This window comes from Salarias fasciatus, assembly GCF_902148845.1.
Source record: "Salarias fasciatus chromosome 7 unlocalized genomic scaffold, fSalaFa1.1 super_scaffold_4, whole genome shotgun sequence".
Lineage (NCBI taxonomy): Eukaryota > Metazoa > Chordata > Actinopteri > Blenniiformes > Blenniidae > Salarias > Salarias fasciatus.
The window spans coordinates 15,525,795-15,788,294 of NW_021941229.1; the positions used below are offsets into that span (position 1 = coordinate 15,525,795).

Below are 262,500 nucleotides of genomic sequence, written 5' to 3' on the forward strand. Positions count from 1 at the left end.
CGCTGTGCGTGACTCTGGTCTTCACATTTCCCCTCCTTTGACACTGAATCTGTCAACAAGTGCATCTTAAGTGAACGACGGCTTTTAAACACGGAGACATGTGGCACGTTGATTTTGGTTGTCTCTCTTTGCTAGTCGGATTCGTACGATCCCGCAACAGTCAAGCACACATTAAATATTTCAAGTACAGTGTCGCTGTGCGATAAAGGCAGCCCCCGTCCCGAGATGAGGAGGCCTGGGTTTCTCTGTAACTACACCCAGAGTCAGCCTCGGGACAGGGGGAGTGCTGTGCCGTTATCTTCATCAGGAAACAGAATCAAATTTAGGACATTCACAGACATAAACATAGTTTAAAAAAAAAAAAAAAAAAAAAAAAAACTGGAGAGATTTTATGGTACAGCCCAACAAAACCACAGGATCATTAGCAGCTTCTGACTTCTCTGTAAAACGTCAGAACAAAACTGGCCTGAAGGGACAGCACACACAAAAATAACTGTGCATCTGACCTTACTTCTATCAAACATCCGACACATATAGAAAGAGTGCAAGGGGGGGAGCAGAGAGGACCGTTGGTGCTGCGTCACACTGCCGCTAACCGCGTTAGATTAATATAAACCCTTACCTGCCTTCAAAAGGGCGCAGCAAAGGGCGAAAACAAACGTTCCTTTTTGCAACTAAGCTGCACGGGACTTCATATCCGAGGCAAGCAAAATACTCAAGACTACATCCCGGTTGTTAAATATGAATATGGTCCTGTTGAAAATCTTTGCTATGAAATACAGTTTTAAATTCTAGCTGTCAATACTCGACGAGTTGGTGAGACCAAGTTAGTTCAATCCTCAGTGACAGTGGCAGGACCGAAGTGGCTTTTTTTTTAATCATGGTGAAAAAGGTGAAAAGAACAGCTGGCAGTGCCGCTCTAACTAACACAGCAGTTTCTATTTGATTGATACTATCGGGGTATAATGCCTGCAGGGAGCCGTCATCCATGTAGGGAGAAAAAAAAAAAAAAAAAAAAGAGGAGAAGGAAGGCAAGACAATTGTGTCTGCAGTGTATATATGTGTGACCCACAAGGAGAGAGAAGGTGGGGGTTTAGTATTTCAGCTTCTTGGGAATCTCCAGGGAAAGACATCCCGACCGAAGTGCCCGTAAGAAGCCGTGCGCTGGTAGATCGGCTTCTTCAAGTCAAGGTCCCTGAAACAGAACACAAATCGCAAATCAACAGCCTGGAGCGTGTGGAAGTGAAAAGGAACTGCAAGTCACAGCACACCTCACAATAACCCCCGGGCGGAGGTCGCCAGTTTTTCCCAACGATGTCCAGCAGCTCCCGCTCGCTCCTCTGGGAAGTCCCATAGTGGAAGATGGACACGGAGAGAGGATGGGCCACTCCGATGGCGTAGGACACCTGGGGCAAGAGTCAAGGATTACAAACATGACGACTGCCAAAACAATGAGCAGCTTAAAAACTACAAAACAAAAATTTACACTATATGGTCCTCAGTGAAAAGAAATGAGGGAAAATGCCTGCAGATTATTCACAGTACAATCACTGCACTGGTAACAAGTCGGTTTACCAACAGGAAAACTGCTCTAACAAACCAGGGAGAACATGATAAGCTGCAGTGTGAAAGTCTTGGTGTCAGCTGACCTCCGTCGCTGCTCCTCTGCGAACCTGTGACAGCCGCCTTTAAGTCCACAAGTGGCCGAGCCGCCGATATTCACGTCAACAAGTTTTCAAACTCTGTAACACTTTGTTATGCTTCACACTCACCTGGACCAGGACACGCTTGCAAAAGCCCCGGCTTTTACAAGAGTTTGGCCACCCAGCGGGCGGCGTAGGCAGCAGAACGGTCTACCTTTGTGTAGTCCTTCCCAGAGAAAGCTCCACCGCCGTGGGCTCCCCAACCTCCATAAGTATCTACAATGATCTTACGCCCGGTCAGACCTGCATCGCCCTGGGAAAACACAACGCAGGCGCTTCACTTGGCTGAAGCATGTAGACGGGGTGGGGGTCACGTCCTTAAAAATGCACCTGTGGTCCTCCGATTGACAAAGCGGCCACTGGGCTGCAGGTGGTAAATGGTGTCGTCGTCAATGGTACCCGCCGGGAACCACGGCTTTCACCACCTGCTCCTTCAGGCAGTGTGCGCATCTCGTCCAAGCTTACACGCGCATCGTCGTGCTGAACGGGATCACAATGGTGTGGACGCGCAGCGGCACCATGGCTCCTCGGTCCTGCCTGTACTGAACAGTCACCTGGGGGCAGAGCAGACAGAGAGGAGACTGAGTGGAAGACATATTGGTTAATATTTGCATTACATTCAAGAAAGAGTAGCTTTAACGACTTCAATTAGCGCCCTAAACATTTTTCCGTCTCACCTGGTTTTGGAATCGGGCCTCAGCACGGCAGTGCTCCATTTCGGCGTAGCTCGGCCATCTTGGCATTGAGTTTGTGAGCAAGGATGATGGGAGGGGCAATGCACTCCTCAGTCTCATCAGTGGCGTAACCGAACATCAGACCCCTGTCAAGTCACATTCATCACCAGATAAACCCAGAAGCTACGATCACAACATTTCTGGCCACGGATCTGCAGCTGCAGATCAAATATCAGCAGTGTCCGACCTGATCGCCGGCCCCCACGTCTTCTTCCTTACGGTCCAGATGAACACCCTGAGCGATGTCGGGGGACTGCTGCTCCAATGCTACCAGCACATTGCAGGTCCTTATAGTCAAAGCCTGCAACACACAGGTGAAGTCGAAGCAAAATGTTTAAAACTTCAGTGCAAAAACTTTCACAAACTCTTCCAAGGAAGCAAAGGTAAACTGAAATTTATGCTAAAAAGAAAGCTACTTATGCAAATTATTATGGTTATTTTGTAATAATTACTCTACAAACATATATAACAGGTATTACACGCATCTGCAATTCTAAATTAGGTACTATAACTGATGCAATTGATTCTGAAGCAACGAAATGAGTAAAACAACAACCCACAAAAGTTAGTCAGTGATATTTAGCACACTTTTTTTTTGAAAACAATATTGTAGGGTAGCAGCAGCCTCTCAAAAGTATTTAGCAACCTTCATTGGGGGGTAAAACCAATTCAGATAAATTAATTCAACTAGAACTGTTTGTGATTTTGGTCAAGACGTTACACTTTGAGTACCCTCGAACAGGCTGGAAAAACAAATTAAAAAAAAAAATCAATAAAACGTGTGTCATGTGAGTGCGACATGTGTGGGAAAGTGTTATCAGCCGGGAATCACAGTATTTGGCAAACTGTTAAAGCCCTGAAGGCACTCCCTCAGTCAGCTGAGGACATCCCATGGGAAAGCTGCTCGTCGGTCAACAACACCTCCACTTTGCTTCTGTTGCATCGTTGATTTCCATTCGATCACACCAAGGCTTTTTTCCTTTAGCAACTACATATCAACAGCTGGCCCCCGTTTCCTCCGATCGCTGCGCAGTAGTACAAAAACAAACAGCTCAAGGCCATCCTCACCTGAACTCACTCCTAACTCGAAACATTGCAGTACCTTTGGAGGAGTCGTCGTAGCCAATATGCTTGATTGTGTCCCTCACAATCTTCTGATAGTCAATGCTGGCTCTGGAGGTGATCTCCCCCGCCAGCAGGATCATCCCCGTCTTAGCAACCGTCTCTGCAGGCAAAGAATTGTGCAGCTCAGCATACGACCCACAGTGATCATGTTTAATTAAGCTGCTGACCATTGCCTTTGCTAGTGAGATAAGAGATTTGCATATCTCGATCAAAGCCCATGTAGTTGTTTTTATTCATTATTTTTTAATTATGTACATGTAGAGAAACAGAAAGTCATCCAAATGGATTATGAGGTAAAAACTCACCACATGCTACTTTGGCATCAGGGTCTTGGCTGAGATGTGCATCCAATACAGCATCACTGATCTGGTCACAAATCTTATCTGTAGAAAAACATCAAGTTTTTTTGTTTTTTTGTTTTTGTTTTTCCAGGAAACATGCAAACATGCAAACAAGCAACTGAAGAATTTTTTGAAATGCAGAGCTGATTGAGAAAGGTTAGTTTCAAGAAAAAGCTCCTACCTGTGTGTGTTTCACAATTTAATATTGATAACAACTGGTTTCCACACCACTGATTCCACAGTTTGGGTAACACAAACCAAAAACCCTGCAGTCGTTTTAGAGGTATATTGCTTTACCGGTGTAGCAGCATTCGTAAGATGTCTGAAGCAGCGCCCTATAGTTAGTGAATCTTTACTGTTTTGCAGGGCTTCTGCTTGTATTTCAGCCACACAGGTTGCGGATTTAGGTTTTTCAAACAGTGGTGGTCAATCGGCTTCTGTATTTCTCAGCATGATTTCCTTGTTAATGGTCAGGGACGGCCTTATGGCCCACAACCGCATGTAGCCCGCAGGCCATATAATGCCCGAGTCTAGGTTTACACCAATACTTCACTAGCAGCTCCTGCTGTAACTATATTTAGGAGTACTGGTAAGCCTATTATCTCTGGCAATAGAGCTGCCCCTACTGGCCTACTAAAAGGATACCACATTTTTAAATTCGGTGATTCTCCTGTAAATTTCAAAATACAAAAGAGTGAATTTGTAAAATCACTTAGCAGGTCATAGGGGCTGTGAGACAAAAAGAACAGTCGTTCTTGCTGTTCCTTCACGTGCAGACACAGTGAGTGTGAATCACAGTGTGTGACTGACAGACAGCAGCAGTCTGGTAACGTGATGTTCGCTCTGACAGCAACCTCTCTGCTTCCGGTAGACTATTAAGGGGAAACTTAAGGGAAAATGACAGCAAAGAAAAGGCTCATTTTTGAAAAGACATTTTCCCCATTTCAGTTCAGTTCACTTTCATGACTTGTATTTTTTTTTAATCAGACAAATGTGGATTTTTGCATGATTTTATTTTACTTGCACATCGTCGTAACATTTGTACCCAGAAATCCATCAAATTCCTCTCACAAATATATTAAAAAAAAAAAATCAACCTAACGTGTGATATTACATTTACACCACTCTCGAAACGAATCAACTTTAATTGTGATGTGTTATCTGTGAGGGACCTGGGTACTACTCGTTTACTGAACATTTACACCCCACTCCCTTTAATATCCCCACAATAAATATTAACCAAGAAGTTGTCTTCGGGGATGAATTTTTCCTTAAGATGTTCTTTTTTAAGTAATCAAAGCTTCAATAAGCTCCAACAACTGGAAACAATGCACATCTCTATCTTTTTTTTATTTTTAATAAACAGTAAATGTTGTCATTTTGATACATTATTTCTAGACACATGTAAACAATGTCCAGCTGTGTAGCTGCAACCTGGTCCAACATACTGATCACATGAGTTACAAATACAAAGTAACTGAACGCTCCTGTCTACACTCCCACAAACAGATCAAAGGTTTTCACGTGTTTAGCCTGATTTAAAGACACCATCTGGTTCGCACACGACAATTCAAATACAGAAATGACCAAATGAAGAGGTGAAACGCGCTTTTCCCTTAACATTTCCCTTAACAGACGACTTGGAAGCTAACTTCAGCACCTGTCGCTGTATAGTTTATCGTTTTATTGCCGTTATTCAGTCATTCAACTCCTTCCTAATCTCATCTTAGTTAGTTTTGTGCTGTCGTCTCAGTGGTGTTCTGCACGGCGGCTCTTCTGGGGATTTCAGCCGCATTTGGTGATTATTACCTGACGCTGGCGCGAAGTTTGACAGAGCAGCTGACAGCTGAGCTAACTCGGCCACATGACCTTGTTGAGAGGCTAGCGGGATGCTAAAGGCTAACCACTGACGAGCGCGAGGGTCTCCGCTGAAGACAGAATCAAACTCACCGGGGTGTCCCTCTCCCACCGACTCCGACGTGAAGAGGAAGCAGTCTTCGTCGCCGCGAGCGTTGTTATGGAAACCGTTCAGCTCTCCGTTCATTTTTAGCTCGTACAGTTGCGCGCACGCCGTTAGCTCGCGAGCTTAGCCGACCAGATGCCTGCTAACTACACAGCAGGGGGGAGCAGCAGGAGAGCGGAGGAGGAAGAGGAGGAGGACGAGGACGATCACAGCCCGCAACTTCAGTCTTCCGTTCAAAAAGCCACCGCCGAGACAGGTTCAGGACCAGCGGGTGAAGCCGGATCGACCAGACCGCTGTATTTATTTGTCTGTAGAACTTCTCCAGACCCTTCTGCGCGCCCCCGCAGCCAATGTTGTTGTTGAGCACAGACCACGTGGTGCTGGTGGGCGTGCGCTCCTGAAAGCCAGAGAAAATGTCCCCGAGGGGCAAAGACAAACAATGTTAACAGCTTTTACAAGTCGTAGTCTTCTTCGGAGTGGATTCTAACTTTGTTATGTTAGATGGGACGTTTGGAAACCTTTTGAAATATAGTAATGGACTATGATGACAGCGTGGATTGTGTCCATTTTATATTTAATAAAACCAGCATCCTTGACAACAACTCTAACATTACTTCTCAAACATCCCTGTACTTTAAACCAGGGATGTCAAGGGCCTTGGGCCAAAACCAGCCCAAAAGAGGCCCCAAAGCACTTTGATTCTTAATCACATTCACCCATTCACACACGAAACAAGGCTGCTGCCATGCAAGCCTTCATTCATTGTAAGCAGTTTTGCAGTTCAGTACCATGCTCAAGGACACTTCAATATGTGGACGGATGGGAGGATTGAACCTCCGATTGAGACAACCACTCTGCCAACCGAGATATGGCTGCCTCCTAAATGTAAACGTCTTCATCATATACTATAACCCACTCTGCATCACAACAAAGAAAATCTTTAAAGTTTTAATTTCAAAGCTATTAGGGCACTGTTTCACTGGTCCAAGATGAAATTGGGCTGTATATACCCCCGGAACCAAAATATGTTTGACACAGCTGCTTTAAAACATAACTGGGCCCTCTAAAGTTGGTACAGATTCCTAAAGCAACACCTGAACCTTACCTTGAAACCCACACCTGAACTCAGACTGTAAAGTTCTGTTAAACCAAGGGTCTCAAACCTTAGATGTCGCCTAGATGTGTTTTGACAGTATTTTAGTATTTTTCCCTAATAGCAAAAAGGAGTCTGAGTTTTGAAAAACATACATGTGACACTAATGGATCAATGTGTGTTTGACATCCTGGTGGACCTGTCCAGTTTTTAACCTGCATAAGCCCTGAGTCAGCTGGGATCTGGCACACCACCATGCATTCCTAGGCTGGATTAAACAATTTAAGATTAATGTTTAAAGGTTCATAACTTCACTGTGTCAACAGTGGCGCATGAACTCTGATGCCACCATCACCACCAAAGAAGCCACGAGCTTCTCGTCTACAGCGCTCTTCACTCGCACAGTTCCTGCCTCTGACTTGGATCAAGAAGATTATCTTTTTATGCACATTACAAAAAAACTCTCAAGTGTGTACATGTGTCCAAACTACAAGTTATTTTGACAGAAATTTGCAAGAGATGGCATCACTTGTTTTTTTTTCTATTTGTGCCTGTGACATAGTATAATGATAATATCACATCACACTTTATTACCTTCATCATATACAGCCCAGTTCAAATGCAGTGGCAGTGATAAATAAATGTAATCGTTAAATAAGCCACAGAGAGGCCTCAAGTTCCATCTCGTCAAGTTAATCTTTGAATAACATCACAGTAGGTTGCCATGAGTTGCCTTTGTAAAAGTCAGAGCATGACAACGTCACACAAATGAAAAAGAAGATAATTATTAAAAAAAACAACTTCATGCCATTTTGGAACTTGTCCAAGTCTGCTTTTATTTCCATGACGCATGTCCTTTTGTCATGTCAAAGTTGGCAGTAATGTTGAGTGGCTGCAGCTGTGTCTGAATAGGGAGGCTATTGGCTGCTATGTTTTATCCCTGTGATGAACCTGCTGCCCATCCTCTGTGTAGTTCCCCCAATCAGCTGAGATCTGCTGCAGCCTCCTGCAACCCTGGAGGAGAAAACATGGTGCAGGAGATGAATGGGTGCATGAGGAATGACTGCCACATCAAATTCCTCCAAACATGATCATATATAATCATGATATGTCTGAAATGGTCAGATTAATGAATATTTACACATCTGAGATTTCCTTTAGCCAACACCTGCAAACATTTTCTAGTGGGTGTTCCTATGCTGAAAGTTGTTTTTCCTTTGTTTCACAAATTTGACAGTTAAAGGACTATCCCAGAACAGTCACTGACGTAAGAAAAAGTCAGCGTTGTTTGTGTAATAGCTCTTAAACACAGTAATTGAGACAAAAATCCATTACTGCAGTGTCAACTCGACACAACACTACACCACAGCATTACTGCTCATTGCTTTACATCCCAATGGGGAATGATTTTGGGGAAGTTGCTCAAGTCTCATATTACCTTTGGACTGAAATCCCTTTTTCGTTTTCTTAATATATGATAAATATTTTTTCTATGGGCATACAGTTGTATGATCAGGATTTTACAAATGGTTTGATGTTGATTTCCAGGCTGTACAGGCTTGGATTTTTCCTCAGCGTTGTTGTTCTAACCACAAACCGGAGACTGGTACGTGAGCTTAATCAATGACTGTATTTCTCATAGTTGTAAATGAGTGCCTGTGTGACTGTGTTTCTGTTAGCTGTGTGAAGGATTGCTCTTCAGGGTGAGCGTTGCCTTCTGTCTCAGCAGGTCGTGAAAACAGATTCAAGGACACGAAGACTCTGAAGATGGATAAACTTTAAAGGATTTCTGAAAATAAGACTGTACCACATCATGATTTACATTCACATACCAATAGGCCTAAACTGGACACAAGTCTACTTCAGAAATTTAGTGGCCATATTGAAACACATGTTATAAAGGTTGTTTTATCCCTATTGACACTTAGAAGACTGGACTTCTATGTGGGGTCGGCACTATTTGACAGCCTCTCTCACTGCACAGTATGTTATCTTGTTATCTCCTCTCTCCTTTCTTTCTTCCTCCAGTCATAAGTTCAGCTTTTGCTGACTTCATGTTGATTTTTGTTTATTCAAAGTACCTTTAAGAGAAAAGGTTAAAAGTCTAAAGTCAAAAACTAAAGTCAGACTTTTTACATAGAATTCCAGTCGTCAATCTTTTTGGAGTCAAATCTGTCTTTTGCACTCATCTTCATGTTCAGGAGTGACACAACATTTTACACTATCTCCCCAATTTGTTTCACCTTTTATTTGCACACTCACACAGTTAAACAACACTGTTTCCTGAAAGCAAACAAAACAAACAAAAAGACCCACATTAGCCTAAACATCCACTCACTGACCTCCATAGAACAGGGACTGTATTCACAAAGCTGCTAAGAACAAGAATAAGAGCATTGGTCTAGGATTACAGCTCCAGTTCACACAGTCACATGGACATTTCTGATTGGCCAAAGTGATAAAATGCTCTGTTTCTACTCCTGTGTACGTTTCATTCATCTGAGGAATACAGACCAAGACCTATAGAGAGACATCTTATTCTATCACCTGGTGACACACTTTATTTATGTTTTCACACAAACTCACACAGACACACACTCTCCCTGACGTGAACTATGAAACCATCAGTTATGGTGTTTCCAGGGTCCTTACTTCTGATACCAGACTGTCTAAATAGATCTGTATTGCTGTCAATAACATCCATCACGGGACAGAACTTCGACTTTGGTTTCACATTCAATATGTTTGTTTGCGTATGATATCGCTTATGAGTCTATAAAAGCACTTGTAATCGAGAGTCGGGACGAGTGTGACTCCAAGATATACATACGAGATGGTGGTCGACTCAGAAACAGGAGACTGCAGAGCTACAATGTGGAATGTTTGCAAAACTACAGGAGGAGTCTTTAAATGTGCTGCTTCACACCCTGCTCGCACGGATATTGCCTCTGATCGCGCTCTAACTCTTGACGTTTCCGTTCTTTGTTCTGTCCGTCTCCCCTCCTTTCCCGATCTGCTTGACCCCCGTGGGGCTGACCTGAGCTGGTCTGTGTTCGCCCAAGATGGCAGCGATCAGGGCCTCGGGGGCGCTCACTCCGCCGCCCGGCGACACGGGGCTGCGGGGGCTCAGGGGGCTGACGGTGGGGGAGGGCACCGCGTCGGGGGAGACCAGCCGTTCCTTCTTGGCGGCCGAGCACGGCGAGCGGCTCCGCGTCTGGCTCTCTTTGGGGCGGGGGCAGAGGTGGAGGCCCTGCAGGGAGGGCAGGGGGTTGGAGGCCATGGCGGGCACGGCGGGGCTGCGGCTGCGCCGGTGGCGGTGGTGGTGCTTGCCCGTCTTGGGGCTCGGGCTGCGGGAGCTGGGGGCCAGCAGGACCAGGGTGCTGTCGTCCTCAGAGCTGACGTCCGAGCTGTCGGAGCGGCACGCCGTGGGGCTGTGCTCCGGCATTTTGATCTGGTGAGGATGAACGAGCGGAGGACAAGAGGTCATGTGTCTTTATTTTTTTTTCTTAATAATTCACAGTTTAAACAGTTTTAGCCTCTCCCTCCTCAACCCCACCCCTACAATGACATGGGTGCTTTCCTCTGATTGGCCCGCTTCTTTATCAACACAAAATCTGCATTAAAATCGTTCATTACTTAGACTCTACTTTGTGCATTTTTAATGGTAACTGTATGCGCTCGTCTATGTGTAAAGGTATATGTTCATCCACTCATTAATATGCCACGAGGAGTAAGACTCCTCCTCGTCGGTCTCTCAGCTACATTACCTGAATTGGTGACGACAATCCAACAATACTGTTCATGTTGTTGCTGTAGTAACCCAGGATGTATTCACAGTCATCCCTTGGCAAATCCTCCTCTGAGAACGTCACCTGGAGAAAATTCAGCAACCAAAATATCTCAGAGTTCAGCTGCAGCTCAGGAGTTCTCAGGAGTTCTCAGGACTCCAGCCCGCGCTGTGACTGACCTGCGTTGCATGCTCTCCTTTGGCCCAGACGTACGCCTGGTAGTCTTTGTGATGTTTGAATCCAACCTGCTCAAAGGAATCACAGACAGAACCGTTCATCCCCGACGCTGGAGGTAAACAAAACTGCATGAACCTGTATGAACTACTTCAGAATAACCTTGTATATTGCCACCCAGTCCCAGGAGCTACGCTGATAGTTCGACGCGACGGTGAATCGGACGGTGGCGTCCGAGACTTTGCACCACTCCTGGCTGAACTGCAGCTCCACCAGAGGGGTACTCACCCGGAACGGAAACTGGAGAAAGCGTCACAAGTTAGAAACACAGCATCAAAGTGTGTTGAGAGATTCGTTTTGGCGTTTTTTTTTGGTAAAAGTCGTGAGTCAAAGTGTCTCACATGCAGTGAAAAGAGGGCAGAGACAGGCTTGTGGTCACTGATGGTGAAGCCCATGTGACTCCGATACGCGTGCTGTGTCACTTTAGTCGCCCCACCCAACCATGAGGTGAGGCCCCGCTGCAGCGCGGCATTGTGGGTAGGAACCGGGGAGCCAGTGCGACGGAGGCGCCAGAGGATGCGGTCCGTCCAGGCGGGCTTCCGCTTCTTCGAACTGACAGAGATGAAACCCGAACAAGAGACAGACGGTCAGCAGCTGATCAGAGGTGAGTTTCTCATTTCTGAAAAACTGAAACTTGAACAAAGAGTTTGTGACTGAGGCAGCTGGACGGACCTGGTGTCATACGTATGAGTGCCCACATCAAACTTATAGGTTGGTGGGAATTTGAGAGGCCCCTCCATAAAGCCATCCAGGATGGATTCTGTATTTTTAGCCATGTTGAGCTGCGGAGAGATCAGAGGGAAATGGAAAAACATGAAAGTGAAATAATTTCACGCTTGAAAAGTGAAATTCACATCTTATGCTGTACGGTGATGTTTGAAAACATTGAGCTACAGCTCCATCTGTTGGAGGTGCTCGGTGAAAAGCATGTTTTAAAGCCTTCCGCGAAAATTAATCTGTTTTCTCATGTTGTTTCAAAAGCTGAAGGTGCCTCACCTGATCCCGTTCCCACAGAAGCGGCAGCTTATTGCTGTCGATGGCACACTTCACCACGTGGATGTCATAATCTTCGATACGGAAATTTAAATCTCCAAACCAAAAGACGACACTGAGGGGAGAAGACGCAGGTCTGTCATTAGAGACTGAAACGAAACACAAAAACTAAATTTAAACACTGTAGGGCACATTTATCGCACCACTGTGTTCAGTCAACTGAAATTGTTTGCATGTTAATAACAGTAAATTAAACTGTAATACTTTAAACTTAAGAGATATTCAACAAAAAAAACTCAATTATAATACTTTTGACATATGATACATGTGATCATTTGCTCATATCTACTGTTTTTGAAAAAGTTGTTGGAGTTTATGAGGAGTAAAAAAAAAAATCATTATATTAACATTATGACTTGAGCACTTTTCTGTAAATGTGCATCATATTGTGTCAAATCTGTAAAAAGGCACCCACTCATGGTCCAGCACTCCTGTAGCGGCCCCTCCTTCAAACTGCTGCTGCTGAAGGATGCTTTCAAAATCCTCCATCCGCTGCTCCAGGTTCTGCATGTGAGCAGGCAGGTGACAGTTGAGGAAGCACACCGGGTGGCCGAACACGGTCATCCTCGCGCTGACGCCACCTTTATTTCCCTTGGAACGGCAGAAAAAAAAAAAAAAAAACGTTAAACTCAGGGCGTAGTGACAAATGAACCTCATTTGTGTATCCTTTGGATAAAATAGCACAAAAACACAAATGCGTATCACTGAGCTCTGCGTCCAGGATCAAGGTCACGGCGTTTCATCCGACACTGACTCACATAATCACAAAGCCAGACAGCCTGCTGCTGCTGCACTGACCTCAAAGAGAAGGAGACTGCACCAGCAGCAGCCAGGGGTGATGCTGACATCAACACACGGACGGAGGTCACTCGCACGCCGACACATGCAGCCGTGACGGAGGACGCATGCACACACACACACATACATACACTCTAACTTTGACAAACACCTCAGTGACACGGATTAACCTCAAATCTCTGATTCTCTCAGAGCGGCACTCTCCGATGCGGAGCACGTACCCAGTATCCTCCAAGTCCTGTGCGTGTGCTCTCCGTCTGCACCCCTCTGAGGAACGGCAGGTGACAGAACTTCGAGAAAACCAGCAGCTGCACGCCCTGCATCCTCTGGGATGCCACCTAAGCAGGCGAGAGAAATATTATTATGTAAAGCTGTTTTGACAACGGCCAAACAACGTGATCGACGGCCGAGTCAGCTGACCAGAACATATCCAAAAGGACTGAGAGTGTCCATGCAGCGCTCACTCCACTGGTCTGAAAACAGAGCGTCTTTCAGCCTCTTGTTTATCATGGAGTTGACTTCCTGGAGCCTGGACGGACCCGGAGAGTGGAGAAATGTCACAGACAAATAATAACGAGAGGTACGGCGACGGCTGAATCAAACTAAAGCAGATGACTGAGTGGGCACTGGCGGCTGTCTCTCTGGCGCTGCTGAGCCGTGCACAAACACTCGCTTACCCGATGATAAACATGTCGATGTTCCCATCTGAAACATTTGGTCCAAACAGAGCAGTGATGTCATCTGGCGGGACGGCTGAGCCCACGTTCCACGTGACGATGTACACCCTTTCAACGGATAGAGAAACGGAGCAAAACGCCGCATTAGCTTTAAAACGCTATATGGTGAAGGTTGAGAGAGGACATAATCCATCCTGTAATCCCCAGAGAAATAGCTTTCATCAGGGTTTCTGTATATAGAAGAGCGATAAGCACAATTAAGCACCTCGATGTACCTCGATGATGACTCAGTGTTATGTGCTCCTGTGTGAGCGTGCGTGCGCATGTGACAGACAACGACACTGGTGAAGTTAAATATCGTTTGGTATTGAAAAAAATATCTTTCATTGTCTTTCAATCTACTGATTTGTGCCAAAAGAATCAAATTAAACGTTATTTCTACAAAAAGTCAGTGTCAGACTGGCGACCAGAGACAAGTTCAAACCTGAGGAAGTAATTAGATTCTCTACAAAACACACAGTTCTACTCATTTACACCTTGCTTTTGATTAAAGTTTCTGTTGAATGAAATCTGAGTATCCATGTGAGGCGTACGTCCTTCATCAGGAGGAACAGATGTGGTTAGTGTTTTTTTTTTTTAAGATATTTGTCCAAGGACACTTCACATGAATGAGTGGAGACAGGAAATAAACCGTCCGCCTCGCAATGAGAAGACAGCCATCCAGACCACCTGAGCCACACTCACACAGGGGTCAATTTGCAAAACAAGAAAGCACTTCAGAGTCTAACATTGTGCTTGTTGATTTGAGTTTACCAAAGCATATTCTGTGTTTTCATATTTCCTTCTCACAGTCGTTGACTTCCATTCATTCAGCTGTGAATTCTGAAATGGCTTTAAAAAAGTATTTTTGATAAATAGAGAGATGGAAACGCTCATGTGAAACAACTGTCTGTTTGTACTGAAATAAGAGAAAGCATTATTGCTGAGTATAGTAAGTTTCATATATTCAATATAGTATGTGAGGGTACAAAGTGTTTTTCTTATAATTATCATTGCTAAGGCAACCTGCTCTTCTACCTGAGCCACAGTCAAATGTGGATCAATCTGAGCCAAAAGAAAACCGCCAAACAATTTACATTTATACTCGTGAGGTCAAACGACTGACTTTCATGCACCACTGCTTCTACAAGACGACCAGCACCATGGTACAAAGCAGGAACTTCAGCTGTTAAAAGAACAAACATATTGGCTGCAAAAATGCAGATCTAAGGGTTTGATTATTATGTAACTGATTATATACCTTATATATTATACGCTTGAAAAATACACCCACATCAAATGCACAAAGTAAAAGCACATCAAAATAATGTGAATATTTGTAATCTGTTACTTGAACGTCTGTCAAAATCATGTTATTGTTGTTGGGGAAAGGAAGTGTAAAAATGTGAGAGTGGTCTGACATGCAGCCAGATTTTGTCCACGATGATGATATTCACTTTCCAAACAGACACCCAAAACTGAGAAATACATTGATTAAAAACAGAATCCATCCATGACTTTCAGAAAAACCCAATGCAGATGTGATTTTGATTGATCTTTGTGGTGAGAAATATTGATCTGTGTGAGCCAAGTGGCTGAAAAAAAACACTTAACACCTTTTTTTTTTCTTCAAATAAACATTCCTCCGGAGATTTACAGTAAGTTTCTTTTAAGGGCAGCTCTTACTTATGAGTGATGAACACAACAAAAGTGCCTCTGGGAATTCTGCCAACAGAATGTGTCACTCTGTTCGCTCCACAAAGCTCTCAGTGAAATTTGCGGCCGTGATTCACGTGGCACGTATCGGCTCCACAGCCACCGACCGCGGCTGTATTTAGACATAGACGGAATATTTGAAGGCCCTGTGGGAATTTTCTCGGGATATTTCATTAAAAGCGGTGTGATTTGTCTTACCTGAAGTCGTTGTTCTCCCCTGGCTTCTCGGGCTGAGCCTGGCTCTGAGTGGAGCCGGCGGGCGAGCGGATCTTCTGCGGCTGAGGGCTGAGGCTGGACGTGGGGCTGAGGCTGGACGGCGGGTTGCCGCTGGACTGGGGCAGAGACAGGCTGGGAGTGGGGCTCAGCAGAGGCTGGGGACTGTGGGGGCTCTGGGGGCTGTGCAGGGGGAAGGAGGAATCTGTTGGAGAGTGTGGCAGGATGTTGGCACTCTGAGGTCCTGGGATGCAAACGGGGATCAGGTCGATTTCCTTGGAGGGGTCCACTGAGATCCTGGTCAGCTTGGGAGCAGGCTTAGTTCTGAGAGCGGTCGGTCTGGGCCGACTTATGCTCGCTGGCAGGGCTGAAGTGCACCCGGGGTCGGCCTGTCCCGACTGCGCTTCGCCCGCCTGTACGGGACTCGACCCACACCGCTTCTTGGACGCTTCCGGTGGGCTGATAGTGAGAGGCGGATCACGAACTGCCAGCTGTGGAGGTATTCCCGGGCTGGCTTTGACTAATACACAGGGTCCGGGTTGCACTTTAGGACCACAAGGGTCCGTGTTGACTTCATGCGGCCTATCCATCAATCTGCAAGAGTATGTGGGCAACACAGGGTTTTAATAATTCAGCACAGCTTGCGGAGAGCACAGAAATGACATACAACATTATTAAAAGACTCAGTACACAGATAGAAGAGGGGCCTGCAGTGGCTGGAAGATTAAAGAACACATCAGAGTGAGTACCTGTGCACGTCACCCTCCTCAGGGTCACTATAACAAGAGCTAACTTTAGGTCTGAGCCCTGGACTACATTTTATCTGCTCAGAAACATTAATTAGCCCATTATCTATTTTTAAAGCAGAATAAATAGTTATTGGTCATGGACTGGTATTACACAATGAAAAAGTCTCTGATCTACACTGATAGAAGAGATGCACCCAGTCAGTCTCCAAATAATGGAGACATCCGACAATGTCAACAGATACTGTAGGTCACATGGAGGAGGACGCCTGACATTACAGGAGGACAAAACCCACCCCTCCTTTTTGTTTTTGTGCCCCTCCATTCAGAAATCATACACCTCATTTAATAATTCATGATAAGCAAAAGGAGGATCTCTTTTCTCGCCGAGAGGTCCACGTGACCCCGGCGGCGGTGATCACACAGGTTAGTATCGATCTCACTTTGAAAGTGCAGAAGCAGATGGAAACATGGCCTATTTCATGTTTCAGTCCCAATGACATTATCTGAGAAAGGGTGCCAGCTATCGGGCTCATTAAAATCTTCAAAAAAAAAGGAAAAAATGTATTTTTAACCAGGGAGCCCATCAGGCGCGTCCACTGCGCCCCGCAGACCTGACGGAACGAGTCTTACCTCTTGATCTATTTCCAAGGTGAACCGCAAAGGTGAGCTGAAACAATCCACAGCGGCGGGGGATCAGTCATCGGTCTCCTCACAACGCGATCAAGACGGGGGCAGGATGGACCGATGGTCCCGGAGACACAGACCCGGAACCCCGGAGCCGCCGGCCGGTACCGCGGACGGCTCGGCTGTCAGGACAGAGCGCGGTCACGCGCGATGCTGCCGGACTCCCGCATGCTGGATCCTGAGCGCCGGTCCGTCAGCTGATTGAACCTCATCCTACTTGTTATTGCCGCCTATGCACCACGCAGTTGGCCGGAGCAGCTGTGTGCACTTCTTTCTCTTTTTTATCTTCCGCTCAGCATCCCGCATGCACCTCGTGCGCACCGGCCATGCACCGACTCCTCTCTCTCCCTCTCGCCCTCTCTCTCTCTCTCTCTCTCTCTCTCTCTCTCTCTCTCTCTCTCTCTCTCCGAATGTTTGGAGGCGGGCACAGCAGGAAAGGCGAAACCAAAATAAATAAATAAATAAATAAATCAGCTGCCAAAGTGCAGCCGAGCGTCTGTCCGATCACTGACGCATTAATCTGCCATTGGTGCGTCACTGATGGGGAGAATTGATCGGCGCGTGTCGATAATTAAATTTCACGTTGGCAGAGCCATACCTATACCCGCCCCCTCCGATGTCTTTACAGCGGCTGCAGAGGACGAACCCGGCAGCCCTCGCAATCAGATCATGCACAGCCTCGCCGCCATGCCGTCGATCACATAATTAACGCGATTAGGTTATTTCTGCGGCTCAACATGGAGACGTCAGTGTTGACAGCTTTATGTTTTGATTGCATGTTAACAAAGACAAACTCATATCTCACACTGGATTGAACATATACTGTGAATAATTTGTTTTGCATAGCAGCCTCAGTTCTACATCAGGCATCACTCATCCAAACTGCACACAAGAGACATTTAAATATTTTAACAAAGCTGGAAGCCTCACAGAACTACTGGATGCTATGATTTACACTTTGTTCCTAAACGCACAATCCCTCAGCAGTAAATTAAAAGTGTCAAGCCAAAGCCAGGATAACTCCAGATGATGCAACACTGGAGAGATTTAGAAATGTCCTTTCATGGAGGCTGTGATAGTGGGACTCTGAGAATATGCAAAAAAGCAGCACTCAAATATTTCCTCAGCATTTCTTCCTTATATAGGGACTGTGCACAAAAAAGCCAGTCACACTATGGAAATAGTTGCTGCTGCACTTTTTCCTGGCCAGAAACCGACATTAGATAGTAGGACAGATGTGTACTGTGGAGCTAAACTTCCACAGAAAGCCCAACTTTTCTGGACCAAATGGTGATTGTGGTCAGTTTGAAGCTGCTCAAGAGGATTTATCATGTAAAAAATGATTCTTAGCCACACTGACTTTAAAGAATTTTAAACTGAATGTAACAAATAGAAGTTTGAAATGATGCACTATTTGGGAAAGTTATTCACTCTAGTTGCAGACAAAAAAAACTCAACATTCATTAAATTCTATGTATTTTATAGATCAACAACACACATAATGAAGTGAATGTTCAATAAATGGATCTTTAATACTCACACTCTCAGGGCCCCGACGGCATCATAAAAGTCATTCCCAGATGCACTACGGCTCTGCTGGGATTAATACAGATGTGTAATCTCAGTGGAATGCACCAGCTGTCCACTGAGTCACCCATAAGTCCCTGCTAACACACAAACCAACAACAAAGCTACACACCGCTGTGCATTTTCACTCAAACAGCCGCATCAAGACGTGAAAAATAGCGGAGAATCAACGAGAAGATGGAGCAGGAAAAGGCGTGCAACGTAATTCTCTTGTGGCAAAAGGCGAAACAGCTTTTCAAAGCTGGAGTTGGTTTGTTCGGAGTCTACGGCCGCTTTTTGGTTTTGACCAGTCCTTTCTCCACCAGGCAGCGGTAGAACTCCTGGATGTAGGTGTACACACACTTCCAGTCAGGCTCTTTCATCCGGATCAAGTCGTCGGCGTCCAGCAGGGGAGGGCAGCCGGCCAGCCTCCTGCAACCAGAGAAGACTTGAGACATCGACGGAGAAAGCATCCTGTCAAAAGTGTAAAGTCAAAGTGTTGTTTTTTTAAGAATGACGGTGTCTTTCAGCCCGGGCCCAGAGCGCTCACTCTGCGGTGCTGAACGCCAACTGAAAGTTGTCCCTGGGCATGTTGGGGTTGAGGATGGAGTATTCGAACGAGTCGGGGAAGAAGCGGTGCACCAGAGCGCAGAAGGCGATGCCGTCTTTCCAGCTGGAGGAGAAGTTCTGGATGTCCACCCCCTGTTTCACAGCGGAGCGGAGTCCGTTCAGAAAGGCAGAGCGGCGGAGCTACGTATGGCTCCTCCAGGCCGTAACTCGCATACAAAGAGCGTTAGTGCATACTGACCTCATATGGCTCTGTTTTGGCCCGGCACCAGTCTAGAAGCATCTGTTTGACATTTTTAGCGTTGGGTACTGTGGCAACAGGACACTGCTGGGCCGAGACGGCGGAGGAGCTGAGGATTTGGAACAAAGACACTCAACAGCTGCACAGAAAGCACCAGTTATCTTTAAACAAATATAATTATTTGATTTAAAGACAAATATTAACGGCATTTGGTGCAAACAGCTTTCCACAAATCACTGCCTGCCATATCAACGTGATTTTATCAAATGGTCATTGAGCTAATGGTGCTGGTCTGGGACTGGTTAGACGTTTTAGCTGTTCATAGTTATGTGACTCACCTCCCTGCTGTTCTGTTGAAGGGAGTGTGGGACGACTGCTGGCCTGCTAGTTGCGGGAAAATAAAGACAAATGAAGAGCTGAGATGAGTTTTGACAACTAGAATCAGGAAAATGTGAACTGAACTCACTTTTTGGTGACGGCTGCTGGTTCGGGGTCGCTCTCCCAGCTCCTCCCTTGCTCTGGCCCTGCTGTCTGAGCTCCTGCTGCCTCGTCCCTCGATCCTGCTCCCGTTTGTCTGAAGACACAAAATAAATAAAACAACTTTATCCATCCATTACTGCCATTGCGGTACATCGCTGAATTACACATTTTCTGGCTTTACCTCTCTTCTTTTTGAGCAGGTCCCTTAGTGCAGCACGGATCATCCGCCTCTCCTCAAAATCTGCTGCGTTGTCCAACTAAATGCATAATCACAGGTCAGGGAACGGGGATTAGAAGAAGTCACTCCGACACAAACATGCTTCACATTTTGTTCTAATGCAGCATTCGTAAAGTCTGCTAATTCAGCAGAGGGAATAATTTGCCTCGTGCCATGTGCACGGAAAATGCAAAGTGAATCCAGGTGGCCGTGTTTCTTTACTCAGTTTAAGGGAAGAAAAAGTAAGAAAATCTGAGTGTCAAAAATCTGCAGGATAGAAGGAAGACGAGGATAATAGACAGTCACATCTCCAAGTGGCAAAATAATGATTCTGTCAGGTTTTCTGGCCCAGCATGGCTCTCCTGTCTGAACCTGAGAGCTTTTGGTATGAATCGCTGGCTCACCATCTTGTTGAGAACTTCTTCGTCGTCGATCGCAGCCAGTTCTTCGCTGGTGATTGATGGCGAGTTTGAGCCCATGGTCTGATGTGTAAATCTCGTGTGAAATCACAGCTGTCCTCACACGTTCGCTTCACGGGGACGAGAACTGAGCAGAAGCCAGTCCGCAGAAGAGTAAGATCTGCTGAAAACTCAACACTTTCTGAAAAGTAAAAAAAAAAAAAAAAAATCACAATAGTAACTTCATCATTCACAGTGGATTAAAAAACTCCAAAACAAGCAAACGGACACACGTGATTCTAAAGAATGCAAAAGAATATCTCACAAATACCACATTCATTATGCATGCAAGCCTACGAGCAACGAAGACATAAACAGTCGTGTGAGTCTGAGCAGAAATGTTTGTCCTGCTGGAATACCCCTCTGTGTATGTCAGCAGCTGGCCGAGTGCAGAAACACGTACAAATATAGTAATGTGGTGGAACCAGATCGTTGGAGATAACAGTGAGGAAACTATGTGCTGACACACACAGGTCCCAAAACTCCTAAAAAAATAAATCTGGTGACTGATAAAGTGTGTCTCACCTGTTCCTGGGATGTGTGATGGGCGCCGTCTCCAGGGTTCAGCTCTCCCTCCTGCCCCGCTCGACGCTCCTCTGGACTCCGGTGCAGATGAGAGAGCTGAGCCCTGACATCACGCCTCGCTCTGCAGGGCTTCATAAGGATGCTTGTTTGGAGAGAAAGTAGAGTTTGCTTACACGAACCTCCCAAAATGGGATGAAGAAGGAGGAGGAAGAGGAAGAGGAGGGAGGAACACACCAGATCTTTGGTCATCCATCTCCTTATGGCAGCGTCTCTCCTCTCCTTCACTCTGAATCGTGGGTGACGTCATGTGAAAGTTAACTGGACAGTCTGCTGGATAAACTTTCAATATCTAGACCATAGATCTCACTCAGTGTGAGTGTGCTTTCGATACAAAAGTTAGGGTGGGCTGTAAAGGGTTAACAGTGGCAAAAAAAGTGAGACTCACTGCCTTATTCAGGCATGAGGCTGAGACTGTTTACAGTGAGGAAGGAATCTCCACACTGGAGGACGACGCTTACACCCGGGGACAGACAGAAGCATGCACATCTGGAAGAAAAACACCATCACTCAAATAGTTTCAGCTTCAGCAGGGTTACTCAGAGTTTGTAGAGTGAGCGCACTCAGAGACAGAGCTCAGACACCAGAAAGCAAATGAAGTGCTCCATCCAGTGGTGGATATTCAGGACTACTGCAAAATGCTGGACAGCAGCACACTATGAGCTGTGTTGTTTTGTTTTTTTGAAGAGGGAGCTGATGGTCTGGGAGTTAGAGGGGAGTTCTCCCAGCTTCACATGCTGCCTGCTGTCCTTCAGTAAGGTGAAGTGCAGAGCCATGTTCACTGCATCGTCTGCAGGCCTGTTGGCTCAGCAGGGGGTCCAGGTGAGGGTCAGTAATGTCCTTTATGTGAGACAGCATGAGGCGCGCAAATCTTCTACGTCACTGAGGTTTGAGTTCGGGCCTGTAGCCAGATGAACGGGTTTAAACTTAAAATATAACTGCAAAAGCACAAAGAAACTATTGGGTGGGGCAACGTTTAAATTCAGGAAATCACTTAAGACTCAGTAGCCATTTTTCATCATTTTAGAACTACGTTTTTCAACTGATTTCACAAAGATCTTAAAGTCAATGTGATTTCAGCAGGAATAAGAGGCCAAGGTCACTCACTGGCATGACGTTTGATGCTCTTTTTACAGAACAAATTTCCACAAAATGAAATATCTTTTCAGTATGATTTGAAATCGTTCTTGTATCAGAGATTTATCTCCATCAATCTGTTGTGCATGTTTTCACAAATCCCTCATTACAGTAGCTAATGATTTGAGCTACTGTAATTTTGTCTCATTTTCACTTCAGCATTTTTTTTTTTAATCAGCTGATCGGTTTTAGAACTCACTCTCTCATGGGCTCCAGTGTGAGAGTGCATCTTTGTGTTTTGGAGGACTTTTTTTTTTTTTTTTCCCCATCAAGTCCTGAATGGAAAGAATTGGATTTAGTGCCAGATGCCTTTAAAATTTTACCATTGCAGCTTTTAGCGATGCTAGTACCTAAAGGTTCAGCATAAAACCTATGTAATTCCCCTTTTGTGCGTTAGGAGGCAGAATTGAGTCATTAAGGCTAAGTTAATAATATACAAAGGCCTTGAGTTGATGTGCGTTTACTATTCATTTTAACATTATTTTTCTGGATGAAATTGCTGCGGACAAGATGCTGGAATTACAACAGTGTAGAAAAACAAAACAAAACAAAACAAGGGACTCAGTGATGAGGTGTTCAGTTTTGTTAGTTTATTGTGTCAGGATGTTGGTTTCAAGCAACTGCAGGTCATGTAACAGTGAGTTATCCACATCTTTTCCCCTGAACAAAAGCACCTGCAGCTTTCAAAGTACCATCCCATATAATCTGCCCCCCCCCCCCCCTTAACCCCCCCCCCATCTACAGTATGTCCAAATAAGGCATGAGGCAAATGTTTTGTTTCTTTAAACCAGTCAATTTTCAACCAGCCATATATGACTATAAAATACATAAATATATTAAAATAACTATTTACATCCCACTAGCTTTGCAAACAATCAAAACCAGTATATACACAGGAACCTTTAAAGGTAGCGGTTTTGTACCTAGTCAGTGCAACAGTTGCTTTTCTCCAGATTTGTAATCTGCTCAACGTAACAAGCAAACAGGTAGCATTGAACTGATTATATATATCTATAAAAAAGAAAGGGCGTGGCTTTTTTTTTAAATATGTTGACATCTGTGACAAGATTATTCTGATAACTGAAAAAGTAAACCAATCATGCAGCACCTTCCTTGTATTATTGACCTCAATCCTCTTCCAATGCACACATGACAGATTCCATTTAACAATTGAGGTATTCAGTAAGATCAAACTGATTTTTTTCCTGCTTTACATTATCTTCGATGTGGAGCTGAAGTCATCCAAAGCAACAAAAGCACACTTTAAATTCAAAAACAAAACCACCTCATATACATTATCCATTTCCTGTCAGCCAGGAAGTGATAAGCAAGATGACATGAGGATTAAAAACAAGGTCATTTTGTGATTGGCACCATTAAAACAAAACATGTGACAGAGCAAATTGAACTTGCAGTTAATTTTATGGCAGACTACGATGATAAACATGTCAAATGTCAAAACTGTTGTGTAGTTTGAGAGCTCAAACTGTATGTGAGGAACGATCATGTTTACGGACAGAACCAGTCAAAGCAAAAATCAGTCTTTAAAGAAAATGCTTGGCATACCACACATGAACAAGTCATGAAACACCCCCCATAATTTAAAAGGTACAGTCTGGGACTCAAAAAAATAAAAAAAATAATAAAATAAAATCACCTCACAAGTAGCTGGTCATGAACAAAACTCCATTATAATGTAAGGGTGTGCATCTGTGACAGCAGGAGTTCAGGCATTCTGCAGTGTTTACACTGAGCCACGAGTGGATTTGCAGTTTATTTTCTGATTGTTATTATAGTTAACATCATTTGAAATGTTCCTCTTAAATACTTTTTTTTGACTAAATTCTTTCAATATGCAACGCCCCCCTCCCCCCCCCAAAAATAACAAAAGAATAAACTATTCTTTTCAACAAATAAGATCAGAATCTCATGTTGTGTGAAAAGAAAGTTATATAGAAACAACAACGAGGGACTTGTTTGCAGTGTTTTTACCCGATCTTTTCTGTTCGTGTAAATTATTCCAAATACTTTGTACGACCACATCTCATGTTATTTGCAGAGAGAGGAACCAAAAAAACTTCAAAACAGGTTCTGACTCACAACTCGCAAGTGCTGGAATTCTCCCTTCTTTCAGTCTATTTAGCAGATTAAATAGATCTCAAACACTCTGTTAGATCCAGGATTTCTGGAGGGACGACTCTGCTCTTCAGAAATCTTTTTCTTTGTCACAGTAGCAGGAGAGTTTTGGATATTGTCTGACGCTTTGAGGGACTGTCTGGTTAATTTTGGGGTGGGGGACAACTCCTGAAAGAACAGGGATCCGTTTGTTTAGCTGTTGAGCGCAAAAATAGAATCTTTCCCCAGAATGACCAATACCTAGGGCGTTACACACCAGTGACTACTTGGGCCTGGAACATAATAAATATTTTGCAGCAAATACATACCGTAATCTCTCTTTTTTCTTTCCTTTCTTTCTAAATAAAATAAAAATATTTTTTTCTTACAAGAAAAAAAAATACACTGTCCAGCAGGAATCTGTTTTTCCAAGCCAAGCTAGTGAGCCAACTTTGTAACAACGTCACCATCACAGAAGGTGAGGACAAAGCCTAACAAGTGAGGAAGAGACCTTAAAGAGCCGCTTAATCTCCTTTTCACTTTGTCACTTCGCCTGGGACTAGAAAGCTAAAAGTAAGTGACACTCCTTAGAGAACTTGTGAACCCAATTATGGAGGTAACGCTGCATGCGAGGTTCACAACTGGACTGTCTCTCCAGAGACCGCCATTCCGGGTTGGGATGAGAACAAAATCTAGGACTCGGGAGTGGGAAGCCACGTGGAATTTAAAACACAGGAGCTGTGGTGTCGTATTAAAAATGTGCTTCAGTAGGTAACAGGCATGTCACCGCACAGACATGCAGACTTGTCCACCGTTGTAACGTCTGCCTCAACGCACAGGCGAAGCTTCCTACTGTTCATACCATCAAGAACTAAACGAAGCTGCCAAAAACACCCAGCCCCTCGCCGCGACAGGGCCGGGTGATCGCCGTCTAACAGTACCACAAATATATCTCTTAATATAAATTGTGCCCGTGCAGACCGGAGGCAGGGTGCATCTAAAACCTGCCGCTTCCTGAATGAGGCTCACCGCAGTAGATAATATCCACCCAAGACGTCGATTTCAGCCCTCTGGACGCCACAACGTTTTCACAGTGGAGTAGTATGAGTGACGGTTCTGTGTGCTCACGCATGCATATATCGCCAGGAGTCTTCGACACGAGTGATTTACAAATGGAGAGAACCGACAGGATTAAATCAGACGAAGGCAGCCTTTTTCCTTTCTGTCCACTTAATTTGGTGTGACCGGAAGTGACATCGATTGGCACAGTGGGGAAACTTAAAGTTCGTCAGTGACGTTGGCTTGATCGGGTCACACTCCCGCCTAATGACACCAAAGAGCACGAGTTTATTGATCACCTTTCAGCTGTTTAATCCCTCCATCATCCTTTCACCTCAGTCCAGTTTATCTTCCTGCTTCCCCTCCGATGTTTGCTGATGATATGTGTTTCTAGGCGTGTTGGCTGCGTCCGGGTCTTCTCCGCCCGCGGCGAGAAACTCCGCCTGTCCGGACCCTTTCGCTTTGGCTCTGCGCGCGTCCAGGTAGCCGACGATGAACTCCGAGTTCTGGTAGATGAGCATGCCGGACAGCGTGAGCACGGCGCCGGCGCAGCTCAGGGCGGACAGCTCGCTGCCGAAGAGCAGCTGGGACAGCAGCAGGTTGCCCACCACGCTCAGGTTGCCCAGGATGTGCAGGGTGACGGCCGAGGTGAGCGTGATGACGCAGCAGCTGGCCAGATTGTACATGACCGAGCCCAGGCAGCTGAGCAGGATGAACACCCACAGGTGGCGATCGTAGTGCAGCGGCGACTCCAGCACGGCCCAGTTCTCCAGGGCCAGAGCGGCCACGGCCAGGATGCAAAAGCTTGGAATGGACATCAGGTAGAGCAAGAAGACGGAGTTGATCTTCTCCTCTTGAAGCAAAATGCCTGAATTAAAAAAAAAAAGAAAGAAAAGAAATTTCAGCAGATTATAAACAGAACCGTTTTATTTCTATACCTGTGATCACCGACCACTGAACTCTGAAGCATGTGCACAACCACACTGTAGGTTATGTAAGAGCAGCGAGAGGTGGGTGAAGAAAACGTGTTTCTGCATCTCGGAGCTAAAATACCTGAGGAAACAGAAATGCCCGTGGCGGACGCAAAACTGGACAAAGATGCAGCGAAACCTCGAGATAGCGGAGAGGAAATTAATGTTCCGCTCTGTGTTTTTTTTTTTTTTTCTTTCCCGGGCTTGTAGGAGAAAGCTGCGATGCACAGAGGTCGCAGCACACGAGCGAAATGTAAACAAGCAGAAGCTGGCATGAAGACACTGAAGAGAATTTCAAACTGAACACAAAAACAAATCACCTAACTTAACCTGCAAGCGGTAGCAGCTTATGTATGAGATGGTTTTCAATACTTGTCAAAGCAGTGTACGTACAGATAAGAACCATGTTTTCCTGAAAATCCCTGTTGAGTCACATGCAAACTATGTGCATGAAGATGGATTCTGGACTTCCATGCATATAGATATGAATCTTCACAGAAGAGAATGAGTTCTTTGTGTCTGAATATGTTGTTTACTGTCCTGCAGGCTGAAACACACTGGATTAAAGTTCACATTTTTGTTTATTGAATGTACCAGTACACTAACTCATACATTATTCACCCTGAATCATTTTATATTACTTGCAAAAGGACGACTTTACTTTTGTTTCTTGATGGATAACAACCTGACTTTCTGACGATGATTACAATACGATCAGGTAAATTCTAAACTCTAAAAGTAAAATAAAGACTGTGGTAAATGTCTTGGAGTATTCTACATGAGCGCACCTGTCACGTTGCTCTCATCAGATCCTAGAACGTCTGTTAGTGCCTGAAGCAGAAAGTCAACATTAAAGAAGGATATCTAGCCCAGCTTCGTGACACCAATCGTCTCTGGTTGTGGCGTTTAGGGTTCAGAGCTGCTTCACAGGACGCTGGTCTAGTCACTGGTGATGTGTTTTTACAGTCTAAATAACATACACAGAAAAGTGATACCAATCTGGTGCCTCTCACGGTCGCAACAACCGCCACAGTGAGACTGTTTCAAATTGACTGATTATTTAAGATTCTTCAAGACTGCTGCAGTTTTTAAACACACTGTTTGCTAATATATGCCGCTGCACCTGTCATGCTCTACTGGAGGTTGACCAAGAAAAAATAGAAAAACATAAGGGAAACTGTACAACAACACGTGAGAAAGAATAAAAATAGCTTCTTGAAACTTGAGACAGCTTCCCAGGACATGAAGTTTCAGTGGTGATTAAAAACAACCTTTATTTGCTGGATCTTGTTTATACATCTGACCGCAAGTCATATTTCACCTCTTACACGTCTATTTGCCAAAGGTCGAAGCCGGGGTTATAAACTCTACAGCAAACTTGCTAAGTTCGTCGCTGGGATTCGAACCGATTACCTCCGCGGTCACAAGCCTGCCTCTGCTCATCCAGGAACAAAGTAAGCAACATTGCATTCCTGTAAGAAATCCTAATATCTGATCCCGACTCACGTAACTAAATTAAAGAGCAAGACTTTATATATTTTTAGAAACCCAACACTTTGCTTTTTTCACCCTCCTGTGACCAAAACCATGTTATGGAGCCTAATGACGTTAAAGAGCCTAATCTGCCGCGCACAAACACTCGCCTGTGTTACAATCGGTTTTCAGCAAAAAACGGTTTTAAGTCATTTATGCAACTAATGCATTAGTGAAAGCAGAGAACATGAGATAATGGAGATACAATGGGGTCATGAAGCGGTGGCACGACTCGGCTCACATGACAGAAATTCAGGGAAACAGTGTTCTTCTTTACCCAGACGTTAACTTAAACTGCAGCTATGTGCAGAGACTCACGGTATTTGCTTTCCTGGTGAAAGAATTAAGGATACTTTTATTTTTATATGCTACTCAGTAAACTATACTCATCTCCAGTGAGTCTTCGGCACGAGAAACCTCATCATAGGTGTACATAAAGGAATATTTGATCTTTTTTTCCTATTTGAAGATGTTTTAAATTAAATCCAAACTTATTTAGGGTTGAATCTGGAAACTTTTAGTAATCTATAAGCAGAGTGAATAGCAGTCCCAGTTAACAGAAGCCAAGAAAACAAATCACATTTGTATTTATCAAATCATTTTTGGATTTAAGTCACTGACCATGTGATAACGTTTTCTTATAACAACCTAACTCAAGAGTAACTTGGCTGACACTGCATAACTGAGAAATATTCAACACCCACTCAATCAAAGTTTTAAAATTTCCAACAGTTTTCATACCGTTGCTGTTGAACATCAGGATTATGTTTTCTTATAAGCAAAAAGTAAACCTAATCAAACTGGTGTTGCAGGGAAATATGCAAAGGTGTTAAAAGAACGACCTCACAGCTCTTGTTTGCAAACCAGTGATAAACAGTGGGAGGTGGTGTGACGGCTCACAGCGCCATTATGCCTTTAATAACTAAAAATGCCTTGAATAAGTACATTTACGCCACATGCCACAGGAAATAAAACTAAACAGGACGGTGTTACTGGGACCAAATGAACAGTTTATCAGTTTGTTGGTGGATTTTATAAATGCTGTTTGCAGAAAAAGTAATTCACTAGAAATTTCTTAAGGTGATCAGCTTAAACACAACACTTTTAAAATCCATGGGACATGTGCTAAAAGTCTAACTGGCACAAATGTTTTTATTATGTTTCCCAAGCAACAAAAAAAGTATGCCAATGTGTCATTCCGCGGTAATATGAGGGTGTGTCACTGAGTGGAGGAAACTTCCAGACGAGAAACCGCTGCGGTGTCTGTGAGGGGAAAACACAGTCATGCTCGCCGACGTCAGCGGTGTGACATAGAAGTAAAAGTTTCAGCTCACAGGAAAAAAAACTTTTATAAGCTGAAAAACAACATAAACACCGAAGAGATTGCTTAGAGCATGTACTCACTCTGCTGAATGGACTTGACGCCTCTCAGCATTGTCGCTGCGAACACAAAGAAGCAGCCGGTCTGGTCGAACTGCACCTCGCCCATGATGCTGAAAGACGCCCCCAAGCAGATGGGCATCATGGCGGTGTACTTGAGGATGTGGTGCTGCTTCCCCAAGATGAGCGTGGAGATGGCCAGCGTGAACAGCGGGGTTGTAGTATAGATCATTTGCGCAAATGACAGCTGGACATAGTTCAGACCCATGTTCCCGAAGGCGATGCTGGCACAAAACGTCAGACTCAACAGGAATACCTTACACTTGGCGCTGGGGGTCAGATCTTGCTCTCCTGCCCCTCTGTGCCGGATCACCCTCAGTTTGATCAACCCATAGTCCACCACGATGGCCGTCAGCATGTGCAGCGCCGACAGCAGCAGCGGGTACCTGAAGTTGTACACGGCAAAAATCCATTTGTTGAGGCTGGAGATGGTCGTGCCTGTCACCAGCCAGACGATGACAGCCGACAGCAGATGGAGCATCTCAGCAGGTGGTCTCCTCCTGCTCGTCTCTCGCAGGGTCGCCACGCATTTAGAGAAGCCATCGGCGCTGATCATGTTCTTATCATGGTCCTCTCTGGAAGGAAAGCACATGTTGAGTCCGAAACGCTCATCTCCAGAATAAAAAAAACTTTGAAGACGACGTGGAAAGAAGTTTAAGAGCGAGAAGGAGCCGCGGTCGTCCCTCCTGCACGGCTGGCTTTGTTGTGCCTCAGCACCGCCTATAGACACGTGTTTCTATTTTTCCTGGTTGTGTAACACACCCGGCGCTGGCTGAAATGACATATGGCTGCGTGCAGGAGAGACAGGCGGAGGCGAAGGAGGAGGAAGGAGAGAGCAGATCTGTTCAGGGCGGGCCGGTAATAGAGAAAGAAGAAAAAAAAACAGCCCGCGCCTTCTTCGCGATTGGTTATGATGCGACATGCAGCAACGAACTGGCAGTGACGGGGAGGTGTGCTGCACCAAAAACAGAGTAACCCGGGTACTGGCCGTGCTGCTTGTAACCAAATCTTACGAAAACGGCTCAGCGGCTGAGTTTCCCCCCTCCATCCTGGCTTTATATAGCCGCTTACTTCACTGCCAGCCGCGGGTCTTGTGACTCCTCTGACCGGCGAAGCGGAGGGAAGCCCTGTCATCCAGTACGAACTCCCCGGGCAGGACACCGTGCGGTCGGCTTCGCTTCACTCAAACCAAAACACACCGTCGCACCGACACCGCGGCCATCATTTCAGACGGAGGTTTATTTAACCGACCTCCGGAGAGAGCCGCCGCCGCCACCTGACACCACGCAGCTGCTAGCTGTCGGCTAGCTGCTAGCATCCGCCGCGGCAGGTAGCGCTGCTGCTCCGCGGTTTAGCTTCAAAACAAAAACAAGCCGTGTGTCTTCCGGACGGGCATCTCCTCGGCGGCGCGCGCACACGACACGCGACATGTCGCCACAACAAGTTGACCTAGTTGGCGTTGTTGTCATTTACCTTGTCCTCCGAGCACTGGTAGCATCCCTGAACGCTCCGTCGGTGGGTCACCGCCGCTGTCAGCCGAGTGGAGGACGCGGTCCGGAGCCACAGGACGGTTTATTTAAAGGGCGACGCCGCTCGCGAACTGAATGGAGCGACCTTTACGCACAGGCGGACCTGCAGCTGCAGTCAGCCTCCGGGCAAACACCGCGGAGAAGAGTCCCCCGCCCCCCCCCCCCCACACACACACACCCCCCGACAAACACTTTACCGCTGCTTATCGTTTCTTTGTGGGTGTTTTGGGAGAAATTTCCAGGCGGGACCACAGTGGGAACCAAGTCCTAAACTCAGAGGCAGTTTAAAAACTGTTTATTTACTATTCAGACTGAACTTGAAAGGTGTAAATGCTGTTTATTGACTTGTAATACATTTTGTATTTATTTCTATAGATTTTGAAATTAGAGGTGCTTTTGTTTGTTTTGTTTTCTTTTTTTCTTAATGTTCTTTTGTTCTTTCTATCTGTATGAATATATGCAGTATATACAGTAAATTTGCTCAGGTGGAATTGTTGGGTTTATCCTCTGTAAAAGTATCAAGAAATGGCTGTGTTGTAAATGGCACTATATAAATGAAGTTGAATTGAATTAAATATACCACATATTCCTATATACGAACACAGCATCTTTGTTTGTATGTAATTTGGTACTAATTTGTGTTACTACTCTCAGAACTTCTCACCGAATTATCTATTATTACCTGTCATCTGTCACTGTTGCAACTTTTCATTCTCCATTTACAACATTTATGTTAGACTGAAAAGTCTCATTTCATTCCATCTTTTTCTTAAACATCTGCTTTTTTTCATTGAGGTATTCAACAAAGTTGTAAACAGCATCAATCAAGCGAAATGAGAAAAATACTTCTTTAAATATTGTCTTATTACATACCATCACCACTACGGAAGCCTGGCCTCTGCTTTATGCAAGTTTTATATTTGTTTTGCCATTTCTGTCTTTTATTTACTTGCTTTGTACATTTTATTTTTGTATTTTTACAGTGGATATAATTCTATTTCACTTGTGGAAATCTTTACTCTTTGATGTCTGTGAAGCTGAAATGAGTCCAGGTCAAGCTTGGGGGTCTTTCAGTCTGGAGTTTGCATGATCTTCTTGTGCATTTTTGGTAGATTGTGAGTTTCCTATCTGTCAAAGGGCAAAAACCAGCGATGGAGTGGCGGCCTGTTCACTGTGTAACCTGCCCTCAGCTGGATTTAGCTCCTCATATTGAATATTCTAATGTGGAAGGCAAATGAATCTACCATATTGGGAAAAAACATAAAAAGCTTATAAAGTAAAACACAACACAATGTGAGGTTTAAGTTTTTATTTCAGCTCAAAAATGTAAAATTTCTGAGGTAATTGGGCACAGAAGGTGAATTCACATCATGTCTCAGTAAGAACTCACACACAAGTAGCTAGGTGATGAGGCTTCTCACTACAGGAGTGCGCGAGCACTTTAAAACCATGCATAGCTCTATATTTTGCTATGAAAACCGTTGATTTATGTAGCATGTATTAATAGGTCAACACGAAATTGTGCTTGATTTGAACATCTTATTTGTCTCATAGATATTATATAATGCATCTTTCAACATGTTGTTAACTGGTATCTACTCAGGACTCATTTAGAATTATGTATACACAAACAGAGATTAGGTTTGAATATTCAAGTAATGTGAAATGATTTTTTTTTTCTTTTGTGGTGAGTGTAAATGAAATAATCCTATATCTAATATAATCTTGCTTTGTACAGGCAATAAAACAACCAGGCAGTCATACATGTGCTTCATGCCTGGTTGTACCACAATAAGCTATAAAAAAAACAGGTTATTATCGGTTATAGAGGTGTACGTATTTACTACTACTGTACATAAGTGCTTACTTGAACACAAAACCCTTAGCATTAAGCCTTCCCTCAGCTGTTTTCTGGCTTTAAGCAAATGGTTATAAATCAGAGTTTTCCCATGGTTATCATTCATGAAATGCCCAAGCTTTTGGTTGGAACAAACTGCTCTTTTTTGTTTCTCATGTGACTGTGCAGCTTGTGTTATTGCCGAATGCTGACATATGCAAAGATATAACAATCTTTAGTACTGAAGTACCATACTAACGCTAACCATTTGTAACAGTTTTTTAATTGTTGGAAACAACTTGTTGCTACTTATCAAGATGATAATCCCTGAAATGCTGTGTAAAGTTATTACAAAAACTTCCAAATTGTTCACGTACTATAAGTCTCCTTGAGTAAATACCTACCAGATTACTATAATCTGTACAAAATCCCTCGTTTTGATGTTGTACTTAATGGGGAATTATCTATCATTATATAATTAAGGCTAAAATTACCATCAAGCACCAATATATTCCCTTGTTGAGGAAAATCCCAGATTTCTGCTTCAGTGGAAGCAGATCTCTGAGAGGAAATTCCATCTTCCACAGGGACTACTGACCTTTCGCAAAGTTTCGTGATTTCAAAAAATCATTACAGAAATAAGATTAAAAAAAATTCAACAGAAGCAGCTATCTTCAGATGTGTCGTTCTTGCTATACAGTAGATCATCCTCTAAAAAGGCTACTTCCTCCATTTCCCATAATGCATCTCGACAGTGTTATTAGATTTCCCCGGCACTGCTGTTTAGCTGCACAGCCTGTCTGCTCCATTCTGAGATTACTCAATAATTCCTCCAGAGAAAGACAGCGTCCACAGGGAGTGTTGTGCTTTGTTACTGGTGAACTGGTGTAATTCTTTAAAGCTGTTGGAGTATTTCTTGAATCAAACCCCAGGCATAACTTCAAAGTTCTGGGAGAAGGAAAGATTATCTGTAAAACAGCGAAGCGTTTTCAGTTCGTTGTTCATCCAAAGACATTATATAGCATGTACTTCAGGTTTCATGGCCTTGTATTGGTCAGACACTACATGTAAAACCCTCGAGATACAGTTTGTGCATTTTGTTAAGAAAAAGAGTAAAAAAATGCCCAAGTATCAGGGGAGATCAACCGGTACGGTCTTGCTGAGAAAGCGTTTTTGCACAGAAGAAGGCTTTTAGAGCCACTGTGTGTTTCTTCGGTCCGGGTGTCTCTGCCAAAGCCCCGCAAAGGAACAAGTTGTTCCAGCTCCACGGAGAACACGACAGTCAGAGATTGTACCAAAGCATACGTTGCACTCCTTGCCCCCAAGTTATCCCCCTTCACACATGGTGAAGTGTGTTCCAGAGTAACACGCTTTTTCTGTAACGCCTATACACACACACACACTCACGCCCACAAGCACGCAGGGAGTCTTTACAGTCTCATAAATTCATTTTCTACTTTCTTGAAGCACGCACACACACACTGAGGCCATGCATTCAGGAGACGCGGGTATATCAGAGCAGAAAGCAAGGAAATTACAAAGTGAAAGCAGGACTTCTTGTGGTGGATTTCTGACTCGCTCACACACATGCACGTCATTGATTCTGAGTATGTTCACATCACGGGGAAGCACTCAGCCTATCTGATGCCGCGGTGCGAGCGACATTTCGTCCTAGAAGATCTGCGGACACTGGCTCCAGTCTTGTCTTTCTTTAGCCTCCCAGTAGCCGCCTTTGTAGACGTAGGTGCTCTCTCCCGTCGAGTCCTCTGTCCTCTTCTCAAACCACAGCGGCTGGTATCCTTCGATGTCTTGCCCTTGTGGAACAGAATCAAAATTTCTGTGAAAGTGAACTGTTCTCCAACCACTGCAACACAGGCAGGTAAGCAACAGTTTGAACTTGAATAGTAATTGAGTCGGGATCTCTGTGACCTTTGATAAGTGCACTCACCTTCCTCCAGAGCCTGATTGGCTTGTGTCTCCCTTCTTTTTCGCTCCAGCCTCTGACACTCCTCTAAACGCTGCTTTTGGCTGTTTGCTTCGTCCCACAGACCGGCCTCCATCAGCCGCTGGTCGGGTCGGAGACGACTGTCCGTGGGTGCGACACCCTCTTCCGGCTCATTCAGGGTGAGAGCCAGGGAGGAGAAAAAGTGCATGTTCTCCGCATTGTCTCTGGGGAGGGACAGAGGGGGAAAGACAATATGGCCACGCAAATGGCAAAGATGACAAGGTTGAAATGGCATATCGGGTCACTGAGATGCTAGAGAAATAGTTGAATACGCCACACATACGGGAGGGGATATTTCTTCCAGAGCAGCTTGGGCTGCAGAGTCTGATACACAGTCTTCTGTTTGCCCTCAGAGCCACCGCAGCCTTGGCTGCTGTCCACCACTTTAGCGCTCTCCATCTTGTCGTCCCAGGTCCCTGACAGGATGTAATGGGCTGTGCCCTCTCTGTCCTCCACCACCCCGGTCACCTGAACACCACAAAGGCCGGAGCACAGGACGAGATCGGTTCTATTCACAGCTGAGTAGTCGTATATGCATTTTTTTTTTTAATCATCATCTTTATTATTATTACTATTATTATTAATCATCTTATAAGCTGGTGATTCACTGACTGTGAAGGAAGCTGTCATCATAATATAAACACTGATCAGGAATAAGGCTATAATCCCTGTTAAGCTCTGAGGAAGCAACATTTTTCTCAGCATCAAGGTCAAACTGAACATATGTACTTAAGAGATTTTTGGCAACTCTTGACTGACACTTTCAGCATTCAGACTTAAAGGTGTACAAAAAAAAGCTCTAAGATTTGAATAAAAATAACTGACAGGAGGCCAGAGGTCTGCGGTTGAATGAAAACAGGAAACAGACTCACTTTACGTGGAACCTCTCTGGAGAAGTAGCTGTAGGGGGAGAATTTGAGACGGCAGGTGTCTTTGGTCGTGTTGTTTACAATGTCGATGTCCCCGGACTGCAGGCAACGGCAAAAAGACAGGAAAGAACAGACAAGACTGAAATGTTTGAGTTGACAAAGACACAAAACACAATAACTTATTTACCCATGTGTGTTTTTAATACATATATAAATAATGTTAAACAGAAAACATTTTATTTTGCTTCTCTTGTCTCAACTTTTTAGAGTAATTTAACTTCCTATTTTAACACAGGACACATGTGAGTGTTGTTCTGTTTTCTCTGATGAGCTGATAAAGCTGACACAGACAGCACCCGGCATGCACACACCTGGTCAATCCAAAGCTTTCCCACGATAATATTGTGCACCGTTGATGTGACTTTGCTCCACACGTAGTGGTTTCCACTCGAGTGAAACTGCAGGTGGATGTTTCCTACAGGAAGACCAACAAACACCACACATACACACACACACGTTAGTTTACAGGCCAGATGTGGCCTCGCTGTTCATATGTACTGATTGTCAGCTGTGGATGCCATCAAGACAAAGCCCTTGGTGACAGCTCCTCACCTAATGGCATGACAGATATATATTTCCCACGGAACTTGCTGTCGATGGTGATGTGCTGCCACAGGGTCCATCCTCGCTGCGACGTCACATGGTGGGCAGCAGCTGGCGGATGATGGCTGACCTGGGAGTGAAGTGTATCAGCTGGTGTCAGTGAAAAACAGATCAAATCGTGCACTTCCTTTTATATAAAGAATATAAGTGTGTGTCTTCGTCTTGCCTGCTCAGAGATTGAGCGGTAGCCGTACTCCTCCAGTCGATCGAGCTCGTAAGTCTCCCCCAGCAGAGGGTTGAAGGGCTTGGCGGTGCGATGGACTGTCGTGGAGTAGGAGGAGACAGAGAAGGCGGCCACCAGGCACATCTGCTCCAAGGACGAGTCGCACTGGGCCGCCCGGTCCAGAAGCTCGCTGTACTCCAGGTCCTCTGACAGACGTTGCAGCATCGACAGCGGCTCGTTGAAGTTAACCTGATGTCAGGCATTTAGGAATTATAGAAAATCAACAAAATTGAAAACTATCAGCTAATTTGTGTTTAATTGTGAGGAGTACAGATGTTTTTTTGTTTTTTTTTTAAACTTACAGGCATGGGTATCTTGGACAGGTCTTTGCCAATACAGTTTTTCATGATGCTCCACAGGTTGAGGGAGTAATTTGGCTTGTCTGGAATGCGGCTGCGCCTTGTTCTACGTAGTTGTATGTTGTTTGTACCTGAATCCTGCGAAGAAATATAACAAAACATGGAGTTTCACTTCATTTACCCACACAAACAATTAAAAATTGGGGTGATATTAATGTATTTTCTGAGGATGTGTGGGACGTACATTCTCATTGTGAGTCCAGTCATTGGGCACGATTCCACTCATCATACTCTGGTTACTCCCTGAGCGCCTGAAAGGGAGAAATGTTAGTGTTTTTGGCTTCGTGTCACCGCTGGGATGAATGCCTAATGAGATGACGTCTCTAACTTGTGCTGTATGCCAGTAGCGGTCACTGTTATGAATGCAGGAGAGTCCTCCACGGCATCGAAGAACTCTGCCTCGTCATTCTCGTCACTGGCATCCCCCTCCTGAGACAGTTCCACACCTATGTCAAGAAAAACAAGACATGCTACCAGTTACTTTGCATAAATATTACATTCAGTGGGAGATCATTTTCACTAACATTGAACTATGGTGTTGAAATGAATAGCGATAGTCCTATTATTGCTCTATCCATAAATTACTGATTTTTTTTTTTATTGATTTGTCTATTTAAGTACATATAAAATGCACTTTCTGAGAAAAGCAAGTGCATCGATGCTGGTGACCAACAGAGGGCAATGCTGCCATACCGTGGCACTGTGCTGCTACACAGAGAAGTGCCAGGGAGTCTAGGAGACAAAGAAAGTGACATTTCTCACCTGTATACGAGGTGGGATTCTCCCTCCAGGCTCTCTCTAAGCTGTTGTGCTGTTTGGCCAACTGTTCAATGGTCTCCTCCAAATGGTTGCGCTGCTCTCTCTCATGCTGCAGGGCCTTTTGCCACCTCCGGCTGTGAGATTCTGCCACATCCAGAAAGTCACGACAGGCCTGAGGTGTGAACGGAGGACACGTGAAAAGGACTGAGGCAGCACCCTTCAGAAATATTCCCTCACTACGAGAGACATTTCGAAACGGTCGATTTTCCTGCAGCCAAAGCGGCTTTGGGCCCGGCTGGAGCCTGAATTATGAGAACTCACATTGATCATAGCATTGGAGGTGATGCGGAAGAGGGTGGCTCGCTCGTTAACAGCTTTCACTTTGTCCGTGCTGTCCGTGGTTCCTCGCAGGTCCTCGAGCTCACTGAGGGAGCGCTGCAGGGCGGCGCCGTGCTTCCCGATCAGATCGTTACAGGTGCTCAGGTCGTCCAGCTTGTTGGCCAGACTCTTGAGGACCCCCTGCGTTAGGGCACGGTCCTCCTGAGGAACAGGAGCCTCATCTCCTGAGTCATCTTCACACACACAGACAGAGAGAGAATTTAACACAGATACCAGGGTATAATTGCCGGCTGTGAGTCTAACGCTGCTGTTTATGTTGGTAAAAATATAAACCGTAGTAAATGAGAGAAATGTGTCAGCGCACAGATGGATGGATGGAAACATACACTCTTAAAAGTGCAAATTCAGACGGAGACACGTCGACGGAGTGTTAATGGGGAGCGGATGGCGGAGGATAATAACACCTCAGACCCCGATCCTCCGCACGTCTCTCCTATACAAGACTGGAAAGCTGTGAATGAACACCGTTGCCCTGGAAACGTGGGCCTGTGCAATCAGGAGGCAAGGCTATTTTTAGAGGAAGAGGGAGAAAAAAAGATGACGCACTACCCCTTTCTCTCTCTCAGCTCCCACTGTCTCTCTCTCTCTCTCTCTCTCTCTCTCTCTTTCTCTCCCCCTTTGCTGGCACGAGCCTTCAGTCCTTCAGAGTTTCTGAACAGAGCAGGGAAACTGGATTGATTACTAGGTATCACAAATAGATTTTTTTAAGGAATCTGACTTTAATCTTCTTGATTCAGTTAAAGCTTTGTTGTTGCTCCAGATTTTTGCAACTCTTTAAAGCACTGTTGTCTATTTAATTACAATTTGGATCACACTTTCTCCACACAGATTATGGCTCTACAAAAGAGTTCATGTGTAGCTGGAAAGACTAAAGGAGCAATAATGTATTCAAGCCTCTAGGAGAAAAAAAAGAGAAAAATAATTTAAAAAAAGAAAAGAAAAGAAAAGAAAAGATAAAAATCTGCAGTTATAGACTACTAAATAATCCAGATTTAAAATGCATGTCGCTGCCTTCATCCTATGTAATTAAACTTTTCTAGGTCAAAGCATTCTTTGTCTGCTGAAAGAAACATTGTGTGTGAAACCGAAAAACTCCGAAGCACTTTGACCGAATCTGGGACAGCATGGGAGTTCCAGAGCAGGCAGGCAAACTGCTGCGCTCCATACGAGAGGAGAAGAAACAAAAACAAATCAGGGCAAACTGGATTAACAAAGTCTCTGGAGGAGAAGATTAAAAATGAGAGGGTGAAAATAAAATCCTTCAGGCTTCGGTAATGGTTACATGACCCACATATAGTAGACGGAAAAGCGACTCTCTTGACTTCTGGTGCTCAAGGTGTCGAGGCATGAACTTATGAAACCGAGATCTGGAGCCATCTGCCATCCCACATGTTTACATGGACGTGCGCTCATAGCACTCATCCTTGGAATGATAATGCACGCGCAGGGCAAAAGTACACTTATCTGGTCTGTTCACTAATGGATTATTTGTCACACAGGACACTGGAGAGTCTGAGTCTGAGTCTGGTGACTCATCGCTGAATCATTAAAAAAATAAAAAAGACACCCCCACAGGTGATATTGGCAGCCTCGGTATGGACACAGTGTGGGAAGAGAGGATGGGGGTTGAAAATCGGGGGATGTACTACAAGCTACAGCAACACACACAAAGCATTTACGATCTGACTGCGATGGGAGGAAAGCCGACTGCAGCACAGTCAAACAGTCTCATCCATTTCATATAATATTAGGACTAATTCCGCCCAACTTTTCCATTAGATCTACTGAAGAAAAAGTCAATTTTATGCAAAATATCTATTAGTAGTATCTCAGATAACCAGTCCTGGGCATGTGTGGACTCCTGCACTTAATTACTGTCGTTCTAATTCACTTCTAGCCAATTAATTTAGCCGGCTACTGAGACCAGAAGCAAGAGCTCGTGCCAGGATAATCTATAATCACATCACACACATCAGCAAAACACACAAAGATTTGCGTCAGTAACCACTCATGCACAAAATCACACAAGCTGTTCACATTGTGTGAAGCAGACATAAGCCTTGCACATACAGATTTGGTCTCTGTGTGGGAAATAATTAACACCCAGAACATGCAGGTAATGAACGCGGTCTCTGTGCCGTCAGGATTCGTCAGAAACACACTGAGAGAGAAGAAACCCCATCTGACAGAAGTCATTAAACACTGTTTAGTATTCCATCTACAATCGGTACCAAAAAAGGCAACGTCCTCTGTGAGATGCAACATTAACGCCACATATATCAGCCTGCAGGAGCAAACCCCCTCACCAGCAGCGAGGAGTGCTTACAGATACACACCTCCATCAGCTGTATTTAACAATCTTGACAAAAAGTAGGATCATGTATGATTTGTTCTGTTTTCCAGTCACTTTGAAAAATGACCAATCCTCATCTGCAATAAACAAACACTGAAAAAACTTGCTGAACTCCAGACAGACACACATTGCCACGATTACAGATAAACATATGGAGCCAAAGAAAGCATGCAAACACACAGCATCTGCCCCAATTCTTCATCCTGCAGTCAGAAAATATAAACAAGGTGGTACTTACTAGGTGGCAATCAGTGAAAAGGCTGACGGCTGCCCTCGTGTTTCCCTATTGTTCACTGAGCGCACGGTGAGAAATATTTTCAATGAAAATCCTTACACCCTCCTTTCCTCTCCTTTATTTATTTATTTATTTTTGCCGCTCCTGCTACCAGAGCAGGAGGAGGAGTCTAAAGGAAGGTCATTTCATTCAGCATTCACTGTCGTCATACTGAAGGAGACAGGGAGGGAGCGAGCAGACAGAGTGGGAGGGAGGTGGACGCTGCATGTGTGTTTGTGCACATTTGCGAAAAAGATAGCGAGAAGAGAGAGAGAGAGAGAGAACAAGAGAGAGAGCGAGAGAAACCCTGCCCACCTTTGTTGCTGGTTATTTAATTCAAGCATCCACAATAAACGACTAGACAAAGGTGTCTGTTAAACTCACACATGTGAAACGTTTAGAATTAAACACTCTGATGTCCATCAATAAAAACAGTAGAATACGGTGAATAATTCAACTGTGGCATCATTAAATATAGCTTTGTCCTTTTTGCCTTTGATCACACCCTTGCCCCAACAACTCATCCCCCATTAGAGAAAATTGACTCATACTGCCATCTTGTGTCCCGCCGTTTATATAACAACCCCAAAGGCTTCAGGCAGGAAGGTATAACTGGGTCTCAGCTGCATTCAGGTTGCAGCTAAAATTAGTTTGAGTATCACATTTTTTTTCTCTTCTTTTTGACAAGAAACTGGTTTACTTGCTTGCTTTGGGGCATCCGTGAATAAGGACACCAACATAATCACTGGCACGGCGTCGCAGTAAAGTGGAGCTCACCTGAGTGATTCATCAGGAGAGTGGCGTTGGCCTTGGCCTGCTGCAGAGCTGACACCCATCGCTGGCACTCCCCCTCAGACGTGGCTTTCAGGTGGTAGCTGCGGCCGCCGCTGGTTAACACCATGTGGCAGGTGTCGCCCACCTCGATGTGAGCCGTCGCCAGGGGAATAGTACCCCGGCAAGTGTGTGCCATCTCCGCCTGGGTCCTGGGGGGGGGAAACAATGACATCAGGCTGAGTTTTCAGTTGCGTGCAACAGCTGAACAAAAAGATGAACGTCGCAGCCTCGCTGCCCAGGCCTGTATTGATGTGCTCCATTTACAAAATGGGACAGCTATATTTTGAACTTTTTCAATGCACTTTTTTTTTTTTAAATAGCCTTTCAATACGTCAGTCTAATAATACAAACTGAGAGGTGGAAAGAAACCTTTTTTTTTCTCTCTCTCTTTGTTATGCAGAAATATCTATAATCTTTTCATAAATAGTTTATGCATAAAAATAAAGTATTTTTATGTGGAAGTATCCTACTATATTTTCCACATGGCTTTTGCAATTTTCCAATTCATTCAAGCAGAGGTTTAGAATTACTCAGCCTTGTGACAAGCTACAAAAAGGTAAATTCATCTGAATCCTCCCTCCTGTGCTATTACTGTTATTTATGATGGAAATGATGCAGAGTCAATGCAACACCATTTATATGGCAAAGGATAAAAAGCACTCTTAAAAACAAATTTAGCTCTCGGTGTAGTTTTTTCACACATCCTGCCACAAATATTTTATTCCTATACATTTGTTTAAAAATGTGTATGTACTGAGTGCAAGACATAGTGTGAAAGCCAACCTAATAAATTCGCTTTAACTAACACAATGTTTAATATCTTGTTGTTATGTAAGACTTATACAGTTAAGCACACAAAAAGATCCACAGAATGATCAACAGAGGCATTAACAAAGCATGACAAAGACAAAATGGCCATAAAGGAAGGGGAAATGGTCAAAAGAAACTTTGTTTAGCAATAGAAAGTAACCACCAAATTAACATAATGCAAATTAACCACCAACAAAATGATCTGAAATAGAAAGATATGACACCAGAATGAGTACGAAGAATCACCGAATGGCTACTGCAAAGACAGTGAGCAAACAAATACACATATAGAAACATCACACAGCCTCAATATCACACACAAGTAAACACAGGTTTTCTGCAATATTAAGCATAACCCCAAAATGTCACAAAGGAAGGCAAAGTGAGCACAAAGAGAACTGAAACAATAGCCTGTTCAGGAGGGTGGTGGCCAGCAGTGGGGCAGATGTGTTTTGTTTTTTTTCTTCATCATCATCCCTGCCCTTTTGAGTCACCCTGCTTGTAGTTACATGACTCAGATGTTTTCTGTTGTTTCTTCCAGGGAACGCATGCTCTTTTTCGATGAAAACTTTCATTTTTTTCTATTCTGAAAAATCACTTTCCACTCTCATCACGCCTGTTAAAAAATATAAGTAATCTTATCTGTGAGTGAAATAAGTGTGTGTGAGCGCGCGCGTGTGTGTGTGTGCGTGTGTGCTACCTGTAGTAGGACAGCAGGCCGTTGCTCAGGACGAACCAGCGCCGCTGGTAGCCCTTCAGGTAGTTGGTCCATTTAAAGAGCCAGCCCTTGTAGGTGTCCAGGCAGGGCAGGTGCAGCCCGGGGAGGGTCGGCGAGGGCAGACTCTTCACCAGCTCGTTCATCCTGCGCCTCCGTGGCCGCTGGAGCCCCTCTGCCGGGATACGCGGAGAGATAGAGTCTTTGCAGTGTGCGTGTGTGTGTTTGTGTGTGTGTGCGTGTGTGTGTGTCCACAGCTGTGCGGTTTAGCTAGCGGGACTAGAGGCGGATTACAGCGCGCGCACACTGGACCCTCCGCTAACTGCTAGCATGCAGCTGTGTGCAGCCGCGTCCCCCTCCCGCCGCGAGACGCCTCAACTTCTACCGGATATATTTACCGCCGGTGACGTAGCGTGAATGAATGAGGAGAGCGCGTTCTTGGCGCGTGTGGGGGGGAGAGCGCGTGCAGAGGCTGCACTTAAACTGAAGTGACAAGAGCTCGTGGATGTGAGAGAGGGGGGGATCAAGATCATGGTGATGACGTCCTTTACTGGATGGGAGCATAAAAGGTGCAGGGCTGAGTGAGAGCGCGCGCGCGCGCCCCTGTCTCATTTCATGTGTACTGTATGTACTGTACTAGTGGGGACATAAGCCTGGCAAACACACATATATATTAATGTATCTATGTATTTATGTCCTGCTGAGGGCTATATAAAGGACCAGTCGCACTCTCGCCTGAAAGAGGTCATGGATTCAAATGCGGGCCTGACCCCTGACCTTTCTGTGTGGAGTTTGCATGTTCTCCTCATGTGTGTTAAAAAAAAAACACGCATGTAAAGTGATTCTAATTTGCTCCTAGATGTGGATTTCAGTGTGTGTGTGTGTGTGTGTGTGTGTGTGTGTGTGTGTGTGTGTGTGTGTGTGTTGTCTGTCTCTGTGTTTGCTCTGTGATGGATCCAGCACCCTATGCAGTATGAAGTGATATAAAGGATGGATTAATTTTCTGCTGTTTGCTAATTTGCTTAAAACTTGATTTTACATTTCTCTGTTCTTCTATACTTGTTGGGACAAACATAGAGCAGTTTTAGGTGAAGGAGAATGTGAAGTACATTACTGTCACATTTTAAAATGTATTAAAATATGCTTTATAATAATAGTCTTGAGTATAAAATTGTGGCCAAGATTTGGAAGTTTGAGATAAAAATTGGATTTCACGATGATAAATGTTTCTGCTTTAAGGTCCCAGTCAGTGCTGTATCTTTGACACTCACTGACTGCCTTAGGTTAAAGCAACCAAAGGGCACAGTGGTTTCTTTTTCCTTTTATAGCACACCATAAGAAAAGAAAAAGTAATTGCTTGACCCTTGCAGTGAATAATGTGTTGCCCTTTTGAACAGCTATGCTGAAGGAGAGACACTGGTCATGGTTAACTTACCAGAGGAGAGGTTCATTGCAAAGTTACATCTATTCTGGTGGGAGCGACCTTCTCTGCCCTCCCCCATGTGACAGTGTAGTAAAGAAAAGGTGCTCAAACTTAATTGGGGTCACTGAATGTCTTGAATCATCTTAATCATATACTCTGTATTTTGCAACCGTCAGATAAAAACTCAGTGATTTATTTAAAAACAGGCGTCCATCACTCAACAGAGCTATTCATCCTTTAGATTAATGTAATTATCGTGGCTAAAATGCCCAACTAGGACAGATGGAGTGATGGTCCGATTTACTGAAATGTTTAATTTTATTCCAATTCCTGACAGCGGTCTCCCCAAGCATCTGTAAAAACTAAAATAATACATGTATATATACACCAACTCGATACTGTAGCCACTTAAATCACACTAAATGCCGTATTTGTTTGCATTTCTCAAAACCTTTATTCAACACATAAAATGATAAAATATTACTCTTGTACAGACAATAATTTAAATAAATATGATTATTAAGAAATCCAAAAAGCAGTATCATCAAAGAAAGACCTAAGACTCTGACTTCTTTTTTTTAATGAACTATCTTTTTTTCTTTTTTTTCCATAACAGGGAAGTTTATGTTTAAATAAATGTGTGAATAGGTAAATCAGCAAACAGCAAACAGTTGATTATTTTCATTTGGCATCATCACAGTAACTAGTGAAAACTTGAAATTGTACAATCATTTCTGCAAAGTGCTTTGTGACAATATGCCTCACAAAAGAGTTGTATTGTTGTCATCTGTGTTTGGACATGTTTTTTGTTTTTTGTTTTGTTTTTTTTTTCTCATGGAGGAGTAGCTTAAAAACCCAAAGGCATCCTCACATCATCACCGGGAATAAATCTCTATGGCACTACGTCAGGATGCGTGATATGAGTCCGGTAGATATTAAAATTGCAAACTTAACATTGCACCGTATACCTGTTTAAATACTATATTGTAAATAATACAAAAACTAGTTTACATAGCACAATGCAAATAAAGGAAACGCAAATCATCCAACTGGTGTGACGAGAAGTGCCGAGTAATCTCTCACCTACAAAACAATAATAATCAACAGAAGAGTTTTGAACTTCTGTGAATCCAAAGGTTTGCTGGGTACAGTAGTAAGGCAGTCAGCACAGCCAATAACATTTAAAAATCGTCATGGTGAAAAAAGTTGCTACAAGAATGAGCTTCGATTCATTGTCTTGAAGGTTTGTTGTCCTTTATCACAGTGTGCATTGTTCCCACGTCCAGCATCCTTCCCGATTCTTTAAAGTCTGCCTGCGTGTGAATCCGCGGTCTCGGAGATTTCAAAGCAAGCCGTCTTGCTCAAAAACAGAAGGGAGGAGGGAGAAGTCGAAGGGCACAAACTTCACGCCGGTCCCGTGGTAGAATTTGTTCTGAAACTCCACCCTGAGATAAACAAAACAAAAAAAAAAGACAGAGAGAACAAGCAAAAACTTAAAGTCAAAATAAAACTTAGAGATTCAAATAAAGCTTCATATTCAACTCAATATTTTCATTCTATTATAATATCACTGTTCTACTTCTGCATGAATTAAGTAATAAAATGATGTTTCTCTGTTTTGGACCTTACCAACCCTAAACAGTGCAGTTAAAGTTGAGGCCTGACTCACCAGTGAAGCCGCAGTGCGTGGAGGAACGCCGACAGGCCCTCCATGACCAGCAGGATGGACACGGTGAGGGCGGCGAACAGACCAAACACCGGGACCAGAAACACCACGCCCACTTTAGTGGTGATCCTGAAACCCAGGCGCATCACCATGGCCCACAGCACCTCGGACAGCTCTAAAAGCAAACGCAGAAAAACTGCATCAGGAAATAGAGGAGCATAGAATGTGAATGTGTGACAACGAGGCAGAGACACCCCAGGGTGGGCCTCTCCTCCCGACTGGACTTACGGGCGTGAGCCAGGCTGAGCGCCCAGAGACGCAGGTAGGACGCGGTGTTGGAAATGCAGCCCAAGCAATACTCTATGGTGTGAATGGCCTGGTACAGGATGACATCGGCAAAGTCGAACTGCAAAACAGTTATCAATCAGCTATTATCAGATAAGATATTACTGCTGCTTATTTATTTACTTTTAGACATATAGTCCATTCTCTTTTGTGCCGTTATCCTCTGACCTGTTTAGGTAAAGTCTCTCTGCTGGGCGTTTCATCTAGTCCCTCCTCTTCATCATCTTCGTACGACGGTGCAGTGGAGTTGTCATCCTCACTCACACGCCTCACCCTCTCATAACCCTGGAGTGGTGCAGAAATGATAAATAAGCCAAAGTAACCCAGCATAAACCATCGCGGCGGCCTCGGACCGGACTTACTCTGCGCCTGCGCAGGCCTTTGCCTCCTCGGTACAGCCAGTACAGGTAGAACGGTTTCCCTAGCAGCAGCACAGGCACCGACAGCAGAGCAACCACAACCAAGAAAATCTGCAACCCCGTCTGTTGGACCAACACGACAAACATCAACTGTAAATTGCAACCGACCGGCTGCACGCAAGTCCAGTGAGCGCCGGCAATAACGCACCTGTCCGGGATACAGCGGAGCGATATCCTTTCCCTGCATGACAAACATGTTGATGAAGTGGATGAGGATGCTGGGAGCCCGACTGGAGTCCCGCGCACCAAATGCCAGCCACTTGTAGACAATCATGAGGACCAAGTAGCCGAAGAGACAAAGCAGGAAGAGCAGTTCAGGAAGAAATAGCAGATAGACATTAAATTTCTGTCGGAAGTGCCTGAAGGGAGAGGAAAAGAAAATATGGGAAGAAAAGAAAATGATAAGGGAGGGGTAACTCAATAGTTCATGCCAACAGAAACTGGGTAGACACTCGCTGCGTTTACATGAACTCTGGATAATGTGATCAGATGGATGTGTGGATTGAATATCATATAATTAATTGATGTATCAGTCCCGTATTGATTTGAACAATGACACTGGTGAAAGTCTGTTTGTGTTACTTTTTTCTTTGGTTATTTGGTGCAGTTGTTAAACTCTGGGTGCTCATCATCAAATATAATGTTATTAAACGCCTGCAATGTGAATCTGAGGTGACTTACAAGTGGTTGAAAACACTGAGCACGACTCCGAAGCTCATGTGGACGACCCCAATGATGACTGACATCTTCATTTTGTAGGAGTTGAGGAAGGACAGGCGGTTCACCGCCATGTTCCATATCTGGTGGGATATTTCAAAGCAAAAACGATCAGAGAACATTTCATTTGTAGTTTGTCCGTAATGTCTTGAGTGCCTTTACTCACAGGATCGATGCCGAACGGGTACGGACCGCTGAAAACACCACTGACATTGGGGTCCAGGGTGAGCAAGGCGTTGGCTTGGAGCGTTTTGTTTCTGCAAAATTAAAAAGAGAAAGTTCAAAAAAATAGAAATAAACAAAAATAATGATCTGGATGTGTTTGGACTGATCACTCACGTCCACTGCTGATTCGCAAACATCGCCTTGATGCTCCAACCAGAGCCGAATATATTGAGAGACTTGGAGAAGCAGTCATTGTAAATGAGTCCAGTGTAGATAGAAAAAAGTCCCATCATCAGGATGATGTAGCGCCCGTTGAAAAACGTCATCCATATCTGGGAGAAACAGAAACACGACTATCAGCTGAAGCTAATTAAAAAGACACCCGGCACTGGGAAAGGTGCTGAATCATTCCCACCTCATTACTGCAGCGCTTCTTCTTTTGGTTCTTCTCTGTCAGCACCATCCACAAGGCGAACAGGCTCATTACCATCCCGTGGCCCAAGTCCCCGAACATCACAGCAAACAGGAAGGGGAACGTGATGATGGTGTACGGGGCTGCCGACACACAAATACAATTAATATCTATTCAGAACTTTAACAAAACATGAATGAAAAAAAAAAAGAAAAGGTCTGAGGTATTCTTACCTGGGCTCACCTCGCGATAATCCCCCACCCCATACGCCTCCACGATGCTCTGAAAGCCCGACGTGAACTTGTTGGTTCTTAACAGGGTGGGCGGGGTGTCGGAGCTCGGGATGCGGTTCACGAAAGATGGAACGGTGGCGTCGCCTTTCCTCTGATGATGAAGGGCGGGCATGAAAGAAAAGTTAATGAGCTTGTATATGGGAGAAAAAAAAAAAAAAACCCACAACAGCTTCAAACTCACTGAGCCCTCTTCTAGCGCCCCCCTCAGGTTGGCCAGGTCGCTGACGGGACACCACACCTCAGCGATCAGACACTTGTTGGTGACGTCGAAGCTGCAGAGGTTGAGGATGTGGTAGATGGCCTTCATCTTCTTCACCTGCAGCACCCAGGTGAAGGCCGACTCCGACGCCTTCTGCAGGACCTGCCTCAAGTAATCCTCAGTGCGATGAAGCACCTGAAGGAAGCAAAGCCGATTTACTATGCATGCACGAATGTATTCCGGTGTGAGTCAAAGGGAATCACTCATCACTACATTATTAAGGTCCTGAATGCGCGTCCTCAAGCTGTCCAACACGTCTGCTCGCTCCTCGTCGTTCTCAGGGTGCGGATAAAGGTGGCAGTGGTAACTGATGACAACAGAGACAGATCCATCAATTATTGGCAAGGGAAAAATCTATGAGCTTGAGTCAGACTGAGTAATGAGGTTTCTTACCAATCACATATTTTTTGGACCTTCTGTCCAATCTGGTCTCCCCAGAAAGAGATGAGAAACACAACACTCTTGCTAATCTCACCCTGAAAAAACAAAAGACAACAAACACAAGCATTAAAATGCAACTTTGGTCCTTGTGGCAGTGGGGTTTGAGTACACCGTGCACAGAACAGACGTACACATTAACAGCTTTCAGCAATTCCAAGTCACCAATTAACCGAACCAGACACAGACAAGCCTTTGCGTGAGGGATGGAGCACTTTTTCCACCTCGAAGGATGAACTTACAGTGTCGAGATCGGCCAGGTTCTCGTCCACTTCTGCGTAGCTGAGGATGGTGTAGCCTTTACACACTCTCCACAGCATACGCTCGAAGGCCTCCACCTTCACCCGCTGGATCAGGCCTGATATGAAACTACCCCCCAGGAAAAGACCGGATTAAGAATAAGATCAATCAATCCATCAGTCGTGTCAGAATGCGATAGAGACTCGAGATGCGGCTCACCCCAGCTTGGCTCCCAGCCGCTGCATCCCGGTACATCCTGTGACCGAGTCTGTCTCCATGGTGGGGAACTCTTCATACTGGGGACCAAGAGCCTCATGCTAGTTATGAAAAGGAACATGTTACATTTCTGACAGCTTATATCAATCGCTCCTGGCATGGTTCTAAGGTGCTACGACGCACGGGCCATGAGTCAGGTGCCGCTTATAACAGCTGCATTGTGGCCGGGCCGTTAATTAAAGTCGGCACACTGACTCCAGCTCCGTCACCCAGGGAAATAAAACACAGGAAAACAAGATGCTACAGGAGAGGTGAGAGGAGGAGGAGGAGGAGGAGGAGGAGGAGGCATCTCGCCAAAGACTGCAAACAGAGTGGGAAGAGACAACGCAGATGTGATGGCGACGGCTGGAGTGGAAACACACTCACTCTGGAGCGGCTGTGGATGAAGGTCCGCGTGATCTTCAGCATGTGTGTGTACTCGGTGAGCTCCAGAAGGTTCCTCTGGAGCTTCTCTTTGTTTTTTGCCACTTCACTGAGCTCCATCTCCAGCCTCTGAAGCTGCTCCTGAACATCGGTACCACAAAACGAAAACAGTAAATGGACCAAGTAAACTACAGAAAGCTTAAGAACATTTCCCTTCCCAAAAATAATTGCATAAAAGAGAACAATGCTGGCGGTGGCGGTACGGTGTGTATCTGTGTGTGCCTGTCCATCCACGGTCTAGTCTGTCCTCCGTCCAATATGAAGAAGAGGCCGTACTGATGAGTAAACACAACTGGAACTACATCTCTGAGTAATTACTAAATAAAATACACACTTTTAAAGACAAACTGGGTGGTAGAGTGACTCGCTACTGCCACCTAAAGCAGAAACATGGCATCATGGCCAAACTGCATCTTTAACCTAAATGTTATGCGAGTGAAAAAGTTTGATTTTCAGAAGTGGGAGGAACATGTTGATGACATTTTGAAAAAAACAAACAAATAAATAACCTAATATTCCTTATTTATTTATTAATTTATTGGGGGGTGGGGGGGCTTATTTTACCTCAACAGGTACAATAATCTTGTTTTAAATGACAAGATTCTTCGTTGTGTGTGTACCAGCACCTACTTTACTTAAATTATCCAGCCGTTGTATGATAAATACAAAATAAATAGAATAGAAAAGAAAGTATTGTTGTTATTGTTGCTTAAAAAAACATATAAAAGTGAACTTCAAATCCAGAAACATTCATGAAATTATCCCTTTTGTTGTCAGTAAAACATTAAAAGCAGCATGTTGTTTGAATCACACCTTGTCTATTCTGTCATAATGTAATGTGTATGTTACAGTCCAGTATTTAGTAATGGAGCCACAACTGAAAAATCATATAATCTGTTGTCAGCTGCACTTCAATGGGCCTTTTGTTCAGTCACATGATTGATGTGTCACACTTTGCTGTTGCACGTCACTTCTCTCTGAATAATACGGCAGTAGTTTATGTGGATCAAGGAGAAGTAAAGATGAAGGGACAGTGAAGAGCGAACCGAGGAGGTAAGTCTCGGCAGTGCCTTCTCATTTTACTGTCAAATAAACACTGAGCTGCTCTCAATAGCTTTGCTTTCACACACACAGCACTGATACATGTGTTTGAAATGGATTTGTCCAGGTCCGGTCCAGATATCTTACAGAGCACACACACACACACACACACACACACACACACACACACACACACACACACACACACACACACACACACACACACACACTCTTCAGTCAAGATACAATCACAATCAACTCTTACCATGATTTCAAGAACTTGTCTTGGAGGAGGAGCGAGTGGACTCTCATCCTCTTCAGGAACGGCGATCCTGGCCTTCTGGATCTCTCTCAGGAGGTAACCTGTCGACACAAACCGCTCATCAGTTCCTTTTTTTGACCATTTTGAGCAAGCTGAGAAAGCTCAGTCTCCACGGGAGCTTTTTACAACAACAAAAAAAAAAACAAATCAGCCAGGTGAGTTCACTGAACAGGAGGATTCACCTACTCAGGTGCCTGCTTACCCAGAATCCTCTCCATCTCCTCGCATCTCTTGATTTCGCTGACGAAGCGCCTTTGGAATGAGCTGACACTTGGGTTGAGCTGAAACAAGAGGAGCACCACAAGTCGAGCTCTCAGAGGCAATAATGACCTCAGGTTGATCTGCTTTCGACGAAATAAACTAAAAGATAATCTGTCTAGATAGATAGATAGATAGATATATAGATAGATAGATAGATAGATAGATAGATAGATAGATAGATAGATAGATAGATAGATAGGGATGCACCTCCTCCCTGCAATATGCATGCATAATCAGACTCATAATGAGTTGTGGAGGGCAGTCAGATCATTCTTATTCGTTGTTTTAAAATTATAATGTGCCTACTTGAAAAAAATATTTCGCTCCATCTTTTTATACTTACATCTCGGAATTCGACCAACCCCAGCTCTCCCAGCTCACTGATGCAGTCGTATTCAGAGCCGGACTGCAGGAACAATTGCGCCAAGCACATCTCCTCACTCCGAAACACCATCTTTATTTATCTGAGGTCCTCTCCTCCTCCTCCACCTCTCTGTAATCTGTCTGTCTAGTCTGGACTCCTGCACCTGCACCACCACCCTGTTCACCACAGGCGCAAATAGAGCATCACAATTCAACGAAATCGCCGCTCAGCCAATTAACTCCCCCCGCGAGGATTAATTATTGTCCATTTATAAAAAAAAAAAAAAAAAAAAAAAAAAAAAAAAAAAAAAAAGGCTTTTCAGAGGGGGTTCGTCCTCATGCAGAGCCGGGTTGTTTCCCCTCAGCTGTCTACTGATCTGAGGTGGAAAACAAAGGCAGGAGCCTCCCGACGCGCCTCCCGCATGAAGCGATGTGGGAGAAAGGCGTCATCCTGGAGGCGCTTCACCTCCAGCACCTGTCAGCGCGAGACGACGGCGCGCGGACGGACGGACGGACGGACGGACGGCGGGCAAAACCCCGGGAACAAATGATCGACCCGGCACGCGGACAAACAGGGCCGAAAGGCAGCCGCGCGCGTTAAAAATAAGCCACAGTCAGAAATAGGCTCCGGCCTTTATTCGCTACGTCGCCCGGCAATTGACACAGATTGCGTCTCCGGGTTGCCAGATATTGTCGCATCCCCGGAAATCCTCTGCTTCTGTGGGGGAGAGGGGCGCCATGCAGCTTTTCTTTAGACAATAAAAATATATATATTTTGAAACTATTAAACGTACGATGTATATTTTGTCCATTTGGTGTAAACTACAACTCAATGATAAATCCATCACTCATTTCAGGATTTGAAGGTGCAGAAATCAAACATTCACCCCCCCCCCCTGCACATTTATGAGCAATTTAGGATCACCAATCAGAACAATATGCATATTTATAGGTACATGGAAATAACCCATGCACGGGGAGAATATGCAAACACTACACAGAAAGGTCTGAAGAATCTGTTTTGAATAACTCTATTTTAGAAAATCCAGTTGGAACTGAATACAGTTTATCGGTTTCCAATGAAATATAGAAAGCCAATAAGTTGAAGGTGCATCAAGATACTAGTACAACAAACATTTAGGGGGACAGATTATAAAGTATGCAGTTAGATTGAGTGGTCATCAGCAGGATTTAGCTTCACTGTAACGTCTTACTGTAAAAGTCCTTTCTGGACAAATAGATTGTGGACCAGAATATTTGAAATTCTTTCGGATCAGAACAATAAAAAAAAAAAAAACAGTGCACCATCTTTGAAAATAAAGCATACTACTACTACTACTACTACTACTACTACTACTACTACTACTAATAATAATAATAATAATAATAACAATAATAATAATAATGAAAGGGTACGAGCAACTTACAATGATTGATTTAAAAAAAACAGCTAGGAATAATCTTAATAAAGCAGCCCCATGCATATTAAATAGAGGCAAACAAAACTGTAAACATGTGTTAAAAGCTGAATAGAAGTAATGACTTAAAAAAAAATCAAGCAGCACAATCATTGTCAATCTTCTCACTTATTAAATGGGCCAGTTACATTTCTGTGTTAAGTCATTTTAACATTAAACGATGGCAAAAGCGAAATCTATGCATTAAGAATTTCAGGGTTTTTTTCCAATAACTGAAGACAGTCATAGGTCAAATATTTCCGGAGGGTAAATTCGCCCTTTAGTAGACTGATTTTTAATAGCAATTTTTCAGATTGTCTTCTCTGTCTACTTGTAGATGGAAGCGTGTCTTCTTCTAGAGGGGGTTTTGACAAAAACCTGGCAACCACCGCATCTTCTTATATTCTGTTGCGCCGCAAAAAGCGGTCCGACCGTCTGCCTTCTTTATTCCAGTCAGTTTAAATTCATCTTTAAATGTTGACAAGGAAACATTAAAACTAACAAGAAAAACTAATTTAAAAAAAAATGATTAGAATGCATCCATAAATACCATGTTTGAAAAGTAGAAATGAACGTTTCAGTAGAGAATCACTAGATGTGGGGCCAAAATCATGGCATAGCTCCACAAGTTTATCCATCAAAGGGAACTGTGAATGAAGACGTTTCTCTGGATGTGCACGGACATGTAGCAGCTCTGTCTGCTCCGTTCCAGGCATGCTTACACCTTCTGTTTGGTGTTTTCACCTTCATGTTGTTTCCATCAACATACATGGCATCAGTGATGTGTGGGTTACAGATTCAAAGCCAGTATTGAGTTATGCATAATTTTACAGAATAACACCAAAAACAGAGATGACACATGACACCAAGTCCACAACTGAATTATCTTTAATGATCACACAGAGCAGACTGTTAATAGACAGCGGGACAGTCGTCCTCTAAGTCCTCAGACTTTGTGCCAGTTTGTTGAGCTCCTGCGACAGAGCCGTGACTGTATCCAGAACCCGCTGTTTGTCTTTCTCCTCTAACCGGGCTTCGCACCGTTGAGCAAATTTGTCCGGGTGCCACAGGGCCTGCTGCTTCCGGAGCGCTTTGCGAAACCCTGCGGCGTCCTTCCGGTCGACGCCGTGCAGCATCACGTCGATCATCTCCTGGATGGAGCCTCGCGGGGCCGGCCAAGGGATGTCGCCGTAGCTCAGCTTCACGCCGTCAGCCGAGGAGCCGGCCTGAAAGGTGGCCGCGCACCGCTCGTCGTACCGACGCTTATTCCCCAGCCGCGTTTCCTCCTCTTTCCGTGCCGCTCGAGCCAGATACTCCTCGTGCTCCCGGCGAAGCTTTTCCTGCAGCTCCCTGTTGCTTCGCTCTTCTTCTTCTCTCTCCTCCTTGGTCTTCCTCCTCTTCCATCCACTGGAGGACGCAGCCAGTCTTTGAGCCTCTGCGTGTTTTTTATCGAAGTACTCTCTCCTGATCCGATCGGCCCAGTCCCCGAAGTCTTCCTCGTCGTCATCAACGGGCAGAAAGTCATCGGCTGTGAGAAACAAATGCAGAAGTTATCAGCAGAAGAAGAAATACTAAAGGAGACAAGAAGAAAAAACTGTTTTATATGTTTGGTCGTCTCAGTTGAAAGATAACCAGGCTGAAGGAATGCAAGTGCAGCTTGTAAGAAACCATAAAATTGTGGACACAACCTTCCTCAAATACTCCCAAGCTTGAGCTACAAAGGCTTCTCGTTCCATGAAAAAATTTACATGAGATCAATCCTGATGGAGGAAGACAAGAACAGTCAAACCTGAAGCAAAGCCTCATTGACATTTTGTCCGATAACTTTCATAAAAGAGGTTTCCGTCGCCACATAAAAATTCAAACTTCGTGTGACCTTGACTTTGAGAGCGCATTAATAAAACAGAGCGACGATGGCACAGAGAAGTAGAAGGTAGTTCAAAAAGGAACACAAAGTGCTCGGAAAACACCAGTCAGAAGCCACGTCAACATGGTGCTCCCCACAGTGTCTTAGAAATATGATTAATTAATTGAAGGTCGACAAAAGTAATCGAAATTTTTCCCACACGTTACAGCTAGCACTAACAACTTTGGAAGTCCCTGAAGTGAAACACAGCATTAAAGAGTAAGTTCAATATTTACCATCATACACTCCGAAGGTTTCCAAAAACTCATCCTCGCATTCGTCAAAGAGCTTCCCCAGCCACTCCTCCTCAGGATCTGACCTACGTGGACGGCTCATTTCTTCTGCACTCTGTGACAAAAATAAAATGGCATGAAGATATCAGCTATGGGGGGAGAATTTAAAGCAAATATTGTGTACTGGAAGTTTAGGTCACCTAGTATGCGAGCTACAATCCTTACAATGACTTTGTGGATGTGCTCCTGACAGATGCCATTTAACTTAACATCAGTTGATGTAAGAGTAAATTTAGCTCCAAGTCCTGATGGTTTCTCTATATAGTGGTAGAAGCTAGGAGGCTACAGCAGCCTGGATCAAATCCATAGACGTTAGCTTCACATCTGTATACAACATCTGTGAAGAACAGGAGTCAATCTGTGTGGGAAACACCACAAGAACAGCAAACCCCGACCTGAGTGACGACAAAGAAATCAACTAAATATAATTAATGAAGATCAATGTGGTCTACAATAAAAGGCAGATGTGTTCATAGTTTGCTCTACATATGTTTATACTATTAGAATTTGAAATATCAGTATGATCGTTGTTTACCTGGGACTGTCTGGTCCAGCTCAGCAGGTCTTGGGGAGTGATCCCGGCTCTGTTTGGGGCGTTCAGAGCATCTGGACAGCTCCTCTTCAGAGGCACCACCAGGTCATCAAACGCTGAAACAAAACACGACCAAAAATTACAAAAAAAAAAAAAAAAATGTCAAAACACACAGGATTCAGTAGGGTTTATTTAAGAAGCCTCACTCACCTGTCTTCCCGTGTTTCAGGACTCTGTCGGCCGCGACGTGCAGCGCCGTGTTTCCTCGGCGGTCCCTCCGGAGAACGTCTGCTCCATGGCGGAGGAGCAGCCGCACAGAGGCGTCGTCCCCGAGGCCGCAGGCCAGATGCAGCGGGCTCTTCTGCCTCTTTCCCTGGGAGAAGTTCACGTCCAGGTCCCGGTGCTTCCGCAGGTAGGCCTTCAGCTTCAACACGCTGCCCTCCTCGACGTATTTCCACACTCGCTTCTGTTTACGCGACGCCATTCCCAGGAAAAGAGGCTAACGGCTAGCCTCTGCTAGCAGGCCGCGGTGCATGCTGAAATATCTTCCGCCGGCAAAAAGTGGATACTTCATTGGTTCCGGAGACAAATCTGTTCTTTTGGCTACCGCTAGAGGGCAGGATTTCATGCTCTTTTTTTTTTAAGGTAATCCAAATTGATTTGCTGGGTGGTCAGAATAGAATAGAATAGAATAGAATAGAATAGAATAGAATAGAATAGAATAGAATAGAATAGAATAGTTACTCTGCTCCTCACCTGTGGAACAAACTTTCTGAACATCTGAGGACTGCTGACACACACTTCTGTTTTTTCCCATATGTGACACAACAAATAAGAACATGATGTAGATTTTCTATCACTTTTAAACATAATAGAGAAATTTACTAGTTTGAAAGTTTTCATAAGTGATTTATTTTCCATTTATTAAAAGTTAAAAGAGCATTTATTTAGTTCTGAAGTGGCTTAAATCTCTGTTCTCCTCAGTAATGTTAAGATTTCATTGTGCTGAATGATGTAGTTGCTGTCAAATTAATTTAAAGATGCAAAGTTGATTTATTTCTGCCTTAATTGTAGTTTTTGGGTAGATATTTCATGCACAAATGCCTGAAACCTTGGAACCCCACTGTGGAATGAGTGAGAAATGATTCTGAGTGGACCAGGACATTTTTTTGTTTATTTTTTTTTATCTGTAAAACCCAATAAAATAAATCATGAATCAGTCATAAAGTCTCAAAGTCATCATATTATTTTTCAAGGGAAAGCATTTTTATGAGATGGTCCAACTGGACATTAACCCCATCCTGAAATACCACTTACTGAAACCTAACCCTCACACTGACCTTAAAGTCAGTCTTCACCATTAAAGTTAATGATTTACATTCTGACGACTGACTTCTTGTCTCCTGAAGGAAGTTCAGTTTCCACACTGTGGCTGTGTAAACATGAATGTGTTTATACAAATAGATTTATGTCCCTAAAACACAAACAGTACATGCAAACACACACATGAACGCGCGAAACAGTGAATTACTGTAAAATTATTGAGTGATATTCAACTATTATTATCTTTAATGTGGCTCAGATGAAACATTTTAGCTAAAAGTTATCTTTAGATTATAATTTGACTGTCAGATATGAAAAGCTAACTGGCTTTGAATCGGAGAGTGTTGCTTTTGCAACATAGTAATTGTTAGTTTGTCAGTGAGTCACTGAAATTCAGTTCACATCCATGTATTCTGTCTGGAATGTGGTACTATATTACTGCGAAATCTGCTTACATCGTCATACATTAATAAAAAAGTGTTTGCAATAACTGTTTTTTTGTTTGTTTTTACCTGTAAGCCTCAAATTGATGCAGCTGAGGCTCTGAACTGGCTGAGTCCTGCTGTGGCTCACAGGGCCTCCATTTAGAGCCCAGAGAGGGAAAGATGCACAATGGAGAGGATAGAGGAGGGAATGAAGGGACGCTTTGTGCCCGGTGAAGAGGGCGATCTCCTCGAAGAGTCTCATAACCCAAGATCCGGAGTCAGCCCAAGCCTTGGCCACTTCCGCTGCCTTCGGAAACGACGTGTCTTTACTAACGATGGCCGTCTTGTTTGGACGCCTTTGAAATGTCTGCCATGTCAGGAGGGGGACAGAGGAGCAGTGAGGAGGGAGACACATCTGAGCGGTTGCTTCAGGTGTTCCAATCACGTGCCGCTATGAATATATTCCAACATTTTCTGTTCTCAAAGACTCTCAAAAGAGATGACTGTTTACATAATATAGAAAAGTAGAGTATGAACGAGATGCACAATGTCTTCAGGTACGGCCTGCATGGCTGTCCGAGGGCAGAGATGCTGCTGAAAGACAGGATATCCCCCCTTCCTTGGCCACCCTCCACTCACTCTTCCTGCACGGCCTGCTGACTCCTATCCTGTCCGTCAGGTCCGTCACCCTCCTGGGACGGCGCGGGGAGGAGTTCTGGAGGGAGCGGGCGGCAGGAAGCCGAGGGTCTCTCCAAGACGCTCCGGGGGTCAGCATCTCATCCTACCACGCATCGGCCAGAACGGGCTCCAGGTCCGGTCTGCGGGCCGTGCCGCCCGGCCCCTATTGTTAGGAGGGAGTAAAAAAACGTGCACACACTTCCTTTGTCTATTTTCTGCCTGGCCTAGTTTATTGGGTTCTGATTTATAACGGTCGGACATGTGTTTGTAACATACAGTAGGCCTGGCTGCAAGCCTGGTTTAAAACAGCACAATGACGCAGGCTATTAGTCACCCATTCATTTGACAACGAGGGTGGGGAGCTCAACAGAAACTCTTACAAACTTCATTTGCATTACACTGATAAGGAAATCGCACCTAGTTTTGCGAAGATCGGATGGTAAAACTTTTCACGCTTGCAGAACATCGTGACCTGTCTAAACACATCGCCCGCTGTGAAAATGTGACGGACTAAAAAAGCAACTTTAAATCAGGTCAAAAACCTTTATTGCTTGACTAAACAAAGACAGAGTCTTAAAAAAACCACCAAAAAACAGTGTTTTATATGTTTATATATATAACAGTTCAAACAAAAGGAAACACATCTTAAAAAATGAAGTGGAATTGTCTAATTTTGGAGTATTTATATGAAAATGAAGCTCTGCTTTGTCAAGTTCCCCAACGGTTGGACATTTACATATCTAATTAATCATTTGCGTTTTTAAAGCAGCTTTTTTTTCTTTGCTTTGAGATGGGCTGTTGTATCTGCAGTCACACTCTGTACTAATTCACATTTTCAATTGTTGATCAAATATTCCACATTCAGTTTATTGTAATGTGTTGTTTTTGTGCTGTTATTATGGATAACTGTCATTTTAACCTTTGTAATAACTTTTTGAGAACATTATATTAGGACCTCATTGAAAACGAGACAATACATGAAAAAAAATCTTTATCAAGGTAAATAAATTTATGTAATTTACCAAATGATTTAGTCTCTTGAGATGCAGAACTGTATGAAAAAGGTTCCAGTGATACTTTAATCCATTCACATAAAAATACCTGTAGTTAGGCGTGATATGCACAGTGTCTTGTATTATCTGAAAACAGAACATGAATTGTGAATGCCTCATACAAGTCTCCAGTTTTATAATCTGTTTGAAGGAAATAAAAACAACTGCACTGCCGAAAATTGGTCTGTTTGTTTTTGTGATTTCTTAGGAGGGAATTAGAAGACTGTCTCTCTGCCATCAGGATTCCTTGAGGCGAGTCTGCTTCCAGTGCAGACACGCTCAAATCTCACACTCAGTAATTACAGGAGTGAGAAAACATTTGTGTTTGTCATCACAGACAAACATCCAGTTCAGCGGATGATCAAACGGAATAATTGGCTTTTCTCTTGTAGCACTTTGGCAAAAAAAGTTCACTGTGTGAAAATGTGTGTAACGTGATCGCGTAAGCCTCACAGCACTCAGAAACTCATGAAAATAATCCGTCCGTCTGATCTTTCACAGCTCGCCTTGGTTTTTTTTTGATGCGAACAGGTGGAGGATAATGTGACAAGTCGTCTTGTAAAAGAAAGTAGCTCATGTGTGGGATTCTGTGCTGTTTGACCAACGGACCTCTGGAATGCATGGTGCCTGTTTGATACAACATTCAGTGACTTTTTATTTATTTTTTGCAGATTTCCAAAAAAAAAAAGAGTAAAATCAGGTCAGAATGGTCGATATTTTCTTTAAAAACAGCTTGTAGATAGATTTAGAGCTCAGTTTGAGGGCGATTTGGTTGCGTGTCTGCGTCTGCGCCCTGGCTCAGATGACATTAAGGAGAGCCGAGACAGTGATGAAGGAGGCAAGATGAATGTGGCTGCAGCTGTTGGATTTCTTTCTCTTTTTTTCTTTTCCCACTGACAAACACCACCTCACCTGTCTGAACCTGAATTCACAGCCAAACCTTCCATCAACAGAGAGTTTGCTCCAGTCACATGCACCCAGAGTGTCCCCCACCCCGATCTGGACCTTAACTGTAATTGACTTCGACTAAGCTCCATTACAGGTATTACAATCGGGGCAGAAAGTCGACAGCCATTACAAATGAGGAACCGAGGATTAGTCCAATCCCTCTGTCTCCCCGCTGTTTCTCCTGCAAAAAGCTCATTACGGCCAAAATTGGTTAATCAGTGAATTCTAATTTAAAGCTCAGCAGTCCACGGTGTTGTTGACATGCTGAAAGCAATTATCACACTGTTTATCACAACAGATAACAGTAGATCACACGAGGAATGAAAGAGGTGGAAAGAGACAAAACAAATGCTTTGTAATTGTGCTTCAGTGAAGATTTTAGGACTCAAATAGAGATAAATCTAAAAAAATTATTAAAACGCTAATTGTTTTTCACCATGTAAACTACAACCTTTAACTGGTTTTCACTTAAAATCTCAACAGGAAAATCTGTTTTTGACACATGAAGACTTATTTTTAAATTTGCCTGTGGAAGAATTGAATGCGATGTGTTTGACAGGGAGAAGGAGAAGCCACGTGGCTGAAACTGCATCAGAGGACTCAGCAGATCCAGAGCAGCATCACACGTTATTCATGGTATATATATATGTTTGAAGATGCTATTTATATTTTCTGAACCAGAGATGAGCAACTTTAATCACGCTTCTCGATGCATCAGTCATGGCTACTATGTTTATGAAAAGTTTGATTGATTTGTATCGGACATGATGTTTGCATGTGGCGACAGCGACCTCAATGTTCTCATAAACTCTGAATATGGAGCATCACATGGGGCCCGCAGGCTTCTGTCTGCTCCTGTTCATTGCATTGTTTGCTGCAAAATGTGTACTCACAGTGTAACCTCTTCTGAAGGTTTTAGTATCTCTCAAATAAAATCCTCTATTTAGAATATTTTTGCACACACTGTTCTTGTGCTTCAATTGAAAGAGAAGAAACAAACACGCTGGGAGAGGGAAACAGAAGTGGAACGTGCATTTCCTGCAGACGTATGCTTTGATTTCAGCCCTGTGGAACACAATGGGAAGGAGACGGCCCCCTCGCAGCAACACACCAACAGGAAGAAGCATATTCACCAGACAGGAGAAAATACATTCCAGAGCGCCTTAACAAGCAGCAGCAGAGCGACACCAGAGAGACAAGAGCTTTTTTTTTTTTTTTTAGAGCACCTTTTTTTTAATAGCAAATTATAGACACGAGTTCAAAAATAATGTGTATTCACAAAATGCTTTCATGGCGTTTGTCAGGAAACAAATTCATTGATATTCTGACGCACGAATGTAGTCCTTCACATGCAGACGTGCCGGGAGACCGTCAAAACAGTCACCTTTTAATTGGGTCTTTCACCAACCTGAAAAACATTTGTCAGCTGCCATCTGTCTGTCTGCTCTGTCTACACACACACACACACACACACACACACACACACTTATCTGACTCAAACACATCTGTCTGACACACCCTTCCCAATAATTGTAACACTTCTGGCTGGGCCGGGGCACAGATACTGCAGACTGATCCGCGGAACAGGATGATCTAGTGAATATCACACTCCACACTCCAGTGTTTACTAAAGACAACAAGAACAGCAGGGGCAAATGCATGACTACTACATGTCAGCGTGGCTTTAGGTCACATTTTCAGAGTTCAAAGCTCAGTTCTTTGCATTAAAGTCCACTTGCAAAACTGCGGCAAACTCGTGAAAGAGCCGTCCTTCTTCCGTACGCTTCACCTTTTCACCAAAGTTTGTTTCAGGCTTGTTCCCTTGTTTCGGTTCGGTTCTGCTTTCCCGGAGCTTCAGCGAGTCCAAAACCTGAAGTCTTACCCAGTCAATGGCCGACAGTCCACAGCATCAGAGGGGAGCGAAGGTGACGCCCTGAAAGCGACCGTAGACGATCCGCGAGCAAGCATCCACCGAGTCTGAGTTTGCCTTGCATTGTTCTGCGCTGTTCACCTCCTCCCCAGCATGCCTCTGGGCGCTCCGGGTTTACTGTCACACCTTGGTGGCCGGAGACAGAGCCTCCGTCTTCTGCGTGGACAGGGAGTTGGCCGGGCTCTCCTGCAGGAACTTCTTCAGGTTGAGCAGGCACAGGCACTGGGACCGGAAGCGCAGGTCGAAGAAGGCGTAGAGGAAGGGGTTGAGGCAGCTGTTGATGTACGCCAGGCAGGTGGCGTAGGGGTGAGCCAGCAGGAGGAAGCGCAGGAAGGCGCAGGTAGTGGGGAAGAGGTCCAGGTAGGACAGGGCGTCGGCGCTCTTCACCACGTGGAACGGCATCCAGCAGGCGGCGAAAACCACCACCAGCGTGGTGATGATCTTCAGCAGCCTCCTCTTGCGTTGGTCCTCCTTGCGCAGGGTGTTGAAGTGGCGGGTGACGGTGCAGCCGATGAAGCCGTAGCACACCATCATCGCCAAGAAGGGCAGGAGAAAGCCCAGGGCGGAGGAGGAGATGCTGAGGCCGGCGATCCACAGGCTCTCCTGCTGTTTGTTCGTCACCACCAGGCTGAAGTCCATGGCGCAGGACGTGCGGTTGGTCTCCCCGTCGTACTTGGTGGTGCGCAGGATGAGGGTCGGGGCGGCCAGCAGCCCGGACAGCAGCCAGATGGCCGTGAGCGAGCTGTGCATATGGCCCCGGGTCCGCAGCTGGGTGCTGGACAGCGAGTGGACGATGGCCAGGTAGCGATCGAAGCTCATGCAGGTGAGGCAGAAGACGCTGGCGTACATGTTGAGGAGGATCACGTAGCTGCTGATCTTGCAGAGGGCCATCCCGAACGGCCAGTGGTAGCCCATGGCCGTGTAGACGGCCCACAGCGGCAGCGTCACCACGAAGGTGAGGTCGGCCAGCGCCAGGTTCCCGATGTAGACGTCGGTGGCTCGCCGCTTGCCCTGCGCTCGCCACACGGTGAAGATGACCACCCCGTTTCCGGACAGGCCGAGGATGAAGATGAGCATGTAGAGCACCGGGATGACGGAGTACGACGGCGTCCACTCGGAGTAGTCGCACATGGTGGAGTTTTCCGTCTCCTCGTAGTCGTAGTAGTCGTAAGGACCCACGGTCGGCTCCATCTCCATTCTAGGTTTTCTCTTTTCAAAGATGAACAAAAGTCTTTGAATGGGGCAGATAGATCCACGGTAGCAGGCGGCAGTCTGGACTCTGTTGCTATGTGTGAAATCTGCCCTCGCTTATATACCCCCACCCGACTAGCACCCTCCCCTGACACCCCCACCCCTCCACCCCCCTGAACTCCTCCTCTGCTCTGCTCTGCTCTGCATGCACACCCACTCCACTTCCCATTCATTTGAGCCCGTCAGTGTGACTTTACCAGAGACTAAATGTTTTTATTCGTATTTTTTCAAGACATTATTTGTTTTTTGTTCACATTTTGGACTTGAATGTTTGCTTTTAACTTGCAGCAATGATATTTCCTTCACAGGAAAAAAATGGTTTAAAGCTGAAGAGCTACGTCTGGGCAGGATGACTCTCAGCTATTTTAATATCAATTGCGAGTCGCTCTGAAACTGACGGATCGCTCAAGTGTATTTACATTTCTGGGGTCTATTTTGTCCTTTGCCTGGACATGTACCAACAAGTTAAACCCACAAAATAAAACCTAAATGTTCAAGATGTTTGCTTTGAATTACTTAGAAGGTTAAACAGATAAAACTGTAACTGTAAGATGGATTTTAAAGAAAAAGGTCAAAAATAAATTAAAAAACAAGAACAAAAACTGAAATTTCATTTGGTTTCAGCCTTTGAAATCAAGATAAGTTATTTCGAGTTTTTTTCTCGTCTTGCATTGGATTGTGTCTTTGATTTTATTTTAGAAATAGAAATATGAAGTAATGTTACCACCCCGTGCATTTCTTACTAATTCAGTATCCAAAGCAAGTTCGTGAACAACAAACAAACAAACAAACAAACAAACAAACAAACAAACAAACAAGAAACTGACTATTCCCTCTAGATACTTAATGCATTGACTTTAATTAAGGCTAGAATTTGGTGGTCAACAATTAAGTACAACAAAATACAAAATTTGAATTTAATTTCCTCGAATATCCTGGTTATGAAACCCTTAAATGTTACAAAAAAAATCCAATTATGTCCTGCTAAAAAAAAGACAGATCCTAACTGAATAAAGTCGTGTAGAACCATGAAAGTGTGGATGAATTTAAAAACAGTGATGAAAATAGCCCACCCATAAACAGGAAGTTATTTATGCCGCTTAACTTGTGGGCTGCCTCTTATTGGTTTGTTTTCTTAAAAAGCAACACGAGCGTGTGATGAAGAGTCGTCACATCTGATCTAGATCTCCTGTGGGGATTATTTCCTGATTGGCATATAAAAAAAAAAGCTTCCTACAGTGCAATTCGAGATGCTGAAGGATTTGAAAAATGTTGCAACACAACTCGTTCATCGTTTGAGCGGTTTGGTGTTGTGGGAATTAATAACTGCCTCTGTTATAGGCCCCACGCCTCGTAGTAAGTGTGATTTTGTGTTTTACACAGGAAAAGCAGTGAGATGAGTCGTAGGTCAAATTGCGTTCAGCAGGTACGTTCTATCCGAGGGACGGAAGCCTCTCTGTTCTACAACAACTCACGCTCAACACTCACTGTTCATGTACCCAAAAGCACATTACAAAAATACAGAAATGTGACGTTTTTTACATATAAGAACAGAATAAAACTTACAACTGTGATCATACACTTGTAGGCGACACACATTCAGAAGACTAAAATGTCTTCTTCGCAATATTACTTTGTTACTCCTTAATAAACCTGGTGATTTTGAAGACATATGGGGAGTTTATCACGCTTATGTTAAATCAGTTGATATTCTGGACTTTCCAAGTGGTTAGCTGGGTGGAAACAGGGAGGGGAACTCCCGTAAGAAGCCTTCTGCTCTGTGTTTCTGGTCTTCATTGTGTTTTTCTGTCCCAGGTGGGACGTCTCAGTCTTCAGTCTGCTCCGTCTCTCAGCGAAGTGGCAGCAGTGGCGCCAGGGCACCGACCTTTAGACACAACTACTGTATCACTCAGCATTCATCCTCCGCCGGTCCCTTCCTCCACCCGCCCGGCCTCTGCCTCTTCCCTCCATCTCCCCTCATCCTCTCATTATCAAGATGAGGATGTATTGCCGCGTTCGCCAGCGTCATTTACCCTCAGCGAGCCGCTTGTTGCCAGTTATGGTGATGTGAGTCTGCTGTGTATGATAATCAAACCCGGTTGATTGTGTTTATGTGCCTCCATTCGAACCCTCGTCTCTCTGCTGCAGGATGTGTTGGCCAGAACAGGAAAAAAAGCAACGTGGAATGAAAGAATCAAAGCAAGTTTCCCCCTGTACTGTAATGAGACAGTGATCTGTTTTTAGCTGTATTTGTTGACAAGGATGTGAATTAAACAGCAGTCCGCCCACATTCCAAGAATCCACTTATCATCATTCTCAGATCAGTTTCTCAACGATTAAATGAGAAGAACTGCTTTTGAAACGATGGCCTCTGCTGGACAAGAATCCCTAAACTTTTCATTTTTAGGCTTTTAAGGAGCGACAGCTTCCTATTGGGCCGATCTCAACCCGTTGCAGCAGAGCATCCATCCTTTCCACCAGCGCAGCTCCTGTTTCCACAACATTGGGCTTGTTTTTCCTCTTAATTGCCCACCTGTGTGTCATATTGATTGTTGTTGGCGCTGTCCTCTCATGTGTGGCCTTCGGCTATAAACCACACGCCGTGACGCTGCTTTTCATTCGACCACACCGAGGCATCTCTCCGCTAATCCTCGGTTCGGTTCATTCATCGCCGACGGCTCAGTCACTGACAGCACAGAGAAGAGCGCAGGTTTCTCAGATGCCACACAAAGACGGGGAGACCCGTCTCACACACACACACACACACACACACGGCGGTGTCAGCCCGTCTGCCTGCAGCGTCACTTTGATCTTTTATCGCAACCCTGCGCGTCTGCGTCTTTATGAGCCCGGTTCGGTGAGACTTGCAGCACCGGCGGAGCATGAGGTGTGTGTTCTTGTTGTTTAGGGGTCCGACAGTTGTTTGATGTGTGTGTTAAGCTGTCAGACCACATGCACAGAGTCCCCCCCCCTCCCCTCCTGTAAGGAGACAGCTGGCTCCTGGAGCTCTGAGTCAGACCTGCGCGCCGCTCCGAGAATTCATGCTAACACACGTCACCTGAACCTGAGAGCAGTTTTGACGGCACCCGATGAAAAATGGACCTCAGGGCGAATACTGAGCCGTCGGCATCAGAGGTAGCAGTTTTCATTACCAGGGTGTCGTCAAAGTCAACACTTGAAGGAGGCCGAAACCATTTGTGCCCGCTCCGAAGCCGCCTCGCTCCTTTCACTCATGTCAGCAGGGCGGACGAAGTGATTGACACCAACATGTGAAGCGCAAAAGCCAACACAATCACCACTTTTCTCACTCGTCTCAGACTCCGATTGCGGATTCAGCCGAAGGGGATTGATTGCTTTTGATTCCAAATGAATCATTCAGTTAAGAATGAGTGACTGAAGCCGTTTCTCGTGTCAGAACACGAGGAAATGATTCTACTGAAGGATGTTTTCTAAAGCTGAAGCATGAAATATGACATGTCCAGGAAAGGAAGAGATGAACTGCAAATATACACAATTAGTATTTATCTGTACACACAACATCCTCCTAGTAGAGTAATATCATGAAAAAGTTTCATTTCAGTTAAATACTCGAAAAATATTACAAAAACTTCAACTTCATTAATTCAGTGCTAAAAGAGTGCATTTTGTATTTTGTTTATCCTCTTGATTTGCAGATATGTGTCGTCATTTTGTCCGGTTTGCCTTTCTTGTCATTGATGAAGAGTATGAGGAAGGAAAGTGTGCATGTTGCTGGGCTGATGGACCTTCTTTCAGGAAGCAGCCGCCCTTTGACCCTGCTGCTGAGTCTCTGTGTACATCACAGCAGTGCACTGCCCGGATTCAATTTAGCATGTGTTTTCATGACTCCCTGACCCCGCAGACCCCAGCTCAGACCTCCAGAGCAGCGGCAGCAGCTACTGCTCAGCATGCTGGGAACTCACGGATGCTCAAAGAGTTAAAAATTCTGGATTAAAAGATGTGTCAGTGGCCGGCATGCAGATACACCAATTCAAATCAAGCAGTGTTATCTCCTGAATAGCTACAGTTCTCTGCTGAGACCGCCTCGTGTGACGGGTTTCATGTCATTGACAGTCTGTGGGCCGTTCGGCCGGAACTGCCTGTTGACAGGAACCTTCCTGATTTCGACGCGCTGTTGTCTTCTGCAGCCAAACGCTGTGTTTGTCGCACAGAAATACGAGGGCAGCAGAGGGAAATCCCTGACCGTTTGCACGAGAAGGTATAAATAACTTCTGCATGAACTCGCTCAAGGTCAGTGGAGAAATAAAATATCTCCTCCGTATCACCCGAGGCGGAAAGGTGACACTCCGAGTTGTTTACTCTCACGGGGAGATGTATCAGTGTGTGCATTGGCTTTCTGGCTGACGCAGGATAAAGAGCATATGGTTTGTTTATTTGGTGACAGGTGTAAACTCCCGAGGCAGGAGGAGGACTATTTACAAGAGTTTGCAGATATCTGGAGAGGATGTGAGGCATTAGGATTTACTGACAGGAGTGTGAGTGGTTTCATTTTTTTCTTTTTTTTGGTTGTATGTGTGAAGATAAGGAAGGAGGTGAAACACATACACAAAAAAAAAAAAAAAATCCAGAAACTTTACATTTGAAGTATTTGAGAAAGCAGACATGTAAAATCTGTGTCTTCCTGACAAAGCCACATGTCCCTCCTCCTGCAGGGAGCCATCCAGCGAGGCGGGAAAACGCTCTTCCTCTTCTCTGTCCGACTGCCGGACTCAGCGGCGACCTCCAAAAGTGTGTAAAACCGCGATGGGTCAGAGAACAGCAGACGGTCCAGAGACGGTGTGAGCTCAGCTGCAGGGTTTAGAAAAATGACCAAATCTCTTCACCCCCACGCGTAACGTGAACTCTTTTATTGAGTTTTATGGCTGTCCGAACTTCACAGAGTTTTCGGAAACATAAGCCCGCCGCTTGGTTTCGAGGTTGCAGAACGCACGCACGCACACACACGTGCTCAGCGCGTGCACACGCGCCCAAAAGTGCACAAAACACACTAGCCAGTTCGACATGTTCACACACTGTGTAACAGCCGTGACTGCACTGGACGCAATACAATAAGCCATTGTAACCTCAGAACAGAGGTCCCCGTGCACATGTGCTCTTGTCGTTAGCATGAGCTCACCTGCCTGTGTGTGTGTGTGTGTGTGTGTCGCCGCATAACATCCCTTGGTTTTACTCCGTCACACACGCTACATTTAATGGTACATCACTGTTTTCTGTTTCCTCTTTGTGAAAAGATGCAATATCGCTTCAAAGAAAACTTTTTCCAGGAGTTTTCATGTGTGAAAGTTTTTTAAGGTTAATATGTGACTGAATAGATGGGATTGTGAGTGTGTGTGACTGTTTATTTATTATTGTGATGGACTGAAGCCTGCCTACACTCACCAGAGCTTATAGTGTCTCTGTTAAGTGTTATTACAGACCGCCTGCCTGTTATCAGAGCCACAGGCAGGCCGACTCTCTCGTGCACGCTTGCACAACACCCCTCACACCACCTCTGTGCATCCTCTCCCAACACCCTCCCCCCCACCCTCCTCCGGTTTCCTCGCCGGGGGAGAGAGAGGACTTGATGGACAGGAAGAGGGGAGACAGTGGGGACGTGACACAACAATGGCAGGAAGTGACTTCAGATCGAAACAGATTAGCGCGCGGCGGCGGCATCAACACGGCGCGGCGCGGCTAACAAACATCCCCGCTGAAGAGATAAACATGTAACACAAACAGCGGCGGACGAACTTTACGAGGCGCGCAGGACGACATGACATGAGGCAGTGCAGCACACACAGGGAGAGAGAACAGCTGTTCTCATGCAGCCATGCAGAGTAACGATGCAGCATCGATATCTGACCGCGGCAGCAGCGCAGCCTGATAACACACTGAACAATTCAATATTTTGCGCGACAATTCGATTTTCTGCCACAGTGCCCCAATGCGATTGATTTTAAAAAAAAAATTCTTCTCGTCGGCTGGAATTCTGTTCAATTTCCCTCTGCTCACACGACATGTTTATAGAAATGGAAACAAAGCAGGCGGAAACACGAAGGCGAATCAGGACGCTGCCAAACCTACGAAAACGAGACGTTTGCTCAGCAGTTCAAAGGTCGCGACAGGGTCCCAAAACAGAAAACCTGATCGGTGTGGAGTCTGTTTACTTTGTAACCAGGAGCTGTGTTAACCTAACATCAAACACTTCGAAATGAAGAGGACAGACGGCATGATGGGAAAATGGGTTCTTTTAAACTTTAGAGTTTTCATCCGTTACTTCAATAACGACAACCTGACCTGACCACAGGAGAAAACAAAGGATTTATTCTTCCATCAAGAAGACGTACTTTTCTATATTATTCTACATTACTGAAGTAATGTAGGATTGTGGGAATTGTGGGAATTGTGGGAAGTTGGGGCTTCCCCATCTGGACCCAACAGGTGTGAGTTCTCTTTTTCCAGCTACAAATCATAACCTGGTGTCAGAGGCCGATGCGTCTGGAGTCATTAGTGCTGGATGTGCAGCTCCCGTTATCCCGAACACACACACACACGCGCACACACACACACACACACACACACACCACACACACACACTCTTCCTGCCCACTGCCCATTGACTGAGCATCTGTCTGACCCCCGACACCTTCCAGGCGGCTTCCTGCCCCGCACGTGCAGCTCTGCTACTTGAAGCGATTCATCAAAGCTGTTTTTCAGAAACACTGGAGGATCTGAGAGTATATTTCGGGGGGGAAGAAGTGAAATTCATCACGAGGCGCCTGATAATCTGTGGAGTATGAGGAGCTGTCACCGGGATGTTCTTTTTTTTTCTAATTAAAAGGAAAATGTCATTTTTAGTTGAAAGCATGAATCAGTGAACAGCTACATTTCATTAGATACATAACTAATAAACTGTAAAATGTGTTTTCCTCCAGATCAAACCCCAGTCCACTATAAAGCAAGATTATTCCCCCATGAAAAAAAAACAAAGCTTTTGCATAAACTTGTCAATAATTACACAAGTCTATAAATGATCTTACAGTATGAAAATATTCTGAAACTTTCACATGCATTGATTTGAATGGAGAATTATATTATGATTCGCTTTTCAGGGTCAGAATTAGGGTCACAGTTAGAGTTAACCTTAAACCTTAACTAAAACCCTAATCCTAACCCCAGTTCCTCAAGGATCCATACTGGATTTCTAAGATTTCTATGCTCCTTTTAGAGGATATTATTAAGTGTGGCTATGTTTATACAATAATGAGGCCATGCTGGATGTATTAATAAGACCTGCTCTTGTCATCCACTGATCTCAGAACAGCGTGATCGCTGTTTCATCTCCCTATTTGTTGACTGAGAGCCACTCATTGTCAGCCTTGTTGCAACATCTCAACATTTTTTCAGATTTCTGCTGCACATTTCTTCCACTGACTTGTTTTCTTTGATGACTGCTCCACGTGGGCCTCCATGTTCCAGAGAGCCGTCGGCCTCTAATTGCTCCTCCGGGACTCTCATGTCATCAGGAACTGGGCTCCTGCCGGCGCCCCAAAGTTCAAGACCCGATAATGACTTTTCTGACCTGGATCTGAGATTATGGAAAAGTATCTCTCTGTGGGGGGAGGGTTAAGCTTTTTCCCTCGAAACCTTTTGCAACATCTCTGGTTTTGGTTAAATCTGACTGTGAAGTATTTTCAGGAACATCGTTTCTGAAGAAGTTTCAAATCAATAAAGCACTATATTTTCAGAGTTGTCTTTATTTTCCTCCATATATTTGAATTGTACCCCATCTAATGACCCCGTTGGGCCGGGGGCATGACAGGGGGCGGCAGGTGGGGATAAAGCTGCAGCCCCTCGGTCCTCGTTACCAAAAAGCTTTAGAGGAGCTTTGCAGCTCATGAAGCCAGACTGTAATCTCCCAGACGCTTCACACATATGGCTTCGTGAGATCATCCACCTCGCTGGACTCGCCACCCCCCATAAACAGCCTCGCGGTATAAGGGGTCGTCACGTGGGAGATATCTGATTACACCGGCGTCCAACTTGAGTGCTCTGCAGATATAAAAACCAGAAGAAGAAGAAGGGTAAGTTCGTATGAACAGAAGAATTTAAACTATATTCATAAAACTTTGCATTGCATTTGTCTTGTGGAATCACACTCACATCAGACGTGCACACAGTTTGGAAGTAAAATACACACCTGAGCTTTCTGTTTTGAAAATCTTATTTATGAAAAGGTTAAGACAAAGTGAGAAAATGCTCTTTTAATGAAGTGCAAAATTCTTTTGAGCTGATTTTTTAATTTAAATATGAAACTAATATTTATTCCAAGCAAATATATTAATGATATATCAGATGCTGAAACGTCAACACCAATTTTTGGATCATCTGATATTGAATGGATCATTTTTGAGGCTACAGTGTTGTTGAGCTCAACTTAAAGGTTGAAGTCCAGGGTGGGCTTTGGGGCCTTCCTGTGTGGAGACTGCATGTTATTCTCTCCCGTGACCATCTTTCTACCTGTGACCTTTGAAGATGGATGAATGTTTTCAGTCATGAGATTCTTTTTATTTTCTTTTTTCCCATTAAAATACTTAGATTACTTGTTTCAGTCAGATCAGTGCACCGGCTCTTTCCCTGAACCCGGTGGGAATGGAGATGAAGGATAAAACCATTGCGCCCGTAATGACTTTCCACAGTTGTATAATCCCGTCTGATATCAGCCTGATAAAACGCTGTGTTGTGTTTCTGAGTCTTAAAGCTCGTGTACAGTGTTTCCCCGACTGGACTTCCTGGATCAGGTTTCGTCTTCTCGCCGGTGCATGTCGCCACACGTCTGCTCCAGCATAGCTCCTTATGCCGATTTTTTTTTTTTTTTTTTTTTTTGAACACTGTCCTATTTTCAGTCTGAACAAGGGTTCAGCAGCAACACGACCTCTGTGAAATGGCATTTCTAAAATGAGAGGGAAATAAATGGCGCTTACACTTTCTCAAAATGACAACAGTTATTTAAAGGGTTATTTGTCCGCTCAGCATTTATCATTCCCTGTAGCACCGGGTCGAGAAATTCTGCCCCTGATTTTTTTTTTTAGGACATCATAAATATTAGTATGAGCATAAACACATCTCTTAAAAGTCATATAGAGTTCATTCCGCACATATTTTATTTCAGTGAAACTTCCATATACTTTAGATTTCTCACATAAACTGAAATGAAATGCCTTTTTTGGTAAATTATACATATTTTTTACCTATTTAGTGAATATCAAAGCAAGTTTCTTAAAATTTCTGACGGCTCACCTGTCACATGACTGCAAAACACAAGGAAAAATAAAAGTCTTTTTAACGCAAAAAAAAAAAAAAATCTTACATCTTGATAATTCAGGTTAGGAAAATGAAGCTGAAGTGAATATTTATTTCTATTGTTTTTTACCTGCAATATTTAGAGTATTTTGATTTTTCATTTAATTTGACTCATGTGCATTTATTAGCTAGTATCCTGGAAAATTCTTTATCTTTAAAGCAATATCTGAAAATGAACCGTCAAACTCACAATGTAACCTTTTATATGTATTTATGATCGTATGTATAAATATAGAAACAGAAAAAAGAAAAACTTCTGAAATATTTCAATATTTATATCTTTGTTTTTCATGAATAATATCCTGAAATTATAAAGGGTCAAAAGAATCGTGCAATAAACCAGTAAGTAAAAGTCATACTATTAAAAAAATGCTATTTTTGAGAAGCAGCTTTGTTCACTGATGTTGATGGATCTAACGCTGCCTCAATAAGAAGCTTTTAGAGCACAAACACTCGGGACTCAGCCCGGCTCTGTTCTGAGAGCGGTGATGGGGGCACGTCTGGGTCACGTCTCCTCCTCCCTCACAGACAGTCCTCCATCACAGCCCCTCCAGTCTGGCGGGTTCACAGCGCCGGGTGGGGGGGATGCAGGCATGGGCAGGGCAGGGCAAGGCGGGGTGGGGCGGGGTGGGGCCGGCTTCAGAACGGGGCGGACAGGCAGCCATTGTTTACTGACTTCAGGAGGCCCACAAAGGAAGATGATGAGTCAGAAATGTTTCCTTCGATAAAAATACACCATCAATAACAACGCCGCAGTGATGGCTGCCAAGAATGACTTCCACCGAGCGCATTGTCAAACGACCACAACGTTCCAGCCAACAGGCCTTCTCCAGTGAGCTGCAGCAGTGCCGGGAAGCCTCTGTTTGGATGGATTCAAATGTAAAAGGACAAGATTCCTGGGCCGCAGCTGAGAAAAGGCAGGGAGAATAAGAAGGCCTGTATGCGCGGCGCAAGAAGCCTCCATTCAGGGGCCGAGGAGCCAGGGGCTGCGCGAGGCGCTCCGGAGCGCGCTGTGGGAATTCGCCCCATTTCACATGCTAATTCCTCAAAGGGCTGAAAGAGCCGGGGAAACAGGTGTCCGAGGAAGTGTGCTGCTGCTGCTGCTGCTGCTGCTGCTGCGTGGGAGGAGGCGGGTGTGAGGGTGCTGAATGATAACGCCGGGGCGCATTCAGATACCGCTTGTTCAGATCCATCTCTGTGACACCTAGTTTTTTTTCCCCTCTCTTGTCTCATTTTCGTTGTTTAAAAGTAAAGGAAGAAAAAAAAAAACAAACAGGGAAAGTTGGGTGAAAACTGAGAAAAGAAATGATCTGCAAGTTCAAACAGTTTCAAGTTTTATTGATTCTAAAGCAATTTGTTAATAAAAAGACACCATTTAGATATAAGGAGATGATCTGAGATGAAATAAGAAAATAAAATCGAGCATATCCACAAAGCGAGTTGCACATTTTACAAGCCCCGGACTGAATCCTTTTAAAACAGCTGTATTTGTAGAAATAGGCAGCATCCAGGGTTGGCATCAGACGTTTTCAAGGTGTGGGAGGATGATGCCTCAGCGATTCAGCCACACTAAGCCCAAACAGAATTTTATAAAATATGATTGTCAATAAAGTATCAGTCTTCTTGTGTTAGATACTTCCAAATGAATGTTTCTAGTCAGTCTCTCCATATAGTCAGTGACTATAGTGGCTGTTACACTGACTTTAACATTTTATTTATTACACATACATTTAATTTGAAGCATGTGGTTCTTCAAATAATAATTAATATATTTATTTTTCATTTCTTTTCAAAATTCAGACCCACACTTTGAAAACCACTGATGATTCAGCTGAACACTCAAGCACTGTTTTTGTTTTTCCTTTTTCTTTTAAATGCACGAACAAATAAGCAGAACCTGCACGACTCCAAATCGTTCTGAATGACCGCTTCCTTCATCAGCCAGACACCCGGGCGGCATTCACCGACACTCAGCAGAAAGCTGAACACGGCTCCAGCTGATGAACTGCTGGAGGCCTGCTTCCAAAAGACACATTATAGTCTATAAATCTAAACATTTAAAGCTTCGGAGGACAAACGGCAAGTAAACAGGGCTCCCAAATTATACAGAATGAAACCTGCACCTTAAACAACAAACATCTCCAGTTTTATACCCACAATGGCTTCAGCAATGTGATGAACAGTCACATTTAGACTTTTACTATACAGCTTTTATTTTCCTAGGCAGTTGAATTTGCTTCATATGATTTGTAATTTGCAGCAAATGTAATTAAATTAGTGTCCACACTTAAAGTTTGGTCCAAGGCCTATGGCTTCATCCATACATACATTTCTCTTAAATCACGGTAAAAATGTAGATTGTATTTGTATCGTCACCGACTCCAGCTTCACTTACTTTGATGAAAGTAGATGTTTTACTTCTGCCAGAAATTTGACAAAAAAATTCTTCTTTCACTGCTTCATTTAGTATTTTAAATCAGAACATCCACAAACCTTCATCTCAACATTCTTCATCACATGAACATAAATAGAAACTCTCTGAATTCTCATACTGAACAAAGTCAAACACTGTAAGACAAACTCGGCAGACTTAACTTAGATTATATATATAGTTTTATATATATATGCAATACAAATCTTTGGCTTCGTGGCACAAAACATCCCTGCACATGTGTTTTTTTTTCCTTCATGTGAGCTCAGTTCATGCTGCTTGTTGCTATGAGATCATCTCGGATGAGCTCAGGACGCCCCCTAGTGTTCAGGCAGCGAACAAGCCAAGACTGGAGTCTGCGGATGACAAGAGAGCAGCGAAGCAGCAAAACTACAAATCTCTGCGCTGGCAAGGCTCTGACTGGCACCGGCAAAAAGAGGAAGACTTTAAAAACAAAGGCAAAGTGCTCCGGGAGAGATCTCTTCGATTTCGAACAAAATCCCACTTCATTCCAAACGAAGCAGGACAGAAGAGCACTGCTTTCATTTTCTCTGGCTTTGCTCACGCGAGTCGCCCTCCTCTGCTGCTGCTAGAATCTGAGTTCCATTAAGATTTAAAAAAATAGACTGTGTAGCCATGATAAAAGGCTGTGCTTTTTAGTGGATAAGGTGGAGGATGTAGCAGCATCCGTCGCTGCTTGACACTAAAAACATGTTGAGTGAAAGCGAAGTGAAGGCTTCTGCCTGAAGGGAAAGACTTTAAAACTACATTTTTTTTTTTTTAACCAATAATTTGAGGTTCCACTTTTTTTTTTTTTTAATGACAGTGGATTTAAAAGGGTTGGACGATTTCTTTACCTTTAAAATAAAGAAAAAAAATCTTGCAAAGTTAAAGGCTATTTTCTACATTTAGGCTTGAATTTTTGTCTTCAGCCCAGACATTCAAACGTTCTCCTGAAAACCTGCGTTCCTATATCGTCTTGTCCCTTAATGCGTCTCCCAAGAGGCTTTATACTTCTGCAGTGTATAAAAATACTAAAACTCTGATGCTGCAGACGTGTGAAGCCATGATAAAGGTTTATGTTGAGGCAAAGTGTGATGAGCTGTATGGAATGACGTGTGTGTGTGTGTGTGTAAACTCTGCACGGCTACAGGTAGGTGTCCTCTTCTCCGTTGCTCAGACTCTCTTCGGACTCCGCTATGTGTCTGAGGAGCGCCGTGCCGTCGGCCGAACCGTCGGGATCAGCCGGAGCTGGGACGCCTGCCCTCCCGCCGCCGCCGCCGCCCTCGCCCTCCCTGCCGTTCACGCCGTCGCGTGCGAGCGGGGAGGCCACGATGATGGTGGGTTTCTGTCTCAGGTCCTGCCGTCGCGGCGGGTCGGCGGCGATGATGGCCTTGGCGCCGTGCATCCTGGGAGGAGACTTGCACTGCAGGTCTCCGTGCGTCTCCTTCCAGCGGCGCAGCTGAGCGTAGTGTTCCTTCTCTATCTCTTTCTCGTTCACCGGTAACTCGATAACCTAAAACAAACACTTTATCAGCCCCGACATGTGAGAGGTAATGTCTGGCTTTTCAACTGAAGCATTCCAGCTGATTACAGGTTCAATATTTGCGCGCTGTGGTTCCTGCAGAGCGAGGAGGTCAGGATGTGGAAAGTCCGCCGAGCTGAGTGAGCAGTAGGCGCAGGGTCAAAGCAATAAAGATAACCGTACCTCGCGCACCAGGAAGGCCTCCTGCACGTACTGCGGCGGGATCGCCCGGAGCCGCTCCATCGTCTCGTAAGTACCCTGACAGGCCTTCAGCTTCTCCTGAGATCCCAGCATGCACTTCAGGAGCACCAGGCCCACTCGGAAGATGATCTTCACTCCTGAGAGCAGCGTGGCGTCAGGCGACATGCGGTGTTTCTCTCTTACAGGGAGGAAAGTGCGGCGGGCGGCGTCTCACCCTCACAGAGGAACATGTCCCAGATCCGGAGCACCGAGGCCCACGGCAGCGACCGGGAGAAGGCGCACATGAACCACTCCGTCATGTACATGATGGGGTCCAGCTTGTGCTTGTTTAAATGACGGTAGGCCGGGAGGGACACGCGCCGCAGCAGAGCGTGGAGGATCTGTCCATCGAGCTGGATCGCCTCCTGAGAGGAGAGAGAGAGAAAGAGAGAGAGAGAGAGAGAGAGAGAGAGAAAGAGAGAGAGAGAGAGAAAGAGAGAGAGAGAGAGAGAGAGAGAAAGAGAGAGAGAGAGAGAAAGAGAGAGAGAGAGAGAGAGAGAAAGAGAGAGAGAGAGAGAGAGAGAGAGAGAGAGAGAGAGACAACAGACTCTCTTCTATTTGTATAATCTGATTGCGTGATTATCCTGCAGCCTGGTCAACACCTCGTCTCATCAGGCTTTCAGGGTATCGGTGTCAGAGACAAGCTGCCTTAAGAGGCCAAGCGCGACCGGTTACCATGGATACCAGACAGCCAGAAACACAGAGGTTCAGACTTCATAAACCGACGACAAATGGCTGGTAATTTTCCTGTTTGGATTTTAAAATCATAAAGCACTTTTAATGCAGACCCGTAGTGTTTCCTTCAGATAATTCTCTACACAGAGGACAGCATGTACACACCCACACGCGCACGCGCACACACCCACACGCGCACACGCACGCACACACACACACACACACACACACACACCTAAGCGCTGACTATATAATCTTGCTCCAGTAAAGATGTTCACAAGCAGTGACGTACCAGTCCTGTGCTGTAGTACCCAGGAAGGTATTTTTCACAAATCTGGACAAGAGCCCAAAAAGCATCCTAGAGCAAAGAAAGACAAAGTAAGTACAGATACATTTAAGGAAAAATCCATCTTCTACACTCCTTATGACCCAGCTAACTATAGGCGAGGGCAGGGTGGACCTGAGACGGGTCACCAGTCCATCACAGAGCAGAAACACACAGAGAGGAGATCTGCATGTTTCCAAGAGTTAAATGGTGATGCTGAACTGCCTGTATGTGTGTGAGTGTGAGTGTGTGACTGTCTGTCTGTGCTTGCCCTGTGATGGACTGGTGACATTCTTCAGGGTGCAACCTGCTTTTGCTCATAGTCAGCAGGGATCACATCCAGTCGCCCACAATGCTGAACTATATGAAGAAATTCCTGTAATTTTTTTTTTCTGAACAGATTCCATAAATATCAATGTATTAAATATTTTAGTTTATATCATTTAGTGGTGTGGTTTTACCTCTGCAGGCATATGCATCAGGAGAACGGCAGCAACCGGAGCCTGAGCTTGACAATATCCCTCCTCAGGCCGGTGCAGAGTGTAAGCCTTCAGCACGCGGAACAGGTCCTGCTGCCTACACGATAATACGTACAGAAAACGCGCTGCTTTTACAAACTACATGCAGCCACGTGAAGAGAACAATCCTTAAAATTTGCCCCGGGAAGTGCTTTACCCATGACCTCCTCTTGCTGCAAACATTTCATGGAAGGGGAACTGCCGGTGAAGGTCCCTCTCAATGATGTCCACCCATTTGGGATCTCCTGGCTGCTCATCCAGTTCCTAAAACACAGCATTTATTCGATTACCTCAAAATTGCAGGAAGCATTTTTAAATGATTTTCCCTTTTTTAAATCACAGGTCTTGTGTTTTACATCATAACACACACGTAAAACTAACAGAAGTGTGACAATACGTACATGTGTGTGAAGTAAGTACATAAGTACAGCAGTAACAGGGAAGAGGAATCCGTTCTAACCTGGAATTTTCCCTGATTTTGCTCCCTTTTCACTTTGCCCCCGGTGAGGTAGAGCCAGGCCCGGCCGCGCAGGGATGGAGGGATCCCCTTCTGACAGCGATCTTTCACCTGGAACACAATACATAGGTATAATCCTGCAGACGCCTGACTGAACACTTGATTTATTTTAGAAAAAAAATGCATGTCTTCAATAAAACAGTACTTTCTTTGAACATTTCTGTTGAAATATGAGCCTTGTGTCAAATGCAGAACAATCTAATGAAGATTTCTACTTAATAAACTGACCTTCTTGTGCTTTTTTGCCATCCACTTGTCCCAGTGGTTGAGCATTTCCAGCCATTTCGCCTCCCGCTGTCTCAGCACATCAATAGGGACCTCCTCAGCTCTGTAGGAAGAGGCGACAGCACATTTAGTCAATGTTTTGTGATTTAGTGCCACCACTGCACTCGTAACATATGGAGTTTGGCCGCTGGGGGGGGGGGGGGGGGGGGGGACTCCGGCTCATCTCTTCCTTAAACATGCAGGAAGGCGGCTCTCGGCTGAAGCAGCTGAGCGCCGGCCATCGGCAGCAAAACACAAGGAAAACAGGAAGCCGAGGGAGAACTTTCCCCTAGTTCAGTTCCCTTCACCTCCTACACAAAACACTACTATCTCACTTCGCTGCAGCGCCTGCTGTCATTTTGACATTACAGATGTTCTTATAGTGAACACACACACTTGGCTTAGTTTACCAGCACATAATTCAAAGAATGGCCAGCCACCTAATCTTATCTAAAAATCCCATAAAGCCTGACCATGATGGTTTGTATTGTTTCTTCAAAACAAAACAGAAGCAACCAGTTTGGCTGCACAGCCGGAGAGGATTCATCAGTTATTGAAGTGTCAACCTTTTTCAAAATACCAAGTCAGTTCAGTTTCTCTTTAGGGTGTATCTGAAAATGTTCTCTGCTTAGCTTCGCCAATTCCAACAGTAAATAGAAAGCAAGTGCAGATCATGAGCAAGACAGATACGACACATGGGCGAAGATGTTGCACAGGTCCAAATGTGAAAAGGCAGGTTTCCCCGTTAATGACACTAATGTTGCTTTGCTGGGACAAAGAGCTCTGTTCCAGGTAATAAAATGCTTTTTTAAATTAAACAAAATATTGTTTTATGATCCTCATACTGCCTTGCCAGAAAACTAAAATGCCAATCAAATAGGAGCTTATTTGAGGGGCAACAATCACTAAACTGAGAATCAGCAAATAGCAAAACAATTACAAGAGCTCAGAGACACAGAGGAAATTTAAGGGTATAGGAGTCTGAGGGGCAGGTGTATGCATTCTATTCATGATTAAAAGAAAAAGAAAAACCTGTGTGGATGATACATTTCTGTGGTGCATTTCTTGTATTTCCGTAAAGAAAATCCAACACAGAAAGAATGTTGTCTCATTTTATTTGATGCAAGATGGGAAAGCCAGAACATTGATAACCATTTGTTTTTCCTGCAGGGCAGGTTTCTTATCGAAACAAGCACAAAGGCACTGACCCTTCACTCAGCAGAGAAGTAGACACCTGGATATCAAACAGTGGGTAAAAATTGAATTCCTGATTGGAAAACAAATTTAAAAAGATAAATGGCCACACATCTTTTTTTTATGTCTTTTTACATTTCACATGGAAAATAATGTATAGAAACTCTTGAAACAAAATGATCTTCAGTCATGTGGCTGTCAGTTGTCCCTGTCACAAATTAACTCAGCACTGTCGCACTGTGGTCGAGTCCCTGATCTGTCATATGAACCGACAGGTACTGATGGTTATGCAATGAGCACGGTATACTGTAGTAGTCAGGACTCTCAAATGACAGGAAAACTATCCCCAGTTCCAGTCCAGGCTTTGAGGCATCTGTGTGGAGTTTGCATCTGTCACTGTGCATGTATGATTACTCTCACACACAGCCCCCCCCCCCAAAAAAAAAAAATGCATATGAAGCTAAATGGTGGCTCTAGAATTGCAAGTAAGTGTGACTGTGGGTGTGTGTTATTGTCTTTTTTGTGTTTGCCCTGTAAAGTGACCTGTCCAGTTTGTGGAAGGATGGATGGATGGAGCTTTGATTTTCAGAAGTCATACAATGATGCATTTTGAACGTAAACTGAGGTAAATATCAAATGAAAAAATACATCTATATAGAAATGAAAAGTATGTGCAAAGTGGATCTATTATGGGCTTGGTGGTGCAGCGGTAAGACAGGTGAGCTGTAACCTGCAAACTGATGTGGTCAGAAAAATATACCATTTGAGCAAATCTTGAGCAAAATATCTCCTCACAGTTTAAAATGTGTTGTGTTGCATCAATGTGTCTTCTTTTTTTTAGATGGAGGATCATAATTTTCCACTTCGATTTCATTTGGAGAAAAGTGATGAGTTGAAGTGAAGAACAGTCAGAAAGTGAAGATCTGATGTGTTTTCATGACAATGATTATTGGAGCAATACAAGCTCAGGATAAACAAACAGGTAAACAAATCTGAAGCCCCAGGTGAGTACTGACATAGGAATAAGGAATGGGAGTAGGATATATTAATACTTACAATAGCATATTTTACTGATACCATTATTTACTTTTGCATGGGAAAACTGTTAGACTGATTCCACTGGTTAAAAAAATAAGCATTCCATTAAAATGCTTCATCTGCACATGGATCCACCTGCCTTATATAAGTCAGGGTCAAAGGGCACAGGAGTCGATCCCAGCTGACTAAGAAGGAATGCCAGGCGCACCCTGGACAAGTTGTCAGTCCTTCACAGGACGAATACGAACACACACACACACCTAAGAGCAGTTTGCAGTAAACACTTAACCTTCAAACATGTGTGTGGACTGTGAGGGGACACAATGGAACCTGGAGGAAAACCCATGCACAGGGAGAACATGGAACCTCCACAGAGAAAACACACACAGGATTGCACCAGGGGAATTTACTGCTATGTAGAAGTGCCAACCACAGCACCATGAGGGCTCGTGACAAGGTCAAGAGGTGACAAATAAACACAAGCTGCTGAAGGACACAACAGGAGTTATATGAAAGTTATGAAGCAGACCGGCAGGGCTGTTTGAGTGAGATAAAGAATATTCTGTTGTCATATCCACACTGCCAGGCAGTTCTGAGGGCATAATGCCACACACCCTGTCGAGTTAAGGTAAGCTGTAGGGGTAAAAACAGATACTTACCCCGCTCCGGAGGTCTGCTGGGCTCCTCCTGTGAATCCATACTTATCCACCTGGTTCTCCGCAGTCACGGCACTGCCGTTCACCTCTGGGTCGGATTCGCTGCCTTTCCCATTATCTGTCAGCTTGTCCGTGCCGTCCCGCACGCCCAGTCCATTTCGCTGCTCGGTTTTGGCCATTGAAAAAACATTTATGTTCGCCCAAGCTGCCCTGACGACTCCACATTCACATAACTCCCAGATGAAGCAGAAACACTCCGCATGGAGATGAACTGCCGCGAGCTGCCGTTGCTAAGAAGATTTACCCCCGAGCTGCTAGCCTGCTAATGCTAAAAAAACACACACACACTTCAGCACTTCGTTTCATTTGAAACCACGCCGAGTGAGTCACATGACGAATGCCCGAGTCGCACGATAAAAAATACGCGAAGAGGATAAACTAAAAAAAGAAGTAAACACGGAGACTTGGATAGAAGTCAAAGATACGCGGCGCCAGGCGGCCAACTCCGAGGTTAACATGCTAGCATCACAGACACAGAACTGTCAGCTGACACACACACTCACTCACACACACCTATCAGCCTGAATCTCTGCTGTCAGCAGGAATGTAGGTTAGCTGCATGCTACACGGAAGAGGAGCTGCCTGCCTGGATCGGATCAGATTAGTAAACAAAACATCCATGGCATCCTGCGGGTCTCTACTGCCCCCTACCGGTGGGAATCACAGGTCCGCCTCCTGCAGTGGAGCTACTAGTCTGTGTGGGGACATAAAATATTTTTTCTTTTTTCTCAATCATACATTAAGCTGAAATAACAATTTCCATGACTAATCGTTTGGTTTTGTGAAAATGTAGATGTTTTCAGCAGGTATACTCTGTGTCATGACAAAGAAAAATGATAAAGCTTATATTTAAAGATTATTACGAGAAGACAGAAAATCCAAACACAGTCGAAACAAGTTTAGTATAAATACTAGATTCTTTATTTAAATATTGTACATATTTTAAAACATATTTACATAAATTAGACCTGCATTATTACACTGTAGACAAAGGTGTGTCGTTCATTCGCTTGCTGGAAAGAGGACAATCATACCATACAGATTGCAGAAGCACCTTTTTAAGAATGGTTTTCCAGGGGCGTACGACAGGGGCACACTTCATTTACATCAAACACCGGGCAACACGACGGGGACGAGACAAGCTTGCAATGACAGGAAAGGCCTCTGGATTACAGGTCTAGCTATTTAAGGCTGAATCTGTGCTCACTCCGCATAAGTTGAAACCTCACGCTCCTGCACGAACTCCAGTTAGATCTCTTTAAGTCAAATATAGAGCTATCTCTGCAAACATATGCATTAAGAATCTTTTTTTTACAAAAATAAACACAACAGATGACAGGTTTTAGAAATTAACTTTGCCAAATGATAGTAGCAGCTGGAAAAAAAAAAAGAAACCGAGTGGGAAGAAGAATGCAGAAAGCAGGATGTAACCGCTGCAGAGGACAGGATTTTACAACTGTTGCACTGAAAGAATTGCTTAATGAATATCAAGACAATATTGGTCTCCACCAACCCACAGGTACCTTTACAGTCGGGCTAACAGCAAACCACTCATGTATTTATATATGGCTTTCCTTCTTTGGTTTTCTTTTCTTTTCTTTTTTTAACAACCTCTTACACATAAGCAGTCACGTATAACTTAAACCTGGAGTATGATACAACTTTTGTTCTTAAAGGCATGAAAAATGCATTTTTGTCACTCTGAACATTTCGACCGACACTTGTGGGCGTTGAACTTACAGTATTGCTGTGTGACGTTTTGTGTCAGTGTAGCATCACGATATACGCACAGAAAAAATGTCTTTGGTGCACACACTCAAACTGTAAAGACTCGGAGCAAACGACGAGGGGGCATTCTAGAGCAATACAACCGGATTGTGTCTCTGTTTACTTCTAATTTGATGAAATCCAGTCCAGAAATCTTCACACGCTCATCACGATCACACAAGTCTTTCACATTGATCTCATTCACAAAAAGCAGCCACACACACGGAAAAAGAAAGTAATAAACCGAGACGTAAAAAATGAGTTTTAAACCCAGACAAAGCAGATTCAATTCATATTAAGATAGCTGGGTCTCCTCACCGTCCATCACACTCGCTTCAGGGCAGCCGATGCTTCAGTCCGTTAACTCTTAACAGAAAAATAATGTTAAAAAAATACATCTTTTCCTTTAGATTTATTCCTGACCTATCATTGCAATAGTAAGCATTTCCAGATGCTAGCTTTAGCTTCATGACATAAAGAACATTAAATACATCACACAGTCCAACAACAACTTCTCACACAAATGCCACAGAGACAATCGCACAAATCTGAACGCTTTCCCCAACCACACACCTGCTGCACGATCTTAGCAAACATCATTTTGTTCATGTCAGCGAGTGCAAGTGTGGAACTGATGAAACTCACTTCAAGATTATTATCTTTACAACAAAATATATCAATGAATGCAAGTATATATCCTCCACAAAAGTAACGAGACAGCTCTGTTCTGTCACATCCCGATCAAAGACAACAGAAAAGTCCTAAAACACAAAAATATTTACAACTTATCAGGAAGTGCGGCGCTCAGCTCAGTGACAAAACCTGAATAACCTCCACATGAGAAAGTGTCAGAGGGCTTTACAGTTCCTTTCTTTAAACAGATTTCTTGTGAGCTCTTCCCTTGTTCACGTTCTCAGACCCAACAAGCTGAAACCCAACCCTCACCCTTAAGTTTCCAAAAACACTTTACGTAGCCAGTATTTTCAGCCTCGTCCAGATGTTCACACACATTTACAACATGGAACCGCTTTAAAAGGATAGCCAGGTTTAAAGGTCGCTTCTATCACTACCTTCTGAAGTACTCACACACATGGCTTACTCCCTACAACAGAGGTTGTTTTTTTTTTTTTTTCTCTTTTTAACACAAAGGCTGTTAGATATCAAAGCCCTTGGTTGACTTAAAATCTGCCTCTTTACCAAAGACGCCATGCGACGGCATCTGTCCGCCCCGCCTCTCTCAGCTCCTCTCCTGCATCCTGATCGAAGCGGAAGCGCCCCCCCCCCCCCCAGCCGCCCGTCGCCCCTCGACCCCTTCCAGCACCGGAACAAAAAACAGCGGGAGAAACCAAAATGCCACGCGGGTGGTGGATGTCGGCAGCGACGTGAGGAGTGTGGGTGTGTGTGTAGCGGTAGCGCGCTTCCCCCTTGTCAGTCCCCGGGACGCAGTGCATGTAGGGAGGGAGGGCAGCAAGGTGGAAGACTCAGGCAGAAGGAAGGATCAGCCCGGAGAAAAAGTGCTCTCATACACATAACAAACACGCTTTCAGTCTGTATATTCAGCCACGATGGACAGCAGCACCGTGATATCGTCTGGCTTCCCTCCTGCAGAGGAAGAAGAAGAAAACAAAAGTTTACTACATTAAATATATTACTCAGAACTGACAGGTTACAAATAAAATGATGGTATGTCTGTATAGTGCTGAGTGTTTCCAATATAAACAGCAGGGAAAATATAAAATCATCCACTTCAGTGAAAACTGTTGTCTGTGTTGCATGAGGTCTGAAAGTCCTCCTTACCTCGTACATTCAGGCCGTTGTCACAGGCAAACTGTGCAAAAGGGGACATATAGTTGGGGTCGTAGGCGAGATCATGAGCTTGCTTTGCAATGCTCTGTGCAGTCTGCAGGATGCTGTCGTAGTTGGTTGTCTGAGGAGAGCAAAAATACACCGCATTAAGATTGATTTTTGTTTTTTGTTTTTTTTAATTAATCATGTGTGATTAGGAGGAAATCAAGTCTCGACACCTTGAGTTTCTTCAGCTCCTGAAGGATCATGTAGTCTGGCATATTGTCAAAGAGACCGTCTGTCGCTGTCAAGATTATGTCACCGAGCTGCACGTCGAAAGAGGAGCTGTCAGCTGCTTCGGGACTGCGGGAGACAGGGGAAAAGGGAAATATCCGTCATGTGACGAGTGAAACTGGAGCGCGGAGCACCTGAGCTGCTGGCAAGAGCCTCCGAATGGGGATAAGCGGGTCAGAAGTCACGCTGGCAAATCCTGTAGGTGGACATGACGCATGGTGTGGGTGTTTAATCTGACAGCTGACTTGAAAACAGTCTGACCTATTTGTCCTTGCGAGATGAAAGGAGGCCTGGTTGACTGTTGGCATCATACCTAAGACTCAAGTTTTATTTCTTGGGTGCCTTGTGTTCCCACTGAGGAGTTCTTATTTTGGGACGACATACCAAAGAGTTAAAAATGTACCTTAGAGACACTGTTGACCGGTTAAACGTTTTCAAATGTGATTAACTCCAGAGGCAAAACAACGAAGCTGTGTGTGTGTGTGTGTGTGTGTGTGTGTGTGTGTGTGTGTGTGTGTGTGTGTGTGTGTGTGTGTGTGTGTGTGTGTGTGTGTGTGTGTGTGTGTGTGTGTGTGTGTGCGTGTGTTAAATCAGAGTGACACAACAATTATCTACATTTCATGTTAGGCACAATATTCACCTTCAAAAATCATAAAAAGTCCATCACAACATCAAGCCACACACTTGACAAAGTGGGATTTTCCATGTGGGCGAAGCATAAAACGAGGTGTAGTTCAGGTGACTATAGAGAGATGAGCCGGGCCAGCAGACCTGACAGCGCCTGTACGCGCTTTAAAGGTCTTGTTTACTTTGCAAACACTGACAGAAAGGCCCGACAGAAGCTCTACAATAGAGGATGCAAGTTATTTCATCTATCTGATCGCTGGCTTGGAAGTGAAAGGAAAAGAATTGTGACCAACATTTCCACTTTAAATCATCATTTGCGTTGCAAAGTAGCAAGCAAACCCCCCCCAGTGCTGAAGTTACTTAGTGTGGTGGCACCTGCTCCATTAAAACTCAGCTGATGCTTTATTCAGCTGTTTTGGTTTTCATTCTCTGTTCACACGGTGTTTGTGAGATGACCTGATTTAACATTCCTCGACTCACCTGTCGCTGAGCACCACGCCCTCGGCTCCAGGGGGAGCTATGGACAGCTGGAAGGGCGTATTGAAATAGTGCTGCTGCTCGTCCGACCGATGGACCACCTCTCCCCCTCGCACGACCAGGAAGCCCGAGTCGCCGAGGTTACATGTGTGTAACCGGTGACTCCGTCGGTCCAGAACCACGATGCAGGCCGTGCTGCTCCCTGAAGCAAACAGACAGACGGCAAGGCTATGGATCCGCATACGGCATGATACGACGACAGTGGACGGCATAATAATACAAACTTGACGATCGTGAAGATTTTGTGATGAAAAACTTTTGCACAAACTTCCTAAACAGCCTCATTCAGAGGCCAGACAAACAACTTGCTTGTCCCAGATCCCCAGTGACTGCAGCCAGGAGCAGTCTGCGTAACCTTGAGTGGGGGAGGTCAAGGAGTGACCTTGTTATAGCTTCCCAAAATAAAAACAGGTCGGTCAGTGTCACTGAGCGACGGACACATGACCGTTGTTGCGTGTTTGGCATCGGCCGCTCTTTAAAATCTCATCAAACGGCTGCAGTATCAGTTACAGCTGAGTTCCTGACCTTTCGGGCTGTGGTATGAAGGAAAACTGTCAGCCAGAAGAAATTCATGTATCCCCACCAGGTCAAACAGTTTACCCTGTTGGTTACTTACCTCAGCTGTGTTACATCAGTCACTGGGTTACAGGTATAAGGTGAAGCTCATGCCTCATAACGTATTCAAAATGGCTCATACCTGTGATACTACTGTATTCATTACTTCTGCAGTTTCAAACTTTTGGGCATTTTTTTTTTTTAAAGAAATGCAGTTTAAATCAAAGTAATCTGGGTGAAGACTTTCACTACAGTATGCATCTCTCTACACAACACCACTAACAGGCTGACTCATACTGCAGCTATGTTATTTATTTCTCCAAGTATGGTAGTCGAGCAGCACTCGCTCCACCACTGACTGTTCCGTCTGCCTGTACTCACCCAGCAGGGGAACTTTGTTCTGTAATAGCTCGTAGTAGCCAGACGTAAGGATGCCCACTGGATTAGTGGGAGTGAAGCGTCCTTCTTTCACCAGCCGCTCACACGTCCTCATTAACGTGGCGGAGAACTGCGAGGGATCAACGCCGTAGTCTCGCCAACCGCCTACACCATCTGCAACACCTGGTGGGAGAAAAGTGGATCATAAATGTCATCAGCTACCTACGAGATCACAAAAGCTATTATTATATAGATGCAGATATGCAAATATTTTTAATAATGATAAAAAAAAAAAATGAGTGTACACTTGTGGAATATTGTTGAGCTTTGGAAATCTAAGGGAAAAAATGTGCACATTAGTAGTTACATTTGCTCTGCAATGATATAACTATATGTCCACATCAAGTAAACTTCATGGAGGTAGCATTGATTTTATAATGACTGTCTTCAAATGTCTTTAATGTGAAGAGTTTGTGTGGAACAAATCACTTCCACAACAAATTTCAAACTGAGTAACAGTATGGTTCCAGAGGTATTGCTCTTAGAATCTGTATGAATGTAGTCCCCTAAATGAGCGATCTATTCATCAACTTAAGGCCTACTGCAAAAATGCAGCCTGACAGGCTGAAAATAACAGTCCTATAAAAATGCCTTTTTTGGAATACCTCATTTAATCCTTTAAAAGCACTCAAATGATGCTTGTTGACCTCCAATATCACATGTTTTCTTAGTTACTACACACAAAGCAATGTGGTAGCTTATTTCAAAAGAAACAATCTACAGCAACGAACATCTATTAATAGTAAATAACAGGACTAATAAAGCTATAACTTGAAGAAAGTGTATTCAGTCATCTTCCAGTTCCAACCTCAAGGATTTCTAATGATGGACTTTTTTCTGAGAATAAAACCATCACATGTTGAGCATCAACATATCATTAGCAAGGCTTAGTGATTAATTAAACCTTATTAGTCACAACAATTGCCATAGTTGACCTGCAATGAACCATTAATCGGTTCAAGTTAATTACAATTACCACCCCTTCAATCTAGCAGATTACATTTTTTACCTTTTTAACAAAGGACTGGAGCAGAGAAAACAGATCAGACTTCACACTTAGTGTTTAGTTATTCACCAGAACGCCACCAGATTACTTAAATTTGTATCTGCTTGGTGCAAAATGTCAGTCAAAAGAGCCAAGAATCTCCTTTCAAAATGCATCTTTGAATGATCTCACATTCAGAGGTTTGGGAAAGACAAAGAAGCATTTGTTTCAACTTGAGCTTCCAAAGCATCCTTATTCTTTCCCCCCCCCCCCTTTTAAGAGCCTGGATCTTTAGTCTCAATCACTGTTCACGCCCATAATCAAAAGTCCCTTTAAAAAACTGAGCACGTGGAAACGTCAACAACGGTCTGAATGAGGCTACTTTCTTTTTAGTTTCCACCAGAGGTGCGTTTCAACCTCTGAATAGAAAGTGAAAATACGCAAAACACTGGGAACCCCCAGGATTTTTCCACTGGCACTACTGGGAAACAATTATTCCTGCAAAATGACGAGGATCTTGTTTCCATCCTCAGAGGAATTTGCAAGACATCACAACCACGCAGTCTCTCCACGTGTGACACGTGAGGGGCTGGGGGGCTCGTTTCTCACTGTTATTACCGCACATAAACAACTCCAAAATGTCAGGCTGCAAATAGATTTAAAACTATAAAATGCACAATGATGGGTATCGAAAGCGCTACATGGTTGGTGGATTTGGTAACTGTGTTTACCTTTCTGTACCGAGGGGCGAGGACAAAGCAATTACTGCTAAGCTAGCTATTGATGCTAATAGCAATATGGCTGCCTCCATGCTCAACCATTCTGACCTTTGCAAGACATTGTAATGTTTAGTCAATAATCTTTTTTAAAAGGCTTTTTCTACAAAGAACTCCTCCGCTGAAGCTCATTTGCATCCTCTAATTGTGTGTCGGGTATGTTGCGTTAGCGCTGAGTACTACACGGTTGAGGTACATCTAGGTGAAAGGTCATTCTGGTTTCACCTCAAACGTACCCGCTAATAAGAAATAATCCGCCTTTATTCCGAAATGACACGTTTGCCAGTGCTTCTCGCGGGCTAACAACACACAGACGCCAGTCTGGACTGACTAAATCCAGCTGACCTGACGGGTGCAGACTAGAAAAGTTGTGGCTGTGTTTAGGTGGGGGGTGGGAGATGTTGTGTTTTCATGCGAGGGGTCGATGCACGTGTGGGTTAACCCACTGAAGGTCACCAAAGCACAAAAGCATATGACACTGCGGGGTCCTTACCCAACACATCGGCGGACCTGTGCCGCGCTATGAAGCAGGCATCATCCCCGTAGCACATCCCTTTCTTTAGGATCCCCTTACGAAAGTCTTTGCCAAAGCCATAACTGGCGGTGATCAGGCTGTAGTCCCGACCGTCCGTCTGAGAGAGTCCGCCCAGGACAGCCCTGGCTACCAGTCTGCCATAAGACAGTACAGATAACATTCCCTGGCGAGAAGAAGCCCCGTTTTGCTTTGAGTCCGGACACGCTGCCCCCGCCGCCTCTTTAACCGGCTCGGCCACCTGCCTGCGAGGCTAAGTCTTCGGATCACGACCAAATTGGTTTTATCCGTCCATTCGACCTCCACTTGGCTCCGCTTCAGTAAAAGGGTCACGTCGCCGCAGCGGCCGCTGTTCACTTGCACCGAACGTGGCAGCGCTGTCTCCGCGTGCTGCTTTATGTCTCAGGTGATGAGATGTCAGACTCAGCTCCTCCGCGCGGCTCTCTCCTTCCCGACATGGTTCCAGAGAGCTGCGAGTACATACGGGTCCTCTGCAGTTTACAACCGGACGTCACCAAAGCGTCAGTGCCGACTGACGTCTGTCGATGACGCAAAGCCGTACTCGGACGTGGCCCCGCCCACCGGTCCCAAGGGCAAGTGTGTCGTAAACCATTCAGGGACTGGATGAATTGTATTAATGGTTGCAATTTGATAAGGCAAGGTGTGTGTGTGTGTGTGTGTGTGTGTGTGTGTGTGTGTGTGTGTGTGTGTGTGTGTGTGTGTGTGTGTGTGTGTGTGTGTGTGCGCGCGCACTGTGTTGTGTTTTGTTTTAGCTGTCCTGCTGTTGGAGTAACAACAGAGACGAAAACCTTTTTTGAAAATTATACTGAATACAGTGAAATATATATTAATATTTATATGAAATACAATAAGATGTGAAAACATATGAAGGTGCATGAAAAAAATGCATTTCATCATCCATCCATCTTCAGTACTCTTCATGTTCACATGGAGCTGAGGACTATGAACAGTGAAGAGACATCCTCAGTCCGTCACGGGGGAATGCTAAGAGACAAGTAGTAACAATCACTCACATTCAGCCGGGCTGTTAAGGATCAAGAATGAATTATCCTTAGAATCATATCTTTGGACTGTATGACAAAGCCAGAGTCATTTGTTAAAACATGTGCCGAGAACATGCAAAGTCCACTCAGAGGAATAAGTGTGACTCCAAAGTACAATCCAGTCTAAAACTTTAACACTGCTGTGTTGACAGAACTACTTCACTGTGCCGCCTTATTTTTACAAATATGTACATGAAAAATATTCAAGTGTCTTAAAAGTTGTTACAGATTAATCATGACATCTGGCTAAAATATTAAGGTAAATCCTATTGCCTCATGGGTGAAATATGGAGATGTTGGGAGAGTTAATACACTTGCAATGACCAGTGCTATGAAAATTAATATATTACTTGCAAGTAATATATTAAAATCAATGGTTGCCCAACGCTGACCCATGCAAGTAATATATTACTTTTCCACCACTGGAGGTTTAACAATGCAAGGCACCTCTCTGCCAGCCACAGATCTTCCACAGAGGCTTCTGTTTTCTCTATTTTCAATATTGCCTTCAAAATTTCTGCCCTAATAATATTGTGACATTTTTTGTTTGTTTTATCAACTCCGGTTTCCTGATGATAACCTGGATCAGAAAAGTATATAAAGAGAATGTTTTGAACATTTTCCACTAAATAATTGTTTTGATATCACCCATGCATTTGGTGATTTTGCATGTTTGCAGATTATAGATCCTCTTTGTTCATTCACTTCACATGTGATTTTATTTCTCAAAAAAAAAAAAATGCTTTTCTCTTTTATTCAAAAGTGAAATATCCACGCAGAGTTCTGTACAACATTTTAGAGTGTTTCCACCGGATACACTCTTAATTAACGCAATGGTGCGATTGTTCCGCTTGATAACATATCAACAGAAAAAAGTGCGTCTCTATTTTTAATGATAGGGATCAGTGAGTGGCTACAGGCTCCCTTAAATAAAGAATCTCACATTATGATAAATTACATAAGTGTTTTGATACCGAAAAAAATTATACTTTATTAGAGTTTTTCTTTTCCTTATTTTTTTCTGGACGTCGCTACGACAATCCTCCAGAGTCCTCATCACGCAGGGTGTTTCCTGGACACGCTGAGCGGAATGAACCATTTTCCCCACAGTCCCTCAGAGGAGGGGAGGCAGAGAGAGAGACGGGCGGAGAGAACAGAAGCTTCGGAGCCGCATTACAGCCGCATACACCGAGGTGACGGAGGGAGAACCAACTCACGGTAAGAAATAAACGTTTCAGCGTCATACGAACGAGACGTGTGTGTGTTTTAAACGCTTGCGGGGTGAGGTCAAGGAGAAAATGAAGCGACGCGGACGGCGAGGTTTTCCGTTACTTTGGTCCGCCTGTCGGGCTAACGGTGATGATGATGATGATGGTGCAGCTTGAACAGGCCCATAAACATAACAGGTTCACAGCGAACGCAGCTCACGTACAGTCAGCTGGCTGAAACCCAGCCGAATCTGTTGTTGTTGTTGTGTTGCTATTTTTCCATTGATTAGCCATGAATAGAAAAAAATGAAGTGAACCGAAAGCAAGGGTGGGGGGTGGAATCAACCGGACTGCGTCTCCATAACCTTTATACACAAAAATATAAACGCAACACTTTTGTTTTTGCTCCCATTTTTTCATGAGATGGACTTAAAGGTCTAAAATTCATTCCAGATACACAATATTACCATTTCTTTCAAATGCTGCTCACAAATCTGTCTAAATGTTTGATAGTGAGCACTTCTGCTTTGCTGAGATAATCCGTCCCACCTCACAGGTATGCCACATCAAGATGCTCTTCAGACGCCATGATTAGTGCACAGGTGTGCCTCAGACTGTCCACAATAAAAGGCCACCCTGAAATGTGCATTTATTTATTTATTTATTTTATTTTATTTATTTTTTTGCTTTATTGGGGGTCTGGGGACTCAGAACCAGTCAGTATCTGGTGTGACCCCCATTTGCCTCATGCAGTGCAACACATCTTCTTCGCACATCACCTCATGTTTCAGCAAGATAATGCACGGCCCCATGTTGCGAGGATCTGTACACAATTCTTGGAAGCTGAAAATGTCCCAGTTCATGCATGGCCAGCATACTCACTGTACATGTCACCCATTGAGCGTATACGACAGCGTGTACCGGTTCCCACTAATATCCAGCAACTTCGCAAAGCCTTGAAAGAGGATTGGACCAACATTCCACAGGCCGCAATTGACAATCTGATAAACTTTATGCGAAGAAAATGTGTTGCACTGCATGAGGCCAATGGTGGTCACACCAGATGGTTCTGAGTCCCCAGACCCAGATTTGTGAACAATGTTTGAAAGAAATGGTAATATTGTGTATCTGGAATGAATTTTAGATCTTTAAGTCCATCTCATGAAAAATGGGAGCAAAAACAAAAGTGTTGCATTTATATTTTTGTTAAGTATATTTATGTGTATGTGTGTGTGTGTCTACCTTTCTTATACTACATTGCATTAAAGAAAAATGTGTTGAATTTTTTTCTACTTTGTATGACGTCTGGCTTTGTGATTATTAACATGAAGCACTTTTCTCTTCAGCGTCGTGATGGGGAGGTTAAGCGAGGTGGTTCTTGTGTCCTTCTTCATTGTGTTTCTCCTGAACACTGGATCCACGTGGGCTAAAAAAGGTGTCTCTGTCAGGAAACCTTCTATAAGCACCAACAAAGGCACTTCACACTCAAAGCCATCACACTCTCAACCTGGACGACAATCTCCCGGGAGAGATCCGTATCCAGCCGGTGGGAGTTACCCATATCCGGGGAACACCAATCAAGGAGGACATACACGACAGAATCAGCCAAGTTATCCAGGAGCTGGTAATTACCCACAACAGAATCCCGGGAGAGTCAATCCTGGAGGTTACCCCAACCAAAACCCTGGGGGTTACCCAAACCAAAACCCTGCAGGTTACCCAAACCAAAACCCCGGGGGTTATCCAAACCGAAATCCTGGTTATCCAAACCAAAACCCAGGCAGCTATCCAAACCAAAACCCTGGAGGTTATCCTAACCGAAATCCTGGTGGTTATCCTAACCAAAACCCAGGTAGTTACCCAAACCAAAACCCCGGGGGTTATCCAAACCGAAATCCTGGTTATCCTAACCAAAATCCCGCCTTTCCACCTGGAGCTGGCCAGCCAGCTGGAGGCTACCCAAACCAATATCCAGGCAGAGCTGGATATCCAAACCAGTACCCTGGTGGCTATCCTAATCAGTATCCTGGTGGCTTCCCTGCAGCGGGGGGCTTCCCAGGTGCAGGTGGCTACCCCATCAGAACGGGAACGGGACAGGGCTGGGGTGCACCTGCTGCAAATCCAGGGGGATACGGATACCCAGGTGGTTACCCTAACTGGAACCCAAACAATAAGATCCTTAGTCCCCGTTTTGGAGGCGGAGGTTATGGATATGGAGGTTATGGGATGGGAGGGTCTCCTTTCTCCCAGTCTGTGCAGAGAATGGGATATCAGCCCAAATCCACAGGATTTGCCAAAAAAGCCATGATGGCAGCGGGTGTCGGTGCTGTGGCTGGAATGGCTGTGGGATATGGACTGGGGCGCTTCCCTCGACCCCATTTTACTTTCCGCAACCCCGAAGAAGAGTATTACTACAACAACTACATGTATCGCCGTTACGGCACCCAGTCCACAGATCAGAAAGACTATGGCCGCGATTATGTCTACAGACCTCCCCCACGAGCCGAGACCTACGAGAAATTCATGGATCGCTGCATGAACAGGACAGACCTTCTCAAAGATCAGAGGAGCGGCTCCACCACCCCGAAGAGTGAAGGCGACAAAGAGGACGATGACGTGGTCAGTATCGAGGAGATCGGCTACCCTGCCCTCATTGAGCAGATGAAGGCTCGACGCTGCGTGGAGGAATACATGGTGGAGTCCGAGAAATATCTGCAGGAGCGAAAAGCCGAGCAGCAGTTCCAGCCGAGTCGCAGCAGTCCTTTGGGCTACGGGGTGATCCAGCTTTCCGCTTCGCTCCTCATGCTGCTGTCGAGCATGCTCCTGCTTCAGTAGGGAAACAACGGGAATGCTTTCACCACGCCCAGAACTCCCTCTCCTGCATTGTTGCTGCACGTCCGTTTCCTGCTGATGATTCATCTCAGCAGCAGAAGTCCTTGTTGTATACACAATATGATGTTATTATAACAAACTATTGAGGTGCATGTTCTAACAAATGACAGCAGTCAGGTTAAAATATTCCAGTTAGTTCTCTCTGTTTTTTTGCTGCACTTTATTTGAAATCCAATAATTTATTAATTTTACTTCAGGTTATTGAACACTACCAAGATGTGAAAATTAAATTTAAGATGTGGAAGAAATTTGAAGTAGAAAAAGGAAAGCTTCAGTTGTTATTTGAAATGCAAAACTGTGTAAACACTATTTTAAATTGATTGAAGTCTTGAACTGAAGTTTTTTTATTTTTTTGCATTTTGAGATTATAACCACAATCAAGAGTTACACATGAAGATGACAGAAATCAAAACAAGATTGTTTTCAGTTTAAAGAGTAGATCTCTGGCTCTATGTGAAATCCTGGATTACATGTTACAGGCCTTGACACAGATTAAATGACATGGACCCTCTGAAGATCAGCGCATGATCCATCAGTGGTGTTAGTGTCTTGTCCCCAGCTGTTTAGAGCAACCAGTACTGATACAATACCATCTTGTAATACTTGTAATCTGTACAGTCTTTTGAACAGAGGAGCGAGTTCAATCCAGGCTCTGGCTGTATTCATCATCAGCCGGACAAGACTAACAGTGGAAGTGGAAACAGTGATGCTTTTTTTTTTTTAATGTCTGCACACTGTGGGAGGGACGTAGTTACACTGCAGTGTTGCTTTTTGTGTTTCCAGGCAACTTTAAATTTCCAAAAACACTAACTTTCCACACTACTTGGTCGGCGTAGTTCCGTATTTCTTTTAGCAGTTTGGTAGTGGCAGGTTCCGCGTTGTAAACTATGTAAATAGGCAGTTCTGATAGGTATGCAAATATACCCTTTATTATTATGAAGCTAGTTTTGATTGTCCCCACTCTTACTTTAAATACTTCCCTTGTTCCGCTCCTGATTTTATTGTTAGTTGTTTTAGCTTGCACTTTGTTTTGGCACTTATGCAAACCTGGTTTGCTGACTGACTTATTCAAGTGATTCTATACTAAAAATGCCCTGTACAGTGATTGTATTTACCATTTCCATATGTATAGCAATCATCTTCTGGTTAGTTTTTTTTGCCAGTCTTTTATACACGTGTCTCTCCCAGTGTTTATTTCCTGCATCAGCCTTTGTTGGTTGTTTTTGTGCTCTTGCAAAACACTGCGAGTCCGTTTTCAGACAGTTTCTTTATGCTTTCCAGGCTGTAGAATATCTGTAAAGTGCACTTATTTCCCCTGTAGGATTGGATATTCTGTATCTGTGTTATTGCGCTCATATTGGGAGTGTAAATGTCTCTTGTTTCTGATCCACTACTAACACTTTGTGTTATCCATCATTTGATATGACTTGTATTTGTCACGAATGTTTCTGTGTTGAATAAAATATATTAGAAAAATATTTATTTGCAATTGATGATGTGCTTGTCAGGAAAAAAAAAAGATGATATTCAGAAAAAAAACGTTTTTTTTAAGATCCAGGTCACTTCTTAGGCAGGGTGTTTTTGCCATTAATTTTAAATCGTCATAACTGCAGACAAGATACTTGAAGAAGTCATTAAAATCCTATTTTATGGCCACTGGCATTTGCTAAAGATGCACCAAGTGGTTGTAAAATGTTTCCGTTAAGTTGTTTTTGTCATATTGATTATTTTCTGGTTTTAGATTTTGTTAGACAAACCAAAGCATTCATTAGCAGCACTTAGTGCTTCGAAAACATCAAAAAAAAAAAAAAAAAAAGATAGAATCAGATCAGGCTGATATTTGACCTGATTCCATTTGCGTTGCTTCTCCCTGCGTCCTATGAATGGACGAATGAGAGCATGCTGCCTTAAAAACAGTTCACACTGTATATTTTTATGACCATAAGATTAATCATGTTGATGAAATCGATCATATCATATTAAGATAAACTAGTCAGGTTAAAAACAAACCAGCAGCTACAGTGCTGCAGCGTAAACTCAATCGGATCACGTTGTGCTACAGTAATAAAGAAGCAGGGTGATCATCGGTTTAAAAGACCTTTAATGTGCTTTGGTGACTCATTTCTTTCTCACTCACAACGCGTTGGGTTAAAAATCTTGTATCCAGGCTGCTGTCAGGAGAGGCACCACATGACCGAGTGTGAGAAAGACGTTGGGCAGAGGTCCGGAGGCCGCCCCTTTAACAAAGGCCCTCCACAGGGACTGGTTGTTGCTGCTCCCCCCGTGCTGAGGGTGCTGATCCTGCCCGGAGGAGACGGTCTTGTGGCCGTAGTGATGACTCCCAGACACGTGCTTCGGCTTCCCCAGGAAGCCCAGGCCGTACCCCGTGCCCGTGCCCCCCAACATCCCCGCCGCCGCCGCCCCTGCCCACTTCAGGCCCTGCTTGGAGAGGCCTCCGCCCTGGGAGGGAGGGGCTTTGTTGCCATCGCCTTTGTTGCCATCGCCTTTGCTGCGTCCCTTGAAGATGCCTCCCCGCTTGCCGTGTGCGTACTGGGCGCCCGGGCACAGCGTCGCCACGAGCAACATCCAGACCCAGAAGGAGAGAAGCTTCCGCCGGCCGGCCATGAGTGAAGAGCTGTAAATACACACCGGGCTGAGAGGTCACGCTGAAAGGAGTAAAATGAAGGTTTGTGGCGTTTGTTGGCAGAAATCCCAACTGGCATTAACACCGTTGAACAAACACAGCACCCTGCACAACAAAGGCCGCATGGTCACTGGCACCAACACAACAGCCGTCGAGAAAGATCCACTCGCTCTGTCAACACAAGGATTAGCGGGGCTTTGTGTCACGAAAATTTCTCTCTTCCATGACTGTTTGTTTATCCTGAGTCGTAATTATTGTTTCTGTAAGTTATTATCTAATATCAAAGTGCTAAAAGGTATTTAACTGAATATAGTGCATCAGTTAAATGGGTATGACCTTAGAGAACTTTAACTTAAGTAGATATATTTTATTAATTTTTTTTTTTTGTCATAGCATCATCCAGGCATTAAAAACAAAACAAAATTCAAAACATTTTTAGGTAAAGAAAACAGGACTCGTTTACCTTTCTGGTCAGGGAGTTTGTGATGCTGGAGCGGCAGTCCTTTTTCAAACAGTGCAGCTGAGCAGCATTGTTGGTTTCCATAATAATTTCTATACTATGATCCTGTTCACCTGTTCAGCTCGGCTCCTCCCCAGAGCAAACCCTGCCCTGCTATTGGTTACTGATCAATAATACAGGAGAATGTCCACAGTTTTTGCTGATGGTGGCGAGTCCTCTCCTGTTATTCAGCAATGAAAAAACAAATTTATGACTGCACATTTCTGGCAGTTCCTATTGATACGTTATTATCATTATTAGTTATTTAGTACAAACTATATACAGTTGGTTGTGGAAATAAATATATTCTAAATTTAAATCTGTTATTTATGTGTTTTTCTCGTGAGAAATGAGAAACTTTCAGCTAACAGTGGCTAAAACTTTCATTTTAATGATATCTATTTATGGGCCTTCGGCATATTTTAAGGTTGTTCATCAGTCCTTGAAAACATTGTTTCATTTACATTTCCTCTCTTCAACTTGTTTACTCTTTAAGTCAAAAATGCACTACTTAGAATTTGTTCATTTGTTCAGAATTTGTTAATTACAAGCACAAACCTGATTTTGAATAAATGTTAAATTGATGTTTTATATTATGCAAGACAGTGATGCAAAGAACCATAATAGCATGCAGCCCAGAGAACAAGATTAATGCTTGTTCCAAAAAAAAGAGATGAGAAAGGTCATGTCGGGGGATTTCCAGGCCCCTCTTGAGACTCCATTTTGGACAACTGGGATTTTGTTGCTTTTATCTCTTCGGTTGCCAAAAAAACAGGAAAGCATCCATTTATCCAGATGCACTGCACATGTCACCCAGAAATGCTTTACACTTACACCACATCAAACACATTGCACCAAATCTGAGTTACTTCGCAAGACATTTCAACTTGTATATTGGGTAAATATTTATTTTTCGTTTCACATTTTATTCAGAGCTGTGCGTCCCACTGCTTTCACCGATCGCTGTCCTGTGAGCAATGACACGAGAAACAAGATTAACAAAAAAAAAAAAGAAATCCATTGGGATGCTGTGAACACATTTGGATCATCTGTTCTACGCAAATTTCTGAGTCAGTCTCAAATGAAGACATAACATTAAAGAGATTTAGAATCTTTACAGTAGCAGGCAATGGTAGGTTTGCTTTAGCGTTTTAGAAAGTTTTTAATAAACAGGACACTGAGCAGGTACCATGACTCTACAAAAAATCAGTAACACCAAAGATTCTTATCCTCCCAAGTCTGGAATTGGTTTGAAAAAACAAACACACACACTTTGTTTGTGCTCACAGTGGTATGCATCACATGCTTTTTTAATAACAGGCAAACTATCATGCTCATCTGGCAATGACACTTTTGTTTCTTTGAGGTGCTAAAGAACAAAATCAAACCCGTCATGCAAATAAACATGTCGTCTTCACGTGATGCAGTAAATCCTGTACGTTTCTCTGCGTGGAGCAGTTCGGCTCGGTGCCAATCTGGACTGAAATGAGTGGAGTGAATGGTATGACCCAGTTCGACTGTTACAGGATGAATGGGAGTATTCAGGACCGAGCTCTCCACCGGAAGCACTGTGCAGCATCACTCGTCCACATTAAAACTATATGACGTTCTCAAAAAGCTGCATGGAGGCCATTATGTTCTCATCCTGTGGAGAAAACAACAGAAGACAAGAGGAAATGGAATAAGCAGTTACAGCCTCGTGTGTTAGATAAGCTGCAGGTTTAATGGCGATCTCACCTTTTGGCAGGTCTCGATGAATTCATCTATGGTCACGACTCCATCTCTGTTACGATCCATCTTCTGACAAGCAAAAGAAATTTTTGAAGTTTGACTCAGTAGGAAAACAAGTAGAATTTGTTCTCTGCTCCACATTAACTCTCATTTCTGTTCTCTGCTTGCAGCTGTTTATTGTTACTCCTCACTCCAACTTTGTACAGAAACAATCTGCACAAAAATACTTGGCCACACCTGTTACTCGTTAAGTGATTCAACCCCTGAGATCAAGCCATGTCAGACAACTCTGTGCTTCCGCTTTCGTGGCAACAGTTTGGAAAAAGATCTTTTCTAAATCTGTCCATGAAGCCATGATGTGATGAGTTGTTGTGGTGGATGAGTTGGACCGGCCCACTAAGTGCAGAAACCCCCCTCCAGCATCTTTGGAATGATCCGGAACTGACGTGGCGAGCCAGGCCTTCTCACCCAACATCAGTTCCAGGAATCATGAACACTTCACTGAGAGAATGGGACCAAATTCTCATAAAAACACTCCCAAACATTTGAAAAACCTCTGAAACTAGGGGATAATAATACAATAAAATGTGAGTATTTCAATATAATCTCAATACTTCAATGGCATTTTTATAGTGGTGTTTCTTGATGCTATCATACATAACTATAAAATATTGGAAAATATTGGAATGTTTTACAGTACTGTGTGTATATCTTTCATAACTAAAAATCAATAGAAAATAAAATCAAGCACACCTGGAAGAATTTCTCCACATGCTCATAGGGAGAATCGTCTCGGACACTGGGTAGAGTATACCTGCCCATCATGTCATAAATGGACGTCATGATTGCCAACATTTCCTGCAAGTAAAAAAACACAGCAGAGAGACTTATGGATACTTGTAAAGAACTCACTGAAACAATTTGCAATATGTTTGCTTTGTTGACCGTACCTCTTTAGTGATGTAGCCGTCCTTGTTGATGTCGTACAGATTGAAAGCCCAGCGGAGTTTCTCTGTGACGGAGCCTCTAAGTAAGACGGATAGTCCCAACACAAAGTCCTGCGGAAGCAGTTCTGAGATTGTAATTTGGTTTTCCTGAAACGAAAATCAATAGCAAACCCGCAGTCCTGCTACACTCACCTCAAAGCGAATGGAGCCGTTTCTGTCCAGATCAAACGCATTGAATAAGAAATGTGCGTATGTTGTTGCATCTGGGGGCAAAGAGGTGATTACACGAGTTAGAATTTAATATCATAAATATCAGATGTGTCTTTCACAAGTTTTCAGTTTGACTCATCAAGGCTCCTGTTGTACCGTACCTCCTTGAGGGAAGAACTGTGAGTAAATAGTCTTGAATGTTTCTTCATCCACCAGCCCGCTGGGACATTCCTACCCGGATATAACATCAAACAAACAGAAACAGATGTTTCAGTTTACAAGAAAATTCTGTGATCCATCTGAAAAATACACAAAGATACTTTTATCAAGAGTTGTTTTTACTACTGAAAAAATATAAAGTATAACATTTTTGTGTGAATAAATTACCCATACACAAAGTGACATAAAAGGTCTGATTTCAGCCACAAGTCGCACAAACAAGGACTGACTACAGTACATAAATATGGCCACCAGAGGGTGCAAGTAGTGAGATGTATTCAGTGGAGAAAATTTAGTTTTGGCCTTTTCAACTATGAATGCAAAGTCATGTAAAGTATGTGAATAATGATGACTTTCAGAAAAGTTACAATGAAACCACATGTTAAAATATCACAGATATCTTTATACCAGTACTTAAAAGCAAAGTGGTACCTTTGATTATTTTTTTTCCAAATACATAATTTACTCATGGTAAAGAAAAATTCATGTCATCTGATGCTACTTATAAATCAAGTCATTATAGAATTAGAGTTAATATTCAAACCTTTTGATTTGCATTTTTTATTCCTGCATCTTAATTTGTGTCACGGTTATATGTAAGAACAATGTTTTTTATAGTTGAATGAATCAATTGATACAGTATGTTCCGTGGTGTTTCCTGTAGGTGTGATGCTCTTCTCCACGCTAATTATTTCCACCTGTCAGGATGGCTGAGCTTATTGCTTTAACCAAGTGAATAAATTCGATAATTTGTGCGGCCTTGATGTTTTCCCATCATAACAAGTCAAAATATCTCCCGAAACAGATTAGTTCAGTTCAGTCAGTCAGCGTTCGTCTCTCGCTGCGGTTCTCTTTGCACGGAACATTTTTTTCCAGCACGACTCATCGTGTGTGTTATTGATGTCGCTGAAACCTCATAAAACATTTGCAGGCTTCATTTTTAAAGTTTAGAACCTGCTGTGTTTACATCAGCCTGCGGTCGTCTTCCCCTCCACTTTAATGGAGCTTTGCCTCCTTTAATGGCACATTACAGCCACGACGTGTCGATACGCTTTACCCACCGCTGCAGCAGGCAGCAGGCCGGATCCAGTCGTCTCTCCCATGTTAGTGCATACTGATGCATGTGCTGGTTGACCGTAAACATTGAAACAATAAAGGCACCTGCTCATCAGGGCAAAACTGCACATGCTGGCAACAATCAGGACATAATGAACGACAAGTTTTGGTTCTTGGATTGAAAAGCTGAATAAATGTACATAAAGAAGAAATATAAACATTGATTTCACAACATCTTTGAATACATTGCATAGTATTACTTTTACATTTGTGTTTTTCATGTTTCATCTGCACATAATCTTCTCTTTCTGAGCCAACAGAAAGCGGTGGGTGGCAGTGAGTGCCTGACCACCTCCACCGCTTCTCCCACGTCTTTTGGATGAACTGAACGACCTGACTAATGCTCTGGTGATCGGGAGCAAAACCCTGCAGTAACGCTTCAAAACCCTCCATGAACGTCGATGAGTCTGAATTATGATGATGAACAGTTGCAAATAATAGACGTGTAATAAAAGTTCTTAATTATTTTTGGGGGCTAGCAATGTTTTAGTTCGTCACTGTGGTTGACAGAAGCATAAATATCTTTTCTTAACTTGTCCTACTTTGCTCATTTTTAGTTTTACTGTTACAGAATCTGGAACTCCAGTGTCGTAGATTGTTATTTCTGCTATGATTGCTCTCATATTGAGCTCATAACTTTTCAAAGGTCCCTCTGCTGAAAGCATTTTATATTTTTTTTTCCTGATTGATCATCTTGAAGTCATGTAATTTGTCACCAGCATCATCGTTATATTGTTTGCTGTTGCATCTGGAGCAAAAGATCACATAAAGCGATTTAAGATAATTCGAAGTGACAACAAAGGTGAAAATTGAATGATAATGTTGAATTGTAACCTGGCAAAAAGTAATGTTTTCAAACTGCGATAAGTTCCAGTGACGAGGAACAACGTGACCGATTGTTTTCATACGTTTTTGAAGCCTCTGTAAAGCGACTGGAGCTCCTTCCTGGTGAACTGGGTTTGGGCCTGGAGCTGCTCGAGGCCCTCGGGTTGGTGTCGCACCATGGACAGTTCCAGATCACTATCGCTGCTGTCTGTCACAAGAGAAAACAGGGCCGGAGGGGGCGAGGGGAGGAAGACAGGAGGGGGGGGGGGGGGGGGGGGGGGGGGGGGGGGAAATAGGGGTCATAAAAGAAAGGAAAAAGAAAAGGGAGGAGGAGTTGGAAATACTAGCAAATCATAGAGATAAAACAAAAGAAATGGAAAAAATGCTTACCATCTTTATACAAAGGAAAGTATAAGTTTAAAAAACAATAATGAAAAGGTCAAGAGAGGAAAGGTTGGACAAGGAAATGGGTGGGAGAGACAATGGCATAAGAAGGATGTACAATATCAGACCAGAATGTAAGAAAAACTAAACTAAGTAGTGAAAAAGATGTAGGACCGGTTTGGAAACGAAAATGGGGGGAAATATTGTGAAAGTTATATGAAGATCAGACAGTGATAAAGAAACATGGGTGACAGGAAGGTTGCTACAGGCTGATCTATAAACAGTGAGCAGTGCACAACTTCCTCACTGTGGACGTGTCTCTGCTGCACTCTGTTGAATCAAATCCCCTTTTTTCCATCCACGTCTCCACACATCCACAAGTACGATTTGACAAAGCCAATAAAAAGGTAAGAAGCAAGAGCAGATTTCACACACAGCATTAGACTAGAACCAGAAGCACAGGCGTAGCTTCATACAACAGAACAGCTAAAATCAAGGCAACTGTATAAAAGGAGTTTTTAGTTACACTTGTGCTTCTTCAGGTCTCAACATCCACAGTGAGAAAATGTTTTTTTCTTTTTTCTCAGATTCAAGGGCAAAATATTCAAGCTCAGTTTTCTAGCAAGTTTGCTGAATTTACAGAATATCTTCCAAAGGCAGGCGGGAAGAAATGCGGAGATACTCACCGTCTTTATAAGAATGTCACAGAAAGAGGAAAATGAAAAAGAAAAGGGAGAGATTGAGAAAAGGTTATGAAGAAATGAGAGAAGGAGGAAGAACGCTGTGGGACTGGTAAAATATTTCACCTGATCAAAGTTTTACAAACATAATGAGAAGTTTGAATGTTTTAAAAGTGGTTTGACGAAAACTTCTGTGCATGCTTGAGGAATAAGTCCTGTGTATAATAAGGATGTTGCTGCAATGCAACATGTAAACACTAAAGTTTAATTCTGCAAAGTCTCCAGCTCCTTGATTTGTGTCTTACCTTCCAGTGACAAAGGCTCCCAAATCCCAAACTGTTTGAGCACAACGAAAAACAGTCCAATCACAACAAGAATGGCCATTATTTCCATGCCCTCCACCCCCATTGCTGCCTTGCAAAAAAAAAAAAAAAAAAAAACCTAACTCTTAACAAATCTTTGTTTTTTCTGATACTAAACTGATAACTGCGATGCAGCAACTTATATCCGCAAACATCCCTCTCTGCCTGTTATCTCTGTCATCCAGCAGCCTCTTTTTCCTTATCAGTACTGTTGCAGAAGCATCAGCAGTTACTTCTTGACCTAAACCACTAACCCGGCAGGAGAAAGGCTAATAGGGCGACTGCAGAGCATCCTTCTTGAGGTGCGCCAGACCCGAGCCCGGCCTGCGCTCTGGGAAACAGCTAGAAGATACAGAGACTGTTAAGTCCCCCAAATCATCCAAAGTTCTCTCCCCATGCATTCGATCCATCGCTCTTACTACTCGGCTGCATTTTCAGGTCCAGGTTCATTCTGGGATTGTTCTCATCAACTCAGGGCTCCACCTCCACTCGCTCCATCCATCCGCCGTGCGCGTGTCCATGTGTGTTTTGAGGTCGGCGGTGGTGCGGTGGTGTGGGAGGGGAGCTGTTGCTGAAGGAATTTCCTTACTAATGGTCTCTGATTGACAGTCTAAGCTGTCTTTATTTGCCCAGTCATTTCAAGGATGCAAAACTGTAAAAACCAGGCATTGATCGGCGTCCGCTGATGGCCGAGATGCGAGCTGCACTTAGAGCGGAGGAGCCGGCCCTGCCCTGTGTGGCGCTGCTCGCGTCTACAAATGTCCAGCGATACACACACACACACACACTTAATAACTCAAAGCTGGAAAACATTAAGAACACTGCAGCCATAAAAAAAAAACAGTGCTTTGTTTATGGCGTCGCCGTAAAGCTGCGGCAAATTTGATCTGTGCTGCGAACGTGCACGAGGAGGAAACATCATGGCCTGTTCGCATGCAGAAGTCCGGGCGCACGTTTTCACAAGTGTCCGTGCCGCTGAGTGTGTGCTCGGTTCTGCTGCTTCAGAGGGAGCGAAAGTAAAGAAGAATATGAGTTTAGTTCACAACTGATGAGTCTGCACAACATAATGGACTCGGTTTAAGCAGGAGAGGAAGTGAATCAATTCTTGAGTGGTAAAATATCAATCTATCTACCGGCGTAGTACGAAGCCCAAATACGCGTTTCCTCGATGGGGGATGGGGGGTTTACGAGGGGAGAGGAGTTAGAGAGTCAAAAAGCCCAATGAACTCTAGAATGTCGAAAATGAATGTTTAAAGGCACTGCTGAAGTCACAGATCTGTGATGAAAAGACAGAGATCAGAATGAGAGTTGACGTTCTTAAGCAAAGTGAAGAAGATCTACCAGCGTGGAAGAAGGAGTCTCTTCTGCTGTGTCTGACACTCACTTCGTTTTGAGTCTGCAGTTTGTTCACTGTGCACAAAACTTTCTGTGGTTTCCTTCCTACTTTTCGCTGTTGTGGTCATTTTCATTACGTCACTGTCGTGGCAAAAACGATTAACTATTAACTGGCTTGTGATAGCACTTTTTATTTCAGAAAACTAAATTTATTTTAATTGTAACAGTGGTTTAAGTTGGGAACGTGGCTCATCCATCCACATGTTGATCACATCAGATCTATATTGCTTTACATTATTTTTTAATGTGAATTCTTTTAATTATACCTTTTTTAAAACAAACAATAACAATATCTTGTGTTCATGGATGCTCGGTTGTGTGAATGGCGCTTTAATGAGAATATGTTATCTCAGCGCAGGAATAATAATAATAATAATAATAACTAGTGGCTATAATTTCATGTTTTCATTTCTTTTCACCCTGTGTTTGCGGGCATCCAGTTCAGGAAGTGCACCAGTGCTTAACCTTTTCCGGAGTCAGCAGCATTAACGTGGAGATCAAGGTTGACGGGCTGTCCAGCTCATTAAATGCCGCAGAAGTTATCTCTTGCATGCAAATGTGGATTTTTTTGCAATATTATTGAAGTGCAGGAGCAGCTTTAACACACTTTGCCATTATGCAAACACGTGAGATGTATGAGCTCATGTGGGAACCGGCCCGCCGTAAAAATAATGCAACATTATGCCGTTTAATGCACCTTAAGTGCTGATCTATCCCCGTTCTTCTATTAAATACCGACAAGAGTGAGGTGGCTTAAGCATGCAGGGATGCAGACGGTGCAGCCTTCAGTCTCACCATCAAGCTTTAATGAGAGCAGTGAGAGCAGCATTGCAGCTCCCAGACTGAACTCGTCCATCACAAACTGCCACTTCTTGTCACACATATACACAATGTCTTAAATTTTTTTCCCTTTGTGGAAAGAATTAGACTTTTAGGTAAAATTTATATATGCATACACACAATGTGCAGGATGTTACTTGTCTTTTTGTGCACATTTGTACAACTTTTTGTAAATTTTCAACTGGAAAATAGCAGAAATAACACTAATTACCTGCTAAATTTAAGTAAGGAAAACTCCAAAAATGATAAAAGTTCCTCCTCTTTTTTGTTTCTCATCATGTGGTTTTTTGAAATACAGCTGGAATAACGTGTCAAGTTGGATAAACATGTTCACTCTGTGTGACGAGAAGTCTAAAGTTCAATACAATGATCAATATAGGGTCGAAAGCAGCAGGCATGATGACGGTTTACAACTTGTTAAAAACTCCCAAATACTTTGACCTGATGAGCTCAGACCCAGGGTCTGAAACTTGTGGTTTGAGAATCAGATGCAGCTTCAACAGGATCACTAACTAACCTCACATGCGTGTTTTTGTGACTGTGGGAGGAAATCAGAAAACCCCAAGAGAACCCATCTGCGCAGAACACACAGAAACACATGTATTTAAACCCATGACCTTCTCGCTGTGAGCTGAGAGCACTAACCACTATTCAACCCACTTCAACCCCCCACCATGTTTTATCCAATCCATCTTCATGCATACAGCACCTAAAACGAGCACAGGGCCACAAGGCGCGGCGCACAGAAATAAATAACCTTAAAAAACAAATATACTGCGAAGTGGACGTTCTAACTTTCCTCCCAGAGTCCAGACGACATGCGGTTTGGGTTCATCAGTGATTTTATAAAGCTGTGAGTGTGTGAGTGTTTGTCTCTGTTTGTTGCCGTTCTGTGGGACCTGTGACCTTTGACCTGAATGGATGAGCTAATCGAGATCATCATCAACCTGCTTCTTCATCTGCGGTTCCAGCATCTTCACAGATTAACATTCAGAGATACGTGTTTTATCTGTGTGTGTCTAAATAGGCGGGTGTGTACTTGGATATACTATATTTATTTTGTATGTATGGATTTGCATAAAATATAGATTGACTATATGGCACCATAAATGAACTTCAATTTCCATTTTACCATTGGGGAAACATTTTCTTTCTTGTATCATTATTCAAACGTGGATCCTACTCACATGATGGAAAAATTGTAAAATACAAACAGAGAGACAAAGCAGGCGAGAGAGAATCCACAGAGAGAAAGCGCTAATTAAATGTGATGTCTGTGAAATGAGGAGCAAGTATCCACATGACTAAAAGTGAAGCAGATGACTGGCGGCGGAGCAGATTTAGCAGCTCCATATTTCCATTTAGAAGGAATGGTTGATTGATGTAAAAATGAAAATGTCACAACAAATGCTTCTAATTTTGAGTACTTTTACACACCTGTTTATGTGAGTGAAGGAACTGAATCAGTACTTCCTGTTCCGAAGTACATTTGATCAGATGTGAATGATGAGAGTGTGAATCCAGTCTCCTCCTGTGTGGGAGTGAGTGCAGATCACCATCTACTGTAGAGAGACGGCGCTGCAGGACAGAGAGGACACAGCGTCCGTCCACGAAGCGGAGGAACTGCACTGAACTGACAAGTGCGTCTAATTCAATACTGTGATAAGAAAACAACCACAACGAGGAATGAAGACGAAACTGGGAGGTGACATCATTTCAGATCGTTCAAGAATATATTATCTGATCATTATTTAATGTAAATAAAAACACGGAGAGGGAAAACAGAAGCAGTTGCTGATTGATCAAACGCTGAAGCGAGGTGGCTTCAGGTGACGAGAGGGGATCGAGCCGCAACGCTAAAAAAATGGCAAGAAGGAGGAATTTTAAATGTAAATCTGTGGAGTAGATGGGATTTTTGAAATTCATGTATGCTGTATGAGCTCGAGGGCGTTCTGCCTCGCATAGCCAAGCGGGTCGGGGTGTTTCCGCTACCTGGCCCTTGCTTGGTGGTGCTGGCGATGATCCACTTCACCAGGCAGCATTTCATCAGAGATTTGCGCGTGAGCCGAGGTTTCTGCCACTTGGAGCCGTCCGGCTGCCCGCCGGGGTTCGGATCCTTCCCGTTGGCGTCGGGCAGCAGGCCGCCGTCCACCACCTTCTCATCTGCCTGAGGAAGAAAACAAAAGAGAGCGCTTGTCTTCAGAGCAGCCAGAGAGAGGCAGACACAACATGATTACATGATGCTGTTAAAAATTTTAAAGCCAGACATCTCAGATGAGGACAGAAAGTTAAAAGACTGGAGACACTTGAACCAAGAGTAATCCTTCCTACTCAGCTGTGTGTTGTGTGTCCTTCTGCCACCAAATTCATCTAATCTAATAACAGATCACATAAACACACTGAATTATCCCTGCTGTTCCCCTGAACTCCAAGGAGTGTTTTAACCAGAGGCAGAAAAAACAGTGAAGATAATGCTGCAGCTCCAGTGTGAAAATCGAAGTCAATTAAAGTAAACGCTCTGTTGTTGAAAGTCTAAAGCATTCCTCTCAGAAACTGTCCAAAGAAAGCAGGTGTAAAAGTAAACATCGGAATAAAATCCCTTGTTTTACTACGCAAATGCACAAATGCAGATGTAAAGTTTTGATCATCAAATCAAAAATGATTTTAGAAGCAGCATCTTGGAGCACATGGGGTAAAAATACTTTCTGTGTAAATGCTCTCTGTGGAAAAGACTCCTTCTTCACAGCACTGTGAACATTTCAGCACTTCCACCCATGATTTCGTTGACCTTCATCCACAGACAGCTGGGATCAGATCAGCACATGGAGACAGAAACACTGATCTGAGCAACAAACGTTAACGTGTCGTCAAATCAAGAATGAGGGTTTCGCCATGCTTTCAAAGACATACAGTGAAACAATCTAGATATGGATGCATTCTGACCTTTAACAGAAAGCTCAGAGAATTTATATAAATATAGAGATTGCTTATCTTTCCTGTAACAGAGCGCTTTGGGGAAAAGGGACGTACATCTTCTCACCTTTCCAGTTATTTTCACCACCTCATAATAGCTTCTCAGCTGAGACATGGACACACAGCGATTCTGTATCTGAGTTCATACCACAGTGATAAAATGAACAAAAAACAAACTTACATGCTTTTTTCTTCTCCAAGTTACAAGATTGATCTATTTATATTCATATTTCTAGTCATTACATTGTCAACACATTGTTTTCTCACTCTGTGTTTTTCTATACTTTCTCAGTTTTTTTCTAGATTCTTTAACATGTTCTAAATAAAGATCCACATGTCAAAAGCTGTGAGACGGTATTGAGAAATTGATGCAAAGAGTTGCTAAAGAAGCTAAGCAGAGCCACTGTCTGGGGAGCCGCTCAGTTCCGCCGGTGCCCTATTTGAATATGAAGAGATGCCAAAGCAGAGGCGGCATCCAGAGTGTCGCTCAATAATTCACACTCCTTAAAACTGCATCAATAAATGATCACAGCTGGCTACCACTGAGGTGAAAGATGACAAGTAAAACACCGGGAAGTGATACTTGACGGAGCATCCAAAACACGCAGCAACAATGACACAAACAGATACACGAACATGCGCAGCCATGATGGTCACATGGTCTCACATAAAAATGCAACAAATAGCGTCACATGTACAGGATCATCTAAAGAGCTCAACATTTACACTATAAGATCCTATTTTATAATCAAAATTTTAATTACTTCACAAAATACTGATGCGTGTGTAGATCCTAGAAGGTTTCCTGCAACCACATGTTGAGAAACCTTCTTTTAAAAAGATCAGAAGGGAAGGTGATTTGGGAATTTAACATCCAGAGTGCTGCATTATTAAAAGGAAAGAAGCCCTGTGTGCTTCTGGAGTGAGCAGCTTCCTGTGGTCTTTTCAGTCATCCTGAACACCGTGGGCAACCGGCCTCCACTGTCCTCACATATGTCACCTTTGTGAAGGAGACTCACACACACACACACACACGGAGAGGCAGTATGTTTCTTCGAATGTGAAAAAGCCCAATAATAAAGAACAAATATTTGCATAGTCGGTGGAAGTTGTATTTCAAATGCTTGTACATTAAGTCAAGTACTTGTGTTTGTATTTTTTGTTCAAGTTTTAGCTGTATTGTATACCGTAGTTTTATCTCCCATTCTGTTTTACACCCCATGTTTTAATTTGCACTCCTCATATAGCTTGTTTTCAACCATGGTTGTGTGAATGAGCTTTAAAATACATCTGGGATGCGACAGTAAGGTGCTGTGTGTTGTAAAATTGATGATTTTTGCTTCATTTTAGATCTCTTCCCTACCATCAGTTTATAGAGACTCTTGACCAAACCAGAGGAAACAAATGCCAACACTAAAACATGCAAAACGATGCAGAAAAGCACAAATCCTGGACTCAAACTAGGGATTTTATCACTGTGAGGGATTACTGACCACTACACCTGACATTGGCTGGATAGACAGTAATATCTGCTTGAAACAAGCCAAAAATGAAGAAGAAAAAGGATAATGATGATAATGATGACGATAGTGACAATAAAAGAATTCATAAATGTCTTGATATTCCGGGTATAGCTTATATTCTTAAAATTTCACTTCAATATTATTCAATATTTTAGCCATAAAGCAGAAAATATGTACTTTTTTATACTTGAAGCAAAAAGACTATAATAACAGGCTGTTACACTGTGCTGAAAAACTCATTAGAATTATTCTTCTTTTGAAGATTTTAAATCCATGATCCTAACTGTATGTTGTATTATTCTTGGCAGTGAGACTTTGAGCTATAAATAAATTATAAAGTAAGGTCAAAGTCAGTTTGCGCCCGGGTGCAATATGTAAATCAGGAAGACATGCAGGATTTTTAAAGCGATGGAGAAAAAAAATTAAATCTAACGTGCAAGTCTATATTTAAAGGCTAAAGTACATAAATGCAGACGATACCTGCATTGCGTCCGGATTCAGGAGCTGGTCTGGAGAGAAGCGGCTGCTCGGTGCGCTCCGACCACCCGGACGACCCTCTGCGAGCTGCGGCAGCGCGCACGAAAGACGCACGGAAGACGCGCGGACGGACACCGCCGCAGCTATTTAAAGGAGGAGCAGAGCTTCTCCTCCACGCGGCAGCAGTCGGTGACCCGCGAGCGCAGAGTCGTGATGCGCACGAGCCGCTCTCAACAAGTAGAAGCGAGCGAATTGAGGATTAGAAGAAACGAGCTGGGTCCAAAACTCAGACAGACACTAACAGCGTGACTCTCTGAGGAAATTAAAAAAACAGGTTGCTGTGAAGTCTGGATCCGACACAGATGTAATAATAAAAAATGTCAACAACGACAGTATTATGTTTGCAGTATCAGCAAACAGTATATTCTGGCTGAAAAGTCTGCGAGGATTCTTCACTTTAATCACTTCGCTGTCAGGGAAGATTTATGTGTTTTTGTCGGCTAAATAAATCAAACTGTTCAGGGTCATTTCAACAATTAAAGAACAGATTGCCATTAATCTTGCTTTTTCTTAAGACTTCATTCAAGATATTCAATTTTAAATTACATATTGAATATAAAAGGTTTGGATGAGCTGTTGGATTGAGATAAACAAACTACTTGCACATATAAACTTGATAGACACCATTAGGACCTGTAGCGGAGCCAGAGTGGGGCCCAGGGGGCGGTCGCCCCAGGGCCCACAAGGTCACAGGGCCCCGTTTCATGTGATGTGTTCACATTTACTCGTAAATAAATTCTTATAATAAAATGTGCAGTGTGTGCCAGAAGGTATACGCATATGATTGTGGGCTCCAATTTGCCAATTCTTAATTTACGACTGTCCATGAATGCATCAGAGCTGTAAGCAGCATTGGCTGTGCGGCATGAACGAGTTTTTTTCTTTTGCACTTGATCTGAACTCTTTGGAGGGAAGTTAAACAGAATGCTAAACACTATGCTAGCCGCTAGCGGTACGACCCAAAACCTAACATCGGAGCCACTGGTGAGTCAGTGAAACCTTCAGAAATATTATCTTTATCAGAATGCTGTGGTCTTAAACACCTGCCTATTTGAATGTGCCTTGTGTTGCTCTCAACTATAAGAGACCACCGAGTCTATTTTTTTCCCCTAATATACGTGAATTCCAAAAGATATAGATAACTGTGTCTATATCTGTCTGAATATCTATCTGAATAGATTGTGTAATTTTAGGCCAGCTGTGTTTATTGTATATTTAAGCTGTATCAAAGATGGTACAGATTTAGCCAGTGAGTTTTTATCTGAGTTTCAGCACCATGGACAGCGGACGCTCTGAGATTGACACCTGTCAGGCTGCATTTGTGTGTGTGTGTGCGTGCATATGTGTATTTGTTCTTTAGAACAAGTTTGTGAGCTGGTTTGTGACTTTATTCTGCTTTCTGAAGCATATAGGTTTGCTTGGCTCAATAAAAGTGAGCATTAGTGTGTTGTTTGATGGTAGCACGAGGTATTTTTTGAATGGTAAAATTAGAATGCTCCGCCCCCTCTGTACTGAGACCAACCTCTGCCTCTGATTAGGCCTGTCCTCCAGTGTGATTGACTTGGAAGTTGTCTTTCATCACCACCTTCCCATTGATTCTCAAGTCTTTCACCCATTTAATACCACTGAAGTCAGTAGTACAATACATGCTTTTCATGCAATACATCTTGGAAAACAATCTCATAGTACAATCAAAATTCTGCAACAAAACAACTGAGAAGAACAAGTGGGAGAGACCATATTTCTCCCTACATTGCCTGTAGATGTTTTATATTCAAAGTTTTATCTACCGGGCTCTCGTGTTCCTCTCAGATTAGCAGAACAACTTGTTCTGACATTGCTGCTTATTTGGCATTCATGGAGTTTGTAGCAGTACAATGGAAATGGATCTAAAAACTGGTTGATAAAGCCTTAGGAAATCATTTAACATAAAAAGCTTTATTTTAGATGATTGGAAGCTTGCTAAATAATGTTATTGAGTAAATAAAGCAATACATTACAATACAATTCAATAGTCTATTGGTTGTTTTCTGTTTCTTTCTTGTCTTTTTCTCTTTTAACTCAGCAGAAACCTCCCCTCTGTGAATCTGAGCCTGCTGAAGGTTTCTTAGGAGCTAAACTTACTCATGTGGGATTTTTGTTCAGATTTGATTTGAACGTGAACTGAGATACCTATATTGCATTTGGCCCAAACAAATAAAATCCCATTACTTCAGACTGATCTCTCTATAAGGGGAATTTCTGTGCTGTATTGTTCCACTAAAACTACAACATTTTGCTGAATCATATTCTTCCTCTTCTTTGACACCGATGTCTGAGATTACAGTCGGTGGCTGGGCACGTATTGTGCTCTGCATCTGTTTCTACCCACAGTTTCGCATTCACTTGAAAGGTAAATGAATACGAGCACAGGACGCTCCCAAAATATGCTCTGACATTGCGTCTGTGTCTGTTAAAGTGCCTCATTTCACATTCAAGGAAACTGATGAGGAAGCAGCAGACTTTAGGGAGAGCCGGCCGAAAACAAACAGCACAGATGAAGACAAACACTGAGAGAGAGTTTGATGACAGTTGGAAGATCTTTTTTTTTCAGTCATTTCATTTCATGATGTACTTTGTCCATGTTAATTCACTCTGTTTAGTACAATAATCAACAGTGAACACACAACTGAGTGAATGCAAAATGTTCTGCAGGTGTTTAGCTTTGAAATAACTTATCAAATGATACATCAATTGTAGTGTAGTTTTTTGGAAATTCAGTATAAGATAAGGGTAGAAAGGCAATTTCTTTAAAAAAAAAAAAGTTTGGTATTTATTGAAAATAATCTCCTCAGCATTACAGTCTATCATCAGAGCAGTGGAGAAATTCAGTATTTCCTCAGCCTGTGTCCTTGTGGCTCTTATCTTCCCACAGGTTTGTCTCACTCCTGCAGACATTGAAGTTATTTTTAGCCTCACAAGTTCCAGAGAGCCTCCAGTTTCCCTGGTGCCTTACACATGAGCTCCGGGTTTAATTGAGTGTGTGTGCCTGTGTGTGTGTGTGTGTGTGTTTGTCTGCGTGCACGTGTGCGCACGTTTGCAAAAAGGAGTTTCGTTTATTTTTCTCTTTTCTCATAAATGTTGCATTTGCCCCTCCGAATGCCACAAACACTCACACGCATGGCCGAACACATTCATGCACATATTCACACTTTGTCTCCAGCTGCACCAGACGTCCTCTGCCTTCCATCCTTCTGTTTAATGAGAGATGCAAATTCACCAACTTCTATGTTTAATATTGTCAACATTCAGGGAAAATCTGAGATGAGACAGTTTCAATGACGGTCTCTTGTTACGTGGAATCTATAGTGAGACAGATAAAAATAATCTAATGAAAATATAGGAGAACTATATCTGAAATCTCAAGTGTCATTTCCAGAAAGCAGCTGCTCATAAGCCAGTGGTATTACAATATGCTGAATATTTTATTAAAAACCAAGGCGTGCTCCCTCTTTGCTTGGTCTTACTGAAAGTCTGTCTTTTCATGTATCTGAGGTATTTCCTGAAATGCAGATCTACCATGAACCATCCACCATGCTTTCCTCCTCTTTTCTTCAGCCTCTTACTTTTACTTTGGCTCTCTTCACTGCAGACATCAATTTATTTCCAGCACTTTTACACAAGGAGCTGAAACCACAGCTTTCACTGTGACATTTATTTTCCACATCCTGACAGCTCCCACTTTGGTAATCCTACTCATCTTTTTACAAAGAGGGCAGAAGAATAAAACCTCCTCATTTACCCACGATGCAACGCCCACCCCCCCTTAAAATCTTGACCCACGAGACGTGAAAGATTCACAACTTGAAGGCATTTTAACATTTTAATTAACTCAACATTGTTAATCCTTTCCCTGTGTTAATTACGTGCGTGCAGCCTCGAGCACCTCTGAAGATGCTGCCATGGGCGTTTTTATTCAGGACCAGAGGAGGTTACAGGTTAATTACGCTGCGTGCCATCGTCTGACTTATCTTCCACACAAGCTTCTGCAGTGAATGTGGACTAGAAGGAAGATAAAAGTTTCATATTGCGCTGCCTTTCTTGTCTTTCCAGTCATTGCACATCATAACTAATGCAACGCATACATCATATGTGACCTGATTTTGTGAAGTACTGCATGGTATATCATCGCGGTGCACGGTATTTCATGTTGATATAGATATATGTGGATGTTAGTTGCTGTACAACAAAACGAAGAAGCCTAAGAATCATGGATATAACTCTAACTTTCCACAGCACCCATCATAAATTCATACTGTCCAATTCCAGCAGTTGGTTTTGATAAAACAAACATCTGAGTCGATTCATGAGATGAAAACTTCCTCCTACATGTGCGGGGGGAAAAAAAATTGGGCAATCTTTATCTATTGCCATAACAGGCACATAATTGTAATTATGCTATTAAAATCGTATGGAATGGAGAAACCTTTTCTTCTGTGGTGGATGTTCTCCGGTTGGGAAATCCATTCTTTTCCAAGCCAGAAAATCAATACATTTGTGAGCTACACATGTGGATAAAATTGTTGGTACTCTTTGTTTAGTGAAAGAAAAATTCACTGTGGTCAGAGAAACAACTTGAATCTGACAAAAGTAGTAATAGATAAAAAAATTATTTGAAATTTAACCAATGAAAGTCAGGCATTGCTTTTTAACCATGCTTCAATAGAATTATCAAAATAAAAACTAAATAAATAAATAAATAAACTCATGAAACAGGCCTGGAAAAAAATGATGGTACCCTTAACTTGACTTAATATTTAGTTGCACAACCTTTTGAGGCAATCACTGCAATCAAACGACTCCTGTAACTTAACAGCTAAAGGTTTAGCTGTTAAATTGAATCGAAGACCGTATGAACCTTTACCAAAAGACTCCTGTAACTGTCAATGAGACTTCTGCACCTTTCAGCAGGTGTTTTGGCCACTCCTCATGAGCAAACTGCTCCAGTTGCCTCAGGTTGGAAGGGTGTCTTCTCCAGACGGCATGTTTCAGCTCCTTCCAAAGATGTTCGATAGGATTTAGGTCAGGGCTCATAGAAGGCCACTTGAGAATAGTCCAGTGTTCTCCTTTGAGCCATTCTTGGGTGTTTTTAGCTGTGTGTTTTGGGTCATTGTCTGTTGCAAGACCCATGAAGATTCAAGACCCAGTTGCAGCCCAGAACATAACAGAGCCTCCTCCATGTCTCACAGTAGGGACGGTGTTCTTTTCTTGATATGCTTCATTTTTCCTTCCGTGAACATAGAGCTGATGTGCCTCGGCAAGAACATCCATTTTTGTCCCATCTGTCCATAGAACATTCTCCCAGAAGCTTTGTGGCTTGTCAACATGTAGTTTGGCAAATTCCAGTCTAGCTTTTTTTTTATTATTATGATTTGTTTTTAACAATGGTGTCCTCCTTGGTCGTCTCCCTTGAAGTGCACTTTGGTTCAAACAACGACAGACGGTGCGATCTGACACTGATGCTCCTTGAGCTTGAAGTTCACCTTTAATCTCTTTAGAAGTTTTTTCTGGGCTCTTTTGTTACCATTCCTATTATCCATCTCTTTGATTTGTCATCAGTTTTCCTCCTGCGGCCGCGTCTGGGAAGGTTGGCTACAGTCCCATGAGCCTTGAATTTCTGAATAATACGTGAAACTGTAGTCACAGGAACATCAAACTGCTTGGAGATGGTCTTATAGCCTTTACCTTTAACATGCTTGCCTATAATTTTCGTTCTAATCTCCCGAGACAACTCTTTCCTTTGCTTCCTCTGGTCCATGTTGAGTGTGGTACATTTCATGTGACTACCTGTCACCCTCTATATGAGCCACTGACTGATTACAAGATTGTAGACACCTGTGAGTGAGGAGAGTGTAAGCCATGTTTGATTTTTAGTTTCAACACCAGATGGCACTACTGTTTATAAAAAAGAAAGGACAGACTTCCTGTCTAAACATCCGCAACACAAATGGGAGAAAACACAAAACACAGTATGGCCACACAATCCAAGTGTTTAGCTAACAGAGCCAAAGCAGACGTGAACTCACTGATATCAAGATAAATAAAAGACTGTATGAATCCAGCTTATTAAATGTGTTGTTGAAGGCAAATCTTTTCATGCAGCCACAACACAGTTTTCTTAACCCAACACAAAGCTGCTATCACAATATCGGAGCATTCAGTCCTCATAAAAAGTTGGAATTTAACCTCGCTGGCAGCTCGGAGACGGTCTGAATTTTCAAAAAGACATTTTTCCTTCTATCAACAGTGTCAGGGTCTGCTCCACCTCCTCCCACACCAGACCATGAGAACAGTGTTCTGTTGCTCCAGCTGTGATTTTATTCCCCGGTCCAGTGATTATATTCTGTGTCTGTGTTTAGTTTGCTGTGCGATCAGTCTGATGTAAGATCCTGCAATTTTTTATTTATTTCTTTATTTTTTTTTTAGTTTAGAGCTTCTCTCTATTGCATAATCTGTTTGCTGCCCTGATAAAACCAGAACAACATCAATACCAGGCCCATGTCTGGAAATCAGCTGGATTCAACAGATGTTTCGGAGGCCTGGAGGGGAAAAACGTTCACAGGATGCCTGCTGTATTTGTGTCGGTCCACAGCGGCACTCTCTTCCTGCAGGAGCCCTTCTGTCTTTGTGTGCGTCTCCTGATGGTCTTGTTTACATTTTCGCCATTATAATTACTGGCAGGGCAGAGAGCCATAAAAAGGAGGAACAGTTGTTGCCGGCCTCAAACACACTCATTCAGGGACACACACACACACACACACACACACACACACACACACACACACACTTATACACCCACACGGTCACATAAAATGGATTTACATTTTTGGGAGGTTACTCTGCAGCAGATTAGGAGTTCACTGAAGTAGGACGTTCTCTGCACACTCCACTGAACAAACAGCCAAGAAAAGAATATCCATAGTCTGCCCGAGTTTCCTGGCGATGTGACGTCAGTCTGAAGGGAGAAAGGGGGGCCGCCGAGATCTCCTCACTATCTGATGTGGATGTGGGAGGCTGAGGCTGCTTCTGCACCACCCCTCTCATTTCTCCACAGTCAACAGGAAGACTGGAGGCCGAGCAGAGCCGCAGAGCACTCGGCAGGAGAGGAAGGACGCAGAGGTCCACCGGCACAGTCAGGGCAAGAGGAGAACAACAAAGGCAGAGGAATGAGTAAGAATCAGAAAGAAGTCAAGAAAATCCAGACGGCCTATCTGCAGAACTTGGAAAAACTAAACCAGGGGATAAAGCCAGAGAAAAAAGTCTGGAAGCCTAAAGAAGGAGACTTTGCTGTGCAAACAGCGATGGACAAGCAGCGGCAGCCGGCCGTGGCGGGGCCGGCAGCGAAGAGCTCGGCTCACAGGATCAGCAGAGACCTGACCTGCTCCATCTGCCTGGACCTCTTCAAGCAGCCGGTGTCCCTGCCCTGCGATCACACCTTCTGTCACGTCTGCATCGAGGGCTACTGGGCCGGACCCCGGAACCCGGGCCAGGGGGGCACCGGCTCCTGTCCCCAGTGTCGGAAGGTGTACCCCGGGCAGAGCTACAGGCCCAACCGCATCGTGGCCAACATCGTGGAGAGCTACTGCCAGGGCCTGGAGGAGAGCGGGACGGGAGCCTGCCCGGCGGATGGCGGGCCGGCGGAGAGGGCCCCGGCGCCCGTCCCACACTGCAGCCGGCACAGGGAGGAGCTGAAGCTGTACTGCGAGGAGGACCAGGAGCTGGTGTGTCTGGTGTGCGGCGTGTCACAGGAGCACAGAAATCACACCATGATGTGTGTTCAGGAGGCGGAGCAGAAGTACAGGGTGAGTGCAGCTTTAACTGTAAGATTACAATAGAAAGAAGTTCAACTGAATGCCAATGTTTACATGTCCAACTTTAATTCTACCTCATGGAATTTGATTAATCTAAATGAACTGCAGGAAGTACGACTTCTTGTACTGATCTCTGTCCTTCATTCTCTCAGACAGTTTTTCTGTAGTAAAGTGGGAGTGGCTGTGTGTGTGTGTGTGTGTGGGTGTGTGTGTGAGCAGTGATGTTATGGTTCGTCCTGACAGGCGTCGCTGAACAGCTCCATGGATTCTTTGAAAGCTGAGCTGAACATTGCTCTGCAGTACGACAGGGAGGCTGAAGATGAAGTTAAAAAACTGAAGGTGAGTGGAAAGCAGTGGAAACAGTCAGAGTCAATACTGAACCACAGAAATGAGTCAAGCCACTCGAATGTGATTGATTCTACACATTAACACATAATTCATTTGAGTAAAATAACGATTTGATCCTCTCAGGAGCACACTGCCGACCTGAAGCAGCGGATCGAGGCGCAGTTCAGCGACCTGCACCAGTTCCTCTACCAGGAGGAGAAGCTCCTGCAGGTGAAGCTGAAGACGGAGGAGCGGCGGGAGCTGATCCGCCTGGACGAGCACAAGGCGCTGCTGTGCGTGGAGATCTCCCGCCTGCAGAGGGCCGTCCACGAGATCGAGGACAAGCTGACAGAGGTCGACCCCTTCACTCTGCTCCGGGTAAAATTCGGCTCACAAGAACTTCAGAAAATAAACTCCATCTGGAAGTTATTACCAACACGATGATTCAGCTGCCGGGATTAGGAAGAGAAATGCTGAGTTTGTGATTCATGTTGATTCCAGGAGGGAAAGTAAGAGAAAAATTGCCCTGTGCATCACTTTTGCAGCAGACATGACTTTCTGTGCCAATATTTTGCGCAAGCTCCAACAACAACATCTCAGCTTTCCCTGAGCAGGGCGTGACCCTTCAGGCCTTCCTGTTAATCCTGGACGCTGCTACGAACCGATCATGTCAAAAAATCTCAAGAGCAAAGTCTCTCATGTTGCTAAAAATAACAACGCCGTTGCGTATTGCTTTAAACAAAAGACTTTTCCTCTCAACGGGCTCAGACAGGATGTAGGCCAGTGATCTCACCCGCTGATCTGAAGAATAAGGAGTTTAGTTCGGATATGGAGCGGCGCTCTGGCCGCGGCGCCGGGACTTTCCCCCGGCCACAGAGGGATCCCACAGGGTGGGATGGCGGATGGCGTGAGCTCAGACATTGATGTCATGTGGAAAAAGCTTTCTCTTCATTCAAACTAATTGCTGATCTGTTTGTGTGTGTGTGTGTGTCTTCCTGTGTTTATTCCTGACTGCCGTCACAGAGCATCAAGCTGCTGCTCCAGAGGTGAGTGACGGGAAAGTCTGGGCCTGTTTCATCTCAGAGGGCGTTCAGTTTTGCTTCTTCTCTGGTTTCACGGACCCTCTCTGCTGTCGTTGGCAGGCCCTCGCTGAAGTTTGAGAAGCCCGTGTTTTCACCGCCCAGTCTGTGCGAGGGTCGCTTCGCCGGGCCTCTGCAGTACCGAGTGTGGAAATCCATGAAGGGGAGCATCTATCCAGGTACCTGAAGCCCCCGCCGCGGCTTCTCAATCACTGGACTTCACAGCGCGTCTTTAAACTCCTTCCCCTCTCTCTTTAGTTCCCGCCTCCATCACATTCAACTCCAGCACGGCCAACCCGTGGCTCAGCCTCACCTCCTCGCTCACCTGCGTCCGCTACCAGACCTTCAACCACACCGTGGAGGACAACCCCTACAGGTTCAACGCCGCCCTGTCGCTGCTCGGCAGCCAGGGCTTCACCCACGGCCGCCACTACTGGGAGATCGAGGTGTACAGCAGCACGGTGTGGACGGTGGGGGTGGCCCGGGAGTCGGTGCCCAGGAAGGGGGTCATCAAAGCCCTCCCCACCAACGGCTTCTGGACCCTGTCGCTGTCCTACGGGATCCAGTACATGGCGGGGACGTCCCCCCCCACCGTGCTGTCCCTGGAGGAGCCGCTGGCCAGAATCGGCGTGTATCTGGACTACAAGAGAGGGCTGGTGTCCTTCTACAACGCCGAGAGCATGACGCACCTCTACACCTTCAGGGAGAACTTCAGCGAAGCCCTCTACCCCTACTTCAACCTGGGCTTCCTGGATAAAGTGCATGAAAATGAGCCGCTCAAAGTTTTCCTACCGAAGATTTAACAGCTGTGGAAAAAAAAATGGGAAATAAAACAAAGTTCTGTGCAATTGCTAAAGCAACATCAGAACAAAAGAACAAATATTTGTACTTTATCTTTTACAGAATTAAGTACATCAGTAGATCTGTAAATGCGTAATGCTCACCAATTGTCTGTTTTATGTAGTTTGAAAAACTCATCTTTAATAACATTTTCATGACAGAATTATGACTTGTTTTGTAGACTGGCTCTACGGACGCACATTTCATCTCAGAGAAGCAGCGCTTCAGTGAAGAACATGAACATGCAGGAGCCTCATATCAGGTGCTGTTGTTATTTGATCGATCTTTCCTTTGACATGAATTTCTATTACTTTTCATAATGGCTATGATATACTCAGAAGACATGCACAAATAAATGGGCATTTTGTGTGTGTTTTTTTTTTTTTTTTTTTTTTTTTTTTTACATTTTTTAACCCTATTATCGTCGATATCAGGAATATCGTCAAGTGTGGTCATAACATTTTCTGCTTGTTGTGTTATTTGAATGTAGAATCATTCAGTGTCATAAAAATGTACTTGTATGCCAAATGCTACCCAGTGCCTCAAAATAAAAATCATGTTTTAGTAAAAAATTATTCTTAATTTCTTTCTCCAAAATTTCTTTCTCTTTGCAAAAATAGCAGGTTTAAATTTTCTTCTTCTCTGAAGATTGTAAATTGAGGGAAACATCAGAAAATAGTAAAAAATAGATGTAATAATAACTGATATATTGGTATTTTTATAGCATTTCTTTTAATTGCGAGCACATGACAGTTTTTGGCCCATTTAGCATTTTCTTTTTCAGTGTAGAGCATCTGATAGATATATGACACTGTATTACAGGACACTAATACTCAATAACATACAGGGCATTTAGAGAATTGTTTCTCTACAAACTACAAATTCATAGATAAGGTAAACCTTTATCGAATGGGAAAGTGCAGTGTAAAATATGTTTGATTTAAGTACCAGGGAGGCGTTAAAGACTCATTGAACAGCATTCTGTTTGTTGTTTTTTTTATGATTATTAAGTGCATTTGACAAAAACTAGTACATCGAATTGCATTACATTCATTAGAAGTGATCAACCGTTCAGCTTCACACATCAAGAACTGACCGCGATTATTACGATTGGAAAAACTAGTCAGACTATTTCACAATATATACAGCTCATATCTTGAATCGTGACTAGAATGAGATCGGTCGCTACAGACGGTGTTTCTACTTGAAGTATTTCAAACTCGTCCCTTTCCAGCTTTGTAATTAGAGAGAGCAAAGCTGTAATTTCTGCGTCGGGCTTCTCTTGCTCTAACAGAGCATGCAGGTTGGTATTTGTGGTGGAAATGGGTGTGACTGACCAAAATGCTCGGGGTGAAGCATCCATTCGGGTTTTGGAAAAAAAAAAAAAAAAAGCTGGAGAGAGTCACTTGCTTGTGTGCAATGCGTCCTGGAACTTGGTGCTTGTGTAACGTACATGAAATCCTTTCTTGTTGATGCTGTCGTCCGAGTGAAACTTCAACACGACGGCATCTCCCGCCGAGTAAACCTCCTCTGGAGTCTGAGGAAAAAGACACACAGTTTTGTTTTGTTATCATGGTTTTGTTGAAGAAGTGCTGAGATGCTATGAAACCCACCCCGGATCCGCAGTAGCGCCCCAGCCTGGGAGACTTGGTGTCGGCCCCGTCGTACAGCTCCACGTAGTCGTATCCGCAGTCCGCTTCCTCCTCGATCTCGAACAGCTGGAAGATGATCTCCACGCCGTAGCCCTTCTCCGCAGTGACCACCCACTGACAGTCGGAGCCCCCGGGGTAGTTGTTATCTCCGAACTGAGCATGGGAGTACAGATCTTTGGTCTTGACCTCGGCTTTCAGACTTCCTCCGCATTCTGGAAACCCGCAGCCGCAAAATTAGAGGGTTAAAAGGAGAAACTCATAAAACTGAGGAAAGAATGCAGCTTGAGAGGCAAAACAGAAAACAAACCGATTGTCTGAATGCATTTTTTTCGGCGTTCTATTCTTTGCCGTCGCTCTATTTAACCCCTCTGCGCTGTGTCATGCCCACCTGCCCTGTACGAAGCCTCAAAGCCTCTCTTCTGCACCGAGTTGTCCGAGAAAAAATGCAGGAACATCTGGTTGCCGCTGGACACGACCGGGGAGGGCTTTTTGGTGCCGCAAAAACGCCCCAGACTCGGCGCGCGCACGTCTTTTCCGTCGAAGATCTCCAGATGGTCGTAAGCGCACTCGAGATGAGCCTCCATGTCCACCTCGTTGAAAATCTGCATGTGATTCAAAACATTGATTTTTTTTTTTTTTTTTAAATGAACTGTTTTTCTTCACCTTACTGAATCTGCGCAGCTACACACCAGCTTGATGCGATGTCCCGGGGTGGTGAACAGAGTCCAGGTGCAGGCCTTCTTGCTGGGGTATTTGTCGGGCCAGTTGGGGCTGCTGATCGTCCCCGACACACTGTTCACGACATGGTCGCAGCCCGCTGAGGGAAAAGGAACGAACACATGAATCACTGCACGCTCACAACTTTTTCCCTCTTTTCCAGGCCTAATTTCCACTCATCTTCTCAAACAGCTGATCCAACCTGGAGTTGGAGCAACTCATCTGACTATAGGCGCAGTTGCATTGGAATTAATTAACACCTGAACACTTTATTTAACAGACTCAACAAGGAGTGAACACACTGACTTTGAGAACCTGAGGTCCAGAATCTGGACGATCAAAACCGAGCTGATGTTGAGCACCATCAGTACGACTGTCGGACCGTCTCGGACATCAGTAGGTATTGTACCTTCCTTGCAGTCGTGCTTATTGTCGTGCAGCATGAAGCCGCTGCGGCACTGACAGCTGTAGCTTCCAAAGGTGTTCACACACTCGTGCTGGCAGCCGCCATTGGCTTTGGAGCACTCGTCGATATCTGTGGACACATTTTCAGGCAGACCGCCGTTTGTCTGAAGAGGTTTCGTGAAATAAATCGTTTTAAAACGAGCAGTATCAGTAAAGTTTAGGCATTGACTCTGCAGATTATCTCTGTGCTATTTGATATGATTAAACCTGAACAGGCCTTCTTCTCGCAGCAGGAACTGACCTGTTCTCATTGTTGTTCTGGTTTAATAGTTTCACTCTTCTCACTGCGACGTGTCGGCAGATTTATGTGATGTTTCCTGAATAAAACAATCACTCACCAGAAAAGAAGTGAGCCTTGAAGCCCTTTTTGGAGACGGTGTTATCCGACTTGAACTCGATTCTCATGTTGTTCTGCTGCGAGGTGATGACCTCCGGCTTCTCGGCCCCGCAGAATTTCCCGTGGAGCTTCGAGTCCGAACTCAAGCCGCTGCGCACTTCCACATAATCATATTTACACACCTGAAGGGAAACACACACACACTCAGAGACACACACTGCAGTGATAACAATGACAAAGAAGGCGATTGGGAGTGAGAAGTGGAATCTTACGTCGTTTCCTTCGGTTTCGAACACGTCGAACACCAGAGTGATGCGGTACTGCACGGGGGCCACCAGCTGCCACACGCAGTTCTTGTTGGGGGGGTATTCTTTGGGCCATCCGGGGGTGGTGAGCGAGCCGTTCAGCTTGGTGATGAATCCACCGCAGGCAGCTGCTGGTGGGGGGAAAACACAGTCGATTTCAGTGGCACAAATAAGACAGACAGAAAGAAAGCAGGACAAAATAACTTTGATGGCAATTCTGTGATTTACTGCTTGGCTTGTGATTATTTAAATCTGCTTAATAAAATTCATTTGCCTCATCTTTAGCACTTTAAAAACATCCTAGAAATCAGTAAACCAGCTGATTTTCATGCTCACTGCTTGGATGAATCAAGCTGAAGTTTCTCTGCTCACACATTATTTGCAGCAGATGAGTGCTGCCCTCTTGTGGTAAAATACAGAACAATCCATTGAGCTGCTTTTTAAAAGCGCATGTGGCCTGGGGAATTTGAATTGTTCCTCTAAACAGAGCAGAGGGGTGACAGTCTGATCGCTGCCTCCAGATGAGTCACAGATTCATCCATCGTGTTTGAAAACACTGTAACGCTGAGTCACTCCGCTCACTCTCGCAGCTCCGTCTGTCAGCCGCCAGCTCGTATCCGGGGTCGCAGGCACATCTGTAGCTGCCCAGCGTGTTCAGGCAGCGCTGCTCGCACTGGCCGTTGTCAGGCCTGGAGCACTCGTCCATCTCTGAAGAGCGAACAAAGACAATTACAGAGTTCTTTCTGGGTCATTTCTCAAAAGAAAAATCAACAGTTCAACCACAAGTCCTTTTATGACCTTTAAAAAAGTTGGCTGCAAATCCGGCCTTGTTGACCGAGCCGTCCGATACAAACTTGAGCCACAGCTGGTTGGAGCTGCTTTTGATGTCGCCGGGTTTCTCGTAGCCGCAGAAGCGGCCGAGCAGAGGGCTGCTCTCCGAGCCGCCGTCCCTCACCTCCACGTAGTCGTACGCACAGCTGTCGTGTCTCTCGATCTGCGACCAAAAGCAAGGGGCAGAATCAAATCGGTTCCTGCCGTATAATATGACGAATGACAGAAAAAAAGGTAACGCTACCTCGAATGACTGAAAGGAGAGGCCGACCTCCAGCCCCTCGGCCACTGTGATTTTCCACACACACATCTTGTTGGACTGGTAGTCGTCGGGATAATTAGGAGACTGAATCTGGCCGCTGTCCCGCTTCACCTCTCCGCCACAGATGGCTGCGCACAAGGTGAGAAATGGGATTAATGGCAGTTTGTTACACTCATTTTGCTTTTCTGTATTTCTCTTTGAGACGTTAAGATGCACCTTCATACACAGCGGAGAAGCCTTTCCCCACCCAGCTGCTGCTGCTTCTGAACTCAACCCACAGTCGGCTGTCGGTGGAAACGATGGCCTCTGGAAGGCTGTCGCCACAATACCGGCCTGCCAAAGCGCGTCAGACGGAACCGTTCCTGTCAGTGAATGCCTCGCGGCGCGCGTTGCTGAGAGTAAGTCACAGCAGGAATCGGACCTTTCAGGGGGGCTTTTCTCCAGAATCCATCCCGGACTTCTACGTGGTCGTACCAGCACAAGTGGCTCCTGAAGAGGTCCATGGAGGTGAAGTTGAGAACAATCTGGGAGAAAGCAGACATAAATAGAAGAAGTGCATCATGACGGCGTCCATCCATTTATATACAACTTATAAACTTCCACATATTCCACAAATATTCAACTAGAATGAGCCTGGAACTTCACTGTTTTGCTTTAATTCATACATGAGTGATGTTATTGGACACAAATGGACATCTTTCAGTGAAAACATGTATTTCGTGTCTCTCACCTTTTCTCCCGGAGTGACAGAAATCCTCCACACGCAGTGAGCGTACGCCGAGTATCCGTTGGGAAATCCCGGCGAGGAGAAGTTTCCAGTGCTCTCCTGCAGGCTGTCCCCACATCCTGACGCAACCACACCCCAGAACATCAGCAGGAATAAATACCAACACAGCAAGGAAAGTACCAAATAACATCCCAGAATCAAGGACTGAAGGGTAGCTGTAAAACCTAAAACACTCCAAATGAAAGTTCAGTCAGATCACTCTGAGACAAGTTGAAAGATAGAGATCAGAGATTCAACAGACAGGTCGATCAGTGCTGAAAGCTTGTTGCCATCTTACTTGCGCATTTGTAGAGTTTGCGCGCTTGTGCGATGTCTCCTTTGCTCAGCTTGGTCCTCTGTCCAATAGACGGCCTGACGCCATTGACGTCGTAACGGGGCGAGATGGTGTCTAAGAAGATGCCTCTGTTTTGGAAAGCGATCATTTTCAGAAAGAATCCAGGTAAAAAAAAATCATTTTAAAAGTTATTTACAGCTCAAAATCAACACTGGAAAATAAACTGGTCACTATACGGATGTTCTGGGGAGTGTGAAATCTATAGGTTCAGTCAGAAAGGTGGATTTGAGTTCAGATTTCAGATTAATCTCTCGTCCAGCAATCTGATGCTTTATTGATTTTGGTAATCTCTCTCTGGGTTTGGAGCTCCCACTTTTGCACAGTTCCCATGGTGATGCGCCCATGAATGACAGGCATGTGCAAACAGAGCGCTCTGAATGGGGCCTTTGGCCGGTGCCAGCCGGCTCAGTGGAGCCCGCTCCTGAATGCCAGAGAAAAAGGCCACTCCAGCTCAAATTGTTCAACAAAGCCCGAACTGCCAGGCCTTTATTTAGCTTGGCTTGCCTCCACGACCCGGACCCGCATCGTGGTTATTGAGGTAAAAAACCGGAGAACAGAGAAAAGCAATGGGGCAACAACATCAACCACTGTGAGACCATTTCTGTTACAATAAAGGAGCAAATCCCCGCAGGTCCCCCACAAAGCCGCCGCAGCAGGACAAACAGCGGGTCGGCGGTGTCAGCTCTAACAGATCCTCACCTGGAAAATGTGTTCCTTGCATAATGCATGATGCTCCCGAAGTCGTACACCTCTCCCAGCGAGTCAACCTCGCCCGGCTCCATCTTCAGGAAGTTATACTCCTGTCCTTTTGACACACAGACAGTCAGCGGGAACATCTGGAGCTTTAATAAACACACATACATTTATCATTCCTCACGCGTCCAGGCACAGCATGCGGCAGTACCTGGCTGGATGTTGTCTCTGATGATGCTGACGTGCTCGTCGCGGTCTGGCCGTGTGTGTTCGTGCCAGAAGCCGACGACGTGGCCGAGTTCGTGGACCACGATGCCAAACTTGTCGCAGTTTTTCCCGATGGAGATGGCCTGAGGGCCGCCGCCTCTCCGACCCACGTAGGAGCAGCACCTGGAGAGAAACAACACCGTTCAGACCCTCCAACAAAAACAGTGATTCACAGAAGACTGTAACTATGTTTTTTTACCACAGCAAGTGACTGAAAAAGCATTTTTCCTCTTTCATTCTGCTCGGCCTGTTACTTTTTTACGGCGTCTCAGCAGCCCCGTCTGCTTCTGCTAACAAGCTTGATGGCTTCATAAACTTCTCCAGGAACGGTGACCGAGCTCCAGACTCACCCGCAAGGTCTGTAGGTGAAAACAATGTAGCTCTCTTCGGTCGTTCTCTCCGTGAACGTTACACAAGTGTGTTTCTCCCAGTGACGCATTGCCTGACGGAAAATGGCTCGCTGACTGCCTGGAAGGAAAGTCTGGATTAGTTTAACAGTTTGTGGATTTTCAAAAACATGTTAACAGACTGTTGCTAAATGCATTTTTTTTTCTTCAGGACTCACCAGTGAAATTCCCGCTGATCACATAGGGGATGATGCCGTCCGGCCACACCCGCTCGGGTCGGGATGTGGCCGCTCTCCTCCGGCGGCGGAGGGTCGATCTCCTCCTCCTCACACTCTCATTAGATGATGAACTATTACCTGTGAATTAAAGAGGGAGATTTTGCGTTGAATAATATTTCCGTGGCTTAATAAGGTTTATTTATGGGGGTTTTTTTGTGTGTGTGTTTGTGTTCCAGCTTTGACACCAGAGTCTGTGTGGTTCTTCTGGACATGGCCACTGCTGGGAGCCTGTTGGAATAACTGGAGGTCGTCTTCATCCAGAGCGATGTCGCCCATGAAGGCCACTGTGAAGAGAGGTCAACACAGAGGTCAACATCAGACTCTCAACCTTATCTCCTCCCTGACATGTCTGTCTGTGAGATACTGAACTCCTCTGAGCTGGGTTATTTTAACTCATCCGTTTATTTATCCACACCATGTTTATTCATTTTAATGTTGAATTTCACCTTTTGTTGAATAAAGTTCTGCGTTTGAGTTACTCCGTTGCCAGTTTTCCCTCTCTTGTTATGGTCAGTGAAGATGAGCCGTGACAGGCAGCGCGTCTCCCAGAGATGCTGGATTCAGACCGTCCAACGGTTACAGTGGAAAACAAGACTCGCTGGACAAAAGAACATTTTCCAGTCTTCTGGTTTGAGATTGACTCGACCTTGTGTGACTCGTGTCCTCAGTTTTGAGTTCCTGGCGAACAGGAGGTTCAGCCGGTGTGGTCTTTAGCTGCTCGAGTCCATCTGCTCCAGTATTCCACAGATTGTGTGTCACAGATGGTTGTTTGAATTAATATTGCCGTTCAATCATCTAGAACCAGTTCAGCCCTTCTTTCTCAAACTTTCTAAGCATTAAATTGAGCACCTTTGAGAAATCAGCAACATTCTGAGCAAATGAAGCATTGAGGGGACAAACAAAAGTCCTCTAAATCAGGGCATTATGCATGGAATACTGCTGTTGTTTCTGTGTGCAGAAGCACCACAAGAAATTATCTACGCAAATAAAAAACAAATATTATTTTCATGATTAGATAGAAATCCATCTTTGTTCATATTTGACATTGGAGCGATATGACCATATGGCAGAAACACTGATTTATTTCCACTTGTTAACGAACAACGACAGCGGAGTTAAAGACAGACTTCGGCTTATTGTCCGTAAAGTTGAGTAAATATGACAAAAATCAAAACAGTTGATGTTTGTCACCAAAAACAAGGCTGATCTTGAGTCACCGACTCCAATAAACCGAGCTGCAGTGAAGCGAAGTGTGTGGGGAAAACTGTAACTCTCTCTATTAAACCCCAAAGTCATTATTGAACGACATTAGAGGCTATTTTACAAAACACCCAGTGGCAAAGCAGACGCTGTCAAACGAACACAAACACGGGCCTGAAAACATAATTTCCGGAGCTTTTAGCCGACATCACAGACACATTATATAGGCTCTTTCATATTGAACAAACAGAGCCGTTCCCTCTAAACACCTCATTCAGCCGCCTGATGGAAGAACCTTTCAAAGTACAAATGAAGCAGGGCCTGTGTCGGCCTTTGAAGTAAATTCACTCATGCAAAGGGTGACTGTAAATGACTGTCACCCCTGCAGCGCGCACCCCATGCCCTGAAGCCAGAGGGATTTCACCAGTGTCCAGCCGAGGACCGCGCTGGCACGGCCTCAATGACCCCGGGTCTCCAGGCAACTGCCTCGGAGCGGCAGAGTGGTGTGTTTTCAGAGCTCCAGAAGTCAAGAAAAGGACCTCAACCTGCCGGAGGCCCCCTAATGAGCAGAGTGAACTGTTTGTCATGTCTGGTGATAAAGAGAAACCAGCTGGATTTTCTAAGAAATACTTCAGATTTCGGAGTTACCTGACAATTTCTGACTTATTTGCTATATCACCAGACTACATTACTGTTATCAACACAGTGCAGCACTTTTTTCACAGTTGAGGTTCTTGTGCTTATCAAGAGAACCTCCTGCACTTCCCTGCATGTTTCAAAACATTAGGAATCTGCATTTATTGAAAAAATTCCAAGATGTACATGCATGATAACACATTAAAAAAATACAAATGGTTTAAAACTGATTTACTACCAGCTTTGCATCCCAGTGAACTCTTTCAATTGAGATTTTTATTGAGTTTTTCTTTAACACTAGTTATACTTTCCCCTTCAAGAAAACAACTTTAGTGAGATGCTGAAAGAAGACAGTGAGTAAAAACAAATGTCTCTTTCAGTGGAGGACACAGACGTCTGACTTTTTAAGTATTTATGTTAATGCATTAACATCTTCTCCAGGCACTTTCTGCAATGCATCATATCAACACAACGCTCAGTCATTATTCTGTGCATCAGTGCTGTGCACTTTATTCCAATATTTCTGCCTTTATTGTACATTACGCTTCAGCGCTTTTATAGTTAAAAGGCAAATACTTCTACAATAGAATATATATTTAATAGCTATAGTCCTCGTTCACATGAGAAATTGTTATCTAAAGCTGTAATTATAAGTTATGATACTTTTATTTTTCAAAATACAGACTTAAGATTTTTACTTGCTGAGTTATATCCATGTGTAATTATCAGACTAATAAATTGTTGTGGGCAGTAACTACCAATCAAATACAGATCTAAATAAATGATGTATTTAAATACTAAATTAACACAACTACAAACTTTTAACCGGTTCCCTCCAGATTAATAATATTGGGGCCTGGAATGATCTGAAACACTGGTCAAAGGAAACCAGTCAGCAGGTAAAGATGAAATATAAACCGCATCAAACATGCACAGTACCAGCTTTACACGGATCCTTGTAGTCGATTGCATCTCCGAGGTGCGTGGTGGTGTCCGTTTGGCCGGAGTCCGTGCGCGCGGCGCGGGCGCACAGCAGCAGCAGCAGCAGCAGCAGCAGGAGGGACGCCGCGGATCCTTCCATGAGTCCCGGTCCTGCAGGAGGTCAGGCTGGCGAGCGGAGCCGAGTGGGGGGAGGACGCGGGACGCAGGAGGAGTCCGTCCACAGGTCTACATGCTGCTGCAGTGGCTCCGCTGACATTCAGGACCGGGAGCAGCGCGCGCAGCAGCGCCGCACATCAGTGCACGTGAAGCCTGAGAGGTGCCGCTACCTGCAGTCACATGGCGCGAGGCTGACCTGACAGGAGCTGGAGCCTGTGGAGTCTCACTGCATCCAAATGTGAAGGTTACTCTCTTTTCTTTTTGCGCCAAATGGCAATAAATTCGGTTAAAATGCAGTTTGGCAGATTTTACGCTTCGGAGGCCTGAAACGCGATACCAGCTATTCTAATGAATCTCATAAAAAGAAATAGTGTTTTTGTTCTTTTGTTGATCATGAAATTAATTCAGAAAAAAAGTTTGTTTTGTAGATCACTTCTTCATTGCAGCAATGCACTGAGAGAGATCACGTGCTGTAGAAACGTGAAAAGTTGCCATGTTTGCATCAGTGCCACAAAGAGGGTAGATATACATAAACTAAAGAAAAAAAAAACTTTCAGGTACAACCTGTTTTGACTTCATGGGTAGAATATGTTTGAGAAGAGAAAAATGGTTGCAAAAAACTTCATTAACTTATTGACTGAGGAATTAATTTGGTGTGACAGTACCTGAAGGTTAAACCTTTGGACTTCCTGAAAGCCATGCAGTCCAGTTGGCATGTTGCCACCTTGTGGTAGATCTGATTCACCCAGATCAGAGTAGATTTTCGATCAGATTGAAAGAGGTACTCTACACAGATTGATAATCCGCTTGAGGCCTCATGTAAACGGCTGAAGACAACGGATCATGAGCAGATCATTTGCTCTGCTCATGCTCTCTCTTTACAGGGAAAACAGGAATTAGGAAAGTCAAAACCAAAAGAGGCAGAAGAACTGAAAGATGGTTCAGACAAAATCTTTAATGGAAACCCTGAGAGAGTGAAAAATTAGGTGTTGGATGAAAACAACAAGGGTAACACTTTACTTGAAGCCCCCCTGCATAACACATTATAAGTAGTTATAAACACTAATACATGATCACAATGCTTTATAACTCACTATACAGCACTATACAGCATAGGATTAGGGTTAGGATTAGGGTTAGGGTTAGGGTTAGGGTAAGGTCCTGGCATTGTGATCATCTATGAATGTTTATAACTATAGCTACACGTGTTATAATGGCATTATAATGCTTTATGAATGTACTTATAATGTGTTATGCAGGGGGGCTTCAAGTAAAGTGTTACCATTTTGAATTGCTAGAATATCCTGAAAGTTGGTATGTCGGAGCTTTAGAAAGATTGGAAGCACGTTTCAAAGTGTCGCCCACCCCTGGCATGTTGTGTGCACAGTGAAGTGGATCTATTACTTCGGTGGATCGTGCCTATCACCCAAAAGTGCTGTGTGATTGGCCAATGCTCGTGCAATTGGCCAATGTTTGTGCATTCGTCTGATGTTAAGGATCCATTATTTGTGCAGCTCAATCGGTAGATGGTGCTCATCACCCAAAAGCGCCTGACGTTTCTCGTCCTCACCCCCGGTTGGTGAAACAGCTTCATACACCACGTTTCTCCAATGAAACTGATTTCTTTGAAGGCAGTTTGTCACAGTGTTGTAATATTTCCACACAAGTTTCAAATTTAGCCATAGAAAATGTGCTAAACGATCTTACATTGGTTTATTGTGAACATTAATATGCATGTAAGCTGCAATATTCAGAGCTGCTTTTGGACTTTGGAAGGAAACCACAGAAAAACAGACGATTTGTTATTTACTGTGCGAACACAGTGTTAAACAACAGTTTTTTACTTGACCCCTTAACAAAACACAATAATATGGAAAAGCCAGTATTTTAATAACTTTGTGTACAATGTTTATTTGACGTTTTAATGTGCAATAAGGAAAGCCTGTCTTTCTAGATGAACTTGTGGATTTTTGCCACAGCTTCGTAGCCGCCTCCTTCACAGGTATTTAGCTCATCTTTACATAATATCAAATACACACACTAACTTCATCTAGCCTTTGTGAATGAGGATAACCCATGAAAGAGTTCAGTCTTTAATTATTGCAGTTTCCACCTTCAAGATACCTCCATTTAGATCTCAATGAAAGTAGGTTTTGGAAGAATAAATAATCATCGTTTGTCTCTAGATGCTGATTCTTGGGCTCGTGCTCCATCTGCAGGCTGGAGGGCTCAACACACACACACGCGCATTGCTCGTTCGCCCACGCACACACACATCTGTCGTAACATGTGGAAACACTGACGAACACATTAGTGCAGAGTCTGGCACATAAAGCAAGAGAGGAAAGTTCTCACATCGTCACTGTGTGAGTGACAAGTTCTGTGCAGCGAACTCCGTCCGCCCGGAAAGCAGCCACTTAAAGAACTATTTGAATCACGATTTGCAGTTTCCTCACTGCCATTAGGCAGATTGTCTGGCATCTAAATCGGTTCCGAGTTTTTAGCTGCAACAGTGTGTTTGTGTGCAGAAGAGAAGAGGGCTGCGTGCTTAAAAGCTGACGGTTTATTATCCATTTATTTTTAATGTTTTCTTTGGTAATTACATGAGTTATCCAAGAGAATCAAACATTTTGATCGTAGTCAGTAAATGTGTGTGTAAATGGTATTGTCCTGCAGTGTGAGCAGCTGTGGTTTCATACAGACATATCTTAAATAAGAATACCTGATTTCTCAGTTCATATATCTGATTTCACTACATGTCAAATGATGGAGAGTCAGAGGAACATTAATTACCACTGTGCATGTGTTAACCACTAAGGGGCACTGATGGGCAGAGAGTAGAATGAACAGTCAACCTGCAGCACAAAGTGGAAGAAAGAACAAAGAAAAGCATTACATGAAAAAAAAAAAAAAGAAAGAGAAAAAGTCTGTTAAAAGCTGTAAGACCATGCAGGCAGACCCATGAAAGCGGCAGTAAATCTCCAAACCGACGCACGTGTGTTTTGTTTCCCTGTGTAAAACTCGTGGCGCCCGGCGCTGGAGTGACTGAGCGTGCAGAGAGAGAGAGGGAGCAGAAGACTCCCTCCTCCTCTGCCAGCACACATCTGCTGCTGAGGAGATGGGACGCTGATCCAGAGAGGAGCTCTGCAGGCTTTGGAGACTGAACCTCGCAGCAATGGCCGACTGCAGCAGTGTGTTGTGAGGGAGAAGACCAAAAAAAACAAAACAGACCTCCAGCTGGTGATCATTTATGTGTAGCTTCTCCCAGGCTGAAGGATCCCTTCCATCTGAGGTGATGTCCCAGTGCCGGTGCAGGCAGGTCCTGCTCGGAGTGGAGGTGGGCATGCTGGTGGCGGTCCTGGTGGCCGGCGGCGCCGCTCAGTTCTACGAGATGAGGGAAGCCGGGTCGTCCTGCTATGGAGGATTTGACCTCTACTTTGTTTTGGACAAGTGAGTTGGTTTGTACTTTCATGTTCTTCAGCGTTTTGTGCAGGAGCTTGTTTGAAAGTCACAGGTGCAAACAGCAGCCAAGCCTGTCCTGGAGCAGGTTTTTACCCCCGAATGATAAGATTCCACTGCCTGTTTGAGGGAATCATACAAGGTTTGATTTAGGAATTGAAAGCATATGAACAGGCGTGCATGTTTTGAAATGTGACATGATCTTTTTCTTCTTCTTAAAGCTTACTTTTGGAGGGATTTTCTAAAGGTTTGAACAACAGTTTTTTTTTTTTCTACATTGTTTTGTTTTGGTGACACTTATTTTACTGCATCCTCTTATACCTGTTCACATGTACACCAATAAATAACAATGCATGTTGAAGCAAAAACCTATCAGTGATTGTGATCTGCAGCACAATATTCCTGAAACCAACAGTTACTTCCAATTCAGTGAAAGTTAGATATTTCACAAAATGCCAGAAAAGAATGAAAATATGTGGTCTTCAGTGTGTTTTTCTTAGTTTCCTGCATGAATATGAAAGACCTAGCAGAGCTGCAGGTTCAGTCAGAATGTTATGACACTGAACCCTTCCAAACTATTTCCATTGTTTAGTTTGACCAAACAGTTTAAGACCAGATTTCTGAGCGCTCTAATGACTTGGCAGGTCTGTCATCAGGAGTAAATTACGCTGGCATGAAGCTCCTCAACAGGTCGTGTGTGTTGTGGACTTTTCTGATCTGCACCGAGCATTAAATCAAAATCTGCTGCTTTTTGCAGGAATTCACTCTGAGCCACTAGACGGTTGTGAAAATTGACAGACAGTTTACGCAATAATGGCTTCCTTTTTTTTTCTTGCCGCGCTGCTTTGTGCGTTTGCTGGGTTGATGAATCGCCCCGCGGGGATTCCTGTCGTCAGACTGCGGCCACACTTCACCGACAGCAGCAGCCCACTTCTAATCCCGGCCTTGGCTCTGGCCGCCGCGCTCTGCAGAACCATTTCTCCGTTAGAGCCAGATGTTCCAGCGATCCAGACGCTCTGGCTGCCTCTGCCCCGGGACTCAGATCTCTGTGGTGCAACGTGATAGGAGGCTGCGTCTCTTTAATTAGTGGCGAAAATGTGCCTGATAAGACTTTAGATAAACAGGAAATATCACATATATGAGAAAAACTAAAAGATTATTGACTTGAAAAGTCAGTCTGTAGATCAGGTGTTCACTGATGAACTGATGAATCCCTTCCTCAGGTCTGGCAGCGTGCAGCATTACTGGAATGAGATTTATTACTTTGTCGATCACCTGGCTCACAAGTTCATCAGGTATGTCCGCATGAGCGCCGTTTGATTAACGTAAAAGAGAGAAATGTGAGTTTGCGTGGCGTGACGGTCGTCTCCCGTGTGCCGTTCTCTCCCCAGTCCTCAGCTGCGGATGTCCTTCATTGTCTTTTCAACAGAGGGACGGATTCTCATGGCTCTGACGGAAGACAGGTCGCACATCCACTAACACGCACCCTCCAGGCATCTTTGTCGTTTCAGTTGAATCCTTCCTGACGTGTCTTTGCATGGCAATCTGCTTTCCCGCTGATCAGGGATCAGATTCGAGCCGGACTGGAGGAGCTGCGCATGGTGCAGCCGGGCGGAGACACTTTCATGCACAGAGGGTTTCAGAGAGTAAGTCGTCTGTTAATTCAATGAAAAAGCCACCAGAACGGCATCAAACTCTCCAAATGAGCCCTATTTGAGTTTATAGCAGTTGACGCCTCAGAATTTCTCTCCTAGGCCAGCGAGCAAATCTACTACGGGACTGGTGACGGTGAGCACAGTGATTTTTCCTTTTTACCACTTAATCACTGTGGAGTCTTTGCCCGATCATTAAAATATCATATTTTCTTCAGAATTCAAACAGATGGGAAAATCATCAGAGAGAGAAATAAAACACAACTGCTTTTCTCGCCGTGGTTATGTTCAGAATATGTCTCCACACAGCGACGGTATTTTCCTCACAGTCTGAAGTGAGACGTTTCGTCTTGTTCCGCAGGTTATCGCACAGCCAGCGTCATCATCGCCCTGACAGACGGGGAACTGAGAGAAAATCAGTTTGATCTTGCACAGAGAGAGGTAAGAGATGTGCACACAAGAAACTTTGGAGAATTCATGGAGCGATCATTGTTTAACAGAGGCTTTTTTAATGTGTTTCTGATTTCCTGCATTGAACCAGGCCAGCAGAGCGCGCCAGCTGGGCGCCACTGTGTACTGCGTGGGGGTGAAAGACTTCAATGAAACACAGGTAAACCTCGCTGGTATCAAATCAACGAGCCGAAGAGCGAATCGACCAACATTTTATCATTTCTCTGACAGCTTTCCACCATAGCCGACAGCCAGGATCACGTTTTCCCCGTGAATGATGGATTTGAGGCGCTGCAGGGAATCATTGACTCGGTACGGAAGACACAAACATGAAATAAATGGGATGATGAAAAGTCCCGTATCAAATCCTCCACAGCTCTACCGAATTAACCTCACATCCAGTTCATAAGCTTTCTGTGTTCTCCAGATCCTGCAGAGGTCGTGCATTGAGATCCTGGCTGTGGAGCCGTCCAGCATCTGTGAAGGAGGTAAAGATCAGACAACAGTGGGTTTTTTTTAACTTTATGATTTATTTTAAAGCATCTTTTCTTCTGTCCAGAGTCGTTTCAAGTGGTGGTGAAGGGAAATGGTTTCCTTCATGCCCGGGATGTGCAGAAAGTCCTCTGCAGCTTCCGTATCAACGACACAGTTACTTTAAGTGAGTAAATCTCTTCTACGTGTTCTATTCAGAAATAGAGCGTTTTGATGCTCCTGCGAAGCCTCCCCGGTGCAGCGGTGCATGCACAGCAGCGAGCTGCAGACCAGCTGGCATCTCGCTGGTGAACGTGCTGAAGCACTTAGCAGCTTGAAGTGCCAAGCAGAGAAAAATATTGATTTCAGGTTCGTGCGCTCCAAAAAGACTCACGCGTTGAAACGAGCGTTCATTCTTCTTTGTGTTGGCTGGACGCTTGGTTCAGCCACGGCTCCCCGGCTCATTCGGCGTATCGTCTTTCCAGGGCTGAAATGTGCCACACGTGAGTCCCCGTGCAGCTCTGCCACAGCAGCAGGGGAAGAGGGAGACGCTCATCAATTCTTGCATATTGTATATTTAATAAATGCTTTTTTCCTTTGCCCACCGTAACTCTAAACCTCATCATGAGGCGGATTTGTGAAAACTGATGGAAATTAAGTGGAATGTTGCAGGGATTCATTAAGGTGAAGGGTGCAAACACACTCAACAGTGGAAAAATACTTTTTCTTGCACAGTGTTGTAGCAGAAATGCAAGAGAGTATGTTGTAATATCAGGTGGATTTCACCTAAACAGGTTCTACCACAGGGAGAACATGCATACTCCACTTAAAGAGGGTTTTCTTCTGATTTAGACTGAATTCAGTTGAAAGTTTTCATTGTCAGTGTTACAAAAAAACTAAGAAAATCAGCTCGTCTCTCTTTGTCTTAACAGTATTATAAGATGAACTTGCATAAAGCAGCATTAAAAAACAAGTTCTTACTGGAAGGTGTCTTGTTGTGAGGCAACGATTGCACCATGTGCGACCTTCTGTTTTTATGTCAGAGATAAAAGTGTTCAGTTTTAGTGGAGCTTGCCGGTGTTCCTGCTGGTCAATAAAAGACAAAGGCTCGAAGAAGGAGGCCCTAAAAGTCCTCTCAACGTCTATAAATTATGTCACTCCTTAAGTATGACATGCAGAAGCAGCGCGGCGGCAGCGAATGGGTCAAATATGTGTTGATCCAAAGAAAAATACCAGTAATGAGTCCTTATTATACACCCTGTGACATTTCTCACTCGGCAAACCGTTTGCATCACTGCTCCGGGTTTATTTTGGCCACATGATTTAAGCCCCTCGCCCTCCTCGAAACCGTCCGCGTCGCCTTTCTCCGCCGTGAATCAGCTGGTATAGCGCTCAGCGCTCCTCAGATGTCTAAAGGGAGGAATGTGGATCTCATCTGGAGAAGAGCACCGTCTCTGCGCACACTTAGACGCCGGCCGGGCCAGGGTAAATAAACCACAACCCTCCCTCATTTGCTTCTTTTTCCACAAGGGGAGGAAGTCCAGGAATTTAATGAAAAAAAATGCATTTCGAGACTCGGATCTTTCTTGAAGTTTCACGACTGGTAAAGAAAAGTTGAAGCAAGCTTTTCCTCTGCATCACTTTCACCACTTCACCTTTCATCATGGTGGGTTTTTTTTCCCTCCTGTGTTCTGTGTGTAACATGTGAATTCTCTCTCCACAGTGAAGAGGCCTTTAGTGGTGAGAGATACTTACCTCCTGTGTCCAGCTCCCGTTCTGGAAAAAGAGGGAACGTAAGTGACTGCTGAGCGTCGACGCGCCAGGTGGCCGGGATTTATCAGACCGAAGACGCTCAAACATAAATGATTTGAATAAAATGAAAACTCAAATAGAGTTTCCGATTCATGGGACTGCATTATGATGGGCAGCTTAAGCAGTTTCTTTATAAAAAATACTTTGAAACAAGCTAAATTGAAAGGAAGCTGAAGATTAGATCCTCCATGAGATGTTGGTAATTCTCATTCATCATAAAGTTTTTTTTAATGAAATGTCATTGCTCTTTCCGATCCTTTCCCCGCAGATCTGCCACTCTCCACGTCAGCATGAACAACGGCCTCAGCTTCATATCCAGCTCCGTCACCATTACTGCCGTCACATGTGTGAGTAGAATGAAACCCACGACGGAGCCGGGGTCCACCTCACCAGAGAGCTGCCGTCCAGACGCCGTCCTCCGACTTAACAGCTGTTACGGATTTTGCATTGTTGACTTATATTTGCAGATTTATAGGGTTCAGAAATTGTGATGAGCAGACTGTTTTTTTTTTCTTTGTGAATCAGCTGTTTCTGAACTGACAGGAACTCTTGTCAGATATTTTACAGCTGCTTTGACCGTCTGCCAGTCCGCTGTGTTTCATTACTGACCTTCATGCAAAAAACCCCCTTTACTTACAAATGTAGAAATATGTGTCAGAGAATTTAAAATCGTGTATGTAGACCCAGGTCTGTAGGAACAGGAAGCTTCTGTCCATCTCTTATTATTTTCTGAATAATGTATTATTGACTGTGTGAAATGTGTGGATCTAAAATGTGCATTTCTTCCAGTCTGACGGGACGTTCGTGGCCATCGCGCTGCTGATCCTGGCTCTGCTGCTCACCATGGCTCTGCTCTGGTGGTTCTGGCCTCTGTGCTGCACTGTGGTATTTCATTTTATTATTATTGCTCTTCTTCTATTCATTATTATTATTTATTTTTTTCACCAAAAAAAGGATATTTTGTTGATGCTTGCAGGTCATTCATGAGCCGCCGCCTCCAGTCATTGACGACGTCTCTGTAAGTGTTGAATGAACGAGTGTAACCTGCTGAATGATGTGAACTTCCTGTTTGAACTCATTCAAAGGTTAAGATAAGAGTTGTATCTGTTTCAGTGACAAATGATCAAATGCCTGTTTTCTTCAGGATGATGAGGATGGTTATCCGAAGAGGAGGTGGCCCACTGTAGATGCGTCGTATTACGGAGGTCGGGGAGTCGGGGGCATCAAGAGGATGGAGGTAAACCTGACCGTGTTCACCAAATAATGTTAGTGGACTTACAGGAAATCCTTCAAAGGTTCACAGGAAATGTGTCTCTCAGATGAACTGGTTTGATGTGCGCTTCGCTTGACACCAGCGCCGAGACCGTTTTAAAGTTGGAACTCGCCGCTGAAGAGTTGGGAAGACGATCAGACATCAGGAAAGCAGGAAGTAACTCATTCCTTTAAAAGAGATGAGTGTGCACGGCCACGCTGGAAGGGCCTGACTCACCGCGCTGCTGTGACCACTTGTGAGAGCCAGAGCGTTAAAATAGGACCATCTGGACGGTAAACTGCAGAGACGGCTAAAAAGCGCGGAGGAGAGGGCCTTAAAGGGTCCGAGCCTTCGCCGCTTGTTTGCAGTTTGAGTTTGACAAGTGAAAGAAAAATCTCAGACTTGTGCGATCGATAAATTTACTGTCAAACTGCACGAGGCAGTCTGACACTCGAACCCCGATTCGAGAAGGGACCAGATGTGTGTGAAGTCCCGGCGGCAGAAGGCGTCAGCCGGTGTGTGAGGTGCAGGACAAACCGGCGGTTTAACGGGGAGCTCGGCGAGCCGTAATCTCGCCTTAAAGCCTCGGCTATGGAAAATATGCACCGCTTCATTTATGCGCCTTTTCTGCCAAGCTAAACCTTCTTCTGAGGGAATCATTTTGAGTCATGATCTTCCAAGGTTTCTTTGACGGCTCTGCTTTCACTCTTCTCCAGGATCCTTCTTGACATTTTAGCGTTATTTTCTCAGCGAGTTTAAAAGCCTCATGACAGTTTTGTCAGCGAAAATAAACCTGAAAAGAGGCGTCCTCTAACTGAGATGGAGCAAATGACCTCAGTCACAGACTCTCTTGCAGAAAATTGAAATCTAACAAATCTGAATAAAGCCCTGATGCTCAGCAGTTATTGGTTTTTGTGTGTTTCTGGACCAGATAAGTCACTCTTCTTTGTTTGCGGTTGCAGCTTCATGCTAGAAGCTTTTGTTTCTGTTCAGGTCCGCTGGGGAGATAAAGGCTCGACTGAAGAGGGAGCCAAACTTGAAAAGGCTAAAAACGCCAAGGTGCTGGTGCCCGAGCAGGAGTATGACCCGCCGACACCCCGGCCGTACTATCACATGCACAAACTGACCCGCTCTAACAAGTGGTACTCTCCCATCAAGGTATTTCCCGCTGCGTTTGGCTATTTCAGTGTATTTTAATAATAATAAGTTGATAGAAATGACTTTTTAAGATCTCCATACAGATATAAAACATCCATTTGTTTATTTTAAAGCATTGAAAAGAAGCTGGTCTTGACATGATATCTACTGAAAATGTTCTAAATCAAAAATGGTTTAAAAAAAATGGTTCAAAAATGTATTTTAGGATGTTGCTTTACCAGGAAACAGTTAATAAAGCCTAGTTTCCTCACATATTCATCAGCTGGATGAGGGATAATGGGAACCAGATCTGAACTAAGCTGACCCTGAATCTGAAATCTACTGAGCGGATGCTATTCCAAACAAAACGCTTTCCTTATTTTTCATTGACGAAGAATACTTTTCAATGGAAAGTAAGACATCAGGAGCCGCAGATACAGACGGCCTGAAGGTTTTCGTGTGTTCTTCCAGAAAATCGTCTTGATTTCAAACAGAGTTTATTGTCTAACCTAATTTTATATGTATTCCCTTTATCGTCCTTCAGGGAAAACTGGATGCTTTGTGGGTTTTTCTGAGAAAAGGCTACGACAGAGTCTCTGTGATGCGGCCTTATCCGGGCGACAAGGTGAGACACGAGAAAACAAAGACAGAAACTTCAGCAGAGAAACTTCACTCATCTGATGTGTTTTAACATGTCTGACAGACTTTAGTTTGACTATCTACAGTTCAAAACAAGACTCTAGCTCAAAACTAGATAACGCCGACGCGCTCTCTCTTTGACCTCTCTTTGGAAAATGCTTTGAGGTCGTCTCCTCAACCAACAGACACATCTGGAAGAATTACTTCGTCCTTTTTCAAAACAGTTCAGAATTTACATAACTGAGGAAGTTGAGTCAGAACGTCTTTTTTAAACCCTTTTTCTTATGAGTCATTCATTATTTTTTTTTCCACAATTATCTTTGTGGAAATAGATGTACTTTTACCTGATTTAGCTAACATCCTCATTCGTCAATACTCATCTGACTTCGTTTGAACGCCGGCAGGACATCCATGCTGATATTCAAGAGAGTTTGAAGTGAAGAAAAAGGTGAAATCTGATCTGCGTCACATTAACTCCGGTTTTATTCCTTGAGCGGAGCGGGATGAGCCAGATCTGCTTCGGATTAAGAGAAACGGTGACTTCAAGGAAAAGCCGAGCGGCGCAGAACGTAGACAAAGATAAAAACAAATGGCGGTATTGTCTGGAGGAATGTGCTCGTCTGCAGAAGTCATTAGCAGGAGATGCTGCTCGCCGTTTTCTTCCATGACACAAAGGAGGCATTTCCTCTTTCCACTCTCCGGAGCGGTAACGCTCCGGATCTGCAGGAAGCTGATCCATGTCGGACCTGTGTGCTCTGTGTGTGTTCGCTACAGGGCAGGTGCATCAACTTCACCCGCAGCAAGTCCTACCCGGCGCCCCGGTACCCCATCTACAACCAGCCCTCGGCGCCGGTCTACACCGTGCCGCACACCCTCCAGCGCCGCGGCTCGGAGGGCAGCCAGCTCTTCTGCATGCCGCCGTCGCCGACCTCGACGCTCCCGCCGCTGCCGTCCACTCCCCCGCCGTCCCAGGCCGGCGCGTACCCGGCGTCGGCGCCGCCGTCGCCCACCTGCTCTCTGCCGCCGCCGCCCCAGGGCCCGCCGCCCTGCAGGGCGCCCCCTCCGTCGCGGCCCCCGCCGCGCCCCAACCACGACGATCTCTGATGGAGGAAAGCCAAAGGTTTCAGGACTCTCGTCCGAAAATGTCCAACCAGAGTATTCTCATCACACGAGGCACCTGCTGGAGCAACACGTCACATCTGGCGCCGTGGACGATGACTGTTTTCTTTTTCCTTTTTTGGTCTAAAAGTGACCGTTCAGTGTTTAGAAGCACAACTTCGGCTCTTCTATGGGAAAACCTCAAATCATAAAATTGGGTCAAACATCGCAGTAGAAGAATAAGAATGTATACTTTATCTACAGATTGTGTTTTACAGGGTTTCCTGGTGTCTCGTGTGTTTTGCACATTGTTCACCAAATATCTTGGAAAAGTGTATATTTTGTAAAATACCTTGTGTTTACATGTATTTGATTAGTGGCAGGTTTTGATGGTTTGGTTTGTTTCAGGCGTCAGATAGATTTTATTTGGGACTGTTTCCACCTCATGCACACGCCTGATGTTACTTGGTGCATCTTTAAGAACAAAGAAAAACGCATATTCTCCGTCACTGAAATCCAGGTCACCCTGGAGTCACTAAACTCCACAAATAGAATTTTAAATCACTTTTATTAAGATCTCGTCAAAAAAAAACAAAAAACAAAAACAAAAAAAACACATGATCAGATGAAGATGGATCCAGATGTGTGACGATGTGTGTGTGTGTGAGCTCGTCTGAGTCCTGCAAATATAAATGTGACTTCTGGAAAGTTACACTACAACCGAATCTACAATCAGAAAATCAGGACGATGAATTGAGATCGAACTTGTTCAGATCAAAAACGACGTGCAATAAATGTGTTTTACCGAGGGATGAAGACGCGTTTGCTGTTGACTACAAGGATGTAAAAGAGGATTAAAAACAACTAAAAGAACATTTCCTCCACGGGCTGCTTTGTTGGGTTTTTGACACCAAAACCAATGAAATGATTGTAAAATGTGGTTCAGATACTTTTGATTTCTTCACGTTGGTGAGAGGGAACCACAACAAACTGAGAGAAAATCTGGAATTCACCGCTCTGTTCCCCAAACTGACAAAGCAAGAAAGTCCGGCTGCAGCGTGGGTGGACCAGACGACGGAGAACAATAAAAATTATTCTTGCTATTTGTTGAATTTATGGCCGTTTCTTTTCACTTTGAGGGGAAGATGTGGCTCCGTCTAACAAAAAAAGTCCAACAAAAAACCTGGTGTTTGACATTATGTAACAAGCCACAGAGCAGCTGCAGATATCCTAAAATAAATCCTGATATATATTTTCCATGTGTTTTCACGTCTTCAGCTTCTTCTTTTTTTTTCTTCTTTGTCACTTGGTAATGTTATCAGGGACGGAGGCAGACAGACTTGCAGGCCTGCGGGAAGTGAGCTCATGAGGGCGGGTCTAAGAGAAGGTCCAGAGACGGAGGCAGGCAGGCTTATTAAAGGCAGAAAAATGCAGAAATTAACGGGAAACGCAGCCATGCTGCCATGGAGATCTGGACAGTTGGTTCACAAAGCTTAATAAAGCTTAACTATTTAACAGAGTCCGTCAGAAGGCAGTGAAAACCCAGAGTTTTCATCCTTGATGCAAAACAAATCTGGCCCTCCTCGTCTGACATGACTGAAGATGTAACTCTGAAATGTTGAATCTCGCTTCACTGCCCGCTTAAAAACAGCAAATTAAGCCCTCAGCAAATGTGGTTTCGCTTAAAATGCTCGAAGAGGGAAAAATAATGGTTAGAATCCTGCTCTGCAGTGGCCTGGACTTGGCCGCACACCGGCGATGCTGATCAACCTCCAGCCTCCAACTATTTCACAATAAGCCCTCAGATTTATCTATTTCCACACACATCCCGGTGTGTTTACGTGACTGAATCGGCTCTCGGGTTCCTGAAACTTTGGCTGCAGCTTTCTTATTTTCCATGCACTGTTTTTGTCCGGCGTTCAAGAAAAGGAGTCTCGTTAAATCTACCTGGCTCTCCAGACATCGAGTGACTTCAATAAATCAGTAATGACAAGTTTCACAGGGGCCTGTGACAAAAACGCAAAGCGATTTCAGAAAATAAAATCTGCAACTACAATACAGAACTTTTCCATTTTGCTGACCTAATTTTAAAACACAGCAACATCTGGAAATGGACCCAAAAGAATTCACTTTAAAGCTTCTAGAAATGAAGAAGGCATTTATTTCATGAACCATTTAATATTTGCTTACAGCTTTTCAAATATCAAGTAGTAACAGATGCAAAATATGCATAAACAAAACACTGGGAGCAAAGGCAGTGCAGCTTACAAACATTTACCTGTGTGTGAAACAACTTCAGAAACACTGCTTAAAATCTCATCAGCATTAAAAACGTTAGAAAAGAACTTTGGTTGTTGCCTCTCAATCTTCTATAAAACCTCATATGACATCTTGAAGAACTAAAGAGGACCTACAGCATAATTACTGTCAGTTTGTGAAGACCTAATTTAGGAAACAGCTGAAGCAGGCAGCAGGTCACAGAAGGTTTTGGAGATGCTTTGTTGGTGTCTTTGAAAATATAAACATTAAAGACATTACTCTGCAGTTGTTCTGTGAGAGATCATTAAGAAAATGCAAAAAATGAACATAAATGCGACAATCTCTGGGTGTTTCTTTGGCTTGAAGCAAAAATAACTGCTAGAAAATGACTGAAAAGTCTAGCAACACATGGAAAAAACATACTATACTTGGACTTACAGGCACAATAAGTGATGTATGCAATTATAAGCACAGACAAACAATATTTCTATATGCAATGAAAACCAATCTCATGTCTTCGTCTTCAATATTCATGTTATATGAAGCAATAACTTCAGCAAAAAAAAAAACACAATAAGAACTTTGACAGCAAATCGACAGACTGCACCTTTAACAAAAGCTGCATATTTTTACAAAAGCATAGAAAACGTTCTGAAGCTGATTATTTCTTATTCCAAACTGTAAAGTGCTGATATGATGTACTGCTGGGTCACGTGTCTGAGGTAGAGCCCCAAGTTTCACCAGGTCAAGAATAAATCTAACACTGCTGGATTAATATCACAAGTTTCTCCTTCACTGCTTGCAGAAAAGCTCCGACTTGTCTTTTTTTTTTAAAGAGATGATTAGATAATCAGGGTTTCCCTTGAGAGCACCGCGGCTGGAACGGCGCGGCGGTGAAGGGGTCGTCCAGGGCTCCTCGGCCCCCGATGGTCCAGGCGTGCAGCGGCCCCACCGCCACCGAGCCCACGGCGGCCTGCTGCCCGATCCGGGACACGACCCGGTGGACCGCCACCGGCTGCTGCAGCAGCGGCCCGCCCGGGCGGATCTGCTGCCGCTGCTTCTGTCCGAACGGAGCCCGGAGAAAGACGTCGGAGGGAGACGCGGACGGCGTCCGGCTCTGCCTCCCGGCTGTTCTGAAAGGGGCCAGCTGGAAGACGTCGGAGGTCAGGAGCTCCTGCTCGAGCCCGGCCGGCAGTGGGACGTGGTTATTATCACGCACGCGCGCATCGCGCTGCGCCTTTGACCCCCGGCTCTCCTCGCCGAGGCGCGCAGCAGGTGCCTCCGGCGGGGCTCTACAGCTGAGCGCCCCCTGCAGGTCTGTGTGTGGAGGGAAGAGGAGACGCTGTGAGCCTCGTGACTTTGGAAAAAAAATGGTAAATTAGGTGAACTGAGGCAGGATAGGAACACTTTATCTACTCTTAATCCTGCCCATTTTAAAGTAAAGTGTCACGGAACAATCAGGAACTAGGATTATTTCACAGAATTTTAAATTCATATATATAATTTTCCCCCATTTTTTTAAAACCAAAATTAGGAAACAATCTTATACTCTTACTTAAACTCTCCTTAAAATACCAGATTTTATTTAGTTCTCAAATAGAATCAACTAAAATCTGTGGAAGAAATAAAATCATTAAGGATGTTTTTTATTACGAAACAATGCAAAATAAGCTCAGTTTGTCAAACCGTCTACTTACCTAGGTTTAAAGAAACGTGGCCAGAGAGATTTACTCGTTGCGGACAGATATAAGTAAGAGTTAGTGATCGCTTTCTGTCAGACAAATAACAGGTGGTGATCAGGATGAAGCAGCCAGACAAACAGGCATGAAAAATATTAAAAAAAAAAAAAAAAGTTCTGAACTGATGTTCAGTGTGAAGAAAAAGCACATTACTGGATGTTTGGAAACAGTCACATTTATGACAACTTGTTTTCTTTTTAGAAATACTTCTTAATGAATCCCAGTGACTCACGGTATTAAATAAGGGCTCTGGAATTCTCAACAACACACAGAAGCAGGAGCCTCCAAATAAAGCCAACTTTTGGAGAGAAAATGTGTTTTGCTTTGGTTTTCTTTTCAATTATTTAGGAGGCTACAGACATTGAGCTCAATGGGCCCAGAGCAGCTAAAGCACAGCCGTGTGAGAATACTGACATCTACAGTTCAGCTCTGGCTATCACGGGGAGCTGTGATCACCACAGAGCAGCAGCTATTTCACTGAAAACTATCTTCTAAACATGATCAGACAGAAGCGTTCCTGTCATTAGGTGCACTAGACGCAAGTTTAGCCAAGACCACTCTGTCTTTTTCGTAACACCTTTCATCAAAATTCATGACTGAATGGGGTCAAAAGTAAAAAAAAAAAAAAAAAAAAAAAAAGTAATGTAATATAGAAAGTTTTGTTAAAGTAAAACTCCACACATTGACATTCACATTTGTATTTTATTTGCCATCCCTTTTATAATTCTTTAGTTATCTCACAAAAATAGAAGGAGCACACGATATCACAGCTCTGACGCAGGTTTGGGCCATAAATGACAGGAGGTGTCTCAAAACACGCAATAGTACCAGATAATCGACAGGTTTTTTTTTTCTTTTTTTTTTTTTGGAATTTTTGGCAAAAAACAACAGAGAGAAAGAAAAAAAAAACGAGGGGCTTCTGTTTCACGACGAGGACTCGTCTCGCTCGGCTTCACTGATCACAGCAGCACATTACAGGGAGGAAGCGTGGGAGTTGCATAGGTTCAAACAGTAGCTGCGAAATGACTGAGATTTAAAAAAGAGAAAAAAAAAATTCGAGGATGATATTTGAAAAAAAAAGAAAAAAAAAAAACTTCCATTGCACATGCAGTCTCTTCACAAAACACACTCCAAACACTGTTTTTTGCAAACAGTTTTCCTTCTCGCTGATTTATTTTTGGAGATTTATGAGGATGAAGGAGTGATTTCGAGAATTCCCCCCTGGGATTAATAAAGTATCTCCATTCCATTAGCAATTTCCTGGAAACACTCCTCGTGTGAGGGTCGGATGGATTCTGAATCACCTTTATTGCCTTGATTCCGTCTGTCTCCCACCTGTGAGGCGGATGTGTGGGAGCATCGCTTTAACAAACTGCGTCATGACAACAAATGAGATTCTCAGATTAACATGAAAACACTTTATAAGTTAAAAAATAAAACGGAATCTGTCATGAAACCTGTGAACTTTCCGAGTGATATTTAAGCTCAAGGCATTTTTCTCTTCTGGATGTTGAAAGTGTGATGACTGCTGCTGCCTTCAGCGGATCTTTTGTCAGCTCTGACCCTGTTTTTCACTTGATCTGATGAATCTGCTGAGCATCAGAACAGAACAAAGTTGCTGTGGCTTAAATACATGAGAGCAGGCATTTCCCAGCAGCCTTTATGAGATGCATGTCTAAACCTGCATCTTTTCCCATCCATGAAATAATTTAAAAGATAAATAAATAAAAAAGCAGCGAGGTAAAAAATACCTTTGTTTGATCCTACAGAACCTTCTCTGCTGCTGACCGGAGCAGATCTTTTCTAACCCGGACTGCTGCCCGGTGGTCGGCGGCAGCGGCGCCGCGAGTCGGACCTATCCACATGTCACAGTAGCCCCTCGCACGCCACGCCTCAGACCACATCTGCAGCCGGGTAAACCGGGAGACGGTGACACCGGGGGGAGCGGGAAGCCAAGACTGTACAATTTTTTTTTTTTCAGCTCTCGGACAGAGAGCGACGCGGCTCTGGCTACCTGAGAGAGAGTTTTGCGGGGGGAGATATGGGGGGGGGGGTCCTGTGCTTTCAAAGAGGAGATTTTAATGACGGCGTGACCGTCGTCACATCTGCAGCAAGCAACAACACAAGGAGGCTACTGGGAGGAAAAAAAAAACAAACAAACAAAAAACACACCTCACGGTTCAGACTCCACACACACACGCGCGCGCACGCTCACGCACACAGTGCACCAACACACATGAACAGAACATTCAACGACACCGCCATGCTTCTTGATATGAATTCTGTGATCACCAAAGCAGAAAACAAACAAACCAAAAAAAAAACCTCGAAAAGCACAATTCCAAAGGAAACGGGACCAAAACGGAAAACCACCCGACTCCCACTTTCCAGAGAATTCTTGAATAAAAATATAAACCTTCATCAGTCCGTGCGGTCGAACGTGAACACGGGCTCGCTTTCTTCTCACAGAGGTGGAATGAGACATGGGATTCAGCCTAACCTTCCACGTTAAACAAAGACTGGGGTCGGTTATCATCTATACATCTGAATTCACCCACGATTATCAAGTAGATAGAACAAAGAAAAAAAAAAAACTTTCTTAACACACAATTCCACAAAGAGGAATGAAATATTTATATAGAATATTCTTCAATATTATCGAATGGTTATGGTGTTAAGAATCATAGATAGATTTTCATTATAGACTAATATTTATTACTTACATTCATTCTCTAACACTCTATTCATATTAACATGTATTAACAGGAAAACAATATCATATATATACTGTATATATATGAGAGAGATTTCACAAGTAAAGCAATATGTTTTCCACAGGTAAAGCTCGATGACAATGACTTTATATATACGGTCCAGATAAAAGCCTGCCGAGGCCTTGCAGATATATATTTACAGAAACTAGGAGTAAACAAGTGACAGGAATGTCGAGGGGACTGAACAAAGTGGAATGGATGTGGCGATATTCAAAAAATAAAAGGTGCGAGTGTGTGAAAACGATTTCTTAAAATGACACTTTCAGTTTTTGTGAGTGCCAAGAAATGACTTGGAAAAAGCCATGAATGCTCGGTCTATATATAATTGCTACTATATGTCTACTGTTTTCTTATCACTGTTGATTACTCAAATGATTTTCTTGCTTTCATGCATTTCTACCGATATGGCACGCTGCTATTAACAGTTAAATGACTCTGATTTGTTATTTATCCCCAACTTTTAGCTATTGCTTTCCTCGAGGCGAAAACTTAACAAAAAATAATAAAGAAAAAGCCTAAATTAAAAGTAAATGAGAAACGCTCCTGGTAATCAAGCACACGCTGTGCAGACGTGATTCAAGATACGTTTTATTGGAGCTCCGCGGCGGTTCGGCGGATCCACTGAGAGAGCTCCTCGGTTTACTTTATGGCACTTGACCGTTTGTGTGTTTATGGCTGATCTATTTCCAGATTGTAACTTTATTCCTAAAGCAGCTTTAAATTGTTTTTTTTTTTTCTCCTTTTCATCCCACCCTCCCGACAGAGGTAACTATTAATGCAACTGTGCAAACGGGCTACATGACAAAGTCTCAAAGAAGTTTGGCTTTTGTAGAAATAAACCTCATTTTGAACAAATGGTCATTTCAGTTTCCTCTTTCTTCTTCTTTTTTTTTTCTTCTTCATCAAAAATGTGCAAATAAATCTGGGAAGGAAAAATTTGAAAAGGCAAAACGACGACAAATTTCACTTGTGCACGATAATAACTACGACCACTTAGAGCTATGCCTATTGTACATTACAACGATGAGCGCCTATTGTCTGCTAGTAGACGTTTAATGTCGTACCGTCGAAAGAAAGCGAAGAGCTACTCTAGATCCGGATGTCAGAAAGTTCTTCGGAATAAGCGACGACGAACCTCTTTTACAACATGACCGTGACATGAGGCGTGAGAGGAAAGACGAGGACGAGAGATGAGAGTGGAAAAGAAGCTCGTGAAGGCATTCCACGAGTTTGAAAGGGCGGAAATGAAGAGGCGCTGAGAGGCTGAGAGATGTTTCTACTGGAGGAACTACAGTGAAGATGGCAGCCAGGAGGGGTTTTTGCAGGAAGCTAAGCTATGACAACGTTGTTGACGGGTTGTTAGGCTATGATCCGGCGTTACGGCTTCTACGGGTGGGGGAGGGGAGGAGGAGGAGGGGGTGGGCCGCCTACAAGTCGATGAGCTGGTCCACCAGCATCAGGGAGCGGGCCAAGCTGGGCAGGCTGGATTCAGAGCCGCCACTGTTACTGCGCGAGTGGCCTCCTGAAACTGGCCGGAGACGGGAGGAAAGGCAAAGGGGGGGGGGGGGGGGGGAATACAGGCAAGCAGAGGGGAGGGAGTCACAAGAAGCAAACAAGGAAGTCAAAGAGGGGGAGAGAGAGAGAGGTCGAGGAGGAGAGAGAAAAGAGAAAAAAGAGGGCAGAGTTTACCCATTTACCGCTACTGCTTCCAAAGATTCTCATTTAAGACTCAGAGTGTGAAAACAGTGAGGTTTAAGGCTGTTCTGGTCACAAGCATCAACGTCTGGTTGGGCCTAGAATCCTAAATACCATCTTCACCCACCCTCTGTTCTCCTGAGGAGACCGTAAAGACCCACCTTGGGAGTTCTTTCGGCCGGTGACGGGAATAGGATCGAACTCGTCCTCCGTTCCTTCCTCCGTACCTGCCGGCTGGGACTCGAAATCTGAGATCAGGAGGGACGAATCTGCAGAGACAGACGTTCGTATGAGTCAAAATCACTGAAGGTTCGGCTAAATCAGTGGATTTTCCTGTCTTCGCTGAAAAGAAACTGCTCATAAGATGACTGCGGAAACACATCTGCTGCTCTCCACCACGACCCAGCCTGATTGATAAGATACCGGGGGGAACGATTGGTGGTAATTATTTTGACGCAGCTGCCACACACAGCCAGGCTGTGATTTGGAGCTGGCACTGTCAACTCCAGTCAAGATGCTGCAGCAGCCAAGGCTCCATGTCTAAACCGCAGCTGTGTCGCTCTCACAACATCATTTCATAGATATTTTAATAAAAACAGTAGGCTACTAAAAAAAAAAAAAAAAAAAAAATATATATAAACTCTAATAAAAGTGGATCTTCTATAAAGGAATTCATTGACTGATCTTCTATGTGTGAGCTTCAAAATGCGTCTTTAAATCCGTCCCTCTCGGTGTGTGGGAAGTCGTTTCCTGCTGCCAGATTGTTACAACTCACCCGCTTTAGGCTGCGCGGAGTCTCCAGACAACAGGCTGAGATCGTCCAGAGCCGAGGCGGCGGAGGCGGGAGCGGAGGAGACGGAAGAGGCGGCGCCGCCTGCCGCCGGAGGAGCAGGCGGACCGGAGATGAGGGAGCAGCCCAGGAGAGACTCGTCTGCTGCGAGAGGAGCCGCTGGACGAAAGACGACGGCACGTTTTGTTACGGTTGGTGCAATGAAAGATAGCTCAAATTACAAACCGGGACTTGTATGTTTAACTCTTTGGTTTCTGAAACACGGACACACACACACACACAACATACCTTTTGCAGACTCCTCCACCGACCCACCAAATGGATCAGACAGCGACAGGAGGTCAGGAAGCATGAGCGAAGACGTATCTGGAGATTTGAGTCCTTCGATCAACTTTTCTAAAGAAACAACAGAGAACGTGAGGAAGAGAACGATACAATATTAACTCATCAATAAAACGATGACTTCAGGATTTTTCTGCCTGAACAACGTGTTCATAATATTGAGTCATCGACAGATATTTACCAGGTGTGTCTGAGAGTTCGAGAGTGCGGAACGGGTCTGGGACCACCAGCAGCGACGCTGCCGAATCCACATCAACAATGGCTGATGGTCGTTCACCTGATGAAGAAATATAACAGCACAACGCAGGAGAGATTTATATTGCATGAGGAAGAAACAGAAGTTAATGCAGGAGCACTTTCAAGTGCAACGCTAAGTAATCCTGCGAGAGGCAGCAATGAGCTCTCCTTCAAATGTCTTGACTTCTATCAATAGAAATGAGCTCAATATATTTTTACAGGCCATTAGCTAAATTCAAATTGATTGACGTGCCAGAAGAACAGAAACAGGCAGAGAAGTCATAAACAAGATGGATCCAAAAACACATTGTCCTGATCCTCATTCTTTCTTTACATCTTGATGGTAAATTATACTCTAATACCCTTAAGGGACTCTGATAATTAACAATTTTTATTTTAGTAAATGGATATTAATCAAGGTTTCTAGATTTAATTCACTTCATACACAGAAGTAGATGGTTTACACAAATGATTCAAATGCATCAAATCTTGGCTCCAACCTGAAAAGACCGTGATGATCAAACACAACATGGCGACAGTTTCAACTTCAGTTATTGTTAAAATAAAATAAAGAATCTGACTATATATGAAATGTACTCTATCAACACTGCTGGATTTTTATTGACTCATATTTCTACAAATTGATCAAACTCCTTATTTTATTCATGTAATGTACATTGACAGCACATGTTCTCAAAAGCCATTTAAAGCTTAATGGATCAGCTATGTGAGTGGTTTATATCTCCATAAGTTTCTTCAGACCGAAATGCATCGTGTAACGTCAACTCAGCAGCCTGGAACTGAACTGAGGGGAAACTTCTTCACCCTGATAAATTTAGTTTTGAGCACAGTTATTATTGTTATGGTAGAACAAATTAGAAAACATTTTTTCTTTTGCAATGGCGAGTTACAAACAGAAGAACAAAACAAAACAGAAAATCAACATACCAGATTCTGCTGGAGTATTCTCCACGGCGGACGCCTGCAGACCTGGTATCAACTCCTCAGAGGACGCCGTCTCAGTATCTGAAGGTAGTTCTGTCCAAAAGAAAATCCCCATCAGTAGCTGTCCCGGGCAGAGAGGAAAATACTCAAACGAATTTGTTACCGTTCGCCTTTTTCTCGTTAGTTTTGAATTCTCCAGCACTGAAGCCGTCGTCGTCGAACGGGTTCCATGCAGGTGGGGTCGGGGTGTTGGCGGCGCCGGCAGAGGCGGGACCAACAGAAGCAGCTTTACTTTGGTCCTGTGCAGCGTCGCCGAGCTGAACAGGCTGGATAGTGCTCGGCTGAGATGTAAGTGATCTGGAAGCATTGAAAAATGTAAAAATAAGACATCAAAGAGTAGAAGTGATACAGTTATTCTTCAGCTTTGTCCAGGTTGACTTACTGACTGAGAAGGTCATCTCCGTCGGCTCCTTGCGGCTGCGAGGAGTCGCTCGCTGTGTTTGTGGGCGCTCCGCTGACTGCAGCGTCGCTCTGGGTGCGTTGATGGCCTCGTTCTTCAGTTGTCTTTGGAGTCGCAGGTGGAGTCTGAGTGACAAGACACATAAGATAACAATGACGCTAAAACAACAGCCTAATAACGGCAAAGACTTCCACTGCATTGTAACATCTTCGGTCAAAAGGCTACAATGAAAATATCAAGCAGATAAAGTGAAGCTGTCAGCTCTACGAAGCAGACGATGTTCTGGCTTTGAAGTGACGCTGAACGGTTCACAGCCGGCCACGCACCGTCTCGGCTGGCTTTGGGCTGACGTCAGCCGATGCGGTCTGAGCCTGGACGGCTGGCGTTTGCTGCTGAGACGCTGCTTGCTGAGCGGCGGCGGCCGGCTTGCTGGGAGACGGCTGAGCCTCGGGCTGCTGGGCCACGCTGGGCTGCTTGCGGCGAGCCGGGCGCTGCGGCGGCGCCGGGCTGGACGGGGCTTGCGCCGCCTGCTGTGAGGCGGCGCTGACCGCGGTGGGAGGTGGAGCCTGCTGCTGAACCGGCGGCTGTGCTTGAGGTTGGACGTCAGGCTTCGCCACGGCAGATGCCGCCGCCGCTGCCCCTGCTACAGGCGCCGTTTCTGTTGCTGCGGCTGATTGAACAGGCTACAACACAAATTTGACAGAGTCAGACAACAAAAAAAACAATTATGTCCAAACTAAAAATAAAACAAAAAACATAAAATTACGGCTGGTATATGTGATGTAAACAAGATGAATCCTACTCATTTTATGGCACCATATGTACATCTATTCAGTGGGATTAATTTGAGAGCCGAACTCTTTTTCCATTTCGGTGTCGGTGCTTTCTGTGCGTACCTGCTTCTGCTGAGCCGCAGCTTGAATCGAATTGTTTTGCGCCTGTATGAGTGGCAGAGCCGAAGCCTGTGCCTTCTGCGACTGGAGTGCTGCAGCTGGCTGAGAGAGATCTAAACTGACTCCTGTGGGATATCAAAAGCAGCGCAGTCAACACATCACTCCACTGCTGGAACATTTACTGCGAGAAAGCGCACGGACGCAAGACGGTTTAAATATGAGGTGAGATAATCAATTCTCTTTTCATTAAAAACAACAATAACGGTAATCAGAATGTATTAAAGACGATCGCATAAACGTTCATAAAACCATCCGAGCAGCATCACCTGAAGCCGGGTTTCAGAGGGAAGGAGGGAAAATCACTATACAGTCACTCTGGGGCGGTGGTTAGACTGCTTTAATTTACATGAGTCCTAACCTGCACACTTGATCTGTTCCTGTTGAGAATTGCTGTATTCAACATGTGCACCACGGATTAGAGGGACTCTCGTATACTCATTCGAAAGACTGGCTTTTTTCCCCCCCCCCTCTCTCTCTCTCTCTTTCTCTCTGACGGATAGGAAGTCAGGACGCAGTGCTGTACGTACCCACAGGCTGAGCTGCACCGCCAGGGAGATTAGCCCGCTTGCGAGGGGTGAGAGCAGCAGGCTGGATGGGTAGGATGCCAGCAGCCGGCTGAGTGTGCACTGCTTTGGGCCTTTGGCGAGGGGTGATAGAGGTTTCGGTGGTGGGAATTGGATCCGTCAGCCTTGAAACAAAGGGAAGATGTTGGCCTTCTTTTTAATCGTGGCGAACAGTGAAAGGATCACTTTTTCTAATGAGTATCATCATTACTGATGACTCTTAATTACTCCCACCAAACGTGGCGTTACTGCAGCTTTAATGGTGATGGAGTGTAAGCAGGTCATGCTTGCCTGGGCTTAGCCTGGCTTTTCTTTGCTGCTGCGGCCTCACTTGCTTTGACTGGCTCAGGAAGTTTGGAGGGAATAGGAGAATTCTGTTTCATAAAGAGAAAGACATTTAGTTACCGGAGAACATAACACAGACAGACATATTAGTGATGTATTAAAAAAATGAAAACATAAATCTACACCTTTAAATAATAATAAAAAAAACCCATCTCACTGTGCATGAAAACAGTATGCAGCTAAGCTGTGCTAATTTTCCTCACACAGCATGTTAGCATGTCTCGATGTAGGTCAGACAGAAAATCCACATCAGTTTCCAGTGAGAAAGAGACGAAAATAAAGCAGATTTTATCTGGCCGTGGCGCTGAGAGAGGCTGACCTTCACATTCTGAACAGGGCAGGTCCGCTGAGCGAGTTTAAAAGCAAAGTGGGACACCTGGTAGATATCGGGTCTTTTGTCTGGGTCTGGTTCCAGCATGTACCCTGGAGATACGATACACACAAAATGAAAAAAAAGGTCTACAAGCTACTGAGTACGATTATTTCAATGTTATTATTATAATGATTTTGAAGAGGCACTAACGAATGAGGCAGTGAAGATCGTAAGAGTAACGGGAATTATCTGGAATGGTGAAGCTGCCATCACAGATGGCCACCTGGCTTTCACCAAAGGGCAAAGTGAAGAAGCACAACTTGTACAGCAAACAACCCAGAGCCTGCAGAAAACAAACACATGCACACACCCCATCACACATGAGAGGAGAGGACAGGATTCATCAAGAACAGACAAGTGAGGAAAGCCCTTCTCCCATCTAAACACCTTGGTAAACAGATATTTATTAAACCTACTGGTATAAAGCACATGCTGCTTGTCCTGCCGACTGCATTATGGATATCACAAACGTCTGTCGACTAAACTCACCCAGATATCTGCTTTTGTGGTGATAATCTTGTTATTATAGAGGTTCACCATTTCAGGAGCACGATATGATAAAGTAGTGTACCTGAAAGAGGCCAGTCAGAAGAACAACAGCAAAAAAAAAAAATATCAGTAAAGAAATAAGACTTTGAACTAAAATGATCTTCACAGAATGTCATGTTTCTAAATATAGAGGCTCTCTTTTTAAATACTGAAAATTAAATACTGCATCAAGCATATTTTTTTTGCGGACCGATAGCAATCTGTAGGACTGATATGCAGAAGCCTGCAGCTGAGGATGAGTTGAGAAAGAAATCAGGGAAATTCAATACTCGGAAAAAAACAACGGACCTGCTAACGACGGAAAGCACAGCAGACAGTTTCTGTGCCGCATTTATTAAAAAAAAGAGGTCTAATGAATGAAAGAAGCTGAAGAAAAAAAAAAAAGGCACAAACTTTTTAATTTCTTCCTCCACAGCAGCGACTCCTTCAGTCTGCGGGCTCTGGAACTTGTTGGTGGCGCTGCCGAAGTCGCACAGCACATAATGACCCTTGTCGTGCAGGAGGATGTTCTCCACCTGTAAAAATGCACAAGAGACGATGAATAAGGAGACATATAGAGCTGCCATGAGGCATGAGGGATTCTGGTGTGGGGGGGGTTCTGCATTGAATGCTGCTTTAAAGGCTAGTAAATATATCAACTGAAATTTGCTATAAGTGCTGCTTAAACTTTAGCTTTCAATGTCTGAAAATCATTGTTCAATCATTGCCGTGGGCTGGCGATGGGACTGAGAGGTCCTTGTTATCAATCTGCGACCCATTGATGAATCTCGTCAGTGATTGAATGATCATGGTGCAGAATCCCGGAGATCTCTTGTAATGGCTTAACACGTGGGGGCAGAACTCTATTCCTGTCTTTCCGGGTAGTGTTGGAATTGCCTCGATATCATCGACGGCGTAGGAGTTATGGTTATGAGAACACATGCCAAATCCCATCAGAGCTGATAGAAATATGAGGGGTTAAAAAAAAAAGCGACCGGCTTCACGAAGAGGGAACGTTGAGAAAGGCACCGCTTTATGCAAATTACATCTGACCTGGTGTGGGCCACAGCCGGCCGAGAGTGTGAGCAGGTTCAAACCGGCTGTCGGCATGTGATGTGTGAAGGATAGTTAAATAAAATGGAGGATTTGTGTAGTCTTAAAAGAAAAAAGAAAAAGGAAAAATGTGTCACCTTAAGGTCTCTGTGGATGATGGGTGTCTTGCGTTGGTGCAAACGAGAAACTGCATCACAGGTGTCACAGAAGATCTGCAGCACCTCAGTCTCAGTGAAACCGGTCTGCAGCCTCTGGTTCATCAAATTGACCACCTGCCCTCCTGCACAATGACACCCAAATAAATTATCCATTAGAAAAACACACACATTCATTCATGGCAAATCTAGCATTTTGCTTTCAGCGCTCACCCTTGCAGTACTCCATAAGTACAAGAACCTCCCATACATCCCTCGATCCCATAGCTGTGATACTGGAGTCCAGATACCCCACAATATTCTTGTGACCAACAAGGTCTTTCTGCATGAACATAGACACACAATAAGCAGCGTTATTAAATTGTTTCAAAGGTACATAAACAACAAGCATCCACACAGTTTTCATACAAACTGACAGGTGAAATGACAAAGTGACATCCAACATGATCGGTGGAATTGAGAAATACAGTAAGTCCCATATTTTTGTTTTCAAAACATTAACTCAGCTCAGTTTGGGTAGTATTCAGAGCTGCATTGTTAGGCCATCCCTCACACAGCAAGCTGCAAAGAACAGCTGAAATGAGAAATCTATAAGGTGATGAAAAAAATGTCAAGTATTGCAGCTGAGGTGGAGCACTGTCTGAGGCCGTGTGTGTGGGGAAAATGGCTGGAAATTACAAAGAAAAGAAGATTTAAGTTAACGAAAACATTTAGTAACAGTGAAAAAACAACAGTGCTGCACTGAAAATGACGTGTAATAATTGTGCAGACTTTTTATTGACTAATGCAACATTTTGTAATCTGAACATCCTTCCATCCTGGGTGTTTCCTCAGAGAGAAAAGAGTGAGGCGGATGTAAAGATTCAAAGTTTACCACTAGAGAATAGTCACATTTTGTGATAGTACACCATGACACTTTTGTTCATCTACTCAACAAATCCTCTTTGTATTCAGGGCAAATACGGAGCGAAGCAAACATTTTTTATTCCTAGCATGTGACACTAATTCATGATAAATCTAAAACAGAAATGTTTAGCCTGTGTTTATTTAAGCATGCTGTAGTGATCACAAATTGCTCACTGAAAAAAAGCTACAACTCAGCTTTGCATATGCATAATGATTCAAAGCAAATCATGAGAGAAAATTATAAGATCTATAAGAATAGACATGAAAAAAACAATCCAAACAACAGCAGGCTGTATTCTGTGTAAGTGTGTTAGCTGTCTTCCTCAGGATACAGTATGCTGCACATGTAGATTTCTGTTGAAACACTTTTCTGTTGTTGTTGTCATGTAGTATCTCCACCATAAAAACACACACGCAGGCTCAAAATGAGAACGAGCAGAGAAGCGTTTAATCCAAGCGACTCACCATTATCTGAATTTCACATTTGCACACCTGCAGATCATGCTCATTGTTGACATACATCCGCTTCAGGGCGCAGCGCACCCCTTGATTTGTTTTCACGAGGAACACAATCGCAAAGCCACCTGCAGAGTTGACAGGAAACAAGAGGTCAAATGAATCTGTCACACAGATGTGGTACATGTATCGCTCCTGACATTAACAGTTGGAGCAAAAAATCACCTGCTGACACACTAGATAACCACAACATTAACTATATCTAAAATGAATCCAGAAGAAAATGTAGAGGAAAATCTAGCATCACATGTTTAGCATGTTTGGATTGGAGATTGAACCGACATGCTTGATTTTGACACTTTAACAATTCAACAACTGCCATGGGTTCTGTCCATGCTTGCCTGTATTAAAAAGGACAATCAGGACCAAATGGTTCAGCCTTATAGCGTTATCTATTAGTCATGTCGTTGCTGCAGGGTTTCACGTTTGAGGCCTACATTGAGGCCTGACCATCTGGTATAGCTCAGACCACAAATTCACTTTGCTGAGTTTAGCTGTGGCAGAGTCATCAATTCCGTGCAGACGCTGCAGCTCCGACTGCATCCTCAACTTGACATGTGGCGTGGCATGGCATGGCAGTGTGGGCACGATAAATCTCCCAGCAATACCTCTGAGCACGGGCACAGGTGGTGGAGTCGCATTTTTCTGATAACTGCATATTGGAGTAAATTTAGACATTCTGATGAGCTCTATCATGCTGATGTTTTACATTATTTATGGACTGGCCACTCACTTAGAAAATTTTGAATGTCTAGCAGCCTTGTCACAGCAGATTAAATGCAGAAACGCCACAGATGTCACCATGTTTGATTTGGAAAGACACAAGATGAAGGGAAAATAATCTTTGATCATCTGTCAATGGATTAAAGCAATGTTCTGATTCAAAAAAACGCATGTTATAAATGGGTTATTGTGAGCATCAATCGCAATTCTTTCAGGTACTGAATACATATTTAATGTTCAAAACTGATGCTTTACTTGATACTTAACACCAGAAACAGAGACTGACTGCATTCCCGGGTTTGAAATGATCAATAAAATGACTTGTTCAGGTTCAAACCTGCTCTGCAGCATCCGTAATTTTATCTGGATATTACACAGTCCCACAACTTCCGTATGACTGGCTGTCCTTGTGAAAACTCTGAACACAGTACACCGAATTCATTTCAGAACGAAAGTGGCACTGCCTGGTGCCAGGTACATCTCTGTTTCTTTGAATCACACTTCTGAATGAGAAGAGGAAACCCTAACATTGTTAATCAGAGTACAGCAGAGAGGGAGAGGGAGGCCTCTGTTTTGCCTTTATGTTATCCACATTACACAGATGTAAGGCTGGATCATGGCAGTAGGGATGATATAAGGTTACATCTCTGTTCAGTCATGTGACTAGTGTATTTGGCTTGCAGGACACTCATCAAGAAACAGCATGAAAGGGGAGACAAAAAACAAAAAACACACACAGAGAAAAATAAAAAATGGGCATCATCTGGTGCGTGCAGCCCCCTTCTCACCTTCAGCAATTATCTCCTCAACGGTGACTTGGTGCCGCCCGACGGTGAAGGCTCGTCCAATGAAATTTCCGCCAGCATGACTGGACCCGGAGCTGCTGCCACCTTCTCCAGAACCAGGCCCGGAGCTGACCAACTCCCGACGGGAATCAAAGAACTTCCTCATGTTGTCCAAATGACAGCAGCGGGATTTGGGTGGCTCCAGTCAGTGACACCACACACACACACACACACACTGATGAGCTGACTGATAACGCAGCTCAAATTGTAAACGCAAGGAGTCTATTTAGAGCCTCGAAACACGCAGTGATGCCTTTGTCACTTATGATGATGTTGAGAGAACTCGGATTTTTAGTGGCAAATTTGCCATCGCTCGCCAACACAAGCCAGTTGGTGATAGATAGAGCGGCTGCGACTCGCTGTTATGTAAGTGACTTACACGACCCAGGGAGGCTAAAGCATCTCTGGGGAAAGTATTTCTTTAGCTATCCATCTAGCTGTTAATGGGCGGCTGCTGATAATGACAACATTAGGTCCTTCTCCATCTCTTACAGCCATAACCGAGCTAGCTCAGTGCTAGCTACTTACGCGCTATGACATTTCGTGTATGTAAGGTTATCCAGGTTATCCTCTGAAGATAATGTCTTCGACTGCGATGTATCCGACGTGTAACTTGTGCAATAGCCTTGCCAAAAAATGTCTTTCCATCCTCAGCAAAGTGAAGCCACGGTCCGTTGCTTCATGGCTAGCTACCCGTCTAGCTGTTTAATTGCTCCCATTTACGATAAAACTGTTATTTTTGGTAGCTAACGCGTTAGCGCGACGCAGCCTTCCATCAACACAAATAAGCGTCGAGTCGACGGGAGACTGAAGACAGCGTCTGTTGCAACCGTGGCTGAAAATATGTAAGCATACGATTTGGCATCCACCAAAACACAAGACTGAGGTTTCAACCCAGCGGTCTAATCTCTGCAACCACAGCAATCTTTGGCTGCCAGCGATATCGCAACATCCTAGCTGTTGCTGTTGACGCACGGAGGGAATTGTGGGTAGTGTAGTTCAGAGCGCAGCTGCAGGCTCCCCTCCCCCTCAGTCACGTAGTCACGTGCCGCGTATACGTCACGTCTCTGACGGGCGCTGGAAAATACCATCACGTCAGACTTTGTTTTGTTTTTGTGGCACTGAATGGCAACAGCAAAGACACTAAGTCACTCATGTCGGCAGCCAAAGGGATATAAAACATCTTATGAACCAGAATATTTGTAATCAATCAATCTCACCACTATATGGATCGTGGCATTTAGAGTACATGGGACAAATGGGAAACTGTAAAGCCTCTAAGCTACTTCATAGAAAGTGAATTTCAACATTTCAATTCAGTGCTGTTTTGATTTTTTGGGTTTTGAGGGATTAGAAAATATATATATATGTGATCTTTACGCGGATATTTAAATATTGACTTCAAATACTGATCTCTCTCTCTCTCTCTCTCTCTCTCTCTCTCTCTCTCTCTCTCTCACACACACACACACACACACACACGCACACACACACGCACACACACACACACGCACACACATTGCATTTTAATAATCTGTATGTATAATGTACGTATACATATGTCATTATTACCAATATTAATATTAATGATTATATTAAGGAAAAAAAATATAGAAAGTATTAATATCCATATATTATATTGCATAATATCAGATAACGTTTCAAGTTTTTGTCTGCTGATCATTTCCAGTTGAAACACTTCTAAAAATGATCGAACAATCATGTTTGATGACTGAGATGTCGCCTCATAAGTGCCACGTTAAAGTTATAAATTCAGTAAATTTGCCAAAAATATTTTTTTCCGTGGTCGTATGGACAAAAGTGTCGCTGTCTTCTTGTTAACCAGTGTTCCGTGAACGCGTCGTCGTGTGCGCGCTCTTCTCTGTTGTGCACGCCGGATGGATCATGCATCTGGGTGGGACCTGTTCAATGTGACATCTCAGTGGGTGGGACCAGCAGCTGATAGTTAGAAGCTTTTCTGACCCGCGTTTGGCGACGCTTCCTCTTCTGCTCGGACCCAGGCTGAGTTCAGCTCTGTCCAGGTAAGCGCGGGTTTTCGCTCTCTTTATCTCGTGACGGTTTGGTTCCAGCAGAGGTCGGACTGTCTGCGGCGGGAGGCGCTCCGTCTGCAGGGTGTGCCCCCCCCCGACTCCATGCCAACTCCACCGCTATGTCCTCTGCTTCCTGACAAACGGACTTTTTGTTCGTTTTCTTCGCGTCGAGCCCTCTTTTGAACATTTTACTGCAGACTTGCACGGCTTCAAAAACCAAATTACATATGAAGTTACAACTTTAGAAGTTACTTTTACAGTTCTGATCTCTGTTCACGGTACAGTCATTTCAGCAGCGCTGTTCCATTCTTGTAAATGTGCTGACGTTAGACGCTCGTGGCCTGATCTATGGCTTTGGAAGAATAAGGCAATGATGTTTTGGTGGAAGATCTCAACGTTAGGGAGAGAAAAGTAATGATCAGTGATGGAAACTTCACTTTAAACTGCTGTAATTGGCACACAGTCTTGCTCAATGTACAAACTTGCTCAAATATGACTTTATGCAACACTGCATTGCTTAAATGTTTTTACACATTTGACTGACACGTAAAGAACTGTGCTTCTGTAAGTGTTTCTGTGTCGTTGGATATCACTTGTCAGACGATGAATGAACTGTATATAATCATCACATGCTCTAATATTTACATTACAAACTGCTCAGGCGTGGCTGTGTTGACCTACAGGACAAAGTTCAAGACATTATGGTTGATATCTGGATTGTAAAGTATCCCTACATAAATTCGCCTGTATTCTAATTTATAATTCATATGTTTAATGTATTCAAATGTAGGTGGGGAGATAAAAATATGAGCACTTGGTTTCTCCAGACCGCATTAGTGGTGTAAGTCGATCCTGACAGGCAGGAAACAGGCTGGAGGGCAACCCCACTTGTGTACCTTGTAATTACAGGTGTGTCACAATAAACAGGAGCGCTTGAGATTAGGAGCCGCAGAGACATGGGGACATGAGGGATCCTATGACCACACGTAGGAAAAGATGATGCATGAATGTCACGATAGTGATAAGAGGTGAACGAGGGTCAAACTACAAAGTTGTATCAGTTTACTGTCCCGGTGGTTTCCTTTATTCTTACATCAGACTTTATATGCCACTGACATAATTATTCGTTTGTTCTTTTCCAGTTTTCTGAATCTCCAGTTTGGGAACCTACACTCCTTTTACAATGGCAGCAGTGAGTATTTTCTCCCACAGAGAGCACGGCATGCAAACTGCTTTTATTTGCATAACCAGCAACATTCACTGCACTGGAGAAAGTCAGTAGGTTAGATTATGTCGTAAAACTGGAAGACTTTATCGCTACATGGACTTCTGATCGTAATGTTCAGTATCTTAGATTCTGTCAGCAGTTTAATCTGTAAAAAATTGCTTATTGAATACATGTAAAGCTGTTCTGGTCCTTATAATTTGATGTCAGTTGAAAGTTGAAAAAGTAAGTTTTGAGACTGATTGTATGTATTTACTCTGTGTTGTTCGTGCACTTAACATCAGAGTGTCGACACATAACTTTACACGACACGCTGGGAGTAAAGTGAAGTGAAGTGAAGTGAAGTGACCCTGCTCTTCTTGATCAGATTGGAGACCGTGGAACAGTGACCGAGGCGTCCGGTTTTGATGCCGAGGCCGATTGCCAGAAGCTGCGGGAGGCCATGAAAGGAGCCGGTGAGTGAGACGGCCGCACTGCCGCTTCAGAAACCGTCAGGAGCTAAAGATATATTCAGTAATGTCATTATGTTTAGACCTCGGCAGGAAAAAAAAAAAATCTTCTTCACTCTTTCCTTTCCAGGAAAGTTTGAAACCTGTTGCTAACATTAGAATTTTTTTCCCATTTTTTTTTTCGGTCTTGTACAGTGTGCCTCTCTAAACGGCTCGTACGGGAAGGAACTTGATCTGGATTTTTTGCGATTTTACTTAGGAAGTAGAATCAGACTGAAACCATAATGGCAGGTATTCACAGGGCAAACAATAGCACATTTTTTGGGTGGGTTACAACAATGTTTTCTCTCTATCAGTGGGTTTATGGTGGGCGGTGGAGGTGCTGTTAAGGTTTATAGTTTAATCCTCTTCCCCTGACTCCAGTTTGAGCTGCATTGCAAACTGATGGTTGCCGTGGCAGCAACAACAAACAGCTGTGTGTGAGGATCATGTGGGCAGCTTCAGCCACATTGTCTCATAACGTCTTTCTCTTTAAGAAGTGAAACCTGTTTGAATGAAGTTTGTTATTTTGCTAATATGAGAAAGATATCATATTTATTAGTTAGTAGAATAAATGTCATTACAAGCGGTTATAAATAATAAAATCAGTTTGAAAGTGAAAAATTTCACAAATGAGATGTCCCTTTTGATCATGTGTTTTACCGGTTTTAACCATATCGTCCGGAAGCATCAATCATGTGCATGCACAGTGGATAGGAGATACTTTCAATAGTACAGCGTGAGAAAAAAAACCATGTTTCTATTATTATCATGAGATGGAAAGCAGAAGTGTCACACACAGTCATCATTTTTACCAATTCAAGAAATTCTACAGAAGCAACAGGTTTTCTGATATTTAGCTCAACTTTTCATTTATTCTCTGCTTGCATTGTTGTTTCAGAAAATCTGAGGAAGAAATCCTGAACTGACTGAATCATCATTGGTGTAATGAAGACTGACGACACACTGTGATAATAAATGATATTTTGTTTCTTTCAGGCACCAATGAGGCCACTATCACCGAGGTCCTGGCCCACCGTACTATTGCCCAGAGGCAACGCATCAAGGAGGCCTACAAGCAAACAGTGGGGAAGGTGAGACATTTCAGGCAGCGGTTCTCACACACCAAACAGCTGCTGGACTATCTCAGCAGCAGCGGATGTGTCTCCGGACAGCTTACTTTGCTCCGGGTGTAGATTTGTTGAACTCAAACAGCACTGATAAAGTAAGTTGTTCATTAACCTTAAAGCAGAAATGATTACCGCCTATAAACAAACAGACAGTGAAGGCTTTGTGAAGGCTTTCCCTCATATAGGGAAAAACCAGAGAACCCACAGCGGTGTGTTTCTCCCTCACTGGATCAATATATTAACAGAAAGGAAAGCGTGGGATCTTAATCTCGTTGACTCAACAGAATGATTATTAGCTGGCTGCACAGTGTCTAAATGGAGATCAATAAAGTTATCTGAAAGGCTCATTGAGAGAGTGGCGGAAAAGTGAGGACTGTGAGAGGAATCCTGGCAGGCAGACAGAGTGAGTCATGGTGACACCCACATCTGGTCACATCTGCAAGTTTGAAGAGCAGCTTCTCTTTTCCAGGAACCACACCCTCTAGTGGAGGGACTGAAGTCACGTCTCATGAATGAATATCCTCTTCATCTAAATTCACTGTCAGATAGTCGCTGTTCAAGACATAAAATCATTAAAGCAGTGGAAATGAGTGCTTGTTTTTTTTATTTATCTTATTTTTTTGTTAACCACGTGCAGGACCTGGCTGATGATCTGTCCTCTGAGCTGAGCGGGAACTTCAAGTCTGTCGTTCTGGGTCTGCTGATGCTCGCTCCTGTGTACGACGCCTATGAGCTGAGGAACGCCATGAAGGTCAGGTTCTGTCACGCACTCGTTCCGTCTGCAAAGGACACATTTCCTCATATTTCAAGATTTTGTTACTGTGCTGGAAAACTGATGTCAAGCCATGATAAATCAGAAGTTTACTAAAATTAAACAAATGATAATACAATTAAAAAAAAGATATTTAAAAAGATATTGTGATTAAAAGCTACCCAATTTTTTTTGCTTGAAAATTGTCCACATGAAAGAGATCTTAGAGATAAAAGAAATCACAAATTCCTGACCCAGACAAACAAAGAATTGTTCTTCTTTGTGTTTTAACCCTTTATTGTCCAAGCGTTCATGTCAGACAACCTCCATAGTCACTTTTTCTTCCAGGACGATTATGCTAAGAATGTATTCCCATCACAGAATAAATTATTGGATAATGATTCTAAACTTTGAGATTGATGCTGATTTTCTTCGACAAGTAAGAATTTAAAAAAGGATGACGATGACTGACTGTTCTGCTTTGTTATGAGTGGTAAATAGATTACACTTGTTCAGCACTTTTTTCACATTAGACACACGCTCACTCACACACCGATGGTGACGGCTGCTATCCAGAGTGCTTAACCTCTACTGGGAGCAATTTTGGGATTGAGTGTCTCATTCAAAGACACTTGACACTGAGAGCTTTGATGCATCCTCAATGCGTTCTGGGTCCTCGCTTTAGAAAACCGTCTCTAATTAATGCTTCCAACTTCAAAATGAGAAACACTCAGACAATAGGAAAACAGTGACAGGAAAAGTATATTTGACTGTATTCACTGTGAACACCAAATTATTGAAAATGCACATGTAGCTACACCTTGGTTGTTTACTCTGTTTTTTGGAGTCTTTAACTTTAAGAGAAAAAAAGGCTTAAATATTAAGAATTATTTCTGATTATTTCAATGAGTATTGGGTGATGAGCATGCCTGCACTCATCAGAAGCTGCCCTCGCTCTTATTGAACTTGCGGTCCTCTAATTTGTTCCAGGGGGCCGGTACAGAGGAGGCGTGTCTGATCGAAATACTCGCCTCAAGGTCAAACGCTGAGGTGAAAACCATCTGCTCAGTCTACAAGAATGGTAACTTTATCATTTCTACTAATCGAATTTCTGCCCTCAGGTCATTGTATATATGGCTCGTCTATGACACATGATATTATGTAGCTTTTGTTGTTTGTTAGTAGGTCCAGTCGCCCATTATCAGAAAACAGAGGATGCTGTAAATTATTCATATACAAGCCATTGCTGCTGTCTGTGAGGCAGCTCATTCAGATATTTGTTTCTCTTTGGTTGACCACTTCTGAAGTGTTTTTTTTTTCAGTCTTTTGTCTTTTGCGTGCATATAAAACATCAGGCATTTCTGTGTTTCATCACATTGTACAGATCTGTTTATAAATTTGTATAAGTCATTAATGTCAATGGACCAGTGTTCAGCTCTATATATTGTCCTTTCATTTCTCATATTTGTTTGAATAAAGATTCAATTCAAGGTTTTTTGTTAATCAATGAAAGGAAAATATCATCACCTCACAGTTATAGCGCAATATATACTTTAACTATATCAGTATTATAAATGACAGTTAATATTCAATAAGAGAATAGTTTTATATGAAGGAAAATTGCTGGAACATTTTGTTCTTTTTGATGAACCCGCCATATAGCTCAGAATAGGAATCTCTCATTTATGTCTATGATCTCTTTTTTTGTGCCAGAATATGGGAAGGACCTGGAAAGTGCTGTTTGTGGAGACACATCTGGAATGTTTCAGAGGGTTTTGGTCTCTTTACTCTCGGTGAGCAAACCTAAACACACAGCCGCTCCCAGCTCAGGCCAGAGTGAGCAGTTCCAGTCATACCCGCTGTCTTTTAAAACGTCCTCATTTCCTCTGCTTTGCAGGCTGGACGGGATGAAAGCGACGCGGTGGACGAGGCCCAGGCTGTCCAGGATGCCAAGGTAACGTTTCACAGGTTTTAGGATAAAAAGCAGCCCCCCCCGCCCCCATCATTAGCAGTGTGACAATATGTGTCTGTACTTGTAGGAGATCTACGAGGCTGGGGAGGCCCGATGGGGCACAGACGAGGTTAAGTTTCTCACTGTGCTTTGTGTGAGGAACCGACACCATCTGCTGAGAGGTAATCTCATGACTTCTTCAAATCCTTCACGTCAGCACAAGAATGCGGGAAATAGTTCTGTCAAACGTCATGTGATGAGAATTCATCCAATTTCCCTAAACTGCTCACCAAATTCCTGTCCTGTGAGAGCTGTACTGACCTCTAGTGGCGGTTTGGTATTCAAACACTCAAAGGAACAATATTCCGTCAACTCTAACAGGTTTTGTCTTCCTCCAGTGTTTGATGAGTATCAGAAGATTTCTGGAAAAGACATTGAGGAGAGCATCAAGAGGGAGATGTCCGGCTCTCTGGAGGACGTCTTTCTGGCCATAGGTCCGTCTCTTCAGTGATATGTCATTCATAATAAATACTAATGAAGTGCAACTAACTCTCTTCTTTTCCTAGGGTCACTATTATAAACCAGTAGCTGTGTTTGTACCATGCAGACATGCATTTTATGACCTGGGATTTGTTTTCTGCATTGCAGTGAAATGCCTGAGGAACAAGTCAGCCTTCTTTGCTGAGCGGCTATACAAATCAATGAAGGTAAATATGTGAAATGCAAATACAATACGGCGATATCTTAACATAAAAAGCCAAAGAAACACTTCTTCATTAACATATATTGTATTTTAGGTTATCTTAGTTTTCTTTTTTTTTTTTAATGACACCTTTACATACAGAGTAAATGCTTTTTTCTCCCCGTCTCTTTCTCTCCAGGGGCTCGGGACCACAGATACTGTCCTCATCAGAACAATGGTCTCCAGAGCTGAGATTGACATGCTGGACATTAAAGCTCAATTCCAAAAGATGTACGGAAAGTCTCTGTACTCCTTCATCAAGGTGAGGCATGAAAGACTTGAAGAGTCAACAAAGCCTTTTCAATTTATCAACTGTGGTAATAATAACAGCCTGCTTTTATAGGTTTTTTTTCCAGTAAGTTTTGCTTCTTTGATTTGTTTTGAGCTGACTGTTGAATTTTTTAATTTTTCTCACTTGTTAGGGAGACACATCTGGTGACTACCGCAAAATCCTTCTGGAACTGTGTGGAGGCGAGTGAAGGGAAAAGGCAGAACGACATCCTTTTAACTCTTCATTTCACAAAAAAAAAAGTTATGAGCCTTTGTCTTCTGTTTTTTTTTTCCCTCTGTGTCTCTCACATTTCACAGCCTTGTTTTAACATTTGTAAAACCAATTAAACCAAAGACCAGTGACCTTTTACACACGTCTGTGTTTTTTCTATTGATTCTATGTTAAGGATTAATTGATAGTATGAGAGAGAGAAATACATCCTTCCCAGGTCTTTAAAAACAGAAAAGATGGATGTTATTGACCTCCAGCTCCCACTCTTGTCACAGTCCAACTATTTCATGGCAGTTTTTATCAGAAATCCAATTAGTTTAATTGGAAGCTGTTCCTCATTTGTTGACTCAGCCTTGTATCATTTCACCCAAAGACATTAACAGCTTGATTTGGGAGGCAGTAAAGAGTGCACTAATCAAGTGAAAGAGCTCCTCGTTCAGCTCGTGCCACGTTAAAGATCCATGTCAGAGCAACGAGACTGGAAAGACACGCGAGGCTTTGACTCAAGATGACCGCTAGAGGGCACCAAAACAGCTATTATGAAGACTGAAGCGGCCACAGCAGAGCTCTGGAACCAGCTGGTTTATCTTGTATGTCAATAAAATCTGTGTTTTGGCCCCTTTCTTCAGTCAAACAGAGCAGGTTGCTGATGGAGATTTTTTTTTTTTTTTGACAAATGAGAATTCCACTGTCTGCTTTGTTCCACAATGATTTTGTTGCAATTTATTATCCAGTTTCCTCTCCACCGACTCCAATATGCGCCAATCTATACCACTTTCCACTGTTGTGCTCTGCTTTCAGTTGCAGTTATTCATTTTCCAGTTCAAATTAACACCATTAAAAAAAACTATGTGCCATTTCACTGTGTAAAACTGATTCTGCAATCAGCCACACCAGAGCCTCACCTGCCTGTTCATGTGACCTCTGACAGGTCATACCAGGGATGCCCCCAGTGGCTGGACGCTCACAGCACAAATAATTAAGCTGGAATAAAATAAAACACAAAACCCCAAAATGGCTCTTACAATCTGCATTATTTATTTATTATTACCTGTCAAGTTACAGTATGCAAACAGAACTTTATTCGTTTTCTGTTTTGTGACTCATGTCCTTTAACGACAAGACTCGAGACTAATCTGTTCCATTCAAAAGGGTGAAGTAAACAGGAAAAGGAAGAAACAACGTTCACATTAATTGGTTTCCAGTTATCACAGCACACAGCTGAATAACTGCAGCCACCTGCCTGTCTGTGTGAGTGGCTGGTTCTCAAATCGGGGTACATGATGCACCCCTTTGGGGTGCTTGAAGGGGCTGCAGAGGGTCCTTGAGATTAATTTCTTAAAACAGATGGATACAAAAACATCCAAGATCACCAGTGAATTCCAAGATTGTTAACATAATTCGATCTTCAGTGTGGTCGGTTGAGATTCCAGTTTTATTGCGATACTTGAACACTTTCTTTTTCTCTCACATTTTGTGTGCACAAATCCATCCATCAATCCATTTTCCACCGCTCATCCGGGACCGGGTCGCGGGGGCAGCAGTGTAAGCAGAGATGCCCAGACTTCCCTGTTCCCAGACACTTCCTCCAGCTCTTCCGGGAGGATCCCAAGGCGTTCCCAGGCCAATCTTGACCCTCAGCGAGTCTGTCACGAACCACGTCGAACACGCTAACAAACACGGTCATCCCTCTCTCACACACCTGAAGCCCATCACCTGTGTGCTCCTATGTCTTCCCTTACCGTCCTGCTCCCCCTAGAGGTCAAATACAAGAAATGATTAATGGCTCCTACACTAACAGAGAGACCGGATGTTAAATTTAGATTTTATGTCAGCATGAGAAAGTTAGCATGACTTTGGAACCAGTTGTCTTTCCCTAAACACAAACATAGGACAGGGACACCTCACGTTTTTTTTTTGCCATTGTTGAAGCGAAACAGTGATGAAGTTCGGGTTGTGGGGTCAGCTTCAGGAAGACCGTAGGACAGAGTGTGTGCACGCGGATGGAGGCTCATCATGCATCTGGGTGGGTCCTGTTCAATATGACATCTCAGTGGGTGGGCCCTGGGAGCAGCTGATAGTTCTAAGCTTTTCTTCCCCGCTTTGGCGACGTTTCCCGTTCTGCTCTTCACCTCAGTTCACCTCTGTCCAGGTAAGATCATCCACGATCATGCCTCAAGCCCTGTCCCCTGAGTTTCTGTCTTATGAGCTTCTTGCTCACATGCAAGTGTAAATGTACTTTACTGACCAGCCGTGTCTCTGCTAGGCTCCTCTGAATCACCACACAGTCTGACTTTGTTGTTTTTATTCTTATCAGACTTTGTGAGCTATTTGCCAGACAGAACTGCCTCTGGCTGAATTGTTACTGAAAATTACCACCTGATTACAGTTAATGAACTCACTACTTACTTATACTTCAAATAGCAGCTAAGTTTCTTCATAAGATATTGGAAAAACGAGTTGTGATCACAATAACCTGTTTGTTCTCACAGTTCCCCTCTGTTGGACCTTGGGTTTCTGATAGTAGAGTGCAGCGGTCGCAACTGGCGGCCCACGGGCCACTTTTTGCCAGAGATGTAGTTGTGCAGACAAAGGTCAGAGGAGGTGGTCGGGGTGTGAGAGAAGAGGCGGACATGTCATTCAGGCGAAGGTCAGAATCCCATATTCACTTGAAGACTGGGCACTATAGTCAGCTAGAAATCAGATATCTTCATAAAATCATTCAGCCCCAGAGAAAAGCCAACAAACAATTGAGAGAATATTGATTCTTTCTTCACTTGCATGCAAAAAATGGCTCGTTTTTCTGTTCAAGGTTTGTTTGTATTGATCCTGATTATTGTCTCATCAGAATGCAGTTCTGATTATATTTCAGAAAGATTTATTTAATGTTTTCTGTCTTGATGTAACAGAAATGGGCAACAAACGGGCTAAAAGCTAAAAAAATAAATAAATAATAATAATAATAATAATAATAATAATAATAATAATAATAATAATAATAATTATTATTATTATTATTATTATTATTATTATTATTATTATTATTATTATTAGTTATTTTGGATAAAATTCGGCAAATCAGAGAGTTTATTCAGGGAACATCTCAGCACGGTCACTGCTGAATCATGTAAGAGGAAGACAACAGTCAGAATGTCCAAATGTCAGTGGTAGCCTTTGTTTTTGTGTAGCCTTTCAAATTATGTTAAAACACATTTAATTTTTGATTCACAAAATGACAACACCCTGAAGAATGAAATTATACATGAACATTAACATCAAACCAGTGAACCCAGCATAAAGTCTATTATGTTTTTTTAAATCCATTTTTCATTGAAATAAAGAGACCGATTTTCCTTTTCAAGTGAGTTACGTTGCAAACAACTCACACATTAAGACAGAACCCTATTGGTGCTTCGGTAGTTTTTGAGAGGAGGCGTCATCCTGGCTTTATGCTGTATGGATTCATGCTGCCAGCAGCACCACCACCGTGTGGTTGGTTTGTAGTACTGCATAGAGGAAGAAATGTCTCCAGTGGTGTCTCAGCACTGCTGGATGTGGAAAATCTGCGTGCACTGCACACACTGCACACACACACACACACACACACACACACACACACACACACACACACACACACACACACACACACACACACACACACACATTCCTCCCTGTGTAAGATAGTCAGCAGAAAGGAAAAAGTAGGGGCAGCCTCCGCTGTGGGACCCGTTTGATATGAGCCAATCAAAGGCTTTCGGTTGATTGTTGAGAAGGTTATGAATAATATTGAACATGTCACTTTTTGTTCAGACATAAACTAAAGTTTTTCTTTTCCACAATGATGATTCTTGTATATTGAGCTATTATCTTCAGGAACAAGGCTATGCTATTTTCAGTCAAAAACAATTTGCCTGGAAAATGAATAATTTTGGGCTTAAGTGTATTCAGCTATAAAATACGAGAAAATGTTATCAAAAAATAAAGTGAGTGTTAATGGTTGTATTGTTCAATGAAGTTGAGATCATTGCTCTAGATTAAATTCAAATCAGTTGAGGTTTATTTATATTGCGCCATGTACAGGACCATAATTTCTGACCATTATTACAGAGAAACACCCAACAGAGCTGATTTTATTGTTTTATTGATTACTGTGTTGCAGGTTCCTTTTAAAGAGCTGGTGAGCTACCTGACCGCTGCCAGCACCCTCCAGATGAGCCAGGTGGTGGAAAGGTGTGCCCAGGCCGTCTCCCAGTACCTCAGCCCCATCCTGGCCTTCTTGAAATTGGAGGGACCCTCAGGACAAACGGAAATCCAGCAGCTGGACAGCAGCTGGCGCGGCACCAGCCTCGAAGCAGAGGAGGAAAAGGATGCGGCCCTGCCCAACATGGGCATCCAGGACACAGACACACAAGGCAGGGGAGCAGACGGGACTCAAGATACAAGAGTAATGAAGGTGGAGGTAGCATCATCTGAAGAGACAGCATGTTATCTGAACACTCTGGAGTCAGAGGAAGGTGAAAGCATTCACCCTTTGCAAACAAACAACACCATGTTTCCTGTTCATCCCACTGCAGGGACTCTCAAGAGTAAGATCCACCCTGCGGCCATTTTCCACGGCCTTGTTTCCCCTGCTGTTGGTACAAGTTCTACACGCAGTGTAGATCAGGTGGAGAGTCCCCAGAACCGACAGGAAGCAGAAGCAGAAGAGGAGAATATGTGTCAGTGGTTCAAGAGCAACAAGGTGAAAAAGAAATTGCACAGCCGGCCGACGTGGGAAGTGGGTGGACGCCGGGCGGCAGCCTGCATGCTGCGACTCCGAGAACGGCCAGCCCCTGCCCGGCAGCCCACCCGCCGAGACGCCGGGAGCGGCATATATATGTATGTATATATATATATATATATATATGTATATATGTATATATGTATGTGTATATACACATACATATACATACACACACACGTACACGCACACGCACACACAAACAAATATTTGCACTTGCACATCTATACTTCACGTGTGCAAAAAAGAAAAAGATATGTGCAATTTGTGACAACACCATATGAAAGTAAATTCTTAGGAACATAATGTCAGAGGAACAGTTACGTAGGAGTAGAACAAGTGTGAGGCATGTACAGCTTATTCAAATAGTCCTGTAGTAAACAATCTGTTACATCACAGCATGTGCATGTCTTACTGTGGAGCCAGTTCCTTCACGAAAGTTGTCGCCTTGTCGGGGTCAGTGAAGGATCTCTGCACGCCATCCGCAGTAGTAACTCTCAGTCTTGGTCTCTCCTCCCTCGTGGAACAGGACCAGAAGGGTATCTTGGGGCTCCCCATTTCTACCTCTTCCCTCTTCGGTCCAGACATTCAGGTGATCATCGAGCGCCTGAAGGCGGTGGCCCAAGGCTCGCAGCAGCTCACCCCCCACCTCCAGCCCCGCCGCGTGCTGAATCCACCGTGCCGGCATCCTGCAGAGCCCCCCTGCCGCTGCTGGACGCAGAATTCCTTTGTCGCTCGGGTCGCCGTGATGGCAGTCACACCCCCGTTACACCTAAGGAGCACAATTCTTCGCCTAGTTCTTGCCCGCACGCCGCTCCCTCACGAGAGGGGCGCGTTGTGCTCAGCGCTGGCCCCCTCGCTCCCATGCTGGCCTTCCCTCCTGCAGGAGTCCCTCGCTGCGTGTCGTGGAGCATCAGGGCGGCCAGTACCGCGGTGTGTGCAGCTGGGCGCCCTGAATATGCTGGCGGTCTTCAGCGAGTTCACCACAAGTTCACCGTTGCGCCCATGTCACTGGGGCAAGCGGAACACGGCGGTGAGCCGGGCCCACTCGCCTTCACGCCGGCCAGCCCTCCTGTGATGCACAAGAGGAGTGCCTCCAGTGATATGACATTGGCCCCTAAGCGCCCCAGGCTTTCCTCCTGGGCAGGGCCTGATGTCTCTCTGCTCGCGTTGTCTGCCCACCGCTTGGTGGGGAGCGCCAAGCGTGCCCTCCCCGGGCCCTTCCCTTATCCTCCGGCCTCGCTTCCCCGAGGGAGCGCAGGGGAGCTTCAGGGCCCTGGGGTCATGCTGACTGGCGTCCCCGCTGTCGAGCGCTCGGATGCCAGGATCATCGGCGGAGCTGGCAGGCCCAGATGTTCCGGGACCACGTCCCCTCTGCCGGCTTTGGCGGCTATAAAGCACAGGAGCGTGGCCCCGAGGCGGCCCCCCTCGCAGCTTCTTGGGCCGCCCCATCCATGGCCCTTTCGCCAGGGGCCCCCTGCCTCCCGGTGCCGGCACCGGGAGGCAGGGGGCCCCTGGCGAAAGGGCAGGCGGGCCACCTTCTTCAAACATGATCGTAGTGCAGCCGCTGACGTTCCATTTCCAGACATGGTGCGTGATGCTTGGTCCGCTCTCACCCTGGCTGTCCAGCATGCTGAGATGTGGTTATGCTCTACAGTTCACATGTCGCCCGCCTCCTTTCAACGGGATCCTCTGCACACGGCTCTCATGCCCCTCGGGGGCGGCCGCACTCGAGGAGGAAGTGCCCTTACTCCTACGCCGGGGTGCGATAACGGAGTTGAGCGCAGAGGAGGCACACTCAGGCTTCTACTCCCCTTATTTCTTGGTCAACAAGAAAAAGGGTGGAATGAGACCCATTTTAGACTTACGGGTCCTGAACACTCATGTGGCCACCATAAGGTTCCCGCATGCTAACGGTCAGGCACCTCCTGGAGAGCGTCCGCCCCGGGGACTGGACGGCGTCAGTCGATCTCACAGACACCTACTTTCACATCCCCATTCTGAGGAGGCACAGGAAGCTCCTCAGATTTGCCGTGGGAGATCAGTGTTTTCAATACAACCGTCTCCCCTTCGGTTACTCACTCGCTCCGCGCTCCTTCACTAAGTGTGTCAAGGCCACGCTGGAGCTTCTCCGTTGTTGAGGTCTGAGGATCCTCACCTACATCGATGACTGGCTGATACTAGCGCCCTCTCGCCAGGAGGCCGCAGAGCACACAGCCCTGGTCCTGCACCACATCGAGCTTCTGGGGTTCGTTGTGAACAGAGACAAGTGCGTGCTCATCCCAGCTCAGCAGATGGCTTATCTGGGCTTGGAGCTGGATGCTCTCACCATGACGGCTCGCCTTTTCGAGGAAAGGCAAGCATCTCTCCTGTCACTCCTGAGGTCCCTGATCGCATCACCCGCGTTTTAGGTCGACCTGGTCGGGACCGTCCTGGGGATCATGACCACCCCGTGGTTCGCTTGGGCCTTGTGTAGTCGCCTCCCCCTTTCGGGGATGCGGGGCAGACTCAGGAAGGTCTTGGTCCTGCCCCAGGCACGAGAGGATCTCTTCCTCTGGCTGGATCCGGTCCTTCTCCAGCAGGGACTCCCCATGGGCTGCGTCTTGCATCACGTCGAGGTGTTCACGGATGCGTCTCTTGTAGGTTGGGGAGGCACACTAGACCACCTCACGGTGGGCGGTGCCTGGGACTCCATGCCCATTCACATCAGTGTGCTGGGAATAACTGCGGTGCAGCGGGTGCTGCTCCATTTCCAGGCCAGGCTGCGGGGCAGTCATGTGTTGGTTAGGTCAGACAACACCACAGTTGTGGCATACCTGAACAGGCAGGGAGGGACAAGGTCTCCCTCCCTGCATCGCAAGGCGGCAGAGATCCTGTTGTGGGCGGACCGGCACCTGTCCTCTCTGAGAGCTCGACACGTGCCCGGGGTTCTCAACGTCGGCGCGGACAGAATGTCTTGGGGAGGTCCACTCTGCGATGAGTGGGGCCTGTCCCCCCGAGTTGCAGCTCAACTCTGGCACAGGTTCGGGCTCCCCGTGGCATACCTTTTCGCCAGTGCAGAGAACGCACAGTGCCCACTTTGGTTCTCGCTCAGGTCGTCAGACGAACCCCCTCTCGGAGTGGACGCTTTCGCGCACAGGGTCTGGCCTCCGGGCCTCCAACATGCCTCCTGTCCCCATTGCTGCGCAAGGTGAGGGTGCAGGGCCTCCACGTGATAGTGGTGGCTCCAGACACCCCGAGCGCCAGGTGGTTCCTGGACCTGGTTCAGTTGGCAGTCGGGGATCCTTGGCCGATTCCCGACGAACCCGACGCCCAACTGCAGGCAGGGGGCACCCTGTGGTCCTGCCTCATCCTGGGCAGGAGACTCTTGGACTGGATGCTGAGAGGGTGAGTAGTGGGCCTCGATCTTCCCGCGGCTGTGGTGTCCACCATCCAGAGTGCCACGGCCCCCTCCACTGTCAAGGCTTACAGGTCTCGATGGCACCTCTTCACGTTGTGGTGCTCAGAGAGGGGTCTGGACCCGGTTTCTTGCACCATCGGCAGGGTGCTGGAATTTCTGCAGGCTTTGTTGGATAGCAGTTGCACTGCATCCACTCTTGCGGTGTTTGCAATGGCCATCACGAAGGGCCCGAAGGCTTCGGGCATTTTTCGGTACAGAGTCACCTGCTGGTGAAGCGGTTTCTATGGGGGGCGTGTTGGCTGCGGCTACCCCCCAGGCATGTAGTTCCCCCGTGGGACCTCCACACTGTGCTGGCTGGTCCCTTTCGAGCCTTTGGAACAGTTGGATGTCCGCTTTCTCTCCTTCAAGGCTGCTCTCCTTTTGGCATTGGCTTCTGCCAAGAGGGTTGTGGATCTCTGCGCCCTGTCGGTCCACCCTTCCTGCATGGCTTTCAGTCAGGATGGGGGACTGGTTCACCTTTGGCCTAACCCAGCTTTTCATCCCAAAGTGATCACTTCAGACTTTCGGTTGAGAGTGATCCCGATCAGGGCACTTTGCTCCTTGCCTGGCTCGTCAGGAGACGACCCTCAGCTGCGGTTGCTGTGTCCAATCGGGGCTCTGCATTGCTACGTTGAGCACACGGCTGGCTTTTGCACTGCGGACCAGCTGTTTGTGCGGTTTGTGGCCAGGGGGCGTGGTGCCCCGCTGTCCTCCCAGCGTCTAAACCACTGGGTTGGGGGCACTATTGTGGCTGCCTATGAGGCACGGAACCGCCCGCCACCTGCGGTGATTCACGCTCATTCTACGTGGAGCGTTGCCACTTCTGCGGCTCTGTGCAGAGGTGTCATGGTGGGTGACATCTGCCAAGCCGCCTCTTGGGCCTCTGCGTCCACCTTTGTGCGCTCCTATCTGATGGATATGTGCACAGACTCTGTGGCCACATAAGTTTTCAGCAAGAACAGGGGTTCTGTCGCTTAACTGTGTTGGTTCGTGTCCAGACCAGCTACTGTTTCCCTGGGGGGATTCAGGCCGTGTGTGGTTCTGTTGCCTGCTGTTGTGACTCTGGTGTCCTGCCCAGCGTATATGTGCCGTCGTGTTGAAGTGCTTATCGGACACGTCTGCAGTCGGTGACTCGGTACAAGGCTGCTTGCCGCCAGTATCTGGGTGTTTGGTGTGGCGGTACTGGCCGTACGGCCTGCCTACTTCCTTTTCCGTGCCAATCCTGTCAGCCTGTCCAGCTGGGGTTACATTTATCCCTACGGTCTCCGCCTTGGTGAGTACCAATAGCAAAGCCCGTAGGTGGGCTGAGCACCACATGAAGTAGAAATTATAGTTACTACCCAGACAGGCCCAGCTGCCCTGCTGCCTTTTCTACTGGCTGTTCAGAAAAAGGAAGTGGAGCGGGCACGCGGTGACTATATCCCCTTGGTGAGGGGCGTGGCAGTGTGCCAGCGCGCATAGGGGATTGGCGCGTCGATTTCAGATCTGTTTCAGTGATTGGCTGGTGCCAGGGAGAGTACCACTAGCGAAGCCCATAGGTGGGTACGCACACACTCGTAGAACTGCAATTCTAACTAAGCACCAGGAACATTTCATACACCAACAGATCAACAAATATGGTGGCGCGCAGGCCCCAGCTTACTCCTCCACCAATCCCCCTAGCTCACGGTCCGCCATACAACAAACATAAAAACAACACAAATGAACTTGCAACACAGTAACACAAAGGCAGAAGATAACCATAAATAAAGGAAACCCCGAGAACACATAGAAACCCTGCAAAACAGTCCCAAAAGTCCCGAATCTCCAGTTTCCAAACTGGAGATTCCAAAAACTGGAAAAGAACAAATGAATAATTATGTCAGTGGCATAAAGTCTAATGTAAGAATAAAGGAAACCACAGAGACAGCAAACTGTTACGAGTTTGCAGTTTGAGCAACATTCACCACATTCATGCCTCATCTTTGAAAAGTGTTTTAATTCCTCCATGTGATCATAGGCTCCCTCATGTTCCATGTCTGTGCAGTTCTTAATCTTAATGCGCTCCTGTTTGTTGTGCACACCTGTATTTACCAGGTACACAAGTAAGCTTGCACTCAAACCTGTTTCCTGCCTGTCAGGATCAACTTACATAATGCGGTCTGCAGAAACCAAACATTTTTTTTTATACCACAAACAGCAGGGAGCGCGCTCTGTTGCTCCCAGCATGCCCCGTGGCTCCCCGGAACAGGCTGCTAGCGGCCCCCACAGCCGCTACAATATTTCTATTACTGAGATTAAAAAGAAATTGATTTTTGTTTGTTTGTTTAAGACCTGGAAGCTTGTGTTTTTTTGTTTCTTATTTTCTTGTTTAGTTATGTATTTCCTCTTTTACTTATTGGTTTTCTTTTCTTAATATCGTTCCATTATAATTATTTGGAAGCAGGTATTTTAAGTTGATTCATTGGGCAAAGTGAAATTGTGGGACAAGATAAGTTTTGACTTACTCCCACTCTTTTTCTTTTTTTTGAACATGAAAGAGACAAATTAATTTGGATTATCTCATTCTTGTTGTTGTTTTCTTATATGTTTATTGTGTTTAGGGCTTAGTTTATAGTCTTTCACTATGTTTAAATGCTGTTTGTGGTATAAAAAAAAAGTTTGACGCACTCAAATATAGGTGGAGATAAAATATGAGCATTTGGTTTCTCCAGACCACATTAGTGGTGAAAGTTGATCCTGACAGGCAGGAAACAGGTTTGAGTGCAACCTCACTCGTGTACCTTGTAATTACCTCCGCCAAGGAGGTTATGTAATCACTTCGGCTTGTTGGTTTTGTAGCTCAAGCTCAATTGTGTACCTGGTAAATACAGGTGTGACATAACAAACAGGAGCGCATTAAGATTAAGAACTGCACAGACTTGGAACATGAGGGAGCCTATGATCACGTGTAGGAATTAAAACACTTTTAAAAGAATGTGGTGAATGTTGCTCAAACTGCAAACTTGTAACGGTTTGCTGTCTCTGTGGGTTCCTTTATTCTTACATCAGACTTTATGCCACTGACATAATTATTCATTTGTTCTTTTCCAGTTTTTGGAATCTCCAGTTTGGAAACCTACACTCCTTTCACAATGGCTGCAGTGAGTATTTTCTCCCACAGAGAGTACGACATGTAAGCCGCTTTTATTTCCATAACCAGCAACATTCTCTCCACTGGAGGAAGTCAGTAGGTTAGATCATCCTGTAAAGATGAAAGACTTCATCGTGATATGAACTTCTGATCAAAATGTTCAGTATCTTACGCTTTGTCAGTTTAATCTGTAAAAATTTGCTAATGGAATACATGTAAAGCTATTCTGGTCCGTATAATGTGAGGTCAGTTGAAAGTGCCTGATGCAGCCTGTAGACAATATTCAGCTCAGCTTTATTTATGCAGCAAAAAACACAACACAGTCATTTCTAGGCATTTATACAGAGAAAACCCAACAGCCACATGAGCAAGTAAGGAAAAAGTCCATTTTAAAAGGAAGAAACCTTTGCAGAGCCAGGCTCAGAGGTGGTGGCTTTCTGCTATTCCGGTTGTGGTGAGGGAACAGAAAGAGAGAAAAGGGAGGAGGCGGGTGGATTGATTCTCTGAATCAACTCAGCATTGCTCCGCTTGCTGCAGGTGGATCAATACAGGAGGCTTCAGATGGCGAACCTCTGGAATCAGAGAGAGAGAGAGAAGAAAGACAATGGACACATAGTAGCAAAGTATAGTTTATAGTAGTATAGTATAGCAGCTTTACTAAGAAAATGGTCCATGAAGGCCTGAACCAGCCCTAAATGGAAGCTTTAATAAATAGGTGTTAAGCCCAGCCTTGAAAGTAGAGACTGTTTCCTTTGCCTTCTGTTGTACTTTTAGTGTGTTCTCCTGGGGCAATGTTTCACTAACAGCTCTTTAAGATATGATGGGGCCTGAAAGAAGGGAAGAAGAAACTAAAGTGACCCTGCTCTTCTTGATCAGATTGGAAACCGTGGAACAGTGACCAAGGCGTCCGGTTTTAATGCCCAGGCCGATGCCCAGAAGCTGCAGGAGGCTATGAAAGGAGCCGGTGAGTGAGACGGCCGCGCTGTCACTTCAGAAACCATCAGGAGTATTCAGTAATGTCACTATGTTAAACATAATGTAAACTTGATCTGAATTGGTTGAGATGGCTGCCATGCCAGCAACAACAAACAGCTGTGTGTGAAAATCATAACGAGAGTTTCATCCAAATTTTTTTCAATTGTTTGATAATGTCTTTCCAAAATGGACCAAACCAATGGAGGAAAACTGCAATGGACAGTGTGGCCGTCTTCTTGTTAACCAGTGTTTCATCTATGCGTTGTCGTGTGCGCGCTCTGTTGTACACGCGGATGGATCATGCATCTGGGTGGGTCCTGTTCACTATGACATCTCAGTGGGTGGGACCTGGGAGCAGCTGATAGTTATAAGCTTTTCTGCCCCGCTTTTCCCGACGCTTCCCCTTCTGTTCGGACCCAGGCTGAGTTCACCTCTGTCTAGGTAAGCGCGGGTTTTGCTGACTTTATCTCGAGACCGTTCCAGCGGAGGTCGGACTGTCTGCGATGGGAGGCGCTCCGTGTGCCCCCCTACTCCATGCCAACTCCACTGTCACAGACTTTTGTTAGCTTTCATGCCTTCCAATCCTCTCCTGAACACTTTGCTGTTGAAACAACATCAAAATATTGAGCAGTTTAAAAGAAAGCTATATAAAGAGATGATTTTTAAAAGATACAACTATACAAACGCATAAATATCAAGACCTGGAAGCTTGTGTTTTTTTTTCCCTCTTATTTTCTTGTTTAGTTATGTATTTCCTCTTTTACTTATTGGTTTGAGCTTGCCAATTGTGTACCTGGTAAATACAGGTGTGGCACAACAAACAGGAGCGCATTAAGATTAAGAACTGCACAGACATGGAACATGAGGGAGCCTATGATCACATGTAGGAATTAAAACACTTTTAAAAGAATGTGGTGAATGTTGCTCAAACTGCAAACTTCTAACAGTTTGCTGTCTCTGTGGGTTCCTTTATTCTTACATCAGACTTTATGCCACTGACATAATTATTCATTTGTTCTTTTCCAGTTTTTGGAATCTCCAGTTTGGAAACTGACACTCCTTTCACAATGGCTGCAGTGAGTATTTTCTCCCACAGAGAGCACGGCATGTAAGCCGCTTTTATTTCCATAACCAGCAACATTCTCTCCACTGGAGGAAGTCAGTAGGTTAGATCATCCTGTAAAGATGAAAGACTTCATCGTGATATGAACTTCTGATCAAAATGTTCAGATCTTACGCTTTGTCAGTTTAATCTATAAAAATTTGCTAATGGAATACATGTAAAGCTATTCTGGTCCGTATAATGTGAGGTCAGTTGAAAGTGCCTGATGCAGCCTGTAGACAATATTCAATTCAGCTTTATTTATTCAGCAAAAAATACAACAGAGTCATTTCTAGGCATTTTTACAGAGAAAACCCAACAGTTCCACATGAGCAAGTAAGGAAAAAGTCCATTTTAAAAGGAAGAAACCTTTGCAGAGCCAAGCTCAGAGGTGGTGGCTTTCTGCTATTCCGGTTGTGGTGAGGGAACAGAAAGAGAGAAAAGGGATGGGGGGGGTGGGGGTGGGGGGGGGGGGGGGGGGGGGGGGGGTGGATGGATTGATTCTCTGAATCAACTCAGCACTGCTCCGCTTGCTGCAGGTGGATCAATACAGGAGGCTTCAGATCGCGAACCTCGGGAATCAGAGAGAGAGAGAGAGAAGAAAGACAATGGACACATAGTAGCAAAGTATAGTCTATAGTAGTATAGTATAGCAGCTTTACTAAGAAAATGGTCCATGAAGGCCTGAACCAGCCCTAAATGGAAGCTTTAATAAATAGGTGTTAAGCCCAGCCTTGAAGGTAGAGATTGTTTCCGTTGCCTTCCGTTGTACTTTTAGTGTGTTCTCCTGGGGCAATGTTTGACTAACAGCTCTTTAAGATATGATGGGGCCTGAAAGAAGGGAAGAAGAAACTAAAGTGACCCTGCTCTTCTTGATCAGTTTGGAGACCGTGGAACAGTGACAGAGGCGTCCTGTTTTGATGCCCAGGCCGATGCCCAGAAGCTGCGGGAGGCCATAAAAGGAGCCGGTGAGTGAGACGGCCGCGCTGTCACTTCAGAAACCATCAGGAGTATTCAGTAATGTCACTATGTTAAACATTATGTAAACTTGACCTGAATTGGTTGAGATGGCTGCCATGCCAGCAACAACAAACAGCTGTGTGTGAAAATCATAACGAGAGTTTCATCCAAATTTGTTCAATTGTTGCATGACGTCTTTCCCTTGAAGACCTGAAACCTGTTTGACTATTTCTACGCTACAGTTCTCTACAATTTCATTTGGGAGACGCTTTTGTCCAAAGCGACGTACAACACAAGCAAGAAATTAAGACAGAAGAAAGACTGCTCAAACTTGAGTTTTTTTTTATATGAGAAAGATATTCTGTTGCCTTAAAGTCAGTAAAATAAACTCCGTCATAAGTTTTCATAGATAAGAAAATCAGTTTGAAAGTAAAAAAAAATTAACAAGATGATATATAACTTATAGCTTAGAAATAATTTAAATGGTATAAAATTGTACTTGATATCCATTGATGACTATGTAATCTTGTTACCAGACTACAAATAATGTGTCATTTGCAAACCCGTGAGTCAGCCTAAACGTGACTTACTGAATGCAATGGAAATATGTCTGAACACTCCTATATTGCCTCTTATGCTGCTTTGACGCCCACAGTGCTTATGATTAAATGAAACGTCACTTTTAATCCTGTGTTTTCCCAGTTTTTATCAGATTGTCACAAACCAGTTAGGTTCGCTGACAGTGAGTAGGAAATACTTTCAAATGCACAGTGTGAGAAGAAACAATTTTTCTTTTATCATAAGAGATGGAAATCAGAAAAACAGAAGCAGCATGTTTTCCAATACTTGGGACAACTGTAAATTTTTTCTCTGATTATCACAAATCTACATTTTTGGTTAAGAAAAACTGAGGAAGAAATCCTGAAGTGACTGAATCATCATTGGTGTATTGGAGAGTAAAGACACACTATGATATTTTAGGCACCAATGAGGCCACTATCATCGAGGTCCTGGCCCACCGTACTATTATCCAGAGGCAACGCATCAAGGAGGCCTACAAGCAAACAGTGGGGAAGGTGAGACATTTCAAGCAGCAGTTCTCACACATCAAATTGGCTGCAGAACTATCTCAGCAGCAGTGGATGTGTCTCCGGACATCTTACTTCACTCCAGTGAATTCACACAGCGCTGATGAAATCAACAGAATGATTATCAGCTCGCCGTATGTCTAAATGGAGATCAATAAAGTTATCTAAAACGCTCACTGAGGGAGTGGCAGAAAAGTGAGGATTGTGAGAGGAGTCCTGGCAGGCAGACAGAGTGAGTCACTCTGCTCATGGCGACACCCATATCTGGTCACACTGGCAAGTTTTAGGAGCAGCTTCTCTTTTCCAGGAACCAAACCGTCTAGTTTAGTGACTGAAGCCACATCTCATGAAACATTGTTCTCTTCATCTAAATTCACTGTCAGATAATCCCTGTTCAATATGTGAAATCATTAAAGCAGTGCGAGTGAGCGAGTGCTTGTTTTTACTTTTGTTTTTTCTTCATCATGTGCAGGACCTGGCTGATGATCTGTCCTCTGAGCTGAGTGGGAACTTCAGAGATGTCGTTCTGGGTCTGCTGATGCTCGCTCCTGTGTACGACGCCAATGAGCTGAGGAACGCCATGAAGGTCAGGTTTTTCTCATGCACTTATTCTGTTGGTGAAGGCCATTTCCTCATATTTCAAGTTTTTGTTATTGAATGACATAACAAGACCAACGCCTACAATTAAAACAAAACAGTGATGTTCAACCATGATAAGTCAGAGCTGACTAAAACAAACAAATATTAATAGGTACATGTGACAGCTCTCGGCCTGTCAGGTGTGGGTTCACCAGCATGATCGCACCATCCGGGTTCAGTTTCTCAGTCCTTTTATTCCGTTCATGAATCAAACTCAAACATTCACCAGGGAGTCCTTCACAGGTCACCCTCCAGATGAAAACACACCCGGAGAGCTCCTCCAGGATTCCCTCTGGTCAAAACACAAAACTGCTGTAATGTGTCCTTTGCCAGCCTGACGTCTCCTCAATGTCATCTGTAGACTGTTCCACCTGCCGCCTCCTCCTGGAGCGGCTCTTTCAAGTGCTGGGAGGAGGAAAGAGAGACGGGTCAATCCCCTGCAGGTGACTTCAGTTCTCTAATGAGCTCCCCACACCCCTCTCCGCTTGGCCATGCCCTACTACCACAGTGCCATTTGAAAAGGAGACATGTAAAAAGATAATAGGATATGAAGTAAACAATGATATAGAATCAGGCCTGCAGCTAATCATTACTTTAATAATCAAGTCTCCATGAGGCTCAGAAAATCCAACTTCTCCTTAGTGAAGTTAGATGAAGAAAAAAAAAAAAGGACGATGTTCAGGATGTACGCCTTGTTTACGATGGACTGCGCATGAAGTGAAGGAATGTGAGCGCCCCCAGCTGGCAAAGTCCGGTCCGAGATATTCCAGTACGGAGGCGATGCACGGGCCGCGTTCTGATCTGACCCGCAAGTCTGGAACCGGCCTCAAGCACCGCTCCTTCACTAGGTATCCAAAATCCAACCTGGGTGAAGAGAGCCTTGGTGAACATCCACAGGATCACCACTTCCTCATCTGGAGCTGAAGACCAGCTCTGGATCCCCGTTTCTTCTCCTGCTCTGTCATTTGGCGAGCAGCAGTATCTCCGTTTGTGATGTGATGAAGTTTTGGATTATTGTTTTGATTGCAGACCCACTAAGTGTTTCATTTCTTTCCCCTTGTAGCGGCTGGAGGCCGGTGGTGGTGGTGCTGGTGACCTGGTGGTGGCATCCCCTTCCATCTCGTCTGCTGTGTTGCTGGTGGTGGGATTACTTCACTGACTGTGCTTGCCACCTATGAATGGTGATTTGAGTTGAAAAGCTGTATTTGTACCTTTTGGAACCGTATCTCATGGAACCTGTGTGTCTTTTGGTTTAATTTAATTCCTTGGGTGAAATTCCCAGGGTGCCGTTGTTGTGCTCATTAATACATTCTACGATAATAATTCATCTCTTCCTTTCCACATGTAGGAATTTGTAAAAATTATGTATGACTGTTCTGCTTTGCATATCACATAACTGTTATAATGTTGTAATGTAACACTGTCTCACTGTAAGACACTTGACACGACAGAGCTTTGATGCATCCCAGATGCGTTCTGGGTCCTCTAGAAATCCATCTCTGCCTATTGGTCAGTGCACCTAATTAATGCTTCAAAATGTAATTTCACTCGTGGCGCTCTAATTCATTGCAGGGATCTGGTACAGACGAGGCCTGTCTGATTGACATACTCGCCTCAAAGTCAAACACTGAGGTGAAAACCATCATCTTGGCCTACAAGAAAGGTAACTTTATCATTTGCACGAATCGGATTTCTGCCCTCAGGTCGTTGTATATGTCAGCGTGCTGGGGCCTATGACTCGTCTATGATACATGATATTATGTAGCAATGACTACGTTTTTGTTTTTTGTTAGTCGGGGCAGTCACCCATTATCAGAAAACAGTGGATGCTGTAAATTATTCAGTCATTGCTGCTGTCTATGGGGCAGCTCATTATTCAGATATTTGTTTCTGTTTGGTTAACTATTTCTTCAGTGTTTTTTTTTCTTAAATGGCTTTGTTTTTTTCATATACATTATGATGCATTTCTGTGTTGTGTCACACTGTACAGATTTATTGATTGATTTTATACACATCATTACAGTCCCTCTCCAGTGCTGTTTTGTAGATACTTGTAAGCATTCTCAAGGATGTTTAAATTATGATCATGGTGTTTTTAGCCAAAATCGCAAAACTTGTGCCATTTTCCAGGCCTCTGTATCTGCAAAGCTCCAGAGCTTATTAGCAATTTTCTTCTGGGTTGTGGGTGGAGTCAGTGCTGCTCCACACCCTCCCTCATTTGCAGCAGACCTTGTGAGGTGCGAGCTCATGGCCCGCCCAGTGGAATTTGTAAAACTTGAAAAAGGATATTTTTGTATCTGTGTCCCAAAAGCAGAAACTCAGCACAGATTGCACCAATAGCTTAATGTGGATGTCGGCTATCAATTTGTCGAGGCACAATATGTGCGATTTGAAATTATTTACTTTTTTTTGTTTCAGAATATGGGGAGGACCTGGAGGAGGCTGTTACTGGAGAAACATCTGGAATGTTTCAGAGGGTTTTGGTCTCTTTACTCTCGGTGAGCAAACCTAAACACACAGCCGCTCCCAGCTCAGGCCAGGGTGAATACTGTTAGACCTCAGTTGGAAACTGAAATTATTTGAATAACTGCAGAAAGTCATCAAGAACTTAACACAAAGTAACACATTAGTATTGTATTTTTGAGCATTGCCTGTCCTGTCTTCCATCATACATGCTGTCTTTTAAGCTGCTCCATTTCCTCTGTTTGCAGGCTGCCCGGGATGAGAGCGACAGAGTGGACGAGGCCCAGGTTGTCCAAGATGCCAAGGTAACATTTCACAGGTTTTAGGATGAAAACTGAATTCTGCCCCCCCCCCCCCACATTACCAGTGTGACTGTATGGGCTCTGTTTTGGTAGACCAGGCACAAGTGCGGCGCACCTGTCCTGTGCCTTGCCAACGGGGTGTTTCAAGCAAGGCGCTGTCTAGCGCAGTGCGGCGCACCCACATATCCGTTCCTCCCACCGCCGCAGGTGGCAAAGAGGGAGGAGAGACAAGACTGGGTTTAACCCAACCAGTGTAATCCTGACCAGTGAAATGAATGCTTCTCCTCGTCTTTAAATGCGCTGCAGTGAAGAGCACCACTACATTAAAAAGATTGAATACTTTTTATTTACTCTGTTTTGCTGTGAATGATGTGCTGCTCTGCCACGGCCCACTGACAGAGATGTTTTCAGCTCATTTCTGTGCTTTCTTTGTGCTTTTGCTCAATTCTGGAGAGACGGCAAGACCGATTTGTGGCACTGGCAACTAGCAGTGACATGCCATGATTTATGCCACCATTTGGAAGACATGCCACAGTTTATGTCTCTGTTTCTGAACATGCCAGGGTTAATGCCACGGTTTGTGCCACTGTTTTAGAAACATGCCACAGTTTGTGCCACTGCTTTAGAAACATGCCACGGTCTGTGCCACTGTTTTAGAAACATGCCACGGCTATTGCCAGTACATATACCGCTGTCTGGATGAGATGCCACGGTTGTGCTGCTGTTTGGAAACATGCTACGGCTAATACCACGGTTTATGTCACTATAGGAAAAAATCCACAGTTTGTGGCACTGTTTGGGAAAGATGCCACGGGTATCACCAGTACATATACCGCTGTTTGAGCGAGATGGGTCTGTGTACGGACAATTTACCTTTTGTTAGTTTGATTTTCTGTTAAATTGACTTACCCGGTAATCAGATTGCATAAAACGGGTCCTTTTCTTGTATTCTCGATTTTTAACAAAAACGAAAAAAGGAGAATTCAACTCGTTGACCGACAAACAGATTTTCCACTCATTATTTCCTTAATGAGAGGTGGGCGGGGCTTAACGCCGCTCTCCAAAGTGTTCTCAACACAGCGGTAAATGTCTGACTGCAGCTCCAGCCTCCTGCCAGGACTGTAAATATCTCATAGCAGTCATATTATTACTGTGCACACTTGATTACTCTGTGCTTTGCTGCTCTTTGGTCCTGATTGTTAGACGCTAAACTGCATTTTTTTCGACTCAAGACTTCATGAAAGTAGTTACAAAAAATGACCAGCAGGGGTCACCCCGTAATGATCTCCTCATCACTCCGAATTTATACCCTTATGTCTTAATTAATCTATAGAAATGTTGATATCCTGAAAAAAGCAGATTATTGTGCTATTGGCACAAACCGTGGCATTAGCCCTGGCATGTTCACAAACAGCGACATAAACTGTGGCATGTCTTCCAAATAGTGGCATAAATAAATTGCGGCATGTCACTGCTAGTTGCCAGTGCCACAAATCAGTCTTGCCCCTGCTGGAATTCTGGTTAAAGCGATTTGGCTGGCGATTTGAATGAGATACATTTTTTAAAATACTGGTTAAAATGATCTTCATGACCCGATGGGCAGCAATTCATAGCGTGTTTTTAAAGTAGTTTGGAAAATATCCGCTATCTGCAGCAGGAGTAAAACGGGAAAAACAGAAACAGGGGACACCTTTTTTTTAAACCAATCAAATCCCTTCACCGTTCGACCTGCCCCCTGCGCGTACATGTCGTACATGTACGCGTGCACTGACCCTGGTTCAGTGCGCGCGTAGAAGGACGGAGCGTTGTTGTAGAATGGCGGAGACGAATCTTTGGGGGTTTACTTACTGTTGAGTGCGCCATAACTTGGCGCAGTGCAAATAAAGAACAACGAAGAAACGAAGCGCTGAGGACAGGTTACGCCAGGGACGCACTGGACGCGGAAGCGCCGCGCGCGTCTCGCTCCCAACGGGAGCTCCTCCAATGGGGTGGGAGCTGGGCGGAGCTAGCTAGGCGGAGCCTTGGGGAGATGCTACATGCTAACGCTAGCTTTCCAAGATTGCCAACCCTAGCTTTAAGAGTTATGATGCACATAAATGAAAAACTATCTGTCTTGTACCTTGAAAGACCACTCATTACTGACATGACTGTATGTGTGTGTGTATAGATTACTTATTGAATCAGACTGAGAAACAGAAAAACAATACAAAACTGTAGTATTAAATGATAATAAACCAACAATGTATATGCTTCATTTTCTATAAATAATCTGCAACAAAAGAGCAGATAAACAGCTTGGAGAGTTAAAAAACTATTACATAAAATGCAACCACCCTGCATTTAGAGGCTAAATAAAAACCTCCAAGTTAAAGGACAGATAGGTTTCACTCTATGTGCATCATAACTTTCAAACAGAAATGTGCAAAAGCACAACACTTGAGGGAAGTGGAACCAGGGGGCGTGGTGCCCCGCTGTCCTCCCAGCATCTCACCCACTGGGTTGGGGGCGCTATTGCAGCTGCCTACGAGGCGCTGCCCGTGCAAAGCCAAATTGCTCCAAATGCCCCCCCCCCCCCCCATTACCAGTGGGACACTGTGTCTGTGCTTGTAGGAAATCTACGAGGCTGGGGAGGCCGAATGGGCTACAGATGAGGATAAATTTCTCTCTGTGCTTTGCGGAAGGAACCAACACCATCTTCTGAAAGGTAATCTCATGACTTCCTTAAATTGATCATGTCAGAATGCAGGAAATGCTAAAATGGACTAGACTTATATAGCGCTTTTCCTCTGGATGAACACAACCCAAAGCACTTTACACTGCATTATCACATCTACCCATTCACACTCGCACACCAGTGGAGGCGGCTGCCATGCAAGGCGCTCGGTCCACCCACTGAGGGCAATTCAGGGTTCAGTGTCTTGCCCAAGGACACTTCGACATGCAGACAGGGGGAGACAGGAATCGAACTAACAACGATTGCAAGACAACTGCTTTCCCTACTGAACCACAACCTGCTTGTGTAAAACGTTATATAAAATTAAATCAAACAATATTTTGAATGCACTTTTCACATTAAACATGTCATGTTGTCAATGTTATGTGATGACGATTCATCCCATTTCAACAAACCGCTCACCAAGTTCCTGTGCTGTATGAACTATACTGACCCCTTGTGGCCTTTTTTAATGAAAACACTCAGAGGAACACCGTTCCTTCAAGTCTCCTAAACTAACAGTTTTTGTCTTCCTCCAGTGTTTGTGGCGTATCAGAAGATTTCTGGAAGAGACATAGAGGAGAGCATCGAGAGTGAGATGTCTGGCCCTCTGGCGGACGTCTTTCTGGCCATAGGTCTGTCTCTTCAGTGATGCACTGACTTCCTGGTGCTGGAGATGTCACCAAAACCTTAAAAAAAAGAAAAAAAAGCCAGTCCACAGAAGGCCTCTGTAATGAAATGCAGCTAAATCCCATCTTTTCCTTTTCTTCGATGTGAATTTAGAATAAGGCCACCATTATAAACCAGTTGTGTTTATCGTGCAAACATGCATTTTATGACCTTGGATTTGTTTTCTGCATTTCAGTGAAATGCCTGAGGAACAAGTCAGCCTTCTTTGCTGGGCGGCTATACAAATCAGTGACGGTAAATATGCAAAATGCAAATACAATATTGTAGAGCCGAAGAACCGGAGTCAAAGGTGGCGTGTTCAGCAATGAACTCCAAAATTTATTCTCCATTGAACAACCAGAAAGCATGAATGAATGGGAGATACACCAAAAATCCTTTTGGGCAGAAACCACGTTCTCTCTAAAGATAAATATTCCTCCAACCCCACAGTCCATGGGGGAATTATGAACCAACTGATCATCACAATGTGGAGATTAGTTTTGTTTTTCTTTTTTCAAACATTTACATACAAGATGCTTTTTATCCCATTCTCTTTCTCTGCAGGGGCCTGGCGTCACAGATTCTATCCTCATCAGAACAGTGGTCTCCAGGGCTGAGATTGACATGCTGAACATTAAAGCTCAATTTCAAAGGATGTACGGAAAGTCTCTGTCCTCCATCATCAAGGTGAGGCATGAAAGACTCAAAGAGTCAGCAAAGCCTTTTCGATATATCAACTGTGGTAACAATAACTGAAGTTGATATTTTACAATAGGTCTTTTTGTTTGTCACTTCTTAGGCAGACACATCTGGTGACTACTGCCAAATCCTTCTGGAACTGTGTGGAGGCGAGTGAAAGAAAGAGACACAATGACGTCCTTTTAACTCTTCATTTCACAAAAAAAAAGGTCTGAGCTTTTGTTGTATCTGGCTTGCAAAATGAATAAAGTAGCCGGAGAGACGAGCACGGTACATCAGGCTTTCATTTATTTCTTCTTCTCCTTACAAACTTGAACGTCTCTTGTATTTCCTAGGCCAACAGCACCCTCTGGGGGTTTCAAAGTATAAAAACATGACACAACATTTCCCCTTTTCTTGAAAGAATTACTCTTGGTATTCCAAAGAAACAGTATGATTCAAAGTAAACAGGAATCAAAGTAAATGTCTGAATCAAATCACAACCATCTTAAATCATCCATTAGCATGCAGGATTAGCATCAATCACTTTGAACAAAATCCCAATTGCATTATAACTGAAACACAATTAACCATTCACATTCACTGTTATTCACATTATGTTTTTCAGAACATTTTTTTTTTTCAACATCACAGCAGAAATTTCAGTTAGAACAATACACTCACTCCCAAGTTTCTGAGTTTCCCTTTACCTAATAAAATCTGTCAACCACTGAGGTGGATTTCTGTTTCTCAAACCTCGTCTTGGGCCTGTCTCAGGTGTGGAATCAGTTTCGTTCTCGGCCATAGTGATTCCATCAAGCACAGTCTCACTGTCCTTCCTGGCACAGGTCTGAGCTTCTTTTTGGAAGTGTGCAAGTTTAGATGCATTCCACTTTCGACCGTCACTAAGCAGATAAGTGCTCTGTCCCATTTTCTTAATAACTGTCAGAGGTTCTGTGAATCTGGATGATCCCTTTTTGACATGCTCAGGTTTTCAAACACACACAGTGTCATTGACTTGGAATGAAGGTATTTTCGCCCCTCTCTTCCTGTCAGTGTGGTCTTTTCTTTTCTGTTGTTTGTTTTTCATTGTCTGTTTCACGTCTTCATGTGACGTAATTTTGTGTGAAACCGGAAGCACATTTAGCTTTGTGCGCATCTTCCTGTTTCTCAGCAATTGAAATGGAGTAGCTCCTGTAGTTGCATGTTTTGTCGCACGGTAGCTCTGTAAGAACTCCGTCACTGCTTGTTTCCATGGTCTGTGCATTCTTTCAGCTGTCTGTATGCACTCTTTCAAAACTCTGTTGAATCTTTCAATGGCTCCATTTGCTCTGGGATAGTAGACACTGGAGCGGAAATGATGTACCTCTCTCTGAGAAAGAGTCTGAATGCATGGGAGGTAAACTGACATCCGTTGTCAGAAACCAGGTAAGAAGGATTTCCTGGGACATCCTGTTTCCCAGGATGGTAAGTCATGTCATATGTGAAGCAAAGTAGTCTCGCTGACCATCTTGCAATTCGTAGTCCAGCACGACCTGTTCCTTTGGACGTAAGCAGGGTTGTAAGCACTTGGTGGTCTGTGCGAAGCACAAAGTGACGTCCCCACAGATATGTTCTCCACTTTTCCACTGCCCAGACACATGCAAGTGCTTCACATTCAACAGTAGAATACTTCCTTTCAGCAGGTGAGAGTGTCCTGGATGCAAGAGCTACAACTCTCTCTGTGTTGTCCGTGTGAAGCTGGGTAAGTCCATAGTCCATAGTCAGAGGCATCAGTAGTCACGTAAGTAGGCAAGTCTGGGTCGTACAATGCTAGAGCTGGGCTTTCAGCTATCAGTCTCTTGATCTCCGTAAAGCTGGATTCAGCCTCATCAGTCATCAGTCTCATCAGTCCTCAACAGCGCCCTCTGGGGGTTTCAAAGTATAACAACATGACACAATAGCTTTTTTCTTGTAACTTTTTCCCTATGTGTCTCTCACATGTCACAGCCTTGTTTTAACATTTGGAAAACCAGTTAAACCAAAGACCAGTGACCTTTTACACTTCTGTGTTTTTCTATTGATTCTGTGTTAACGATTACTTAATGATATCAGAGAGAAATACATCCTTCCCACGTCTTTAAAAACAGAAAAGATGGATGTTATTGACCTCCAGCTCCCACTCTTGTCACAGTCCAACTATTTCATGGCAGTTTTTATCAGAAATCCAATTAGTTTGATTGGAAACTGTTCTCATTTGTTGACTCAGCCTTGTATCATTTCACCCAAACACATTAACAGGATGCTCGCTTGATTTGGGAGGCAGTAAAGAGTGCACTCATCAAGTGAAAGAGCTCCTCGTTCAGCTCGTGCCACGTTACAGATCCATGTCAGAACAACGAGACTGGAAAGACACGTGAAGCTTTGACTCAAGGTGACCACTAGAGGGCACCAAAACAACTCATGAAGACTGAAGCGGCCACAGCAGAGCTCTGGAACCAGCTGGTTTACCTTGAATGTCAATCAAATCTGTATATTTGCCCCTTTCACCTGTCAAACAGAGGCAATTGGTTGCTGATGGAGATTTTTTTGTCAAATGAGATGTCCACTGTGTGCTTTGTTCCACAATAATTTTGTTGCAATTTATTATCCAGTTTCCTCTCCACCGACTCCAATATACACCAATGTATAACACTTTCCACTGTTGTGCTCTGCTTTTAGTGCAGTTATTCATTTTCCAGTTCAAATTAACACCATTAAACAACGTGCCATTACACTGTGTAAAACTGATTCTGCAATCAGCCACACCTGAGAGCCTCACCCGCCTGTTCATATGACCTCTGACAGATCATACCAATTCCAATTCAGCTTTATTTTTATGAAGTGGGATGCCTCCAGTGGTGGGACGCTCACAGCACAAATAATTCAGCAGGAATAAAATAAAATACAAAACCCAAAAATGGCTCTTACAATCTGCAGTATTTATTTTTTTATTACCTGTCAAGTTATGCAAACAGATCTTTATTCGTTTTCAGTTTTGTGACTCATGTCCTTTAACGATAAAACTCTCGAGACTAATCTGTTCCATTCAAATGGGTGATGCAAACAGGAAAAGGAAGAAACAACATTCACATTCTACTTCATGTGATGGTTATCCCACCTACGGGCTTCGCTATTGGTACCCTCCCTGGCGCCAGCCAGACACTGAGACAGATCAAAAAAACTACCGCGCCAATCCTGCTCGCGCGCTGGCACACCGCCTCGCCCCTTACCATATAAGCAGCATGAGCCCACACAACTTCCTTCTTCTTTCTCAGCCTCGAGACTGATCTGAAGCTCCTCTCAAGATTCAAGACAAGAAGATTATGGACAAGCCGGCCCGAGAATTGTCGCCCTCTGGCGTCGGGCACTCCGCTCCTCGACCAATACCGCCACGAGTCGTGCTTTACCTGCTTGGGCTGGCAGCATCAGAGCCAGCAGGCTTCCTGCTCTGCCTGCCTTGCTCTCCCGCTTGAAGAGACCGAGTGTCGAGCGGCGTTTCTGGGCGACGTTTCACCGGCTTCCGCTCCTGACGAGACCAGCGCTGACTTCGCCGCCATTCCTGCCACCTTCACCGACAGGGCTGAGACAGGCAGGGATCTTCTGAGCTGCTGCGACTCCTCCGGCTCGGAGAAGTCTGAGCGGCATGATGATTCCCTCTCGACGTTTTCCAGAGTCAGCCGTCTGAGCACGCCCCGCGAGCCTGTGGAGCACCTCACAGTGCTCTTCACCACCGCTGCGGACCGCATCGGCCTGGCACTCCCGACGCAGCCTCCGGAGCCGGCGCAGCGCGACTTTCCACTTCGGTTAACGACCCAGTCCCGGACTGCGGTCTGTGTCCCGCCGTGCCATCTTTCCAGGCCAACGTGCAGCGTGATTGGTGTACGCCCCTCACCGCCAAGGGCGCGGTGAAAGGCTACCGTGAATACTGTTGTGTGGACGTCTGGCCCCTTGTCTCCGGAGTCCCAGTTATTGAGGACTCCGTGAGACTCTGCCTGCTACCCACCTCCACCCCTTGGCTCGGTGGAAAGCCCTTGCTGCCCTCTGAGAGAGACAGGCGCATGGCTTCCTTTCTGGACCACGGTTATGCTAATGGCAATCTGACCTTCCTCCTAGGCTTCATTGATAAGTTCTGCCACGAGCATTCAGATCTATCACCGGAAGACATCGAGGAGATCCACAACACAGCCGAGGTCCTAATGCAGATGTGCCGTACCACCGTAATCAAAGGAGCTCATGCCATGGCCAGCGCCCAGCTTGGTATGAGACACCTGTGGCTTGGCCTCTCCTCCCTTGTGGAACGAGACCAGAAGAGTATTTTGGGGTTGCCCGTTTCTACTGCTTCCCTCTTCGGTCCAGACATACAGGTTATCATCGAACACCTGGAGGTGGCGGCCCGAGGCTCGCAGCAGCTCGCTCCCCACCTCCAGCCCCGCCGTGTGCTGAATCCTCCACGCCGGCGTCGTGCAGAGCGGAGGAGGTCTGCCCCCTGGGATCCTGCAGCATCTGGCCAGAGTCGTCCAGCTGTCCGCCACTCCTCATCCTCCCGTGACACCGACCAGCTGAGAGGGTACCAGCCTCCCGTGACGCGGAGGACTCCTTCTACTCACCCGCCTCCATCTGTTTTTAAAAGTGTTGTTATTAAAGGCTGTCAGGCCCGTTAGATCTGTAAAGAGCATCATTCCCGTTTCTCACCGCGCTCGCACAGCAGACCCATGCCGAGCCCGGCCGGACTTAGTCCTTCCCTCACCGGCCTCCCTTCGCGGTCAGATAATGCGGAGTGTTGAGGCGAATGATGAAGCTGTGGTGGCACCATGAGACTCTGGCGTCTCTGAAGAGCAACAATCCCTCACCGCGCTTGCGCCGCATGGCTGTGCAGAGCGTGGCTGCGGCCTCTTCTCCTTCGACGCGGCCGCTCCGTCAGGGGTCCCCTGCCGCTGTCTAATGCAGAGCTCCCGAGGCCGCCCGGGTCACTGTGACGGCAGTCACACATCCCGCCATTTCTAAAGAGCACAGTCCTCCTCATCATGAGCCCAGCGTTGGTCCCCCCACTTCCACGACAGCCAGGAAGGTCCCTTGCCATCATGGACCGCGGGACAAAAAAGGCCGCTAGGGTCGCAGTGACGGCGGTCTCACGCCACGAGTCCTCTAAAAAGTGCAGTTTCTGCCCGCACGCCGCATCCTCACGAGAGGTCGCGCCCAGCACCGGCTCCCCCACTTCTGCACCGGCCTGTCCTCCTGGGGAAGCCCCTCGCCGCCATGTGACGCGGGGCATCAGGGCTGCCAGTGCCGCTGTGTGTGCAGCCGGGCACCCCGACTGCATTGAGGGGTATTATTCTGTCCACCGCGCTACACCCACTTCGTTGGGGTGAGCGGAGCGCCGCTGTGAGCTGGGCCCACCCGCCTCTACAACGGCCGGTCACCTGTTACGGACCCCCGCCGCCAGCAGTCGCAACATGTTTCACTCCATTGTGTCTGTCTCAAAAACCTTCCCAGAGTCACTTCTGAATAAACAATAGCTCGCCCTCACAAAAAAGTAAGTATGCTGTTCGAAATGACTAAGGAAATGCGGTAAATGGGCCAATTTTCCAAATTTTCCAAAATGTTGAAGTATCCCTTTAAATGCTGTTTGTGGTATAAATAAAAATGTTTGACGCACTCAAATATAGGTGGAGATAAAATATGAGCATTTGGCTTCTCCAGATCGCATCAGTGGTGTAAGTTGATCCTGACAGGCAGGAAACAAGTTTGAGTGCAACCTCACTTGTGTACCTTGTAATTACCGCCGCCAAGGAGGTTATGTAATCACTTCGGCTTGTTGGTTTGGTAGTGGTGCACAGGCGTGCACTCTCACATGCAATTTCAAGTTGTGAAATTGTTTGTAGGCGCCGCTGTCGTTAATATTGAGCGTCTTCCTTCCTGTTCTCTCCCGAGCATCAGCGCACCTGTTTGGTGAGTATGGGTTTCTGCGTTTCCACCCTAAATTTAATAATATTTTGGGATCTAACACAGTTATCTGTGTAGATCCCTGCATCGTGTGGCATTTCATTCGCCACTGCGGATCCGGTGAGATTTGCCCTAGAGGTTCTGGGTAAGTCCAATATACCTCTTCATCTTAACTAATCAAATTAAGCTCTAAAACTAAATTCCAATTATAACATTTTAGGGTCGCAGCATGGGTCGCAGAGGCGGGCGTTTTCTTCCACGTGACTGGTTTTGGTTGCTGCCATTTGGGCTTCCTCCGTTATGCTGCTGCTGCTGCTGCTGTTTTCTTTTTAGTAGGCCACATTTAAAGGCCGTTCATTGTTAAAACAATTTCCATTTTGTAATTTTATTTTAATTGAATGAATGAGTGTGTGAGTGGAAGTGCACGTTTTAAATGGAAACTGTTTGTATTGTAAATGAATGGTAAACTTAAATAAAGCAAAGTCTATTCTGATAATTCTGTTCCGGTCCATCAGTCCAATGAATCTGCGGCCTTGATAACTTTGGGGACGCTGGTTTGCACCAGCTTGTAAATATGAAAGTCTCCAATTTTAGTAATTCTATAGTGTTATTTAAAGTAATTGTAATTTATTGTGAAAACAAAACCACTCGACTTGGCCACAGTTTGTTGGTTGGTTTGTTAGCAACATTACGGAAAAAGTTATGGACTGATTGCAATGAAACTTTGTGGAAAGGTGGGTCTTGGGCTGACTTATCCATTAAATTTTGGTGATGATCCGGATCACTGTCTGGATTCAGGAATTTTTTTAAAGGATTCTTTATCATTGAGAGATAGGGCAGTCTTTGACACAGTTGGGCATAACTCAACAATAAATGACAAGGGGGCTTAGCAAAAAATTACAGCGTAAGTTCTTCAGTGACTCTATTATCAGCTGCTGATCCAGATCACGGAAGTATTCCGGATACCAGGATCCAGAACAGACAGAAATAGGGGGATTCCAGAGTGTCTTTCACTGTGAGGCAACACATTGAGATGTGAACATGCAACAAACGGCTTTCTCCCATACATTGTTTGTGTTGGGGAGAAATAAAATGTTTTTTATTATATATAGTGTTCTTACTGTTGTTGGTGACTGATTTGAGCTGTGGCGGAGGTCTGCGCTCTCTGAGTGCCAAATTCTAGTCACAGGTGTGGCACAACAAACAGGAATGCATTAAGATTAAGAACTGCACAGACTTGGAACATGAGGGAGCCTATAATCACATGTAAAACACTTTTAAAAGATGAGGCATGAATGTGGTGAATGTTGCTCAAACTGCAAACTTGTAACAGTTTGCTGTCTCTGTGGGTTCCTTTATTCTTACATCAGACTTTATGCCACTGACATAATTATTCATTTGTTCTTTTCCAGTTTTTGGAATTTCCAGTTTGGAAACCGACACTCCTTTTACAATGGCAGCAGTGAGTATTTTCTCCCACAGAGAGCACAACATGTAAGCGGCTTTTATTTCCATAACCAGCAACATTCTCTCCATTGGAGGATGTCAGTAGGTTAGATCATCCTGTGAAGATGAAAGACTTCATCGTGATATGAACTTCTGATCAAAATGTTCAGATCTTACACTTTGTCAGTTTAATCTGTAAAAATGTGCTAATGGAATACATGTAAAGCTATCTGGTCCCCATAATTTGAGGTCAGTTGAAAGTGCCTGACCTGTAGACAATATTCAATTCAGCTTTATTTATGCAACAAAAAACACAACACAGTCATTTCTAGGCATTTTTACAGAGAAACCCCAACAGTTCCACATGATCAAGTAAGTAAAAAGTCCATTTTAAAAGGAAGAAACCTTTGCAGAACCAGGCTCAGAGGTGGTGGCTTTCTGCTATTCCGGTTGTGGTGAGGGAACAGAAAGAGAGAAAAGGGATGGGGCGGGTGGATTGATTCTCTGAATCAACTCAGCACTGCTCCGCTCGCTGCAGGTGGATCAATACAGGAGGCTTCAGATGGTGAACCTCTGGAATCAGAGAGAGAGAGAAGAAAGACAATGGACACATAGTAGCAAAGCATAGTATATAGTAGTATAATACAGCAGCTTTACTAAGAAAATGGTCCATGAAGGCCTGAACCAGCCCTAAATGGAAGCTTTAATAAATAGGTGTTAAGCCCAGCCTTGAAAGTAGAGACTGTTTCCTTTGCCTTCTGTTGTACTTTCAGTATGTTCTCCTAGGGCAATGCTTCACTAACAGCTCTTTAAGATATGATGGGGCCTGAAAGAAGGGAAGAAGAAACTAAAGTGGCCCTGCTCTTCTTGATCAGATTGGAAACCGTGGAACAGTGACCGAGGCGTCCGGTTTTGATGCCCAGGCCGATGCCCAGAAGCTGCAGGAGGCCATGAAAGGAGCCGGTGAGTGAGACGGCCACGCTGTCACTTCAGAAACCATCAGGAGTATTCAGTAATGTCACTATGTTAAACATAATGTAAACTTGATCTGAATTGGTTGAGATGGCTGCCATGCCAGCAACAACAAACAGCTGTGTGTGAAAATCATAACGAGAGTTTCAGCCAAATTTTTTCAATTGTTTCATGATGTGTTTCCCTTGAAGACCTGAAACCGGTTTGACTGTCTCTACACTACAATTCTCTACAATTTCATTTAGGAGACGCTTTTGTCCTCGTACAACGACGTACAACACAAAAAACAAATTAAAACATAAGAAAGACTGCTCTAACTTGAGTTTTTTTTATATGAGAAAGATATTCTGTTGTCTTTTAAAGTCAGTAAAATAAACCCCATCATAAGCTTCACAGATAAGAAAATCAGTTGGAACGAAAAAAAAAAAAAAACTTTACAAATTGATATATAACTTATAGCTTAGAAATAATTTAAATGGTATAAAATTGTACTTGATATCCATTGATGACTATGTAATCTTGTTACCAGACTACTACGGCCCTACAAAATAATGTGTCATTTGCAAACCCATGAGCCAGCCTAAATGTGACTTACTGAATGCACTGGAAACATGTCTGAACACTCCTGTATTGCCTCTCATGTTGCTTTGACGCCCACAGTGCTGAAGATCAAATGAGACGTCACTTTTAATCCTGTTTTCCCAGTTTTAATCAGATTGTCACAAACCAGTTAGGTTCGCTGACAGTGAGTAGGAAACACTTTCAAATGCACAGTGTGAGAAGAAACTATTATTCTTTTATCATAGGAGATGGAAACTGTTACAACTGTTTTTTTTCTCTCTCTCGCTGATTATCACAAATCTACTATATTGTTGGTTAAGAAAAACTGAGGAAGAAATCCTGAATTGACCGAATCATCATTGGTTTATTGAAGAGTAAAGACACACCGTGGTAATAAATATTACTGTATTTCTTTCAGGCACCAATGCGGCCGCTATCATCGAGGTCCTGGCCCACCGTACTATTGCCCAGAGGCAACGCATCAAGGAGGCCTACAAGCAAACAGTGGGGAAGGTGAGACATTTCAAGCAGCAGTTCTCACACACCAAACAGCTGTTGGACTATCTCAGCAGCAGCGGATGTGTCTCCGGACATCTTGCTTCACTCCAGTGAATTCACATAGCGCTGATGAAATCAACAGAATGATTATCAGCTCGCCGTATGTCTAAATGGAGATCAATAAAGTTATCTAAAACGCTCACTGAGGGAGTGGCAGAAAAGTGAGGATTGTGAGAGGAGTCCTGGCAGGCAGACAGAGTGAGTCACTCTGCTCATGGCGACACCCATATCTGGTCACATTGGCAAGTTTAGGAGCAGCTTCTCTTTTCCAGGAACCACACCGTCTAGTGGAGGAACTGAAGTCACGTCTTATGAAACATTATTCCCTTCATCTAAATTCACTGTCAGATAATCCCTGTTCAATACGTGAAATCATTAAAGTGAATTAAAGTGAGTGAGCGAGTGCTTGTTTTTACTTTTGTTTTTTCTTCATCATGTGCAGGACCTGGCTGATGATCTGTCCTCTGAGCTGAGTGGGAACTTCAGAGATGTCGTTCTGGGTCTGCTGATGCTCGCTCCTGTGTACGACGCCAATGAGCTGAGGAACGCCATGAAGGTCAGGTTTTTCTCATGCACTTGTTCTGTTGGTGAAGGCCATTTCCTCATATTCCAAGTTTTTGTTATTGTGCTTGAATGACATAACAAGACCAACGCCTACAATTAAAACAAAACAGTGATGTTCAACCATGATAAGTCAGAGTTGACTAAAACAAACAAATATTAATAGGTACATGTGACAGCTCTCGGCCTGTTAGGTGTGGGTGCACCAGCATGATCACACCATCCGGGTTCAGTTTCTCAGTCCTTTTATTCCGTTCATGAATGAAACTCAAACATTCACCAGGGAGTCCTTCACAGGTCACCCTCCAGATGAAAACACACCCGGAGAGCTCCTCCAGGATTCCCTCCGGTCAAAACCCAAAACCCCTGTAATCATTACTTTAATAATCAAGTCTCTGTGAGGCTCAGAAAATCCAACTTCTCCTTAGTGAAGAGGATGAAGTTGGATGAAGAAAAAAAAAAAAAAGGATGATGTTCAGGATGTACGCCTTGTTTACGATGGACTGCGCATGAAGTGAAGGAATGTGAGCGCCCCCAGCTGGGAAGTCCGGTCCGAGATATTCCAGAACGGAGGCGATGCACGGGCCGCGTTCTGATCTGACCCGCAAGTCTGGAACCAGCCTCAAGCACCGCTCCTTCACTAGGTATCCAAAATCCAACCTGGGTGAAGAGAGCCTTGGTGAACATCCACAGGATCACCACTTCCTCATCTGGACCTGAAGACCAGCTCTGGATCCCCATTTCTTCTCCTGCTCTGTCACTTGGCAAGCAGCAGTATCTCCGTTTGTGATGTGATGAAGTTTTGGATTATTGTTTTGATTGCAGACCCACTAAGTGTTTCATTTCTTTCCCCTTGTAGCGGCTGGTGACCTGGTGGTGGCATCCTTCCATCTCGTTTGCTGTGTTCCTGGTGGTGGGGTTACTTCACTGAGTGTGTTTGCCACGTATGAATGGTGATTTGACTTGATTCTTTTGGGGTTTTTTTTTCTTTCTTTTTTTTTGGTGGATCCCTCCCCTGCAGCAGCTTGTGTCCGTCCACGAGGTCTCAGCCAGAGTAAAACTAAACTTTTCCCCCAACTGTTGAGTTTTAATGCATGTATGTTATTTCTTTAATATCTGCTTATTTGATAAAAGCTGTATTTGTTCCTTTTGGAACCATATCTCATGGAACCTGTGTGTCTTTTGGTTTAATTTAATTCCTTGGGTGAAATTCCCAGGGTGCCGTTGTTGTGCTCATTAATACATTCTCCAATAATAATTCATCTCTTCCTTTCCACATGTAGGAATTTGTAAAAATTATGTATGACTGTTCTGCTTTGCATATCACGTAGCTGTTATAATGTTGTAATGTAACACTGTCTCACTGTAAGACACTTGACACTACAGAGCTTTGATGCATCCCAGATGCGTTCTGGGTCCTCTATAGAAATCCATCTCTGCCTATTGGCCAGTGCACCTAATTAATGCTTCAAAATGAAATTTCACTTGCGGCGCTCTAATTCATTGCAGGGACCTGGTGCAGACGAGGCCTGTCTGATTGACATACTCGCCTCAAAGTCAAACACTGAGGTGAAAACCATCATCTTGGCCTACAAGAAAGGTAACTTTATCATTTGTACGAATCGGATTTCTGCCCTCAGGTCGTTGTATATGTCAGCGTGCTGGGGCCTATGAGTCGTTTATGATACATGGTATTATGTAGCAATGACTTAAGCTTTTGTTGTTTGTTAGTGGGTGCAATCGCCCATTATCAGAAAACAGTGGATGCTGTAAATTATTCAGTCATTGCTGCTGTCTATGGGGCAGCTCATTATTCAGGTATTTGTTTCTGTTTGGTTAACTATTTCTTCAGTGTTTTTTTTAAATGGCTTTGTTTTTTTCATATAAATTATGATGCATTTCTGTGTTGCGTGACATTGTACAGATTTGATTGATTTGATACACATCATTAAAGTCCCTCTCCAGTGCTCTTTTGTAGATACTTGTAAGCATTCTCAAGAGTGTTTCAATTGTGATCATGGTGTTTTTAGCCAAAATCGCAAAACTTGTGCCATTTTTCCAGGCCTCTGTATCTGCAAAGCTCCAGAGCTTAATAACAAATTGCCTCTGGGTTTTGGGTGGAGCTGCTCCACACCCTCCCCCATATGCAGCAGACCTTGTGAGGTGCGAGCTCATGGCCCGCCCAGTGGAATTTGTACAACTTGAAAAAAGATATTTTTGTATCTGTGTCCCAAAAGCAGAAACTCAGCACAGATTGCACCAATAGCTTAATGTGGATGTCGGCTATCAATTTGTCGAGGCACAATATGTGCGATTTGAAATTATTTACATTTTTTTGTTTCAGAATATGGGGAGGACCTGGAGGAAGCTGTTACTGGAGAAACACCTGGAATGTTTCAGAGGGTTTTGGTCTCTTTACTCTCGGTGAGCAAACCTAAACACACAACCGCTCCCAGCTCAGGCCAGGGTGAATACTGTTAGACCTCAGTTGGAAACTGAAATTATTTGAATAACTGCAGAAAGTCGTCAAGAACGTAACACAAAGTAACGCATTAGTATTGTATTTTTGAGCTTTACCTGTCCTGTCTTCCATCATACATGCTGTCTTTTAAGCTGCTCCATTTCCTCTGTTTGCAGGCTGCCCGGGATGAGAGCGACAGAGTGGACGAGGCCCAGGTTGTCCAAGATGCCAAGGTAACATTTCACAGGTTTTAGGATGAAAAGCGAATCCCCCCCCCCCCCCCCCCCCCCCCCAATCATTACCAGTGTGACTCTATGGGCTCTGTTTTGGTAGAATAGGCACAAGTGCGGCGCACCTGCCCTGTGCCTTGCCAACGGGGTGTTTCAAGCAAGGCGAGGTCTCGCGCAGTGCGGCGCACCCACATATCCGTTCCTCCCACCGCCGCAGGTGACAAAGGAGGAGAGAGACAAGACTGGGTTTAACCCAACCAGTGTAATCCTGACCAGTCAAAACCTTTAAATGTGCTGCAGTGAAGAGCACCGCTACATTAAAGCAACACTAAGGAACTTTCAGTTTTGGTTGATTTTGGCGGCGCCAGTGGACAAAAGCGGTAGTGTTTTGCCTGACCGAATACTACAGTTCCCATGAGGCCTAGCGCGTGGGGTAGTAAAATGCTGCTCCCGGTGGCATGCTGTCGGACTGAACTCGCCTACATTTGTTTCCAGTGGCTGTGAGAAGGATTGATAGCAACGAAGTAATGAATCTAATGATGGCTAAACAATGTTATATCATGATGTGACGCATGCGGTAAAACAGTCCGCACATTTGGAGTTTTTTAGTGTGCAGGGTTCCTACCACCCTCCCCACAGTTGCTTAGTCCAAGTGAAAGCAATACTGACGCCCTCAGGCCGTGACAGAGGGGTCATTCAGCTAGTTGTAAGTCGATGTATCATCACAAAAGATATTAAAATGTTTTATTAAGGTTGAAAAGTTCCTTAGTGTCACTTTAAAAAGATTGAATACTTTTTATTTACTCTGTTTTGCCGTGAATGATGTGCTGCTCTGCCACGGCCCACTGACAGAGATGAATTCAGCTCATTTCTGTGCTTTCTTTGTGCTTTTGCACAATTCTGGTTAAGAGTTATGATGCACATAAATAAAAAACTATCTGTCTTTTACCTTGAAAGACCACTCTAAATAGATTACTTATTGAATCAGACTCAGAAACAGAAAAACAATATAATGTAAACTGTAGTATTAAATGATAATAAACCAACAATGCATATGCTTCGTTTTGTATAAATAATCTGCAACAAAAGAGCAGATAAACAGCTTGGAGAGCCAAAAAACTATTACATAAAATGCAGCCACCCTGCATTTAGAGGCTAAATAAAAACCTCAAAGTTATAGGACAGACAGGTTTCACTCTATGTGCATCATAACTTTCAAACAGAAATGCGCAAAAGCACAACACTTGAGGGAAGTGGAACCAGGGGGCGTGGTGCCCCGCTGTCCTCCCAGCATCCCCCCCCCCCCCCCCCCCCCCCCCCCCCCCCCCCCCCGCCCCCGCTCAACAAATGTCGGGACCGCTCGAAAAACACGCTCCCAAGGGGCGCTCGTCTCGGGCTCGCCTAGGGCGCCTCTGAAGCCCGGGCCGGCCCTGATCTCGGCGCAAGCTGAGTTGACCTGTGTAAACCAAATGAGCAATTTGGCTTTGCCCGTGCATATTGCTTCATCATTACCAGTGTTGTTCACACTGTGTCTGTGCTTGTAGGAAATCTACGAGGCTGGGGAGGCCGAATGGGCTACAGATGAGGATAAATTTCTCTCTGTGCTTTGCGGAAGGAACCAACACCATCTTCTGAAAGGTAATCTCATGACTTCCTTAAATTGATCATGTCAGAATGCAGGAAATGCTAAAATGGACTAGACTTATATAGCGCTTTTCCTCTGGATGAACACAACCCAAAGCACTTTACACTGCATTATCACATCTACCCATTCACACTCGCACACCAGTGGAGGCGGCTGCCATGCAAGGCGCTCGGTCCACCCACTGAGGGCAATTCAGGGTTCAGTGTCTTGCCCAAGGACACTTCGACATGCAGACAGGGGGAGACAGGAATCGAACTGACAACGATTGCAAGACAACTGCTTTCCCTACTGAACCACAACCTGCTTGTGTAAAACGTTATATAAAATTAAATCAAACATTATTTAAAACACACTTTTCACATTAAACATGTCATGTTGTCAATGTTATGTGATGACGATTCATCCCATTTCAACAAACCGCTCACCAAGTTCCTGTGCTGTATGAACTATACTGACCCCTTGTGGCCTTTTTTAATGAAAACACTCAGAGGAACACCGTTCCTTCAAGTCTCCTAAACTAACAATTTTTGTCTTCCTCCAGTGTTTGTGGCGTATCAGAAGATTTCTGGAAGAGACATAGAGGAGAGCATCGAGAGAGAGATGTCTGGCCCTCTGGCGAGCGTCTTTCTGGCCATAGGTCTGTCTCTTCAGTGATGCACTGACTTCCTGGTGCTGGAGATGTCACCAAAACCTCCAAAAAAAAAAAAAAGAAAGAAAGAAAGAAAAGAAAAAAGCCAGTCCACAGAAGGCCTCTGTAATGAAATGCAGCTAAATCCCACCTTTTACTTTTCTTCGATGTGAATTTAGAATAAGGCTGCTATTATAAACCAGTTGTGTTTATCGTGCAAACATGCATTTTATGACCTTGGATTTGTTTTCTGCATTTCAGTGAAATGCCTGAGGAACAAGTCAGCCTTCTTTGCTGCGCGGTTATACAAATCAATGACGGTAAATATGAAAAATGCAAATACAATATTGTAGAGCCAATGAACCGGAGTGAAAGGTGGTGTGTTCAGCAATGAACTCCAAACTTTATTCTCCATTGAACAACCAGAAAGCATAAATGAATGGGAGACACACCAAAAATCCTTTCGGGCAGAAACCACGTTCTCTCTAAAGATAAATATTCCTCCAACCCCACAGTCCATGGGGGAATTATGAACCAACTGATCATCACAATGTGGAGGTTAGGTTTTTTTTTTTTTAACATTTACACACATAGCAAATGCCTTTTCTCCCATTCTCTTTCTCTGCAGGGGCCTGGCGTCACAGATTCTGTCCTCATCAGAACAGTGGTCTCCAGAGCTGAGATTGACATGCTGGATATTAAAGCTCAATTTCAAAGGATGTACGGAAAGTCTCTGTCCTCCTTCATCAAGGTGAGGCATGGAAGGCTCAGAGTCAGCAAAGCCTTTTCAATATATCAACTGTGGTAACAATAACTAAAGTTGATATTTTACTATAGGTCTTTTTGTTTGTCACTTCTTAGGCAGACACATCTGGTGACTACCGCCAAATCCTTCTGGAACTGTGTGGAGGCGAGTGAAGGGAAAAGACACAATGACGTCCCTTTAACTCTTTATTTTACAAAAAAGGTCTGAGCTTTTTCTTGTAACTTTTTCCCTCTGTGTCTCTCACATGTCACAGCCTTGTTTTAACATTTGTAAAACCAATTAAACCAAAGACCAGTGACCTTTTACACTTCTGTGTTTTTTCTATTGATTCTGTGTTAAGGATTAATTAATGGTATGAGAGAGAAATACATCCTTCCCACGTCTTTAAAAACAGAAAAGATGGATGTTATTGACCTCCAGCTCCCGCTCTTGTCACAGTCCAACTATTTCATGGCAGTTTTTATCAGGAATCCAATTAGTTTGATTGGAAGCTGTTCCTCATTTGTTGACTCAGCCTTGTATCATTTCACTCAATTACATTAACAGGATGCTCGCTTGATTTGGGAGGCAGTAAAGAGTGCACTAATCAAGTGAAAGAGCTCCTCGTTCAGCTCGTGCCACGTTACAGATCCATGTCAGAGCAACGAGACTGGAAAGACACGCGAGGCTTTGACTCAAGGTGACCGCTAGAGGGCACCAAAACAACTCTTATGAAGACTTAAGCGGCCACAACAACCAGCTGGTTTATCTTTTGTCTCAATAAAATATGCAGTATATATTTATTGTTACCTGTTAAGATATGCAAGCAGAACTTTTTTTGTTTCTTGTTCATTTTATAACTCATGTCCATAGCACGCAGCTGAGCAACTGCAGTCACCCGTATGAGTGGCTGGTTCTCAAGAGGGGGTAGGAGTACACAAGGGACTGCAGGGGCTAAAATAGGGAACATTTTCTTAAAATAGATGGATATAAAAATATGCAAGCTCATCAGTGAAATCCAAGATTCTCAATAACCTAAAACACAATATTTTTCATCGATTGTTACAAAGTTTAATAAATCATCAGTACAATTAAAGGTGCTGTAGGCAGGATTTTGCTAGTCAATGCTAATTTTTCTGTGTTTTCTTTGGATTAAATGTCAGAGTATCCATTGATAATCCTTTAGGAGTGTAGCATAACTACACTACCGCAAGGGCACAGAGTTTCCATCTCTCTCTGTTCTGAGCTGAAAAGGAATCTCGACAGCTCCAGGTGTCTTTGACCAATCAGAAGAGCCCATGAGGCTCTAACCGTGTTTGGTCGAGGGGCGTTTGTCACACGTTCTTGTGGGAGGGGCTTAACTTGCGTAAGGGCGTGATGTCAGAGATAACAGGACAGGATTGGCTGTTCTGGGTTTCAAATCGCCATCTTAGATGGGTCAAATCGCCATCTTGCTTAGGTAACCCTAAGCAAGATGGCGGACATGCAGAATCCTGCCTACAGCACCTTTAATTACAAACGGTTCTACTAAATTATTCATAACTTCTTTAGGCTACTTGGCTATGGAAATATCTTAATGACAAAAACAGAATGAACGTTAATACGAATGTAACTACTGTTGTGCGAATCCTGGCAGTTCAAGTACGCAATAGAAACAATCACTACCAGTCAGCCTCAAGTGCATGTCTTTGAGCTGTGTAAGGAAACTGTACAGAAACCTGTGGAAGCTCATAAAGAACACAGAAAAAAACCTCCCAGACTCAACCAAGTGTTAAACTAACCACTATACCACTCTGCAGTTTAACAACATGTGCAATAAAAATTTATGAAGAACATTGTTTGTACATTATCAGCATCAAGGCTATAGACTAATAAAATGTTGAGTAGTTTTTTTTTTTTATCTCAAGAAATACAAATTTTATTGCACTCGGTATAAATTCTTTTAAAGGCACTTACATTTGTGAATTTGTTCCACAAGGTCCATTTGAGACATAAAATGATTTATTGTTTTTTTTTTCATTGTGCACTTTAAAAACACAAGGTAATGAAAGTAAAGATTGTAAAATACCTTTAAAACTTTGACCATTTAGGCAAATCGTTCCTTTTCTTTAGATACTCATTGACAAATGAGCTGCAGTCCCGATTGGGTCTTCATGCCATTTCTTTTTATAAGTATAAAAAAATGTCATGAACATATTTCTCTTGAATTGTTCATTCAGGGTCAAGACAGAATAATTCTTCTGCAAGCTAATGAAAGAATAGTTCGCACAGCAGATGACAGCATAAACAATTTGGCATTAAAGATGCAATTCAAGTAAGATTGCACTGAAATTATTCCTGTTCGAATATTTGCACTGACCTTTGAATACAACCTCTGAATCCTGAATATGTGATTTTTTATTTGATTTATTTGGATCCCCATTAGCATGGCAATGCCAAAGCTATTCTTCCTGGGGTCCATACAACATCTTCACAATGTGTCAAAGCAGCCACATTATCTACAAAACAATCCATATACAAATTCCAAAAACAAAAACACAAAAAAATACATAACACAACAACAAACAAACAATACAAGACCGCTCCCAGGTCAGCAGAGATATACAACATTCACATATCATATCTATGTAGATCCACACATATTATGCACATTGGTCACACAAAAACTCAAATCTCTTTTGCCCTTTCATCTTACACCTAAACACCCTTGAAGCAAAAACCCCGATGTAACAATTAAAATTCAAATCAGATTTGACAGTCACCCATTCATTTACTGTTTATGCCAGGAACCATTTCTGTTGCAAAGGTGCAATTTTAAGTAATACTTGTAATTCCAGTTGACCCATATTAAGTCTCTATTATACACAGATGTTTTTTGACCAACTTCCTGAAAATTATTTTGCTGTTTTCTTGTGTAATATTTTCTGGTAGTTTATTCCATTCTTGCATAGCTCTATACATAACCATTCGTTTAACCGTATTTGTTTTTGATTTAGGTAATGTAAAATTTCCTCTGGTAGCATGTCTGGTTGCATAGCTGTGTCTAGCTGAACTAAAATATACATTTTTATACAAGATTGATGGTTTTTTTGTGATTAAAATGTTTCTAAAGAAAACCAGTAACGAATACAATAATCTTTCCTTTACCAATAACCAGTACAAACACTTGTGCATAGCTATGATATTTGTTCTGTAACCACAATGCAAAGCTATTCTTGCTGCTCTATTTTGTACAGTTTGCAACTTTTTTATATTTTCTTTTGACGTACTAGACCAAATTACTGGACAGTAGTCCAGAACTGATAATACTAGAGATTGCAAGACTAGTTTAATTACACTTAGTGACATGAAAGCTGCACACCTTTTCACAACAGAAACAGCACTTCCCATCTTGGATACTATCTTATCAGTATGTCTCGTCCATGATAATCTATTATCTAACACAACACCAAGTAATTTTGTTTCTTGTACTTGTTTTACAGGCACATTATTTATAAAAAGATTCAATTCAGGCTGTTCTTGTAAAGTATATGTTGTACCAAATATAATACTGTTTGTCTTCAATACATTAAGTATCAACTTATTTTTCCTGATCCATTCCACCACAGATAGCAATTCCTGCTGTAGGGACGTATTTAGCTCTGAGCATTTAGGTGCCGACAACAAAATTGTAGAGTCATCTGCATACATTGATACAGTAGCCTTATCTAGTACTAGTGGTAAATCATTTGTATAGATTGTATATAATAACGGCCCCAAACAGCTCCCTTGAGGCACTCCACAGCTGACCTCCCTCTCATCAGAGTAACTGCCATTGAAAAAAACCTGTTGTTTTCTATTTGTTAAATAACTTTCCAACCATAACATTGATGACTGTGAAAACCCATAACATTCTAACTTTTTAATCAATATTTCATGGTCAATAATATCAAAAGCAGCTGTAAAGTCCAGCATAACTGCTCCTACTAATTTCTTTTGTTCTATATCCATTAACCAATCATCTGCCATCTGAGCTAGGGCAGTCGCTGTGGAGTGGTCTTTCCTGTATGCTTGTTGGTAATCCGTGGTTAAATTATTTAAGGAAAAATAAGTTCTAATTTGCTCACAGACCACAGTCTCCATTATTTTACTTAACACAGGCAGTAGACTTATAGGACGACTATTAGGTCCAGAAAATGACTGTTTTGCATTCTTTGGCAGTGGTGTTATTTTTGCCTTTTTCCATTCTTGAGGACACAACATTTTTATCAAACTTTGGTTAATAATATGACAGATGACTGGGGCAATCAAATCAGCCACCATTTTTAGAAGTCTACCGTCCAATCCATCAATACCTGGTGGCTTATCTTTACAATTTCTCAACATATTTTCTATATAACTAATATTTACAGTATCAAAGTTAAATTTGCAATTTTTCCCTAACATTATTTTATCTCTTATTAATGAATATGATGATTCATTAGCTATGTCTTGAAAGCTATTTCTTAAATTATTTAATTTTTTAATAAAATAATTATTTAGGTAATTTGCTATCTCGGTTGGTTTGGTGAGAAAATATCCTTCTGTCTCCAAAAAAGATGGAGTAGGTCGATGATTCTTTCCCATCAGACTGTTAAGTGCACTCCATACTTTCTTACTATCATTCTTTATCTCGTTTATCCTCTTTTCATAATATAATTTCTTTTTCTTTGTATTTAATTGGTGATTGATCAAGCATCTGTAAATGTTTCCATGGCAATAGAAATAACAGCGATAGAGAAGAACCAAACACACAGCAAACACATCCAAATGCACAACATACACTTAACAGTGACTGTTGACAAAGGTAGGCGGTAAAATGAGGCATAAAGTTAATATGAAAATAAATATTTAGAGTTTCCATCATTTATTAAGGGAGCATTATCACAGCCCCTCCATATCATTTTAAAGCTGAGAGGGGAAGGAGAGGGGTTGTATCAATTCAGTCTACCTGAATAACTGATCCTGATCTGGGATCTGAGATGTGTGTAAGTTGGAATCTATGAGTGGAAGCCGTGCGTTAATAAATGCTCCCAGTAGATCGGAGTTTGGGAAGATGAACCGCACTGACAAGACTTGAACTTCATTGCACTCTTGGTTGCTTCCCAATGCTAATTTTCAAAATAAGTTATATATTAAATGATTTTTTCAATCTGTGGACAATACATTCTTTTTATCTTCCGGTCGCAGATGAACAAAGCCTGTTTTAACATTTAAATTTATCGTTTACAATAAAAAAAGATTCAAAAAACTGTGTTCATTTTTTTCCTGCTACTCCTGATAAACATGATCCCAATAACATAGCTTTTATTTCATTTTCAGTCAAGTTAAGTCACACTGATGTCTTGTCAGAGTTGAAAAATACAAACAGAGAGACTATTCATTTCTGTCTGGAATCAGAAGTCCATTTTCAAATCGAGATGCAACTTGGAGAGTGAAGCTGCAACCATGGAGGACAGACCTTTGCTTGACAGCAGAGCATCATGGTGAGAACCAGCTGAAGTCTGCAGTGGTGACTTCATACAGGTAAAAAACAATCCCTGACAGTCCTTTTTAAAAAAAAATCGATTCTTAAATGAGTCCCACAACCCTGACCCCATGACCTTTACTGGAACATGAACAACTGCAGGCAGAGATCCAGTGAACAGAAAGGCACATACAGATGTAGAGAAGGTGAATGTGTTGAGCCAGGAGCAAGGCATCATTGACCGAGGATGTGATGTAATACCCATTCAGCTGAATACTTTTCTTTTTAAACGTGTCTCTGAAAGGTCATTCAGAATGCAGCGTTTTTGTTCAGAAATCAGTCGGAGCCTCGCTGAAAGAAACGACGGAGTGATGTCTAGAACAAGTGCAAAAAAATTACGTCACGTCCTGTTTTCTGTTGACAAATGAAAGACGTGCACAAGTGTTGCGCAAAGTAATTCATGACTCACCTCTGTTGTGAGAAGAACAGAAGTTGGGGGTAGGTAAAATCAAATGACATATTATGAAATTTCCTGAATTGAATTAGCGAGAGTTCTTTTTCAGCCATTTCTGGCGACTGTCTCAAGGTCGATGGAGTCAGGGCTGATTTGAATTCTTAATAATCACAGCACGGAAACCATTATGAGCCTGGCAACAAATGGTTTGAGGACTTTTTGCCAGTTGAAAAAAAAAAAGAAAAATCTTTAATCACGAATGAATTTGAGATTGATCACAGTTTTTTTTTTCTGATGTTGAAATGAAAGGTATATGAACTCTGTGGTCTTACTTGAACTGGATTCTCCTCCAGTTACATAAAGCAAACAACAAATTTGTATCTGTTATCAAGTTCTGAGAAACTAATGACTTCAGCATTTCGTTCGTAAATGTTGCAATCTTAAGAATTGTGAATTAATTTTCCTCAAATCAATTTCAGTGTTAGTTCTGAACACCGTGATGCATTTAGATGAACCTATATCCACAAGGATTGCAACAGGGGAAGCGAGGGCGTACATTGGTCCATATCAATAACAATATGATGGCATGTGCTATTTTTGTAATTGATGTATGAAATTCATAATTTCAGGCATTTTTCAACTAAAAATTGCTTATTTTCTGTTCAAGCAGTGAGAAGAAGGACATAAACATTACGGATTTGTAGAAATTCTGATGTGAGACGTGAAAAACAAACAGTAGTCAGTGTATGAGTTGGTAAATGAATTTTCTAATCTGATTAAAACAAAAGTCAGATCACTGGTTGAGGGGGCCCACAGGGTGGCTTTTGCTTATGGTCCCGAGAGTTGCTCCCCTGCTCATATTTACTCCCCACTGTAACTCTGTAAAGTTATTTTTGTAAATGAACATCTACAGTCATGAGGGCAAAACCACCTGTGAATGTGAAATAGCTTCTGTAAAGCAACACTTTTACCTTTCAAAATGTGATCTAATCTGCGTCCTGTATGATCATTCAGTGTCTCGCTCCACAATATTAATCAACTGCAAAACTTTGTCACTGAGTTAATCGTGATAAAAGACAGGGATTTAAAAAAAAAAAATAGAAATTCCACACAGTAATAAAAGGACAAATCTGGATTAACAAACAACCAGTAATTAGTAAATACAAACAAAAGTCAACATGAATAAGTTGCTTGTCTCACAGATGTTCAATATGTTACTCAGGCTCAGTAATTTCTGATTTCTTGATCATCAATGATGACAGCTGTTTGGCTGTTGTGAAATAAAAAGACCACTTTTGTCCTCCTGCTCGAAGCTTCAATTTAAAAACGTCTTAAGAAGTTGAAGCATTTCCTGATTGAGACGGTTTGTCAAAGGAACACCATGAGCTGATGATTTTGATGAGGATACATTCCTTCCAACATGTGCGCTGCAGGCATGAATTCTGAAATGACGCTTTAAAAGAGGTCAGAAATAAAGACGCGTTTTCTGATTTTAAAGCAAGTAAGAATAATTTGCTCTGCAAAATTTGCTCGTTTCTCTCTTCCACCGATACAGTCATGTTACAAAATCTCCTTCTCCAGATGTTTCGATTCTAATGCAGATATCAGATGAGACATGGCGGAGTACTGAAGACGGAGCAAACATTTTATTCCTCATTCTATCTGCCAGCATTTCCATAGAGTTCAAATTGCAACCTATTTGCATGAATTCAGTAAATTGGATTTTTGCTGAAAAAAAATTTGCAACAAGTTGAAAATGAGAAAATAAGAGGGAGAGACACTGAATGAGCCGTTTCGAGGTTAGAGCGGGGGGGGGGGGGGGGGGGGGGGGGGGGGGGGGGGTCGGCCCCCGGAGGCCGCTCCCTGCACAATCCACTGATTACTTGACTTGGGAAGAATGGCCTCATGGGAAAGCCTGGTTGGGTGTTGAATACCAGGCTGCAGCGATTTTTGCATAAGTAGCTGGAAGTGTGATGAGCTGGAATCCAGCAGATCTTACATGCGCATACAGAGCAGACAGTGGGAGTTAGAAAGATAAGAGTCGCCGCTGCTGTGACATTCAGAGTCGACGCCCAGCAGAGGAGCCATCAAATCCATCCAGACAAACACACACTTTCTCTCAGCAAATGCTCAGGTACATTCAGCAGACACGGTCTGCTGATCGCTGGTGGGCTGGAAAAGAGCTTTTAAGAGGAGTTTTTTTCTCCTTTCTTTTATAATTTTTGAAACAATTGCCTCCTACTGCTGAAGAGCGGAATATATGAGGGTGGTGAAAGGCACCGCAGTCATGCTGATAAATCAGAACTCAAAAACTCTTGTTATGAAACCTGACTTGAGCTGCGCTTTTACTGTAAATTTATGGATTATAGCCAGTTTGGGTGTCAGGTTCAAAGTTGCGATATCCTGAAGACAGCTCCTCTTAACATTTTCTAGATGGTGAACAAAACTCGTCCATGTTCTAAAGTCTCACATTGACTCATCCGATGTTGCACATTAGTTTTTCTTGTTTTTTTTTTGTTTTGTAGGTGAAGCGATACTGAAGCTGGGTGGACGCTGCAGCTGCTCATGCACTTTCTTTACAGTTAACAATAACTTTTGAGTGCATGTCTTTAAAACCTGTTCCCTCATCAAAGCTTCTTTTTTTATGATTGTCTGATTTTTCTGATTTCAAACTGTCTGTAAGACACACATTCATGCTACAGCCTAGATGTTTTATTGATTTAACAGTCCAGAATGGCAGTGTTGTTTGGGGTCGTCCTCCAAAACTATTTCTTTCTATTATTTATGAGGATGAATGTTGATGAAACAAAAAGCTGGAGGGGGATTTAGATTCTATCTATCTAACCTGAAAACATATTGTTCTGAATCCAGCTTTTTCAAACAGAAACACATGACATGATGGACCTTTGATTTTGTCTGCTTCACCTGCATGAGGATCGTTGGATGCACACGCCTTGCACTGTGTCACACTGTGGAACCGTGTGAAGTCCGTCCGAACGCGGCTTCACACCTCAGGGCTCCAGGTGAAAGAAAATGTTTGCAGGCGTCGTGCGTCATATATGCTCAGGTTGAAGAGAGGAGCACTTCACCTTGATGAGATGCTCTTGGTGGATCAGAGCTCCCTCAGCTGGGCGCTATAGGAACCAATGAAAAAAAGCTCAAACAGTCTCCAGCGGCGCTTACATTTTCATCAACGGGGCTTCAACCACAGAGATCACACTCAGAGAAGATCCTCAAATCCTGTAAATCGGAGCGTCTTTAGTTGTGTTTTTCATTACAGACAGAAGGCATCTTGTCGTCACAAACAACTCAACAAGTGGAGCTTGCTCTCATACCCTTCAAACACATCATACCATAGTCACCTCACATCTGCACATTGTGCTAATATTTCTATTGCTGCTGCAATATCCTTGCTGTAATACTGTCTTTGTTCTCTCTGCAGCAGCCATTCATACTGTCAGCAGCAGCTGGTGTACCACTGCATATAATCTGCTGCTTTCGCCCACTCATCTTTTTGTGATTTTCTCCTTTGTCTCCGTCTTTGTCCTTTAATGTGCTGCTCTTAGTCCGCCCGATCGCCACTCGGGGGATCGATAAAGTATTTTCTGATTCTGATTCATTCTTTGGCTGCAGTCTTTGTGTTTACACTCTGGACTCTCTCTGACATTTAATTGTTATTCTCATCATTGTCTCAGCTCCATCTTTGCAGATATATACACCTTATGAAAGGTTATTAATGTGAGACTTATGGGTTTTGACAGAGATGGCATGAAGACATCTGGGAAAAAAATGTATTTTGTTCATCAGTGAAAAGTTATAAATTTTTCTGACAAATATGACTGGAAATAATTATATCAACAAGAGGACATAGGTAGAAAATCAGTTTCTTCAGCTGCCACTGTTGATAAAGGGGGTTTAGTGTTTGACACATTCTGACAAACTCATTACAAGATTTTTCTCAGTTTGATATTGTGGAATATTCTGTTCCATTATATGAGATGAAGTAAATATGTTTCCTACTTATTTATTGTTGTGATGAATAACTTAATGATGCTGTCAATAGAATAGAATAGTCTCTGTGTTGATTTATTACATAAGAAGTGTCATAGAAGAATGTTTCTGTTTTGTTTAAATATGAGAGAAATGTTTTAAATTTAAATGCTGTTCATATTTAACAACCTTTTCTGAAGAGACCTGCTGAGTTTCTGACAGGACGTAGTTTTAGCTTTGCATCAGTATTCTGCTTTTAATAATCCCACATGATATCTCCATGCATTTCTTCTGCTGTTATGATCTCTCCTGTTTCTTCACTTGGCTCTGGAACACAATTCCTCCTCCGGTTTTCTCCTCCAAAGGTGTAATCACAGCGTAGCAGAATAGATTCCTTCCAGCCGTCTGGAAACAAATTGATTCCTTTGTTTTGTGTTTGTGGAGAGATGCTGGTATAGAAGTATTGCAAAACATATGACAGAGGTCTCAACGTGATGCCTGCATTTAATTTATAACAACAATACATTGTATTGTTTGTGGGATGATGTTTTTTTCTACATTGATCAACAGAAAATGTTCTCGTTTTTTTCCCGTGTCCGCAGTCAGGTTATTGTCTTCCTGAGACCTCATCTTCACTCAATTAATACAGTTTTTCTGCTCCCAGAATGCCTCTCTCACATGCCAAGAAGACTCAGCCTGGAGCAAAATAATTTTGTAATCATTTTAAGTGGAAAAAAAAAAGAGAAAAGAAATGAATACCTCAGTCGTCCTTGGCCATTTGGAAACAGACACCACACAAATGTGAGTCTTGATGCACTTCAGAACCTTTTAACCAAGGACAGTCCATGAATGGAGGAGTCAGTGGCAGCACCAGCAAGCGCGGCCGTTTGTTGCGCGATACTCTTAATGGACACACTTTCTGAAAAGCTGGAACCTACACCCACAGAGTCAAGGGGTTATGATAGAGATGCAGAATTTCACTCTGAACATAAAAAAAAAAAAAAAACCATCTGAGCTGCCTTGATCCCACAGGCCGCAACATGATGAAAGAAACGACCTTTCACCTCCTGATGGGAATATAACTGCTTGATTTTTGTTTACTTCTCTTTGGAGTTTGCATGTTCTCCCTGTGTGTGTGTTTCTGATGCTAGTAAATGGTCCACAGGTGTAGAAGCGAGGGTGTCCGGGACGTACCCTGTCAGCTCCAGCCCTCCACAACCATGAATTGGATAAAACGCTATAAAAAAAAAATCACACGTTCACCTATTGAGAACATTCACTGCTGCCTAAAACGTTCGCCCTTCTTTATTTATTTCAGTTTCAATCAATCATGCAAAATGTATTGGGAGAAATTGCACAAACAGCTTTTTGATCTTAAATCAGAAGGCTAGCAACAAATAAATCAGTGTAACCAACAAAGAACTCAATCAATCAAACCGCTGGCGGATAGAGTCCTCCCCATGCCTGAACGGATCAATTACCGCTCCTCAGGTCTCTCGGCGCTGGCCACGAGCTAATCAGCTCAAGATCAGATGTTTTCATCTTGTCCAGCCCAGACATCAATCTCTGTGGCTTTCTGCCATCTTATTGGCATACTGTCATTTCTCTCTCTCTCTCTCTCTCTCTCTCTCTCACTCTCTCTCTCTCTCTCTCTCTCTCTCTCTCTCTCTCCCTCTCTCGCTCATTCAAAACCTTGAGCTTCAGCTCACTGTAGCTCACAAGGACAGTCCTCTCTCCAGACTGCTACTCGATTTTGTTGTGAGACGCACCAAATCAGGTGAGTGACTTTCAGTTTATGTGGGATGTTACAGATATCCTCTTTACATGAGATGTCACTGTTTTCCAAAAAAAGAGGAAAAAATCATCTAAATTGTGATGTTTGTTTGAAAAAAAAAAACATGCAGTGTTTCCTTCAGTCTATGGATTTAGTGGTTCCACATCTAAATTTAGACGAGCTCATGTTATGTAACAGGGAGGATTTCTCATATAGAAAGATATGAATGCTTTTTCTGGCACTCCCATTTTTGCAGCTCTTCACTAACAGAAACTCAATACAAATTAATACCTTAAACAAAAGTACAAACAAAGAGCGGTCAGCTGGAAAATATATAGACAAGGAACTCCTATATAATGTTATTTACCTGTCTGTGATTGTGTAAGACTGTTTCAAAGGTGCAAAAGACTTATCCCATAGTTTATTTCAATGTATCTTTTTTCTTACATTTTTTTTTTTTTGCTTTTTTTTGCAAAATTTGTTTACAGTGGATTCTTAATTCAGCAATATACGTCCAACAACTGGTCACATGATGTGATATTCAACAAGATGTTATGACTATTAGTGGTTTTCAAATACTGTGGAAGAAGTAAAACAGTCAATTCATAGAGAAATTAGTCTGTATTTTAAAGTTTGTTTTGAAATGAACTGTCACAACCTGTATTATTTTGTGGTGTCGCATGTATTCATTCATTCATTCATTCATTCATTCATTCATTCATTCATTCATTCATTGCACTGATTGAAAAATAGATGTCAAAACCTGGATCTCAGCTTCATGATGTGAGATAAACCGCAGTGAACCCTTGAACAGTACTCTTCCTGTTACAACATGAATGTGTGCAGATGTACACTGTTGCAGACCGTATAAAAGTAACACAGGTCTTTGAAACAATCCAAGCAAACATTTCTCTTTCACATATTTCTGCCTTTGATCTCATTGATATTCATCTGTTGGAGAATCACTGTCCAAACAAAGCGAGAGTCTTACGCAGATCAAACATGATTTGTCTCTGTAAAATTAATGTAGAATTAAATGAGAGCAGCAAAGTCAAGTTCCTTATTAGTGCTCAGTGATTAGGTTCAACATGTAAGTGAGGGACTTATGTACAGACACATTTTCATACATTATTCATTTCAAAGGCATGCACAGTGCGAGTTTAATTAAAAGCATCACCCTTTCATGAAGCTCATGTAACGATACACAGAATCTCTCATTTCGTTTCAGTAAAATCTTCCTCTCTGTTCTCTGAACAGAGCTGTCGGCGTCCTTGCATCTTCAGTATGATTGAATTTGTGCCTTTAAACAAAAGAGTCCCTTTCAGATACATATTTGTAATTATTAAATGTGGAATGGTGAGTGTTTGCTGGTGTATTTATCTGCTGCAACTTCATGAAACAAATCGACAACATTAGTTTAGATCTAATCACTAAAGAGGATCCTCAACACTGCTGACTGAATCACGCTCAAAAAAGCACCACAGGCAGCAGTAAAGTGAGTCATCGCAAAGAAACCTGAACATTAAAGGCTTCATGAAGCAACATGGGGTCCTGCATTGTCAAGAGCTCTTGTTTCATTAACAGCTGAGTCTGATTGTGACTGGAAGTCTGCAAAGCAAACTTTATTAAATCAGGCCGGCTCTCATTAAACACCACACAACGATGGAACGGCAAACTTAGAAAAGAACGTGTACTATGTGGTTATTTATCATTTAGAAATGTACTTATTTCAATCCAACTCAGTTTTCCACTTTCAGTCGAGAGCGCTTGTCAGTCATCTTGAAGGGATGCAGCAGTCTACTGCCTCATAGTTTGAACATTATTTTCCTTTGAGAGGAGAAAATATCTCCGTAAGTCATGCTGTCTTGGTCGTGCTGAGAGAAGAGATTTGTGAAAATCACAGTAGCATAAAATTGCCATTTTGCCAGATGTTTTCTTTCACCGGAGAAACTGTAATAATGAAACATTCCGATGGTAAACATGTTGATTACATTTCCATTACATTCAGAATGATCATTAATATAATCGCCCAGTAGGATATTGAAAAAAAAAAAAAAAGGCGTACATATTCATGCTTCATGGTCATGTTGTGCTCAAAACATTCCCCTGGTCAATAATTACATTCGCACTGTGCGAAATGTGTTATGTGATTTGACATTTTACACATGCACATTTAAGTGGAGGGAGCACTATTCTCTGCCCCTCGTCCATTTTCAGATGCTTCCATAATTATTAGCCACATGCTCTTTTCCTCTCAGTCTTTTGTCAGTGTCCGTGAAAGCCCGTTTTTCTCCATAATAGGCTTTGGTGAACGCCATGTTGTTATTTTTTTTCAGCCGAAGGCCCTGATTTGAGGGTTATTTTGACAATATTAAGGTTATTGTGTTCCGACCTGCCCAGGTATTTGCAGGCTGAGAGCTGCCACGATGGAGGGTAATCACAGCGGCTTGACCGGAGGACACATCTACGAAGTGTCGGTGCAGAGCAACTCCACCAACCGCAGCTCCCAGTTTGCGGACGTGGCCTTGCTGCAGGCTTTCAAGCCGCTGATCATCCCCTTCTACGCGCTGGTGGTGGTGGTGGGGGTTTTCGGGAACTACCTGCTCCTGTACGTCATCTGCCGAACCCGCAAGATGCACAACGTCACCAACTTCTTCATCGGGAACCTGGCCTTCTCCGACATGCTCATGTGCGTCACCTGCGTCCCTTTCACCCTGGCCTACGCCTTCAACCCGCACGGCTGGGTGTTCGGCCGCTCCATGTGCTACCTGGTGTTCCTCGTCCAGCCCGTCACCGTCTACGTCTCGGTCTTCACTCTCACTGCCATCGCCGTGGACAGGTGGGTCGATCTGAACAGCATGCACATCACAAGCTGCATTGACATCTGTCAGTGAATGGAACCTGTAAGATGAACCGATGACCTTTACCCCGCCCTCACCTGTCGTCAGTAAGGATATTGGATATAACATATTTTATTCTTGAATAATAACAAGTGATCACAAAAGGGAAAATCAATAATTAAAACATTACATCTAGTGTTCAGTATGTAGCTGTAAGAATGTTTGAAGCGAGAAAAATTGAGCATGGAATAAAAAAAACAAAGTATTTCAACGATGTGTTTCATTTTAGAGAGCAAGTATAATCGGTGGAGGAAAATCCATTCAACTACGGTTAATCCTCCTTTTGTGCTCGTGCACTTGAGCCTTCGATTTCTCCTCTTCCAGCTCGAACGGCATCAGTGTCAATTGATGTTTTTAAGCACCAGCTGAAAACTGAGATTCTTCTTGATGCTGCTGTTTTGTGGTGTGCACCTGTGTGCAATTTAAGATTTCCTCCTCATTTACCTCTTGGATTCATCTCACCTCACTCTTTTTTTTTTTTTTTTTTACTAAATTTGGTCTAAAAGCACAGTTTTAAAGCAGGATATCTTCCTGATTAGCTAATTTGACATTTCTACACGAAAGGACCACATGTGCAAGTGATTTGACCTTTTTGTTCTCACTGTTCTCCATGATTAGCCTTGCATTCCCTCCACGTGGCTCCCTCTCTACATACAGCCCTGTTCCGTCTTCCCTGCAGATACTATGCAACAGTCCACCCCCTGAAAAAGCGCACCTCCGTGGCGACGTGCGCCGCCGTCCTGACCGGGATCTGGCTGCTGTCCTGCGCCCTGGTGGCGCCCGCCGTGACCCACACCTACCACGTGGAGTTCAAGCAGGAGGGCTTCACCATCTGCGAGGAGTTCTGGCTGGGTCAAGAGAAGGAGAGGCGCGCCTACGCCTACGGCACGCTGCTGATCACCTACGTGCTCCCGCTGTCCGCCGTCTTCGTCTCCTACCTCTGCATCACCGTCAAACTCCGGAACTGCGTGGCTCCGGGCAACAGGACGCAGAACCAGGCCGGCGCCCACCAGGCCCGCAAGAGGAAGATCTTCCGCCTGGTGGCGCTCTTGGTGTCGGCCTTCGCGGTGTGCTGGCTGCCCATCCACGTCTTCAACGTGCTGAGAGACATCGACATCCACCTGATCAACAAGCGCTACTTCCTGCTCATCCAGCTGCTGTGCCACCTGTGCGCCATGAGCTCGTCCTGCTGCAACCCCTTCCTCTACGCCTGGCTGCACGACCGCTTCCGCGCCGAGCTGCGGAAGATGTTCAAGTGTCGCCGCCGCATTGGAGTGCCTGCCAACCACTGCGCCGCCAGCGTGGTGCTTTAAGCAGCATCCTCGGCCTTTAATGTGCTGCAGGCTTCCAGCTTATTTCAATGGGAAAAGAAAAAAAAAAAAAAATCCATATCCGACTGTATTTACATGAATCCAGCCGGTTAGATCGCCGTTGTGTTGAAAGACGCTGAAACGCTCGAGCACCTTGAGTGACAGCCGTCCCCAGGAGACTGTGAATCCATGAATGTGAAAAACAGTATCAAGAGCTTTGAGACTGCTGAACCATGTCGTATAGATGTATTCATTTTTCTTTTTTTCTGAACTAAAAGATATGTGTAGGAATCGATCTCTACTGGAACAGGGGTGTACGTTTTCACTCAAAGGCTGTGCGTGTTGCGCGACCTCAATATTGCCGAACCAATGACCGTCATGAGTAGTCTGATGATAAAATGTTTGCAATAAAGTCTGTGGGAGTATTTACTGCGGTCCTGGTCAGTCAGAGGTGATGGAGCTTTATTGGACACGAGGAGAAAACAGAACACTTTGAATTGTGTTGGGAGACAAACACTGCAGCTGTGCTTTTCTCTGGCTGAACACTGATGTTGGCAGCTATCTTAGCATTTTGTTGACTGAATAAATGATTAAAATCGCCTCAAAGGATCATCAATTTTTAGCATTATTGGCTGTAATATTAAACAGAAAAAAATCAAGGATACTGGATTGAGGCTTGTTGTGCGCTGGGTGTTTCACTGTGTTTAAGGATTTGTACAAAGATGCATGATTACTTGATGTGGCATTAATGTATGAGCTTACAATAAAGTTACATTACCGCAATGATGAAAATATGTTTCCTGGTCTAAAAAAAAATCGATTCGGATGAAATGACGTCCGTGTTTCACGTCAATGTGAATTTTTGATTGCAGGAGGGGAAAGAAATTATAACTCCCTTGATCAGAGTGCAGCCGCCCGGCTAAATTTACTAATTAAAATGGCGAAATGCATCTGCATATTAATCAGGCCTGCTCAAGACAATGAGAATAATTCAGTTAATTTATTGATCCTCAAGTCATGTCAGCGGGTCTGGGGCTTGCCAGTAGTGACGTCCGCTGCAGTAAAACGGAGCTCAATCAGCGCGATAAACCGAAGTAACACCTGAAGAGAAACATATAACACACACATAATCAGGCAACATTTGTGATTGAAGGTTCCTTTAAAAACAGCTTTCATTTAGGCTCTACTTGCACTTGTAGCACTTTAGGTATTCTGAAAGCTTGTTGAAACACCCCAAAACACCAAATGATTTAAAACATGAGGGAGAGGTTGTACAAATGTCTTTAATCTCACAAACCCCGGAAAACAAAAACATGACACACTGCTGGGACTTTCATGTTGCCGTCAGAAGCTGTGTATTAATTTTTTATGCAGTTCAAAGTAGGGAGAAACAGCAACAAAACCACATGCAGCTTGTCATTTGGACTGAAGATGAACATCTCAAATTAGAAAAAAAAATAAATAAACAAGTGAAAACTACCATTTTTGTGCCTTTACTGGAGCAATAAAAAAGCTTCATCCTCGGTGCAAAACTCATTACGGCTTCTTCATTTCAGATAATATCCTCTGTGACAGCGCAAATTCTCGGGACTCCTGAGGGCTGCGGATGTACGAGTCAATTTCGCTGTCGGAGATTTCCTCGTCTCCGGTGACGTCTCTGAGGACGTCGGGCTGCTCCACTCTCTTCCTCTTGCAGTGAATCACACACGGGGGAGCAAACAGCTCTCTTTTACCCCAGTTCGAGTCAGGACTGTCAAGGCGCTGCAGTCCTGTGCGTGGATCACCGTCTCCGTCTCGTCTTTGCTCCGTCCTTTCAGCGTTCTTTCCGTTTTGCTGCACAGGTAGCTCATCTGCAGTCTGAGCGCCGGGCTCGGGGATCTGGGAGGCGGCGGCTTCCTCAGTCCTGCTGGCCTGCAGGGCCTCCTCGTGGCTTTCCAGCGCCTTCCTCAGCAGCACGTTCCTGTTCTGCAGAATATCCCCCACCTGATGGACAACGCTGTCCGGGGTCACCGCCTCGCTGCTCCAGGGGAGCTCCTTGCCGAGCTTACACAGAACCTCCTTCATCTCGGCCACTCTCTTCATCGCAGGCTTGTGCTGTTTCACTCTGGCCAGCTGACAGAATCTGCTCAGAGAGAAGCCAAGGCGAAGCTTGCTGGGTTTCAGGGACTGCCAGGCTAAATAGACCGCCGCCATCATGATGGGGGTGGGCTGACGGCCCGTCACGATCCAGGCGTCCGCCGCCAGCTCCACCAGCGCCACGGCTCGCTTGGTCAGGTCCCGGGAGTTCTCCGATAACTCGTCGGGAACTTCAGTCGCACTGATTTTGTATCTGTCAGAAAATCAGGAAAACATTCTCAGAAAGTTTCAGCTGAAAGCACGTTCAAATTCAGGAGATTCGGTGTAACAATTTAACTTAAAAGCACCTGGTGTAAATAATTGTTTAAATTCTACCAAGCAAATTTACCGAAAGACAAAGTAATCATCGACAATCACTGTAAATCAGAAAAACCTGATAATGGTTCAGACTTCAAACACTCTAAAACTGAATCAAGGCCATTTCAAACATTCAGAACATTCATTTCATTTCAGAAAAACAAAATTTTTTTCAATAAATCATAACAAAATCAACTGAAGGACAGAATCATCTGAAATCACTTATGTTAAAAACACCCTCAATGTCCAACACTCAGAATTACAGTTTTATATACAACTATATATATATATATATATATATATATATATATATATATATATATATATATATATATATATATATATAGATTTGAGTTTTCTTAAGCTGTAAGCCATAATCAGCAATATTAAAATAATAAAAGGCTTGAAATATTTCAGTTGATTTGTAATGAATCCAGAATGTATGACATTTTGTTTTTTTAATTGCATTTCAGAAAATAAAGAACTTTATCACAATATTCTAATTTTCTGAGACAGTCCTGTATATATGTATATTTATATAAAAGTATCTAGTTCAAATATTATGCATTAGTTCTGATTTATCTTCACTATACCGACATAGGAAAACAATATTTGGCACATTTGTATGACAGAAGTATAATAGAAATCTTGTGCTACTCACTCTTGGCTGTGAGCCTGCATTACATCAGTGATGCAGACGATCGGAGCGTTGACGTCCAGAACTTTCACCATATCTTGATAAATCCCCCCCACCTCCACCGGGTCTGCGTCCACGAGGTAGCCGATGGTTCCCATCGTAACGGGCCAGTTGCACAGCCTGCAGCTTATGAGCACGCAGCAGCCGGCCAGAATGTGTTTTTTATGGAGCGTGACGTTGATGAAGCTCTGATGCCGGTACGCCTGGTTGTAATACTTGTCCGAGAGCTCCTCGATGGATTCGTTGACCCTGAGGATTCTACATATAGCTTTTACGCGCTGGAGACCTAAAAGCATGGAGCAAAATGTATGAGTAGGCAAACAGGCAGCAAGAGAAGTTATTGCACGATAACATTTATAAGAAGTAAAAGCAATTTCTCACCTTCTATCAGGTTCCTACAGGGCTTTTTGGACACGGCTGTGGACCTGCTGTAGCTGACAGCTGTGAAGTAAAACCACAGAATGTATTTCATGTGACAAATGTAACTAGAAAGACAAGTTCTTTCTTTCAGTGATACCCTGATGAAGCAAGCAGCTCTACTGACAAGGTTTTTGTGAGTCAATCACAAAATGTATTTCAGTCATTAAAAAAAATATCTTAAAAGTCCTGAAAAGTATTTTTCACTGGACCAAAACCAAAAATCTGAACTGATGAATGGAAGTTGGTTTGTTTCTCAAGTATCTCAAAAATCTTCAATACTAATATTTTAATTTAATTCAGATCGAACAACAAATACATTCATTTGAGTCACAAGACACTACTTGTTTATTCCTCTTTCTCATGGCAAGACATGACTACTAAATCTAAAAATAATAATAATAAAAAAAAAAACACACAAAAATGAGAAAAAACAAATGTAAGCTCAGGTCATAGAAAATGATACTAGGCCAAATTTTGGGTTGTTGAGCATTATCAGCACAAATATTGCAATATTGTTTCAATGATTAAAAGTTTTCACACATTTAACTCCATGACTGCCCACTCTAACAGGTAGGGACAATACTGCACAACAAAAGATTATTTTTTTCTGTGCAAACCCGAAATACTTGCGATAGTCACCTATCCAAATTTATCAGCCAATGAAAGCTATATAATTAATTTAACCATTATTTTAGCAAAATATTACCTACACAAAATGATTTGGCAAAAAAAAAACCTTACCCTCCTTTCACAACTTCAAAACTACAGACCTTAAAACCTGTTGGAACAGCACTGAAAATTTAAAAAAGAAAACTAATACATTAACCAAAACAATGAAATGAGTCAATCATTTCTAACTTTAATGTATAGCAGACGTATAGCAGGCCGCTTGTGTTGTTTATTTCATTTTTTGTTGTTTCATTTATTTATTTTAATGTGCGTTTTTTTAAGACCCTTTTTGTGAATGTTTTTCGATCTGATTGCATTATTCACAGGTGTCAATAAAACTTGAAAAAAGCTTCTCCAAACTCAGGATGTGCAGCCAATCGTCCACTACGATTAATCAGATACAGAAAGTTGGTAAATACAACGTAAAACACTGCTGACAGTCAGGTCACTGCTGGTTGTACTTGCCTGTCCCGTCGAGAGGGTCCTGGGCCAGAGTTCCTTCAGAGACCACGGAGCCGCAGTCCACACACACCATCTGAGCCTGAGAGTACAGGTCATCCTCCACGACGTTGGAGGAGCCGCAGCCGGGACACCGCAGACCCGCCGCACACATCATCCCCGCGGAGGCCCTTCGACGGCGGGGGAGACCAGGAGGAGAAACAAATAATAAAGCAACGAAACAGGCTGCTTTTGAGCCCGATAATGATTTTCAACACGGGTGTAGCGTCTGGTGAGCAACTGTCAAACTTGTCCGGGCATGTACACAGTCCAGACTCTTAAAGGTTCCGCTTAGCGTCGGAAAGTTTACCATGTCGCTATTTATCTCTCTTTTTATTACTTAATTTGAGACTGAGTATGCAGAGGGTTAGAATCTGATAGCCGACACCCAGTTTAGGAATACTGGGATTTTGCCATTATATTGTCATTGATATTATAATTCCTTGTGTTGCCCTACAGAAATGAGTAAAACATGTATTTGCGCTCAGTGCAGTTGTCTCCAGGATGTAGGATTCAACAGCTGAGTGATGTTCAATCTTTAACAAAGTGGTGGATTTCTGCTCTTCTCAAGTACCCCATAGCTACTTCACAATAGAGAATACCTAGGGTGTTGTGCTTTTACTTTCCTAATGTTAAATGGATTTCTTTTATAGTGCTTTTCATTGCTTGAGCGGTCCCCGAAGTGCTTTATACTGTTACTTATATCAGCAAATAAAAGGAGGCATGCCAGGAGCTCAACCCATTCATTGGGAACTATTTGTGTTTCGCTCAAGGACACTTTTAAGCATATAAACAGGGAGATGGGGTTCCTGCAACCCTTCTGTTAAGACAGCCGCTCAACTGGAAATTAAAGAGTCTCAGCACACATGGTTTGTAGCATAAATGCTATGGCTGACTGTTTTTTAAGTGTAGGTTGGTGTTCAACAGCCACACAAGGGAAGTTGCTCTTTCAGCAGAATGTGTGTGATTCACAATAAGTCACAGACAACGTGTCAGATTTTAAGAGCAATATATTTGAGCAGTTTATTTCAACATTAAATCGTTAACTAGGAAATGACAAATCAGTGAATTTATTAATGCAAATCTTTATTTAGCTTCAGAATGCAAAGCTGACAAAGCAGCAACCTTCATACAATACAATAAATCTATGTAAATGTTAACAGTGTGAGCTAATTAAAGTGCTTGGAGGGAGTTAGCAAAATCATGTAAACGTTTGACATTAACAGTAACAGAAAGAAACTAGTGCACAGACATAATAAGGCTCGTTCAGTTTGATTAACAGTGTGCATTTATACATTAGACACTTGTCAGAACATCCTGGAGGATGAGGGTAAGCTTTGCACTGCACAGAATCTGTGACAACATACACTAAGGACAAGACATGTTAGATTAAAGGTATCAAATACTGGAAAAATAAAAAACACTGAAAGAAATTTCAATTTACTGAAAGGTAACCCATTACAAAAGGGACTGTAGGTGAAGCTGGAAATGTGTTTGCATCTCCAGCTACCCCTGCATCCCAATATGTCACCTTGACAAACAACAGTATACCATCAATCAAAAATAAAAAAATTAAAAAAAAGTTCCAAATGAAATATAAAGTTAGATCATTGTGATTCAGACAGATCAGGTAAAGCAGTAATGAAGTGGCAGATGTGGATCCACCTATGTAGGTTTCTTCACAGAGCTCAGTGACATCAGGATACTTGGCTGCTCCTCGATAACCCGCACCAGTAAGGTATCAATGTACTGCTCCAGGTCCGATATCTTCTTATCCCTCTCTGAAAGCTGGCGCTCCTGTTTCACCACCAGAGAGATCAGCTCGTCCCGAGTCAGCTGCGAGTACGGACCTTTATTCTTTGTGTCAATCTGTTTGTGAACATAGTGGATATTAAATTCATTATTACAATGGCTGACTGGCTATCACAGCAAACCAGGAATGATATCCCATTGGTATTTTTTCTAAATAGCAAACACACCAATAGCGTTATTTAAATTCCAAAAAAAAAAGAAAAAAAAAAGATAAGGTACCTTTGTTTTGTCTTGAATTCCACTGAGGATCTCAGGAGAATTGTTATCATTTTCTCCTTGAACGACTAAGACGGCCGGCTGCTCCACAGGATTCAGAGGTTTAACAGGCTGAAGCCTGCAAATACAGAAAACAAGCATAGTTTAGTCTGTCTACATTACAAATACTCCAAACAGGATGTGTGCTGTTCGATCTTTACTCCCCTACTCCAAAGATTAAATGGATTTATATTCATTTATGGCTGTATGATTATTTAAAAAAAAAATACAGGAAGTGAAAAAACTTCACTACTTTGCCATTTTTTTTATATATTACTGTGTGTTTTTGATGGTTGCGAGAATGTTGCGTTACAAATGTGTGACGTGCTGGTGAAGCCCATTAAACATAGGGTGTTGATGCTGAGAAACCTGTGGGGAGCACTGTAATAGCTAGTACAGTAGTACATGGTAAATGTATCTTCTTTCTTGTAGTTTTTGAATTTTCCACTCATTACAAACAGTCTTGGAGTTCCAGTGCTTATGAGGATTATGCATGCGAAGTATCGCTGGAAGTGACAACAACTAAAGAGAAAGGTGCTAAAGAATAATACCACCAACAACTACCAAAAGAAAGCATATTCTCATTTGACTAATTAATTCACAGCAAGCTTACAAGCAACAATAAACCGACTATAGATACAAACATTGATAAAGGAATGACTTTACAGTTGCAGAAACTAGCAGTGCAAAAATGTTGAAATATTGGCATCATAACTGATAACTAGCTCCTGGTTTGTGAACATGTCTCACCTGCGCAAAGCCACGGGGGGGCCCGGCTTCTTCACACCCACCTCTATGCTACTCTGCACTTTGGTAGATTGGGTTTCTTGCAGTGGCCTCTCCTCTACGCGTTCAGAGAGTGTTGCCTCTGCTGGTGCCTTGTTGTCCGTTTTATCAGGTTGAGCTCCACCTGTGTTCTCTGCAATGTGGCCGATAGTGTTTTGGCCGTTTTCAGCGTTTGATGTGGGATCATTCACTGCAGGAGGCGGAGGAGCACGGGCCACTTTCGAAGATTTGATTTTGGTTAGAGAAGCTGCATCGTGATCGAGAGTTTGTGACACAGGAAGAGGCCAGACGACTGAACGGGTCCCGCCAGAGACCGCTGCGTCATCATGGGCTGCAAGCTCATTTTCATCTTCGTCCTCTTCAAAAGGATTCAAGCTGGAAACGACTCGGACTTGCTTCGTCTCTGAGTCACGGGGAGTTCTGCCATCAGGCGGCAGCTCTTCTACAGAAAGAGGTTTGGACGGCGCTGGACGTTTAGCTGGATTGGCCATCCCTTTAACAGAAGCACTTTCTGTCAAGCTGTGGGGATCCTTCGAATCTGTGGGACACCTACTCAGCGGAGAGATCGCTTGCACGTGTCGCTGGGGGGAAACACTGACGGTTTTGATGTCTTTGTCTCTGCCATGCTTGTTAATTTGTGCCGGATGTGTTGTGGAAGCATGCTGCTCCATCTGACACCGTTTCTCAGTTTGACTTCTTCCTGGCGGCTGCGGAGCCAGCCGCTTCTCCCGCTGAGTACCAATCAGGTTCTTTTCTTCAGAGGGAGCAGTGTCGTTTGCTTTTGACGGCACGCCAGACTGACACCTGGGAACAAGACAAAACATTTAGGGAAAGTTACAAGTTTAATAACAATATAGCTCTCAGTCAAAACTCAAAATGCATTCATGTCGCAAAAACAGGAGCACATAAGTTACTGATTACTGTAATTTATTGGAGTTAGAATCAAATCAACCCTACAATAAAAGTCCTTATTATTCAAACTTTTGATTTCTTTTTGCTTCTCATTCACACAACACCTGATACCACAGGGTTCATTGAGTTCAGCCTGCACACTAACTTAGCCCAACGCTCACACACACAAGCACAAAGTTTTTGTAATTTCCATGTCGGTGTGAGGTCGCATTAAACACAGACATGCTGAGAGGAAGAGTTGCTGGACAGTGACAAAAACAGTAGATAAAATCTAACACTTTCTAGAGAAGTGAATCATGCTTTATTTACGCCAAGTGTAAAAAATTTCACTACTTCCTCTGCGGCTTCTTCTGCTTTAACTCTGCATTAACTGTGCGGCGTTTGAGCCACAAATAGAGATCAACAAACTCTCTCACTTCGGCCTAGACTTAAAGGTGCTGTAGGCAGGATTTTGGCTAGTCAATGCTAATTTTTCTGTGTTTTCTTTGGATTAAATGTTAGAGTATACACTGATAACACTTTAGGAGTGTAGCATAATTGAACTACCGCGAGGGCGCAGTGTTTCCATCTGTCTCTGTTCTGAGCTGAAAAGGATTCTCGACCGCTCCCGGTATGTTTGCCCAATCAGAAGAGCCCCTGAGGCTCTATCCTGATTGGTCGAGGGGCAGCGCTTCAAAGCTCTGCTTCTCGTCAACGCGCATGAGGAAGTCCAGGCCCGCATATTTAGCTGCCTCGTCGGACATAACATCATCAAAACACCACGGAGGACACTTTCTGTTTCTACTGTAATTCTTAAAAAAAAAAAAAAAAAAAAAAAAAAAGGCTTTGATCCCAGGCCCGCCGTGAAAAGGTCACAGGTGAATCAACCCGCCGGCGCAGGCGGCCGCGACACTGCCGGCCCCGCTCGGCACCCCGAGGTGGGCACAATTCCGGGTTTTAAATCGCCATCTTGGATGGGTCAAATCGCCATCTTGCAAAGGTAATCCTGCCTACGGCACCTTTAAGTGTCACAACAAATATCACATGTTTTGGTTAAGAATTTCAAACAGTAGATAAGCACGGTCTCCATAGAGATAATTTAATGACTCTGTGAACACTTGCAATAACTTATGGTGAAATTGTAAATGGATTTGGCATGTACAAGACTGTCTTTCCTTTGCTATAATAATTCTATCCATCCATTTTCTACCGCAAATCCAGGACCGGGTCATGGGGGAAACAGTCTAAGCAGTGATGCCCAAACTTTCCTGTCCTCAGACACTTCCTCAAGCTCTTCAGGGAGGATCCTGAAGCATTCCCCGGCCAGCCAGCATGTCCTAGGTCTATCCTGGGGTTCCCTCACGGTGGGACATGCTTGAACACCTCCCCAGGGAGGTGTCCAGGAAGCATCCTAAACAGATTCCCAAGCCACCTCAACTGGCTCCTCTCAACGTGGAGGAGTCACGGCTCTACTCTGAGCGCCTCCCTGGTTGAACTCCTCAACCAATGTTTAAGGGAGCGTCCAGCCACCCTACGGAGGAAGCTCATTTCAGCAGATTGTATCCAGGGTTTAGTCCTTTTGGTCATGATCATAGGTGAGGGTAGGAACATAGACTGACTGGTAAATCTAGAGCTTTGTCTTTTGGCTCATCTCCTTCTTTACCACGACGGACCGATATGGCCGCATCACTGCACCAATCCCAATGTCATTCTCACCATCCTTCACCGACTTGTGAACAAGACCCCAAGATGCTTGAACTCCTCCACTTGGAGCACAACAAAGTCAATCATAGACCTCCAACGTAGGTTGTTCTGGTGCCAAGTGCACTTATAGACACACCTGTGCGCAAACAGTGTTCATTATGGACAAGCTGTAGCTAGCAGAGAAGTCCAATCACAGAGCACCACTCGTGTTTAGATCGGTTAGGTCACACATCCCGATCACCCCTCTCCAGGTCTCATTGTCGCTGCCCACGTGGACAAAGGAGTCCCCAGTTGGAGCACTGTCCAGAACCCCTCCCAGGAACTCCAAGAAGACCGGGTACTCTACACTGCTGTTCGGCCTATAGGCCAAAACAACAGTGAGGCACCTGTTCTTGACCTAGAAGGTGACCGTCTCGTTCACTGGGATAAACTCCACGCATGGTGGCTGAACTGTGGCGCTATCAGCTCGCTAGCACTTTGCATCACAGCTGTCATCACCAGAGTGTGAATGGGACTAACAATGTAAAACACTGTCAGACGAGAATTCAATTTAGCATTTCTGTCGAAGGCGACAGAACCAACGATAATCAGTTGCCAAAGCGACACTTCTTTTTTGTAGCCATTGTGTAACAGCATTACATGAACACAAGTGCTGCTTTTCTGTTATTCAGCACTAAAGCACTTCCTTCCGTGTTCTACTGTCTGTCGGTGTTTGTCATGCATGTTGTTCATACAACAGAACCCAGAATTTTTCTTTGTGTCAGTACGTCTTCAACTAACCTTTGTTGAGAAGCTGCCTCTCCGACTGTGCTGCTCTGAGGTCCAGAATCAGAGCGAGAGGGTTCCTCGAAAGGATTAGAAGAAAAGTTTTCATCAAATGGATTAGTAGAGATGATTTCTGCAGGGACGCTCAGTTTTGTTCTCCTCCCTGAAACCCTTAGTCCAATTTTTTCATTCTGATCCTTTCTCTCCTTTTCTTCTGCCTCTTTTGCCAAACACTTCTCCGGCCTTTTTGTTTCCACATTTTTCTCCCTTTCAGCTCTCGCCCCCTTTTCCTTTCTAACTTTCTCTTCCTTTACGCTGCTCGTTTCTTTTTGTCTCTCCATTTCCTTTCTTGTTTCTTCTTCCTCTTGTTTCTTCCTCTTCTCCTCCTGCTCTCTGAGCTGTTGTTGCTCCTCAATCCTTTTCCTCTCTTTCTCTAGTTGGATCTTTTCTTCTGCTTCAATCCTTTTCCTCTCTTCCTCCAGTCTGATCTTTTCTTCTTCCTCAATCCTTTTCTTCTCCTCTAGCCTGATCTTTTCTTCTTCCTCAACCCTTTTCCTCTCTTCCTCCAGTCTGATCCTCTCTTCCTCCAGTCTGATATTTTCTTCTTCCTCAAGCCTTTTCCTCTCTTTCTCTAGTTGGATCTTTTCTTCTTCCTCAATCCTTTTCTCCTCTAGCCTGATCTTTTCTTCTTCCTCAATCCTTTTCCTCTCTTCCTCCAGTCTGATCCTTTCTTTTTCCTCAACCCTTTTCCTCTCTTCCTCCAGTCTGATCCTCTCTTCCTCAATCCTTTTCTTCTCCTCTAGCCTGATCCTTTCTTCTTCCTCAATCCTTTTCCTCTCTTCCTCCAGTCTGATCCTCTCTTTTTCCTCAATCCTTTTCCTCTCTTCCTCCAGTCTGATCCTTTCCTCTTCCTCAACCCTTTTCCTCTCTTCTTCCAGTCTGATCTTTTCTTCTTCCTCAATCCTTTTCCTCTCTTCCTCCAGTCTGATCCTTTCTTCTTCCTCAAGCCTTTTCCTCTCTTTCTCTAGTTGGATCTTTTCTTCTGCTTCAATCCTTCTCCTCTCTTCCTCCAGTCTGATCTTTTCTTCTTCCTCAATCCTTTTCTTCTCCTCTAGCCTGATCTTTTCTTCTTCCTCAACCCTTTTCCTCTCTTCTTCCAGTCTGATCCTCTCTTCCTCCAGTCTGATCCTTTCTTCTTCCTCAATCCTTTTCCTCTCTTCCTCCAGTCTGATCTTTTCTTCTGCTTCAATCCTTTTCTTCTCTTCCTCTAGCCTTATCCTGTCCTCCTCAATCCTTTTCCTCTCGTCTTCATCCCTTCTGATTCTCTCCTCCTCAACCCTTTTCCTCTCTTCCTCTCGTTTAATGTTCTCCTCTTCCTCAATCCTTTTCCTTTGTTCCTCTCTTCTAATTCTCTCCTCCTCAATCCTTTTCCTCTCCTCCTCCAGCCGGATTCTTTCCTCTTCCTCCTTTCGCATTCTCTCCTGTGTTTCAATCCTTATTCTTTCTTCCTCTTGCTTCCTCTGAAATGTTTCTTGTTCTCTCCTGGCCCTCACCTCTTCCTCTCTTCTAGCCTTTTCCTCCTCTTCCCTTTGATATTCCTCTGCTTCAATCCTTCTCTTTTCTCGCTCTTGTCTCATCATTTCCACCTCTAACTTCTCCAGCTGCTCTTGTTGTTTCCTACCCTCCTCTTCTTCCTCGCTTTTCCTCCTCACCTCCTCCATCCTAGACTTCTCCTCTTCCTCCCCTCTTGATTTATCTACATCTCCTTCCTTTTCTTCTTCAGCTGCCTCTTCCTCTTCCTCCTCTGTCCAGGGTGAGCACTGCCTCCCTCCTCTCAGGGAATCCACAGATGGAGGGGAGTTTTCCGGGACGTATTCCATCGATCCGAGTCCTGAACTGGTCAGGCTGAAGTTGGAGCCGATGCGCGAGGTCCGGGCCGGCGGCTCTTCGCAGTAAATGTGACTGCCGTTGATACACAAGTTAGTCTGCTCCACAGGCGCCTGCTTTTGGCCGGACGATGAATCTTTGAGGTCGGAGCTACCCGACCGTTTGTGTATCTTGAACTTAAACTTCTTCTTACCTGAAAAGACATGAGGAAATTAAATTAAAAAAAAAAAAAAAAAAAAAAAACACCCAACAACTTCAACAGCTTAGCGATACTGACCCTGAGAAGAGTCGACGTTCAGACCAGATGACTGGCTGCCACTCAGAGAGGAATTCTGTGCAGGTAGAATGGACATGGACTGAGACATGGTCTTCTGCAGATTGGACTTCGTAGAAAACAAAGACTTCATCTTATGCTTCTTATTTCTTCCATCCCCGTTGGCCTCGTCCTCACTGTCTGTGAGAACCTGAGAGAAGGACGGCGCCACACCAGACGCAGAATCCGATTCCTTTTTCTTGCCGCGGACTTTATCCTTGAGCTTGCCCAGGCGAGAGCGCGACTTCCCCGCAGCGGAGAGGTCAAACATGCTGGACGTCATGTTGTTTCTCATGAACTGAATGTCCAGAAGAACTTCGCCTCTGTCTTTGTCGGGCTTCCCAGTTTTGTCCAGCAACTTAAACCACCTGTTGAAAAGGGACACGGAGTTTAATGTTTTATCAAATTAAAAAATAACATTTCAGATCCATTTCAAAGTAGGCAAAAATTTGAAAAATAACTCCAGTAAAAGCCCACCAACTGAAACATGAATACAGAAAACACCTGGATGTGTTTTTTTTTAAGGCATCTAAAGCATTTCTCTGAGCTTCTATTTACTTCAACAAATAACAGTCCATAACATCTGATATCCAGCAGAACGGTTCACCTCAGATCATCCGTTTTCTCCATATCACGTGGTTTGCAGACGTTTTATTCCTGGTTATTTTCTTGGTGGAAACTATAAGCGGAGGGTAGCAAATGGAAAGCGCCTCAGCAGCAACTGATGTTTTTGGAAAGTCTGATGATCCGAGCACACTGACCGAAAAGGAAAGTTTTTTTTTCCCCCTGGTTTTCTTTTTAAAGACTAATACCACCACGTCTGTAGTGTGGTCCAATAAGGAGAATTTATTAAAGCTTGGATGCTTTTAACTTTCTTTCATCCTCATGCCTCACATTTAAAAAAAAAAATTAAAATAAAATGTACAAAAAGATATTTACTGTTGTGGAGTTTTCCCAATTGATTTGCCTCAACAACTTGAAATTTTAAACACAAGCAGGCGTCTATATATGTTCACACACACATTTAAAACTCTACACATCAATTAACTAACTCTCCAAAAAGCAGCTTTTTATGCCTCTCAGAAAATACAAACTCAAAAGCAAATGAATCTACTTTAAGTCCTCCTTCACCTTTTGGAGATGGTGATAAAGAAAACACAACTGCCAAGCAAGTGTGAAGCAGGGCCCATCCAACAACGATTTGAGCACATTTACTGTTGAAAACAAAAACCAAACAACACGGTTGTCCAAAAACTTTGAGAAACATTGGTCACAGCAAGAAAGTAAACTCAAAGTGTCAAAACTGGCAGAAGAGTCTCAGGATAATTTAACAGAACTAAAGAGAGAGAGAGAGAAAAAAAAACAGTCAGCATAAAAAGTGCTTATCAGGCAGAAATCTGAGGTCAGCTCACCAGTGAGCAAACAACGCCAAATGAAATCTGGATTCCTGGGGAGGAAATGAGGAAATGAAGAGGGGGAGCGCGGGGGGCATCTTGTCTGTGTACCATCTCTGAGTCGAGGCTGTGAGCTTCTTGTTTCATGCATTACATACGCTTGTTAACGTATGCTTTGTGTATTTTTAGGTCCTATAAATACTATTTCCCTTCCTTGATTTAAAAAAAAAACAACAGATTCCTGTGAAATCTCTGATAAGAAATTTATGTTGTTGTAAATATTGTGCTTCCTGTCATGGCCTGGTTTAACCCCCACCCCCATCCCCAGGAATGCTTCAGATGTGTGCCTCAAACAAAATGAAGAGAGACACCGCTTTTCCTGGAATCTGTGAAATAGCTGCGTGGTATGCTACCTTGCTGGCCTCCCACTTGCTGATGAATAATGAAAAATGTCAAGCGGGTCAGAAGGATATTCTACTGCGATGATCTCACCCTGGAAAGTTGCTTCATTTCTCAGGTAGCATTACTTTAAACAAGGCGATCAACTCGAGATGTAGGAAGCAGAGGCAGATGTATTAAACTAAATGATGTACTTCCTCACGTGATATAGTATAATAATAAAAAAAAGAACCACGCAGCTGAACACAGTGCTAAATATGATTTGTTTTTATCAAAGTAGAGTATAACTAGTCCATTGCAGATGAACATAGTATAGTGTGCATACTGCAATGCTGCATGTAAGATTGTTCTATATCACATGATATAGTGTAGTGCAGCACAATATAGAATAGCAAGGGATACAAATGTCACGGCCAAGTGTAAAGAAAAAAGGCATCTCACAAGGAGGGGGTGCAGAGAAGAAGTAAGGCTTTGCAGGAAGTTGCAACAGTGCATGGGCGTTAGCTGGTAGGGGTGAATGAATACAGAGGGCAGAAAATAAAGTGGCTCTCACTTAAAGTCCAAGTGATGATAACACTTTTCTGCAGCTCTCAATGTGTGTGAACTGCAGGAAAGTGCACGGCTCTGATAGACGGGCAGCAACCGCAGGACAACGCATGACTCAACGTTTTGCAAATGTAGTACACTTTCTGCAGACACACACACACACACACACACATCCTTCCTTGTGAAGTTCTGATAGGGCCATGCCCTGAGTGGGTCAAGCCTTTCTTATCACAGAACACAGCTGTGAGTGGGGGAAAAAAATGGAGCCGTGATAATGCCAGATGAGCACAAAAAAAAAAAAAAAAAAAAGCCAGGACTTTCTGTAACTAACAGGGTTACTCAAGATAAAAACCAGCAAAGAGCAACTTCCCTTAAACTGAAAGAAAGCCATCCTTCCTGGGAATCCTAAACCAGCTCAACTCATTTACTTCTAAATCAAAATCACAAGAAGCAGCACCACAGTGTGACTCACTTCATAGAAAACGACATTAAACTCTTCAGATTCATTTCATTGTAATTTACAGTACATCTAAAGAAAGTTTCTCTGTGAATTTCGTGCCGATGACTTCTCGAGTTTTCATGCAGTATTTTGACACCAGAGAGAAGTGAATTCATTCATCCTCAACTGGCACAGATGTTGTAATGTCATTGTTTTTGGCATTACATACACTGAAAAAAAAGTTAAGGGGTAAGTTATTAAGGGCCCAACAGCTTGATTAAATTTTTTTCTGTCATGATATGTTACTGGTATTTCCATATCATCATAAAAAAAAATCCCTTGCTTTTTGATTTATTTCAAATAATTATCACTTTTTTCCAGATAAACAGTAAAAATGTCCCTCTCAACAGCATATCATCACCATATCATTCTAATTTATGACAGGCTTAAGTTAGACTTTTGTTGCTATTGTATCTTCCAATTTGACTTTTTCACACATTTCAAGCTTTAACTAAGATCACATTCTTCAAGTTAATTATCAAAGTCTCAAAAAATAGCCAAGAAGGTGTTTGAGTAGCTTCAGCAGAAACTTTGGGGAAAGTAAAGCCCTGAACGAGAAGATAATGTTCTTCAGCAGAAGCATCCCGTTTCCTGAATGCGCAGGAAGGTTCCATGAGGTTTATTAGAACTTCATCCATATCCAGTGAAGCCCAACATTTAAATGTATTTTGGAGATTCGCAAGAGACTCTAATCAACACAACGTGACGTGAGGACGGCTACAATACAGGCGCTTTGTTTTGGTCCAGCAGGAAGTGAAGGAAAGCTCCACAGACAAACGCAGCTCGTCTTATCTTGTTAGATTGGAGCTGTCGGATGTATCAGGTGTGAAGTAACGGTAGTATTTCATGAAGAGTTTGATCTCAGGCCTTTTACTGCAGTGAAGCCTTGAGTTTTCTGGCCTTCGTGGCGAGTGCCAGGACAGAAGAGCAAACAGCAGACTCAGTGGTTAAGATGATGTGTTTTTGACTTCAAAACGAGCAACGCATCTCTGGAAAAATTCACTCGGTGGCGTTCAAAGGCCCGTGAAACTTTAAAACAGAAGCGCTGTTGTACTTGCAGCTCCTGGCATGTGTGGCTCTGTTTGTCTGTCCAGGCTCGATATAACCTCGGCGCTCAGAAAACCCGACCTCGCTCCACAGCCGCTGTTGCCTTCACTGTTTGTTTTTCTTTGATAAGACAGCGAGGAATGTAAGGCCGACACGGTGCTGAAATCTCAGAGGTGACGTGGATTCGACCCAGCTTAAAGGGAGATCAACGCGGAACGAGCCCTGCATGAGAGCAACACAATCTCCGCTTCAGCTCGGAGAAGAAAAAAATTTTCAAATTATTTGTGACCACAGCTCATTTCACGCTTTTTACCAGGAATGTTTTTCACGTGGCAGTCGGCAAAGAAAACCCAGCCGGTTCGCTTGGCTGCCTTGTTTTGGGAACAATTTACCACAACGTGAGCGAACACACAAACCCAGCTGTTTTGTAACGTTCACAATACAAAGTCTGACCAGCGGGACTTCCTGCACTGCTTCGACACTTCAGTCGGAGGGGTTGTGTGTTTGCACGTGTAAATAAACAGGCTGATGTTGCAGTCGGCTTGGCTGCGACGCTGGCCCCACGTGCACAGACCCAAACCCCCAGGAGCAGCTTAGCACAAGAAAACACTGTCCGCTCTCCATGCACAAGAGAAGTCTCGCTGTTATATGATTATCCTGGCATATTACATCTGAACTTGTACTAAAATTGAAACCTGTACTTTGAAGAAAGGAGCAGATTTTCTGCTTAAATTAGCAGGTATAATGGGGATTAATGCGGCTCTACCGCCGAGGCCTGTCGAACCTGATCACCGCCATAATTACAGCGCGAGAAGGGATGGTGTAAATATTTTGGCAAGATAACAGTCTTCACTTCCCTCACTTATTTTCCTAGTGTCCATTTGGAGCATAAATGTTCTAAAAGGTCTTTTAATGGCCTATCTTTCTTATTAAAAGAATATTTAAAGATTCCTTTTTCAGGGAACACTTTGTTGACAAACAGCCAGTTAAAGCGACTATTTTAACTCACTTCATTCACCTGAGGAAGTAATGCCGCCTGGCATCCTCAAAGCCGGCTGCCGAGGGAACAAATCCCTTAAGCTGCACTGGAGTGAGCGGAGAAACATTCATGAGTCGGATCCACCAGAGCAGTTGGGGGTAGTTATGCGTGTCTGCTCAAAAGGCTCACGTCACAGCGATCAGGCTTCAGAACTCACCGAGATCAGGAAAGATCGCCTCGACAGAGGCCGAGACAACGAATCAAACAAAGAACACATGTGGGTTTGGGGGATCTGATGGAGTAGACATTGTGACGGATGAAGTAGTGAACCTCACTGGTGCGTCATGCCTGACAGCAGCAGCCGCTCTGCATGATGAAAGTCTCAGCTGCTCATCATTTACTGAAGAAAGCAGAACGTTCCCACTGATACAGAAAAAAACATTTTTAGTTTTGCTAAAAAATTCAGCAGTCAACTGATAGATATCTAATCTCGTAGGTCAGAGAACTTTCAAGTCTTTAACTTCAAGTTTAAGGCATAAGAAACCAAGACGCTTCATAATTTGATCTATTTAACAACTTGCATGACATTCCGTCATTACAATTTCAGAATGAACAGCATGCGTTTGGCAGACATGTTTAGACTATGAGGCCTTCTTGTTGATATTCCACATTAAAGTATTAAATCATATCGTATTCAAACAGAAAACTATGATTACTTGCAGTTTTCAATCCAAATGTGTCAGGTTGTGGGAGTATATTTAGTACATAGTGACATCCAGTGCAGTGAACCATCAACAGTTTTGGTTTTTATTGTTTATTGAAGAGAAAATAAAACCCAACTATAAATTGTATTTGAAAGGTAAGTTGGGACAGTATATGTCTTAGAATTCACTTTTAGGATATCCCAGTAAGATTTTTTTCTTCCTATTGTAAAAGCACAAGAAATAAAAGTTCCACTCAGATACCTTCTGTCCATTCATCCATCCCTCTTCTACACCATCTAATCCTGCTCAGGATGGTGGTGCCAGGAGACAGAACCCCAGCTGGGCGAAGAGACAGACAACCACACACACTCACAGTCACACACCTAGGGGGCAATTTAGACTCACTTTAACCCCACATGCTGCAGTGAATGAAGTGATGTTGAAGTGAGCAGTGGAACCAGAGGGGCACATCAATCCTCATCTGTATGTCCTCAACAAATGCAAATAATTTAAAGTGAAGTAATTAAGTTTATTTCCACACATTAAGAATGACAGCACCACCTCCAAGAGTTTAGTTAAGCTCCCTGCAGCACTCACTCGGTCTTGGAGCGGCTCCTGTCCTGGCTGAGCTGCAGCAGGTTGATGACCGCCTGGCCCAGCAGCTTGTCCGGACCCACCAGGGCCCGGTGCAGGACGTGGACGTGCAGCGTGGTGCGCTCCGGTCCCCCACCTCCTCCTCCAGGCGTCGGCAGGTCGAAGGCGGCCTCCTCCTGCCACACCGGGGCCACGCTCTTCTCCGCCACCGACGTCTGGTACTTCTCCTTGGCCACTTGCATGACCGCGTACGCATCGTTGGTGCCGCTCTTGCCCTTGACGCGGAGGCCTCGGGCCTGCAGCACCGTCACCTGCACGCTGGCGGGGCTCCACTGCTCCGACAGGGACATGCTGACGGCACCTGTTGCTGGATCAGCGCGGCGGAGGAATTAAAACCCCCCCAGCCGGTGAGCGGAGCACGGGGAAAGTTTCCTCTGGAGCTCCGCGCAACTTCATGAACCAAATGACTGGGCGTGGCTCCACCGGGAGGGCGCCTTTACGCACGGCGCCACCCACTAACTCACAGGTCAGTGCGCTTCTCACACACACGACACCTTTCCTCTTTAGTTCCTTCTGTGCCAGCAACATGAGCCTGTTCTTTAATATTTATTTCACTTGGTGAGAGGAGGATACACTTCCACATGTAGATGAGTTCTTTTTTACATCTGGATGAAAACACCATGAGTAATAAAGTATTCCTGTCAATTTGAGATCTCTAAAGCCCTTTTCTCACTTTTTCTATCAGTCCTCACAGTGGTCTAAATAAAGAATTTCATATTATCCCTCTATGAAGTTATGCATTTCTTAGAACCGCTGTCTGTCCCGATGACTGCTTTATGTTTAAACAGTGACTCCTGCTGTTTGAGGAAAGAAAGGAGATTTTTCTGAAACAATTGAATATCTTTAGAAATGTCAGGTTCCTTAAAAAGAAAAAGGACCTTGACTTTAAAAAGAAGTACATTCTAAACCTTCATTGTTGCAGGTTACATTGTTTACAGTGCTAAAAAAAAAAAAAAAGGAGCCTGGCTTCACAGAGCAGCGAGGACATTTATAGAAACTTGAGCCAATTAGTGAATCGCCACGTGTGGCCTGGCTGATATAACAGTGTGCTGGCAAACAACAGTGGCGTAGAAATATGTTCACACTAACTGCATTTTATGAAATCTATCTTTAAAATAAAGTGTTCGAAATGTTCACTTCTTGAAGCATATAAAGTCTGCTTTCCATACAAGTAAACTGAATCAAATGTCTTCAAATGACAGTGTAATGAGTTAAAAAGTAATTCTGTTGTTTTCTATTAAATTGCCTTAAAGACTTTCTTCCACTCAGACCTTAACTGTGCTCACGTTTCATGTTTCAATATTAAAAAGCACAAGGTGTTTTGATGATGTATTGAAGGTTGCACCATGCACTTTTTCACAAGACTTCATCCTCTCCTGATCACTGTATTACTAAAGCAGCTGCTCCACTCCCTCCTCTGTAAATAGAGGCTTATGGGGAAGAGTCCCCTCCACGAGCAAGGTTGCCATTTTTTGCTCTCCAAGTCTTCCTGCTGTTGTTGAACACACACACTCCATCATGAGCTTTGTTGCTGCAGATGTAGCTTTGATGATCCGGTATTTTTTGCAGAAGTGAGCACAGCTTTCAGATTCCTTCCTGCATGTCCGGGTTGTTGATGGATGTGTTGCAACAACAGTGGTGGCTTGTAAAGGGAGCTCAATGAGAGAACAGGTGACGTTTGGTTTCTTCAGGCATCCCAGGTTTGTTCAGGTGATCACAGACTCCAAAAAGTAAAGCATAAATGACTCCAACACCATCAAACAGATGCTTTTATTGAGCCACAAATCTCTGTCATTAAGTCTTTTAGGGAACTCTGAGGTACTTGTGTGTCATTCAAGGCTTTATTTATTAGAAATTGTCCAACACTTGCACTTGAAATTACTTTCAGGTTTTGTTTGTATTTGCTTTAGATAAAATGAGTCGTCAACTTTACACAGTGATTGATTCAAAATCAATGAGAATTAGAGGAAACTGGTAATGGAATACACCCTGGATGCTCTGCTACTCAGAAGGTGATCATATTACGTTTATAGTTTTTTTTAACTTTATTTGTGTCCACCCTTTGAATTTTACAATGCCCAACATAATAAAAAGGTATATGTACAAATATTAAAAACTCAAGTTTCAAAGTATTTCTTTCCCCATTTTTCCAGTTAAAAAAAAGACAGGAATTGCAACACTTTTGCATAATGTTTGCAATTTGTCACATCCAATAAGCTCAACGTTGTTCTTTTTTTTTTTTAATCCTAGTTGACGCCACAGTCGCCCAAGAGAAGTTTGCTGTAAAGTTTCTGCTGTTCCTCTTTGTAGGTTTTCTTTACATTTGCTCTTTTCAGCTGTCCATCCCTATAAGAATAACATTTTAATGAGAACAAATCAGTGGCATTCATCTCATAGATGAATACCTAAAAGAACATCAACGTGATTGTTATTTAATTTTATTGTGGATGTTTTGCGAGGGACTCACCAAATGACATCCGCCAGTCCTCCTCGAACAGCGATGGCTGCCTTCACTCTGTTGGCAAACTGTACAGCATCCTCCCCGTCCTGAGACAGGGAGACAGAAAAACATTAAAAAAAACGGTCTATTTAATATCAATGTCTTTGTCAGTATAAATGTCAGTTTGTAAGGTTTGACCTCTTTGCTCATGGGAGGCAGGTACCAGATGCTGCAGACGATGGCCCAGCTGCTCATCATGGTCAGGAGGTAAACCACCAGCCCGAACCTGCTGCTGTTCCAGAAAGCTTCTCCGAACCGCGGATCATACTGTAGACCCAAAACAAAGTCCTGCCAGTGTCAGGTGAAAGCGGTATGTGAACCAATGTGGAAACAGAGAGACATTTCTACCTTAATGGCGACTGGATAGACTGGGCAGCCGACTTCAAAAGTGCCCTTTCTGAACATCATCACTGACGTGTTGTTAATGCAGGTGCCTGCAGAAGACAGTCTGAGGAGCTCAAATACACTTTAGAAACTATCCACATGCTAAAAGTGATCTGTTTTCACCAGGTACACGTGACAGGGATACAGACCTTCAGGGAAGATGACTGGAGGTGGTTTGGTTTTATCAGCAACATGATCTTTAAGTCTGAAATGACAAGCAAGAAGCATGAACCAGAATCCAATATGAGCTCCGACTGACACAAGGTCGAAGACCTGTTTACTTAACTTTCAGTAAAGAAATAATTTAAGGCTTGCTGTGTCTTTAGTTGTATCAAACTTAGATTGTTTTTTCTTATTAATTTTCTTCATGTTTGATGTGAATCACTTCAAAGCACCTTCCTGCAAAATGTGCCTTATAAATTACTTTTCCTTGCCTCACCTCACCCCATCACTGATCTGTATTTCCATTTCAAAAAGTTTTTTTTTCTCAGATATGAGACCTCTTTGCTCTCATATGAAAAATCTTTAAAATAGTTGTCTTATTCTGCCTTGTGTGTGTGTGTGTGTGTGTGTGTGTGTGTGTGTGTGTGTGTGTGTGTGTGTGTGTGTGTGTGTGTGTGTGTGTGTGTGTGTGTGTGTGTGTGTGTGTACGTGTGTTTACTGCTAGTGTTTAAAATGCACGGGAAATGTCATTTCACCGTTTGACCACTAGATGTCTCTCTTCGGCTTCTGTTCTTTCAAACCAGATGTGAGCAGAACATTTCAGCATGGCTCTTTGGATCATCCCAAACAGCCCTCCATGCAGCTGGCCAACCTGAGAGAGAAACACACTCACTTCAACAACAACATGCAGTGCAGTGATGGTTTACCACTTATTTATTTTCAACACACAACAGGGAAAAAAAAAAAAACAACAACAACAAAAAACACAAAACCCACCATGGAGCAGCTGCCGTCGTTGCTCAAGAATATGACATCCATCGGTGTTGTGTGATTGGCCACACAGATGCCATCATTCTTTGGTTTGTTCTCTCTGTGTTTAAACAAGACACAGATGTAAGTCATGATGTAAATCTGTATACAGGTGAACGTTATGGCTGCGTTTTAATAATTCAAAAGGATATTTTTGGTGATCTAATGGTTAATTGATGAGCAAAAAACATATTCCATTAGACGTACAAGAATAGGACAGGCTCCTAAATGTTCCGTATCCTGTACCTGTTGTGGTAGGTGATGACTGCAGTGAGAGACGTAGCACAGAGGCGACAACCGAGCCACTGAACCTTTTCACTCAAGTAAGACTTTATCCTGAAGACAGATAACACAGAGTCACACGAGTCAGCCCGTCTCCTCAGACTGCTTCACACATGTAGTTCTGAGCATCCAAACACTGTTTTCGTATTTCAGGTGAAAACTCACCGTGTGTTGGGTAGAAAGCTCACGAATGTGGCCGAGACCAGGAACAGACTAATTCCAGCAGCTGCAATAAGCATCCTGCAGAAAACGAAGCATATTACTATTTGTTTTAGAAAGTCTTCCAAGATCAAGATTGAACACAATATGCACCCATTCACCTATGTTCCCCTCATGCTCCCCTCTGACCTGGCGGGCAGCAGGACCCCGTAGCGGACCAGGATCCCCAGAGCCCACAGGACGGCGACCGGCCGGGTGACGTGACAGTCGTTCTTATTGCTGCGCGTCATCAGGTTCCATCCGTCCAGCTCCTGGGCTGAGAAGCACTTTGTCACCTCGTCGTCCACGATGCTCTCCACGCCTCGCCGGCAGAAGAAGATGAGGTCGGCCAGCTCAAACTCCGAGTCTGAGGCCGAATCGCAGACGGGACCCCGGATCTTCTGGATCTCCTGCTGCATCGACACTATTGGCTCTTTATCTATGATACCTTCAGTAGTGATGGGGAGCATAGATTCACTTGTCAGTACAGAAAACCAACAACGTGAAATGTTCACTCAGGTGCACAGAATTTTATTTTACCAGTTGCATATGGTTTGTAAAGTTGCTGATTGTTTTCCTTCGCTCTCAGCTCCATTTGCAAGGTTGCCCACTTATTCAAGACAAAAAAAAGAAGAAATAAATAGATTACAAATCTGGCATTAGTTGTGCTGTAAATGCCTGATATGGAGCAGTGTTGGTGAAGTGAAAAAAACACATTGTGCACTCTACTAGTGACTAATAATGTATATTCTGTTGCTCTGCAACAGAAATGATTTGGAAAGCCCAGTTTGAGACTAAATCGCTGTTCAGTTTTTCTGCCTTCTGATTTTTATATTCAAGTTCCTTCAATAACGCCCCTGTTTCCTCTTTGTTTGTTTAGTTTTCAGTGTGAACTCGTTCATTCTGGGCGTAAAAGAGGAATTCCAAATATGACAACTGCGAAAACTGCAACACCACAGAGGTTTAGCCGCCTGGATATGCTCCTTCCCAGGAGTCCAAGAACCCTCCCGGGTGTTTCATCGCACAGTTGTACCACAGCTGAAAGCTTGTTCCTCTCTGTGTTGTGTCCCAAAGCCTCAGTCCCAGAGGGAAGAGGATACAGAAGCAATGCGTCTGCCAGTCCCTCTGAGCGCTGGAAGCAAAGGACTCTCATTCAGCGAGGAGCGTATCTCAAAAGGTGGGATAAACACACAAGATTTGTCTTAAATACAGTCAAATCTGCTGTGGCGTCCTGTTAGATGTTGACATTCCCACTCCACAGGACGTACATGGGTTTTCTCTAGTTTCCTAAGCGACATGCTTCTAAAATTGCTTTTTTCTTTTTAAACTAACTGTAATTTATTAGAAGATGAACATCAAACTTACCTCAAATATCTTGAGGAGCGTCCTCAGGTAGAAGGTGCTGACACCAGAAACCTCTCCAGGTACAGTCGACACAATAACGAAGAGGATCGTGAGCGCAGACCAAACCGTCATGGTGGCGTTGAGGCATCCCCAGAGCAGACTGTCTTCAGCCAGAAGGAACCAAGCCATGCCGTCGACCTTCAGGAGGCTGGACGGCAGAATCAGACCCTCTGCTGGAGGCAATTCTCTGGATTAGACAAACACAGTACAAACACCTAATCCAGCAGTTACAGTTTCTGGGGGAAAACTCTTTAAAAGATCTTATAGGAAACATTACACACTGATGGTGTTTTTTCTCCCTCGAAAGCTTTTCTCAGAGTCATTTGTGCTTTCTAACAACGGGGCGGTGGCTGCCGATGAGGCAGCTATTAGCAGTCATTGTTAAAGAAGCTGGAATAACTGTTATGCAAGCTGTCAGTCAGTGTGTGAATACACAGTAGAATTTCTGAGGGGCTATTTGTGACTCTAAAAAAAAAAAAAAAGCAGGAAAGTTTTTTTTTTGTCCTCAGTGTGCTGCTTTTTTTTTTTGTTTCTCATTTTTTCCAATGAGTTGAAACTGAATTTAAAGCCGACTCGGCCGTTCTGCGCTGGCAGTGGGATGGACCGAGCCACTCTCTTGGAAGAATCGGGAGGAACAGCAGATGCTGAAACAACATGACAGGTGTTTGACCTCCGGTTGGAAAAACTGATGTTCCTGTAGTTTCTGTTTCAGACCGTTTGCTGACATGAGTCAGTACCATATCCAGGCGCTCTAGATGCTCGTGGAAGAAAGCTTGATAGAAAAAGAAAACAGCAATGTTGTTAGAAAGAAACGCCATCTTCTGTTGTAAATGCATTTTAATGACATCCTGGGAAGGTAGCATAGTGTCCACTACTCATCTCAGTTACACCCTGTATTTAGTAAAACTCCAGCACAGCACACACACACACACACACACAGAGGTCACAGGGCATACACAGATAGCGTATCCTTGAGGTGTTGTTATATTTTTAGTTGTAAACATACTTTTTTTTCTAAATGTTTGGTGAATGTTGATCTGGTTTGTTTCAGACTCCCTTCAGGTTTTGGTTCAGTCCTAATTAGTCATGACTGAACCACTTTAGGCTCAGGAGCAGCTTTATTAAAGGTCACTCATTTTGTGTTGGGCTCAGTGAGGGTAGGCCTGCTGTGAGACTGGTAGTGAATGCTTTGTGAAGTCTTTCTGCAATATCTGGAAAATTCATGTTACATTTAAATGATCCATTTTGGGAAACGTCAATCTGCCACCTTGTTCTTTTCAGTCCTCCCCGTCACATCCAGATTAACCACATCCCAAGACGGGGTGACCACTCGGTCTCTCACAGTTGTCCAGATACAGCAGACGTGGGCATTCCTGGTCCTGGCCGGCCGGCCGCAGTCCTGCATGCTTTCGATGTTCTCCTGCTCCAACCCACCTGAATGCACTGGAACCTAGCAGGAATGCAACACTCCAGGACCAGGATTCCCCACCCCTGAGATACAGCGACAACGACTGGATGCTCTTATCTCCAAATATCCACTCCATGGTTGGGCTGGTAACAGAAGGCATTCAGTGAAACTCAAGGAGTCCACAGTGTGGGCCAAAAGCAGTCTTTGCTTGACCCTTCCCTGCTACAGTCAAGGTGTAAAACCACTGAGCACCCGAAAGAACATCCAGAGACTCCTCAGTTTGAAAGAATGGCATAAAGATCCCTCTAAGTTATGCCACGACTAAGCAATCAAGTGACACACACTTTGATATCACCCGTCGTCACGTTGTCAAGGAGTTGCAGCATGGAAGCACAGTGCCTCTCAGCTTGTGAATTTTGACTTCCTCAAATTTGCTATGCTGGAAAAAAATCCAGTTAAAAAAAACAAAACAAAAAACTTCATGAACAACAACCTGTAGTTTCATAGTCTCCCTGAGTTCTTGCTTCTTCAAAAAGTCTGTGCATTTCTCATTTGGTCTGTAGAGAGGTTTGATTATGGAAGCTGAGAAGTTCAGTAGTGGAGGTTCATCCTGCAGAGACCTGGAATACTGTCAAAGTATCACAGTTCTCTTCTCTTGAATAAAACCAAATATGTCACTGCATTGGATTGACCACATACATGTTATCAAACCTGTGTTTTTGTCAGTTACCTAAAGCACTTTATCACCTAAAAGAGAGTCATTTGATTTCTTGCAGAATGGTGGAGTTGAACATAGAGTACAGTCAAGTTTTTCTCTGTTTCAGCATATAGCTGCAAGGTTTAGGAACCAGACATCTTCCTGAAACGTACCTAGTCAGAGGGGCAGCACTATGCAAGCTACACACAAAATGAATGTTTGCTGCTGCACTCTCCTTATATTAGTTATGCTAGGCTGCATCCAGTGACGAGATCACTGCAGAAAATAGGCAGATGAGAGAAAGAGATCGCACCACCTTCAGTGTTTACCTGTTCGCCTTCCCCCTGCACCTTAAAAGGCCTTTCCATTAAATAAAAAGTAATAAAAAATAGAAGAACTTAATGAATGCAATTGACAGGTCACCTGGCAGTGTTTCTAAGTTGCATCAATGCTTTAAAACATAATTTAAATAGCTGAATTAATCAATCCCACCCTTAGAAACTAAGGTCAGTCTTCGTGGGACTGATCCCACTTTATTTATTTTAAACATTTTTATAACCGCCTCTACAAGGTCACTCCTGCTGACCTGCGTGAGTAAACAACCGATTATCACTTTCATCTGAATTCCCAACATGCAAACAAATTGTCAATGTATTAACGCCTCACTACTAGCTCTAGAGGAAGCACTTACCCTCCTCTTAGGACTGGGATAACAAGCAGCCAGGTGGTGCTCCATCTGGACCGCGCAGTCTGAACTGCGGGGATCTCTGACGCTGCAGGATCTTAGTGCCACGCTGCAGCTGCAGGCAGAGTTGTGTTGAGTTTTCATGGCAACAGGTGGCCAATGAGAGCTGCTGTCTTTACACTGTGGACCCACGGCTAATCTGATTACAGCGGATCCGACACAAAGCACTACAAGAAGCACACAGCCGCCATCAGTGGAATTTGTGCTTTTATTCAAGACAAAGACTTTATTGTGACAAATTAATCTTATTGTGACTTGTTGGGAAATGTTGAAAGAATTTGATAGTTCAGTCAGACTTTCCAGGTGCATTTGAGGTTAAATGGTGACTCCAGGTCACCTGCAGGCTGCTGACCTGTCCAGGGCGCCTTTGTCGACTCAGGTGATTTTTTTTTGTTTAATACACTGAAGTGAGGCCTGCTGTGCTGTTTGCAGTTGGTTCCTTTTGAGTAAATTTACTAAAGACTGCAGATACCAGCTGTGCAATTTACTAGCGACTTAAAATGCCAGCTGTTTTCCACCCCCATCTAAATGTAATGCTGTGTGCTGTATTCCCTTTTTTCAATAAATGATTCATGCTGATTAATGATACTACTACACAATTACAAGCCTTGCAAAATTTGAGGCGCTCAGTTTTTCACCTTCAAAATAAAAAAAGTTATATGCTGTATAAAAATTAATTCAGTCATTTCATAAGTGCAACATGAACCGTTTTAATGTCTGATCTGATACAGCGACAATCCAAAACAATCTAACTGAAGCCAAAAACGCTGTATACTTGCTTTGTGATGGCTGCAGCTGAGATTTTATAATGTGACTTTCTGGACTGAATCTTGTTCAAACAGCATGAATAACACACGCAGAGACACACAAACACTTCTCAGGTTGAAATAAAAACCTTTATTGTCATGTAATCTGCTACAAACTGCAGTTCTCTGAAGCATGCATAGTTACACACAGTTAAGACGAGTTAAATCACACAGTAAGTAAGATTCCCTTTTAGAAAAGATCTGAACTTGATAGCATGCATGTGCCCTCATATGTATTCATGAAGAGTCTTCCAAACCTGCATCTGTCCAGACCGCCAGAGGACGTTTTGAAAATATAATCCACTGCATGAAATACAGCATGAGCTCACTACAATTAATTAGACTCGTGATATTTTTGTAAACTCTTTGGCTTTTTGCATAAAGAAGCTGAGACGGCCTCCTTACGTGTATTGATCGTGAAGGTAATGCGGTTGGTGCTCGAGATCAGAGAATGCTGGGATGACTTCATGGATGAGGTTTGATTGTTCAATTGGATTTGAGGTATTACAGTTAAAAACGTAAATGCTGCACCAGAAGAGAAACGTTTTCACCTCAGAGGTTTTTCTGCAGACTCATAAAAACCCGGTAAACAAACACATGTATCAAAGCTCCCGGATGAACGACTTAAAGCATGAAGAGAAACTTTCTTTTCATCTTCCACAGTGCGCCTCTGATCACCTGCTGCAGTGAGGCGCAGATTATTTCTCAGCCGAAAAACAAGTTTTACGTATTCATGCAGAGTAATGAGTAAAGCATAGATGTAAAACAAACATTTATGACGGCTCTGAAAATGAGCGAGTATATTTTTCACCCAAAAAAAAGGACCGGTGATCCTCGATGCACTCTTGAAAGTTACATATATGTATAAATACGTATATCACAGTAAGATAGGCATAACGTCAGTAGTGTCAGAAGAACCGCATCATTGCTACATTACACATAATTACCAAATGCCGTCACATCTCAACAGGGGTTCGACAGTAGCGTCCGGTGACGAAACACTGCTACAGCAAAAGGATAGAGAGAGAAAAAAAGATATGCATGAAACACAAACACAGATCTGACAGGACCACGTGGAATCCTTTCATATTGCCTTTTTGTATTTGTGCTTAGCTGTGCTGTACTGGCTGGAGTGCTTTTGCTGGCATACTGCTGTCTTGAAAAGAAGCAGAATCTCGATTGCTACAGGTACAAACGGCAAGGTTAGCTGCAGGTGTTTGAGCAACATGGCTCCAACGTCACATTAGTTTTTACCCGTCGGGTCAGCAAACACATCAGCACTGGAAACCCTGTTTTCCCGAAATAGAAATACTTTTTTTTTCTTTTAAATTTACGTTGCAAAAGTCACTGATATAGTGATTGGGTTTGTTTATTCTCTAAGGAACAGCAGCAGCTTCATATTAACAGTGTTGCTTCTGGCTGTCTTCGTCAGCCTCTGTGCTTCAGCAAGGCAGTTTCAGGGCAGGGTTGATATGTTTTCGCTGTCTTGCTCTTTGACAGTTCAAGAAATTCAAGATCCTTTAGTTTTTTGTTTTTTTTTTATGTAGGAGTGTGTGAGCCAGACTCGCTCCTTTTCCCTTTTTTATTGAGCCAAGGATCCAGGTTGTGCTTCGTCGCTTCAGGTGTCTCATCGAGACATCATCCTCACAAATTCTGCAAATTACAGAAGAGAATTGTCAGGAGGACGAATTGAATACAAAGCTTAATCCTAATTTCAGGAGAAAACTGACACGGTCACTAAATTAATTCTGGTAAATCAGACATTTAAACACTCTATTTGACTTGGAAGAGCTGGGTTTGCATCTTCCTACACTTTAGAAAACCACTTTTTAAAATATTTTCAACAGATACCATTAAAAAAGTAACTCAGCAGCTTAAAACTGCACGCTTAATTTAATAAAGAGGTTTGAAAAAAGCAAAGATCTACCAGCAGATTGTGCAGATGCCTTCAGCAATACAGTGTTTATCTCACTAGTTTTTGTTTTCCAGCTTGCAGTTTTCCGCTCTGCTTCGTGTTTCTCAACACCAAATAAAAAAAATGTTACGCTGACTTTGCTGGTGAGCACGCTCAGGTGTTTTACAGCTAATTATTGTCTGATGTTTCAAGACTGCTAGACACAAAAAATATGAAGAAACACAGATATAGACACGAAAACCGGTGCTACTTTGTGTTGCCAGTTGATGTCACGTGTATAAAGGAGACAATTCCAAATAAATCAGGGAACAGAATCGAATATACAATCAAATATACAATGTGAAATCTGTTTAAAGCTGATTACTGGCAAGGTTCATAATGCTAAATTCAAGGCTGGGAATAAGAACAGTCATCAAGAATCTAGAATTGTTTTGAATTTATATTCTAAATTCATTGCAATGTTATATACTTTTGCTGTTACTTATTTAAAAAATAGAGATGCACCAACACCGAATGAAAGCTCCATATTAGAAAATGGTGAGTATTTTGTGACGTTAACGTGTGGTAAATAGATAAATAGATGTTACACACTGTCCTATGTGTAACTGCACCATTCTGCAGAATTCACGGCTGCTGCACCCAAACCTGAAAATGATGCGAGCGTATATATATTGTTGAACGGCTGAACAACAGCAACGTAGCCTGTATGCATCTTTTTCATGCTGGGTGAAATAATCCCCTGGCAGGAGGATAATCTGACAGACAGACCTGCCGCCTTCATCCCCTCACCTCAGTATCAGCACGACACTGGGATATAAGCCAAGACACATGTTGGGATTTTTTGCTTATACTTAAAATATTTGGGATTCTGTGAGCGCGGATGCTTATATCTGCACCAAAATACAACTGTAACCAATACACCGTTTTTAAATGTGAAACCTCATATTGCACGGGATCTACAGAGAATAGCATCACTGTCCGTTATTTACCAAAATGAATTTACCTTCAAAGTCTACATGTCCGTCTCCGTTGAGGTCGATGTCCCGCAGGATGTCCTCCAGGTCTCTGTGGCCGACCTGCATGTTGTGTGGAAACGTGAAATATTTTGCTCTACAGACTCAGACGAGATTTACATGTAGGAGTGGAGCGTTGACGAAATTCAGACAGACAGTGACTGACGGAGGAGAAACTCGACTAGCAGCACCGTACCTGTTGTCCCAACAGTTTTTTCATCGCCTCTCGAAGCTCCGCTGTGCTGATCTGGCCGTCGCCATTGGTGTCAAACTAAAAAAATGGTGGAAAATGCCTTTATTATGAAGCTCTGCCATCACGCCGGCGGTTCGTCCTGTCGTTACTCGCCTCCTTGAAGGCGTCCCTCAGCTCCTTCACTCCAATCATGTCTGCCGTCTCTGCCAGGAGTTTTGGCCCCATGAGCTCAACGAAGTCCTCAAAGTCGACGTGTCCTCCCACTGATGGACAGATTGGAAAAAAGAAACTGAGTTAACCTCATTTAATCGTCACACAAAAAAATAAGAATATTTTTAAACACTGAAAAAAAAAAAAAGAAGGTTAATATAAATCATGAAACGCTCAGTCCCAGATTTAATTACAGTTCATGTTGATCTGCTGGCTCAGCTCGATCAGCTCCATCTCTGTCGGCATGTAGCCCATCGTCCTCATGCAGTTTCCCAGGTCTTTACAGCCAATGAATCCGTCTTTGTCCTTGTCAAACTCTTTGAAAGCCTCACGCAACTCTGAAAACGTGTGAAACAAAGCGCGGTAACTAGCCATTCAGTGTTCCTCTGTGTTTAATGAAAACTGCAGTGAGTATACTGTACCATCCATTTCTTCTGGCCTCAGTTCTCGGTCCTGCAGGGGATCAGAGAACGAGGTTAGGATCCAAAACACAGTTTCTTAAAGAAATCATGCCGATACGCAGCCTGCTTCACACAACATGACGCCGTAAAAGAGGAGCAGGCCGTGGCCGCATCGCGCCAGCAGCCCTCCAGTCTCCAGCTTGAGGGGAAGATCAGTCAGATCACACAGTGAGGAGGAGAACATGCAGTCTTGGCAACGTGTGACGCGACCGGGCATCAAGAGGAATTCAGAACAGGACACTGTAAGTTTGTGGAAATATGATTTTAAACCATGTCGGTGTGTGTTTGTGATGAATATGTTTCTGTTTTTGGTGTCAGATATACGTTGGTGAGGCAGAGTTCATCACCAGAACACCTGTCAACGTTTCATTTGAGGGTTTCAGCATCGGTTTCTTTCATGGCAAGAAGTTATGACTCATGTCAACTGCTGGAAATGGGAAGAAGAAGGATTACTGCCGTGTGAAGAGCCATTCTGGTGTCACTATAACCCCCGTCAGTCATCCTCCATCCTGCAGCAAATGTCCGACATGTTTTGTGCAGCCTCATGCATAAACACGCACACACACACAAACACGTACGCGCACACACATTCTTGACACCATAAACCCAACAGACAAACATTTTCAGCTGTGGTGTTCTGAAAATACTGTTTCCTCAGCTCCGCTGCTCTTCTTCGTGTGCGGTCGGCGCTGACATTACAGTGGAAGGTGATTACTACACACATTCCTGATGAGATTTGGTTATTGTGGATGTACTGTATTGTGCGCTAATCTCTCTCGGCATGCATGCACATGATATTTTCTGGACTTACGTACAGCCTGCCGGCTCTCAGCGAAGCCCTTGCGCAGAAAGATGCATGCAGGCCCCAACACGTTGTGCATGTTGGCTCCGTTCTGGGCCAGGGCCACTAGTGGCTCAAGATAGGCCCCCCCAGATCCCCCCTCCTCACAGGACTGCACTGCTTTGTAGTTCTTCTTCTGGTCCTGGAGCAGCATCCGGAGTGGGGGGCCGGATGTGGGAGCAGATGCAAAGACAGGGGTAGAGACTGTGACTCAGTTTGTTGATGCATTTTGTCAACAAGGAGCCAACGTGGAGTCGGGAAGAGGAGGCAGGGGCGGGGGGGGGGGGGGGGGGGGGGGGGGGGGGTTCACTTTAGGGACCGTAATCAACTGACACACGTCAGTCAGCCGCAGCAAAGTGTTGAGTCGAGTCGGTCGGAGAGACGAGAGGTGTGAGAGATATCATGACACAGCAACTGATGCCATCTGTGACTCCTTCCTGCAGGTCAGCTGCAACAGCAAGTCTCCGCACCATGAAATACATCAGGTTGAGTTTAATAGATAGAAAAAGTGCAGTTATCATTTGGCTCTCTGTACAGCGGATGGAATCATCCTTCAGATGCATAGCTTCTTACTTTAAACTTGAGTTTTTTTGTAGTTTCAGTTAACCCGATACCCTCTATCTATCTATTTTTTTTGTGGCATTTAAAGGGTTGATATCTCAGCACATTAATAATCAACCACATTACTCGTGTAGCAATAGCTCCATTCTGAAGATAACTTCAGGGTTTTCTTTTCCAGAAGACAAAGCTTCAGTTTACTCAGCCATGTAATTATAATTGCCAATTAACCAGTCAACCAGGGGACAAATGTTCCTTTTACATCAGTGGTCCCAATTACCGAGAAGAGCTACAGGTTAATTAAAAACAGACAATCACTGGCTGGCAGTGGACACAAAAGCTTCCTCGAAAAAAAGCCACATGAGGGACAACAATCGCTCTCACTAATGCTTAAATTACAGAGCAGCAGCCTGATGCAGCCTCTGTTACTTCCGCAGGCTCGTATGAAGCTGATTTGAAGATGGTAACTTATCGGGTATAAAACATGTAATTTTGGTTTGGGCCTCAGTGGAGAAACATCCAGCTAAAAGCGACTGAACATCACAGCAAATCAGCGAGGGAGCATTTAGCCACTGCGTTAAATCTCCCTGACATGACCTAATATTATCTTCAGATGAGTTATACGGCAAAACATTACGACATTTTCAGGAATGCAGGACCATTATTAATATGCATTTTTGTCCTTTCTGTAAATAAACAAAGCGTCGTGTGCTTTATAAATGACCTTCACACTCAATCTGTTGTCATGCCAGCGCTGATGCCAGGCCGTGCTTTCCTGCAGTTCTCGCCACAGGAACGGGATGCCCACTGGGTAATCTGACCTAGTGATGCATGGAGCAGGGCTGTCCAAGGCGATATCGTGCCAGATAACTGCTATGAAGCCACGCGCTAACCGTTATATAAAAAGAAAAGCGAAGGAATAGAAAAGAAAAATGCACGCATGAGAACAGAAAGAAGGAAGGAAAAAAAAAAAGACAAGTCAGGCAAGAACTTCTGCAGCACTCCACCACCATTTTGCACAGATGGCATCAACAGTTGCTTGTCATATTGTGCTTCCTCAAGGATGTGCAGCTGCTGATATGAAGGAGGAAATTCTATTTGTGGGACTGTCTCATTGCCATACTGAGAATCCATTCAAGCATGCATTGATAGGACGAGGACAGCAGATGCAAGAGATACTCAAGTGAATGTGGTAAAAAAAAACACCAAAAGACCCAATGCCAGTGGTGCTGTTGAGCTACGGGAATCTGACGTGGTTGCGCGGCTGTTTACCACATTACTACAGACTGTTTACGTCCTGCAGGTGCTTGCTCAACAGGGCAACATCTTGTGCTAGCTGGGGAAGGTGGGATTCATGGTCGACCTGGCCGCCTCTGAAGGTTAGTGGCATGATCGTAATTCATAAACTCAGTCATCGGGTCAAGTCCTGACCTCGGTCTGCATCTATTCTCTGAGAAGCGACACGGGAATTCATATTCTGAAACCTTAAAATGCTGTAAAGTCACAAAAAAAAAGTCTATATGTCTGATGGGTAAACGTGGACGAAAACACCAACCGTGGACACAAGCTTTGTGTTGAAGTGTTGGTTTGTTATTCTTCAACGAGACGAAACACAGTTTAAAGCATTCATCAAGAGCTACTGGTCAGAGTGGGAACACGCCGTGAAAACAAGCATGCATTAGAGTCAGGGGATTCAGGGGAGGGGAGAC

At 43.8% G+C, this 262,500-nt stretch overlaps 23 protein-coding genes and 1 pseudogene across 39 annotated transcripts in view; 7 read left to right on the forward strand and 17 right to left on the reverse strand.

The window, feature by feature from the left end:
* Positions 1-1,093: 1,093 nt before the first annotated feature.
* LOC115382459 (S-adenosylmethionine synthase-like) lies at positions 1,094-6,224 on the reverse strand (annotated as a pseudogene).
* A 3,283-nt stretch (positions 6,225-9,507) lies between these two features.
* On the reverse strand, positions 9,508-16,990 carry LOC115382450 (inositol polyphosphate 5-phosphatase K-like). Its single transcript, XM_030084176.1, has 13 exons — positions 16,857-16,990; positions 15,463-16,071; positions 13,510-13,617; positions 13,253-13,361; positions 13,054-13,170; positions 12,450-12,625; positions 11,978-12,089; positions 11,654-11,763; positions 11,323-11,533; positions 11,084-11,221; positions 10,927-10,992; positions 10,727-10,831; positions 9,508-10,410 (listed from the first exon to the last, which is right to left on the reverse strand). Exons 2-13 carry the CDS (start codon positions 16,065-16,067, stop codon positions 9,919-9,921), a joined length of 2,349 nt encoding a protein of 782 aa, XP_029940036.1. The 5' UTR covers positions 16,068-16,071; positions 16,857-16,990; the 3' UTR covers positions 9,508-9,918.
* A 1,420-nt stretch (positions 16,991-18,410) lies between these two features.
* Positions 18,411-21,039, reverse strand: LOC115382467 (smoothelin-like). Of its 2 annotated transcripts, none has more exons than XM_030084201.1 (8): positions 20,965-21,039; positions 20,386-20,581; positions 19,946-20,021; positions 19,751-19,858; positions 19,623-19,665; positions 19,285-19,393; positions 19,027-19,178; positions 18,411-18,908 (listed from the first exon to the last, which is right to left on the reverse strand). In XM_030084201.1, exons 2-8 carry the CDS (start codon positions 20,458-20,460, stop codon positions 18,761-18,763), a joined length of 711 nt encoding a protein of 236 aa, XP_029940061.1. In that variant the 5' UTR covers positions 20,461-20,581; positions 20,965-21,039; the 3' UTR covers positions 18,411-18,760. The 2 variants fall into 2 exon arrangements, with proteins under 2 accessions (XP_029940061.1, XP_029940060.1); XM_030084200.1 differs by having other exon boundaries at positions 19,623-19,668.
* A 1,687-nt stretch (positions 21,040-22,726) lies between these two features.
* On the reverse strand, positions 22,727-30,887 carry LOC115382458 (solute carrier family 35 member E4-like). Of its 3 annotated transcripts, none has more exons than XM_030084186.1 (3): positions 30,750-30,887; positions 29,241-29,851; positions 22,727-26,200 (listed from the first exon to the last, which is right to left on the reverse strand). In XM_030084186.1, exons 2-3 carry the CDS (start codon positions 29,830-29,832, stop codon positions 25,668-25,670), a joined length of 1,125 nt encoding a protein of 374 aa, XP_029940046.1. In that variant the 5' UTR covers positions 29,833-29,851; positions 30,750-30,887; the 3' UTR covers positions 22,727-25,667. The 3 variants fall into 3 exon arrangements, with proteins under 3 accessions (XP_029940046.1, XP_029940047.1, XP_029940045.1); XM_030084187.1 differs by lacking the exon at positions 30,750-30,887 and adding an exon at positions 30,348-30,521; XM_030084185.1 differs by lacking the exon at positions 30,750-30,887 and having other exon boundaries at positions 29,241-30,014.
* Positions 30,888-34,247: 3,360 nt separating this feature from the next.
* Positions 34,248-43,055, reverse strand: osbp2a (oxysterol binding protein 2a). The gene is made up of 14 exons (XM_030084177.1): positions 42,891-43,055; positions 41,324-41,529; positions 37,842-38,092; positions 37,524-37,692; positions 37,090-37,207; positions 36,946-37,012; positions 36,705-36,839; positions 36,346-36,591; positions 36,129-36,249; positions 35,888-35,991; positions 35,520-35,615; positions 34,931-35,115; positions 34,591-34,811; positions 34,248-34,456 (listed from the first exon to the last, which is right to left on the reverse strand). Exons 1-14 carry the CDS (start codon positions 43,049-43,051, stop codon positions 34,314-34,316), a joined length of 2,223 nt encoding a protein of 740 aa, XP_029940037.1. The 5' UTR covers positions 43,052-43,055; the 3' UTR covers positions 34,248-34,313.
* A 2,400-nt stretch (positions 43,056-45,455) lies between these two features.
* On the reverse strand, positions 45,456-52,235 carry atp6v0a2a (ATPase H+ transporting V0 subunit a2a). Of its 2 annotated transcripts, none has more exons than XM_030084175.1 (20): positions 51,949-52,235; positions 51,547-51,625; positions 51,288-51,385; positions 49,925-50,062; positions 49,502-49,578; positions 49,285-49,411; positions 48,998-49,080; positions 48,818-48,911; positions 48,527-48,739; positions 48,286-48,436; positions 48,056-48,195; positions 47,815-47,972; positions 47,642-47,732; positions 47,440-47,558; positions 46,907-47,117; positions 46,702-46,821; positions 46,508-46,624; positions 46,283-46,400; positions 45,998-46,169; positions 45,456-45,773 (listed from the first exon to the last, which is right to left on the reverse strand). In XM_030084175.1, the coding sequence occupies exons 1-20, from the start codon at positions 52,057-52,059 to the stop codon at positions 45,671-45,673; spliced, it is 2,520 nt and encodes an 839-aa protein (XP_029940035.1). In that variant the 5' UTR covers positions 52,060-52,235; the 3' UTR covers positions 45,456-45,670. The 2 variants fall into 2 exon arrangements, with proteins under 2 accessions (XP_029940035.1, XP_029940034.1); XM_030084174.1 differs by having other exon boundaries at positions 49,502-49,599.
* Positions 52,236-54,298: 2,063 nt separating this feature from the next.
* Positions 54,299-56,682, reverse strand: nfkbil1 (nuclear factor of kappa light polypeptide gene enhancer in B-cells inhibitor-like 1). Its single transcript, XM_030084190.1, has 4 exons — positions 56,367-56,682; positions 56,160-56,272; positions 55,568-55,679; positions 54,299-54,953 (listed from the first exon to the last, which is right to left on the reverse strand). Exons 1-4 carry the CDS (start codon positions 56,638-56,640, stop codon positions 54,364-54,366), a joined length of 1,089 nt encoding a protein of 362 aa, XP_029940050.1. The 5' UTR covers positions 56,641-56,682; the 3' UTR covers positions 54,299-54,363.
* A 5,119-nt stretch (positions 56,683-61,801) lies between these two features.
* Positions 61,802-63,779, reverse strand: LOC115382462 (apelin receptor B-like). Its single transcript, XM_030084191.1, has one exon. The coding sequence runs from the start codon at positions 63,707-63,709 to the stop codon at positions 62,633-62,635; it is 1,077 nt and encodes a 358-aa protein (XP_029940051.1). The 5' UTR covers positions 63,710-63,779; the 3' UTR covers positions 61,802-62,632.
* LOC115382464 (protein phosphatase PTC7 homolog) lies at positions 61,802-91,371 on the reverse strand. Of its 3 annotated transcripts, XM_030084194.1 has the most exons (8): positions 90,845-91,371; positions 88,534-88,713; positions 87,541-87,739; positions 86,379-86,502; positions 86,152-86,281; positions 85,892-85,956; positions 71,650-71,656; positions 61,802-62,067 (listed from the first exon to the last, which is right to left on the reverse strand). In XM_030084194.1, the coding sequence occupies exons 1-6, from the start codon at positions 91,044-91,046 to the stop codon at positions 85,898-85,900; spliced, it is 894 nt and encodes a 297-aa protein (XP_029940054.1). In that variant the 5' UTR covers positions 91,047-91,371; the 3' UTR covers positions 61,802-62,067; positions 71,650-71,656; positions 85,892-85,897. The 3 variants fall into 3 exon arrangements, with proteins under 3 accessions (XP_029940054.1, XP_029940055.1, XP_029940053.1); XM_030084195.1 differs by lacking the exons at positions 61,802-62,067; positions 71,650-71,656 and adding an exon at positions 77,795-78,250; XM_030084193.1 differs by lacking the exons at positions 61,802-62,067; positions 71,650-71,656 and having other exon boundaries at positions 84,190-85,956.
* Positions 74,466-83,174, reverse strand: LOC115382454 (TBC1 domain family member 10A-like). The gene is made up of 9 exons (XM_030084181.1): positions 82,531-83,174; positions 79,604-79,703; positions 79,319-79,426; positions 79,016-79,122; positions 78,802-78,916; positions 78,308-78,373; positions 77,516-77,705; positions 77,284-77,438; positions 74,466-77,091 (listed from the first exon to the last, which is right to left on the reverse strand). Exons 1-9 carry the CDS (start codon positions 82,704-82,706, stop codon positions 76,723-76,725), a joined length of 1,386 nt encoding a protein of 461 aa, XP_029940041.1. The 5' UTR covers positions 82,707-83,174; the 3' UTR covers positions 74,466-76,722.
* A 1,651-nt stretch (positions 91,372-93,022) lies between the features above and the next one.
* Positions 93,023-96,020, forward strand: LOC115382453 (calcium-binding protein P-like). 2 transcript variants are annotated; one of them, XM_030084180.1, is made up of 3 exons: positions 93,023-93,165; positions 94,502-94,956; positions 95,074-96,020. In XM_030084180.1, the coding sequence occupies exons 1-3, from the start codon at positions 93,038-93,040 to the stop codon at positions 95,988-95,990; spliced, it is 1,500 nt and encodes a 499-aa protein (XP_029940040.1). In that variant the 5' UTR covers positions 93,023-93,037; the 3' UTR covers positions 95,991-96,020. The 2 variants fall into 2 exon arrangements, with proteins under 2 accessions (XP_029940040.1, XP_029940039.1); XM_030084179.1 differs by having other exon boundaries at positions 94,502-96,020.
* A 4,225-nt stretch (positions 96,021-100,245) lies between these two features.
* Positions 100,246-112,980, reverse strand: LOC115382466 (calsenilin-like). Of its 3 annotated transcripts, XM_030084196.1 has the most exons (10): positions 112,876-112,980; positions 109,892-110,066; positions 109,456-109,458; positions 104,322-104,446; positions 102,240-102,309; positions 102,061-102,131; positions 101,872-101,979; positions 101,675-101,779; positions 100,928-100,990; positions 100,248-100,835 (listed from the first exon to the last, which is right to left on the reverse strand). In XM_030084196.1, the coding sequence occupies exons 1-10, from the start codon at positions 112,879-112,881 to the stop codon at positions 100,788-100,790; spliced, it is 774 nt and encodes a 257-aa protein (XP_029940056.1). In that variant the 5' UTR covers positions 112,882-112,980; the 3' UTR covers positions 100,248-100,787. The 3 variants fall into 3 exon arrangements, with proteins under 3 accessions (XP_029940058.1, XP_029940057.1, XP_029940056.1); XM_030084197.1 differs by lacking the exon at positions 109,456-109,458 and having other exon boundaries at positions 100,247-100,835; XM_030084198.1 differs by lacking the exons at positions 109,456-109,458; positions 109,892-110,066; positions 112,876-112,980 and adding an exon at positions 105,608-105,727 and having other exon boundaries at positions 100,246-100,835.
* Positions 112,981-119,983: 7,003 nt separating this feature from the next.
* On the forward strand, positions 119,984-123,031 carry trim69 (tripartite motif containing 69). The gene is made up of 6 exons (XM_030084182.1): positions 119,984-120,773; positions 121,026-121,121; positions 121,254-121,487; positions 122,133-122,155; positions 122,252-122,367; positions 122,447-123,031. Exons 1-6 carry the CDS (start codon positions 120,138-120,140, stop codon positions 122,989-122,991), a joined length of 1,650 nt encoding a protein of 549 aa, XP_029940042.1. The 5' UTR covers positions 119,984-120,137; the 3' UTR covers positions 122,992-123,031.
* A 1,389-nt stretch (positions 123,032-124,420) lies between these two features.
* LOC115382468 (bone morphogenetic protein 1-like) lies at positions 124,421-133,220 on the reverse strand. Its single transcript, XM_030084202.1, has 20 exons — positions 133,079-133,220; positions 130,489-130,587; positions 130,244-130,381; positions 130,029-130,146; positions 129,623-129,801; positions 129,418-129,523; positions 128,662-128,786; positions 128,328-128,443; positions 128,019-128,121; positions 127,814-127,930; positions 127,580-127,725; positions 127,303-127,498; positions 127,087-127,212; positions 126,472-126,632; positions 126,201-126,381; positions 125,807-125,932; positions 125,370-125,497; positions 125,069-125,282; positions 124,642-124,892; positions 124,421-124,565 (listed from the first exon to the last, which is right to left on the reverse strand). Exons 1-20 carry the CDS (start codon positions 133,218-133,220, stop codon positions 124,431-124,433), a joined length of 2,907 nt encoding a protein of 968 aa, XP_029940062.1. The 3' UTR covers positions 124,421-124,430.
* Positions 133,221-136,367: 3,147 nt separating this feature from the next.
* Positions 136,368-146,423, forward strand: antxr1b (ANTXR cell adhesion molecule 1b). Its single transcript, XM_030084178.1, has 18 exons — positions 136,368-136,687; positions 137,920-137,991; positions 138,088-138,159; positions 138,261-138,342; positions 138,451-138,484; positions 138,710-138,789; positions 138,890-138,958; positions 139,030-139,110; positions 139,226-139,286; positions 139,358-139,456; positions 140,993-141,062; positions 141,350-141,428; positions 141,871-141,966; positions 142,058-142,099; positions 142,226-142,318; positions 143,327-143,491; positions 144,015-144,095; positions 144,884-146,423. Exons 1-18 carry the CDS (start codon positions 136,488-136,490, stop codon positions 145,211-145,213), a joined length of 1,806 nt encoding a protein of 601 aa, XP_029940038.1. The 5' UTR covers positions 136,368-136,487; the 3' UTR covers positions 145,214-146,423.
* A 922-nt stretch (positions 146,424-147,345) lies between these two features.
* aak1b (AP2 associated kinase 1b) lies at positions 147,346-164,471 on the reverse strand. 3 transcript variants are annotated; one of them, XM_030084171.1, is made up of 20 exons: positions 163,352-164,471; positions 161,790-161,908; positions 160,632-160,740; positions 160,401-160,543; positions 159,625-159,746; positions 159,172-159,253; positions 158,833-158,965; positions 158,629-158,732; positions 158,256-158,338; positions 157,929-158,089; positions 157,345-157,466; positions 156,775-157,131; positions 156,431-156,573; positions 156,152-156,345; positions 155,992-156,081; positions 154,988-155,083; positions 154,753-154,860; positions 154,450-154,623; positions 153,836-153,943; positions 147,346-148,783 (listed from the first exon to the last, which is right to left on the reverse strand). In XM_030084171.1, the coding sequence occupies exons 1-20, from the start codon at positions 163,512-163,514 to the stop codon at positions 148,317-148,319; spliced, it is 3,078 nt and encodes a 1,025-aa protein (XP_029940031.1). In that variant the 5' UTR covers positions 163,515-164,471; the 3' UTR covers positions 147,346-148,316. The 3 variants fall into 3 exon arrangements, with proteins under 3 accessions (XP_029940031.1, XP_029940032.1, XP_029940033.1); XM_030084172.1 differs by lacking the exon at positions 147,346-148,783 and adding an exon at positions 149,888-153,507 and having other exon boundaries at positions 153,803-153,943; positions 163,352-164,465; XM_030084173.1 differs by lacking the exon at positions 147,346-148,783 and adding an exon at positions 149,888-153,507 and having other exon boundaries at positions 163,352-164,463.
* An 840-nt stretch (positions 164,472-165,311) lies between these two features.
* anxa4 (annexin A4) lies at positions 165,312-172,386 on the forward strand. Its single transcript, XM_030084192.1, has 13 exons — positions 165,312-165,450; positions 166,602-166,651; positions 167,052-167,139; positions 168,172-168,266; positions 168,940-169,053; positions 170,044-170,134; positions 170,767-170,846; positions 170,951-171,007; positions 171,093-171,186; positions 171,403-171,498; positions 171,653-171,711; positions 171,886-172,008; positions 172,169-172,386. The coding sequence occupies exons 2-13, from the start codon at positions 166,643-166,645 to the stop codon at positions 172,223-172,225; spliced, it is 963 nt and encodes a 320-aa protein (XP_029940052.1). The 5' UTR covers positions 165,312-165,450; positions 166,602-166,642; the 3' UTR covers positions 172,226-172,386.
* A 10,968-nt stretch (positions 172,387-183,354) lies between these two features.
* Positions 183,355-195,449, forward strand: LOC115382456 (annexin A4-like). Of its 2 annotated transcripts, XM_030084183.1 has the most exons (15): positions 183,355-183,396; positions 183,540-183,589; positions 184,456-184,543; positions 185,581-185,630; positions 186,537-186,624; positions 187,598-187,692; positions 188,177-188,290; positions 189,916-190,006; positions 190,762-190,841; positions 191,055-191,111; positions 193,719-193,812; positions 194,361-194,456; positions 194,687-194,745; positions 195,055-195,177; positions 195,290-195,449. In XM_030084183.1, exons 1-15 carry the CDS (start codon positions 183,375-183,377, stop codon positions 195,344-195,346), a joined length of 1,164 nt encoding a protein of 387 aa, XP_029940043.1. In that variant the 5' UTR covers positions 183,355-183,374; the 3' UTR covers positions 195,347-195,449. The 2 variants fall into 2 exon arrangements, with proteins under 2 accessions (XP_029940043.1, XP_029940044.1); XM_030084184.1 differs by lacking the exons at positions 184,456-184,543; positions 185,581-185,630 and having other exon boundaries at positions 183,387-183,589.
* Positions 195,450-200,897: 5,448 nt separating this feature from the next.
* Positions 200,898-211,265, forward strand: LOC115382460 (annexin A4-like). Of its 2 annotated transcripts, XM_030084188.1 has the most exons (15): positions 200,898-201,138; positions 201,211-201,277; positions 201,353-201,464; positions 202,545-202,594; positions 203,454-203,541; positions 204,530-204,624; positions 205,112-205,225; positions 206,740-206,830; positions 207,575-207,654; positions 207,868-207,924; positions 209,466-209,559; positions 210,108-210,203; positions 210,456-210,514; positions 210,823-210,945; positions 211,056-211,265. In XM_030084188.1, exons 3-15 carry the CDS (start codon positions 201,362-201,364, stop codon positions 211,110-211,112), a joined length of 1,107 nt encoding a protein of 368 aa, XP_029940048.1. In that variant the 5' UTR covers positions 200,898-201,138; positions 201,211-201,277; positions 201,353-201,361; the 3' UTR covers positions 211,113-211,265. The 2 variants fall into 2 exon arrangements, with proteins under 2 accessions (XP_029940048.1, XP_029940049.1); XM_030084189.1 differs by lacking the exon at positions 201,353-201,464 and having other exon boundaries at positions 200,899-201,138.
* Positions 211,266-225,068: 13,803 nt separating this feature from the next.
* LOC115383064 (prolactin-releasing peptide receptor) lies at positions 225,069-226,855 on the forward strand. The gene is made up of 2 exons (XM_030085089.1): positions 225,069-225,481; positions 226,222-226,855. Exons 1-2 carry the CDS (start codon positions 225,069-225,071, stop codon positions 226,853-226,855), a joined length of 1,047 nt encoding a protein of 348 aa, XP_029940949.1.
* A 1,110-nt stretch (positions 226,856-227,965) lies between these two features.
* On the reverse strand, positions 227,966-231,777 carry brf2 (BRF2 general transcription factor IIIB subunit). The gene is made up of 4 exons (XM_030085013.1): positions 231,537-231,777; positions 230,364-230,423; positions 229,947-230,268; positions 227,966-229,181 (listed from the first exon to the last, which is right to left on the reverse strand). Exons 1-4 carry the CDS (start codon positions 231,685-231,687, stop codon positions 228,389-228,391), a joined length of 1,326 nt encoding a protein of 441 aa, XP_029940873.1. The 5' UTR covers positions 231,688-231,777; the 3' UTR covers positions 227,966-228,388.
* Positions 231,778-232,634: 857 nt separating this feature from the next.
* On the reverse strand, positions 232,635-246,593 carry LOC115383174 (myosin-2 heavy chain-like). 2 transcript variants are annotated; one of them, XM_030085266.1, is made up of 6 exons: positions 246,148-246,593; positions 239,947-240,350; positions 237,798-239,862; positions 234,387-235,226; positions 233,601-233,715; positions 232,635-233,438 (listed from the first exon to the last, which is right to left on the reverse strand). In XM_030085266.1, exons 1-6 carry the CDS (start codon positions 246,492-246,494, stop codon positions 233,235-233,237), a joined length of 3,975 nt encoding a protein of 1,324 aa, XP_029941126.1. In that variant the 5' UTR covers positions 246,495-246,593; the 3' UTR covers positions 232,635-233,234. The 2 variants fall into 2 exon arrangements, with proteins under 2 accessions (XP_029941126.1, XP_029941125.1); XM_030085265.1 differs by having other exon boundaries at positions 232,635-233,441.
* A 1,857-nt stretch (positions 246,594-248,450) lies between these two features.
* Positions 248,451-252,073, reverse strand: LOC115382970 (glycerol-3-phosphate acyltransferase 4-like). Its single transcript, XM_030084967.1, has 12 exons — positions 251,906-252,073; positions 251,081-251,150; positions 250,691-250,988; positions 250,508-250,582; positions 250,307-250,396; positions 250,028-250,121; positions 249,787-249,902; positions 249,238-249,293; positions 249,053-249,138; positions 248,843-248,971; positions 248,672-248,751; positions 248,451-248,550 (listed from the first exon to the last, which is right to left on the reverse strand). The coding sequence occupies exons 1-12, from the start codon at positions 252,071-252,073 to the stop codon at positions 248,451-248,453; spliced, it is 1,362 nt and encodes a 453-aa protein (XP_029940827.1).
* Positions 252,074-255,674: 3,601 nt separating this feature from the next.
* The window catches only part of cabp1b (calcium binding protein 1b), a 14,149-nt gene continuing 7,323 nt past the window's right edge, over positions 255,675-262,500 (reverse strand). For 2 of the 3 annotated variants that reach the window (XM_030085005.1, XM_030085007.1), the window contains exons 2-8: positions 260,208-260,375; positions 259,354-259,384; positions 259,126-259,269; positions 258,875-258,984; positions 258,725-258,799; positions 258,519-258,591; positions 255,675-257,253 (exon numbers count right to left, since the gene is read on the reverse strand). In XM_030085005.1, coding sequence (XP_029940865.1) covers positions 257,228-257,253; positions 258,519-258,591; positions 258,725-258,799; positions 258,875-258,984; positions 259,126-259,269; positions 259,354-259,384; positions 260,208-260,375 — 627 coding nt within the window. In that variant the 3' untranslated portion in view covers positions 255,675-257,227. The remainder of the gene's footprint in view (positions 257,254-258,518; positions 258,592-258,724; positions 258,800-258,874; positions 258,985-259,125; positions 259,270-259,353; positions 259,385-260,207; positions 260,376-262,500) is intronic. The other variant, XM_030085006.1, reaches the window with a different exon arrangement.

Coding starts and splice junctions, on each gene's coding strand:
- LOC115382464 (XM_030084194.1), bottom strand. CDS start 91,046: ATGTTATCTGTACTGTCTTATGGCAGACTGGTAGCCAGGGCTGTCCTG. Junction 88,714..90,844: donor CAGGTCCGCCGATGTGTTGG/GTAAGGACCCCG, acceptor TTCTCCCACCAG/GTGTTGCAGATGGTGTAGGC. Junction 85,957..86,151: donor CAACGGCCTGAATGTACGAG/GTAAGGAGGACT, acceptor CTTCCTCTGCAG/GAGGGAAGCCAGACGATATC.
- LOC115382453 (XM_030084179.1), top strand. CDS start 93,038: ATGAACCATTTTCCCCACAGTCCCTCAGAGGAGGGGAGGCAGAGAGAG. Junction 93,166..94,501: donor GGAGGGAGAACCAACTCACG/GTAAGAAATAAA, acceptor TTTTCTCTTCAG/CGTCGTGATGGGGAGGTTAA.
- anxa4 (XM_030084192.1), top strand. Junction 171,008..171,092: donor AGGCTGTCCAGGATGCCAAG/GTAACGTTTCAC, acceptor CTGTACTTGTAG/GAGATCTACGAGGCTGGGGA. Junction 172,009..172,168: donor CTCTGTACTCCTTCATCAAG/GTGAGGCATGAA, acceptor CTCACTTGTTAG/GGAGACACATCTGGTGACTA.
- LOC115382460 (XM_030084188.1), top strand. CDS start 201,362: ATGGGTCGCAGAGGCGGGCGTTTTCTTCCACGTGACTGGTTTTGGTTG. Junction 202,595..203,453: donor CTCCTTTTACAATGGCAGCA/GTGAGTATTTTC, acceptor CTTCTTGATCAG/ATTGGAAACCGTGGAACAGT. Junction 207,655..207,867: donor TTTTGGTCTCTTTACTCTCG/GTGAGCAAACCT, acceptor CTCTGTTTGCAG/GCTGCCCGGGATGAGAGCGA.
- antxr1b (XM_030084178.1), top strand. CDS start 136,488: ATGTGTAGCTTCTCCCAGGCTGAAGGATCCCTTCCATCTGAGGTGATG. Junction 141,063..141,349: donor GTTCTGGAAAAAGAGGGAAC/GTAAGTGACTGC, acceptor CTTTCCCCGCAG/ATCTGCCACTCTCCACGTCA. Junction 142,100..142,225: donor CAGTCATTGACGACGTCTCT/GTAAGTGTTGAA, acceptor TGTTTTCTTCAG/GATGATGAGGATGGTTATCC.
- LOC115383174 (XM_030085265.1), bottom strand. CDS start 246,494: ATGTCCCTGTCGGAGCAGTGGAGCCCCGCCAGCGTGCAGGTGACGGTG. Junction 239,863..239,946: donor GAACGTCGACTCTTCTCAGG/GTCAGTATCGCT, acceptor ATGTCTTTTCAG/GTAAGAAGAAGTTTAAGTTC. Junction 233,716..234,386: donor CCCCCCGTGGCTTTGCGCAG/GTGAGACATGTT, acceptor CTGTATTTGCAG/GCTTCAGCCTGTTAAACCTC.
- LOC115382458 (XM_030084185.1), bottom strand. CDS start 29,868: ATGTGCTTTCCTTCCAGAGAGGACCATGATAAGAACATGATCAGCGCC. Junction 26,201..29,240: donor CGTCAAGTCCATTCAGCAGA/GTGAGTACATGC, acceptor TTTTTAATTCAG/GCATTTTGCTTCAAGAGGAG.
- LOC115382970 (XM_030084967.1), bottom strand. CDS start 252,073: ATGGCTTGGTTCCTTCTGGCTGAAGACAGTCTGCTCTGGGGATGCCTC. Junction 251,151..251,905: donor CGCTCCTCAAGATATTTGAG/GTAAGTTTGATG, acceptor GTCTTGAATAAG/TGGGCAACCTTGCAAATGGA. Junction 250,989..251,080: donor TTACAAACCATATGCAACTG/GTAAAATAAAAT, acceptor TCACTACTGAAG/GTATCATAGATAAAGAGCCA.
- LOC115382468 (XM_030084202.1), bottom strand. CDS start 133,220: ATGGAAGGATCCGCGGCGTCCCTCCTGCTGCTGCTGCTGCTGCTGCTG. Junction 127,499..127,579: donor TCTCCTTTCAGTCATTCGAG/GTAGCGTTACCT, acceptor TTTTGGTCGCAG/ATCGAGAGACACGACAGCTG. Junction 125,283..125,369: donor CGGGACATCGCATCAAGCTG/GTGTGTAGCTGC, acceptor AATCACATGCAG/ATTTTCAACGAGGTGGACAT.
- trim69 (XM_030084182.1), top strand. CDS start 120,138: ATGAGTAAGAATCAGAAAGAAGTCAAGAAAATCCAGACGGCCTATCTG. Junction 120,774..121,025: donor AGGCGGAGCAGAAGTACAGG/GTGAGTGCAGCT, acceptor TCGTCCTGACAG/GCGTCGCTGAACAGCTCCAT. Junction 122,368..122,446: donor GAAGGGGAGCATCTATCCAG/GTACCTGAAGCC, acceptor CTCTCTCTTTAG/TTCCCGCCTCCATCACATTC.
- aak1b (XM_030084171.1), bottom strand. CDS start 163,514: ATGAGGAAGTTCTTTGATTCCCGTCGGGAGTTGGTCAGCTCCGGGCCT. Junction 156,346..156,430: donor GGAGATGACCTTCTCAGTCA/GTAAGTCAACCT, acceptor CAATGCTTCCAG/ATCACTTACATCTCAGCCGA. Junction 155,084..155,991: donor GAATACTCCAGCAGAATCTG/GTATGTTGATTT, acceptor TTTCTTCATCAG/GTGAACGACCATCAGCCATT.
- atp6v0a2a (XM_030084174.1), bottom strand. CDS start 52,059: ATGGTGTTTCGGAGTGAGGAGATGTGCTTGGCGCAATTGTTCCTGCAG. Junction 48,740..48,817: donor GCATTCAGGACCTTAATAAT/GTAGTGATGAGT, acceptor TGCTTCCTTCAG/GTGCTTCATCGCACTGAGGA. Junction 48,437..48,526: donor GGGCGCTAGAAGAGGGCTCA/GTGAGTTTGAAG, acceptor CTTCATCATCAG/AGGAAAGGCGACGCCACCGT.
- osbp2a (XM_030084177.1), bottom strand. CDS start 43,051: ATGAACGAGCTGGTGAAGAGTCTGCCCTCGCCGACCCTCCCCGGGCTG. Junction 36,592..36,704: donor TGTCCAAGATACCCATGCCT/GTAAGTTTAAAA, acceptor GCCTGACATCAG/GTTAACTTCAACGAGCCGCT. Junction 35,616..35,887: donor GAAAGCTTTGGATTGACCAG/GTGTGTGCATGC, acceptor CGTTGCCTGCAG/TCCGGGGACATCGACATTGT.
- LOC115382454 (XM_030084181.1), bottom strand. CDS start 82,706: ATGGCCAAAACCGAGCAGCGAAATGGACTGGGCGTGCGGGACGGCACG. Junction 78,374..78,801: donor TGATGCATATGCCTGCAGAG/GTAAAACCACAC, acceptor TCTTTGCTCTAG/GATGCTTTTTGGGCTCTTGT. Junction 77,439..77,515: donor GGACATGTTCCTCTGTGAGG/GTGAGACGCCGC, acceptor CGCTGCTCTCAG/GAGTGAAGATCATCTTCCGA.
- LOC115382462 (XM_030084191.1), bottom strand. CDS start 63,709: ATGGAGATGGAGCCGACCGTGGGTCCTTACGACTACTACGACTACGAG.
- LOC115382466 (XM_030084196.1), bottom strand. Junction 102,132..102,239: donor ACAGTTCTTCCCTCAAGGAG/GTACGGTACAAC, acceptor CTTTGCCCCCAG/ATGCAACAACATACGCACAT. Junction 100,991..101,674: donor ATGTGGAGAAATTCTTCCAG/GTGTGCTTGATT, acceptor TTTGCTTGTCAG/AAGATGGATCGTAACAGAGA.
- nfkbil1 (XM_030084190.1), bottom strand. CDS start 56,640: ATGGCGTCGCGTAAACAGAAGCGAGTGTGGAAATACGTCGAGGAGGGC. Junction 56,273..56,366: donor CCTGAAACACGGGAAGACAG/GTGAGTGAGGCT, acceptor GTTTTGTTTCAG/CGTTTGATGACCTGGTGGTG. Junction 55,680..56,159: donor GCTGGACCAGACAGTCCCAG/GTAAACAACGAT, acceptor TTTTTGTCACAG/AGTGCAGAAGAAATGAGCCG.
- LOC115383064 (XM_030085089.1), top strand. CDS start 225,069: ATGGAGGGTAATCACAGCGGCTTGACCGGAGGACACATCTACGAAGTG. Junction 225,482..226,221: donor ACTGCCATCGCCGTGGACAG/GTGGGTCGATCT, acceptor TCTTCCCTGCAG/ATACTATGCAACAGTCCACC.
- brf2 (XM_030085013.1), bottom strand. CDS start 231,687: ATGATGTGTGCGGCGGGTCTGCGGTGTCCCGGCTGCGGCTCCTCCAAC. Junction 230,424..231,536: donor GGACCCTCTCGACGGGACAG/GCAAGTACAACC, acceptor TTTACTTCACAG/CTGTCAGCTACAGCAGGTCC. Junction 229,182..229,946: donor ATGCAGGCTCACAGCCAAGA/GTGAGTAGCACA, acceptor ATTTTCTGACAG/ATACAAAATCAGTGCGACTG.
- LOC115382450 (XM_030084176.1), bottom strand. CDS start 16,067: ATGGATAGGCCGCATGAAGTCAACACGGACCCTTGTGGTCCTAAAGTG. Junction 13,618..15,462: donor GGGGAGAACAACGACTTCAG/GTAAGACAAATC, acceptor ATCCGTTGAAAG/GGTGTACATCGTCACGTGGA. Junction 13,171..13,252: donor GTCCTTTTGGATATGTTCTG/GTCAGCTGACTC, acceptor TCGCCTGCTTAG/GTGGCATCCCAGAGGATGCA.
- LOC115382456 (XM_030084183.1), top strand. CDS start 183,375: ATGAGGGAGCCTATGATCACGT. Junction 188,291..189,915: donor AGCTGAGGAACGCCATGAAG/GTCAGGTTTTTC, acceptor AATTCATTGCAG/GGATCTGGTACAGACGAGGC. Junction 195,178..195,289: donor CTCTGTCCTCCATCATCAAG/GTGAGGCATGAA, acceptor GTCACTTCTTAG/GCAGACACATCTGGTGACTA.
- LOC115382467 (XM_030084200.1), bottom strand. CDS start 20,460: ATGGGCTCAAACTCGCCATCAATCACCAGCGAAGAACTGGCTGCGATC. Junction 19,669..19,750: donor CCAGCAGCCGTCACCAAAAA/GTGAGTTCAGTT, acceptor TCCCGCAACTAG/CAGGCCAGCAGTCGTCCCAC. Junction 19,394..19,622: donor TTCAACAGAACAGCAGGGAG/GTGAGTCACATA, acceptor CCAAATCCTCAG/CTCCTCCGCCGTCTCGGCCC.